The following is a 288,358-nucleotide window of genomic DNA, read 5'->3' as shown; positions in this document are numbered from 1 at the left end:
GATGTAAGGACAACAAACTTTCCATTAAACAATACAGCTGTCTGCAACTGTGATACAGGAATACATGGGGAAGGTTAAGGATAATGTTCATCTGTGAACTAACACTTAGGAGTTCAGAACTTCACTCAAGTCGTTGTTAGTCGCTGCAAGTGTATGATGACATGGATGTTCCAAAAGCATTTTGAGAACATTTCACACAAACTTCTGCCATCACACTATTGTTGGAACATTATCTTGCTGTTGCACAAAACATGGAGGCATATACCAAATCTGTTCCATGGCTCCAGACCCAGCCTGTCTTGCCATGTGTTCTCCTATGAGAAAACCGTTAAGCTGAAGTGGCTGGAACATCACTGCGTTATTCTCAAGTATTCCGGATTGCTCAGAACATAAACTCAACCAACCATCACTTTAGCTTTGGGTTTCTCCCAAGCAGAGACAAACACGATAATGTTGTTTGAAAAAGAGGGTACTCAAATGTCTTAAAAAGAGGAATTTGTATTTATCATTAAAATGACTTCAGCTTATGTATTTTGAAATATATTTCAGAATAAAATAGCTTAAAAACATAGAGTATGACCTGTTCTATGCCCAAATATGCCAAATGTATGATTCAACTTACTGTCGCTTGTGATCTACAGACGTTTTTGTATTGTAGTGTATTTAGTTTTTGACACATGGGGTTACTGTTTTTTTTTTTTTTACATATTTCATGAAGTGCTACTTCAGTCATTCAATCACAAATATACAGTAGACCTACTCGATCCATTACACAAGTGCTCATGTCTACAGCTGGAAAGCATTCACTATCTGTGCCTAATCACAATGACAAATGTTCAAATATTCTGTGCATAGTAGAAGGATATGTAAATGTGTTTCAGTAGAATAAGACATAAGTGATATGAGGATGAGTATCCCATAGATCTATAATGTGACCAGTCCAATGCATTAATGAGATTTCAGAATTTGCAAATAATGCAATAATACATAAACATTTTAAATTAATCTTGTTTGTTTTATTACAAAATTACTTTACTTTTCATGTATTCATAGCTGCAACAATAGAACTAATTTAATCAAAATTGTTTCACAGATTTTTCACTGTTTTATCAAAACAATATCTGCAGGCTAGAATAATATCAGTGCTCCAATATCTGTTCTCTGAGATATGGCATTTTCACAGCTCCATCTGAAAGTGTGTATCAACAAGGGCATAAAAGCACTCCGGAAGGCCTATAAATTAGACACTTTGCTCATAATATCCTTTTTAAAACATTTGAAATGCAGAACTGAAAATGCACTTTCTGCTGAAGAGTGCTGAAAAATGTGTCCACTTAATCTATTCAGTGTTTGTTAATGCTCTGCAATTATTACAAACAAGGAATATTGCCAACAGTTGGTAGTTTTTGTGTATTATGAAATCTATGAACAACACATTTAAGACACAGATTATGTCTGAAAGCATCCTCTTGAATGGTCGTTGTCCGGAAATCTAATTAGCATAATAAAAACATCCCCATAGAAATCTGTCAGTTTAAAGTAGAGATACCGTTTAATTTTTTTATTTTATTCGACCTGCGGCTATGGAACACTGACCTGTTCACCGGATGTGCTACCTGTCCCAGACCTGCTGTTTTCAACTCTCTAGAGACAACAGGAGTGGTAGAGATATGTCACGCCCTGACTTTAGAGAGCTTTTTATGTCTCCATTTTGGTTTGGTCGGGGTGTGATTTGGGTTGGCATGCTACGTTCATTTTTCTATGTTTTGCATTTCTTTGTTTTGGCCGGGTATGGTTCTCAATCAGAGACAGCTGTCTATCGTTGTCTCTGATTGGGAACCATACTTAGGTAGCCTTTTCCCACCTGTGTTTTGTGGGTAGTTGTTTTCTGTTTAATGTTCTGCACCTGACAGGACTGTTTCGGTTTCATTTCTCACTTTGTTATTTTGTTCTAGTGTTCAGTGTTAATAAAAAAAAAACACCTAACACGCTGCGCTTTGGTCCGATCCTTCTTCATCAGACGACCGTTACAAGATACTCTTAATGATTGGCTATGAAAAGCCAACTGACATTTACTCCTGAGGTGCTGACCAGTTGCACTCTCGACAACCACTGTGATTATTATTATTTGATCTTGCTGGTCATCTATGAACATTTGAACATCTTGGCCATGTTCTGTTATAATCTCCACCTGGCACAGCCAGAAGAGGACTGGCCACCCCTCATAGCCTGGTTCCTCTATAGGTTTCTTCCTAGGTTCTGGACTTTCTAGGGAGTTTTTCCTAGCCACTGTGCGTCTACACCTGCATTGCTTACTGTTTGGGGTTTTAGGCTGGGTTTCTGTACAACATGTAAGAAGGGCTTTATAAATACATTTTATTGATTGAAATTGATTATTATTATTGGGTGCTTCTCAATCCACCACATCCGCCTACAACACAGTTGAAGTCGTAAGTTTACACACACTTAGGTTGCAGTCATTAAAACTCCTTTTTCAACCACTCCACAAATGTCTTGATAAATCCTCTTACCAACGTGATCCCTGCACAGGAACACCTCAGCGGAAATTTCAGAGCGCCACCTATAGTACTATAGTATATGTCTCGATAAATCTCAAACTTTCATTAAAACACACATGCAAGGTACTGAATTAAAGCTACTCTCGTTGTGAATCTAGCCACCAAGTCAGATTTGTAAAATGCTTTTCGGCGAAAGCATGAGAAGCTATTATCTGATAGCATGCACCCCCCCAAAATACCAAAACGTCACCTAAACAACAGATTTTGCGGTAGCCGGCGCTACACAAAACGCAGAAATAAAATATAAAACATTCATTACCTTTGACGAGCTTCTTTGTTGGCACTCCTATATGTCCCATAAACATCACAATTGGGTCTTTTTCCCGATTAAATCCGTCATTGTATACCCAAAATGTCATTTGCTGAAGGCCAGTCAGTTCCTGGAAAATGCCCATTTACAAGACGCAACGTCACTTTTTAAAATTATAAAAGTTGCCTATAAACCTTTACAAATCACTTCAAACTACTTTTCTAAACCAACTTTAGGTATTATTATTATTATTTCTAGGCGAAACAGCTCCGTTTGTTCTTCACGTTTGGTTGAGAAATCGCCCGGAAATTGCAGTCACCACAACCCTGAAAAATATTCCAAATTAGCTCCATAATATCGACAGAAACATGGCAAACGTTGTTTAAAATCCATCCTCAAGGTGTTTTTCTAATATCTATTCGATGATATATCCGTCGGGACAATTAGTTTTTCTCTAGGACCGATTGGAGTAATGGCTACCTCTGTATTTTACGCGAGAATCTCTCTCGGAGCCACCATGTGACCACTTACGCAATGTGGCCGCCTACGGCTATTCTTTAACAGAAATGCGTAAAACTACGTCACAATGCTGTAGACACCTTGGGGAATACGTAGAAAGCGTAAGCTCGTTGATGGTACATTCACAGCCAAATAGGGAGTCATTGGAACGCAGCGCTTTCAAAACCTGGGGCACTTCCGGATTGGATTTTTCTCAGGCGTTCGCTTGCAACATCAGTTCTGTTATACTCACAGACAATATCTTTACAGTTTTGGAAAGATCAGATTCGAAATCTGTCAATTATATGCATATTCTAGCATCTTTTCCTGACAAAATATCCTGTTTAAAACGGGAACGTTTTTTTTCCAAAAATGAAAATACTGCCTTGTAGCACCAAGAGTTAATGACTCCAACCTAAGTGCATGTAAATGTCCGACTTCAAATGTAACCGAGCAGTTGTTGACTGATTTTTCTTCAATCTGTGGTCCAACTAATCCCAAACCATCACAATTGGGCTGATGTCGGGTGATTGTCGAATCCAGGTCATCTTTTGCAGCACTCCATCACTCTCTTTCTTTGTAAAATAGCTCTTACACAGCCTGGAGGTGTGTTGGGTCATTTTCCTGTTGAAAACAAATGATAGTCCCACTTAGCACAATCCAGATGCGATGGCGTATCGCTGCAGAATGCTGTGGTAGCCATGCTGTTTAAGTGTACCTTGAATTCTAAGAAAATCAGAGACAGTGTCACCAAATCAAATCAAATCAAATTTTATTTGTCACATACACATGGTTAGCAGATGTTAATGCGAGTGTAGCGAAATGCTTGTGCTTCTAGTTCCGACAATGCAGTAATAACCAACAAGTAATCTAACTAACAATTCCAAAACTACTGTCTTGTACACAGTGTGAGGGGATAAAGAATATGTACATAAGGATATATGAATGAGTGATGGTACAGAGCAGCATAGGCAGATACAGTAGATGGTATCGAGTACAGTATATACATATGAGATGAGTATGTAAACAAAGTGGCATAGTTAAAGTGGCTAGTGATACATGTATTACATAAGGATACAGTCGATGATATAGAGTACAGTATATACGTATGCATATGAGATGAATAATGTAGGGTAAGTAACATTATATAAGGTAGCACCCCAACACCATCACCCCTCCAAGGTTCATGGTGGGAACCACACATGCAGAGATCATCCGTTCACTTACTCTGCGTCTCATAAAGAAACGGAGGTTGGAATCAAAAATCTCAAATTTGGACTCGTCAGACCAAAGGTCAGATTTCCACCAGTTTTATGTCCATTGTTCATGTTTCTTGGCCCAAGCAAGTCTCTTCTTCTCATTTGTGTCCTTTAGTAGTGGTTTCATTGCAGCAATTCGACCATGAAGGCCTGATTCACGCAGTCTCCTCTGAAAAGTTGATGTTGAGATGTGTCTGTTACTTTAACTCTGTGATGCTTTTATTTGGGCTGCAATTTCTGAGGCTGCTAACTCTAATGAACTTATCCTCTACAGCAGAGGTATCTCTGGGTCTTCCTTTCCTGTGGCGGTCCTCATGAGAGCCAGTTTCATCATAGTGCTTGATGTTTGCTGTGACTGCATTTGAAGAAACTCAAAATGTCTTGACATATTCTGGATTTGATTGACCTTCATGTCTTAAGGTAATGATGGACTGTCATTTCTCTATGCTTATTTGAGCTGTTCTTGCCATAATATGGACTTTGGTATATTTTCTGTATACCAACCCTACCTTGTCACAACACAACCGATTGTCTCAAACACATTAAGAAGGAAAGAAATTCCACAAATTTACTTTTAACATGGCACAACTGTTAATTGAAATGCATTCAGGTGACTAGCTCATGAAGCTGGTTTAGAGAATGGCAAAAGTGTGCAAAGCTGTTGTCATGACGTGGCCCTTTCTGGGATTAGATATTGGCTTCCACGTCTCGCTCACTCCTTTTACACTCAGGTTCTGTTATCTCAGGTCATAAATTCCTGTTGGAGACTCTCTTCCCCTGGTCATGCAGAGAGACAAACACAGAGAGAACAAGGGATTTCACTTGGCCGAACTCCTAAATGCCCAAAATGGGAAAATGAAACAAAATGTCCACTTGTGAGAATGGTCTGTGGACTATTAAGGGACGGGTATGATGAGTGTGTTTCATTTGGTGATCTCAGAGAGTACAGGAAACACACATAACTATATCTCTGAATCTGTACATTTTTTCTGTTACGAGGTTTGCATCTTATTCTTCTATAAAATGAATGAATAAAGATTAAACTATTTGTGAAATTATGTAATGTGATGTTAAACATTTAATGTGAGAGAATTATATTCCCATTAAAGTTTAACTAAGTCATTAGCCCGCCCCCGTGAGCACAGACATGATCAAGCCTCATAGAACTGCCTTTTCTACTGTTATGAATAAAATCCCCTCCTGAGGAAATCATCTTCAGACCACGCATACCTCGGTGTAAGTCGAGGTGGCACAGGTTTGAGTACCAAGACTGAACAAACCCACAGTGTGAGCTGTGATTGTGAATAGATATTGAATTCCTAATCATACCACATGGAGCATTGGAAATGGATGGAAATGGTTACACACTGAGACTATCGATCCCTACAGAATAAGAGCAAATCTTAGATACTAATTACTAGTCTGCAGCTAGAAATGATATAAACCTGGGATGTGAATACCGACAAAACATTTATTCTAACCACGAAAGACTTTGATCTTCAGGGAAACAGAACGAGAGACTCGCATGAGCTTTCCAGCAGACCGACCGGATTCCAACAGAGAAGATCACGACATCCGTCATATCGGCTTAGCCCACTAAGGAATCTTCACTATCATTTGTTAGTAACATATCTACTGTTTGTTTATGCATTTTTGTGATTATTTAGTTAGTTAGTTAATAAATGATTAACCCAATTGGTGTATGGATGATTTATAGTGAAGGCTGGGTTCGTGCAGATAACCAACCATTTACGATGTTTGGAATGAGACTGAATGAGACTGTGAGGTAAAGAATAATTAATAGAATACTAATTTATCAGATATTAAAATATCTGAAGAGTTATGTTCGGAAAATTATAACTTTGTAATCTGAAGATTTTCTGTGGTGCCCTGACTTCCTAGTTAATTACATTTACATGGTTAGTTTAATCACGTAATAATAATTACAGAGAATTTTTTTTTTAAAAAAGCTCTGTAACTTTTATCATGGGTACACTTCAACTGTGAGAGACTGAATCTAAAACAAAAATCCAGAAAATCACATTGTATGATTTTTAAGTAATTAATTAGCATTTTTTTTGCATGACATAAGTATTTGATCACCAACCAAACAGTAAGAATTCCGGCTCTCACAGACCTGTTCGTTTTTCTTTAAGAATCCCTCCTGTTCTCCACTCATTACCTGTATTGACTGCACCTGTTTGAACTCGTTACCTGTATAAAAGACATCTGTCCACACTCTCAATCAAACAGACTCTAACCTCTCCACAATGGCCAAGACCAGAGAGCTGTGTAAGGACATCAGGGATAAAAGTGTAGACCTGCACAAGGCTCAGGTGGGCTACAGGACAATAGGCAAGTAGCTTGGTGAGAAGGCAACAACTCTTGGCGCAATTATTAGAAAATGGAAGAAGTTCAAGATGACGGTCAATCACCCTCGGTCTGGGGCTCCATGCAAGATCTCACCTCGTGGGGCATCAATGATCATGAGGGAGGTGAGGGATCAGCCCAGAACTACACGGCAGGACCTGGTCAATGACCTGAAGAGAGCTGGGACCACAGTCTCAAAGAAAACCATTAGTAACACACTACGCCATCGTGGATTAAAATCCTACAGCGCATGCAAGGTCCCCCTGCTCAAGCCAGCGCCTGTCCAGGCCTGTCTGAAGTTTGCCAATGACCATCTGGATGATCCAGAGGAGGAATGGGAAAAGGTCATGTGGTCTGATGAGACAAAAATAGAGCTTTTTGGTCTAAACTCCACTCACCGTGTTTGGAGGAAGAAGAAGGATGAGTACAACCCCAAGAACACCATCCCAACCGTGAAGCATGGAGGTGGAAACATAATTCTTTGGAGATGCTTTTCTGCAAAGGGGACAGGACGACTGCACCGTATTGAGGGGAGGATGGATGGGGCCATGTATCGCAAGATCTTGGCCAACAACCTCCTTCCCTCAGTAAGAGCATTGAAGATGGGTCGTGGCTGGGTCTTCCAGCATGACAATGACCCGAAACACACATCCAGGGCAACTAAGGAGTGGCTCCGTAAGAAGCATCTCAAGGTCCTGGAGTGGCCTAGCCAGTCTCCAGACCTGAACCCAATAGAAAATATTTGGAGGGAGCTGAAAGTCCGTATTGCCCAGTGACAGCCCCAAAACCTGAAGGATCTGGAGAAGGTCTGTATGGAGGAGTGGGCCAAAATCCCTGCTGCAGTGTGTGCAAACCTGGTCAAGAACTACAGGAAACCTGTGATCTCTGTAATTGCAAACAAAGGTTTCTGTACCAAATATTAAGTTCTGCTTTTCTGATGTATCAAATACTTATGTCATGCAATAAAATGCAAATGAATTACTTAAAAATCATACAATGTGATTTTCTGGATTTTTGTTTTAGATTCTGTCTCTCACAGTTGAAATGTACCTATGATCAAAATGAAACTCTACATGCTTTGTAAGTAAGAAAAATCGGCAGTGTATCAAATACTTGTTCTCCCTACTGTACATTGATAAAGATTGGCAAGACCCGCCAGAGAGCTTTTAGGAATTGGTGCTTTGGAAAAGGGTGTTGATATTGATGAGATTGGAAATATTGATCGGTCCATTAATTTCCCACAGTCCCTCATATAACTATAGTTGATTTCCACCCTAGTGTTCGTAAGGATCAGCATCAGGGATGGATGGGCAGACCTCTCTCTTTCAGCTCAGTTGATCAATCCCCTGAGCTCCTCCACTTCCCTTGACCTGCCATGAGCAATGTATTAATTGCTTGTTTGGGTCAATTTAATGTGCCGTGATAGCACATTCCCAACATGCTGACTGGCCAACTGAACTCCTTACTTTACAATGCCCGTTGAGCGAGTGAGTGCTGTTGAAAGGCCTGACGTCAGCAAGGGCAACAGGTACACAGGAAGTTAGGCACTGCAGAGTATACAGTTCATTGTTTTTTACCTTTATTTAACAAGGCAAGTCAGTTAAGAACAAATTCTTATTTTCATTGACAGCCTAGGAACAGTGGGTTAACTGCATTGTTCAGCGGCAGAATGACAGATTTTTACCTTGTCAGCTCGGGGATTCGATATTGCAACCTTTCGGTTACTAGTCCAAAACTCTAACCACTAGGCTACCTGCCAACAAACTGGTTTACAAACACTAGAAAAGTGGTGATGAGATTATATTCATTTTATGCATAATTCACGCTATCTTGTTGTTGTTTACATTCTCCTTAGACTGAGATATTGGTCTCGCATTTCACACATGGAGCATAAAATAGTTTTTAAATCAATCCTCTTAATTAAGATATGGAAGTAGTTATATTCAAGGAGATCAATTATAAACAAGTGTAGGCATACTCAATTAACTTGGTTGTTTCATTGAGGAGGAGGAAGAGTAATGTTCATGCTGCTGCTTTGGTAGTGGGTGGGTGCTGATATTTGTCCTGTATTGACCCAACGACTCCAACCTGTTTATGAGAGAGGGAGAGGGAGTGAGAGAGAGAGCTATTTCTATACAAATGTCAAGAAACACAACAGTGCTACTGCATACTGTCCTGGGCTCAGCCTTCCATTACATGTAAACGAAATGCACGGAACTCACCAGCATAGCAACTGCTAGAATTAGTTATCTTTCAAAATACAGATGTATGAATTTAATTTGATTGCTGATAATGTTCCTGCATAGCAGGAAATGCAAACTTCTAGTGTTTTCAAGGTTTAAAAAGATTTCTAAAGTTATTAATTTCCACTTTATAAGGTCAGACTCGATTTGCACTAATGAAAAATGTATCAGCCTCTAAAATAAATGTGCATTAATTAAAATCCACATAATAATGTACCATTTCTGTTGCTGCAGGATTATTGTCCTGCTGTGGCAAACTGGCTCAAATGAAGATCCTAAATCTGTAGCCCCCTAAACAAGATGCACCAGGCTCATCCCCTTAAGTGTCATTCAGACAACACAGGACTGTCACTTCAGCACATACTGTACCATTTCATAAAAATAAACATAATTAAACATGAAAAAAGTTATTATTTTTTACTAAATATATTCACCTAACCAAATAATTGATTAAAACACAGTATTTTGCAAGGAAAGTCTACAGCAGCACTCTGTTGGGTAGCACCACGGTGTAGCCAGAGGACAGCTAGCTTCTGTCCTCCTCTGGGTACATTAACTTCAATACAAAACCTAGGAGGACATGGTTCTCACCCCCTTCCATAGACTTACACAGTAATTATGGCAACTTCCAGAGCACGTCCTCCAACCTATCAGAGCTCTAGCAGCATGACCTGGCATGTTGTCCAACCAATAAAAAAAGATCAGAGAATGAATCTAGTACTGAAAGCAGAAGCTACAGCAAGCTAGCACTGCAGTGCATAAAATGTGGTGAGTAGTTGACTCAAATAGAGAGAAAGACAATAGTTGAACCATTTCAAACAAATACATTTCTTCCAAAATGAAGGAGAAGCAAGAGAGCGAGAGAGAGAAAGAGAGACAGAGAAATTTAGCTATATTTGGTTGTATTGTTTTTAACTTTCACTTAGCTAACAAATGCAGCTAGCTAGTTTAGCCTACTCAAACACCTGGCTCAAACAGAGCGGGATGCTTTGTTAGCTAACTAAATATGGTTATCCAACACTGAAACTCTTCCATGTCAAGGTAAGCTTTTGGTTTTATTAATGTATTGCCCCCGGGGCCTGCCGGTGTAACCTCTAAACTGCTTTCTGACTTGTATTGCATGATTGTAGCAGGTTAACTAATGCGACTTGACAACCATGTAGGCTGTGTGTAGTGGGTAGCTGTCATGATATGAAGGTTTAGCTGCCTGGTCGCAGACAGCTGACATGTTGTGCACTGAAGTCCACAAGCGAAGGAAAATGGTGAGAGGAGGAGAGCGTGAAGATAGTTGCAAGAAGGAATTATACAGTACCAGTCAAAAGTTAGGACACACCTACTAATTTTTCATGAGGGAAAATCAAGTCTGAAATTTCAAAATGGAAATTACAAACTTCAGAATCCTTTTTAAACCTCAAATACACTACAGGTTTCACATTTCCAGGCTGATCAAATTCAGATCCTTCATCTGTAGAGGAATTGACAACTACTCACCGCAGATTTCTCAGATAACAAGTTAAGTTTTCCTTTCCCCCTGAGCTCGATGTTATGGATGAGAATCCTAATGTGCATTCACTCTGCTGTGTGAGATGGTTCTGTATTCCATGAAGTGTATGGTTTTAGTCAAATCAGAGACAACAGGCCATCTCCCTGCATGCTGCAACTGTGGTTACAGCATTTGCTTTACAAAACAACATTAAGTCTCTACAAAGCTTTTAACTTTTTATGGCTGCAGGGGCAGTATTGAGTAGCTTGGATGAAAGGTGCCCATATCAAACAGCCTGCTCCTCAGTCATAGTTGCTAATATTTGCATAGTATTATTAGTATTGGATAGAAAACACTCTGACGTTTCTAAAGATGTTTGAATGATGTCTGTGAGTATAACAGAACTCATATTGGCAGGCAAAATCTTGAGTTGAAATCAAAACAGGAAGATAGAAATCTGAGCTTGTACAGTGCCTTGCGAAAGTATTCGGCCCCCTTGAACTTTGCGACCTTTTGCCACATTTCAGGCTTCAAACATAAAGATATAAAACTGTATTTTTTGTGAAGAATCAACAACAAGTGGGACACAATCATGAAGTGGAACGACATTTATTGGATATTTCAAACTTTTATAACAAATCAAAAACGGAAAAATTGGGCGTGCAAAATTATTCAGCCCCCTTAAGTTAATACTTTGTAGCGCCACCTTTTGCTGCGATTACAGCTGTAAGTCGCTTGGGGTATGTCTCTATCAGTTTTGCACATCGAGAGACTGAATTTTTTTCCCATTCCTCCTTGCAAAACAGCTCGAGCTCAGTGAGGTTGGATGGAGAGCATTTGTGAACAGCAGTTTTCAGTTCTTTCCACAGATTCTCGATTGGATTCAGGTCTGGACTTTGACTTGGCCATTCTAACACCTGGATATGTTTATTTATGAACCATTCCATTGTAGATTTTGCTTTATGTTTTGGATCATTGTCTTGTTGGAAGACAAATCTCCGTCCCAGTCTCAGGTCTTTTGCAGACTCCATCAGGTTTTCTTCCAGAATGGTCCTGTATTTGGCTCCATCCATCTTCCCATCAATTTTAACCATCTTCCCTGTCCCTGCTGAAGAAAAGCAGGCCCAAACCATGATGCTGCCACCACCATGTTTGACAGTGGGGATGGTGTGTTCAGGGTGATGAGCTGTGTTGCTTTTACGCCAAACATAACGTTTTGCATTGTTGCCAAAAAGTTCAATTTTGGTTTCATCTGACCAGAGCACCTTCTTCCACATGTTTGGTGTGTCTCCCAGGTGGCTTGTGGCAAACTTTAAACAACACTTTTTATGGATATCTTTAAGAAATGGCTTTCTTCTTGCCACTCTTCCATAAAGGCCAGATTTGTGCAATATACGACTGATTGTTGTCCTATGGACAGAGTCTCCCACCTCAGCTGTAGATCTCTGCAGTTCATCCAGAGTGATCATGGGCCTCTTGGCTGCATCTCTGATCAGTTTTCTCCTTGTATGAGCTGAAAGTTTAGAGGGACGGCCAGGTCTTGGTAGATTTGCAGTGGTCTGATACTCCTTCCATTTCAATATTATCGCTTGCACAGTGCTCCTTGGGATGTTTAAAGCTTGGGAAATCTTTTTGTATCCAAATCCGGCTTTAAACTTCTTCACAACAGTATCTCGGACCTGCCTGGTGTGTTCCTTGTTCTTCATGATGCTCTCTGCGCTTTTAACGGACCTCTGAGACTATCACAGTGCAGGTGCATTTATACGGAGACTTGATTACACACAGGTGGATTGTATTTATCATCATTAGTCATTTAGGTCAACATTGGATCATTCAGAGATCCTCACTGAACTTCTGGAGAGAGTTTGCTGCACTGAAAGTAAAGGGGCTGAATAATTTTGCACGCCCAATTTTTCAGTTTTTGATTTGTTAAAAATGTTTGAAATATCCAATAAATGTCGTTCCATTTCATGATTGTGTCCCACTTGTTGTTCTTCACAAAAAATACAGTTTTATATCTTTATGTTTGAAGCCTGAAATGTGGCAAAAGGTCGCAAAGTTCAAGGAGGCCGAATACTTTCGCAAGGCACTGTATGTATTCCCCAGAGTCCCCAATGAAATCCCCTTGAGATATGAATGATGTTGCACTGCCTAGGGGTTCCACTAGATGTCAACCATCAACAGAAATTATAATGAGGCTTCTATGTTGTTGTGGGAGTGAATGAGAGCAGAATATATCAGATGTCCATCAAGCAGCCATTTTGTGATCGCACTTTTTCCTCATGGTATAGTCACTTGCGTTCCATGGCTCACGAAGACAAGAAGGAATACTCCAGTTGGAATTTTATTGAAGCTATATGTTAAAAACATACTAACGATTGATTCTGTACTTAGTTTGAAAAAAAGTAGAGAAGAAGTTTTTGTCCGATATAACGCTGACCAGAATTAGCGTTTGGATATGTATACCAAACGCGCTAACAAAAGAAGGTATTTGGACATAAAAAAACGGACATTTTCGAACAAAACAAATATTTATTGTGGACCTGGGATTCCTGGAGTGCTTTCTGATGTAGATCATCAAAGGTAAGGGAATATTTATCATGTAATTTCTTGTTTATGTTGACGCCATCTTTGCGGCTGTGGTGTTTTTACTTTTGAGCGCCGTCTCAGATTATTGCATGCATTTCTTTTCCCGTAAAGTTTTTTTTTTAAATTCTGACACAGCGGTTGCATTAAGGAGGTGTATATCTATATTATCATCTACATTTATGATGAGTATTTCTGTTGAATGATGTGGCTATCCAAAATCACTTGATGTTTTTGGAACTAGTGAATCTAACGCGCCAATGTAAACTCAGATTTTGTTTATATAAATATGAACTTTATCAAACAAAACATGCATGTATTGTGTAACATGAAGTACTATGAGTGTCATCTGATGAAGATAATTCAAGGTTAGTGATCATTTTATCTTTATTTCTGTTTTTTGTGAATGTTATATTTTGCTGGAAAATGGCTGTGCTTATTGTGGTTTGGTGGAGACCTAACATGATCGTTTGTAGTACTTTTGCTGAAAAGCCTTTGAAATCGGACACTTTGGTGGGATTAACAATGAGAATAGCTTTAAAATGATATTCAACACGTATGTTTTAAGAATTGTAATTATGAGATTTCTGTGGTTTGAATTTTGGCGCCCTCTATTTTCACTGGTAGTTGTGATATCGATCCCGGTATCAGGATTGCAGCCATAACATGTTTTAAACAGACTCAAAATGGCTGTTATAGTCAGCTAGCCTGTACAAACAATGGAGAACTGCTATACAGTGCCAGCCAAAAGTTTGGACACACCTACTCATTCCATAAAAAAAAAAAAAGTTCTACATTGTAGAATAAATACAATGATTCCATATGTGTTATTTCGTAGTTTTGATGTCTTCACAATTATTCCACAATAAAGTGAACTGAAGTGAACTGTTTGCATGTGATCAGGGGTGTATTCGTTCCGCCGATTCTGATAAAATATTTCTTAAACAGAAGCAAGCAGAACGATTCGGGGATAAAAATACCTGAATTTGTCCGATAGACACTCACATTTGCAACTATTGGACTAATGATTACACCCTAGAACAGCTAGATGCAGGCAAGAGTGTGCAAGGAGGCATTGAATGTGTCGCTGTCTGTCACCTTGATAACTAAATAAAATCTCGATCTGTGCACCTACATTGTAAACTTTCATTCATAGGCTAGGTTGTAGCAACCTCGTGATGGGTACAGGGAAAATTAGAGAATCATGTAGTAGACTAAACCTATTGATATTACATTGAGCTGGTTGAATGGAATATGAATGACAGTCATCCAACATGCTGAAATAGAAATAAGGCCATGCTGATAATTTTTTCTATTCATCCTTCCTCATCTTAAACGGCACCGACCGCACCTGACTGTTAGCAATTTCTAAACTCTAAATCATCAGTTAACGGTTGTGCTCTTCATTACTCCCGGGTGGGAGTGTTGATGGTTTGACAGGATAAACATGTTTGTTTTGAATCATGTTGGACTTTTCAATTCCTGCCAGCTGTGCTAACATCTGTCTTGATCAGACATGATGAGTAAAAATATAAGTCTTGTAATAGCCCCTTCATGAAAATAATTCATTATCTTTGACATGTTAAACAAAGCAACACGTACTGTACTGGAAGCCTCCTATTAGAGAACTGATATGGAGATGGATTACTTTACAGAGGGAAATGACATGTCATATATATAATTTCCCTATTTTCCTTTGTATAATTTCTCTTGGAGAAGAGCGACTCATAAATCTCACTTTATCTTCATGGTAAGAAGTCCTACATGTTTTACTCGGATCAGCAGTGTTGTGTGAGAGACCACCTAAAGTGAGACTGATTCAAGACCAAGACCGGAGCAAATCAAGTCCGTGTCAAAACCAAGATTGTATGAGGGGCGAGACTGAGTCAAGACCAAGACCAGGAGGGGGACAAGGGGTCCGAGACCAAGTCAAGACAGAGACCAGAAAAATGCGAGTACAATTCAAGACCATGATTGTAATTTTGTCAAATCTATGCCAAAATAAGACTTCAAAATGTCCAGTATTTCTGTGTTTATATTTCAGAAGAACATATGGATTCTTTAGACATTCAGAATGGTGAAAACAAATGCATGCTCAGGAAAAATAGAGCCATTACAAATTATTACCAACCCAAGCATAGTGGGGGCTAAGGATTTTTGTTGTAAAGGAAGGTGACCCTTACCACTGGAGACAAAAAAATATCCAATCAGGATTTTTCTTTGTTGGTATCTGTGGAGATAAATCTAGCTAGCTAAGCTATTGGCTATGCCATCAGAAGATAGATAGAAGGTACCTGCCATTGAACTATATTAGGACAAGATTTTGGAGTGACAGTGGAATCACATTTGGACTTTTAATGGGTGGGACCGTTTTTACAAACAATGTATGGAAACTTCTGCCTTCTCAAAGGCCAACAATAGTGAGTTGTAGTTTTCCCATGTTCTAGCAAACTATATTTTGTTGTAGGCTAGTTTGCAGTGACTGCAGCAGCTGTTAACGAAGAGGGTGTTGCTTATATAGCCTGGTTCCTCTCTAGGTTTCTTCCTAGGTTTTGGCCTTTCTAGGGAGTTGCTTCTACACCTGCATTGCTTGCTGTTTGGGGTTTTAGGCTGGGTTTCTGTACAGCACTTTGAGATATCAGCTGATGTACGAAGGGCTATATAAATACATTTGATTTGATTTATTTGTTAGCTTCTCCCTTTTCAAGAATAACTTTCAACAAGATGTTAAGTTTCAAATGATCATCATCTGGTGAGTGGAACTGTGTTTTTTGTTGGTGCTCATTTGCTGTTTTTTATTCACCTCTTTGAAAATAAAACATTGTTGCATTTAAACTTTAGGTCACCAGTTACTTTGTGTGCTAAACGGGAAATGTGTTTTGCAATGGGAAGTAATTGTTGTATATTTCAATTAGGAAATGCTTAGCCTAATGGTTGTGTTTTTGTATTCTTATGATTGGGACCTACTGCCTTATTATGTCTCAGTGAATGGACTGCTAATCATCATGCTGTGTGTGAATGCTGTCTTTCTGTTGGCCCTATGCGGTGGTTTAGTGGTGCCTGGAGAATGGAGTATTTTTGTAAAAATAACATTTATTTTTGTATGCTCATTCTGATTAGTGAGCCTGGCCCCGCAGTTGGTGGGCCTGGGTGGTCATGCTTAGGCTCCCGAGTGGAGCAGCGGTCTAAGGCACTGCGTCTCAGTGCTTGAGGCGTCACTACAGACACTCTGGTTGGAATCTAGGCTGTATTACAACCGGCTGTTATTTTTTCATTACCTTTATTTAACTAGGCAAGTCAGTTAAGAACAAATTCTTATTTACAATGACAGCCTCAGAACAGTGGGTTAACGGCTGTGTTCAGTGGCAGAACAACAGAACAATACCTTGTCAGCTCGGAGATTTGATCTAGCAACCTTCCAGTTACTAGTCCAAAACCCTAACCACTAGGCAGCCTGCCGCCTCACTAGGCTACCTGCCACCCCAATTATTGGGAGTCCCAGAGGGCGGTGCACAATTGGTACGGGTTTGGCCGGTGTAGGCCGTCATTGTAAATAAAAATTTGTTCTTAACTGACTAGTTAAATAAAAGTCAAATATATTTAAAAAAATAGGGCATGATGACTGAATTGTGCATTTACAAATAGCCAACTAATCAAGACTTCGGGTGGGATGAGATTATTAAATATAAAAGCAATAAACCTCTCTCTTAAAGCTTCACTTATACAAAATTTTTACATGAACCAAAAATGGTTCTCAAGTAGATTATTAAGAAAAGCTCATCCCTTGTTTAAAAATGGCCTTTTTGCCTTTGTGCAGATTGCTTTGTCTCATTTTGGATTATTTGAAACTGAAACCTTGTTCAAAGTATCTGTCTTTCTCAAACAAGCATTTTCATCCCCCTGAAAAGATTGAACAAATATTATGGTTGAACTCAAATGTGCTGGTTGATAAAATATCTGTATTTAAAAATATGTTTGAAAATGGTATTTTGTTTTTAAATGATATTGTAAATTGAAATGGTAATGTATTTTATGGAGCTATCAGAATTGTATGGAAAGGTCTGTTCAATCCAATAGTACAACCAACTGATTACAGCATTACCCCCAAAACAGGGGAAGCAGGTGGCAGAAGGAGGGAGGGAGGGAGGGAACTGGTCTGTCTGCCCAATTTTAAAGGATCAAAACTGGCAGAGGAACAAAAATAGCATAAATAGGAAACTATACCAGTTTCATTTGAGGACCAGGATGTTGACAGCTGTGCCATACAGGTTGCAAAATAGCTGGGAAGAGATTTGTGATGTACTGATTCCATGGCACAGGGTGTATGACTTGATATATAAAATGATGCAAGATTCAAGACTTTGTGCTTTTGAATATTTGAGGCATACAATCACCTGCAGATTTTGTAGCGAGGATACAGGATAAATAGACCATTTGATCTGGTATTGTTTCTGGTCTCAGCTTCGGGAATGGCTGAAAAAGCATATAATTAATCTAAAATGTACCCTGGAATTAGCATTGTTGGGAGACTTGGAGAGACCTGGTCAGTCAATTACTAATATACTAATACTCTTAGTAAAGTATTTATCTTCAAGTCACAATCTGTGGATTCTATTCGATTAGATTCAAATTGTATGTTAATTTAAACATCATAGTTGAAAGATATATGGTGCATAGAAATCTGTAGAGCTTGTCCAGCAAAGATAGGTGGGATGGGCTGAGGGTAACTGGGGGTTGGGATGTGGAACTGGAGACAAGTGGGAGGGTGGGAGACAAGTGGGAGGGGAGTTGTTGGGCGTTCATGAATGACGGTCAAAAAGAAAGTCAAAATAAACAAAGGTATGTTTGAATGACACTGAGGGGGAACGCTGTTACATCCCATGCCTGTTTGCCTTAGACTGATGCCACGGACATGCATACACACACTCGCACCTGTGCACACACACGGACACACAGACAGACGTACAGTATGCACATGTAAATAGTCCCATACATGCACTCAAATGTATACAGTTGGCATTGCTGTTTTGATTTTTGTTGATATCTTTTGTTTTTGCATTGTTCATTTTGTTGGTTGTTGGCGCTTTGGGTGGGTTGTTGTTTTGGTTGGGTAGGAGGGGGACAGTGGCTTGGGGGGGCAGATGGTTGAGGGGCAACTCTTGGGTAACTGTTGGGGGATCTTAGATGGTTGGTGGTTGGGAGCTTGGGCCGGTGGCCCATATGTCGCTGGTCCGGGTCCCCGATTTGACATAGTGGGAGATCTGTTGACGAGCCCTTGGGCTGGGCGCTAGCCCTGGTTGCTCGTGTGGGTGGCTCTGGATGGGATTGTCTGCTAGATGACTGAATCTAATGTAAATGTTGAGTGGCATCACTGCAGGTAGATTGTATGTATTAAAATTAAATCAAATAAAAAAATACTTTGTAACAACGTTTTTCGATACCTGGTTTGCATACCCATTGCTTCAGTTAGAATTTACTGGTAGATATGATAAGGTGAAAAGTCTTTCCTACCTACCCTACCAGCCACCGATGCCATTGTTCTGTGAGCTGCTCCATAACAAAACTAGTTGAGAGCTGTGCACTCTTGCTGCCTGCAGATGATATTAGGAGAATATACTCTATATATACAAAGTAAGTGGAAAATCCTTCACATTTGTGGATTTGACTATTTCGCCACACCCATTGCTGACAAGTGTATCAAATCGAGCACACAGCCATGCAATCTCCATAGCCAAACATTGGCAGTAGAATGGCCGTACTGAAGAGTTCATTGACTTTCAATGTGGCACCATCATAGGATGCCACCTTTCCAACAAGTCAGTTCATAAAATTTCATGGATAAGGAATAACGGTCTGGGGCAGTTTTTTAATTGTTTGTTCCAGTGAAGGAAAATCTTAATGCTGCAGCATACAATGGCATTCTAGATTATTCTGTGCTTCCAACTTTGTTGCAACAGTTTGGGGAAGCTCATTTGCTGTTTCAGCATGAGAATGCCCCCGTGCACAAAGCGAGGTCCATATAGAAATAGTTTTGTCGAGATTGGTGTGGAAGAACTTGACTGGCCTGCACAGAGCCCTGACCTCAACCTCATCGAATACCTTTAGGATGAATTGGAACGCCCACTGCGAGTCAGGCATAATCGCCCAACATCAGTGCCCGACCTCAGTAATGCTCTTGTGGCTGAATGGAAGTCCCCCAGCAATGTTCCATCATCTAGTTGAAAGCCTTCCCAGAAGAGTGGAGGGGGGACCAACTCCATGTTAATGCCCATGATATTGGAATGAGATGTTTGAGGAGCAGGTGTCCAAGTACTTTTGATCATTTAGTGAATTTCGTAGGCTACTTTGTGTACTCGATTGTACTATATAATTGATAAGTTGTATACCTCCGCTAGACTACTTTGATACGCATCAGTGGGGATTAACCTTTCTCTCGACAACATTCCGCTGAAAAGGCGGAATTCAACATTTGTTTTGAAATATGTAACTTTCACAAGTCCAATACAGCAAATGAAAGATAAACCTCTGGTTAATCTACCCATCGTGTCCAATTTCAAAAATGCTTTACAGCGAAAGCACCAGATATGATTATGTTAGGTCATAGCCAAGTCGAAAAAACACAGCCATTTTTCCAACCAAAGATAGGAGTCACAAAAAGCCGAAACATAGATAAAATGAATCACTAACCTTAGAAGATCTTCATCAGATGACACTCATAGGACATCATGTTACACAATACATGTTTTGTTCGATTATGTGCATATTTATATCCTAACCTCTCAGTTTACATTGGCGCGTTACATGCAGTAATGTTTTGTTTCCAAAATATCCGGTGATTTTGCAGAAATACTCATAATAAACATTGATAAAAGATACAAGTGTTATTCACAGAATTAAAGATAGACTTCTCCTTAATGGCTCCGCTGTGTCAGATTTCAAAAAAACTTTACGGAAAAAGCATAATCTGAGAACGGTGCTCAGAACCCAAAACAGCCAGAGGAATATCCACCATTTTGGAGTCAACAAAGTTAGAAACAACACCATAAATATTCACTTACCTTTGATGATCTTTATCAGAAGGCACTCCCAGGAATCCCATGTCGACAATAAATTACTGATTTGTTCCATAAAGTTAAATCATTTATGTCCAAATAGCCACTTGTTGTTAGCGTGATCAGCCCAGTAATCCATCTTCATGAGGCGCAAGCACTTCATCCAGGCAAACTCAAAAAGTTCCATTACAGTCCTATAGAAACATGTCAAAGGATGTATGGTATCAATCTTTAGGATGTTTTTAACATAAAACATCAATAATGTTCCAACCGGAGAATTCCTTTGTCTTCAGAAAAGCACGGGAACGAGAGGTAACTCTGTCGGGAGCACGCGCCATGAGACCAAGGCACTCTGCCAGACCACTGACTCGAAGAGGTCTCATTCATGAGCCCCTCCTTTTATAGTAGAATACTCATTCAAGTTTCTAAAGACGGTTGACATCTAGTGGAAGCCGTAGGAAGTGCAACTGTATCCATATCTCATTGTGAATTTGGTAGGCCAAGCTTTGAAAAACTACAAACCTCGGATGTCCCACTTCCTGGTTGGATTTTTCTCAACCCATATGAGTTCTGTTATACTCGCATCATTCAAACAGTTTTAGAAACTTCAGTGTTTTCTATCCAATACGAAAACTAATATACATATATTAGCATCTGGGACAGAGTAGGAGGCAGTTCACTCTGAGCACGCTATTCATCCAAAAGTGAAAATGCTGCCCCCTATCCCAAAAATGTTTAAGAAGTGAGTATAAGCAATGCCCATTAAAAAAGTGGGTATATGGCATGCGTAAGCTGTGTCACAGGTCAGGTTTTCTTCCTTGAGTGTACTACCTGAGGTTGCCACTAGAGAGCACCCTTTGCTTACTTCTAGTATCCAGGTGACCCTTATTAGGCTTATTGGGATCACCTGCTGGATGATTATTTAGGTTCCTCTGTGGACTGGGCCAGTTGCTCACGTCTCATGTTTTGTTCAGTGTTCTCGTGTGCCCTTGCTTAGTTTTTTTGCTCTGAAGACCTTAATAACCTCTTTATCCTACCCCCTCCTTTTTCGAACATTCTGTTAAAAATCGTGCAACTTTTCAGCGTCCTGCTACTCATGCCAGGAATATAGTATATGCATATGATTAGTATGTGTGGATAGAAAACACTCTGAAGTTTCTAAAACTGGTTAAATCACGGCTGTGACTATAACAGAGCGTGTGTTTCATCGAAAAGCGCAAGAAAAACTGGTCACTGAAATCTGAAAAAAGTATCCATGCGCCCCTTTCATGGTTTATTTAAAGGAAACCAAATTTAATATGGAGACGGATGCAATTCCTACAGCTTCCACACGATGTCGCCAAAAACGTCATTTTCATTGACAAAAATCCATTGAGACATTATCAATAGATCCGTGATTCCATCCAGCCTACCTCAATCGATTTTGGAAGATTGAAAAATGGACACTGTTTTCTTTTGTAGCTGCTATTGAATACAGATCGCCCAGTGATCAATTTGATCGCTTATTAACGTTTACAAATACCTAAAGTTGGGTTATAAAAGTAGGTTGAAGTGTTTTGTCAAAGAATATAGGCAACTTATATAATTTTTAAACTTGACGTTGCGTATTGGAAGAGAGCTTTTTTCGTGATGCAGACAGGCTATACAAATTTTGGGCAATCATGGACGGATTTAATCGGGAAAAAGACCAATTTGTGATGTTTATGGGACATATAGGAGTGCCAACAAAGAATATCATCAAAGGTAATGAATGTTTTATATTTTATTTCTGCGTTTTTGTGTAGCGCCGGCTACGCTAATTCTTTTGTTTACGTCGCCTTCAGGCATTTTGGGGTGTTGCATGCTATCAGATAATAGCTTCTCATGCTTTCGCCGAAAAGCATTTTAAAAATCTGACTTGTTGGCTAGATTCACAACGAGTGTAGCTTTAATTCAATACCCTACATGTATATTTTAATGAACGTTTGAGTTTTAACGAGTACATTTAGCATTTAGCGTAGCGCATTTGCATTTCCAGGTGCCTACTTGAGACGTCTGCGTCTCAAGTAGGAGCAAGAATTATTAAGTAAATATTCTGGATTTACCCTTACCTCTGCCTGCTGTGTTTCTCTGCGCCTGGGTCCGATTTGGACTAGCATTAATTGTTACAGTAGATCTGAGCCACAAAATGGACCCAGCAGATATTTCTCCGTCGTCCAAGGGACACTCCGAGCTCCACCAATTACGTTCGGCTCTCACTCACCATGAAACTGTGATTGGTCGCCGTAAGGCGCGGCTGAAGACATTGTCGGAGGATTTAGGAACTCTTGTGTTCACTCTGCAGACAGGAAAGAGAGGGGCAACTGTTGCTGCACCTGTGGTGGTTTATAACCCTCAACTTCCTACCAGCTCATCATCTTCCTCCCCTCGGGAGCCTCATCTCCCAGCATCGGAAAGCTATGAGGGGCATCCTGGGAAGTGTCGCGGGTTCCTGCTCAAATGTTCGCTAGTCTTCGAGCTGCAAGAATCAACATTTCCCACCGAGCGTTCCAGAGTGGTATATGTCATCTCCTTGCTCTCAGGATGGGCTCTGGCCTGGGCCATGGCCATCTGGGAGCAGCAATCAGACATTTGTTTCAATTGGCAAAGCCTCATCCAGGAGATGAGGGGGGGTTTTGATCACCCCATCAGTGACAGGAACGCTGCCCAAAGACTCATTGCGCTTCTGCAGGGCAGCCGGAGCGTAGCTGATAACACAATTGACTTTCGGACGCTCGCCGCTGAGAGCAGTTGGAATATAGAGGCACTTCGCTCAGTCTTTCTGAACAGACTCAGCGATGTTTTCAAGGATGAACTGGCTTCCCGGGACAACCCTGACACTCTGGAGGAGCTTATCATTCTGGCCATCCGATTGACAACCGGCTTCGGGAACGTCGTCATGAGAGGACAGAGGGGTCCCGAGTTGGTTCCAGTGTTTCGGGCCCCGCTGAGGGAGTCGATTCTTCATTTTTATCACTGCCGTATCCTGGGCCTGTGTGTCATGTACCCCATCAGGGTTCTCAATTCAGCTGAGGTTCTCTTTCATATCCTTCAGAGGAGCCGATGCAATTGGGAGGCACCAGACTTTCCGCTCTGGAGAGTCAGATACAGTCTCCTATGGCCGATATTGCACCCACCTTGCTTCTGGACAACCTGCGGTGGGACAATGGACAGTTGGATGTTCCTGCTTTCATAGACTCTGGGGCTACCTGCTGTTTTCTGGATTGCACATTAGCTCAGCATCAGAGGCTGCCACTAAACTGGACACTCCGTTGGTCACTGCGCTGGATGGTCAACCCCTAGGGTCTGGGAAGGTGAAGAAACTCACCATGCCTATTCAGCTATGAGTTCTGGATGACCATGTGGAGCTTATCCAGTTACATCTGGTGGACTCTCCTGAGCTTCCCCTGGTTCTTGGACATCCGTGGCTTTTTACCCATAATCCTCAAATTGACTGGCCTTCGGGAAGAGTTCTGGGATGGAATCCTTCATGCCAGTTCACCTGCCAGCAACTCTTTACACCTTTCCGGTCCCGCTTGTCTGGAGACTTCCGATCCTCCTCTTCCTCTGGCTGGGAATGACAAGCCTGATCTTTCCCACGTACCTCGGGATTACTGATTTTTGGATCAGGTCTTCAGCAAACATAGGGCCAGCAAACCTCCTCACAGGCCCTACGATTGTGCCATCGACCTCCTGTCCGGTACCACTCCTCCGAGAGGAGGGCTGTGTTCTCTCTTAGATCCAGATACTGCAGCCATGAACAGTTACATTGAGGAGGCGCTGGTGGCTGATGTTATTCGGCCATCCACTTCACCTGCAGAGGCAGGTTTTTCTTTGTTGGGAAGAAGGATGGGGGATTACGTCCCTGTATCTATTACCAGGGTTTAAATAACATTGCCATCAAGAACCGTTACCCTCTTCCTCTTATATCATCAGCTTTTGAGAGACTCCAGGGAGCTACGGTTTTCTCTAAATTGTATTTACGGAACCCGTACAATCTGGTATGCATCAGACAGGGAGACCAGTGGAAGACAGCGTTCAACACTCCTAATAGGCATGAGTACCGTATCATGCCGTTTCGACTTACTAACGCTCCAGACATTTTCCAGTCCCTGGTAAATTATGTGCTGCCCGACTTCCTTCACCAGTTCGTGTTTGTGTACATGGATGACATCCTCATCTTCTCCAAGTCCATGGTTGAACACGTCCAAGATGTCCGCTAGGTTCTTCAGACTCCTGGCTCATCACCTGTTTGTGAATCCCGAAAAGTGTGAGTTTCACGTTCCTCAGATCTCCTTCCTGGGGTACATCGTGTCCCAGGGCTTTGTATTGATGGATTACCAAAATGTAGCAGCAGTGGTCAACTGGCCGAGAACCAGCACGGTCAAGCAAGTTCAGCGTTTTTTGGGTTTGGCTAATTTCTACCGGAGATTTGTGAGATTAGTGCTGTGGCGGCGCCATTGACAAATCTCACCAAGGGCTCGGCTGGGCATGTATGCTAGACCCCTGCTGCTGAGAAGGCGTTCAAGGACCTGAAGCATTGGTTTTCTTCTGCACCCATTCTCGTTCATGCGGATCCTTCTCTTTCCTTCGTGGAAAGAGTACGTTGGGCCATTCAAGGTTTTACGGCGCATCAATCCAGTGTCCTATCGTCTTCCCCGGTCCATGAGGGTTCATCCCACTTTCCACATCTCCAGAATCAAGCCTGTGGTGTTCAGTCCTCTGGTTCCGGCCACTCGGCCTCCACCTCCGCCTCACATGATAGCGGGACAGCCAGCCTATACGGTGCAACTTATCCTCTCCAGTCGTCAGTTCCGGCGAGGGACCCCGGACTCATTCGGGACTTCAGTCGTTTTTCAGCTACCCCTGGTGGAACTCCGTGAGTCGTTCCTTGAGGGGCGGGCTCCTGTCACAGGTCAGATTTTCTCCCTTGAGTGTACTACCTGAGGTTGCCACTGGATGACTATTTATAGGTTCCTCTGTGGACTGGGCCAGTTGCTCACGTCTCATGTTTTGTTCAGTGCCCTTGCTTTGTTGTTTTGCTATGAATACCTTAAGAAAATATTCTGGATTTACCCTTACCTCTGCCTGCTGTGTTTCTCTGCGCCTGGGTCCGAGTTCGTACTAGCACTAATTGTCACACACTGGCCCTTTTGTGTTTTACAAAAATTCCGCTGGTATTGCCATTGCTCTCCTATCAGAATCACAAACCTGTCACACACTGAAGGCCTAGGTTCAATAGGTTCACCACCTAGCAAACATGTCTATACTAGATATAAAGACTGCAGATATTAATGTTTCAAGAAAGGAGTATATATATTTGGCCTGGTGAAGCGGTTTAATGTGCTTACTGAACAGAAGCTGATAATTATGATTTTTCTTTTTACCCGGCTGGTCTTGGTAAGAAATTAAAGTCCTCCCTGTCCGAGACCGAGTCAAGCCTGAATATAAATATATCCAACACCTATACAAGTTCGAGACACTCAAAATGTTGTCTGGAGACCAGACTCGAGACCAAGACCAGTCTTCAGTGCTACATCACTGCGAATCAGACCAAGGCTGGAACAGATAGGCTCTGTTGAATGTGTTGACTGGTTACAGTAATCAAACTCCAGTCAGCCATCACATGAAACTCTAGTCTAATGCACTGCCAGAGTAGAGCAGGTCTGTGTACTTCATTGTGCACTTTGCCTATCCTTGTACTGTACTGCACACATTAAATAACTTTTAAAATTCCATCAGGTGTCTAAATCTCCTCTGGAATATGATGAAAGATACTTTCTCTCTCTGAATTTGGTCCAACAGTTTACAGATGATGCAAGATACCTTATTAGCGCAATTTCTCTCTTTCCAAATCTTGCTTAAAAGTCAACACCCACCCTTTCCTGGATGGAGCTGGAAGGAAGCCTGTGTGCTTGCGATTATGGTTAGGATGTGAGCCGCAGGACATACATCTCAAAGTGCTGTGTTTGGTTGGCTTTGTCACGATGGTGGTGAACAAAGATACGGGTAGCACAGCGTTGTAGGTCTGCCCCATGCCCAAAAACACAATGGGCTGGCCTGTGATGTAGTTAATTGAGATGGCAGCCCCAACCTGAGGGGAGGAGTGATGGCAGATTTGCAGCCGAAGATCATGCAGACTTCTGTTCTGACATATTCCGATAAGAACGTCATAAACAGGGTTTCAAAAGCTTTGACTTCCCTTCAATAAACCAGTGTCATAACTTTCAAATTGTATTTACAGGGACTTCTGTTAATGACATACGAACCTGGTGTCAAACTTGACAAGAACGATCCCGTCGATGAGACAAGGCTTATCAGACATGGAGTGATTAGCCAGAGCCTGGTTAAATTTCACCTGAAAGTAAAGTATCACACTCCTTATATAGTGTGGAGTGCAACATGAGACAGCTATGCAAATAAATTGTAACATGTTTTGTGTTCAGAAGTATGAGAAAGCCAGCGCAAATCAACAAACAGTTACAGTATTACAAAAAAAAGGCAGCAGGTTGTCACGACTCACTGGTGTAAGTCAGGATATGTTACATATTGATTTTTGTTATTATGTTTTCCAGTGTTTTTTTTGTAAATAAACTGCGCCATTGGAAACAGTTATTTCTTTCCTGCATCTGACTTCTCTGCCGCCAGATCACACCCTTACAGAATCACCAACCCGAAACTATGGAGTCAGCAGGAGAAGGTACCCTGGCCATAGGGGTGGAAGAGCGCGTCCAGGAGCATGCAGAAATACTACACCATCTTGGCACCACCATGGACCGCGTTGACCGCTGGGAGAGAAAGGGAGTTTTCCCAGCGCCTACACCAGCACAACCGGGGTCTTCCCTGAACGTCGCTTTCCCGCCTGAACCCAGTGGGATTCATCTCTCATTACCCCAGGAGTACAACGGGAGGGCTGCAACCTGCTGGGGGATCCTGTTACAATTAGACCTCTACCTAGCCACCGTCCATCCTGGGATCGGTCGGACGGTGCGCTGCCTTGGCTAAGGATGTGAGGGTTTATGTTTCCTCCTGCTCGGCGTGCGCCCAGTGTAAGGCTCCTCGGCACATGCCCAGAGGTAAGTTACAACCCTTACCCGTTCCACAACGGCCAAGGTCACAGCTGTCGATCGATATCCTGGCGGATCTCCCTCCCTCACAGGGTAACACCACGATCCTGGTCGTTGTGGATCATTTTTCTAAGTCCTGTCGTCTCCTCCCTTTGCCTGGTCTTCCTACGGCCCTATGGACTGCGGAGGCCTTGTTTACTCACATCTTCCGGCACTACAGGTTGCCTGAGGATATAGTGTCTGATCGGGGTCCCCAGTTCACATCGAGGGTCTGGAGGGCGTTCATGGAACGTCTGGGGATCTCGGTCAGCCTTACCTCAGGTTCTCACCCCGAGAGTAACGGGCAGGTGGAGAGACTTAACCAGGATGTATGTAGGTTTCTGAGGTCCTATTGCCAGGACCGGCCAGAGGAGTGGGCAGCGTTCGTGCCCTGGGTAGAGATGGCCCAGAACTCGCTCCGCCACTCCTCCACTAACCTCTCTCCCTTCCAAGGTGTATTGGAGTATCAGCCGGTTCTGGCTCCTTGGCATCAGAGTCAGACCGAGGCTCCTGCAGTGGATGACTGGTTCCGGTGCGTGGAGGAAACATGGGACTCCGCCCATGTCCACCTTCAGCGTGCCGTGCTGTGCCATAAAGTTGGCGCAGTGAGGCCCCGATGTTCGCACCGGGGGACCGGGTCTGTCTCTCGACCCGGAACCTCCCCCTCCGCCTGCCCTGTCTGAAGCTGGGTCCGCGGTTTGTGGGGCCATTTAAAGTCCTGAGGAGAGTGAACGAGGTTTGTTACAGGTTACAGCTTCCCTCCGATTATTGCATTAACCCCTCGTTCCATGTGTCTCTCCTCAGGCCGATGGTGGCTGGCCCGCCCCAGGAGTCTGAGGTGCGGGAGGTTCCTCCCGGACATCGAGGGTGTCCTGGCGTACTCTGTTCGTTCCATTCTGGATTCGAGACGTCGGGTGAGGGGCCTTCAGTACCTTGTGGACTGGGAGGGGTATGGTCCGGAGGAGAGATGCCGAGTTCCGGTGAAGGATGTGTTGGATCCTGCTATGCTGCGAGAGTTCCACCGCCTCCATCCGGATCGCCCTGCGCCTCGCCCTCCGGGTCGTCCCCGAGGTCGGTGTCGACGCGCGGCTGGAGGGGTGGGGGGTGTACTGTCACGACTTCCGCCGAAGTTGGTCCCTCTCCTAGTTCAGCTGTGTTCAGCGGTCAACGTCATTTTCCATTGGTTTAGTCTTGTATTCCATCACACCTGGTTCCAATCCCATCAATTATATATTGTGTATTTAACCCTCTGTCTCCCCTCATGTCCTTGTTGGTGATTGTTTTTTGTAAGTGTTTGTGTACGTCCGTACTGGTGTGCGTCGGGTTATATTACCCAATGATTTTTATTATGGTGTTTTATTATGTTTTTTTGTAAATAAACTGCGCCATTGGAAACACAGTTATTTCTCTCCTGCGTCTGACTTCTCTGCCGCCAGTTCACACCCTTACACAGGTAGCCTAGCGGGTAGAGTGGGCCAGTAACCGAAAGGTCGCTGGTTTGAATCCCGAACCGACTATTTGAAAAATCTACAGATGTGCCCTTGAGCAAGGTACTATGATGTGGGGGACCGGGAGCTGAAGCCTAATTACTCAGGATAAGAGTGTCTGCAAAATTACTCAAATGTAAAATGTGCTCTCTGCACGACAATATTGAAAATACACCATTTATACAGTACCAGTCAAAAGTTTAGACACATACTCACTTGATTTTTACTATTTTCTGAATTGTAGAATAATAGTGAAGACATCAACACTCTGAAATAACACAAATGCAATCATGTAGTAACCAAAAAAGTGTTACAAAAATCCACACATATTTTATTTGTGATTCTTCAAAATAGCCATCCTTTGCCTTGATGACAGCTTTGCACACTCTTGTGCAAATGTGAATTTCCCTGCAGTTTTTTCTGTGGTCTGAATGGGGGCTTCATATAGTGATCTCTCTCACTCACTCTCTCACTCTCTCTCACACACACACACACCATTTGTAGCACCACTCTAGGAAACCTTTCATCCCTTGCATACAATGACTCAATTACAGTCAGACTGGGTAAGTCCATAGATGCATTTATAGAAAGAAGCTTGTATCTCCTTCACAGACTCTTACAGCATTAGCCTGCTCCCACATTGACCATCAGATATAGCCACACCATATACAAATAAATATTGATTCATTTCATCACTGTCTGAACAGGAAGATACAGAAATAGACTGTGTTTCTGAGTATTGTATTTATATGCCCATGAACAGACACAACAAATGAAAATAGAGCTTTGGGGTGTATTTCTGCCTTACATCGTAAATCTAGGTGGTAAGGCACTGCGTTGTATCATCGTGGTGTATTGACTGAATGATTAATGCAGACTAGTGTTCATTCTGAACAGCACCATTCTACTGCACCATACTACCTCTCAATATGTGTATGCAAATGATCTTCCTTAGCCTCAATCCAAGTCACCCTCTCCTCCATTTTCAGTGACTTTCAAAGGTCATTCTGCAGTCCTTGGATCTCTGGCTAATCATACATTTATGCCAATAATGACCCAATGCTCCTACTACTTGTGTGTATGTATTGGCAGGTTTGTGTAACTGATAGACGCGCACACTACATGTTAATGTTTTAAAATGTTTGTAAATTGTACAGTCTTATCTGTAATGTATTTTTCGTTATGTGTCCAACCCCAGTAAGACTAGCTGTCATCATAGACGTCGGCTAATAAAACATAGAAAAATCATGAAGCTAGCTCTCTTATGAAGGGAATAATTATAGTCGGCTCCCTCAGCTTTAACCGACTGCTGCCAATCAAGGTAAATTGCCAGCGAGCTGCCCCTGCAAGTGTGGAAATTGAACAGTTTTGATTGAATATGCCCATCCCAATTACACTCTACCTCTCAGGCATCTGATCTCTCATTACTTTCTCTTTGCCTCAGAATGTGTTCCTTCATCAGGGGAAGAGAGACATGCATGGTGCCTGGATGAAACCCTGGAATTTAATTTTGGAAGTTGTTATTCTCTACTCTTATTTCTTTCAGGGTGGTGTGTATGTTTTTCCAACTCAAAACCAAGGCTTTAGGGCCAATCACTTTCGTTCCAATTGTGTTGTTTTGTTCTTATGTTGCCGTATTGAGTGCAGCTAGCTACTGAAAATATTTAGACAGGTAATCTCCATGCAGTGTGACTGTCAGTTGGCAGAGTGTTAGCATAACTCTGATTTGTTTTTCTCACGTTCCTGTTATGAAATAATTCATTAAATCAATGATTTTTATGTGAGACCAATGTTAGATCCTGCGTTCTCAGACAGTTTCTTTCTCTCGGTGATTACACACAGCTCACACAGTCTTGCTCCACAGATGTCACAAAAAGCACCTCAACAAGGTTGCAGGGACATTACTTTCTGGAATAGACCCATAGTGACTAAAGCTAGAGGTTGTCTAGTGGCTTGATAGAGATAGATGGTAGTTCACTATGTGCCTCTTCTCACTAATTACAGGTAGCAGGTTATTCAGATACCCACCACAGATTTCATTCAAATATGATTGATGGCAGTGGATGACACTGTCCCAGTTTTTCGGTTACTACATGATTCCATATGTGTTATTTCATAGTTTTGATGTCTTTACTATTATTCTACAATGTAGAAAATAATAAAAATAAAGAAGAACCCTGGAATGAGTAGGTGTGTCCAAACTATTTTCTTGTACTGTATATCTGTTCTCCATTGTTTGTACACGCTAGCTGACTATTAACTGTCACGCCCTGATCTGTTTCACCTGTCCTTGTGCTTGTCTCCACCCCACTCCAGGTGTCGCCCATCTTCCCCATTATCCCCTGTGTATTTAAACCTGTGTTTTCTGTCTGTCTGTTGCCAGTTCATCTAGTTTGTTCAAGCTTACCAGCGTTTTGGCTCAGCTCCTGATTTTTCAGTCTCCCTTTGCCTGTCCTGACCCTGTACGTGCCCGCCTGTCTCTGAGCCTGCCTGCCGTCCTGTAGCTTTGCTTCACCTCTGGATTACCGACCTCTGCCTGACCTGACCCTGAGCCCGCCGCCGTCCTGTACCTTGGCCTCTGCTCTGGATTATCGACCCATGCCTGCTTTGACCTGCCGTTTGCCTGCCCCCCTGGTTACAATAAACATTGCTACTTCACACAGTCTGCACTTGGGTCTTACCTTGATTCCTGATAATAAAAAAACTGTTGAAAAGCTTTGTAGAGACTGAATGTTTTGTAGTTGTTTCCAAAGCTCATGTCAAGCAAATGATGTAACCACAGTTGCAGCATGCAGGGTGATGGCCTGTTGTCTCTGATTTGACTAAAACCATACACTTCACGGAATACAGAACCATCTCACACAGCAGTGAATACACATTAGGATTCTCATCCATAGCATCGAGCTAAGGGGCAAAGGAAAACTTTGTTTTCTGAGAACTGTGGTGAGTAGTTATCAATCCCTCTACAGATGTAGGATCTTAATTTGATTACTCTGTTGCAGGATGACTGCACATGTAAAACCTGTAATGTATTTGTGGTTTAAAAAGGCTTCTGAAGTTTGTAATTTCCTCTATGAAATTTCAGATGTGATTTTCCCTTACCATAACTGTATCAACCCCTACAAAAATGTCCATTAATTATAATCCACATAATTTACCTTTCCTGTTGCAAGATTATTTTCCTGCTGTAGCAAACTGGCTCAAATTAAGATTCTACATCTCTACATTCCTATAGGGTGGTGAGCACAGAGCAATCAATACATGGGCTTAACTCTGCGTTAATGCAAAGCTAACTGTAATTACCTCATGGTAATTCCCATTAATGCACACAAATTGGTGAAAGGACAGCATCACCAGTTTAATTATGCAGCGTGTGTAGACAGGAGAGTCCTTCAATATTGATGATAGGCTTAATGGACTGGAACAGGTAAATGGAGCACTCATCTCCTTTCTACCGGACAGGGAACCAAACTTCTGTGGAACTTATTAACTTTTACACATGTACCACTATTAGAGTTGACATGGGCAGTCTATGAATAAAACACACTAACACTATTTATATTGAATGTATCCTCAAACTGTTGGTGTAGGTAAGAGGCAATAGTGCCAAAGGCAGAACTTATTCAAACCTACTTTGACAACTGCTGTACACGTTGTTGTTACAAAATATCCCCCAATAGTACATGTTACAATTTGTATTCATATTGAACAATATTCTAGGTTAATAATGGCCATTTCAATAACAACAAAAAATATCAAAGAGTTAGACCATGTGAATAAGCCCAGATGCTACCTGTCTGGTGAGAAGTCCAACCGATTCTGAAAGCATTTAAACTAGTTTTAGGGCCCTTTGACTTGTGTATGGGGCACCCTGGTGTGGTAGCCAAAAATTCTAAAAAGAAAATACAACTTTCTTTCATAACAACTACATATTTATGTTTGAGTGTATTTTACATTACACAAATGTCACCTTAGATGCTGTTCTACAGGACAACAATTAGCCTACAAAATGACAACACATATTGAGTAGAGGCAAAAAGTTTAATGACAAAACACCATTAAAACAAAATGCTGGTAAATATATAGATTGTTACATTTGTGTGATTGCAACGGCTCTGTCTGTGCTGTAACACCTGAGCTTTAGATTATACAGATATCAGAGAATGTGTCAAAGTGGTAATTGGCTAGCTTCTCTGGGGTTGCCATGTTCAGTTCTTTTATCTCACAATTAATTCAAGGGAGTGATTAAACATTACACAGGAACAAGATATCAGAGTTATTAACCTTATCAAAGCTTGTCAGATTACGTTAGTGAACACAAACACATCGAATTTATACCTTGTGAATTAAACACAAGGATTTGAATGCTTTAAGATGATAAATGTACCTGTATCAGGAAGCAACATTTTAAAGATAGTCTTAAAATGTAAAAATGGACTTTACTGGAACAAAAACTAGAGACACATATACACACCTTAATGAGATTAACTTGCTCTTAGAAGGTTTAGAGAGTCACAATCACCAACATACTGTAGCTAGCTGCTGCTAATTTCAAATTCCTACCATTTAGCACCACTGTAAGCTCTGTAGATCTTTAGCCTATATAATTAACCCATGAAAGTCTAAGCCCTGTCTAAGCCGGGGGCTTGACATGGGGAGTCTATGAATAAAACACACTAACACTATTTCTATTGAATGTATCCTCAAACTCTTGGTGTAGGTAAGATGCAATACTGCCAAAGGCAGAACTGAATAAAATCTACTTTGACAAATGCTGCACACACTGTTGTTACAATATATCCCCCAATAGTATATTTTACAATTTGTAATCATATTGAACAATATTCTAGGTTAATAATGGCAGTTTCTAAATAACATACATAAAAGAGTTAGACCTTGTAAATAAACCCAGACGCTACCTGTCAGGTGAAAACTCCAAACTGACGGATGCCTCACCGAGACCCAACAGTATGATACATTAGCATTGTGTTGCTCCTTAAGTGTTCATTAAACACTGCCTAGAGGCATATGTTAGTACTCATCATTGAGATGACAATAATATTCCTTGATTAAAAAAGGTGATGCAGATTAGTGTGATTCATTAGCAACCTGGGATATGTCTTTCAGCTCTCATGATAAATTGCCACAGTACAGTAGGAGAGTACACATACACAGAGGATCACTCTGGGGTTGACTTTGACCCTTATGACAACAAATATCAACCTTGTCAAATTTATCCAAAACTTGTCAGATTACGTTAGTGAACACAAACACATCTAATTAATACCTTCTGAATTAAACACAAGGATTTGAATGCTTTGAAATGAGAAATGTACTTGTATCAGGAAGCAACGTTTTAAAGATTGTCTCACAATCTGAAATTTAAAAATGTACTTTACTGGAAACAAAAATTAGATACACATTTACACACCTTAATGAGATTACCTTTCTCTTAGGTTGAGAGCCACATCACCAACATATAGTACTGTAGCTAACAGCTGCTCATTTAAAATTCCAACCATATGGCGCCACTGTAAGCTCTATAGATTTACAGCCTATATTATTAATAGATAGCTGAACCACCAATGACACACCAGTGGGTCCGATTATGGCAACTGTATCTACTGTGCCAGCTGAGGACACTGACAGAGCCTAATCTCAAATATCTTATTGATTGGAATAAGGTGCCATGGATTTGATCTATGAAGCATTTCAAGCCGCAGTGCCAGAACGTCCGTTGTAGAGGGGAAGTCTGTAATGGCTATGTAAGGTTGAATAACATCATTCAGGGGCGGACTGCCCGTCTGGCATTTCGGGCAAATTCCAGATGGGCTGGTCCATTTTCAGCCTAGTGGGCCTGTATAACTTGATCTTTATTTTGTAGCGCAAAATGATAAATATCTGGCTAATAAAGAGGGTCCTCAAGGGAAAAAAAAGGGAAAAAACAGCTTTGTTAGTACAGCACTTTTTTCTACTGTTTTAATCACCAGGTAGGGATCAAGACATTAATCACTAATAGTTATTTTTTAATTAGTATTTTTTTTGTATGTCCCACGGGGCGGCAGGTAGCGTAGTGGTTAAGAGTGTTAGGCCAGTAACCGAAAGGTCGACTAGGTGAACAATCGGTCAATGTGCCCTTGAGCAAGGCACTTAACCCTAATTGCTTCTGTAAATCGCTCTGGATAAGAGCATCTGCTAAATGACTAAAATGTAAATGTAGGTAACCACATGCTTCGATTACTTTCTAATTAATACTTGACCATACAGTACTCAAGATATATCAAACCAATATCTTTCTATGTACACTACCGTTCAAAAGTTTGGGGTCACATAGAAGTGTCCTTGTTTTTGAAAGAAAAGCACATAACTGGAGTGATGATTTCTGATAATGGGCCTCTGTACGCCGATGTAGGTATTCCATTAAAAATCTGCCGTTTCCAGCTACAATAGTCAATTACAACATTAACAATGTCTATACTGTATTTCTGATCAATTTGACATTATTAAAATGGACAAAACATTTGCTTTTCTATCAAAAACAAGAACATTTCTAAGTGACTCCAAACTTTTGAACAGTAGTGTACATCTATGTATAAACACGGTTAGTACAGAAGCTACATTCACAAAAAAAATCTAAGGTCATAAAGTAGACAGAAACAATCAGTGAGCATTTGGGAGTAAATCTTCCTTGCAAATCACAGGAAGTGACACGGTAATTCGGGAGATGAATGGTTTTAGTAAATGAAGGAGCCATTACTGAAATAACGGATGCCATTTGGCATGGGAAGGACAAACATCTTTAAGTTGAAAGATAATGCTGAGAGGTACTGCCAGCTTTTACTGACATGGTCCTGATGAAGAGCATGCCAAAAGCTATATATGTTTCACTGCAGGTGCTCTGCGGTTGAGGCACTTAAATTGACAGCTAATCTTTTACACAGTGCTATCTAATAAAGAGACTGTCATAACTGTGGTCATTATTAGTTTCATTGTCAATGATGATAAATTAGCTGAGGCAATTAATGCCGAATTTCAAATGTGTGATAGCCTAGGGAATAATAACTTAACTTTTCTTCCATTCATGGACCACCTTATCAGCTCTGAAATACTCCACAGCTGACCACACTCTTATATTTAACACATCAATCACTAATTTTAAGTATGTGTTTGTGGTGCACAGTGGGAGGAATGTGAATTTACTCAGTTAACAATCTGCTTTCCAAGCAGCCACGGGTTGGCAAATGCATGTGTAATACAGATATTTGAAATGTAATTCACATTTTGAAAGAATGGTTTAGTATAGCCAAATTTATGAGTGATTTACAACACCTTTAGGACAACACCAATTAATGTAAAGTCTTACCAACACTCTGTTCTAAAGTGTTGCATGATGACAGTCCCTGAATTAGGTCCCAGAGTAAATCCATGGGTGTCATATATAGGACTACAACTTAATTTAGTTTGACTAAGAGGCGAAGGTCAAGTCATGGGTCTTCTGAAACATTTCCCGCCAAACTATGCTTCTTAAACTGAGCTATTGTGATTAGCATGAAGTTGTAAGCAACAATAACATTTCCCAGGACATAGACATATCTGATATGGGCAGAAAGCTTACATTCTTGTTAATCTAACTGCACTGTCCAATTTACAGTAGCTATTACAGTGAAAGAATACCATGCTATTGTTTGAGGAGAGCGCTCAGTTCTCAACTTGAAACTGTATTAATTAACCAATTAGGCACATTTGGGCAGTCTTGATACAACATTTTGAACAGAAATGCAATGGTTCATTGGATCAGTCTAAAACTTTGCACATTCACTGCTGCCATCTACTGGCCAAAATAGAAATTGTGCCTAACCTGGAATAATACATTATGGCCTTTCTCTTGCATTATCAAAGCTGATGAAAAAAAAAAGTTTTTTTTCTTTGTATTATCTTTTACCAGATCTAATGTGTTATATTATTCTTTATTATTTACAACTTTCCACAAACTTCAAAGTGTTTCCTTTCAAATGGTATTAAGAATATGCATATCCTTGCTTCAGGTCCTGAGCTGGGGCAAGGGTATGTCAATTTAGGTTAAGAGTTTTTAAAACTCGCCCGCTTAACCCAGAAGCCAGCTGCAGCAATGTGTCCGAGGAAACATTGTTCAACTGAAGACGGAAGTCATCCTGCAGGCACCCGGCCCGCCACAAGGAGTCGCTAGAGCGCGATGAGGCAAGTAAAGTCCCCCCCCGGCCAGACCCTCCCATAACTCGGACAATGCAGGTCCAATTGTGCGCCACCCTATGGGACCCCCGGTCATTGCCGGTTGTGACACAGCCTGGGATCGAACCTGGCGATGCAGTGCCTAAGATGGCTGCGCCACTCGGGTGGCCCGACAAACTATTTCTGTATGGACCTCGCTTTGTCATGCTGAAACGGGAAAGGGCCTTCCCCAAACTGTTGCCACAAAGTTGGAAGCATAGAATCACCTAAAATGTAATTTTATGCTGTAGCGTTAAGATTTCACTGGAACTAGGGGGCCTAGCCTGAACCATGAACAAAAATCTCCAGACCATTATTCCATATTGGGCAGGTAGCATTCTCCTGACATCAGCCAAACCCAGATTCTTCCATCGGGACTGCCAGATGGTGAAGTGTGATTATCACTCCAGAGAACGCATTTCCACTGCTCCTGAGTACAATGGCGGCGAGCTTTACACCACTCCAGCCAACACTTGGCATTGCACATGGTGATCTTAGGCTTGTGTGCAGCTACTTGTCCATTGAATTCCTTTTCATGAAGCTCCCGAAGAAGTTCCCCGTTGCCTCCAGAGGCCGTTTGGAACTCAATAGTGAATGTTGCAACCAAGGGCAGATGCGTTATGTGCTTCAGCACTTGCCTTTCCCGTTCTGTGAGCTTGTGTGGCCTACCACATCGCAGCTGAGCCGTTGTTGCTCCTAGATGTTTCCACTTCACAATAACAGCACTTACAGTTGACTGAGGCAGTTCTAGCAGGAGATACATTTTACGAACTGACTTGTTGGAAAGGTGGCATCCTATGGCAGTGCCTCGTTAAAAGTCACTGAAATCTTTGTCTATGGAGATTGCTTGGCTGTGTGCTCGATTTCATACACTTGTCAGCAACGAGTGTGGTTGAAATAAACAAATCCACCAATTTGAATCCACCAATTTGAAAGCATTCACCCCCCTTGGCATTTTTTCCGATTTTGTTGCCTTACAACCTGGAATTAAAATAGATTTGTATCATTTGATTTACACAACATGCCTACCACTTTGAAGATGCAAAGTATTTTTTATTGTGAAACAAACAAGAAATAAGACAAACAAACCATATAACTCTTCAACCCCCCAAAGTCAATACTTTGTAGAGCCACCTTTTGCAGCTGCAAGTCTCTTGGGGTATGTCTCTATAAGCTTGGCACATCTAGCCGCTGGAATGTTTGCCCAATATTCAAAGCTAAACTGCTCCAGCTCCTTCAAGTTGGATGGGTTCTGCTAGTGTACAGCAATCTTTAAGTCATACCACATATTCTCAATTGGATTGAGGTCTGGGCTTTGACTAGGCCATTCTAAGACATTTAAATGTTTCCCCCTAAAACACTAAAGTGTTGCTTTACCAGTATGCTAGGGTCATTGCCCTGCTGGATGGTGAACCTCCCTCTGTTGGCAGGTTTGTTGTGGTGCCATATTCTTTCAAGTTTTTAATAATGGATTTAATGGTGCCCCGTGGGATATTCAGTGTTTTGGATATTTTTTTATAATCCAACCCTGATCTGTACTTCTCCACAACTTTGTCCCTGACCTGTTTGGAGAGCTCCTTGGTTTTCATGGTGCCACTTTCTTAGTTGTGTTGCAGACTCTGGGGCATTTCAGAACAGGTGTATACTGAGATCATGTGACAGATCATGTGACACTTAGATTGCACACAAGTGGACTTTATTTAACTAATTATGTGACTTCTGAAGTTAATTGGTTGCACCAGATCTTATTTAGGGGTTTCACGGCAAAGTGCGCACCACTTTTTTATTTATTTATTTTATAAACAAGTAATTTTTTTCATTTCACTTAACCAATTTTGGCTATTTTGTGTATGTCCATTTGTCACGTTCGTTGAAAGGATCGGACCAAGGCGTGGTATGCGTACATTCTCTTTATTAAAAGAATGAACACAGAACCAAATAACAAACGAAACGTGAAGCTATACAATACAGTGCTGACAGGCAACTACACATTGTCAAGATCCCACACCAGAAAGTGGGGGAAAAAAGCCCTGCCTAAATATGATCCCCAATCAGAGACAACGATAAACAGCTGTCTCTGATTGGGAACCATATCAGGCCAACATAGACATACAAAACCCTAGACATACAAAACCCTAGACATACAAAAAACCCTAGACATACAAAAAACCCCAGACATACAAAAACCTAGAGTACCCACCCTAGTCACACCCTGACTAACCAAAAATATATAGAAAACAGAGATATCTAAGGTCAGGGCGTGACACCATTACATGAAATCCAAATAAAAATCTATTTAAATTACAGGTTGTAATGCAACAATATGAAAAAATGCCAAGGGGGGTTAAGACTTTTGCAAGGCACTGTATAGTGTCTATAAAAATCAATTAAAAAATTAAAAAGTCTATTAAAGGGTACATGCTCATTAAAGCTACAGCTAAAAGGACACTTTTACCATTAACATGTTCAGATAAATACACATCACACCATGAAGTATTGCTCCGGGATGTTAGGGGGCTATTGAGAAGCACTAGACCAATTAAGTCCTGCTTTATGAAAGCTAAATGCTTCAAACCAGCCAAATTATTCCCATTAATAATGCTTTTTACACCTCGAATACAATCTTATACATACAAACAACAACTTATAGACGCACACAATGACTACATCTCCTCTGTCCAGACCCGCATGCTCACACCCCCATCCCTAGTGCCTGCATTATTGTTTGCCACTTTTTCTCGGTCGTCAATATTACAATAATAAATCATAACATTTTTCCATTGTGTAAATAATGGTGGAAAGATTGACTTCCATGTTTTTAGTGTACGTTTTTTCAAGATGTGAAGAAAACCATCCAGCCCATTTGGTATCTCAATACACCCCCATATGCAATGTCTTGAAATATGCAGACAGACGGATTAAAAGTACGTTTATATTGTAATACTTCTGACAGCCAACTTTCTATTTCCGCCCATAACTTCCGGACTTCATAGCATTCCCAGAAAGCATGGATTATTGAGTCATTCATTATCAGTTTTACACTTAAGACATGACTCTACCGTTGTGGCGTAGAACGTGTGAATTTTGTCTCTTGTATAATAAATTCTGTACATTAGTTTATACTGAATTAAGCATACATTTCCGTTAACTGTAATTTTGTTAGTTATTATAGAACTTTCCTTGCATTATTGCCATTTATGATACACACTATATTCAAAGTCTCAATTATGTCTTCCCTATTATATGTACAGCTAAGATACAGTGCCTTGCGAAAGTATAATTTTGCACGCCCAATTTTTCAGTTTTTGATATGTTAAAAAAGTTTGAAATATCCAATAAATGTCGTTCCACTTCATGATTGTGTCCCACTTGTTGTTGATTCTTCACAAAAAAATACAGTTTTATATCTTTATGTTTGAAGCCTGAAATGTGGCAAAAGGTCGCAAAGTTCAAGGGGGCCGAATACTTTCGCAAGGCACTGTATGTATTCTCCAATCACAATAATAATGGTGTTTACTATTGGAAGACTGAGCTATTGTATGTTTTATATGTCCATCTTTAGTCTGATGAAACTACCAAAGGTATAACAAGCTTGTATTTGAAGTTGAAGTAGAGTGAAATGTACATGCTAAAGGCAGGTTCCCTTCACGGGTGTTAAGAAATAGGACATTGGGCAGACCTGAACAGAATTTATATTCCATTGTGAAGATGTACTATCTCCCATTCAATGTTCTAAAGAATGGGAAACTTTCATTTTAGCAATGTTCTTTATTAGATAATGAATAAAAAAATGTAGCATGAAACAAGGAGTTGGGTGGAGCGACGTGAAATCATGTGAAGACCGTACACGAGGGTCACATTGTCACGCTTGACTAGGTGGGTGAGGAAGGAATCAGGCGCAGAGAGTTCCACTGGGAAAAAAAGTGCTCTTTAATGTGGCACAAAATTAGACAAGCCCAACAACACAGGACGCGGACAGTAAAATAAGACTACCCAAAACACAGGGTGCCAAGTCCAGAAAATATTACACCTCTACCTAAACGTACACACGTAACAAAAGACAATCCCGCACAAAACAAGGGCGGGTACATGTACTTTAAATAAAGAAGCTCATTAAGCACATACAACAAGACACAGGTAAAACACACAGACAAACGAAAAAGGGATCGGTGGCGGCTAGTAGGCCGGTGACAACGACCGCCGAGCACCGCCCGAACAGGCAGGGGAGCCAACTTCGGCGGAAGTCGTGACACACATGAAAAATTTGTTGAGATACTACATCCACTGTGTTCTGTTTTATGGAGAGTCCACCTTGATAGAGAGAGAGCCTCTCAGAAATATGAGGGGGGGTTGTAACTCTGCTCAAACCATTGCTGTGTCTTAATAAATTAAAGGGATCTTGGTGAAGCAGAACAACTCTTCAGACAGTGTAGCGTTATTCTGAATATTTCATCAAGGTCTCTCTGTGCAATGACATGCTATCCTTTTGACAAACTAAGTTTCTCATAAAAAAGGAAACACAGAGTTTCCGGGATCTCTGCCCTTTCAGAAGACCCAGGGAATAATGAAAGAACATTGTTATAGAACCACAGTGTACTCTCCAACTCCACGAGGTGCTCAATCTAGGGCGAATGTAGGTTGCATTTACAATGAGCATAAATGCTTGTAAAAAATAAAGTCTCTCCCTAAATTGAATATTGTGTTTGCTGTAGAGAAAAATTACTATAGTTCACTGCTTTGTACCTCTGTCACAACAGAGAGCTTGCCAAAATATAACCTCCTAACATTCAAATGATGTCAAATGTGGTTCATTGGGCCACAATAAGTTCAAAACGTGCAAAAGTGCAGTATGATCCAAACATACAGTATTATGCCAAATTATTAATAAAGATATACTGGGCAAAATAGCCACCATCTGTTAAGATTCCAAGTCGAGGGCATATTCAATGTGTGGCGTGAGGGAAGGAAGGCTCTTCTTTGTGCCCTGCCACTGCCACTTAGGCCAGTCGTACATGACTTCATCTGCCTCCTGGGACCCACCATTCCCTTCCTCTTGGCTGTGAGTCCTTCACCTTTCCAAACCTCTCCCAGCCCCTCTGTGTCCTTCTGTTCCTCTTTCCCCACCAGAGGCCTCTGCTTCAGTAATGAGATGCATGCCCCAGCCTCGCCCCAAAGCGCTCGCCTTCGTCTCCAACCCCGGAGTCAGGGTTCTGCTCTCCTCCACCAATCATGTGAGGCCAGCGCGGTGCCGTGTCTGAATGTCATGACCTTACTCCCACACACCGTGGAAATGAAGCGGAAAAGTCCAGTAGTCTGGTGACCATGAACAGCATTTCCATTTTGTGTTGCAGAGATTAGGATCATTGATGACGCCTGCAAGAAAGAAAAAAACAAAGTCACCCCTCATCCAACTTAGCATATAAATGAAAATTATATTGAATCTCCCCACAACTACAGACTTCAATTGAAGTCTGACAGCCCCTGCCACCCAGCATGGCCAGAAAGAAACAATGTTCTGTTGTGACAGAATATGAGAAATGATCAATTTTTAGACTCAGAATTTCATGCTTGAGAAATATTTGGCCTAATGATCTCCAGAAAGCAACAAACAAACATAATCTGTCCCCTGTAAGCAGGGAACGCCACCCCAAATATAATATTTGTCCATTGTTGATATACATAGTCTTAAAATGTGTGCGTGTCAGCGATCAAGTTTTCAAGATACAGTATATAACATTCAAAATACATTTCGGGAGTATATCAACAATGTTCTAATGAAACAAATACCAAAAGACAGTTCTTGGGTGGAAGTTTCCTTTAACATTCCCGGTATTCACCTCTATTTGCAACACTGGCATTACAATGCAGTGCTGATCCCAATTTGGCCTGAGAAGGCCAGAGAATAGAAAAGGGAGTGATCACTTGCACAGTTACAGAAAGAGAGGATGTCACTTAAAGTGCGTGGAGGAACTCATCAAAACCTTTCAGTAATGACTCAACAAATGATTATTCTTGTGTTCCAGTGGAATCGCTATACCCTGATCCCTCACCCCGTGTCAGCCCTATGAAAGCATTTGAAGTTACTTCATCCACCACCTGTGGGCACAGATCAGTAGGAAATGTATTGGTGCTTGAATTAAAGTGTTGTAGAGGTCAGCATGGGCCAACTCTTAGACGTGCAGATATTTCACCTGCTCTGGCGTTTATTGCAGAGGGACTGTAGCTAGCTGTACAGGTTACAGGGCCATGCAGCTCGCCTCTGCCACCGGAGGCTATGCCTCAAAAACACTGTCTCCATGGTAACAACACCCAGTTCCACGACAGGCATGAAGGGCATATTAAGAGATTGTGGTTTTGTGTAAAGAAAGAACTCTCACCCTCAGAGTGTGTGTGTGTGTCAGTGTGTGTGTGTCTGTGTGTGTCTGTTCGTGCATGTCTGTGTGTGCGTGTGTGTCTGCGTGTGTGTGAGCGTGCGTGCATGTCTGTGTGTGTGTCTGTGTGTGTGCATGTCTGTGTGAGTTTGTCTGTGTGCATGTGTGTTTGTCTGTGTGCGTGTGTCTTTGTGTGCGTGTGCACATGACTACCTGGGGTGTGTGTATGATAAAGGACTAGTCATGACAAAGGCATTCTTGCCGTGCCAAGGCATGAATAGTGATTGACAGTAAAATGTAACCAATCTCTGTAAACCTTTCTTCACAATATTAAAGTGCCATTAACCTAATGATCCCTTCCCTTGAAAGAACTGTGTTTAATGTGTTTCCTTTTTAGAGCAAATGAGTCCAGAATCAGATTATCAATGCATCTTGACAAGGGCTGGATAATTATTCATTTTGATTATGGTGCGGACTCAAATGTTTCATTTGCATTTCAGATCGCCTCTCATCAGACTTAGCTGATTACATTTTCATAGAGGCTCCATCTGCCTAACAGAGAGGCCTGATGCCTGCATTCATATTGTGGTCATAATCTGGTTGGAAATATTCAAAGCGCTTCCCTTATTTCCTGCCTGCCAAAGGAAAGTGTCAACAACCTGTCTCTGTTGACGGATTTAGGTGCAATGAGACCTATTGAATGTATCCCATAATTCAAGAAATCATGAGTCATGCATCCCTTTCTTGTAATATTGAGTAAGGAAAAGAGACATTTTTCCATTCTTAGTTGAGTTTTAGATCTGAGACTTCTCTTTGTAATACTCTCACACTTGGATTCTAAGCATATGATACACATCTGAAAACTATGGGATTTTAGTTGTTTTGGATAGGTGAGCACATTGGAGGCTGCTGAGGAGAGGACGGCTCATAATAATGGTTGGAATGGTGGAATGGAGTGAATGGAATGGTATCAAACACCTGAAAACCATGTTTTTGATACCATTCCATTTACTTCATTCCAGCAATTATTATGAGCCGTCCTCCCCTCGACAGCCTCCACTGGATGAGCATGTTCAGACAGGTGCGAGAGAGGTCCACTGAAAATGTGAAATAGAGCTATCTTTGTTTTTTGTTTGCTGGGTAGGTTTTAGTGTGAGAAATAAGGTTAGGTATGTGAACCATGTATGAGAACACATGGCTGTTTATTTTCAAATTAGTCATGTCATTCCATAGAGATGTCTCTCTCATCAGTAAAGCTGCTAAATCATGAACCATACAACAAACGTCCTCTCCAGAGGTAACTGTGGGATAACACACTCCATTCTCTCTCTGTCATTCTCTCTCTCTCTCTCTTGCATGCATGCACGGCCTTGTGCACGTCCACGCACACGCACTATAACCAGCAGCTGAGCTTGTGAATTTCACATTCTGACAAGACCACGAGAGAAACCAAGAATAGGATTGGATTGCTAAGAGACTTTTCTCTCCTCAGAGGGTTAATTCAGGGCATTAAAAAATAAATTCATTGACTATTGCTGCCCTGGTTAAGACATACATCAAACACAATATGTTAAAAGAGGGGTCTTCTGTAGACAGACACACACTGTCAGTGTCAAAATTGACTAAAAGGAAGTTGATCTGGAGCTGTAATTACTTCACACTGCTCAGAGACCTCTGGATGCTGGAGACATGAAACACTTAGGGCTTCTTACTCCTCAGGCCTTTCTGTCAATTAAGGGTTGCAACAAAGCAATTATTGTTTGAGCTAAATGACGGGAGAAAAAAACTACAAATATACAGTTATCTTGATTTCCTGGAGAACTATTATCATCTATTCAACCTAATAGCTGAGATGTATCACTGAGACACTAGGCAGATAATCATCTGTATCGTTCATATTGTCCCCGTGGCTTATTGTGTCATCCTGATGAACAGCCACAGCTGGGCTATGACAGCCTGTATCAATATCACAAGGTCTAAATAATCAATCATACTTTACACTACTGAGATGGGGTTGGTTCATGGAGCTTTGCTGCAATAACACAACAGTGATGAATCAAATCAAAATCAAATCAAATTGTATTTGTTACATGCTTTGTAAACAACAGGTAACAACAGGTGAAATGCTTACTTATGGGCCATTCCCAACAATGCAGAGAGAAAAATATAGAAAAAATAATGACACAAGGAATATATACGCAATGAGTAAAGATAGCTTGGCTATATACAGGGAGTACCAGTATCGAGTCGATGTGCAGGGGATTTTGGGGAATATTCAGAGGTGGAAACTTTCCGTGGGAATTAATGAGAATATATGGGAATTAATGGGAATATGTGGGAATTAAAGGACATATATGTAGATGTTTTTGCATTTGAATATATTTACCATATCATATAGAGAAAGAAACATAAACATTTGATCTCATAAGTAGACATAATTGCAAATTATTAAATCCTTCTAAAAGAAATTTAAGAAACTACAGTATTTAGTTATGAATTTAACTTTAATTAAATGAGTTGGCTCTTCACATGGGATGATGTCACTGAACTACAAAATAAAGGGACTTTTGAATGATCCCCAATGATCCATCGCATCTCCCAAAAATGTTTTCAACATGCATCTGTAAAATTATATTCTAGAAACTAAACCTTTGGCTGTCTTCCTCTCAGGCTTCCATGTCTTCTCCCTGGACCTCCTCAATGTCCACCTCTTAAACATCAGACTCTGAGGCCTCATCTTCACTGTCACTTTCCAATCTTGTTGAGGATGGCTCATTGTCAGGTTCAAAAAGCCTCAAATTGTCCAACCCTTGTATTGGTCAGCCTGTTATGTGCTTTGGTGTGCGTGTTCTCAAACAAGGCCAGTTGCGTTCTGAGGTGGCTGATGTTGGTGGGATTTGGAAGATGACGGAGGCAACAGGAGAAGGAGTCTCAGATCCACAATGTCCCTTCCACCAGGTGGTTGATGAGAAATGTTGGCATGACTGCCATATTGCATCTCCATCCCAAAGCCCTTGCTTGGAAGTGTACTTCGCCAGACTGCCAAGAATCTTTCCCTCATCCAGGCCAAGGTGGTGAGACACGGTAGTGATCACACCATAGGCCTTGTTGATCTCTGCACCAGACAGGATGCTCTTGCCAGCATGCTTGGTGTCCAACATGTACGCTGCGGCGTGTATGGGCTTCAGGCAGAAGTCTTCACGCTTTTTTTATGTATTTCAGAACAGCAGTATCCTCTGCTTGGAGCAACAGGGAAGTGGGCAGGGCAGTACAGATTTCTTCTCTTACATCTGCAAGCAGATTCTGAACATCAGACAAGATGGCATTGTCTCCCTCAATCCGTACAATGGCTACTGATAAAGGTTTCAGGAGTTTCAGGCTGCTTACCACTCTCTTCCTCTTGATGTGGCTGTCCAAAGTGACAGACTGATATGGCCATTTCTTGGAGAGACTCCTTCCCATCCAGGAGACTGTCAAACATGATGACAACACCACCCCAATGGGTGTTGCTGGGCAGCTTCAATGTGGCACTCTTATTCTTCTCACTTTGCTTGGTGAGGTAGATTGCTGCTATAACTTGATGACCTTTCACATATCTAACCATTTCCTTGGCTCTCTTGTAGAGTGTGTCCATTGTTTTCAGTCCCATGATGTCCTTGAGGAGCAGATTCAATGCATGACAGCACAGCCAATGGGTTGATGTGAGGGTAAGACTCCTCCACTTTAGACCAAGCAGCCTTCATGTTTGCAGCATTGCACCACCAGTGCAAATACCTTCTGTGGTCCAAGGTCATTGACTTCAGCTCATCTGCAATGTAGAGACTGGTGTGTCTGTTGTCCCTTGTGTCTGTGGTCTTGTAGAATACTGGTTGAGGGGTGGAGATTATGTAGTTAATTTTCCTTGCCCACGAATATTCGACCACGCATCTTAGATGATTGCAATACAGTCTGCGTTCTCAATGATTTGCTTGACCTTCACTTGAACTCTGTTGAACTCTGCATCCAGTAAATTATGTCATGTCTGGCTGGAGGGGTGTATGCTGGGGGTAGAACATTCATAAATCTCTTCCAATACACATTGCCTGTGAGCATCAGAGGTGAACCAGTTGCACCCACGGGGTGAGATCTTGCGTGGAGCCCCAGATCGAGGGAGATTATACGTGGTCTTGTATGTCTTCCATTTCCTAATAATTGCTCCCACAGTTGATTTCTTCAAACCAAGCTGCTAACCTATTGCAGATTCAGTCTTCCCAGCCTGGTGCAGGTCTACAATTTTGTTTCTGGTGTCCTTTGACAGCTCTTTGGTCTTGGCCATAGTGGAGTTTGGAGTGTGACTGTTTGAGGTTGTGGACAGGTGTCTTTTATACTGATAACAAGTTCAAACAGGTGCCATTAATACAGGTAACGAGTGGAGGACAGAGGCGCCTCTTAAAGAAGAAGTTACAGGTCTGTGAGAGCCAGAAATCTTGCTTGTTTGTAGGTGACCAAATACTTATTTTCCACCATAATTTGCAAATAAATTCATAAAAAATCCTACAATGTGATATTCTGGATTTTTTTTCTCATTTTGTCAGTCATAGTTTAAGTGTACCTATGATGAAAATTACAGGCCTCTCTCATCTTTTTAAGTGGGAGAACTTGCACAATTGGTGGCTGACTAAATACTTTTTTTGCCCCACTGTATAGCAGTGAAAGCTCATAATTGTTTTTATTGAAACATTGATAAAGTTATATTTTTTTATGTAAAACTATACTAAATATAATTACGTCACCAAATAACAGATTAAAACAGACTATTTTGCAAAGAAGGTCTACAGTAGCCTCAACAGCACTCTGTAGTGTATCACCATGGTGTATCCGGAGGACAGCTAGCTTCCGTCCTCCTCTGGGTACTTTGACTTCAATAAAAAACCTAGGAGGATCATGGGTTTCTCCCCCTTCCATAGACATACAAAGTAATTACGATAACATCCGGAGAATGTCCTCCAGCCTATCAGAGCTCTTGCAGCATTAACTGACATGTTGTCCACCCAATCAAAGGATCAGATAATTAATCTACTACTGAAAGCAGAAGTTACAGCCAGCTAGCACTACGGCGTATAAAACGTGGTGAGTAGTTGACTCAAAAAGAGAAAAAGACAATAGTTGAACAGTTTTGAACAAATTAATTTATTCCAAAATGAAGGAAAATCAAGTGAGAAATAAAGAGAAAGATGAAACACCCTGCTCAAACAGAGGGATGCTATGCTAGCTAGCTGGCTTTGACTTTCCAACACAACACTGGAACTTTTCCAAGTGTTACTAATTTATTTTAAATTTATTGTAACTGCTTTACTGACCTTTACTAACATGCTAGTTCTATTAGCTATGCAGACTATGGCGTTACTTTAGCTAATATAGTATACAACGATGTAAGTTGTTTATAGAGGTTTGGCTTGGAAGGTTTTTTCGCCTACAGCTGTTGCGCATTGAAGTCCACAAGCGAAGGGAAGAGAAGGAATACAACGTGGCTGTAATGAGAGTGAACTCTGTTTACGCGTGATCAGGCATGTATTCATTTAGCCATTTCCGTTTCTTAAATGGAAGCAAATGGAACAAAATGGGCATAAACATACCTGAATTTGTCCAATAGAAACTCTTGTTTGCAACTGTTAGACTAATGACTACACCCTGTATCACCTAGATGTAGGCAAGAGTGTGCAAGGCAGAATTGAATGTCACTGTCTGTCACCTTAAATTTGTCTCTCGACCTGTGCACCTCTGTTGTAAACTTTCCTTTATAGTCTAGGTTGTAGCAACCTCATGATGGGTATAGAGAAAATTTGAGTATCATGTAGTAACCTAAACCTATCGCTGTTACATTGGACTGGGTGAATGGAATATGAATGAGAGTCATCCAATATGCTGTAATAGAAATAAGGCCATGCTCATGAAAAAAAAAATAATCCTCCCTCATCTTAAATGGCACTGACCACCACTGACATATAGGTAGCGGTAAAGTGACTATGCAACAGGACAGATAATGAACAGCAGCAGCAGCATATGTGATGAGTCCAAAGAGCTGGTGAAAAAAGATAAACTATTTAGTAGTCTTATGGCTTTGGGATAGAAGCTGTTCAAGGTCCTGTTGGTTCCAGACTTGTTGCATCGGTACTGCTTGCCATGTGGTAGCAGAGAGAACAGAGTGACTTGGGTGGCTGGAGTCTTTGACAATTGTTAGGGCCTTCCTCTGACACCGCCTGGTATAGATGTCCTGGATGGCAGGGAGCACAGCCTCAGTGATGTACTAGGCCGTACGCACTACTCTCTATAGCGCCTTGTGGTCGGAGGCTAAGCAGTTGCCATACCAAGCGGGGATGCCCCCAGTCAAGATGGTTGTAATTCCAATAGTGTCCATAAGATGACAGCAGTGTATGTGCAAAGTTTCAGACCAATAACTTGAACTATGAGTGAACTACAATACTTTTAGTGTGAGGTCCACAGTTACATTTGGGCAAATCTTGAAGGAGACATTCACATTCATTTACATTTTTCTGCAAGAATATCGTCAATACTGTATACTTGGACTTTGATTTAGCTTTCCAAGTATTAGTAGCTATATTATAAGTTCAACATTTGCAAAACAACCAGTTTTCATAACTTCATAACTCTGAATATTCTTAAAATGTTTGTCTAAAATGAAAAGGCATGCTGTCGTACAAGGCTAATAGCTACATTTTATGACATATACATGGTTTACTCCCATAAATCCCAACTGTTTTGGCTATCTAGCTAGCTTTGTTTGACCCCGATTAGTGCTTATTTGACAAAGATACAGTCGTTCAAGTGATGACCCCCGCGTCATCGGTGTGCCATGAAGGTGTCGCTCTCTGACCAAATATGGTGTCCTATAGGATATACTAGATCCCTAATGATATAGTGACGTCTTGTTACGTTCTAGGATCTCTGACGAATAAATACAAACGTGATTTGACTTGTTGAAACAACGTCTAGGGTGAGACATTCGCAGATCCCTTTCTTTGCAAATTGAACGAGTGAAAATACAAAAATCGACCGTGCATGCTATATGCAAATTTTTAGGATTTGAAAATTGATTTTATTTAACAAAATGACCTTCATGTTATCTCTGGGACCCTACGGATGATAAGTCAGAGCAAGATTTCCCGAATTTAAGTACACATTTCACCTTCAGAGGTGAATTTATCGTGGTGAAAAAAGAATTGTTAGGAGCTCTCCTCAAACAATAGCATTGCATTTCTTCACAGTAACAGCTACTGTAAATTGGACAGTGCAGTTATATTAACAATAATTTAAGCTTTCAGCCGATGTAAGACACTTATATGTACTGACATTTGTTGTTTCTCTAAAATCTGCATTCATGACATAAGGCGCTGCATGATTTACAACTGTCCCGTCGACGGGATGCCGATCCTTAATTAAGATTATCTGGTAGGCTGGGCAGCTCGCAGCTGGGTTTCCCTTTGTAATCTGTGACAGTTTGCAAGCCCTGCCACATCCGACGAGCATCAGAACAGGTGTTGTAGGATTCGATCTTGGTCCTGTATTGATGCTTTGCCTGTTTGATGGCTTGTCGGAGGTCGTAGCGTCCGGATTAGTGTCCTGCTCCTTGAACGCGGCAGATACTGTTCAGCCATCTCAACAGTGGATGTGTGTGAGAGAGAAGACTTGATGTGGACAACCAAGTCTGGAACTGTTCAGAGACGATCTAGCAAAGAGGAAATGGAATTCATAGGAGGGTGGGGGTAGCACTTTGTTTCCCCCATGTTTACTTTTGTGAACACTATGTGACCCCCAGACCAGTCCTCTGGTGAATAGGCAACTAATGCAGTCTCCCAGCCAGTGATGTGAATATGGACAGAATGGACCAGAGCTGAACACCACGTCCTGTCCTCCATCCATTTCACATGAAAGGCGAGAGCCCCATGGGTCTACCAACCAATGTGCTCATGTTCTTTTCCCTTTAGAACACCTCACATTGTGCATCTGCAATAGGCCCCAATGATGCTCTATTTCTGAAATACCCTACATCATATGGAGCCTGGGAATGAAATTAATGTAAAATACTAGAGCAGAATAAGCTCAAGCATAACTTTGGTGGCCGAGACAAGATAAGCAAGGAAATGGTATTAGCTATGCTAGAGTGGTGGATTTAGCTAGACCCAAGATGTATATTACTGTATCTTTTCAGTCTTGGTTTTGCAATTTATGACTGAAGTAAAATACTTTATTGTAAATTCAAATAGTCTGGTAAAACAACAACAACATTTTCCCTTTCGGAAGACATCCCGTGTACCACTCTAGGAAGATCTCAAGACCCCTACAAAGTTACCAACAGATCAAGAAGAACTAGAGTAAACACTAAGACAGAGCAGGCTGTGAGAGCTAGAGAACTCCAGAGGGATTATGTGGGATAAGGCATAGGGCCAGGCAGGGAGGCTATAGTGCTAGGATAGAGGATAGGTCAAACACCATGGGCTGGTTTACAAGAAAGTGGCTGTTATGGTGGACGTCTTAACTGACCTAAATCTGTGGATTTTGTCATTATCAATCACACACCATTGCCTCACAGCTTCAAGTCACGCTCACCCACCAAAGATAGCTTGCTAAAATAATTGACATCTGTCCATCAGTGGCAGTGATCTATGTTGACCTTCAGATGGCCCCACCTCCTAATAGTCTCCAGGGTTTATGAGATTTAGACTGTGCTGTCATCAATTATCTCTGATGTTATATATATAGAGTATTAGCTGTGCAGGGGCTGTGTATAGTAAGCTTTTGTTTGCAGCAGTGGCATAGAGTACGTAACTTGAAACATATTATTTATAGGATGTGGCATCTAATGTGGCATCTGTCTGTCACGGCTTTGCTGAGAAAGATGATGGATAATGTGGCAGAATTGTGTTAATTAAGTTCACTCAAGCAGAGTGGAGTGCAGACTGGTGGGCGGGCGACGTCTGGGTATTAGCATGCAGTGGGGCAGTGCTACAGACCAGACACTTGCCGGGAGTCCAGGATGACACAGCCATTTTGGATAGATACTGACCGGCTCTCTCCCTGACTGAAGCATAAAAAGAGTCTGGTAGTCAAAACTGACTTTGAGTGCTCTGACATTCATGCTAGAGAGCCTACATTTTTATTTTCGGAAAATATGTACTGTATTTGAGACATAACTGCTATGTGTTTGGTTTAATGTATCATATTTCCCTTCATGAGTAACGAGTGAGTAAAATAAATATCCTTCTAAATATCCTTATTTTCTGTCATTTCCTGTTTTTGAAAGTAATAAAATATAAAAATATATTTCAAAGCAAGTTGAGTCAAACGTAATTTGATTCATAATGTCCTTTCAAAATTAAAGTAGCAATTCAGCCCACAACTTTAATCACTTGATGAGGGTCTCTTTTAAGGTGAGTTATTACAGATGGTAAATGGAAACTGCCTGCTCTCTATAACAACTTAGAATGACTCCATTGTTGAAAGGACACCCTCAGTCACTCCAATTCATTGTGCTTTCCCTTGAACTGGTCAGGGTTACAATACAGACTGTGTTCATGATTGATCAAAGCATTTCATGTAAGGACAAGAGGTTTCCTCTAGTTGTGTACACTGTATCAGAGCATGCTTTTTTAAATGGCTTTGGACTATCCTTTACCAGTATGTACTGTAGCTATTAGTAAAATAACACACCTAGTGATGTGCATAGTGTGTGTGGATCTGAGTCTATATTAAATAAATACAAACAACATTTGACCGCTATGAAAACTAGACTCCAATCCAGCTGAAAATGAAAATCTTTTGACAAAACATAACGACATGTTTTGGAAGAAGAGAGGAAAGGGCAGGGTGAAACAGGATAGTGTGAGAAGCCTCAGTGTTGTCACTGGCCCAGCATTGATTTAACATTCCCCTCCTGCTGTGTATCAGAGCTAAGAGCTATTCTCCTTTTCTCCTTCTCCTTTCTCTCTTCTTCACCTTTCCTTTGAGAGGTTGCCTTTCAGCCTGCCTGCCTGTCAGATTAATCTGGCTCCACAGCACCACACCCGGCTCCTAGGGTATTACACTCCTGCACTACACAGGCCCTGTCAGACACAGATGCTATCCCATCACCACCAAATACCACCCTTTTAACACAATGACAAAATTATATAGGAAGTAGTTTATTCTGCTGTCAGCGACTGAGCTTCAATAGTATGAATGACGCATAAAACCAACAGTAAGTGAAAAAAAATAAAGACATAAATAGCCCAGTATTGCCTGAGTGCCCAATTGTCTTTCCTACTTTTTCTGGTATCAAGAGTCATTATCTTGGCTGGAGAATAACCTGCTATTAAGTAAATATCTTAATGCTTTACCTTTCAGGGACAAAACATATAACAGACACAGAACAATGACCCAGAATTAAAGGGATGTCGTCAATAACTCACATATAGCACAATGATCCAGAATTAAAGCAATGTCGTCAATAATACACACCCAGCACCATGATCCAGAATTAAAGGGATGTCATCAATGACACACACGCAGCCCAATGATCCAGAATTAAAGCAATGTAGTCAATAACACACAGGCAGCACAATGGTCCAGAATTAAGGGGGATGTCATCAGTCGTGGGGGTAATGACTAGCAAAATCAATTTCAATGATAGAGCTATAAATGTCATATCCTGCCACACAAACATATATTCTCTATAACTCATCTCAGGCTCTGGGATTGGCCTGTTTCTGTACATGGCTCTACATGACTTTCACTGCTGTCATGTATGTATCAATGGAGGCTGGTGGGAGGAGCTATAGGAGGACAGGCTTATTGTAGAGGCTGGAATGGACATAATGGAAAGGTATCAAACTCATTAAACATATGGAAACAACATTTATTCTATTCCAGCCATTCCATTGAGCCCGTCCTCATATAGCTCCTCCCACCAGCCTCCACTGGTATACCTCATTATAGCACACTCATTTATGCCATATATCATGGATATGAGTCTCCTTTGTGCTTCTGTATAGCTGTTAAATATCAATGTACAGAATGTAGATGTTTTTCACACTGATGCACTTCCATTCCAAGTTCAACAATCTAACTGTTCCTATGAATCAATGACAGCTGGAAATAAATGTCAACATGTCTGCTGAATTGCTGGTTTGAACATATTTCTGCCAAGTTGTGCATATATGAAAGTTTATAAGGGGATGTTTGTCCTCTCATGTTTGGTATTACTTAGGCTTGCTTGTTTAAAATCTGTACATAAACCAATATTTAGTATAGGTCTGTTAGCATAAGGGTGGTCCCGTGTGGTTCAGTTGGTAGAGCATGGCACTTGCAATGCCAGGATTTTGGGTTCGATTCCCACGGGGGACCAGTACGAGAAAATATATGAACTCACTACTGTAAGTCGATCCGGGTAAGAACATCTACTAAAATGTATAGACTTAGTTTTAATGAAGGGCGGTGACCTTGGGCTGTGATCTCATCCGGAAACAATCATTGGTAACATAAGTCTGGGGACTGGGAAGGGATATGTGTAGGTAGATCTGACCACACAAACATAGGGAGGGTGGTGCCAAGGAAATGGCCTCAGAAAAAAGCTGAAATCTAATCTGTCCCCCTAATGCACTTCAAGCCACAGTATTAAAAGCATTTAGATGCAATTCAAACTCCATTACCCCACAACTTGTCCTTCCTCCACCTTCTTCACATGGGGAGATAATAAGCATTCAAAAAGCAATGAAATGCTACGAGAACATTTAAATCAGGCGAATGGGCTTGTTTTTCAGTCTATGGTTACTAATATGTATTATTTATTTCCTTCTGAAATAAAAAGGCTCTCGCCAGAGATGTCTTTCTTTTAAACTTCAAAATGCCCATAAGTTGAAATCAAACAAGTACTGCCATGTTCAGGCAAGGGAAGCCTTGTGTGAAATCTAAACCTGGGCTGTACTGTGTGTTTGTTTTACACAAAGAGAATGTCACATCCAGTGTTACACCCACTTGAAAACATTGCAGACCTCTTTGCACTCCGTACCCCCCAGATGTTGAGCCATATGTGCACTATCACCAGAGCATGGATAAAACGTCAGGATTTTACAGCATTAAATGTGTTTTATCTCAGCTTTGCTGTGTTTTCTCTTGCAGTGGGAGATTACCGCTCACATAAGAAACCAACCATCTGTCGGCCGGCCAATAGAATGGGGGATGTTTCTCTGTGTCTTTATGGAAAACACAAATACAGTCTGCTCTGTGGGTGACTCACATAAATGCTTAGAAGGACATACTGTATTGATAGCTATTCTAGGAATTCACATCACCAGGACTAGCTGGCTTTGTGCTTCTCGTTGACTATTGAAAGAACATTTTCACCTCATATATCAGTGATTCAACCAATTATATGTTGTGTTGGTAACATGCTATTTATATATGTGGAGGCTGCTGAGGGGAGGACGGCTCATAATAATGGCCGGAATGGAGTAAATGGAATGGTACCAAACACATGGTCTTCATCTGTTTGATACCATTCCATTCAATCCATTCCAGCCATTCTACTCTATTCCAGCCATTATTATGAGCAGTCCTCCCCTCAGCAGCCTCCACTGATGCATATGCTATTTCAATGTCTCACTCGCCACTGCTGTACCATAGGTTAGTATTTTGCAGGGATATAAGTATTGCCTCTAGAAGCCAAATCATTTCAGCAAACCTCAGTCCTCCGCTCATATAAGGACCAAGCTAGCACATTTGGTTCTTTGGAAGTTGTGGGAATGTACATTTTTGGTTTCCCATTGGTTCTGGGATCGAAGCCATATGTTTTCTGACAGGTAAAGCAGAACACTTTTTAAACATTCTGAGAACAGAAGTGAACATTCTGCCTGTTCTGGGAACATTCATTTTTAGTTTGCATGGAGGTTCAGAGAAAATTTTACTCTGGTTGCTTAAAAGTGGGAAAAACAAACTAGTCAATAACACAATAGGGGAAAAAAACACAATAGAAACATCTATATACAGTGTGTGCAAATGTAGTAAGATTAGGAAGGTAAGGCAATAAATAGGCCATTGTGGCAAAATCATTTCAATTTAGCATTAACACTGGAGTGATAGATGTGCAGATGATGATAATGATGATGATGATGTGCAAGTAGAGATACTGGTGGTGTGCAAAAAGAGTCAAAATAAAGAACAATTTGGGGAAAGAGGTAGTTGGGTGGGCCATTTACAGATGGGCTGTGTACAGGTGCAATAATCGGTAAACTGCTCTGACAGTTGATGCTTAAAGTTAGTGAGGGAGATAAGACTCCAGCTTCAGTGATTTTTGCAATTCGTTCCAGTCATTGGCAGCAGAGAACTGGAAGGAAAGGTGGCCAAAAGAGCAGTTGGCTTTGGGGATGACCAGTGAAATATACTTGCTGGAGCGCGTGCTACGGGTGGGTGTTGCTATGTTGACCAGTGAGCGAAGATAAGGCGGGGCTTTACCTAGCAAAGACTCATAGATGACCTGGAGCCAGTGTGTTTGGTGATGAATATGAAGCGAGGGCCAGCCAAAGAGAGCATACAAGTCGCAGTGGTGGGTAGTATATGGGGCTTTGGTGACAAATCGGATGGCACTGTGATAGATTACATCTAATTTGCTGAGTACAAAGTTGGAGGCTATTTTGTAAATTACATTGCCAAAGTCAAGGATCGGTAGGATGGTCAGCTTTACGAGGTTTGTTTAGCAGTATGAGTGAAGGAGGCTTTGTTGCGAAATAGGAAGATGATTCTAGATTCCATTTTGGATTGGAGATCCTTAATGTGAGAAGGAGAGTTTAGAGTCTAACCAGACACTTAGGTATTTGTAGTTGTCCACATATTCTAAGAGTAGTGATGCTAGTCGGGCGGGTTTGGGTGCGGCAACGATCGGTTGAAAAGCATGCATTTAGTTTTACTAGCATTTAAGAGCAGTTGGAGGCCACGGAAAGAGTGTTGCATGGCATTGAAGCTCGTCCGGAGGTTTGTTAACACAGAGTCCAAAGAAGGGCTAGAAGTATACAGAATGGTGTTGTCTGCGTAGAGGTGGATCAGAGAATCACTAGCAGCAAGAGCGACATCGTTGATATATACAGAGAAGAGAGTCAGCCCGAGAATTGAACCCTGTGGGACCCCCATAGAGACTGCCAGAGGTCCGAACAACAGGCCCTCCAATTTGACACAATGAACTCTATCTGAGAAGTAGTTGGTGAACCAGGCAAGGCATTCATTTGAGAAACCAAGGCTGTTGAGTCTGCCGATAAGAATGTGGTGATTGACAGAGTTGAAAGACTTAGCCAGGTCGATGAAGATGACTGCACAGTACTGTCTTTTATCGATGGCAGTTATGATACAGTTTAGGACCTTGAGCGCGGCTGAGGTGCACCAATGACCAGTTCGGAATTCAGATAGCATAGGGAAGAAGGTAAGGTGGGATTCGAAATGGTCAGTGATCTGTTTGTTCACTTGGCTTTCGAAGATCTATAACAGTTTGGGTCTAGAGTGTCTCCCCCTTTGAAGAGGGGGATGACCGCAGCAGCTTTCCAATCTTTAGGGATCTCAGATGATACGAAAGAGAGGTTGAACAGGCTAGTAATAGGGGTTGTAACAATTGCTGCAGATAATTTTAGAAAGAGAGGGTCTAGATTGTCTAGCCCAGCTGATTTGTAGGGTCCAGATTTTGCAGCTCTTTCAAAACATCAGCTATCTGGATTTGGGTGAATGATAAGCGAGGGGAGCTTAGGCAAGTTGCTGCGTGGGGTGCAGAGCTGTTGGCCAGGGTAGGGGTAGCCGGGTGGAAAGCACGGCCAGCCGTAGAAAAATGCTTATTGAAATTCTCGATTATTGTGGATTTATCGGTGGTGACGGTGTTTCCTAGCCTCAGTGCAGTGGGCAGCTGAGAGGAGGTGCTCTTATTCTCCATGGACTTTACAGTGTCCCAAAACTTTTGGGAATTTGTGCTACAGGATGCAAATTTCTGTTTCAAAAAGCTAGCCTTTGCTTTCCTAACTGACTGCGTTTATTGGTTCCTAACTTCCCTGAAAAGTTGTATATTGTGGGGGCTATTCGATGCTAATGCAGTACGCCACAGGATGTTTTTGTGCTGGTCAAGGGCAGTCAAGTCTGGAGTGAACCAAGGGCTATATCTGTTCTTAGTTTTACACTTTTTGAATGGGTCGTGCTTATTTCAGATGGTGAGAAAAGCACTTTTAAAGAACAACCAGGCATCCTCTACTGACGGGATGAGGTCAATATCCTTCCAGGATACCCGGGCCAGATTGATTAAAAAGGCTTGCTCGCTGAAATGTTTTAGGGAGCGTTTGACAGTGATGAGGGAGTGGTCGCTTGACCGTGGACCCATTACGGATGCAGGCAATGAGGCAGTAATGGCTGAGATCCTGGTTGAAGACAGCAGAGGTGGATTTAGAGGGCAGATTGGTGAGGATGATATCTATGAGGGTGCCCTTGTTTACGGATTTGGGGTTGTACCTGGTAGGTTCCTTGGTAATTTGTGTGTGATTGAGGGCATCTAGCTTAGATTGTAGGACAGACGGGGTGTTAAGCATATCCCAGTTTAGGTCACCTAACATTACGAACTCTGAAGATAGATAAGGTGCAATCAATTCGCATATGGAGTCCAGGGCACAACTGGGGGCTGAGGGGATTCTATAGCAAGCGGCAACAGTGAAAGACTTAATTTTGGAAAGGTGGGTTTTTAGAAGTAGAAGCTTGAACTGCTTGGGCACAGACCTGGATAGCATGACAGAACTCTGCAGACTTTTTCTGCAGTTGATTGCGACACCGCCCCCTTTGGCAGTTCTATCTTGATGGAAAATGTTGTAGTTGGGAATAGAAATTTCTGAATTTTGGTGGCCTTCCTAAGCCAGGATTCAGACATAGCTAGGACATCAGTGTTGATGGGGTGTGCTAACTGGTGCTTACTTAACGCTCTGAGAACATAATTTACTTTTTCTGAATGTTTCAATTATCCTTTTTATAAAATGCTAGCATATTTTAGGTAAAACGTTTTTTTAAACTCAAGCACAGATAGTACACATGAAAATTAATTTCCTTAGGCATTAATCATGCAATTTCTTTATTTTTTATGAGACATGGCATCATTGAGATTCAAACCTATAACCTTCTGTTTTCTATCCATGGAATTTGTCCACTGCACCACCAGGATTGAGCTAGCATGTGATGTTTCTTTACACATGCAAAGCTGTACATTTGTGTCTATTCAAACAGACCCCATTTCAAAAGAAACAAGCACTCGTTAAGATCAGGGGCCGGATTCACAAAATACTCCTTACAAGAAAACGTAAGACGTTTCTTAAGGAAAACAATAAGAAGGTCATAAGATTGTTCGTAAGAGCAATTCCTCAAAATGTTCTGAGGAATTACGTTTTCTTAGGAACTATCTTTCCTAAGATCTTCTCATGTGTCATTGAAATTAGTGACGTGCTCAAAACCAATAAATAAGCCTATGTGACAGGGATGACAGAATTTGGCTCACTATGTTAATGTTTTGATATTTCCATTTTACTGCATGTATTTATCTTTTTTATGTCTCGAGAAGAGTTTTTTGTTGTTGGCTCGTGAACCCTTAATGCGCAAAAACACATTTTATTTTTCACACATTATAACCATCAGACTAGCTATATCAAAAACAAAAATGGATAACCAAGGAACGTGCAATAAAAACTTCAGCAAACAAGAGCTTGAAGTGCTGGTGGAGGAAATAGCAGCCAGGAAAAGGTTGCTGTTTGTTGGGGAGACTCGATAACTGCGTGATCACTGCAGAGACCAAAAAGGGAGGATGGACGAGAATGGCCGAGTCTGTATCTACAGGGGTATGGCAAGAGACAGTGATACCGCCATAAAAATAGTGGTCTGACATCAAGTCGGCTGCTAAGAAGAAGGGAGCTGAGAGACCATTCATTTGGACTAGCTGGAGGAGAAGGTGTGGACTGTGGACCCCATCCTCCTGATCTTAGGACGAGACATCTTAAGGGTACACAATGTACGAGAGCAAATCAATGGGCCCCACGACACTCCTTATGCACAGCGACTCGACCTCGGGTGGGTCATCGTGGGTGAGGTCTGTCTGGGAACGGCTCACCGACCAGCCAATGTTAACGTGTTCAGGAGAAACATACTTCAAAATGGTCGCACATCCTATCTGAACCCTTGCCCTGACATCATCCAGGTAAAAGAGCACTACAACAGCGTAGCTCAGAAACACATCTCTCGCTCTACAGTGCACTAGAGAGATCCAAGCACAACTGTGAACACAGACAGCCTGGGATGTTCCGTGTTCAACAAGACAATGATAAACCAGCACCATCAGTGGAGGACAAAGCCTTCTTGGACATTATGGACAAACAGATTTTACAGGATGATGGAAACAACTGGGTGACTCCACTACCCTTTCGCCCCACTAGATGTCGCCTTCCTAATAACAGGGAGCAGGCCATGAACTGTCTCACATCACTTCGCAGGACTTTAGACAAAAAGTCTGACATGAAGCATCATTTTATTGACTTCATGCAAAAGCTGCTGGATAAAGACCAAGACTTTTACGCGGAGAGGCATCCTGTCCACAGTGAAAAGTCTTTATGACCCCCTTGGGTTTGTGGCTCCAATAACAATCAATGCAAGGTAAAGCCTTAATCAGAGAACAGTCTTCTGATCAGAGTGAGTGGGATGCCCCTCTACCCACAGAAAAATAAGAGAAATGGAAAATGTGGAAGGAATCTTTGATGGAGTTGGAACATATGTATATTCAGCGGACCTACATCCCAGTCTCCTAGTCTACCACTCAAAGAAGAGAGCTACACATCTTCTCGGATGCCTCTACAGTAACCATAGGAGCAGTAGCCTACCTGAGAGTTATTGACTTGGAAGGTCAATGCCATGTTGGATTTGTCATGGGGAAATCAAAATTGGCCCCTCGTCCGGCCTACACTATCCCACGCCTAGAACTGTGTGCGGCTTTGCTAGCTGTTGATATGTATGAACTAATCAGAGACGAAATTGATGACACTGATGTAAATGCGGCCAAGTTCTACACAGACAGTAAGATAGTTCTTGGTTACATCCACAATGTCACCAAAATATTCTATGTGTATGTTGCCAATAGGGTAACTCGCATCAGGAAGTCTACCCATCCAGATCAGTGGTGTTATGTAAACAATGACAGTAATCCAGCAGACCATGCAACCAGGCCTATACTTGCTGCGCTCTTAAAGTACACCAGTTGGTTCTCAGGTCCACCTTTCCTGACCCAAACAAACTCAAGTGAGCCTGAGAACATACACATTTTGACCTTGTAGAGCCTCACGCAGACGCAGAGATTCGACCTGCCTTCGCCACTAAGGTTTCTGGAGCTCAACTCGGCTCTCATCACTTTGAGAGGTTCTCAAGCTGGAAAGCTCTCAATCAAGCCACAGCACGACTCATTCATGTTGACAGATCCTTCCATGAAGGTGCGGACAACACCAGCTGCAGAGGCTGGCATGACTGTAACAAACCATGCGGTACAAGTGAGTTGTCACAAGCAAAAACAGAAATCATTCACTGTGTGCAACATGAAGCCTTCAGAGAGGAATTCAAATGCCTTGAAAAAGGAAAAGGGTTCCCAAAATAAAGTACACTCAAAAAGCTAAACCCAGTGATTGATGAAGATGGGTTGCTGAGGGTGGGAGGCCGCTTATCCTCCGCCGACATGTCACAAGACGAAAAACATCCTCTCATCATCCCACAGACACATGTCGCCACTCTGCTGGTTAGACATTATCACGAGCAAGTGGCTCACCAGGGCAGTCATTTTTCAGATGGAGCTATTCGAGCAGCAGGCTTCTGGATTATTGGGAGCAAACGTCTGGTCTCTGGTATCATTCACAAGTTTGTCACCTGCTGCAAGGTTAGAGGGAGGTTAGTTGACCAAAAGATGTCTGACTTGCCTGCAGACAGACTCACATCTGAACCACCATCACCAGCGTTGGACTTGATGTGTTTGGACCATGGAATGTCATAACTCGTCACACTAGAGGTGGTAGCGCAGACTCCAAGCGCTGGGCGGTGCTCTTTACATGTATGTCTACTAGAGCAGTCTATATTGAGCTCATCGAATCCATGTCCACATCCAGCTTCATCAACGCGCTGAGGCGGTTTTTTTCTATCCGTGGTCCAGCAAAAGTGCTACGCTCTGATCGAGTTACAAACTTTATAGGTGCCTGAAGGGAACTGGGTATCCACACAAATGACACAGAACTGACTAAATACCTCTCAGATAAGGGATGTACTTGGATACGGTGCCTTGCGAAAGTATTCGGCCCCCTTGAACTTTGCGACCTTTTGCCACATTTCAGGCTTCAAACATAAAGATATAAAACTGTATTTTTTTGTGAAGAATCAACAACAAGTGGGACACAATCATGAAGTGGAACGACATTTATTGGATATTTCAAACTTTTTTAACAAATCAAAAACTGAAAAATTGGGCGTGCAAAATTATTCAGCCCCTTTACTTTCAGTGCAGCAAACTCTCTCCAGAAGTTCAGTGAGGATCTCTGAATGATCCAATGTTGACCTAAATGACTAATGATGATAAATACAATCCACCTGTGTGTAATCAAGTCTCCGTATAAATGCACCTGCACTGTGATAGTCTCAGAGGTCCGTTAAAAGCGCAGAGAGCATCATGAAGAACAAGGAACACACCAGGCAGGTCCGAGATACTGTTGTGAAGAAGTTTAAAGCCGGATTTGGATACAAAAAGATTTCCCAAGCTTTAAACATCCCAAGGAGCACTGTGCAAGCGATAATATTGAAATGGAAGGAGTATCAGACCACTGCAAATCTACCAAGACCTGGCCGTCCCTCTAAACTTTCAGCTCATACAAGGAGAAGACTGATCAGAGATGCAGCCAAGAGGCCCATGATCACTCTGGATGAACTGCAGAGATCTACAGCTGAAGTGGGAGACTCTGTCCATAGGACAGCAATCAGTCGTATATTGCACAAATCTGGCCTTTATGGAAGAGTGGCAAGAAGAAAACCATTTCTTAAAGATATCCATAAAAAGTGTTGTTTAAAGTTTGCCACAAGCCACCTGGGAGACACACCAAACATGTGGAAGAAGGTGCTCTGGTCAGATGAAACCAAAATTGAACTTTTTGGCAACAATGCAAAACGTTATGTTTGGAGTAAAAGCAAGACAGCTGAACACACCATCCCCACTGTCAAACATGGTGGTGGCAGCATCATGGTTTGGGCCTGCTTTTCTTCAGCAGGGACAGGGAAGATGGTTAAAATTGATGGGAAGATGGATGGATCCAAATACAGGACCATTCTGGAAGAGAACCTGATGGAGTCTGCAAAAGACCTGAGACTGGGACGGAGATTTGTCTTCCAACAAGACAATGATCCAAAATATAAAGCAAAATCTACAATGGAATGGTTCAAAAATAAACATATCCAGGTGTTAGAATGGCCAAGTCAAAGTTCAGACCTGAATCCAATCGAGAATCTGTGGAAAGAACTGAAAACTGCTGTTCACAAATGCTCTCCATCCAACCCCACTGAGCTCGAGCTGTTTTGCAAGGAGGAATGGGAAAAAATTTCAGTCTCTCGATGTGCAAAACTGATAGAGACATACTCCAAGCGACTTACAGCTGTAATCGCAGAAAAAGGTGGCGCTACAAAGTATTAACTTAAGGGGGCTGAATAATTTTGCACGCCCAATTTTTCAGTTTTTGATTTGTTAAAAAAGTTTGAAATATCCAATAAATGTCATTCCACTTCATGATTGTGTCCCACTTGTTGTTGATTCTTCACAAAAAATACAGTTTTATATCTTTATGTTTGAAGCCTGAAATGTGGCAAAAGGTCGCAAAGTTCAAGGGGGCCGAATACTTTCGCAAGGCACTGTATTTAATCCTCCACACTCGTCTCATATGGGTGGTTCTTGGGAGAGACTCATTGGGGTTGCCAGACGTATCCTTGATGCTATGCTGTTTCAGACGGGCTCCACTCGTCTCACACATGAGGTCTTGAGCACTCTTATGTCTGAAGTTATGGCAATAATCAATGCGAGAGCCCTAGTGTCGGTGTCAACCGACCCTGACATGCCTGCCATTCTCACACCCTCAATGTCACTGACACAAAAGACCGGCACTTCAGCCCCTTCTGGATACTTCAGCATGAACGACCTTCATGGAAAACTGTGGAAGCAAGTTCAGTGTCTCGCTGACACCTTTTGGAAAAGGTAGAGACAGGAGTACCTGACAACAACCAAAATTAAAATTACTCAAACATACAAGTATTTTACACCATTTTAATGATAAAGTTCTTGTAAATCCAGCCACAGTGTCCGATTTCAAATATGCTTTACGGCGAAAGCACACCAAATGATTATGTTAGGTCAGCACCTAGTCACAGAAAACCATACAGACATTTTCCAGCCAAGGAGAGGGCTCACAAAAATCAGAAATAGCGATTAAATTAATCACTAACCTTTGAGGATCTTCATCAGATGGCACTCACAGGATTTCATGTTAAACAATAAATGTGTGTTTTGTTCGATAAAGTTAATCTCTAAGTCCAAAAACCTCATTTGAAATTGATGTGTAATGATCAGAAATGAATTGTCTCAAACAAACATCCGGTGACAGTGCAGAGAGCCACATCAAATTACAGAAAAACTCATAATAAACATTGATAAACATTGATAAAAGATACAAGTGTTATGTACTTCTCCTTAATGCAACGGCTGTGTCAGATTTCAAAAAGACTTTACGACGAAAGCACACCTTGCGATTATGTTAGGTCAGCGATAGTCACAGAAAAACATCCAGCCATTTCCAAAGAAAGAGAGGTGTCAGAAAAGTCAGAAATAGCGTTATAAATATTCACTTACCTTTGGTGATCTTGATCGGAATGCACTCCCAGGAATCACAGTTCCACAATAAATGTTTGTTATGTGCGATAAAGTCCATAATTTATGTCCAAATACCTCCTTTTTGTTTGCGCGTTTAGCCCAGTAATCCAAATGAATAATGTGCTATTACTTGTTCAGACTAAATGTCAAAAAAGTTATATTACAGTTCGTAGAAACATGTCAAACGATGTATAGAATCAATCTTTAGGATGTTTTTATCATAAATCTTCAATAACGTTCTAACCGGAGAATTCCTTTGTCTTTAGAAATGCAATGGAACACAGCTACCTCTCACGGGCGCACGTGTGATCAGCTCATGGCCTTTTGCCAGACCTCTGGTTGAAACAGCGCTCATTCTCTCCTCGTTCACAGTAGAAGCCTCAAACAAGGTTCTAAAGATTGTTGACATCTAGTGGAAGCCTTGGGAAGTGCAATATGACCCCATAGACACTGTATATTCGATAGGCAATGACTTGAAAAACTACAAACCTCAGATTTCCCACTTCCTGGTGGATTTGTTCTCGGGTTTTTGCCTGCCATATGAGTTCTGTTATATTCACAGACATCATTCACACAGTTTTAGAAACTTCAGAGTGTTTTCTATCCAAATCTACTAATTATATGCATATTCTAGCTTTTGGGCCTGAGTAGCAGGCAGTTTACTCTGGGCACCAAGCTACTCAATACTGCCCCCCAGTCCCAAATAAGTTAAATGTGATGAGAATGTTCCAAAGACAAGCCACTTTCCTGCACACTTCACAGAACGTTGTGGGAAGGTAACCATAGGGCAAAATAACCATAGGACACCACACGCTCTCCAAGCTCTAAGAAATAAACAGTATGGTTCTCAGAACGTTATGTGCTAGCTGGGAACATTGGAGCACAGAAATCACAGCTAAGTGTCAAAGCCAGCTTTTCATCTAGTGACGGGTAATGCAATTGTAAGTATAATAATCACCTTACATTACATTCTATGCAGCGCTGCAGCTTCGGATTATTAGGCAGACATGCAGAGATTTTCAACATGCTTGTGAAACCTTGGCTCATGTTTTGCATAATATTTAGCCTGAGTGACTGAGATCCATATGTTCTGCGTGTTGACTTCAATCCTCTCACAGATTCAGTGCACGACTGGATGATCTCACAATAAAGGCTCTTTAGAACGTTGTCATCATTGAATGTGCTGGTATCATTGACCTGTCTCAGAAAGAAAATCCTAAGGAGAGTATTTTTTAGACACATGGACCTAACAGTTACCTTCTTCATCCTGACACACAAGAGAGCACACCACACTATGCTGTATGTGAACAGATGACCAGCACACTTCATCTCCTCAATGTTAAAATTTCATTCTGCGTTGTCTGCAATCTGCAACTTCTTTCTCAAAGTGGAAAAGTCGATGCCAGTAAGGTAATGTTGATTAAATATTTATCCATTCTGTTAGATCCACTGTCTGGCTCGCCTCCAAAATAAGCAATGCCTGTTAATACAAAAAGGCCCTTGAAACGTCCTCCAATGCAATACACTCAGAGGCATGACATGTCATTCATTTAGTATGCTTGTCAGTTTCCTTGGCATGCATTTTAGAACTCATGTACTTGTCCCTTTGGAAACATTATTATTTCTGTTCTTTCACAGAGGTATTGTCATAAATCTCATAAATCTCCTTGGCACAGGACAAGCTTGAACGGAAGTATAAGACGTGTTGAATGCCAGAATGTCAATGTGACTCCTTGCATTTTTTTGTTTCTTCCATTTTGCTGCTTTGAAATTGTGCAAGTATGACATATTATTTGACTGGACATAAATGGACACATTGCAGACAAATATTTCCATACTTGTTTTTCCCCCCTAGTGTACTTGTTGATCTTGTCACGGCCGGCGTTGTCAACATTAACTGGCGTTACTGGCAACGTTACTGGCCAAGACATTTATTTATTCCCTTTCCACATTCACTTTGTAGATGAACTTTAAAGTGATGTGTCAGTGCTATTCCTTTGTCCCACATTTTGAGCAATGCATTGTATGTTGGTAGTTTTAAAGATTATACAAATCCTTATAATGTAGGGATTAAACAAATCCAGTTTGAAACACATTGTTTAATGTCATATGGTAGTGTATTGGGTGGAGCACAGCATATGAATGCTTTTGAGGATTCTCTCAATGATTTTATAAATTCCATCAGGGCCATTCCATATGATCCATGGAAAGAAAGAGAGACAGTATTATAATGTACACAACCCACCACTGGGATATGCATTGTTGAAATAATATAATATAAATTGTATTCATAAGACTAGGTGACAGTCCAGCCCTTTAAGCTCCAAAAAAGTGCCATCCTTGGTTTATCAGAAAGGATTGGCTGGGAAAAGTCCTATGGTTCTTTTGCTTTTATGGTAAATCCAAATCTAAAATGAGAACAGAAAAAATGAGGACACATGCATGGCCAGTGTAACATTTAAGGCGATGACAGATATACACTACTGTTCAAAAGTTTGGGGTCACTTAGAAATGTCCTTGTTTTTGAAAGAAAATCATATTTTTTTGTCCATTAAAATAACATCAAATTGATCAGAAATACAGTGTAGACATTGTTAATGTTGTAAATGACTATTGTGGCTGGAAACGGCAGATTTTTTTATGGAATATCTACATAGGCGTACAGAGGCCCATTATCAGCAACCATCACTCCTGTGTTCCAATGGCACGTTGTGTTAGCTAATCCATGTTAATCATTTTAAAAGGCTAATTGATCATTAGAAAACCCTTTTGCAATTGTGTTAGCACAGCTGAAAACTGTTTATGCTGATTAAAGAAGCAATAAAACTGGCCTTTAGACTAGTTGATTATCTGGAGCATCAGCATTTGTGGGTTCGATTACAGCCTCAAAATGTCAAGAAATAAGGCACTTTCTTCTTAAACACATCAGTCTATTCCAGTTCTAAGAAATGTAGGCTGTTCCATGCGAGAAATTGTCAAGAAATTGAAGATGTTGTACAACGCTGTGTACTACTCACTTTACAGAACAGTGCAAACTAGCTTGAGTTTGAGGCCCCGGTGCACAACATGTAGATTAGAGTGTCTAGTTTGAGAAACAGATGCCTCACAAGTCCTCAACTGGCAGCTTCATTAAATAGTACCCGCAAAACTGTCTCAACGTCAACAGTGAAGAGGCGGCTCCAGGATACTGGCCTTCTAGGCAGAGTTGAAAAGAAAAAGCAATATCTCAGACTGGCCAATAAAAATAAAAGATTAAGATGGGCAAAAGAACAAAGACACAGGACAGAGGAACTCTGCCTAGAAGGCCAGCTTTCCGGGTCGCCTCTTCACTGTTGACGTTGAGAGGCTTAATGTTTTATAATGATCAATTAGCCTTTTAAAATGATAAACTTGGATTAGCTAACACAACATGCCAATGTACCAGTGATGGTTGCTGATAATGGGCCTCTGTACGCCTACAGTATGTAGATATTCCATTAAAAAACAGTCATTTCCAGCTACAATGGTCATTTACAACATTAACAATGTCTACACTGTATTTCTGATCAATTTTATGTTATTTTAATGGACAAAAAATCAGCTTTTCTTTCAAAAACAAGGACATTTCTAATTGAGCCCAAACTTTTGCTCGGTAGTGTACATTATAGAGTGTTTTATTAGATTTACTGTATATTTGTCTGCATATGGTCTGACTAATCAGAATCCACTATTCAAGATTGTTTTGATCACGCGGACTGGGACATGTTCCGGGTAGCCTCGGAGAATAATATCGACGTATACGCTGATTCAGTGAGTGAGTTTATAAGGAAGTGTATGGGAGATGTACCTACTGTGACTGTTAAAACTTACCCTAACCAGAAACCGTGGATAAATGGCGGCATTCGCACAAAACTGAAAGTGCGAACCACCGCATTCAACCATGGAAAGCTGACTGGGAATATGGCCAAATACAAACAGTGTAGTTATTCCCTCCACAAGGCAGTCAAAAAAGTGAAATGTCAGTATAGAGAAAAAGTGGAGTCGCAATTCAACGGCTCAGACACGAGATGCATGTGTCAGGGTCTACAGCCAATCACGGACTATAAAAGGAAAACCAGCCATGTCATGGACACCGTCGTCTTGGTTCGAGACAAACTTAACACTTTCTTTGCCTGCTTTGAGGCTAATACAGTGCCACCTACATGTACGTGGCAGACTACCAAGGACTGTGGGCTCTCCTTCTCTGTGCACAGACGGCATCCCTAGCAGCGTCCTCAGAACATCCGCAGACCAGCTGGCTGGTGTGTGTACGGACATATTCAATCTTTCCCTATCCCAGTCTGCTGTCCCCATATGCTTCAAGATGGCCACCATTGTTCCTGTACCCAAGAAGGCAAAGGTAACTGAACTAAATGACTATAGACCCTTAGCATTCACTTCTGTCATCATGAAGTGATTTGAGAGACTAGTCAAGGATCATGTCACCTTCACCTTACCTGTCACCCTAGACCCACTTCAATTTGCTTACCGCCCCAACAGGTCCACAGACGATGCAATCGCCATTTCACTGCTCTATCCCATATGGACAAGAGGAATACCTATGTAAGAACGCTGTTCAATGACTATAGCTCAACATTCAACACCATAGTACTTTCCAAGCTCATCATTAAGCTTGAGGCCCTTGGTCTCAACCCTGCCCTGTGCAATCCAGTCCTGGATTTCCTGACGGGCCATCCCCAGGTGGTGGAGGTCGGAAACAACACCTCCACTTCGCTGATCAATGGGGCCCCACAAGGTTTGCATGCTCAGCCCCCTCCTGTACTCCCTGTTAACCCATGACTGTTTGGCCATGCACGCCTCCAACTCAATCATGAAGTTTGCAGATGACACAACAGTAGTGGGCTTGATTACCAACAATGACGAGACAGCCTACAGGGAGGAGGTGAGGGCACTCGGAGTGTGGATTCAGGAAAACAACCTCTCACTCAACATCAACAAATCAAAATAGATGATTGTGGACTTCAGGAAACAGCAGAGGGAGCACCCCCCTATCCACATCGATGGGACAGCAGTGAAGAAGGTGGAACGTTTTTGCTCCTCGGCATACACAGACAAACTGAAATGGTCTACCCACACAGACAGTGTGGCGCCTCTTCAACCTCAGGAGGCTGAAGAAATTTGGCTTGTCACCTAAAACCTTCACAAACTTTTACAGATGCACAATGGAGAGCATCCTGTCGGGCTGTATCACTGCCTAGTACGCCAACTGTTCCACCCACAACCGCAAGGTTCTCCAGAGGGCGGTGCTGTCTGCACAACGCATCATCGGGGGAAAATGACCTGCCATCCAGGACACCTACAGCACCCGATGTCACAGGAAGGACATAAATATCATAAAGGACAACAACCACCTGAGCCACTGCCTCTTCACCCCATTACCATCCAGAAGGCGAGGTCAGTACAGGTGCATCAAAACTGAGACTGAGTTTCTATCTCATGGCCATCAGACTGATCAACAGCCATCTCTAACACAGTGAGGCTGTTGCCTACATACAGACTTTAATAAATGGATCACTAATCACTTTCATAATGCCACTCTAATAATGTTTACATATCTTTCATCACTCATCTCATATGTACAGTATATATAGTTTTTTATACCATCTATTGCATCTTGCCTATTCTGCTCTGTCATGGCTCATCCATATATGTATATGTATATATTCTTATTCCATTCCTTTACTTAGATTGTGTGTATTAGGTAGTTGTTGTGGAATTGTTCGATTACATGTTAGATATTGCTGCACTGTCGGAAATAGAAGCAGAAGCAATTCGCTACACTTGCATTAATATCTGCTAACCATGTGTATGTGACTGTCACGTTCATCGATGGAAAGAGTAGACTAAGGCGCGGTGTATATAGAGTTCCACATGTTTATTCAAATTTAACTCACCAACAAAAACAATAAACGAGACGTAACGACTGGAGTGCTCACAGGCACTACATGAAAACAAGATCCCACAAACTGAGGGTGGAAAAGAATCTGCCTAAGTATGATCCCCAATCAGAGACAACAATAGACAGCTGCCTCTGATTAGGAACCATACCCGGCCAACAAAGAAATAGAAAAACTAGAATTCCCACCCAAATCACACCCCGACCTAACCAAATAGAGAAATACAAAGGCTCTTTAAGGTCAAGGCGTGACAGTGACCAATAAGAGTTTATTTGATTTGAACAATCACTCTCTTAAAATCTGGTAATACGTCTGCGTCTGCTTCTCCAAGTGTAACGGTGTTTGTACTTGGTTTTTAGTAGTTTTTTTATTTAACCTTTATTTAACTTGGCAAGTCAGTTAAGAACATATTATTATTGACAATGACAGCCTACCAAAAGGCAAAAGGCCTCCTGTGGGGACGGGGCCTGTGATTTAAAAAATAAATACAATACAAATATATGACAAAACACACATCAATGCAAGAGAGACACAACACTACATAAAGAGAGACCTAAGACAACATCATAAGTCAGCAATACATGACAACACAGCATGGTAGCAACACAACATGGTAGCAGCACAAAAACATGGTACAAACATTATTGGGCAAAGTCAACAGCACAAAGGTCAAGAAGGTAGAGACTACAACACATCATTGTTAGTTGACTGCATGCAGTAAGTATCTGGACTTGCTGACTCTTTTGATATGTTCTCTGAATTTACTGAGCAACTTTATAGATCCAGCTTATGAAGTAGGACTAAATGAAAGTAGGTGGTGCTGCGTAACTGATGCAGTCTCTTTGGAATCTCTGCCTACTTTTCTGTGGTGCTAGGTCCTAGATGCATTGGTTCTACTGTATAGGTAAAGCCCATTTCCTCAATCAGTTTTGAGTGATGAATCCCTTTTTCCATTTCTATCCTCAAACCACTGATGGAAAGGATAGGGTGAGATCCTTTAGCAATTTAGATGCTGACATAGGTGTTTCCAAAGTGTATTAGCACTGGAAATGGCCATTCTCCATGGATACAGGATGGGGCAGAGGCAGCTGAGCAGAAAATGAGATGTTTTTTTTCCCAGCAGATGAAGGCCCCTTCACTCATAGCTTTACCCATTACCCAGCCAGAGCAAGGAAGTCAGGGACAGGGCGAAGTGGGCCAGGGTGATCTGCGTCATTCATTTTGAAGAGTGTTTTCTGCCAATGTTAATGGTCAATATGTATAATGTATAAGCCGTTATATACATAGCTGGGTAAATATATACAGTACACTCTTATAAAAAAGGGTTCCAAAAGGGTTCTTCGACTGTCCCCATAGGAGAAACCTTTATGGTTCCAGGTAGAACCCTTTTTTTTTTAAGAGAGCACATAAATGTTACCATGGTTTTGGAATAAGAAATATATTTTTAAATCAGAAATACGCAATGTGCATCTAACTATAAAATATAACTTGATTGTAACCCGACTCTTTATCATCAAACTCACTGGTACTTCGGAGAAGGTGATAGTGAATTAAGTCAAATAATTAGGGTTACACACACAAACCTCTTACTGTATGTAAGACTAAATAAGATGATAGCTGATTTTGAATAGCATTGTATTCTCTCCAACAACAATCATGCTGGCTTGTAGGCTCCCATGATCCAGCATCTTGGTCCTGAGAGGACACTCCCAGATCAGGGCCCGTATCTACTGTACAAAGCATTCTAGAGTAGGGATGCTGATCTATGATATGTCAATGTAGTCTTATTCGAAGGCAAAACTGATACTAGATCAGCACTCCTACTGTGAAATGTTTTGTGGATATGGGCCCTGATCTTAGGGGGAACTGCATCCTTCAGAACAGACAGGTCTTAGAGGACCTTGTCCTGTGCCCACTCCCCTCTCTGATTTTGTCATTTTCTCTCAACAAATCATTTGACCATAGCAACATCAAACCAAAATACAAATAAGAAATGATCTGGTAAAAAACACAGTGATGAAGAAAGGAAGGAACAGGATGTGCTTAGGTGTACAGTTGCATCACTTTGTCTTCTATTGACTGCACCCCAGCCAGACGGATGTTATGGTAATTCGGCTTATTTTGAAAACTCAATCCTATCCCTGTCTTCTCTCTGCCATCATTAGAGCTATACAGTTTTACGGAGAGATGAAGAGGAGAGAGGAAGCAGCTCCTTTTGAATAATAATAGAGAGATAACAGTGTCTCATTCTGGATTCCCTTTGAGCCATGCTCCTACTGATCTCACTGGCTCTTTGTCTTGCTCATCGTGACTCGGGTGCACACTGTGCTCTGGAGGCTGCAGCAGATCTCACTTTGATTTGCTGTTGAAAAATGTTAGAGGCTCCTTGAGCGATGAAAAAGTCACGTGTTTTTTTGGACTGATAAGAGCCTCGACTGCTTTTCATTAGGATTTCATTATTTGGCCTTGCAGCCTTTGTTTGGTCATCGGTGTTCACGCAAGGGCCTTTATCATCAGAGGAGGTGTAGCATTACGCAGCATCAGCAAGACAACGCTAACTTAGCTCAATTAGCACTATCTGGATGTGCTTTTGAGATTTCTGAATCTCATTTGCACAGCTGGTTAGATTTTGTGGGGTGCAGAGACACAATGTCTTGATCTTGACTTTTGAAATGTGAATATTTGGAGCCGTTTGAGGAAGAGGGAGAGTCGAAATTACATCATCACATGCTTCTCTGCCTGCCTTTTCAGATGGATGTATTGAAGTGCTGAATGAAAAAGCTAACTCCTCTGATACATGAGGTCACCGTGTTTCAAAAAATCTGATAAACAACCACCTCTATTGAAAAAGGCCCCCAGAATGCAATTTCAGCAGGAAATTATAGAAGTAATGAGGAGGAGATAGGTTTGTGTTAAAAATGGAAATCAAGAGTCCGATAGTGCTCCATACTCACAATCTGCTCTCTTTTGGTGTCTTTGAAAAATGCACTCATTATGGCACCAGGTCCTATGGTGCAATTAAAAGACTGTTTTACATTTTAATTAGCTAAATAATCTGCCCCAGATACAATCGGTAGGGCCTGGAGAGAAAGGCGAGATACTTTGCAGACAGCGTGTCTCCGAGGGCGGTCCACGAACATAGTCCCAACAGAGGCGGCCCACAATCTCGCTCTTCTGGAGATGAAGTGGGAAGCGCACTGATTGGCTCCCTGATGTATAACACTGTCTACCGAAAACAACCACGAACTCACAAAAAATACCATCCAAAAACCAGGGTGGTACAATGACCTTTTTCCATGATGGTGTTTCCTGCATGACTACATAATATCTTCACCTGAAGGTGGAGACCTCATCGTGAGGGTGTAAATCTGATTTTGCTCCTGGACCATCAATTGAGACAGAATTTCAAATCACATTAGAGGAAGAGGAACTGCTTGTGATAAAGGTAGAATCCCACTGGGCAAAAACTGGTTGAATAACATTGTTTCAACGTTATTTCAACAACAAAAAACATGGAAAACTGATTAGATTTGCAAAAAGTCATCAAGATAAGTGCATTTTGTATTTTTTCACCCAACTGTTAACCTAAATCCATTGACATAGTGACCTTTTTTGTTGATTTCAAATTGAATTCACGTTAGTTGAAAATTCAACCAAATGTAAATCAAAACTAGACTGTGCCCAGTGGGATGTGACTGCAGGTCAGTCTAGCTGACATTGACTATCTAGATGGCAGCAGAGAGAGCTCATTACACTAATGAAGGAGGGCACGGGTGGAAAGGGGGAGAGAGGTCAGGTCTGACTAGGTCAGGTCTGAGCTATTTTCAGATTGGGGGAAAGTAAGATATGAGGCCTAGGATAGCCATATCTGCACATCTGAAAAATGTATGCCTCTCGTTAGTATAGGAAGCAATGCATATAGGAAGCAATGGAAAATATGGCATGTTGTAGGGTTTCCAGAGTGGGTGAAAACACACTTTGGTGATGAAATTTAACTTCCTTATGTTATAAAATACATTTTACAAAGACAAATACAATTTTTCATGCTCTGAATTGTTCAGTGGGGTATTTCTCAACAAAATTGTTTAACAGTATATCCAAAAAGATTTCGGAATCTAATACATGTGATATTAAGCCCCAGCGTTCTCATCACAACTTTGGAGGATTTTACATGATGTGGTAGTCGTCTTCAAAGTTGTTCCCGTAGGTCGCAAAAAGCTTAATTATTATGACATGAGCTGAGTAAAATGTAAAAGGCATTGAAAATAAAAAGCTTGCAGTCCTCTGTGCTCCGTTGACATTTCACAAAGATACGCTTGTTTTTGTGGGAAATAAATGTGAAAAGCTATAATGTTTCAGTTAAGACCCAGATGTAGACAGTGTCAAAGTAACAAAAGTTTATTACTATAACAGGGGCAGGCAAAACGACAGGTCAAAGGCAGGAAGAGGTCAGTAAATCCAGATAGGATGCAAAAGGTCCAGAACGGCAGGCAGTGTCGGGTTTAGAGCAGGCAGAGGTCAGTAATCCAGATAGGGTGCAAAAGGTCCAGAACGGCAGGCAGTGTCGGGTTTAGAGCAGGCAGGGGTCAATAATCCAGTGTGATGTGGCAATGGTACAGAACGGCAGGCAGGATCAAGGCAGGCAGAATGGTCAAAAACGGGAAAAACTGGAATAGACAGGAGCAAGGGGAAAACGCTGGTTGGTTTCACGAAACAAAACGAACTGGCTACAGACAAACAGGTATATATTTGTAACCTTTATTTACCTAGGCAAGTCAGTTAAGAACAAATTCTTATTTACGATGATGGCCTAGGAACAGTGAGTTAACTGCCTTGTTCGGGGCAGAACAACAGATTTTTACCTTGTCAGCTCAGGGATTCAATCTAGCAACCTTTTGGTTACTGGCCCAACGCTCTAACCACTAGGCTACATGCCACCCCAAAATACACTGGGGATAATGGGAAAAATTGGAGAAACCTGGAGGGGGCTGGAGACAAGCACAAAGACAGGTGAAACAGATCAGGGTGGGACAAAAGCATATATTAAAATGTGAAAAAAATACATGTCAAAATCGATATCTATCTCAACTCTATATTGTTTTTCTGTCCGGCAGATTCGAGAAGAAACATGACGAGTTCAGCGGGAAAGTAATCCAGTCAAGAAACCTTCATTCTCGCACATCATCCAGCCGAGCTGACGCGATGCTGTGCAATTTTCCTTATTTTTGAACACTTTTTTTCTCTGCCCTCAATTGATTTAGTCACCCAAATTTTGGCCATCCTACAAGGGTAAAAACTGCAATAACATTTGAACGGATTAAGATAGAGACATGAGGTTTGGACCATTGGTTTTCTGAGAGGATAATCTACACAAGCCATTGGTCAACATATGCGTTTTTGATTGGACATCCTACTTATTAGTTATTGAAAAGTAGACCCATTCTAGGTACCTATTGCATGTTAGGCCTAATGAAAACAAATATCTGTAGATGTTCAAACAAGTAGAAATTTGGAAACACATTGCTGTTGCATGGGAACACACTGCAGTTGGTTTTAGATTGGTACCTAATGCATGTAGGAAGCTATTGAAAATCATAATTATTAAAATATATGTCGTAAGATTAGTTAATAATAGACAATCAGCCTAAACCTAGAATAAAGGAATTTATCGGCAGTGGGGGATTTATTGTTGTGAATTGACATATTGATTTGAAGACAAGAATACACAATCATAATTTCATCATAGCCTATAGCAAAAATATAATTAATGAGAACTATGTTCTCTAGTGCAAAAAAATGTAATCAGCTTAATTGTTTATGGTCATTGCACTCTATACTCCTCTGTTAACTGGTCATCTCTGTATATCCGTCGCAAGCCACACTGGTTGATGCTTATTTATAAAACCCTCTTAGGCCTCACTCCCCCCCTATCTGAGATATCTACTGGAGCCCTCATCCTCCTCATACAACAGCCGTTTTGCCAGTCACATTCTGTTAAAGGTCCCCAAAGCACACATATCCATGGGTCGCTAATCTTTTCAGTTCGCGGCAGGTAGCGACTGGAACGAGCTGCAACAAACAATAAACAATAAACACTCAAACTGGACAGTTTTAACTCAATCTCTTCATTCAAAGACTCAGTCATGAACACTCCTACTGACAGTTGTGGCTGCTTTGTGTGATGTATTGTTGTCTCTAACTTCTTGCCCTTTGTGCTGTTGTCTGAGCCCAATAATGGTTGTACCATGTATTGCGCTGCAGCCATGTTGTGTTGCTCCCATGTTGTTATGTTGTATTGCTACCATGCTCTGTTGTCATGTGTTGCTGCCTTGCTATGTTGTTGTCTTAGGTCTCTTTTCATGTAGTGTTGTCTCTCTTGTCGTGATATGTGTTGTCACGAAAGCTAGGAGTGGTGGGTATGGAGTCAGACGCAGACAGCAAAGCTTACATTGTAGACATATTTATTCAGCTGGGTCTAGCCAACATACAGGCACAATGACCAATAAACAGTTAATTCCCCCAAAACCAGGGAAAATAACTAACAGAAAATATATGTATAAGCAAAACAAAAATCTACCACTGACAGAGAGGAATGAGCCCGCACAAAAGCAGGCAGGCCCTGGAAGTTTGAATAGCCCCGAATTAACAACAAATAAGGTGCAGGTGAAAACAATCAAGACAAAACCAACAGAAAAGAAAAAGGAATCGGTGGCAGCTAGTAGACGGGTGACGACAACCGCCGAGCGCCGCACGAACAGGGAGAGGAGCCACCTGTGGTGGAAGTCGTAACATGTGTTTTGTCCTATATTTGTACTTGATTTATTTTTAATTTTTAATCCCCTTCCCCCGCAAAAGGCATTTTGCCTTTTGGTAGGCCGTCATTGTAAATAAGAATTTGTTCTTAACTGACTTGCCTAGTTAAATAAAGGTTCAATAAAATAAAAATGGTTGCCTAACTTAGCAACACAAAGGTTCCTGACAATGACAAACTCAAATGGCCTTCTTTTTGAATCGCTAAGGTAGACTGTGGCAATATGTCTGCACTGTATAGTGAGTTCTGAGAAACACTCACAATCACACACACACACACACTCATTTGATGCCTTGAACAAAGATAAAGGCTAAGGCCCTGTGGGGTTTAACTGCCAGCACTGGCAAAGGGCTGGGAAATTGCTCACTCAGGGGGAAAATGCCGGTGAGTTTCCTGCTGTCAAGGCGCCCGCCTCTGAGAGAGTTGAGGGAGAGGCGAGGCGGAGGCGGGGGCAGTGAAAACACCCCCTGGGCTGAGAGGGAGGGGACGGCTAACGGCAACGGCAGGGGACTTGTGATAGGACACTGTCATCTGAGGGACACCACCACGGGGTGTAGAGACCGTACAGACAGAGAAGCCACAGGAACAGGCATAACTACAGGAGACAAGACTGGTCATTATTTTCAAGAATGGACTGCTCTCTGATCCAGAGGACATTCAATGATAATATCCCTCTATTACCTTGATCAGGCAGAGCTATGTTGTAGTGGACACAGGTGTCATGACTCTCCTGGCTGAGGATACAAGGCCTCAGATCAGCTTGGCAAATGGCTGACGATGACCAGACGCCTCTCAACCCAGAGAAAAGGAAGAGGAAGGGGGGGGGACAGTTTTATGATACCTCACGTTAATTGTAAATGTTATGCAGCAGAGGACCCTCTCTTGCTTTTTGGTATCAAGATTGGAATGTTCTTTGTTACAGAGACATTTTTCCCCAAAAAAACTCTAATGTCCAAAGAGTAAACTTTGGAACAATATTTCTAACATCCGAATGTGGGAAATGGTCGGTGGGGACCAAAATTATAACAATGTCATGTTGCTTTTCACTTTGTGCTGTTATTAAAAACTGTATGAACCGAATACTGTAATTTAGGAAAGAAACCCCCTCTAGCTGTTAAGTTTCCATCCAGTATGGTATCTATGTGATATGAAAATGGATGAAACTATTTCTGTTAAGATAGGAATATGATATTAGGAGTCATACGAGAAAATGTCTAATAAAATCCTTTGCACATTAAGTAGCCTACGCCCCGAATGAGGTCAGGGAGCTTGTCAACATGATGGAACCGTCCTTTTCGACCAGAGTGCTTAAAAGGACTGACTAAGAATTAACATATCATACCAGAAGACCTGAGACTGTGGTCCAAACGTTGAAATGGTTGGAAACTCTGAAACTCTCAACCTAAACACTAGATGAGAAGACAACCTCACCTACCACACCAAAAAGCATGGAGCATTAGCTACATGTGGGAAATGGTTGAAATGTTGAACCAAGAAGATAACCTCACCTACCAGACCAGGATAGCGCCAGTCTGCAGCTGAGCGTGTAAAGTGCTTCAAAGTCTGACTAAAGACACGATGTGGGAAGGAGAAAATCCCATTTTAGACAATCATTGGTGCGTCTAAGTAGCTGCTCTGATGAAACAGCCCATTGAAGCCAGAACAATTAAGAAGAAGGACATTGTAACCTCTGGTGGACAACCAGAGCCTTACACCAATCGAACCCTTCCCATAGAAGGATTGATTGATTTCAACAGAGATAGACGATGGACAAAGACATCCATATGTAAATACATTCATTACTTCTTATTCCAAAACTGCCGGTAGTTCGTGTGCAAAGTAAATGGTTACTGTGAGCGTAGTTTCCAAATGTACGAAGTGTCTCTTTCCCTTTGTCTCTCTCTCTCATTTTCCCCATTCCCATCTATGATGTAACAAGCTGTAATATCTTGTCAGTCCACTAGGGACTTTTGTCTCATGTAAGTGTGTATGTGTATTCTGTGTTGTTATTTACAGTGGCAAGAAAAAGTATGTGAACCCTTTGGAAATACCTGAATTTCTGCATAAATGTATCATAAAATGTAATCTGATCTTCATCTAGGTCACAACAATAGACAAACATAGTCTGCTTAAACTAAATAACACAAACAATTATACATTTTCATGTCTTTATTGAACAAACTCTTTCAACATTCACAATGCAAAATGGGAAAAATATGTGAACCATTGGATTTAATAACTGGTTTACTATCCTTTGGCAGCAATAACCTGAACCAAACGTTTTCTGAAGTTGCGGATCAGACCTGCACAACAGTCAGGAGGAATTTTGGACCATTCCTCTTTACAAAACAATATTCTTGGGGCGTCTGGTGTAAACTGCTCTCTTGAGGTCATGCCACAGCATCTCAATCGGGTTGAGGTCAGGACTCTGACTGGGCATGTTTTCTTCTTTTGAAGCCATTCTGTTGTTGATTTACTTCTGTTTTGGGTCGTTGTCCTGTTGCATCACCCAACTTCTGTTGAGCTTCAATTGGCGGACAGGTAGCCTAACATTCTCCTGAAAAATGTCTTGATAAACTTGGGAATTGATTTTTCCATCAATGATAGCAAGCTGTCCAGGCATTGAGGCAGCAAAGCAGCCCCAAACCATGATGCCCCCTCCACCATGCTTTACAGTTGGGATGAGGTTTTTATGTTGGTGTGCTCTACATTTTTTCTCCACACATAGTGTTGTGTGTTCCTTCCAAACAACTCAACTGCAGTTTCATCTGTCCACAGGATATTTTACCAGTAGCGCTGTGGAACATCCAGGTGTACTTTTGCAAACTTTGGACAGCCTTCTTCAGTGGTGTCCTCCCATGAACACCATTCTTGTTTAGTGTTTTATGTATCGTAGACTTGTCAACAGAGATGTTAGCATGTTCCATAGATTTCTGTAAGTCTTTAGCTGACACTCTAGGTATCTTCTTAACCTCGTTGAGCATTCTGCGCTGTGCTCTGGCAGTCATCTTTGCAGGACGGCCACTCCTGGGGAGAGTAGCAACAGTGCTGAACTTTCTCCATTTATAGACAATTTGTCTTACCGTGGACTGATGAACATCAAGGCCTTTAGAGATACTTTTGTAACACTTTCCAGCTTTATGCAAGTCAACAATTCTTAATCTTAGGTCTTCGGAGATCTCTTTTGTTCGAGGCATGGTTCACATCAGGCAATGCTTCTTGTGAATAGCAAACTCAAATTTTGTGAGTGATTTTTAATGGGCAATGCAGCTCTAACCAACATCTCCAGTCTCGTCTCATTGATTGGACTCCAGTTTAGCTGACTTCTGACTCCAATTAGCTTTTGGAGAAGTCATTAGCCTAGGGGTTCACATACTTTTTCCAACATACACTGTGAATGTTTAAATTATGTTTTCAATATAGACAACAAAAATACAATAATTGATGTATTATTAGTTTAAGCACACTGTTTGTATATTGTTGTGACTTAGATGAAGATTGGATAAAATTTGATTATCAATTTATGCAGAAATCCAGGTAATTCCAAAGGGTTCACATTTTTCTTGCCAATGTAGTTAGTTAGTAAATGAATAATTAAACAAATTTGTGTAGTACTGAATAATCAGCAAAGGTTGGGGTTCTTGCAGATCCAGGAAGCTTACAACTGTTCATAATGAGAACTGATATGATATGGTATGAGGTGATTGTTATCGATATACTGTTATAAATTATATCTTCTAGAGTTTAATTCAGGAGTTGGTAACTTGTTAAACTTCTTATGGCTGCAGGGGCAGTATTGAGTAGCTTGGATGAGAGGTGCCCAGAGTAAACGGCCTACTCCTCTGTCCCAGTTGCTAATATATGCATATTATTATTATTATTGGATAGAAAATACTCTGAAGTTTCTAAAACTGTTTGAATGATGTCTGTGAGTATAACAGAACTCATATGGCAGGCAAAAACCTGAGAAGAAATCCAAACAGGAAGTGGGAAATCTGAGGTTGATCGATTTTCCATCCAGCCCCTATTGAATACACAGTGGGACATTGGTTATGTTGCACTTCCTAAGGCTTCCACTAGATGTCAACCGTCTTTAGAAACTTGAATGAGGCTTCTACTGTGTTGTGGAGCCGGATGGGAGCTGTTTGAGTCAGTGTTCTGGCAGAGACAAAGGTCCTGGTCATGCGCATTTCACATGATAGCGACCTGCGTTCCATTGCTTGTCTACAGACATAGGAATTCTCTGTTTGGAACGTTATTGAAGATTTACGATAACAACATCCTAAAGATTCATTCTATACTTAGTTTGACAAGTTTCTACGACCTGTAACATAACTTTTTGAAGTTTTCGTCCGACGTTCAGCTGGACCTGCATGAGCGTTTGGATTTGTGTACTAAACGTGCTAACAAAAGTAGATAATTGGACATAAATAATGGACATTATCGAACAAATCAAGCATTTATTGTGGAACTAGAATTCCAGGGAGTGCATTCTGATGAAGATCGTCAAAGGTAAGGGAATATTTTTGATGTAATTTCTGATTTCTGTTGACTCCAACATGGTGGATACATTTCTTTTCTGAGCGCCGTCTCAGATTATTGCATGGTTTGCTTTTTCCTAAAAGTTTTTTTGAAATCTGACACAGCGGTTGCATTAACAAGTCCAATACAGCAAATGACATATAAACATCTTGTTAATCTACCCATCGTGTCCGATTTCAAAATGCTTTACAGCTAAAGCACAACATATGATTATGTTAGATCACCGCCAAGTCGAAAAAACACAGCCATTTTTCCAGCCAAAGATAGGAGTCACAAAACGCAGAAATATAGATCAAATTAATCACTAACCTTTGATGATCTTCATCAGATGACACTCATAGGACATCATGTTACACAATACATGTATGTTTTGTTCGATAATGTGCATATTTATATCCAAAAATCTCAGTTTACATTGGCGCGTTACATGCAGTAATGTTTTGATTCCAAAACATCCATGGATTTTGCAGAAATACTCATAAAACATTGATAAAAGATACAAGTGTTATTCACAGAATTAAAGATAGATTTCTCCTTAATACAACCGCTGTGTCAGATTTCAAAAAAACTTTACGGAAAAAACATAATCTGAGAACGGGCGCTCAGATTCCAGAACAGCCAGAGGAATGTCTGCCATTTTGGAGTCAACAAAGTAAGAAACAACACCATAAATATTCACTTACCTTTGATGATCTTCATCAGAAGGCACTCCCAGGATTCCCAGTTCAACAATAAATGACTGATTTGTTCCATAAAGTTAAATAATTTATGTCCAAATAGCCACTTGTTGTTAGCGTGTTCAGCCCAGTAATACATCTTCATGAGACGCAGGCACTTGATCCAGACAAAAACTCGAAAAGTTCCCTTACAGTCCTTTAGAAACAAGTCAAACGATGAATCAATCGTTAGGATGTTTTTAACATAAAACATCAATAATGTTCCAAACTGAGAATTCCTTTGTTTTCAGAAAAAGCACTGGAACGCGAGGTAACTCTGTTGGGAGCGTGCGTCATGAGACCAAGGCTCTCTGTCAGACTACTGACTCAAAGAGGTCTCATGAGCCCCTCCTTTATAGTAGAATCCTCATTCAAGTTTCTAAAGACGGTTGACATCTAGTGGTAGCCGTAGGAAGTGCAACCTCATCCATATCTCAATGTGTATTCGGTAGGCCAAGCTTTGAAAAACTACAAACCTCGATGTCCCACTTCCTGGTTGGATTTCTTCTCAGGTTTTCGCCTGCCATATGAGTTCTGTTATACTCACAGACATCATTCAAACAGTTTTAGAAACTGTGTTTCCTATCCAATAATACTACTAATATGCACATATTAGCATCTGGGACAGAGTAGGAGGCAGTTCACTCTGGGCACGCTATTCATCCAAAGTGAAAATGCTGCCCCCTATCCCCAAAATGATAATTATTAAACAGCTTGGAAAATTCCAGAAGATGATGTCATGGCTTTAGAAGCTTCTGATAGGCTAATTGACATCATTTGAGTCAATTGGAGGTATATCTGTGGATGTATTTCAAGGCCTATCTTCAAACTCATTGCCTCTTTGCCTTATGATGGGAAAATCAAAAGAAATTAGCCAAGACCTCAGAAAATAAATTGTAGACCTCCACAAGTCTGGTTCATCCTTGGGAGCAATTTCAAAATCCCTGAAGGTACCACGTTCATCTATACAAACAATAGTATGCAGGTGTAGACACCATGACACCACACAGTTGTCATACCACTCAGGAAAGAGAGGCGTTCTGTCTTCTAGAGATGAGCATACTTTGGTGTGAAGAGTGCAAATCGATCACAGAACAACAGCAAAGGACCTTGTGAAGATGCTTGAGGAAACAGGTACAAAAGTATCTATATCCACAGTAAAACAAGTCTTATATTGACATAACCTGAAAGGCCGCGCAGCAAGGAAGAAGCCACTGCTCCAAACCGCCATAAAAAAACTGACTACGCTTTGCAACTGCACAAGGGGACAAAGATCGTACTTTTTGGAGAAATGTCCTCTGGTCTGATGAAACAAATATAGAACTGTTTGGCCATAATGACCATCATTATGTTTGGAGGAAAAAGGGGGGACTTGCAAGCCGAAGAACACCATCCCAACCGTGAAGCAAGGGAGTGGCCGCATCATGTTGTTGGGGTGCTTGGCTGTAGGAGAGACTGGGGCACTTCACAAAATAGATGGCATTATGAGGCATGAAAATGATGTAGATATATTGAAACAACATCTCAAGACATCAGTCAGGAAGTTAAAGCTTGGTCGCAAATGGGTCTTCCAAATGGACAGTGACCCCAAGCATACTTCCAAAGTTGTGGCAAAATGGCTAAAGGACAACAAAGTCAAGGTATTGGAGTGGCCATCACAAAGCCCTGACCTCAATCCTATAGAAAATGTGTGAGCAGAACTGAAAAAGTGTGTGCGAGCAGTGAGGCCTACAAACCTGACTCAGTTAAACCAGCTCTGTCAGGAGGAATGGGCTAAAATTCACACAACTTATATTGGGAAGCTTGTGAAAGGCTACCCAAAAGGCTTGACGCAAGTTAAACAATTTAAAGGCAGTGTTACCAAATACTAATTGAGTGCACGTAAACTTCTGACCCACTGGAAATGTGTTGAAAGAAATAAAAGCTGAAATAAATCATCCTCTCTACTATTATTCTGACATTTCACATTCTTAAAATAAAGTGGTGAACCTAACTGACCTAAAACAGGGACTTTTTACTAGGATTAAATGTCAGGAATGAAAAACTGAGTTTAAATGTATTTGGCTAAGGTGTATGTAAACTTCCGACTTCAACTGTAGAATTCAATAAATAGTTTCTAGACATTTTTGATTTATTCCCTAGCCTGTTTGCCTGTGAGCCAATGCAACAGATGTTAGAAAATTGAGACAAGATATTTTGTTTGTAGTAAATCTGAGTAGGTTGATGTGAATGATATTGGATGTGATTTATTGAGAGTGTACGATGTATGTGTAAGAATAAGACTATAATGTGTCCAAATAAATAACAACTCCGCCAGTTTGCATGGTTGAGTTTCTCTGTGTCTAACATGAAGTGAGTATAGCCTTATTATTCATGATGATAATTGTAATCCATATCGTATTGCCGTCATAGTTGCATCATAAATACATTTAACATCATAGAAAAACACATCCAAGCATTTCCATAGCAATTGACATTTCACATGATCATGAAAGAGACCTGGCATTACTCTAGAGACGACTTCACTATAGTACATTCCGTACAATATGTTATTATTCCCCAATACCCCTATTCTAATATCTTACCCTTGCTTGTTGTAAACATATATAAACTTGTAGATAAATACATTAAAAAAAGGATGACAAACAAGAAAAGTATTAAATTGTAAAACAGTTCTCGACAATAGAGAGAAAAGAGAAGAGAGAAGAGAAAAAGAGAGTGAGATCAGGTGTGTGTGTATGTATAAGTCCGTATATGTAAGTGAGCATGTAATTGAGTACGTGTGTGTTCATATACACTTCAAAATGTTCAGATATTTTTAGAGTTCCCATACTTTTTTTTTCGTTACCTGAAGTCCCTGTAGAATTTAGTACAGCCATGGTGTTATGGGGCTGTCTCGGAATAGTTGTCCATCTATAAAGAGTTTGTCCATAATGAGAATGGCACGCTTACCCTTCTCCCTTTGTTGCCTTTGTACCGGATACAGTCTCTTACGACATTAGTTTATCTCCCTTGTAAATTGAGACCGAATTTGGTCCCTTTTAGCTCCCTTCCCCTGCTTTTGATCAGCTCCTTTTGTTGGTAGTGTTCAAATTTTGCGATGATCGGTTGGAGACCCTTGGTCTTGTCGCTCCGAGCTCCAAATCTGTGTACCCGGTGGAAAGCCACCTTGTTTACAGTCTCTATAGGAAGTTTCAAGGTGGATTGTATGAATTCTCTGATCGCGCCCTCTAGGTTATTGGATTTGTCCTCAGGAATCCTAGAAAAAACATGCTACGACTTTGTATGTCTAGTAGCGAATCCTTCAACACCCTGTTTCCCTGAGTAGACAATCCATGTTGGAATCATGGATTTTTACCTTAGCTGTGAATACCTTGTTCTCTGCTTGGAGCATGAGATTTTCACTCTGGCTAAACTCCAAACTCCCCCTCAGCCCTGCTATCTCCTCACACAACTTTTCCAGTGTTGCATGTATTCCAGCCAGAGCACTAGCCTCTACTTCAATGGTAAGTAAATCGTCCGTGTCTGTAGATTAATCTCTTTTTCTTTTTTTGTCAGGTTAAAGTACTTTTGTGAGGTAGTCGGATCTTTCCTTGACGGAGTATGTTGTTCCTCCATAGCATAAAGCTGTTGGTACTTGTCGATTTTTCCCTCAGGATCGCCTTAGTATCCAGGTTGGCTCTTTACTGCACCCAGTTGTTTCACTAAAAGATAACAATGAGTCTTTCCCACGACAACGACGGGTGTCTGTAGTACAGCTTTGGCCTGGTTTGCTAACTACCCCTCTCAAAGAGTGCAGTGTATAAAGTCAGAACATCTGTTGTTTCAGCCACTGCCTGTGAGTACCCTAAGACTCGATCCTAGACCCCACGCTCTTCTCAATTTACATCAACAACATAGCTCAGGCAGTAGGAAGCTCTCTCATCTATTTATAAGTAGATGATACAGTCTTTTACTCAGCTGGCCCCTCCCCGGATTTTGTGTTAAACGCTCTACAACAAAGCTTTGTTAGTGTCCAACAAGCTTTCTCTGCCCTTAACCTTGTTCTGAACACTTCCAAAACAAAGATCATGTGGTTTGGTAAGAAGAATGTCCCTTTGCCCACAGGTGTAATTACTACCTCTGATGGTACAAGTACGTGGGAGTATTCTCTCAGCTCATATCAAAACTGCAGGCTAGTTAAATCTAGACTTGGTTTCCTCCATCGTAATCGTTCCTCTTTCACCCCAGCTGCCAAACTAACCCTGATTCAAATGACCATCCTACCCATGCTAGATTACGGAGACATACTTTATAGATTGGCAGGTAAGGGTGATCTCGAGCGGCTAGATGTTCTTTACCATTCGGCCATCAGGTTTGCCACCAATGCTCCTTTGTACCGGATACAGTCTCTTACGACATTAGTTTATCTCCCTTGTAAATTGGTCATTGAGACCGAATTTGGTCCCTTTTAGCTCCCTTCCCCTGCTTTTGATCAGCTCCTTTTCTTGGTAGTGTTCAAATTTTGTGATGATCAGTCGGAGACCCTTGGTCTTGTCGCTCCGAGCTCCAAGTCTGTGTACTTGGTGGAAAGCCACCTTGTTTACAGTCTCTATAGGAAGTTTCACGGCGGATTGTATGAATTCTCTGATCGCGCCCTCTAGGTTATTGGATTTGTCCTCAGGAATCCCAGAAAAAACATGCTACGACTATGTCTAGTAGCGACTCCTTCAACACCCTGTTCTCACTGCACTATGTACTTCTCTGTAAACTGGTCATCTCTGTATACCCACTGGTTGATGCTTATTAATAAAACCTTCTTAGGCCTCAACCCCCCCCCCCCCCCCCCCCCCCTCCTATCTGAGCTATCTACTGCAGCCCTCATCCTCCACATAGAACACCCATTCTGCCAGTCACATTCTGTTAAATGTCCCAAAAGCTCGCACATTCCTGGGTCGCTCCTTATTTCAGTTTGCTGCAGCTATCGACTGGAACGAGGTTCAATAAACACTCAAACTGGAAAGTTTTATCTCAATCTCTTCATTTAAAGACTCAATCATGGACACTCTTACTGACATTTGTGGCTGCTTTGTGGGATGTATTGTTGTCTCTACCTTCTTGCCCTTTGTGCTGTTGTTTGTGCCCAATAATGTGTATACCATGTTTTGTGATGCTACCATGTTGTGTTGTTGCCATTGTTATGTTGCTTCCATGTTGTTATCATGTTGTGTTGATACTATGCTGTGTTGTCAAGTGTTGCTTCCATAATATGTTGTTGTCTTAGGTCTATCTTTATGTTGTGTTGTGTTATCTCTCTTGTTGTTATGTGTGTTTTGTCCTATGTTTTATTCAATTTTTTAAATCCCAGCCCCTGTCCCCGCAGGAGGCCTTTTGGTAGGCCGTCATTGTAAATAAGAATTTGTTCTTAACTGACTTGCCTAGTTAAATAAAGGTTAAATACATTTAAAAAATAAAAATGCATCCTGGAATAAATAACATTTATCAAATTTTCGCTGCATTCTCTTATCGCTGATATCTTAGCTGATATTGTTACAAAATGCCACTTCACTCAGACCAAGTACATCTGCTTCTGTTGAAGACATTAACTTTCCAGTGGAAAAGTTGTTTTGTTCAACACCTACAGTATGGTACTGTAAAGCTAAGAGATTCTCAGATGTAACAGAAAAGAGTCCCATGATATTTTGCCATGATGCTATGGAAACCTCAAGAAAATAAATGGCACTTCAAACCACCCCCTGAGGCGCCGCTACAACCTGACAATCTGAGCTTTTTTTCTATTTTCCTGTCAACAAAACCCGAGAATAATCATCTGTAGATATCTTGGCAATGTCAATGCCCTCAAATGAAGAAAAAAATAAAAATAATGAATGTATTCAAACGGAAGGGAAATAGTCACAGTGATGAGAATGGTTTTCAAATACCTCACTTGGATATGTATAACAGCCTTTCTTTTCAAAGGAGACAGTACTGTTCATAAAATGAATCACTGATCGTTTGAGAGGACTGAGGAGACAACTAGTGATTTTACGTCACCTATTTTCTGCATGTCTGAAACCATGCAACATGTCTGATCACAGCGAAGAGTCACAAACATCAGACATAGTATACATCAAGCCCTAGCTTTGCAGACAAACTAGTCCTCTGGGGAAGCTAAAATATAGTCATTGAGATGTATATACAGTATCTAATGATGATACTCATTATATGGTTCTAAATTAGGGGTAGAGGGATGATTTAGGCTATCTTGAAGGGAATGCCCTGGAACTCATAATACCTTGACAATCAGATGTAATCACACTAATGTGCAGTCCTTGAATCAACTGCCCTAACCATCTCTCAATAATACATATAACTGCTTTTCCCATTACATTTGAGAGATATTATTTCATTTACATTAATCATAATTATTTTATTGATGGTACAGTAGTTAAAATATATTTAAGTTCTATCTTAAATTATCTTTAGTGCCCAGAGTAAACTGCCTGCTACTCAGGCCCAGAAGCTAATATATGTATATTATTAGTAGATTTGATGAAAACACTCAGAAGTTGCTAAAACTGTTTGAATGATGTCTGTGAGCATAACAGAACTCATATGGCAGGCGAAAACCTGAGAAAAAATCCAACCAGGAAGTGGAAATCTGAGGTTTGTAGTTTTTCAAGTCATTGCCTTTCGAATATACAGTGTAAATGGGGTCATATTGCACTTCCTAAGGCTTCCACTAGATGTCAACAATCTTTAAAACCTTGTTTCAGGCTTCTACTGTGAAGGGGGAGCGAGTAAGAGCTGTTTGAATCAGGTGTCTGGCAGAATGCCTTGAGCTAAGTCATGCGCGTGGCCGTGAGAGCGAGCTGCGTTCCTTTTAATTTCTAAAGACAAAGGAATTGTCCGGTTGGAATATTATTGAAGATTTATGATAAAAACATCCTAAAGATTGATTCTATACATTGTTTGACATGTTTCTATGAACTGTAATAGAACTGTTTTGAGTTTTCTTCCGGACTTTCGTCTGGACTTTTGTCTGGACTTTCGTCTGGACTTTCATCTGGACTTGCCCGCGCATTGTGAATTTCGATTGGTGAGCTAAAAGCGCTAACAAAAAGGAGGTATTTGGACATAAAGATGAACTTTATCGAACAAAACAAACATTTATTGTGGAACTGGGATTCCTGGGAGTGCATTTTGTTGAAGATCAAAGGTAAGTGACTATTTATAGCGCTATTTCTGACTTTTACTGACTCCACAACATGGCGGGTATCTGTATGGCTTGTTTTTGTGGCTTAGCGCTGTACTCAGATTATTGCGTGGTGTTCTTTTCCCATAAAGCTTTTTTGAAATCTGACACAGCGGTTGCATTAAGGAGAAGTATATCTTTAATTCCATGCATAACATTATCTTTTATCAAAGTGTATGATGAGTATTTCTGTAAATTTATGTGGTTCTCTGCAAATTCACCGGATGTTTTCGAGGCACAACATTACTGAACATAAAGCGTCAATGTAAACTGAGATTTTTGGATATAAGTATGAACTTTATTGACCAAAACATACATGTATTGTGTAACATGACGTCCTATGAGTGCCATCTGATGAAGATCATCAAAGGTTAGTGATTAAGTTTATCTAGATTTCTGCTTTTTGTGACTCCTATCTTTGGCTGGAAAATGGCTGTATGTTTTTCTGTGACTAGGTGCTGACCTAGCATAGTCGTATGGTGTGCTTTCGCTGTAAAGCCTTTTTGAAATCGGACACGATGGCTAGATTAACAAGAAGTTACGCTTTAATATGGTGAATTGCACTTGTGAATGTATGAAAGTTAAATATTTCAAAAAAATATTTTTGAATTTCGCGCTCTGCCATTTCAGCAGATGTTGTCCAGCCTTAAAGAGGAAGATTGTTTCTGTAATAACAGTCAATCTTTGATCAAACTCTATACATTCATCAGATTGGTAGCGTCATTATCCTCCATGACACTTCCTATAGCAGCTTCTTTTCCATTTCCACACTGCTACATAAAATCAGCATTAATTTCCCATGGGATATAAGACTCTCCCTCACTGTAGTCAAACCACCCTAACCATTTCCTAATGGTCAAGCTACCACAAGTACAATGTGCCCCAAACGGGTGACTATGAGCTGTATAATAGTGTATGACATAACTGTACTCAAGGTGAAGGCTATAGTAACTTTAATTTCCAGACTTCCCATAACATTGTTATCAAATGAGGTGAACTTTCTCCCCCCCCCTCCACACTCTTCTGTCTAATTTAGCCTGCATAAGGCCACTCATTTATTTTATTGAAATGGGCTATTATATCTTCCCCCTTATCAGTCACCTGTAGTACCTGTGGAGGTCACCTGGAAATACATTCACTTTTTCTAATGATAGTGCCCAAGGCCAGGTGGCCAGGAACACGGGAAGGCCAACACTTGGTCAATGTATATATCATAGAGGAGTGTAATTGTATTTAGGACAGCTGTTTTTTAGTCAAGACTAACGTAGTATGTAATTGTTGTACTGAATGTGTGTTTATAGTTTTGTTTAGTGTTGTGTTAGTGTATGTAAGTTGTTTTGTCTGAAACGTTGTTCCCCCGGCTGCTATTGGACCAGGTCTCTCTCGGAAAAGAGATGCTATCTCAATGAGAAAAACCTGTATAAATAAAGGTTAAATAAAAAATAACAATTTAATGTATGTATCGTCACATATAATAATAATAATAATTAATAAGAATTAGAATAATAGATGCATTTTATATAGCATTTTATATAGCACTTTTTGTTACAAATAGAATCTCAAAGTCATTTAAAAACTATTTAACAAAATAAATGTAGGGATCTGGCAGTTCGGGGGCGATGGTCTTCCACTTCAACTTTAGTTGATAGGCAGTTCAGAAGGGTAGTATCTTGAGTGGAGGGATCATTGATGGTGCTGCCAGGCAGGCAGGTAGAAAACATCTGACAGACAGGCCCGGAGCTCTTCCTCGGGACATCGCAGTCTTCGACTTTCACAGCTCCTCCTTAGTAAGGAGGCTGGCTCGTCCACTACACAGAAGTGTAGCACCCATATAGCCTCCTTCATCCCAATACATGTGAGGGTTACAGACATGTTCTCTAGACCAGACCATCAGTTATCGGTTGGACATCCTCTGGAATACTGTGAATAGTGCTGTATGTACCCCAGCTCCTTTTAGCCCGATCTTAAGCGCTGTGTCCTTTATAGAGCTCAGCCCTATAGTTTTTAAACTATGCAATGACTGGTGTATAGCATACTGGACACAACCCTCCACATTCTCTCTGCATTTGACAAACGCTGATACCATTTTATTAAAATGTCACTTTGCTTTTCTATTCGTAATAATATACATTATGCTCATCAGCCTGGTCTCATAGACTAGATATCACATAGTAACATAAAAGTTTGGTATGGTTAAATATGACAGGTTACATAAGTCAAAAAACTAAAACTGGTTGGTTGGTCGGGTTGGAAGGATAGGCATATAACTGGAATGTCTAGCAACCCAAAGGTTACGTGTTCGAATGTCATCACGGACAACTTTAACATTTCAACTAATTCGCAACGTTGCTACTACTTACAACTTTTTAGCTATTTTACAATTACTTAGCATGATAGCTAATCCTTCCTCTAACCCTAACCTTAACATTAACCGCTAACATTGGCCACAAAACAAATTTAAATTTGTAACACATCATACATTTAGCAAATTCATAACATATTGTATGAATTGCAATTCGTATCATCCAAAATTGCAATTAATACATACCATATGAAACATATGATACTAAATGGAGTGTACTGGATTTATCTTTACTATGTTATGTCTACCCCTGAGTCCAGGCTGTGCTCATACACTACCATAACATTTGAAGACTAACGATTGTGTTAAATAGTGCAACATTTCTGTATTGTCTGAACTCTGACACATTTGACACAACAGCCTAAATCAAATGTTATTGGTCGCATACACATATTTAGCAGATGTTATTGCGGGTGTAGCGAAATCTTTTTGTTCATAGCTCCAGCAGTGCAGTAACATGTATCAAATCACAACAACACACACTGGTCTAAAAGTAAAATAAATATTAGGAAGAGCAATGTCAGAGTCTGAAGTATAAATAAATATAGTCTGAATTATAAATGTATAGACATTATAGACATTATGGATAGTATGTGAATAGAATATTTAGTATATCTGTAAAATATGTAGAATAGAATAGTATACATAAGGCAATAGTTGAATAGGATGGCATTGACTAGAATACAGTATTTACTGTACATATGGAATTAGCAAAACATCATGTAAACATTATTAAAGTGACTAATGTTCCATTATTAAAGTGACCGGTGATTCCATGTCTATATAGATAGGGCAGCAGCCTCTAAGGTGCAGGGCTGAGTAACCGAGTATTAGCCATCTAGTGACAGTGACTAAGTTCAGGGCAGGGTATTGGGTGGAGGCCAGCTAGTGATGGCTATTTAAAACTTCTTGATACTACCCATCCCACATGCGGGAGCGTAACGTAGCCTCAAACGAATTAGCATAACGCAGCGGACAAATCTTTCTAGAAAATGTTCCTATTCATGAAAATCACAAATGAAATATATTGAGACACAGCTTAGCCTTTTGTTAATCACACTGTCATCTCAGATTTTTTAAATATGCTTTACAGCCAACGCTAGACAAGCATTTGTGTAAGTTTATCATGGCATAATGCTATGGCTAGGCTCTGCTGGCAGCAGGCAACATTTTCACGAAAATAAGAAAAGCAATCAAATTAAATAATTTACCTTTGAAGAACTTTGAATGTTTTCACTCAGGAGACTCCCAATTAGATAGCAAATAGACCAGAAAATGCAGTCACTACAACACCGAACTTTTTTCCAAATTAGCTCCATAATATCGACAGAAACATGGCAAACGTTGTTTAGAATCAATCCTCAAGGTGTTTTTAACATATATATTCGATAATATATCCGTCGAGACAATTGGTTTCTCATAAGAAGCGATTGGAAAAATGGCTACCTCAGTATTTTACGCAAGATTTTCTGCAGGAGACATGTGACCACTTGCTAAATGTGGTCCCTTACGGCTATTCTTCAACAGAAATGCGTAAAAAGACGTCATAATGCTGTAGACACCTTGGGGAATACGTAGAAAACGTAAGCTCATTCGTAGCCATATAAGGAGTCATTGGCATGAGGCGGTTTCAAAAAATGCGGCACTACCTGATTGGATTTTTATCTGGGTTTCGCCTGTAACATCAGTTCTGTTGCACTCACAGACAATATCTTTGCAGTTTTGGAAACGTCAGTGTATTCTATCCAAAGCTGTCAATTATATGCATAGTCGAGCATCTTTTCGTGACAAAATATCTTGTTTAAAACGGGAAAGTTTTTTTATCCAAAAATGAAAATACTGCCCCCTAGTTAGAAATTAACAGTCTGATGGCCTTGAAATAGAAGCTATTTTTCAGTCTCTCGGGCCCAGCTTTGATGCACCTGTACTGACCTCGCCTTCTGAATGATAGCGAGGTGAACAGGCCATGGCTCGAGTGGTTGATGTCCTTGATGATCTTTTTGGCCTTCCTGTGGCATCGGGTACTGTAGGTGTCCTGGAGGGAATGCAGTGTGCCTCAGGTAATGCGTTGGGCAGACCTCACCACTCTCTAGAGAGCCCTGCGCTTGAGGGCGGTGCATTTGCCATACCAGGCAGTGATACAGCCCGAGAGGATGCTCTCAATGGTGCATCTGTAAAAGTTTGTGAGGGTCGTAGGGGCCAAGTCGAATTTCTTCTGGTGAAGGCTGTTGCGTATCTGTTGGACATCTTGAACCAAGTGGGGACAGCAGACTGGGATACAGAGAGATTGAATATATCCGTAAACACTCCAGCCAGCTGGTCTGCGCATGATCTGAAGACACGGCTAGGGATGCTGTCTGGACCGTCAGCCTTGCGAGGGTTAACACGCTTAAATGTCTTAATCAGAATGAGAGCCCACAGTCATTGGGAGTGGCCCGCTTCGTTTGCACTGTGTTATCCTCAAAGTGGGTTGAAGAAGGTGTTTGGCTTGTCCAGGAGCAAGACGTCGATGCTGCGACGTGGCTTGTTAACCCTTTGTAATCTGTGATTGTCTGTAGACCCTGCCATATACATCTCGTGTCTGAGCCGTTGAATTGTGACTACACTTTGTCTCTGTACTGCTGTTTTGCCTGTTTGATTGCCATACGGCAGGCATAACTGCACTGTTTGTATTTGACCATACTCCCAGTCACCTTGCCATGGTTAAATGAGGTGGTATGCGCTTTTAGTTCCAGGAGAGTTCTTTATTCCTGTCTGTGCGATGTACAATCCAGCTGGCTAAATGAATGGGGACACTATATCCGGAAAAAGCCATGATTCCGTGAAACAGAGTATGATACAATCCCTGATCTCTCTCTGGAAGAAGATCCTCGCCCTGAGCTCGTCTACTTTATTGCCCAGGGACAGAACTATAGCAAGTAATATACTCAGAAGCGGTGGATGGTGTGCACGCCTCCTGGTCGGACTACAAGTCCCCTCCGAATACCTCTTCTCTGAGGGTGCCGTCTTGAAGCAGCATCTGGGATAAGTTCAATTGCCTTGGGGGGTACGAACAAAGGATCCAATTTGACAAAGTCATAATTCTAGTTGGAATGCTGGTGAGTTACCGCCACTCTGGTATCCAAAACTTACTTCGGCTGTATGTAATAACACAAAAAAGTTTCTGAGCAAATTATTATTATTATTATTATTATTATTTACCTTTATTTAACTAGGCAAGTCAGTTAAGAACAAATTCTTATTTACAACGACGGCTTACCCCGGCCAAACCCGGATGACGCTGGGCTAATTGTGCGCCACCCTATGGGACTCCCAATCACGGCTGGATGTGATGCAGCCTGGATTCGAACGAGGTACTGCAGTGGTGTCTCTTGCACTGAGATGCAGTGTCTTAGACTACTGTGCCACTCAGGAAATAAAAGGAAATAGGAAATAAAAAATATACTGCAAAGTTGCTTAGGAGCTAGAAGCAGAGATGCCATGTCTGTCCGCATCATCTTACTAGTGGCTCTTTGTGTAGTGAACAAACATTACTTGGCTATTGTTGTTTGTCACAATGAATGAAATTATAGTTCCACATTTCATTAAAGAGTGAAACAAACGGTGGTTCAATCGGCGGTTGGAACCGGTTCAGGGAACAGAACCTATAACCGGAAAATAACAACAAGGAATAGTTACGGAACCAGGAACGAAAGTGATCCATACTGTTCCGGAACAGAACTATTATTTTAAAAGCATGCGAACCAGTAAATAACGTTATTTTACATTCCAGGCATTTATTTGTCCCACGAAAACATGCGACAAAGCACTTACTCTGCCACTCAGAAACTTATTCCAATGTCTGCCAGTGTGTGCGTGTTTAGGCTACCTGCACCTCCCCCTTCGAAGCATAGGCTACTGTACTGACGTTACAAGCTTGATTCAGAAGATAGGGAGAGAGATTTTTAATTAGTTAGGGATGAAGGGATTCACTTTTTCAATGCTAGTTAATGACACTATAGGCTTAGCTATCTCATTTCATGTTGGAGTTATTAACTACAAAAAGGTAAGACGTGTTTTTAATTCTGGTGCCTCTACACACACAAGCTTGTTAGCTAGCTAGCTCAAAGGACATTCACAGTTCCTCCATAGAAGTCTCTCCTCCTAGGTATAATTCTGTAGACCTAATTCAGATAATGCATGTCATAACAAGATTCCCAGAGCTTCAAGCCTCCTCCTCAACCCTCTCTGGCTCTCTCCCCACCCGCAACATTTCAGTCACATCTTGTAGCATAGGCTAGTCTGTCCATCACGCATGTAAACAACTAGCTTGCCTGGTCTATCCGCACTGATTGGTGAAGTAATTTAATGAGCTAAATGTAAAAAAGAAACCTGTTGATTTCACAGGTTAAAAAAGGAACTGAAAGGAAAGATATGAACCGGTAAAAACAATTGGGTTTGAACTGGTTCAGAACCTTGTTTTGCTGGTCAGAACAGTGGAATGGAACATTATTATTATTATTTTTTTTTTTTGGGGGGGGGGTCTGTTCCAAACTAAACGATTGTAAAATAATTCCAACAACCGATTTCAATAGATCACCTTTGTAGCCTATTGTAAAGATACATTGTTGTATAGAGGTGTTTGGTATAGTTTTTATAAGACTAAAATATATGAAGAATAAAACTGATTAAAATACTACAAAGCATGCCTTCTACAGTAGTTCATTATTTGAGTGCTTATTCTTGAAAGGAAAAAATGTCAGAGCATTAAAAATCAATGGGTCAGAGACGCCGGGACCACTTTCAGAATGTATGCGACACCATATCAGAGCCTTCTCCATCTGTTGCTCCTGCCCTCCTCATGTGAACACCACCCATATTGCCTGTGGTGCTCCAATGTCTTCATGTCCCTCTCACATTAGGCCAAAAAAAACACAACAGATGGCTTGTGGGAACTCACACTCCTCCAAAAAGTGGAAAGGCACCCCCAAAGCAATAATGGGCGCTGAAAGATTTAAGAGCCCCGATGATAAGTCCAGTGAAAAGTCCAACTAGTTACCACTCTGCAGAGATGCCTCCAGGGCAAGATTCATTACAATAAATGCCAACCTGCGGATCAGACTCAGATGGAAGTACTAATATATTTACCTCGCACATGACCTTCATATCTACCGAAGCTCAGAGGCACCATGTGTGTAGACATGCCCTGTGAATAAACAACAAGTAGGATCACTGATCCTTTGAATGTTTAAGACAGAAAAATCTGGTGTGGAGAAATATGTGTGATAGTTCAAAAAACAGAGTATGTAGCCATCTCAATTTGAGTCTGATTGGAAACTGCTTCAGATTTTCACATAATACATCACTCTAAATATCTGGGTTTATGTATGTGGCCCCATTATTTCAGTTGGGATAAGAGAGGACAAAAGCTGCTCCAAAGGATCCTCTATTACCTCTCAAACAACAACTGCTTTAAAATGTTGACTGAAAATGAGTCTCTCACATAAAACAGCCCCTTTATGTTTCATATAATATTTTCCCATTCCTGTGGCATCAGTAGATCCCCAAAGTATGCATCTATCAAATAAATGTTTCTCCCCCACCATGTGAAACATGGAGGGACTCAAGTCCAAAGCTCTGATGAGATCAAGCCCGAAATACTGCATGACGCTTCTCGGTGAAATGTATCACACAATCGTTAGTTTATCTGAGCGCTTTCTCTGCTGCTCCTTGGAGCTTACAATCTCTCCAATATCATTGCATTAATGGCACTTTTTGTGAGGTTATGTTTGCTTCATCCAGGTTGAAATCCCTATTGTTCTCTCAGCCTTGACAATTTTCTATCTCAGGCAATGAATTCAAAATGAATCTTGTGTATTTAAACCATACACTAACAATAAACATGTAATAATCAAAACATATAATCCCTGTAACGAATACATCTTCTAGTGACCACCCTTTCAGTAATATTGTGATTGTTGGCTTACCTAAAATAATGTCAGTGACACCTTGGCCCAGACTTTGTTTGATGATGAGTTACTGTATTCTTAATCTGTAATCACATTCTCTATGATATCCTTCATCCCAGAGTGTCCATTTTCCTGTAAACTATGTCAGCTCTCAAGGATCTGTAGATCTGTGTGAACTGAAGGGTCCTTAGAGGAGGGTTTTAGGGGATACCTGGGGCCATTGTTAGCTCTTGCCGCTGTAGGCTGCGTCTCTATGGTCCTGCCCCTACAGGTGCTGACATGTTAGTCTGAGACCCAAACTAACCATGGGCAGGGGCCTCCTTGTGTTGCTCTGGCCTGACAGCAGTATCCTCCCCTGGGCTGGGTGACCTAGTTGAGCTCCTCAGAGAGCCAGGCTGCTCACACTGCTCTGAGGAGGGAAGCCGAGCCGAGGTGGTGGTGCTGGGTTTTAATCTTCACAACAGACGCTGTCTCATCTCTGAAGCAGACACACACTTCCCTTCTTTCTGGGTCTCTCTGTAAACAAACTGCTTGACATGTTCATGGAAAAATTATGTTACGAATGATGACGACAAGGATGATCCTTGACAATTATTGCTATTACCTTAGCTATTTAAATCTGATTTTAGCGTGTACGTACTGACAGCTTGTCATAACGTTTGAGATGAGAGTCTTACTATACATTGTGCATCCACAATATTTTTCCATCCAATGGTGCCCATGTGCATAGTCGGGTGCTGGCGCCCGTATGTTTGTGTGTGCGCACACGTGTTTGATTGTGCAGTCAGTCGTGTGTATGTATGCTTTATTTGCGACACAATTACAGTTCTTCCAGAAATAATACATAGATTTATGCCAAAATCTTGGGTTTGTCCAACATACGCATTTCCCTGAAAAAATCCACAGATTTATTGGGGATGGGGAATTCTGAAAGTGAAGTCATACATGTAGCAGGGTGAAAATGGGGTTGGGGGCTTTGTGATAAAACAGCCTCGATAGTGGTAGGGGGATTTACATACAGTATGGTTAACTGGCTGGATCATTCACAGAGAAACAGTGTGCATAACAAGGATACTCTCATGTAAAAGGTAAAAATAAATTAGAGGAAAAGGAGAAAGCTTCCAGAAAGGAGTGAGGTGAGAATAGATGAGGAATACTCTCAGCTCACCATGTTTCCTTCCTTTCTCTGCCTGCCTCTCACTATCCCCCCTCCCTGTTCCCTCTCTCTCTCTGCTGCAGCCCACCCTGCTCTGAGCCTTAATGGTACATGCCATTAGCGAGACCATCTCTACTAAGGGAGGGGGGTCTCTGCCTCGGCTAAGAGGCTACTTTTGTCCCACATAAACACATTCACAGATGTCTCCACACGCGAAGAGCCATCTCCCCCATTACGACAGCACAGCACAGTCTGCCTCTAAGACAACCGCCGAGTCGCGGAAACAGAGACAGAGATAGACAGAGAGAGAGGAAGAAAGAGGGAGGGACAGATAGAGAGGGGAGAAGGACGACCACGGAGCAAAACACATCACCGTCTCTCTCTGACATCCCCCCTTGCTTGCGTGTATCTGTGTGTGAGCCTGAGCTGAGGAGAGGACAGAAAATGAAGCCGGGGAAATTCTCCCTCTCTCTTTTATTTTCCCTCTTTTCTCCATCCATCATCCAAGGATTGAATACCGGTGTCATCTGCCACAGAGGGATCAAATAAAGGGATGCTTTGAATGTTGTCTCTGTATATGACAAGTCACACAGCGAAGCAGAAAGAGGCAAAACAAGCAGGGACAAAACCAGGATTTTGATAATGAACGGGAGTCCTTCCACAGCATGTGTTAGGAATAGCAGTCCATCACTGAAGCCCACGGTAAATAATATTTATGTCTCTCTCTCTCTCCATGCTTGATTACACCCTTCAATAGAAATGCAAAGAGGTGCTTGCAGCAGGAGCACAAACAGAGACATAATAATGAAAGATTAAAAATGTTTCATGCTGATAAAGATCCTAACATGAAGGAAGATTGCCATCTTTGTCCTGAGTCCCTCCCTGTATGCATGTAGCTGTAGCAGCATTGTGGAAGTGATGGAGATTTAAGCCATCCATATTGTATGCAGTAGACTACAGAGCCATGAGGGTCATCTGAAGGAGCAGGGAACCTGATGGTGGCCTGACTGAGTGACTGACTGACATGACGAATCACTGATAATCCCCATCATCATGTTCCTTCCTGCTCAAATAACAGGAGACAGCAAGAGCACATGGAGAGCTTTCATCGGCTACCGTCAATCAAACTGACAATTTGACTAGAAAGCTTTGTTCGTTGCTGAGGGTCTTGTTATAGTGTGTCTTTGAATTGGTGATCTAGCATGTCCAATATGATGTATTATTTTTTGTTACATGTATTTCCCATTGAGGACTGTGTGCAGCATCACAGTACAGAATGCAATTACACAGTGAGTGTACAAACACATTAAGAGGAAGAATGCACTGCTTGTTTTCTGTACCCTCGACCATCAGGAAACACAGTTTCCCTGGCGACTCAGGGGAACCCTTCACCACCTCTAACAAGAAATAACAAGTGTGTCCAAAGAAACAAAAAGGGCATTGGCTTAGAAAAACAAGGCAAACTTATAGGTTATTTCTGGAGAGAGGGTTGTATTTTGTCATTTTCGACAGGTACGCTACCTTTGCAACTCCTTGGGCTTTGATGCAGTTTCTGTGTTTGTTTCCTTGTCAGACACAAGTGTCGGTGTACTAACGCTGTACTACCAGTCGCTTATATACTAACACAGTTGATTATGTACTAACACAGTGGATGTGTAGGGGAGACCAGGGCACAATGTAACACATTTAGGCTTTTTCTTATTTTGAAAATATTATTTGAGGTACTTTAGTAACCTCAAGTAACACAGTCTTCATTGGTAAAAAATAAGGGGTAATTGAAAACTCTCTGATTTAAAACTGATATTTGGATCAAAAATACACTATACAGTATAGACAAAAAATATTTTCATTTCATCTGTTAGGGATGTACAGTACCAGTCAAAAGTTTGGATCCACCTTCTCATTCAAATGTTTTTCTTTATTTCACAATTTTATACATTGTAGAATTATAGACATCAAACTATGAAATAACACATATGGAATCATTTAGTAAACAAAAAAGCGTAAAACAAATCAAAATATATTTTATATTTGAGATTCTTCCAAGTAACTACCCTTTGCCTTGATGACAGCTTTGCACACTCTTGGCATTCTCTCAACCAGCTTCATAAGGTTGTCACCTGGAATTCATTTGAATTAACAGGTGTGCCTTGTTTAAAAGTTAATTTGTGGAATTTCTTTCCTTAATGCATTTGAGCCAATCAGTTTTGTTGTGACAAGGTAGGGGTGGTATTCAGAAGATAGTCAATCCGGAAAATGTAAAACACTTTTATAGTTTCTTCAAGTGCAGTCCCAAAAACCATCAAGCGCTATGATGAAGCTCTCATGAGGACCCAGAGTAACCTCCGCTGCAGAGGATAAGATCATTAGAGTTACCAGCCTCAGAAATTGCTGCCCAAATAAATTCTTCATAGAGTTCAAGTAACAGACACATCTCAACATCAACTGTTCAGAGGAGTCTGCATGAATCAGGCCTTCGTGGTCGAATTGCTGTAAAGAAACCACTGCTAAAGGACATCAATAATAAGAAGATACTTGCTTGGGCCAAGAAACACAAGCAATGGACATTAGACTGGTGTAAATCTGTCCTTTGTGAGAGTTTTTTTTTCAACCGTGTCTTTGTGAAACGCGGAGTAGGTGAACAGATAATTTTTGCCTGTGTGGTTCCCACCATGAAACATGGAGGAGGAGGTGTGATGGTGTGGGGGTGCTTTTGTTGGTGATTTATTTAGAATTCAAGGCACACTTAACCAGCATGTTTACCATAGCATTCTGCAGCGATACGCCTTCCCATCTGGTTTGCGCTTAGTGGAACTATCATTGGTTTTTCAACAGGACAATTACCCAACACACCTCCAGACTGTGTAAGGGCAATTTGACCAAGACGGAGAGTGATGGAGTGCTGCATCAGATGACCTGTCCTCCACAATCACACAACCTCAACCCAATTGAGATGGTTTGGGTTGGACTGCAGAGTGAAGGCAAAGCAGCCAACAAGTGCTCAGCATGTGTGGGAACTCCTTCAAGGCTGTTGGAAAAGCATTCCAGGTGAAACTGGTTGAGAGAATGCAAAGAGTGTGCAAAGCTGTCATCAAGGCAAAGGGGGGCTACTTTGAAGAATCTCAAATATAAAATACATTTTGATTTGTTGAACACTTTTGGGGTTGCTAAATAATTCCATGTGTGTTATTTCATAGTTTTGAAGTCTTCACTATTATTCTACAATGTATAAAATAGTAAAAATAAGAAAAACCCTTGAATGAGAAGGTGTGTCCAAACTTTTGACTGGTACACTATATATGTTGACCTAAAACAGAGTAGTCAAATTAATATATTTTACATAAGATACTTTTAGCATTTAAAAGCATGAATATTACTTTTAAAAAATTCTAAGTTAGTATCTTAGTAGAACTGGTAAAATATATGTAAAGAAGTGACATTTTAGATCACTTCTTAATCATATCATATAAAATATCATAGAATTGAGGTAATGGGTTCATTTTAACAAATGTTACAATGTACAGCCATTACAAGTCTGAGTCTAATCTGATTCTTGTGAGAAAATGCAATAATTATTGTCAACGACTATGCCAATCAAAACACCATTTCTTACTGATAAAAAAATACAGTGCCTTGAGAAAGTATTCGGCCCCCTTGAACTTGGTGACCTTTTGCCACATTTCAGGCTTCAAACATAAAGATATAAAACTGTATTTTTTTGTGAAGAATCAACAACAAGTGGGACACAATCATGAAGTGGAACGACATTTGTTGGATATTTCAAACTTTTTTAACAAATCAAAAACTGAAAAATTGGGCGTGCAAAATTATTCAGCCCCCTTAAGTTAATACTTTGTAGCGCCACCTTTTGCTGCGATTACAGCTGTAAGTCACTTGGGGTATGTCTCTATCAGTTTTGCACATCGAGAGACTGACATTTTTTCCCATTCCTCCTTGCAAAACAGCTCGAGCTCAGTGAGGTTGGATGGAAAGCATTTGTGAACAGCAGTTTTCAGTTCTTTCCACAGATTCTCGATTGGATTCAGGTCTGGACTTTGACTTGGCCATTCTAACACCTGGATATGTTTCTTTGTGAACCATTCCATTGTAGATTTTGCTTTATGTTTTGGATCATTGTCTTGTTGGAAGACAAATCTCCGTCCCAGTCTCAGGTCTTTTGCAGACTCCATCAGGTTTTCTTCCAGAATGGTCCTGTATTTGGCTCCATCCATCTTCCCATCAATTTTAACCATCTTCCCTGTCCCTGCTGAAGAAAAGCAGGCCCAAACCATGATGCTGCCACCACCATGTTTGACAGTGGGGATGGTGTGTTCAGCTGTGTTGCTTTTACGCCAAACATAACGTTTTGCATTGTTGCCAAAAAGTTACATTTTGGTTTCATCTGACCAGAGCACCTTCTTCCACATGTTTGGTGTGTCTCCCAGGTGGCTTGTGACAAACTTTAAACAACACTTTTTATGGATATCTTTAAGAAATGGCTTTCTTCTTGCCACTCTTCCATAAAGGCCAGATTTGTGCAATATACGACTGATTGTTGTCCTATGGACAGAGTCTCCCACCTCAGCTGTAGATCTCTGCAGTTCATCCAGAGTGATCATGGGCCTCTTGGCTGCATCTCTGATCAGTCTTCTCCTTGTATGAGCTGAAAGTTTAGAGGGACGGACAGGTCTTGGTAGATTTGCAGTGGTCTGATACTCCTTCCATTTCAATATTATCGCTTGCACAGTGCTCCTTGGGATGTTTAAAGCTTGGGAAATCTTTTTGTATCCAAATCCGGCTTTAAACTTCTTCACAACAGTATCTCGGACCTGCCTGGTGTGTTCCTTGTTCTTCATGATGCTCTCTGCGCTTTTAACGGACCTCTGAGACTATCACAGTGCAGGTGCATTTATACGGAGACTTGATTACACACAGGTGGATTGCATTTATCATCATTAGTCATTTAGGTCAACATTGGATCATTCAGAGATCCTCACTGAACTTCTGGAGAGAGTTTGCTGCACTGAAAGTAAAGGGGCTGAATAATTTTGCACGCCCAATTTTTCAGTTTTTGATTTGTTAAAAAAGTTTGAAATATCCAATAAATGTCGTTCCACTTCATGATTGTGTCCCACTTGTTGTTGATTCTTCACAAAAAAATACAGTTTTATATCTTTATGTTTGAAGCCTGAAATGTGGCAAAAGGTCGCAAAGTTCAAGGGGGCCGAATACTTTCGCAAGGCACTGTATATATGATTAGATGCATAGGGAATGTTCCACAGGTCAATCATTTAAAAAAAAAAGAGAGGCGGCAAGAAAATGTAGAATTCGGCCGGAATGAAACATTTTTGTCAATAAAACTAAAAATGATTGACTCAAAGCTTCCTAGGCAAGTAGATACACTAATCAAGCATTAGCACATTGTGGTTTCTAATTTGAGTTATTTAGTTACTTTGTGCGCCGGTTTCCCCTACAACACATCCAGCACCTCCCCGATCTGTAAAGAGAAAACCATTGTCTAATGTTCTTTCCTACCTTCCAGACATAATCAGGACAACGGGCAGCATGTTTAGCCTGTTATACTAGTAAGATGATGTTGGGGCGCCAGTGGTTAGAGCGTTGGACAAGTAACCGGAAGGTTGCAAGTTCAAACCCCCGAGCTGACAAGGTACAAATCTGTCGTTCTGCCCCTGAACAGGCAGTTAACCCACTGTTCCTAGGCTGTCATTGAAAATAAGAATTTGTTCTTAACTGACTTGCCTAATTAAATAAAGATAAAATAAAAAAATAAAAAATACAAATGTTTCCTAAGTTAATGAGATGGACTCTAACTCCTCCCCATTTTCTTTACACTGGCAGCACTAGGATGGTCGGGATCGTCTGGACAGAAGGCAAGCAGTAATAATCTTGCTGGGTGCAATAGCTAAATGTATAAATCGTTCAATTAGAGTGAAAATTGTGCCGCAGGGTAGTATTCTAAAGGTAATAACAAGGCTCCCAGTGCTCTCATAGAAAATACAGCTCGATGTGGCTGCAATTACCCCAGTCTGGGACACTGTCCCAAGTCCATACGCATGTGTCAAGCTGGATCAGCCAAGTTTCCTTGGAAGCTCTGACTCGTCCTGTCCAAATATGTTGACACCCATCATGAATTCATGCACTCTGGACAAACATGTTTTTGTAGCTGTCATGTTGGCATAACCAAGCCACAGTTGGTTAATGTAATCATTTTAATGATTATGGTAAAATTGTATTTTGTCAGTGTTCTTACTCCATACTTGGACATATTATTTACATTTAATCCAAACTACACTACATGACACATTATTTGGTGTCAGCACCTGGCATATCCATGTTGTTTACTGGTGTATTCATGTTGTTTCCTGCTGTATTTGTGTTGTTTCCTTGCATATAATGTTGTTTCCTGGTATATATCTATGCTGTTTCCTGGCATATCATGTTGTTTCCTGGCATATCATGTTGTTTCCTGGCATATCATGTTGTTTCCTGGCATATCATGTTGTTTCCTGGTATATCCATGTTGTTTCCTGGCATATCATGTTGTTTCCTGGCGTATCCATGTTGTTTCCTTTCATACCCATGTTGTTTCCAGTCATATCCATGTTGTTTCCTGGCATATCATGTTGTTTTCTGGCACATCCATGTTGTTTCCTTTCATACCCATGTTGTTTCCAGTCATATCCATGTTGTTTCCTGGCATATCATGTTGTTTCCTGGCATATCATGTTGTTTCCTGGCATATCATGTTGTTTCCTGGTATATCCATGTTGTTTCCTGGCATATCATGTTGTTTCCTGGCGTATCCATGTTGTTTCCTGGCGTATCATTTTGTTTCCTGGTATATCCATGTTGTTTCCTTTCATACCCATGTTGTTTCCAGTCATATCCATGTTGTTTTCTGGCACATCCATGTTGTTTCCTTTCATACTCATGTGGTTTCCAGTCATATCCATGTTGTTTCCTGGCATATCCATGTTGTTTCCTGGCATATCATGTTGTTTTCTGGCACATCTATGTTGTTTCCTGGCGTATCCATGTTGTTTCCTGGCATATCCATGTTGTTTCCTGGCATATGCATGTTGTTTCCTGGCATATCCATGTTGTTTCCTGGCACATCATGTTGTTTTCTGGCACATCCATGTTGTTTCCTTTCATACCCATGTTGTTTCCAGTCATATCCATGTTGTTTCCTGGCATATCATGTTGTTTCCTGGCATATCATGTTGTTTCCTGGCATATCATGTTGTTTCCTGGTATATCCATGTTGTTTCCTGGCATATCATGTTGTTTCCTGGCGTATCCATGTTGTTTCCTGGCGTATCATTTTGTTTCCTGGTATATCCATGTTGTTTCCTTTCATACCCATGTTGTTTCCAGTCATATCCATGTTGTTTTCTGGCACATCCATGTTGTTTCCTTTCATACTCATGTTGTTTCCAGTCATATCCATGTTGTTTCCTGGCATATCATGTTGTTTCCTGGCATATCATGTTGTTTCCTGGCATATCATGTTGTTTCCTGGTATATCCATGTTGTTTCCTGGCATATCATGTTGTTTCCTGGCGTATCCATGTTGTTTCCTGGCGTATCATTTTGTTTCCTGGTATATCCATGTTGTTTCCTTTCATACCCATGTTGTTTCCAGTCATATCCATGTTGTTTTCTGGCACATCCATGTTGTTTCCTTTCATACTCATGTTGTTTCCAGTCATATCCATGTTGTTTCCTGGCATATCCATGTTGTTTCCTGGCATATCATGTTGTTTTCTGGCACATCTATGTTGTTTCCTGGCGTATCCATGTTGTTTCCTGGCATATCCATGTTGTTTCCTGGCATATGCATGTTGTTTCCTGGCATATCCATGTTGTTTCCTGGCACATCCATGTTGTTTCCTGGCATATGCATGTTGTTTCCTGGCATATCCATGTTGTATCCTGGCACATCCATGTTGTTTCCTGGCGTATCCATGTTGTTTCCTGGCATATCCATGTTGTTTCCTGGCACATCCATGTTGTTACCTTGCATACAGTTGAAGTCGGACGTTTACATACACCTTTACCAAATACATTTAAACTCAGTTTTTCCATAATTCCTGACATTTAATCCTAGTAAAAATTCCCTGCCTTAGGTCAGTTAGGATCACACTTTATTTTAAGAATGTGAAATGTCAGAGTAATAGTAAAGAGAATGATTTATTTCAGCTGTTATTTCTTTCATCACATTTCCAGTGGGTCAGAAGTTTACATACACTCAATTAGTATTTGGTAGCATTGCCTTTAAATTTAAATTTAACTAGGGGTTCTGCTAGCGGCACACCTTGACAACATTCCGCTGAAAAGGCAGTGCGCGAAATTCAAAAATATTTTTTAGAAATATGTAACTTTCATACATTAACAAGTGCAATACACCAAATGAAAGAAACTTATTGTTAATCTACCCATCGTGTCCGATTTCAAAAAGGCTTAACAGCGAGTGCACAACATATGATTGTTAGGTCAGAGCCAAGTTACAAAAACACACACAGCCATTTTCCAGCCAAACAGAGGAGTCACAAAAAACAGAAATCTAGAGAAAATCTATCCCTAACCTTGGATGATCTTCATCAGATGACACTCATACGACTTCATGTTACACAACACATGTGTTTTTGTTCAATAAAGTGCATATTTATATCCAAAAATCTCGGTTTACATTGGCGCGTTACGTTCAGTAATGTTTTGCTTCCAAAACATTCTGTGATTTTGCAGAGAGCCACATCAATTTACAAAAATACTCATAATAAACATTGATAAAAGATACAAGTGTTATTCACAGAATTAAATATATACTTCTCCTTAATGCAACTGCTGTGTCAGATTTTTTTTCAACTTCATGGCAAAAGCAAACCATGCAATAATCTGAGTACGGCGCTCAGACAACAAATCAAGCCAAATAGATATCCGCCATGTTGGAGTCAACAGAAGTCAGAAATAGCATTATAAATATTCACTTACCTTTGATGAACTTCATCAGAATGCACCCAGGAACCCCAGTTCCACAATAAATGTTTGATTTGTTCGATAAAGTTCATATTTATGTCCAAATACTTCCTTTTTGTTAGCGCATTTAGTAAAAAGTCAAAAGGCAAAGTCAAAAAGTTCCATTACAGTCCGTAGAAACATGTCAAACGAAGTAACCGGCCACGACCGGGAGGTCCGTGGGGCGACGCACAATTGTCCTAGCATCGTCCGGGTTAGGGAGGGGTTGGCCGGTAGGGATATCCTTGTCTCATTACGCACCAGCGACTCCTGTGGCGGGCCGGACGCAGTGCGCGCTAACCAAGGTTGCCAGGTGCACGGTGTTTCCTCCGACACATTGGCGCAGCTGGCTTCCAGGTTGGATGCTCGCTGTGTTAAGAAGCAGTGCGTCTTGGTTGGGTTGTGTATCGGAGGACGCATGGCTTTCAACCTTTGTCTCTCCCGAGCCCGTACGGGAGTTGTAGCGATGAAACAAGATAGTAGCTACTAAAACAATTGGATACCACGAAATTGGGGAGAAAACGGGGGGGGGGAAAAAACACACAAAAAAAATAAAATAAATCTTCAATAATGTTCCAACCGGAGAATTATTTTGTCTTCAGAAATGCAATGGAACTCAATCTAACTCTAGGCTACCCTGGGGCGGCAGGGTATTGGACTAGTAACCGGAAGTAACCGGAAGGTTAAAAGTTCAAACCCCCAAGCTGACAAGGTACAAATCTGTCGTTCTGCCCCTGAACAGGCAGTTAACCCACTGTTCCTAGGCTGTCATTGTAAATAAGAATTTGTTCTTAACTGACTTGCCTAGTTAAATAAAGGTAACAAAAATATATTTAAAAAATACAAAATAAAAACTCTCGCGTGAACGCCCGTCACCAGCTCGTGGCACCCTGCCAAACCACTGACTAAAAGAGCCCTTGTTCCCCCCTCCTTCACAGTAGAAGCATCAAACAAGGTTATAAAGACTGTTGACATCTAGTGGAAGCCTTAGGAAATACAATATGACCCCATAGACACTGTGTATTCGATAGACCAAGAGTTGAAAAACTACAATCCTCAGATTTCCCACTTCCTGGTTGGATTTTTCTCAGGTTTTCGCCTGCCATATGAGTTCTGTTATACTCACAGAAATCATTCAAACAGTTTTAGAAAATTCAGAGTGTGTTCTATCCAAATCTACTAATAATGTGCATATATTAGCAACTGGGACAGAGTAGCAGGCAATTCACTCTGGGCACGCTTTTCATCCAAACGTGAAAATACTGCCCCCTATCCCAAACAGGTTTTAAGGAGTGGCCATCACAAAGCCCTGACCTAAATCCTATAGAACATTTGTTGGCATGAACTGAAAAAGCATGTGTTATCAAGAAGGCATACAATCCTGACTCAGTTACACCAGCTCTGTCAGGAGGAATGAGCCAAACTTTACCCAACTTATTGTGGGAATCTTGTGGAAGGCTACACGAAATGTTTGACCCAAGTTAAGCCATGTTACCACAACTTTGGAAGTATGCTTGGGGTCATTGTCCTTTTGGAAGACCCATTTTCGACCAAGCTTTAACTTCCTGACTGATATCTTGAGATTATGCTTCAATATAGCCACATACTTTTCCTGCCTCATGATTCCATCTGTTTTGTGAAGTGCACCAGTCCCTCCTGCAGCAAAGCACCCCCACAACATGATGCTGCCACCCCTGTGCTTCATGGTTGGGATGTTGTTCTTCGGGTTGCAAGCCTCCCCTTTTTCCTACAAACATAATGATGGTCATTATGGCCAAACAGTTCTATTTGTATTTTATCAGACCAGAGGACATTTCTCCAAAAAGTACGATCTTTGTCCTCATGTGCAATTGCAAACCGTAGTCTTTTTTTATGGCGGTTTTGGAGCAGTGGCTTCTCCTTGCTGAGCATCCTTTCAGGTTATGTCGATATAAGACTCATTTTACTGTGGATATAGATTATTTTGTACCTGTTTCCGCCAGCATCTTCACATGGTCCTTTGCTGTTGTTCTGGGATTGATTTGCACTTTCGTACCAAAGTATGTTCAGCTCTAGGAGACAGAACGTGTCTCCTTCCTGAGCGGTATGACGGCTGCGTGGTCCCATGGTGTTTATACTTTCATACTATTGTTTGTACCGATGAATGTGGTACCTTCAGGCGATGAACCAGATTTGTGGAGGTCTACAATTTTTTTTCTGAGGTCTTGGCTAATTTATTTTGATTTGCCCATGTCAAGCAAAGAGGCACTGAGTTTGAAGGTAGGCCTTGAAATACATCTACAGGTAAACCTCCAATTGACTCAAATGATGTCAATTAGCCTATCAGAAGCTTCTAAATCCATGACATAATTTTCTGGAATTTTCCAAGCTGTTTAAAGGCTCAGTCACCTTAGTGTATGTAAACTTGTGACCCTCTGGAATTGTGATACAGTGAAATAATCTGTCTGTAAACAATTGTAGGAAAAATGACTTGTGTCATGCACAAAGTAGATGTCCTAACCGACTTGCCAAAACTATAATTTGTTAACAAGAAATTAGTGGAGTGGTTGAAAAATGAGTTTTAATGACTCCAACCTAAGTGTATGTAAACCTCCGACTTCAACTGTATATATGTTGTTTCCTGGGGTATTCTGTTGTTTCCTGGCATGAGCCAGCCCAACACCTAGCTGTTCTCTCACCTGTGTAACAGTGTGCTTATAGCATTCTCTCTCTCTCTGACTCTCTCTCTGACTATCTCTGTGTCTGTTTGCTTGTCTGTGTGAGCCTGGACATATTTAGCCCCTGCTCCAGTCCAACTATGTCAGCAAATAGCATCTAGATCTAATTTATTGAACAGAGCCTGTCATTGGATTATGTGTCATACAGTACCCTTTGGGACCAGCAGTACATAGTGTAGAATGCTGATGGTAAGAAATACCCATAAAACGGTCAGCCCTAACTCATGGGTTAACATTTATATCACCGCCAGGCCAGAGTTAGAGGAGAAAAGACTTCGCCACTGTAGCCAAAATGTTGCAAGATAGTTTTAGAAGAGATTGTCCGAGTTCTAGAGCTACGGAAAAGTAAGACCAGCATGTGGCTGCTTGTTAAGACCATCTACTGTCATTCTGACTGCACTGATATGAGTCTTCAACCTTGTTCCACTGAGTGCAGTTCACAACTCTTTTGATGTCAGCTCAAAACATGTTGTTTTGCTGTTTGAACGCAGTAGTGGTTTCCGCAGATTCAGGGAGCTTTACCATCTTAAGGCAACGTGTGGAAAGGGTACAGGAGCAAGGAAAGCATAATGTTGCACTCTTCACACACACCTGCACCATTTCTAAGAGAGAAACTCTCCCCTCAGTCTGCATCCATCCTCTCCCAGTCTGGGCAACAGTAAAACCAGGGCAGATTTGCCACCAGTGGCATGGCGTCTGCCACCTTCCCATTCAGATTACAGAGCTAGATGAATTTTGCTGTACAGAAGCCGAGTGTAAAGTGATTCACAGGTGCTCTCCCTTTACCCTGCAAATCTCCATGCAATTAATTTTAACCACAGCGATTGTTCCCAGAGTGACGTCAGCGTGGCCAGACCCCTTTGTGCTTCATTATTCATTCACTCAGAGCTGCCACCACCAGTTACATGCCGACCTCAGGGAGGGATGGAGCAAGGCACGGAGAGAGGAAGGGAAGGAGGGATTACTTTACTCCACTCTCCACTTCTTATCTGGCCACCAGTCTCCACTGGCCTTTTAATAAACAGCTGAAAAGCAAACTTAGAATAAAATGTACTCTGCAAAACAAGCTGTCAGGCCTAGAGCTGTAGGAGGATGTTGTGGCTCCATGGGGCATTGTGCTTGCTGCTTGTGTTTGTCTGCTGGCTGCCCACCAAGAGAAGAGAATCTGTACTCTGCTCTATCGTACCCTTCTATCTCCTCCTCCCCTCTCTCACTCTCTCCCTCTCCCTTTCCCCTTCTCCTACTCCCCTCTCTCCCTCTCTCTCTTTCCCCTTCCTATCTCCCTTCTCTCCCTCCCTCTCCCCCCTCCAGAAAGCCCTTTACCTCCATAGACAGCAGCTGTGCCCCTGCTGTTACTGCTGCTGTTACTGCTGTTGTTATTGCTGTTGTTACTGCTGTTGTTACTGCTGTTTTTATTGCTGTTGTTATTGCTGCTGTTATTGCTGCTGTTATTGCTGCTATTATTGCTGCTGTTATTGCTGTTGTTATTGATGTTGTTATTGATGTTGTTATTGCTGTTGTTATTGCTGTTGTTATTGCTGCTGTTATTGCTGTTGTTATTGCTGTTGTTATTGCTGCTGTTATTGCTGCTGTTACTGCTGCTGTTACTGCTGTTGTTATTGCTGTTGTTACTGCTGTTGTTACTGCTGTTTTTATTGCTGATGTTATTGCTGCTGTTATTGCTGCTGTTATTGCTGCTGTTTTGCTGCTATTATTGCTGCTGTTATTGCTGTTGTTATTGCTGTTGTTATTGATGTTGTTATTGCTGCTGTTATTGCTGTTGTTATTGCTGTTGTTATTGCTGCTGTTATTGCTGCTGTTATTGCTGCTGTTATTGCTGCTGGGGGGCAGACCAGAGCATGTTCAGCTTGAGTTCCAAATCTTACCCCTCCATGTAGGGCATGTGTACTGTATGGCATGATCACTCACGCTTCTGTCTCAGGTGTGATTCACCCCCCACTAACGGTGGCCAAGCTCGCTGGATATTGTTTACCACTGCAGCCAATGAGGCTGATCCATTCATACATGTCTCACCTTTTTCTTAATGAATTTTGGCAGCCAGGTATTTTATGCATAAATCTCATTATGCTGATTTTGTGTTCGCACTTGGATCTCCCCTTGGGGCTGTGTTAGCAGAGGAGAGGACAGATAGGGGGTATTAGAGACAGCTGGCAATGTAGTATCAGTCATGTTCACATCCATCAGGCCTGTCTGCCTGTCTGTTGGAGATTAGCAGCAGCTCCACATGAGAGGCACATGCAGACACACACAATCACTGACACACGTGTCACACACACACACACAGAACATTGAGTCAGAGGCATATCACCATCACAAACACATGAGTAATAGCTGAGTAGCTATGGGCAGAGTAATAAAGTGCAGCCCCTGACCCCTGACCCCAGCACCTGCCCCACTGCACCCCTGTCTGTTGCTGTCACACTGTATTCTGCCTAAATGGGAGAGGATGGCGCAGTAGCATGGCTGTGTTTTCTCCTCTATCCACAGCAGTCTACTGCCTAAGTGTTTCTCCAACACTGACATAACAGAAGTGTTTATGTTGCACCCATCTTTCTTTCTTACAGAATGACCTCAACCTATAATTTAGTCTCACAGCTTGTGTCGCAGGCTGTAGAGTGCTCCTCTCAACGGGGAGCTTAGAGAAGAATATAGGCTGCAACGTGCAGGACTAGACTGCTGACAGGCTGACAGTATGGTACAGTAGGTTAGTGTGGAGGCTAGCTGCGAGGATCCCTTAATGTATCGACAAAGACAGCCTGTTCTGTTCTATGGTCTTGATGTCGTTGTCCAACATGGGCAGCTTACATTGTCTCTGTCCCATACCATTGTACAGAAACCTTTGCATTCTGCGCTGAATTCTAATACGCTTTGCAGGCAGATATTGTGTAAAGACGGAGCACTATGAGTGCCTAGGAGGCTTGTAAGATCATTAACACACATGTCATTTTAAAACATCCTTGCTGTGATAAGCCCTGGAATACACACACATCCCTCAATAACACTGGGGACAAAAGCCAAGGGCCATGCTATAAATCCATCAGATTTGACAAAGAATTAGGTGCCATTTTCTGACTAAATGGATGGAGGGAGAAAAAGCCAATGACCTTTCAAGACAATAAAGAGGGAAAACAAATCACACTCTATAATGGCCTTGTGCAGAAACCTCCACCCCTATAGAAAGAGAGCCAGAGCCACACAGAAATGCCCCAGTGACAGGATACATACAGACAGTGGTGAACCATGGCTATTGGACCTCTAGGCCTTCAATGGGGGGGGGTCTTTGAACACATTGCACCTAACTCAAATATCAAGAAAGAAAAATAACAGAAACATAGCATCACTTAATGCGCCCAACTGAATCAAACAGGCCAGAGGCTGAGCAACGGTTTGGGCTGCCACTCTCACAGAGGCAGCACCCGCACGGATAATGCTACCAGCAACAACAACAACAACCACACTCCTTACACAATACCATCATTATCACCAAAAGCAACAACATTTGACACAAATGATGTGAATGTTACAGGCTCCTTAATGCTGAAAGGACAGCGATCGTAGTATGAGAGCTCGCTTTTTGGAAAACACATAGGGCTGACAAAAAGACAGCAGTCACACACAGCATGATGTTAATGATAAGCAGTCCATTCACTCAGAAATAATAAACCAGTAGGTCCCAGTCATAAGGATACAAAAACACAACCATTAGGCTAAGCATTTCCTAATCGAAATGTACAACTATTACTTCCCGTTGGAAACATATTTTTCCCTATCAGCAATCAGCACACAAAGTAACCGGTGACCTAAAGTTTAAATGCAACAAGGATTTACACACAAGTTCTTTTCAAAGCGATAGCTAATAATCGCAAGTGAGCCGCAATAGAAAACACAGTTCCACTCAACAGATGATGACAATTTGAAACTTAAAATGAATCTTGAAATGGGCGAAGCTAACAAATTAGAAACAACATTCTCGCTAGCTAGACCGCGGGACACTACTGCTCACATTAGTTTTTCTCAAAACGGTCCCACCCATTACAAGTCAAAATGTAATTGGTTGATTCCACTGTCACTCCAAAATTCTGCCTTAATAGATGAGTTAGCTGACAACGCCACGAAAACGATACGCGCGCGTCGATGGGGAAGAAGTCCGTGTGCTGATTCTGGATGGTCCGATAGCTCGCAACAATGGCAAGAAGCTGTAATGTGGGAAATCCTTGGTGGCTCGTTTCAGCTTCTTGTATCTTGTTATTGATGCCATGTCTTGTTTTGCAGTGTTTTGACTCTTGTCACATCTGTGCTAATATGGCTAAAATTCAATAACCAACAACTGTAATTATGTATTTGAGAGACAACAAGTGCTCATTGTGCAAATGTACTTCTGTTTTTCAGTAAAGATTTGGAGAGGAAATATAGTTTACATGTTGTTGATATGGTGAGTGAATGAGGACCCAAAAGCGAACTAACTTAAACAGAGCTTCTTTAATAACCAAACATAGGTAGGCTCAGATAGACCGGCAGATTCCGACAGGACAGGACAAGGTTACAGCAAACATGACGATAGTCTGGCTCAGGCATGAAACACAAACAAGAATCCGACAAGGACAGGAACAGAAACAGAGAGAGATATAGGGACCTAATCAGAGGGAAAAAGGGAACAGGTGGGAAACGGGGTGAATGGGTAGTTAGAGGAGACAAGGAACAGCTGGGAGAAAGCGGGGGAGAAAAGGTAACCTAACAACGACCAGCAGAGGGAGACAGGGTGAAGGGAAAGGACAGAGACAAGACACAACATGACAGTACCCCCCCACTCACCGAGCGCCTCCTGGCGCACTCGAGGAGGAAACCTGGCGGCAACGGAGGAAATCCTCGATCAGCGCACGGTCCAGCACGTCCCGAGAGGGAACCCAACTCCTCTCCTCAGGACCGTACCCCTCCCAATCGACAAGGTACTGGTGACCACGGCCCCGAGGACGCATGTCCAAAATCCTGCGGACCCTGTAGATGGGTGCGCCCTCGACAAGGATGGGGGGGGGGGGGGGGGAAGACGAGCGGGGGCGCGAAGAACGGGCTTAATACAGGAGACATGGAAGACCGGGTGGACGCGACGAAGGTATCGCGGAAGAAGAAGTCGAACTGCGACAGGATTAATGACCCGAGAAATACGGAACGGACCAATGAACCGCGGGGTCAACTTGCGAGAAGCCGTCTTAAGGGGAAGGTTCTGAGTGGAGAGCCAAACTCTCTGACCGCGACAATATCTAGGACTCTTAGTTCTACGCTTATTAGCAGCCCTCACAGTCTGCGCCCTATAACGGCAAAGTGCAGACCTGACCCTCTTCCAGGTGCGCTCGCAACGTTGGACAAAAGCCTGAGCGGAGGGGACGCTGGACTCGGCGAACTGAGATGAGAACAGCGGAGGCTGGTACCCGAGGCTACTCTGAAAAGGAGATAGCCCGGTCGCAGACGAAGGAAGCGAGTTGTGGGCGTATTCTGCCCAGGGGAGCTGTTCTGACCAAGACGCAGGGTTGCGAAAAGAAAGACTGCGTAAGATGCGACCAATAGTCTGATTGGCCCGTTCTGCTTGACCGTTAGACTGGGGGTGAAAGCCGGAAGAGAGACTGACGGAAGCCCCAATCAAACGGCAAAACTCCCTCCAAAATTGAGACGTGAATTGCGGACCTCTGTCCGAAACGACGTCTGACGGAAGGCCATGAATTCTGAAAACATTCTCGATGATGATTTGTGCCGTCTCTTTAGCAGAAGGAAGCTTAGCAAGGGGAATGAAATGAGCCGCCTTAGAGAACCTATCGACAACCGTAAGAATAACAGTCTTCCCCGCTGACGAAGGCAGTCCGGTGACAAAATCTAAGGCGATGTGAGACCACGGTCGAGAGGGAATAGGAAGCGGCCTGAGACGGCCGGCAGGAGGAGAGTTACCGGACTTAGTCTGCGCGCAGACCGAACAAGCAGCCACGAAACGACGCGTGTCATGCTCCCGGGTGGGCCACCAAAAACGCTGGCGAATGGAAGCAAGCGTACCCCGAACGCCAGGGTGGCCGGCTAACTTGGCAGAGTGAGCCCACTGAAGAACGGCCAGACGAGTAGGAACGGGAACGAAAAGAAGGTTCCTAGGACAAGCGCGCGGCGACGGAGTGTGAGTGAGCGCTTGTTTTACCTGCCTCTCAATTCCCCAGACAGTCAACCCGACAACACGCCCCTCAGGGAGAATCCCCTCGGGGTCAGTGGAGGCTACTGAAGAACTGAAGAGACGAGACAAAGCATCAGGCTTGGTGTTCTTAGAGCCCGGACGATAAGAAATCACGAACTCGAAACGAGCGAAAAACAGCGCCCAACGCGCCTGACGCGCATTAAGTCGTTTGGCAGAACGGATGTACTCAAGGTTCCTATGGTCAGTCCAAACGACAAAAGGAACGGTCGCCCCCTCCAACCACTGTCGCCATTCGCCTAGGGCTAACCGGATGGCGAGCAGTTCGCGGTTACCCACATCATAGTTACGTTCCGACGGCGACAGGCGATGAGAAAAATACGCGCATGGGTGGACCTTGTCGTCAGAGAGGGAGCGCTGAGAAAGAATGGCTCCCACGCCCACCTCTGACGCGTCAACCTCGACAACGAACTGTCTAGAGACGTCAGGTGTAACAAGGATAGGAGCGGATGTAAAACGATTCTTGAGGAGATCAAAAGCTCCCTGGGCGGAAACGGACCACTTAAAGCACGTCTTGACAGAAGTAAGGGCTGTGAGAGGAGCTGCCACCTGACCGAAATTACGGATGAAACGACGATAGAAGTTCGCGAAGCCGAGAAAGCGCTGCAGCTCGACGCGTGACTTAGGGACGGGCCAATCAATGACAGCTTGGACCTTAGCGGGATCCATCTTAATGCCTTCAGCGGAAATAACAGAACCGAGAAATGTGACGGAGGAGGCATGAAAAGTGCACTTCTCAGCCTTCACAAAAAGACAATTCTCTAAAAGGCGCTGGAGGACACGTCGAACGTGCTGAACATGAATCTGGAGTGACGGTGAAAAAATCAGGATATCGTCAAGGTAAACGAAAACAAAGATGTTCAGCATGTCTCTCAGGACATCATTGACTAATGCCTGAAAGACAGCTGGAGCGTTAGCGAGGCCGAAAGGAAGAACCCGGTATTCAAAGTGCCCTAACGGAGTGTTAAACGCCGTCTTCCACTCGTCCCCCTCCCTGATGCGCACGAGATGGTAAGCGTTACGAAGGTCCAACTTAGTGAAAAACCTGGCTCCCTGCAGGATCTCGAAGGCTGAAGACATAAGAGGAAGCGGATAACGATTCTTCACTGTTATGTCATTCAGCCCTCGATAATCTATGCAGGGGCGCAGAGACCCGTCCTTCTTCTTGACAAAAAAAAACCCCGCTCCGGCGGGAGAGGAGGAGGGGACTATGGTACCGGCGTCAAGAGCTACAGACAAATAATCTTCGAGAGCCTTACGTTCGGGAGCCGACAGAGAGTATAGTCTACCCCGGGGGGGGGTGGTTCCCGGAAGGAGATCAATACTACAATCATACGACCGGTGTGGAGGAAGAGAGGTGGCCCTGGACCGACTGAACACCGTGCGCAGATCGTGATATTCCTCCGGCACCCCTGTCAAATCACCAGGCTCCTCCTGTGAAGAAGAGACAGAGGAAACAGGAGGGATAGCAGACATTAAACATTTCACATGACAAGAGACGTTCCAGGAGAGGATAGAATTACTAGACCAATTAATGGAAGGATTATGACAAACTAGCCAGGGATGGCCCAAAACAACAGGTGTAAAAGGTGAACGAAAAATTAAAAAAGAAATGGTTTCACTATGATTACCAGAAACAGTGAGGGTTAAAGGTAGCGTCTCACGCTGAATCCTGGGGAGAGGACTACCATCCAGGGCGAACAAGGCCGTGGGCTCCTTTAACTGTCTGAGAGGAATGTCATGTTCCCGAGCCCAGGTCTCGTCCATAAAACAGCCCTCCGCCCCAGAGTCTATTAAGGCACTGCAGGAAGCTGACGAACCGGTCCAGCGTAGATGGACCGACAAGGTAGTGCAGGATCTTGAAGGAGAGACAGGAGTAGTAGCGCTCACCAGTAGCCCTCCGCTTACTGACGAGCTCTGGCCTTTTACTGGACATGAAGTGACAAAATGACCAGCGGAACCGCAATAGAGACAGAGGCGGTTGGTGATTCTCCGTTCCCTCTCCTTAGTCGAGATGCGGATACCTCCCAGCTGCATGGGCTCAGCACCCGAGCCGGCAGAGGAAGATGGTAGTGATGCGGAGAGGGGGGCGACGGAGAGCGCGAGCTCCTTTCCACGAGCTCGGTGACGAAGATCAACCCGTCGCTCAATGCGAATAGCGAGTTCAATCAAGGAATCCACGCTGGAAGGAACCTCCCGGGAGAGAATCTCATCCTTTACCTCTGCGCGGAGACCCTCCAGAAGACGAGCGAGCAAGGCCGGCTCGTTCCAGCCACTGGAGACAGCAAGAGTGCGAAACTCAATAGAGTAGTCTGTTATGGATCGATTGCCTTGACATAGGGAAGACAGGGCCCTGGAAGCCTCCTCCCCAAAAACAGATCGATCAAAAACCCGTATCATCTCCTCCTTAAAGTCCTGATACTGGTTAGTACACTCAGCCCTTGCCTCCCAGATTGCCGTGCCCCACTCACGAGCCCGTCCAATAAGGAGAGATATGACGTAGGCGACACGAGCAGTGCTCCTGGAGTAAGTGTTGGGCTGGAGAGAAAACACAATATCACACTGGGTGAGGAACGAGCGGCATTCAGTGGGCTCCCCAGAGTAACACGGCGGGTTATTGATTCTGGGCTCCGGAGATTCGAAAGCCCTGGAAGTGGCCGGTGGATCGAGGCGGAGATGGTGAACCTGTTCTGTGAGGTTGGAGACTTGGGTGGCCAGGGTCTCAACGGCATGTCGAGCAGCAGACACTTCCTGCTCGTGTCTGCCTAGCATCGCTCCCTGGATCCCGACGGCTGAGTGGAGAGGATCCGAAGTCGCTGGGTCCATTCTTGGTCGGATTCTTCTGATATGGTGAGTGAATGAGGACCCAAAAGCGAACTAACTTAAACAGAGCTTCTTTAATAACCAAACATAGGTAGGCTCAGATAGACCGGCAGATTCCGACAGGACAGGACAAGGTTACAGCAAACATGACGATAGTCTGGCTCAGGCATGAAACACAAACAAGAATCCGACAAGGACAGGAACAGAAACAGAGAGAGATATAGGGACCTAATCAGAGGGAAAAAGGGAACAGGTGGGAAACGGGGTGAATGGGTAGTTAGAGGAGACAAGGAACAGCTGGGAGAAAGCGGGGGAGAAAAGGTAACCTAACAACGACCAGCAGAGGGAGACAGGGTGAAGGGAAAGGACAGAGACAAGACACAACATGACAGTTGTCAACAATCATTTAATTCATTTAATTCTAAGGCAACCCCTGCCTGTTTTTCTACATGATTGGGCACAAATCAGTTTTGTTGCTAAACAACCCACTCGTCTATACAGTTGAATGGCAGATGCCTTCTATCTACAGTGCCTTCAGAAGGTATTTGACTATTTTCACGTTTTGTTGTTACAGCCTGAATTTAAAATACCAAATTATCCCTTTAAATCAGAATAATAAAATAATAATATGATTAGAATATCATTTAAATATAATTTAAAATATGAAATATTAATTAAAAGGAAATTTATATTTTAAAACTACAGCAATTATTTTGTTAATCCTTAGGCTTTCTCTGAAGGCGTAGAAGGCCCTCATTAGAAGGTCCTCACAGTTGGTTCCCCACTGCATACAGATACCATTGCACTCTCACTTCCACCTGTGTTGCTCAATCCACAGTTTACAGGGTCTCTCCCTGTAAAAAGCTGACAAGGCAACAGCAGTAATAAACAGGGTTAGTCCATTACGACATCCATTGACAATTTTTTTTTTTAGATCTGAGACCAATCAGATTTACTAATCCCCCACAAACACATTACTAAGACCATGACCATTTTCGCCACGGGCCCTGAATGCTAACTAATTTTCTGCTTCAGCGGCTCAATCATCCATGTTACACAGTATGAAACAGGATTGGCACAGGATGCCATCTGACTTTCGCATTTTCCTGGAGTTACTTGAGGTTAATGTAGACAGCATCTTTTGCTGTGTTGAAAAGCAGTGATACACATACTGTATTTACAGCAGAGATATATTGTCCATTTGAATTATTGATAAGACAGTGTTTTCCCTCAGTGCAGCGCTGGACTCACAAAGCCAGTATTCACCATGGCATCCACAAAAACCAAACCCAAGCATTGATACAGTCAGAAGTTTACATACACTTAGGTTGGAGTCATTAAAACTAGTTTTTCAACCACTCCACACATTTCTTGTTAACAAACTATAGTTTTGGCAGGACATATATATATATATATATAGTTTCGGTTAGGACATATACTTTGTGCATGACACAAGCAATTTTTCCCCAAATTGTATACAGACAGATTATTTAATTTATAATTCACTTTATCACAAGTCCAGTAGGTCGGAAGTTTACGTACATTAACTGTTTACATACATTGGCTGTTTACATACATTGGCTGTTTACATACATTGACTGTTTACATACATTGACTGTTTACATACATTGGCTGTTTACATACATTGGCTGTTTACATACATTGACTGTGCCTTTAAATAGCTTGGAAAATTCCAGAAAATTATGTCATGGCTTTAGAAGCTTCTTATAGGATCATTTACATAATTTGACTCAATTGGAGGTTTACCTGTAGATGTATTTCAAGGCCTACCTTCAAACTCTGTGCCTCTTTGCTTGACATCATGGGAAAATCAAAAGAAATCAGTCAAGACCTCAGAAAAACATTTGTAGACCTCAACAAGTCTGATTCATCCTTGGGAGCAATTTCCAAATGCCTGATGGTACCACGTTCATCTGTACAAACAATAGTACGCAAGTATAAACAACATGGGACCACGCAACCATCATACCACTCAGGAAGGAGGCGCGTTCTGTCTCCTAGAGTTGAATGTATTTTGGTGCGAAAAGTGCAACTCGATCCTAGAACAACAGCAAAGGATCTTGTGAAGATGCTGGAGGAAACAGGTACAAAAGTATCTATATCCTCAGTAAAATGAGTCCTATATCAACATAAACTGAAAGGCCGCTCAGCAAGGAAGAAGCCACTGCACCAAAACCGCCATAAAAAAACAGAATTTGGTTTGCAACTGCACATGGGGACAAAGATCGTACTTTTTGGAGAAATGTCCTCTGGTCTGATGAAACAAAAATAGAACTGTTTGGCCATAATGACCATCGTTATGTTTGGTGGAAAAAGGGAGAGGCTTGCAAGCTGAAGAACGCCATCCCAACCGTGAAGCACGGGGGTGAAAGCTTCATGTTGTGGGGGCACTTTACAAAATAGATGGCATCATGAGGAATGAAAATTATGTGGATATATTTAAGCATTGAAGCAACATCTCAAGCATTTCGCTACACTCGCATTAACATCTGCTAACCATGTGTATGTGACAAATAAAATTTGATTTGATTTGATTTCAAGACATCCATCAGAAAGTAAAAGCTTGGTCGCAAATGGGTCTTCCAAATGGACAATGACCCCAGGCATACTTCCAAAGTTGTGGCAAAATGGCTTAAGGACAACAAAGTCAATGTATTGGAGTGGCCATCACAAAGCCCTGACCTCAATCCTATAGAACATTTTCTGGGCAGAACTGACAAAGCGTGTTCGAGCAAGGAGGCCTACAAACCTGATTCAGTTACACCAGCTCTGTCAGGAGGAATGGGCCAAAATCTACCCAACATATTTTGGAAGCTTGTGGAAGGACACCCGAAACATTTGACCCAAGTTAAACCATTTAAAGGCAATGCTACCAAATACTAATTGAGTGTATGTAAACTTCTGGCCCACTGGGAATGTAATGAAATAAATAAAAGCAGAAATAAATAATTCTCTCAACTATTATTCTGACATTTCACATTCTTATAATAAAGTGGTGATCTGAACTGACCTAAGACAGGGAATTTTTACTAGGATTAAAATACAGGAATTGTGAAAAACTCAGTTTAAATGTATTTGGCTAAGGTGTATGCAAACTTCAGACTTCAACTGTACATTGCATAATGTCAATACATGCACTCCCTCGCCTCATAGCAGGAGCTCTGTTTAATCAATCCTAAACTTCCACCTCTCGCTACGCCTGGTTATTGATTCAATTATAGTTTGACGTTTAGTCGCTGTGAAGAGAAAATAATGCTTCTGCGTAAACTCTCCAATTGGTCACACAAAATGTGATTTGGTGTGGAAGAGCAGAGAGGCTTGTGCATCAGAATCAGACCCGGTTCAACCCTGTCAAACAGTGTCAGGAGCAGAGAGAGTGAGAAATGACAGGTCAGAGAACAGCTCTGTTGATGTTGTTGTTCAGATGCATTTTAAGTAGGCCCTAATTACTTTCAACGCTGTGCTGTGCCGGGTCTGGTGGCTCACACTGGCTCGTCTCACACCAGCACAGAAGCTGAGGACTAAGGCCCCTTCTCCTCACACAGACCTGTGCGACTAATGCACCATTAAATCTTCAAACCCAACCGGCCTTGTCACTCCAGCTTTGACAAGACTATTTAACCAGACAGGCATTGCTAAAGCACCCGCTTGACCTCTCCCAAGCCCAGATCAAAGAGAATTTGGTCATACTGTGGGCGTGATCAAGTCTGTCTGGCTGCTGAGGAAACTCCAAAATATTTGTAACATTGAATAAATGTCAAAGGTTTCAAGCTTTATTGCCACATGCCAAGTACAGTAAAATGTCTTTCCCAACGATGCAGTAATCAATATCACCAGTAAAGATATTATGATATGAAATAAATTAGAACAAAAGCACAGAAATAGAAATAAGAAGAAGATGGGAACGTAAGTAAGTTATATACAGGGTCAGTTCCAGGGTCAGTGCCAATACCATACAATGTGCAGGGATACTGGAGTGATAGGGTTAGATAAAGTTTTAAAAAGCATAGAGTCAGACCTGTTGGCGTCCACTGTGCCTTCAGTGTCTCCTGCTCCGGACTATAATTAACAGCTCTATAGGAGAATTGTGCAGCTAACCTGAACCCACTGGTCCCAGAATCAAATCACTAAGCTCTTCCACTTTTAGGATGTGAGAGAGAATTATCATTTGTGAAACAGTCTAATGTTCACAGTTAAATATGTTCAGAATGAATAATATGTCACACAAATTCCCTGTAATGTGGTATTGTACCATGCCATAATTCTCTGGTGGACTCCCAACAGTTCCAAATCATGTGCTCATGTATGAAACAAAATTGAAAAATAAACTCATTAGCTTGACGTTTCCACTTGGGAGACTATCACTTTGATTACATTGCAACAGGCAATGTAGCAGGCAATGTAAATCAAGCACAGCTCAAGAATTTGACATATGTATGGTATTTGATCCAAGCCTGAAAATCACCCCTTTTCGCCCTCCCTCTTACAGCTAATCATGAGCTTAAGTTTTCAGTATATATTTCTTCAGTCTAGATGGATACACTGCTACACAGATTGTCCTGTAGTTGTTTAGGCTCTATTTCTCAATGCCCTCACCCTGCAGATGTGATGTCAGCTCATTATTTTAAGGCCAGTGTGAATATATTGGAATAATTGGGCCAGAAGGTTAGCAGTGACTTGTGCATTCATTGGAGGGGACCTGGATAGATGTCTGCAGTCCATAGTCATCAATTGGGCATCAGGTCCTCCTCTGCCTAGCTAAATCCATTAGGCTGATCTGGAGAAATTGCCATCAGGACAATTTCACACTGTCCACTGGAAGAGGAAAGGGGGATACCTAGTCAGTTCCAACTGAATGCATTCAATTGAAATGTGTCATCCGCATTTAACCCAACCCCTCTGAATCAGAGAGGTGCGGGGGGCTGCCTGAATCGGCATCCACGTATTTGGCACCCGGGGAACAATGGGTTAACTGCCTTGCTCAAGGGCAGAACACCAGATTTTTATCTTGTCAACACTGGGATTCGATCGAGCAACCTTTCGGTTACTGGCCCAACGCTCTAACCACTAGGGGGTTTCATTATGGTAAGCGAGTAGCTACATCTGCTGTTGCATTGGCAACACGGGTACTCTGTTCTTCTTTTGGCTGTTATTTTCAGAAGAAAATACAGGTTGGTTCAGTTGTCTCGTTTGAAAGTATTGTCGAGCATAATGTGAACAGTTTAGCGATGCTTACAGATGTTTACAAGTCATTGATTTACAAGATTTCGCTTGGTCTCATCTCAAACTTGTTCCTCCATGCTTAACGTATCCCACAATGTAATTAGGGAACCATTGCGCTTCCTCCCAAAGGTGCATAAGGAAGAGAGGGATGATTGAAAAAGATTATAGTCATTTTGTACCCAGTAGATGAGGCAGAAAATAACTTCCACTGCTCGGTGTGGTACTTTCTCATTCAGAATGACAGAGACAAAACTGGGTTTCAGAAATGCTCATTGCAAATTACAACCTACAAGCCTTTTGTCCAATATGCTAAAATAACCAAGTGGCATTTACATCCACTACCAACTGAGAGAATATAGGCAGAATTGCAAAGAAAAAGACATATCTCAGACTGGCCAATAAAAATTGAAGATTAAGATGGGCAAAAGAACACAGACACTGGACAGAGAAACTGTGCCTAGAAGGCCAGCATTCCAAAGTCACCTCTTCAGTGTTGACGTTGAGACTGGTGTTTTGTGGGTACTATTTAATGAAGCTGCCAGTTGAGGACTTGTGAGGCGTCTGTTTCTCGAACTAGACACTCTAATGTACTTGTCCTCTTGCTCAGTTGGGCACCAGGGGCCTCCCACTCCTCTTTCTATTCTGGTTAGAGCCAATTTGCGCTGTTCTGTGAAGGGAGTAGTACACAGCGTTGTATGATCAATTTCTCACATGGAATAGCCTTCATTTCTCATAACAAGAATAGACTGATGAGTTTCAGAAGAAAGTATTTTGTTTCTGGCCATTTTGAGCCTGTAATCAAACCCACAAATGTTGATGCTCCAGATACTCAACTAGTCTGAAGGACAGTTTTATTGCTTCTTTAATCAGGACGACAGTTTTCAGCTGTGCTAACATGATTGCAAAAGGGTTTTCTAATGATCAATTAGCCTTTTAAAATGATAAACTTAGATTAGCTAACACAATGTGCCATTGGGACACAGGAGTGATGGTTGCTGATAATGGGCCTCTGTACGCCTATGTAGACATTCCACAAAGAAAATAAACCGTTTCCAGCTACAATAGTTATTTACAACATTATCAATGTCTACACTGTATTTCTGATCAATTTGATGTTATTTTAATGGACCAAAAAATGTGCTTTTCTTTCAAAAACAAGGACATTTCTAAGTGACCCCAAACTTTTGAACAGTAGTGTATCCAATAGCAGCATAGAAACACATAACTATAAAAGGTTGAGTCACTTACATCATGTAAGTGTTTGATTCAAATCAAGTAATGTCAAATGTGACGGTACTGTATGCATGACTGCACTGGCAAGTGGTTTTTAAACCTTGTTTCTCAAACAGCCTATCCTGCTGACAACTGATGTAAGTATTCGTGAGAATATATTGAGCACAAGCAGAGTTCAGTCATGAGTAAAATATTCTGACTGTGGTAATTATGAAGGAATAGAAGGCACTAACTATCATTCTGAGGACAGGGTTCACAGTGGAGAATAATTTACAAGGAGGCGATGAATTAACAAAATACATTTTTGGCATTAGCTGAAGGAATAAATAACATCTATATTACTGTGTGAGTGAGTGAGCAATGCACATTTCAAAGTTGGCAGCACTTTTCTTGATTCAATAAATGTGTAGGTGTGTGTTTTAATCTGTTGTGAGTGTCCTTGAAATGAAATTGACTCCCACTCACTCTCAGTCAATGTAAATAATGTCACAAGTTAAACTGTCATATTTCAGTCCCCAATCTGAGTCAGATCTGTTTCCTGCGTTTATGAGAAAGACAGAGTAATAGATTGGTTATATCGGATCTATCTTTTATGTATTTACAATCTAGTATTTCTATTTTTTATATATATATAAGGAAAAACATACATAGACAAAAACAATAAACAACTTAACATTTCCACACATACATTTCCCCAAACATGAATGACATCTCACTTGCTCAGACCCACTTGTTTCCACCATATTCACACCCAATGTTGTTTCTTATACTTGTAAGACTCAACCCCATATGATTGCAAATAGTTGTATGTTTTTTCTGTCTGTAGCCAGATTCTTTTCAATAGTTAAGAAAACATTCGATTTTTCTGTTCTCTTAATGTTGGAGTATCATTTGACTTCCAGTATTTAAGTAATAGCTTCTATAAGGGACAAATAATATTGTCCAGTCCATTGGGTATCTCACCACACCCCATATGCCATGTCTTTGAATATGCAGATAAACAGATTAAAAGTACGTTTACATTGTAAAATCAATGATGCGAGAAATTGCGGTAGCAACGCCTTTATGCACAAATATTGATATTCTAACCATCATAAGTAAGGATATGTTGTGTGGTCCTCCCACTACGACTTGGGAAAGCATAGAGTTTATTAGGCTACAGGTTAAATTAATGATGAGGAACTTCACAGGGTGGTGAAAGTGCAAGGTGATGAGCTTGATGCTCCTTTCCAATAAATATAGAGGGTCTTATTCTGGTGATATGATGATTGATTCTTGGCTGCTTGATGAATACAAATAATGTCGCTTTTATCCATAATAATGTAGGTAGCCTACCTGCACTGTACATGCGAGCTGTTGTTTAAAGTGCGTGTGCCAGGACCAGAGTGGACACATTTGCTATATAAAGCAACAGTGTTTGTGACAAAACCATCAGTAGAGGTGAAAATGCAATGGAAACCCATTTAACTTATATTTTTCATTTGGTACATGGGAATTTAAGGGCAAAAGTTATTTTTATGTGCACTATGACATCACGCACAGATTTTACAGACGTTCTAATATTCGCATGAAAATCTGTCACAAATTGGATGGAAACCTAGCTATTATTAGTTTTACTCTGAATACATGCCACTGTGTAGAACCTTCTAATTGTGTCACTTGTATAATCAATTTTGTACATTAGTTTATACTGGATTAAGTGTACATTTTCCATTAACTGTAATTTCGTTCATTATGTTCCAAAACTCCCTCCATCTTGTGCCAATATCAGTTATTTTAAAGTCTTGGTTCCATTAGTTGATATTTTGTCAGTTGAATAGGCTTTCTGCAAGGTTTGCCTATCATAAAAATATGTTTTTCTGACTCAAATAGGATTCCCTCAACATTGCTCTTATGTCCAAAAGCTTTCATTTGAATATGGTGTGATATAAAACCTGCAGGTTGCATATATTTGAAAATGTCTACATTGGTCAGTCCCCCCCCCCCCCCCCCCCCCCCGACAGTGATTGTATATATTTTTTTTTTGCACAATATTACTCTACAAAGTGGCAATATTTCAAGAATAAAGTGCCGACATTTCGCGAATAGAGTCGATTTTGTGAATAAAGTGGCAATATTTTGAGAATAAAGACAATTTAAAAAAAAATTAAGTCACAGTCATATTTCAAGATTAAAGTAGGGTATTTGGTTAACATCATGTCTCATTGACTCCCTGTTGCTGTTGGAGCCCCCTTTAAAATGCCTGCAGTTAGATGACCTGGTGAAACTATTATTTAGAATTGGCTTTGGTAACAAGGAAGTTATTTCTCTTTTAGAACATAATAACCATTTTATTATAAGTAGGCCTATTGGGACCTGGAAGAAGTGGTGCCACAGATTATTTTCAGAAGGAGGAATCACACGGACTCGGATGAGGTCTTTCATCCAAGTCTGTGTGTATACAGGTGTGTGTGGGGGAGGAGGGTCTAATACACTTGTTCAAAAAGGCATCCCACACACACACACACACACACACACACACATGGTATCCTCAAAGCAATACCATTTTAACGGCCATGGTGCTTTGACGGACTGTGAAGAGACAACCCCTCAAACTTTTCAAATAAGTTACCTTACACGTTATGTTCGCAGGTGTCAGTAAACGTCGGCAAAAAAAGCGTAATTAAATTGTTGCCAGCAGCACAGTTACAATCACCAAGGCTCTGAATAACATGAAAACTGCCTAGCCAGCTCTGCTAAGGTAAGTAAAATGGTCAGAGTGAGGTGTTCTCTCATTTGTGTCTGGAAGTAGCTAGCAAGCTAGCCCCGTCTGAGACAGTCATTTTGCGTTCCATTATTATAATCTAACATCCAACAGGTCTAGCCACTAGCCTCTATAAGGTGAGCAAGTGGTAGCCTAAATTAGCAGTATAGCTGAGACAAGTAAACCTATAACGGAGACTATGCCCCTGTTTTGGGATAACCTACAGTATGCATCCTTCATTCTTCCCATCCTTGAAGACATCACCAATAGATGGATTATGAAAGTTGATATTATGCTAGGCTACCAACCAAGTCATGTCAGATCATTGATTATTTCTATACAGTGATTATTTATTTGTAGCCTATATAGCCTATCATCATTTGTCGAATAGGCCTATATTAAGAAAATTATTATTTCAAGACACTCGTAAAACCCCTGCTTCATTGTTCATTCCTCCCACTGTCGTTGGATAGGCCTATCATTTACTTCCACTTGCCCACTGTTCTGTAACGTACGATTAGCCTACAGGTTAGGGTACTCAATCTAGTGGGCTGCAAAATAGCGGTGTTGTAGTGAATTTGGAGAGCAGCTTGACATGGGACACATACACACGCATAGCCCCCGGTCTCCAGGATCCCAAGATCATTTGTTTTATTGGGTGTGCTCACGTAACCTACTAGCCTATAGTCGTTAGAAGGATAGTTGCCATAAGGGAGAAATACTACTGTTAGCAAATAGTTGCCATGGTGTTGGCCTTGGCTACACAGCAGAACGTTGTAGCGAATTCGGAGGGCAGACTGACAGGGACTCAAAACCAGTTCTCTTCGCATTCAGTGACTGTATCAATAACGTTTTTAGTTTTTGCTCTTAATGCACCATTGTGTTTAGAAGAGTGTATGCCTACAGTCTGAAATTGCCAGGGGAAACTTGATGTGTGTGTCCCTCTTCATGCGTATGCGTGTGAGTTATTAGCTCATTAGATTGATACATTTGACTGCGCAGTGACTCCTGTTTGAACGAGTGTATTAGATTGATGGCCATTTGTTTGTTTGGCCCTTATTTTTTATTGCCCACACACACACACACCTGCATACACACACAGCCAACCCGTCTCTACCTAGTATGTAACTACGGTTCCTCCTCCTGAAATGAATCTGTGTCACAACCTTTTCCTACTTCTAAAGTATATTTTCACCAGTCATTTCAATGGTGGAGCGCAGAGAAACATGGAACCAATGAGACACACACTTAACCAAAACCCCTACATTAATCTATTCTCCAAATTGTTACTTTATTCTCGAAATTACATTTCATGTTTATTCTCGAAACATTGCAACTTTATTCTCAAAATAGTCATTAAATTAAGTGTATTTCCTATTACCAAGTAATTCAAGGTTTCTATGTCTTTAGTTTACCATATGAACCAAGCTATCCAAGGATTGTTCCATGGGGTGTGTTATTATGGAGTGATATTGGTTCTTGCAGAATCTGTTTAATTTTCTTCCATGTTGCTTTAGAGTTCTTAACTATTAACTTGTTAATGTTCTTAGCTCCATTCTTTGAAAGCAAATACATGAAAAGATAACACTTGAAAATATTCTGGGGATGAGCATGCACATCTTCAATGTGTACTCTTTAGTGCATGTAACAATATGTTGCAAACAAAAGCCTTCAGTGGCGAGTCGATACAATTCCAAATCTGGAAGGTTAAAACTCCCCTCAGATTTAGGAATATTTAAAACGTTCATATTTTCTAGTATTTTGTCTGTTATAACCGAGTATACTTTTCGAAAGAATGTCTATGGTAATTGATATTACCGAAAATAAATATCCATGCCATTCTAAAGAGGTTTATTTTATCTGTAAGATTTTTGAGGATGTTATGCCATTTAATTAGATCTGCTTTCATGTTATTGAGTAATGGGATAAAGTTATGTTTATCCCGGCAGGTAGACTAGTGTTTAGAGCGTTGGGCCGGTATCCAAAAAGTTGCTAGATCGAACCCCGAGCTGACAATGTAAAAATCTCGTTCTGCCCCTGAACAAGGCAGTTAACCCACTGTTCCCCAGTAGGCTGTCATTGTAAATAAGAATTTGTCCTTTTGGGATAGGGGGCAGCATTTTCACTTTTGGATAAATAGCGTGCCCAGAGTGAACTGCCTCCTACTCTGTCCCAAATGCTAATAAATGCATATTATTATTAGTATTGGATAGAAAACACTCTGAAGTTTCTAAAACTGTTTGAATGATGTCTGTGAGTATAACAGAACTCATATGGCAGGCGAAAACCTGAGAAAAATCCAACCAGGAAGTGGGACATCTGAGGTTTGTAGTTTTTCAAAGCTTGGCCTACCGAAAACACATTGAGATATGGATGAGGTTGCACTTCCTAAGGATACCACAAGATGTCAACCGTCTTTAGAAACTTGAATGAGGATTCTACTATAAAGGAGGGGCTCATGAGTCCTCTTTGAGACAGTGGTCTGGCAGAGAGCCTTGGTCTCATTTCGTGCGCTCCCGACAGAGTTCCAGTGCTTTATCTGAAGACAAAGGAATTCTCCGGTAGAAACATCATTGATGTTTTATGTTAAAAACATCCTAACGATTGATTCCATTCATCGTTTGACCAAAACATTACTGAACCAAAACATTACTGCATGTAACGCGTCAATAAACGGAGATTTTTGGATATAAATGTGCACATTATCGAACAAAACATACATGTATTGTGTAGCATGATGTCCTATGAGTGTCATCTGATGAAGATCAAAGGTTAGTGATTAATTTGATCTATATTTCTAATTTTTGTGACTCCTATCTTTGGCTGGAAAATGGCTGTGTTTTTTTGATTTGGCGGTGATCTAACATAATCATATGTTGTGCTTTAGCTGTAAAGCATTTTTTTTTTAATCTGACACGATGGGTAGATTAACAAGATCTTTATATTTCATTTGCTGTATTGGACTTGTTAATGTGTGAAGGTTACATATTTCCAAAAAATATTTTTGAATTTAGCACGCTGCATTTTCAGCGGAATGTTGTCGAGGAGTGTGCTAGAAAGGTTAACTGACTTGCCTAGTTAAATATGTTTGTTCTCACTTATTTAACATCCTAAGTATTTAATAGTTTTTGTGGTCCACTTAGTGGATTTCAGTAGATCATAAGATATTATTATTTTTGTTCTATTGCCATTATTTTTGTTTTATCCACATTCATTTTATATCCTGAGATTTTACTGTATTCCGAAAATATTTTTAACATGGGGGGTATTGAGTTTTCAAAATTAGTTAGGTATATCAGGAGATCATCTGCAAATAAGTTTAGTTTTTCTTCATGTTTACCGATACCTGTTCGGGTCCTGTCTAATTCTTATTGTAAGCGGTTCAATTGCCAGTGCAAAAGGGGGGGGAATGAGAACATCCCTGTCTCGTACCCCTTTCTAAAGCAATTTAATCAGATAATATATTGTTTGTTTATATTTTTGCTTTAGGATATTTATATAATATTTTTATGAAATGTATTATTTCAGCTGGAAAGTTGAATGTTTCCAAAGTTTGGAATAGAAAAGCCCCCTCAAGATGGTCCAAAGTCTTTTCAGCATCAACAGCCATTACTAATAAATCTATATCTTGTTTTATAACGTATTGTATTATACTAAAATATGTTCTTGTATTTGTTTGTTCATTTTTAATATACCCTGTTTGATTCATGTGTATCAAGTCTGGTAATACTTTTGCAATTCTGCTGCTTATGTTTTATTATTTTATTGTCACAATTTATAAACTTTATGGGTCGGTAATCTGTAGGGGACTCCAGATTTTCCTGGTTTTAATATAACTTAAATAACTGTTTGATACATGGAACTCGGAAACACTGAAATGAATGACGTGTTGTCATTTGAGTAAATAGGGGTGCTACTTTATCCAAGAATATCAAATAAATTTTATGCGAAAGCTGTCCATTTTCTCCACGTGTCTAATATTTACTTTGGGGTGATTTCCATTTATGTGATTATTTTTTTATCTGCTGATATTTGCTTCAGGGTTATTGAGTCTATTAGGCTGTAGAGTTAGTCCAACTGCTCCCGAGTGACACAGTGGTCTAAGGCACTGCATCTCAGCGCAAGAGGCGTCACTGCAGTTCCTGGTTTAAATCCAGACTGCATCACATCTGGCTGTGATTGGGAGTCCCGTAGGGCGGTACATAAATGGCCCAGCGTCGTCTGGATTTGGCTGGTGTAGGCCGTCATTGTAAATAAGAATTTGTTCTTAACTGACTTGCCTAGTTAAATATAAAAAAAAATGTCATTCTGATGTATATAGCTGAAAAAATATAATTTTTTAAATTGTTGTTAATATCAAATGTATTTATATAGCCCTTCGTACATCAACTGATATCTCAAAGTGTTGTACAGAAACCCAGCCTAAAAGACCCAAACAGCAAGCAATGTAGGTGTTGAAGCACGTTAGCTAGGAAAAACTCCCTAGAAAGGCCAAAGAACATGGCCAAGATGTTCAAATGTTCATAAATGACCAGCATGGTCAAATAATAGGTCTGGGACAGGTAGCACGCCCGGTGAACAGGTCAGGATTCCATAGCCGCAGGCAGAACAGTTGAAACTGGAGTAGCAGCTCGGCCAGGTGGACTGGGGATAGCAAGGAGTCCTTTTGCCAGGTAGTCCTGAGGCATGGTCCTAGGGCTCAGGTTCTCCGAGAGAGAGAAAGAAAGAGAGAAAGAGAGAGAGAGCATACTTAAATTCACACAGGACACCGGATAAGACAGGAGAAGTACTCCAGATATAAACAAACTGACCCTAGCCCCCGACACAAACTACTGCTGCATAAATACTGGAGTCTGAGACAGGAGGAGTCAGGAGACACGATGATACCCCCGGACAGGGCCAAACAGGAAGGATATAACCCCACCCACTTTGCCAAATTAATAGCGTTGTTCTTCCTAATTAAATCATTTACATCCTTATCTTTTAAAATTATAACTGGTTTGGTGTGAATTCGTTTTGTGGGGGCTGTGAGGTGTTTACCAGGTTTATTTGCCATTAAATAGTGTGCTTTGAGTTTAACCTGTAATTTGTGTCTCTCTTCAAGTGTAAAAGATCATATTCCTATATAATCTCGTATTTATGACAATCAAACCAAATACTCAAAAGTCTGTAAAATAGAGCTTGTGATTTTTTAACAGTGGACCGATTATTTCTATACAACTATCTGAACCTTCCGACATGATGTATGTTTGCAGAGGCAGAATATGCACGATGCCTAAGGGGTGAGTATCTCTCATGCCATCCCCAGTTTTGCTCTTGCCTTGCACACCCATACATGCACATGATAGAGCTAACTGCACCTCCCAAATCCACATTGATCCACATTCATGGGCAGTAGTGGTTAGGCTTACTGTGACCGTGCTTGATGTCCAACACAAACCCACACACTCTAACCACTCTCCTGACCTCTGAACAACCCAGTTGTACTGTAGTTACCCTCCTCACCTCTGGGCTCCAGCTCACATGAGAAACACATGCCATTTACACTCAGGCAAGACTCTACACTTAGGCATTGATTGGTGTGACACAATATCAACACCTCAGTAATACTTCTTCACGTTTGATTTGTCCACGAGAGCTTTAGTATGACTTTGCGGCTAACTGACTGCAGATAGCTGATTGTAGGTTGCCAGAGAGAGGGGAACTGGTCCTGCTGAGGCTATTCCACTAGTAATGAATAGTGGGGAAGAACACATTAAGAGCCATCAGTAATGCAAATGATGTTTACAAGAGCCGTGAAAAGCTGCCTTTAATTTCTCTCCAGAGAGGTGATTTCTAAACCCTTCGTCATAAAGATGACCATATTAGTCGGCCATGACTGTGTGTGTTCCCTCCATCCCAGTACAAACACAACATCACTTACCATTATTGAAACAGGATAATTCGAATGGAAGCCAAGTTACAGTTAGCAATGTTGGCTGAGGCTAACCGTAGGGTAAGTTGGATGAAAGGGATGGTTTGTGGCATTATGCTGCATTTGGTAGGAGAGCTATGTCAGATGACCTTGTGTAATTGATTACATGCTTCCAACTAATGAGATAAACAGAGAGCCAATCAATACTGTAGGCAAGAAAACATGCCAGAGGGGAAGCAGTGGTGTGCGTTGGGGGTATTGACATATCATATTCCAAGGCCAATAAACAAGCTGTGCTTTTTTGGCTAAGTGCAGTGTCCTGCTCTATCACATTGTTGCTTCACCCTTCACTGCAGTCCGGGTCAATAGTGACTCAACACAAGCTATGGGAACTGACATATTGACTGTTGATTAGTTGACTAACCACAGTTAATAGAACACTGCTGATTTGACAGCGACAGTGTGAATACTTTGCGGCAAAAGGCTCACTGTGTAGATGCTGCAGAAGGAGGAGTGCCTTGCCTCTGCTGATGGGTTCAGAAAAGAGTGATAGAGATCATTTCTGCACCTTCCACTGTTGTGCGTTAACTGACAAACTAAATTAGAGCAGCTGTGGTAGTCCCCTGGCCCAGTGGTTATTGAGAGTCATACTGATGCACCAGCGCTCTGCTTAACCATTTAGAGCTTCCATGCTTCAGTGGGATAACTTTAAGAGGATATGCAGGCCTGGACGCCATGCGTGAGGCCAAGCCCGTCTAAGCTTTTGACTCACTAGTGTTATCGTATGCAGAGAGAACAAGAGCTGAACCGGGGAGGCTGAGGTATCTGTCACTTTCTCATCCTTACTTACCTGAAAGCAGCAGATATGAAAAAAGTAAATTGCCTGGTGCTGGTTGAGAACTGAACTGCAGCCTTCTTCTCCTACTACAAATGTTTTAAAAGCTCAGTGATAAAAACATCCAGCTCCTCAGATTCAAGCAATGTCCTTTCATTTTCTTTTAAAAAATTGTTTTCCTAAAAAAGCTCAAATCCTAAAATTCTTGTGTGACTTCTTTGGAATTTGCCAAAAATTGGGGCCATTGTAATCAGTGATGAGGCTTTCTGGACACTTTAGATAAGACATATGGAAGCAAATAGCACCGGGACTGGGAGACAATTGGAAAGACATTCAAAGAGGCAGTTGGTAGCTTGGGCCGGTGGCCGATAGGTTTCTGGTCCGGCTCCCCGATTTGAATTGGTGGGAGATCTGTTCTACGTGCTCTTGGGCGGGGTGCTTGACTCTGGTTGTTTCTGTGGGTCGCTCTGGATGTGAGTGTCTGCTAGATGACTGAATGTAATCTAAATGTTGAGCGGCTTCACTGCAGGTAAATGGAATATTTTAATTGATTGCTTTATGATTGTGTCACTCAGGCCTTTTATGTGCAGCTAAGGACACAGAGGGTGAGGCATCAGTCGAGAGAGAGAGAGGAAAAATTGGGGAAATACTGTAGGTAAGCTGTAAATGACATGCTAGCTCCTGTATGAATAAGGGGGTTGCAGATATTCTTCTCCAAAGGCCAACAATATATTTGATTTGTCTCCAATCACTTAAAATGTATGTCTTCCAACGTTAGATCATCAAATTGAGGTTGTTTTCATTTATCCACATAATGAGCACTTCACAGGAAGAGGCCTGTTTTTGTTTCCAGCCTACTTCCTGCATCATCCTGTGAGGCTGACATTTACACGGACTATTTCAGCCTGTTTGTTTCGACTGTCACAACAATTGGCAATTACTATGTATGTGTGTGTGTGTGTGTATATAGCATTCACATGTTCTTAGTACCCATCATTACGGCAGAGACTGGCAAGGTTCAAAAACAAAGCCGGTGATAGAAAGGTATTGGGTTCAAATGGAAAAGGAAAACAAAATGGTAGTGGATGAACATGGCCTGTTGCCCATGCACCAACCACACTGATGTGTTCCAAAGGCTGGCTAATGAATTCATACAGATGTGGAGGAAAACAAGCTTTTCACTCCTCACACAAAAGGGAGAGAAAAAGGAAGAAATCAATACAGTTCCAGCCATTCCAGTATGGCAAATGAAACGCATACTGGCTACGATAACGGGTATGAATTTCTGAATGTGCATGTTTTATTCCCAAGGTTTGAATATACTGCAGATGGGTGATTGATGAGCTAAGGGGAGGGTATAAGTGCATTTTCTGCGCATTAGGGCTGCCATGCCAGGGTGTTTATTCAACAGTGGAGGGGTGAGAAAAACTGCCCTTGCTTGGGTTTATATTTGGTTGTGATATAGCACCACGGGGTTGTTGACTTAATACAGAAAGGATGTCATCTTTGTTTAAAGCATGTACTTTTTGTACACCCTAAGTACCGAATCTGTCAATTATACTGAGAGTATATAGTGCTTTCTTGGACACAGCATGCTTTATCAAACCTTCTATGGCTTGCTAGTGGATGTCTTACATTAATTGTTTTCCATGTTGATTCAAAACACAAGAATTCAAAGAAAACACTTCCACTATTTAATTCACGGTCTCCTGCAATTACACCTGTCTGCATGCCTGGTGGTACCTCAGGTTGTATGAGGCTGGCCACTGCAGCAGCTGCTGTTGCATGCCTAGCAGCTATCTGGGGCCTTAGGTGGAGACAGTATAGAGAGAGAATGTAGACTGCTGTTTAAAAATTGTGACACTCGCTCTGAATGGCAAACAGACTGCACTGAACAAAGAGAAAAGGAACAACATTACAATATTTACTGCAGTGAGGGAGAGGGAGATGGAGCTTTTGTGAGTAGAACAAACCATGATACATTTCACATCATTCCTCATCTGTAAGGCATCTTGGGTGCAACTGGCTGGCTGTCTGGGAGGAGCGATGGTACGGGGGCAGTATGTGTGTATGGGGGCATGCTAATGCTACTTCACATGGGAGTGAGTCAGTTGTGAGTGGCATCGCCTGTGAATGCAGACTGTGCAGATCATGCATGACTAAGTCTAGGCAGAGGGAGGAACGGAATGCTCGGTGGTGTTGGGGCCGAGCAGAATCTTGGCCGGGGCAAGGCATTGCCGTCTGGCCGTAGATCTCTTCATCCTGTGTCCAGGGTGACCGTCTCTGGGTGGTTGTGTTGTTGTGGGAGAGTAGCAGCACAGGAAAATATAGTTGGGAAACAACATGTTAGCGGTTGATTTTAAACATTGTTTTCCCCAGTATGACTATACAGTACATGACTACAGATATATGCATCTATCTATGCATGTCAGGAGACGAGACAGTGTGAAATTGAGGATCCATCTCAGAATACACTATCACTAGGTTGTTTGCATTGTTTCAGCATGGAAACATGCATCTCAATATGCAAATCCGTAGAAGAGAGTTGGTTTAGCAGCCAGATGTCATTTGTTCTGCATCTCCTAGACCACCACGATGCTTTACTTGGCAGCAGGTGGTTGTGTCAGTTGGGGAGCTGGTGATTTAGAAACAGTAAATGCTAAGGGGGATGCAAACCAGGGTTTGGCTCAATTCTAATTAAAGGCAGTCAATTCAGGAAGTGATTTCAATAAAACAAAATCTGAAATTTTAAAAGTTGACTTCCTAAATTGACTGCCTTCAATTCGAATTGAGCCCAACCCTGATGTAAACTGTATTATTTCTACCAACCTGATCTTACAGGATACCATACATTTGTCATTGTAAAAATATGATTTGTATTGTTAATCTTATAAATGCAAAGTGCTCTAGATACAACAGAACACTGTAAGGCTAAATCCCTTTTCAGACGGGATACATTTTACTGGGGGAGCTCAGGTAGTTTAATTATGTGCACGAGCACAAATCACCACATCTATCATTTTAGACCCATCCGAATCTGCCACGTCAGCAACATTTACTTGGCAGGAAGGTTATTATCCTAGCCCAAAAATCGTCTTTCTTTTTAACAACGCAGTTAAGCCAAAATCACGTCCCGTTATTCAGAGCGGTGTTCTAGTACGCTCCCATTGGCTAGCTAGCGATTGTCTCACTCACAGGCAATCAATGCAGAGACAGTGACCTTCCAAGGTAAGGCTGGAAAGTATAATATAACAATTAGCTGCCTACTGTAATGCAGGCCTATTATTATCATCATGTTTGGCAACATTTGCCTATGTATTTATTTTCAATGAGTTTCAATGAGTTGTAAAAATGTCTCAGCGGACTATGCTGAATTCCCTCAATTGACAGTAACCTAAGTTAACCTAGACTACTTAATGTTACTAGCTCGGTATTTTAAGTTGTTATATTATCATTAGTAATCTGTTATCAGGTAAAAGCATATGCTTATTATTCATAATTTCTTAAATATTTATTAGCTAATCAGTCAAATACTCTATGCTGCTACAACCATTGAATCTGTCTTTGAGCGTTAAGGGACGTTAATGGCTAGCTCAGTCCATGACATTATGCTATTATATTTTTCAATCTGGAAATATAAGGGCAAATGTTATTAGTCAGTGACTGAAATTTTGAGCTACGTGATATTCACTTCCGGACTTGGATACTTGGAGAGTGCTCAAAGCATTGTAGAACACCCCTCTGAATAACGGGGCGTGGTTTTGGCTTAACTGCGTTGGGAAAAAGAAAGATGCACCCAAAAACCTACTGTTTTTTTGCCAAACTCCCTGATCCTCTGATAATACGCCAAATCCCCAGGTCCTTTGTCCTACCCCCCACACATGCGGAGACTGCACCTAGCTTAACTGGCGCCTCCAGAGATGCAACCTCTCTCATCGTCACTCAAGGCCTAGGTTTACCTCCACTGTATCCTTATCCTTGTCTGTACATTATGCTCTGTTCCCAACGCACTAGATGACCAGTTCTTATAGCCTTTAGCCGTACCCTCATCCTACTCCTCCTCTGTTCTTCTGGTGATGTAGAGGTTAACCAAGGCTCTGTGTGTCCCCAGGTGCTCTCATTTGTTGATTTCTGTAACCATAAAAGCCTTGGGTCCATGCATGTTAATTATCAGAAGCCTCCTCCATAAGTTTGCTTTATTCACTGCTTTGGCACACTCCGCCAACCCTGATGTCCTAGCCGTGTTTAAATCCTGGCTTAGGAAGGCCACCAAAAATTCTGAAATTTCCATCCCCAATTACAACATTCACTGTAAAGATAGAACTGCTAAAGGGGGCAGAGTTGCAATCTACTGTAGATATAGCCTGCAGAGTTCTGTCATACTATCCAGGTCTATGCCCAAAAAGTTTGAACAGTTCGAATCCATCTCTCCAGAAGTAAGTCCCTCACTGTTGCCGATTGCTATATACCCCCCTCAGCTCCCAGCTGTGCGCTGGATACCATATGTGAATTGATTGCCCCCCATCTATCGTCAGAGTTCATACTGTTAGGTGATATAAGCATATCCCAGTTTAACACCCCGGCCATCCTACAATCTAAGCTAGATGCCCTCAATCTCACACAAATCATCAAGGAACCTACCAGGTACAACCCCAAATCCGTAAACATGGGCACCCTCATAGATATCATCCTGACCAACTTGCCCTCTAAATACACCTCTGCTGTTTTCAACCAGGATCTCAGCGATCACTGCCTCATTGCCGAAACCCGTTATGGGTCCATAGTCAAACGACCACCCCTCATCACTGTCAAACGCTCCCTAACACACTTCAGCGAGCAGGCCTTTCTAATCGACCTGACCCGGGTATCCTGCAAAGATATTGACCTCATCCCATCAGTAGAGGATGCCTCGTTGTTCTTAAAAAGTGCCCTCCTCACCATCTGAAATAAGCATGCCCCTTTAAAGAAATGTAGAACTAAGAACAGATATAGCCCTTGGTTCACTCCAGACATGACTGCCCTTGACCAGCACAAAAACATCCTGTGGCGTATTGCACTAGCATCGAATAGTCCCAGCGATATGCAACTTTTCAGGGAAGTCAGGAACCAATATACACAGTCAGTTAGGAAAGCAAAGGATAGCTTTTTCAAACGTACATTTGCATCCTGCAGCACTAATTCCAAAAAGTTTTGGGACACTATAAAGTCCATGGAGAATAAGAGCACCCACTCCCAGCTGCCCATTGCAATGAGGCTAGGACGCACTGTCACCACCGATAAATCCACGATAATCAAGAATTTCTTTAAGCATTTCTCTATGGCTGGCCATAGTTTTCACCTGGCTACCCCAACCCCTGCCAACAGCTCTGCACCCCCCGCAGCAACTGGCCCAAGGCACCCCCCGCAGCAACTGGCCCAAGGCCCCCCCCCCGCCCCGCCCCGCATCGCCTTCACCCAAATCCAGACAGCTGATGTTTTGAAAGAGCTGCAACATTTGGATCCCTACAAATCAGCTGGGCTAGACAATCTGGACCTTCTCTTCCTAAAATTATCTGCCGCCATTGTTGCAACCCCTATTACTAGTCTGTTCAACCTCTTTCATATCGTCTGAGATTCCCAAAGATTGGAAAGCTGCCGCGGTCATCCCCCTCTTCAAAGGGGGAGACACTCTAGACTCAAACTGTATCCATCCTGCCCTGCCTTTTTAAAGTCTTCAAAAGCCAAGTTAAACAGATCACCGACCATTTCGAATCCCACCGTACCTTCTCCGCTATGCAATCTGGTTTCCGGGCTGGTCATGGGTGCACCTCAGCCAAGCTCAAGGTCCTGAACGATATCATAACCGCCATCGATAAAAGACAGTACTGTGCAGCCGTCTTCATCGACCTGGCCAAGGCTTTCGACTCTGTCAATCACCGTATTCTTATCGGCAGACTCAACAGCCTTGGTTTATCTAATGACTTATCTAATGGCCTGTTGTCCGGACCTCTGGCAGTATCTATGGGGGTGCCACAGGGTTCAATTCTCAGGCCGACTCTTCTCTGTATACATCAATGATGTCGCTCTTGCTGCTGGCGATTCTTTGATCCATCTGTCACCATTCTGTATACATCTGGCCCTTCTTTGGACACTATGTTAACAAATCTCCAAACGAGCTTCAATGCCATACAACACTCCTTCCGTGGACTCCAATTGCTCTTTAACGCAAGTAAAACGAGACGCATGCTCTTCAACCGATCGCTGCCCGCACCTGCCCGCCCGACTAGCATCACTACTCTGGACGGTTCTGACTTAGAATATGTGGACAACTACAAATACCTAGGTGTCTGGCTAGACTGTAAACTCTCCTTCCAGACTCATAATAAGCATCTCCAATCCAAAATTAAATCTAGATTCAGCTTCCTATTTCACAGCAAAAACTGAAGATCTCGTACAATGCTGTGTTCTACTCCCTTCACAGAACAGCTCAAACTGGCTCTGACCAGAATAGAAAGAGGAGTAGGAGACCCTGGTGCACAATTCAGCAAGAGGACAATTACATTAGTGTCTAGTTTGAGAAACCTTATTTTTACCTTATTGAAGTTTCCAAAATAATCCATCGTTGAAACCAAACCCTAGTCTCTTGGCTGGAGTCGGGTTTTCAAGACTATGTGAGGCTTGGTGCCAGAAGCACGTGTCAGCTGTACCAATCTGCTTCCTTCAGTCTGGACTGGAAGAAGATAGGCCTGTTGTGGGTGTTGCTTATAGCCCAGGATAAATTGCTTCTGTAGACCAGTCCTTTCTCCGACACTGCAGTCTGATTTAAGAGTTACATTCCGGATACTCTACTGCCTTGAGGGATGTCTGAAACTTTAACTTTAAAATTACAACAATTATGTGTGTATGAGCGTGTCACTCTCTCTTTGTAGTGCTGGTTGAAATTGCTATATCCATCTCCTTGCTGTGAGGTAGTATTCGTAGACATGTTGTCTCTACGCACATCCAACTTCCCTTTGCGATTGGTCACAGGTGTATGAGAGGCGTTGCTAGGTGGTAAAGGATTAAAGGGGGGAATAGAAGTCAGGCTCACCTTTTCTCCCATACAAAGGGTCATGTCACCTTTACACATTTACCCCTAACAGTCAAGCTTTCATGGACTGCCTGTGCCCCGTTTCTCCTGTGGTCCATAAAACACGAGTTGGATCTCAGAGCGTGGGACTGAGCAGAGTGGTAGCATCCCCATCCCAACACACGCTGTCTGGCCTCTGATGATTTTATCCCTCTTATGTTGTGGCAAGCAAACATTATCCGCACTTACGGTATAAGCAGATTTGTGCCCTAGGAGGATGGACATGAGTATGTACTGTAATGTCAGTAATACAACCACCCACCCAGGGACTTTGTGTGGCTTTACTGCGTTCGGCCTCTTTGTTTGCGTGTCCTTTTAAAATGTGGTGTAATGAGAAATGTTAGAGATACTGCATCCTGCCAGAGTGAATGGGCTAAGGCTAAGCAGTTTAAAGCCATTTAAATATAGAGGAAATAGTTGGCTACCTTTAAAGTGGGGCTTGCACTAAGCTTCACATAAATCTGATAAGTGTTTTGCGCTGAAATAGTAGAACCCAGCCCCAGCATTTGGCAATTACCATGCAACAAGCTTGGCATGAAGTACTCTCATTTGAAATATTCCCAATGCGAGAAGGGAGACAATGTTACATTAGCTGTTTTTGTAACACACTTAACATTAAGTTGCTCTTGTACCTGTGTAACTGAGTGGCACAAGGAGGGTGTTATCAGCAAAGGTTCTGAAACGGATATTCAAATTTGCAAGAAATAATACATTATAAATAATTAGAGCGATAAACACTTGCAGTCAGTAAATATAGCCAACATTCATAATGGCAGTTAATTTGGTACATTCATCCTGAAAAGGAGACCCATGTTTAATTGCATCATTGATCTTATTAGGGAGGGGTTGTTTTTCTATTCCGATACGCACTACCCTCTGTAGCGCCTTACGGTCAGATGCCAAGCATTTGCCATACCAAGTGATAATGCAACCGGTCAGGATACTCTCGATGGTGCAGCTGTAGAACTTTTGGAAGATCTGGGGACCCATGCCAAATCTTTTCAGTCTCCTGAGGGGGAAAAGGTGTTGTGGTGCCCTCTTCATGACTGTCTTGGTGTGTTTGGACCATGATAGTTTGTTGGTGATGTGGACACCAAGGTATTTCAAACATTCGACCTGCTCCACTACAGCCCTGACGATGTTCATGGGGGCCTGTTCGGCCGGCCTTTTCCTGTAGTCCACAATCAGCTCCTTTGTCTTGCTCACATTGTTGTCCTGGCACCACACTGCCAGGTCTCTGACCTCCTCCCTATAGGCTCATCGTCTCATCGTTGTCGGTCATCAGGCCTACCACTGTTGTGTCGTCAGCAAACATAATAATGGTGTTGTAGTCATGTTTGGCCGTGCAGTCGTGGGTGAACAGGAAGTACAGCAGCCGGTCAGGAAGTCCAGGGTCCAGTTGCAGCGGGAGGTGTTTAGTCCCATGGTCCTTAGCTTAGTGAGGAGCTTTGTGGGCACTATGGTGTTGAATGCTGAGCTGTAGTCAATGAACAGCATTCTCACATAGGTGTTCCTTTTGTCTAGGTGGGAAAGGGCAGTACATGTTAGAATCACCTTTTGCATTAATTACAGCTGTGAGTGAGTAAGACTAAGAGCTTTGCACACCTGGATTTTACAAGATTTGCCCATTATTCTTTAAAACATTTGTCAAGCTCTGTCAAGTTGAATTTTGATCATTGTTAGATAGCCATGTTCAAGTCTTGCCACTCAGGAACATTCACTGTTGTCTTGGTAAGCAACTCGTGTGTATATTTGTCCTTGTGTTTAAGGTTGTAGTCCTGCTGAAAGGCAAATTTGTCTCCCAGTGTCCTTTGGAAGCAAACTGAACCAGGTTTCCTCTAGGATTTTGCCTGTGCTTAGATCTATTACGTTTCTTTTTAGCAAAAAAAAAAAAAAATTTTTAAATAAATCGCTAGTCCTTGCTGATGACGAGCATACCCTTAACATGATGCAGCCACCACCATTCTTTAAAATATGGGAGTGGACTCAGTGGAGTGGTACTCAGTGATTTGCCCCAAACATAACACTTTGTGTTCAGGACAAAAAGTTCCTTTTATTGACACAGTTTTTGCAGTATTACTTTAGTGCATATTTTGGAATATTTTTTATTCTGTACAGGCTCTCTTTTCACTCTGTCATTTAGAATGTTGGTGTTGTCAGTTATGTCCTATCACAGACAAACTCTAACTGTTTTAAAGTCACCATTGGCCTCATGATGACATCCCTGAGTGGTTTCCTTCCTCTACGGCAACTGATTTAGGAAGGAGGCCTGTATCTTTGTAGTGATCTTTGTAGTATTGATACACCATCCAAAGTGTAAAAATTAGTAACTGCACAATGCTCAAAGGGATATTCAATGTCCGTTTTTTTTTACCCATCTACCGCCCTCGTCTTTGTGGTTGAATCTCTGCTTGAAATTCACTGCTCGACTTAGGGACCTTACAGATAATTGTATGTGTGGGGTACAGAGATGTGTGGGGTAATCATTTAAACATCATGTTAAACAATATAATTGCCTCCCGAGTGGCGCAGCGGTCTAAGGCACTACATTGCAGTGCTCGAGGCATCACTACAGACCTGGGTTCAATCCCAGGCTGTGTCACAACCGGCCGTAACGAGGAGTCCGATAGGGCGGTGCACAATTGGCCCAGCGTAGTCCGGGTTAGGGGAGAGTTTGGCCGGGTGGGGGGCTTCCGGGTTAAGCGGGCGGGTGTTAACCTGTTGATCCTACTTGAGACGCAGACGTCTCAACTAGGCACCTGGAAATGCAAATGCGCTACGCTAAATGCTAAATGTACTCGTTAAAACTCAAACGTTCATTAAAACACACATGCAGGGTATTGAATTAAAGCTACACTCGTTGTGAATCTAGCCAACAAGTCAGATTTTTAAAATGCTTTTTGGCGAAAGCATGAGAAGCTATTATCTGATAGCATGCAAACACCCCAATATACCTGAAGGGGACGTAAACAAAATAATTAGTGTAGCCGGCGCTACACAAAACGCAGAAATAAAATATAAAACATTCATTACCTTTGATGATATTCTTTGTTGGCACTCCTATATGTTCCATAAACATCACAATTGGGTCTTTTTCCCGATTAAATCCGTCCATGTATGCCCAAAATATCCATTTGTATAGCCTGTCTGGTTCAGGAAAAAAGCTCTCTTCCAACACGCAACGTCATTTTTTAAAATTATATAAGTTGCCTATATTCTTTGACAAAACACTTCAACCTACTTTTGTAACCCAACTTTAGGTAGTTGTAAACGTTAATAAGCGATCAAATTGATCACTGGGCGATCTGTATTCAATAGCAGCTACTCAAGAAAACAATGTCCCTTTTTCTCTTTTCCAAAATCGATTGCTGTATGCTGGACGGAATGAAGGATCTATTTGTCATGACACAAAGGATTTTTGTCAATGAAAATTACGTTTTTGGCTACATCGTTTGGAAGCTGTAGGAATTGCAATCTCGGCCCTATTTAATTTGGTGCCCCTTAAACAATACATGCAAGTGGCGCATGGATATTTTTTTCAGTGACCATTTTTTCTTGCGCTTTTCGATGAAACACACGCTCTGTTATAGTCATAGCTGTGATTTAACCAGTTTTAGAAACTTCAGAGTGTTTTCTATCCACACATACTAATCAGATGCATATACTATATTCCTGGCATGAGTAGCAGGATGCTGAAATGTTGCGCGATTTTTAACAGAATGTTCGAAAAAGGAGGGGGTAGACTTAACAGGTTTTAAGAAGCATGGTTTGGCAGGTCATGTTTCGGGAAGATGCATGACTCGACCTTATCTTCTCCCAAGCCCGTTGGGTTTTGCAGCGATGAGTGAAGATCCTAATTGGATATCACGAAATTGGTAAAATACAAAAAATTACATTAAAAAAATCCATGCACTTTATATAACTTGTTAGGCACATTTGTAGTCCTGAACTTATTTGGGCTTGCCATATCACAAGGGTTTGTATACTTATTGACACTTCAGCTTTTCATCTGTAATTAATTTGTAAACATTTCGTAAAACATAATTCCACTTTGACATTACGGGGTATTGTGTGTAGAACAGTAATACAAAATGTAAATGTATTGAATTTTAAATTCAGGCTGTAATACAACAAAATGAGGAAAAAGTCAAGGGGTCTGAATACTTTCTGGACCCTGGAAATTGCTTGTTCTTTTTTTGGGGGGTGTTATGTTCGTATTGATAGGTATTATTCCTGTGCTGTTGGAGCTAGAAACACAAGCATTCTCTAATCTCCCCATCCCGGATCCGGTATCGTGAATACAGACTCAAGCTCATTACCATAACGCAACGTTAACTATTCATGAAAATCGCAAATGAAATTAAATAAATATGCCATCTCTCAAGCTTAGCCTTTTGTAAACAACACTGTCATCTCAGATTTTCTAAATATGCTTCTCAACCATAGGAAAACAATCATTTGTGTGACAGTAGCTAGCTAGCGTAGCATTTAGCGTTAGCATTAGCATCCAGCAGGCAACATTTCAACAACAAGAAAAGCCTTCAAATAAAATAATTTACCTTTGAAGAACTTCAGATGTTTTCAATGAGGAGACTCAGTTAGATAGCAAATGCTCAGTTTTTCCAAAAATATTATTTGTGTATTAGAAATAGCTCCGTTTTGTACATCACATTTGGCTACCAAAAAAAAACGAAAATTCAGTCCTCAAAACGCGAACTTTTTTCCCAAATTAACTCCATAATATCGACTGAAACATGGCAAACGTTGTTTAGAATCAATCCTCAAGGTGTTTTTCACATATCTCTTCGATGATATATCGTTCGTGGAAGCCTGGTTTCTTCTCTCTATCAAATGGAAAAATACTTGCACCTGGCTTTTGCGCACCAATTTCGACGCAGGACACCAGGCGGACACTTGGAAAATGTAGTCTCTTATGGTCAATCTTCCAATGATATGCCTACAAATACGTCACAATGCTGCAGACATCTTGATGAAACGATAGAAAGCACATGGTCGTTCCTGCTGCATTCACAGCCATATAAGGAGACATTTGAAAACAGAGCTTCAGAGATTCTGCTCATTTCCTGTTTGACGTTTCATCTTGGTTTCGCCTGTAGAATGAGTTCTGTGGCACTCACAGATAATATCTTTGCAGTTCTGGAAACGTTAGAATGTTTTCTTTCCAAAGCTATCAATTATATGCATAGTCGAGCATCTTTTCGTGACAAAATATTGCGCTTAAAACGGGCACGTTTTTTTATCCAATAATGAAATAGCGCCCCTATAGACTTAACTGGTCTGCAAATCTGATACGCAACCAATAAACCTTTATTTGATTTGACAGACCTTCAGCAGATCCAGGATAAGGCATGAATTAACCCTGACAATACAAAATAGAAACCAAGATTAAAGCTATTTTTCTCCTCAGATTAACATACACACATATAGAGGGTTCATAGAGGTTTGTGTGTGTGTTTTAAATAGCATAAATTACTTAAATTTCCACCAGGTGGTAAGTCCTCATGGTGTCTCCTGAGCCTAGCTTTGTGAACCTAAACAAAGCTAACTGAAGCAACCTCTCAGGGATGAGAAAAGCAGCACATGACGTGTCCTATAAAACATGAGATCTGCCTGTCAAGCAAGCTCACCACTGCAGCTCCTCATCCACTGGGTACCAGCCTACATCTTCACCCAGCCTTGCCTGGCCATACGCAGCCGTAACCATGATCCTGACCTACAACTCTGCTCTCTTTCTGCCGTAAAGGATCAGACCCTTTTTTTCAATTTACGCCTAAAATAACATACCCAAATCTAACTGCCTGTAGCTCAGGACCTGAAGCAAGGATATGTGTATTCTTGATACCATTTGAAAGGAAACACTTTGAAGTTAGTGGAAATGTGAAATGAATGTAGAAGAATATAACACATTAGATCTGGTAAAAGATAATACAAAGAAAAAAACATGCATTTTTTTTGTACCTTCGTCTTTAAAATGCAAGAGAGGCCATAATGCATTATTCCAGTCCAGACATAATTTAGATGTTGGCCACTAGATGGCAGCAGTGTATTTGCAACGTTTCAGACTGATCCAATGAACCATTGCATTTGTGTTCAAAATTTTGTTTCAAGACTGCCCAATGTGACAAATTAGTTTAATAATTTTTAAAGTTCATAACTGTGAACTCTCCTCGAACAATACCATGGTATTATTTTACTGTAATAGCTACTGTAAATTGGACAGTGCAGTTAGATTAACAAGAATTTAAGTTTTCTGCCAGTATCAGATATGTCTATGTCCTGGGAAATGTTCTTGTTACTTACAACCTCATGCTAATCGCATTAGCCTACATTAGCTCAACCATCCTGTGGGGGACCCACCAATCCTGTAGAGGTTTTAAAGCCCAAGGTGAATTGACAGATACAATCTGTCAGCTATAATGCTTCAACTTGCCTACTGGTTCATAGTGATAAAGAGAATCATACACAGGACGGCATGATGTAATTAATATGACCTTCTGTTTAGGGTGGACTCTGACCAGCGTCCATCTGTCAGCATGAGTAGAGAGGAGAGAGAGGATACATGTACTTTCTATCACACCTAATTGAGCTGCTAGAAAGGCCTGAATAAATAGGAGACAGGAGAGTTCCTGGTACTTATGGTCAGCTGTGATGAGGATGGAGAGGCGGACTAATGCACCTTGTGTCTAGGCTCCTCTATGAGATTGACCTTTCTCTGCAGGCTAGTGAAAGTTGGTTCCATGTCAAGGCTGACAGACAGGCCCTATTCCACTGTATCATTTGGAAGATGGATGGAGATGCCATCTGTCTCGATTGAGGGGGAAAGGAAATATATTGATCGGTTTAAGGTGTAGCTAAAGTGAGGGTGCATTGACTCCCTGGGAGTTTGGCTTTAATGATGTAAAAATACAAAGGCCCTCCATTTTTATCCTTTATTTCACAAGTTTGCGGGTGTCTCAGGAAGAACAACGAGCTGGAATAAATTAATGATCCATTCAATGTTTTATATGGGATTTTCCTGCTTTGTGTTGATTGTTAAGCATGAATCCAAATCACATTTACAGCTTGTGCAGTAATTCCCTGAAGGTGAGACACAGGCACAAGTTGAGCTGAGACTGCTGTGTCTAGCTCCATCACTCAGAGAGGGAGTAAAGCAGAGTTTACACATTTGCCTCCCATGAGGACACAGTATTCTGCTCCGGCTGCATTAGGCTTGCTCAAATGGCTCTGCAGTACAGACAGTGTTCTCCATCTTTTAACATGCTCGTGTCTACCACCATCCAGGGAGGGCTTACATGAGAGCAGGTGGTCAGTTCTCATCGTGTCTCCTGAGACTCCAAGACAAAGTCTGCTGTCCCTAATGTCATTGTGGGGTTCAGTACTGTACACCTATCAGCCCTGATGGATCACAGAGCGAAGAGGGAGGCCCCTGTTACATTCATCAAAGCCAGACAAACTGTTCAGGCCTGGAGGACCAAGACCGGCTGGAGGATAGCGAACGGGGAATCCCAGTGTGGCTGAAATGGGCAAACCTTAACACTTGATCCCCAAACACTCCCTCCCAGTCCCATATTGCTCACAGTTCATAAAATGTCCAATATTACCTCTAAATATTTGTCTAGGGAAATTAAATGAATGACAAATTGTTCTGTGCTTTTAGCAGAGTTCAATAAGGCCAAAATTGCCACTTAAATGCCTCGTTGTGAGAGCGAGGCAGATGCAAGCTGTGGAGATGCGTGTCAACGCAAATTGCGTTACACATTGCAAACCGCAAGGAGGAAGGGAGCAGAGAGAACTGATTTCATTCTAAGCTCCATATAAAGTGGAGGTTTCAATAGATGGAAAACATGATTGTTAGAATGTGAATAGATGGTCCCAGAGAGGATGAAAAGACACATTAGACCAGAAGTATCTACAACATTTATGTTGGTAAGAAACGACAGACATAATCTGAGCCTGCTTTTAGAACCAATGTTTAACCTTCAAGCGTTTGTAAAGAATGCAAAATGTATCAACTCAAAAAGGTATACAGGTAATTAAAATAAAGGGCTGGCCTGCCCAGGTCTTACCTAGTGTGCATAGACAGATTCAATATTATGGGTTGTTTTCCCGCAGGCCTCTTCCCTAAACACACCCAAGGAGCGTTCCCCTTCCCCCCCTTGGAACAAATTAAACAGAGTAATTCTCCAATACTTAGTGAACAGTTTCTATAAATTAAAAACACTAAGTCTTATGGCATACACATACCTCTGCAGGAGCAGCTACAAAATACATTCAACAACTTCAGACCAACACAGGACATACAAAGAAGCTCTCTCCTGACAAAGGAACACTGGCTTTTATCAAGCTGGAGAAGGAGTGTGTACTTGATAAGCCAGCTGTTTCCCCTGACGAGAGGGCGGGCCTGAGATCCAATCAGTGATGGGCCGACCAATCTGCTGCTTGGAATCCAGGAAGCCATCCTGAAATACACACACATACATACAAACCCACAACAACACAGAAACTGGGGAACGTAACAGAGTACATTCTCAACACTTACTGTATGTACTTACCTTATGGAAGGAGCCAGGGAAAAAGAAACAACGAACCCGTCATCATGCATGGCCTCCCTCTCTCCCTTCAGCCATATACTACAAAGGCCCAGGGCCTGGAGACAGAGGTGTAGCACGAGTGCACAGCGTAACCAGGACAGCTGGAATGCACCACATCCCTGGAGCTCTTTCCACCACATAACCAGTGAACAGTGTGAATGGACGTTAGGCTCTTTGTCTCACAAGCTAAAAGAGAGAGGCTCTTTCCCACTCAAAGCTCAGCCTGCCTGCCCATGTCTGTCCTGAAGCTACCTTAAACACTTTGCAGCTACGGTTGAAGTCGGAAGTTTACATACACCTTAGCCAAATACATTTAAACTCATTTTTTCACAATTCCTGACATTTAATCCTAGTAAAAATGCTCTGTCTTAGGTCAGTTAGGATCCCCACTTTATTTTAAGAATGTGAAATGTCAGAATAAAAGTAGAGAGAATTATTTATTTAAGCTTTTTTTTCTTTCATCACATTCCCAGTGGGTCAGAGGTTTACATACACTCAATTAGTATTTGGTAGCATTGCCTTTAAATTGTTTAACTTGGGTCAAACATGTTGGGTAGCCTTCCACAAGCTTCCCATAATAAGTTGGGTGAATTTTGACCCATTCGTCCTGACAGAGCTGGTGTAACTGAGTCAGGTTTGTAGGCCTCCTACAACACTTTTTCAATTCTGCCCACAAATGTTCTATAGGATTGAGGTCAGGGCTTTGTGATGGCCACTCCAATACCTTGACTTTGTGGTCCTTAAGCCATTTTACCACAACTTTGGAAGTTTGCTTGGGGTCATTATCCATTTGGAAGACCCATTTGCAACCAAGCTTTAACTTCCTGACTGATGTCTTAAGATGTTGCTTCAATTTCTCAATTTTCCTGCTTCATGATGCCATCTATTTTGTGAAGTGCACCAGTCCCTCCTGCAGCAAAGCACCCCCACAACATGATTCTGCCACCCCTGTGCTTCATGGTTGGGATGATGTTCTTCGGCTTCCAAGCCTCCCCCTTTTTCCACAAAACAGAACGATGGTCATTATGGCCAAACAGTTCTATTTTTGTTTCATCAGATCAGAGGACATTTCTTCAAAAAATAAGATATTTTTCCCCATGTGCAGTTGCAAACGGTAGTCTGGCTTTTTTACGGTGGTTTTGGAGCAATGGCTTCTTCCTTGCCGAGTGGCCTTTCCGGTTATATCGATATAGGAATTGTTTTACTGTGGATATGGATACTTTTGTACCTGTTTCCTCCAGCATCTTCACAAGGTCCTTTGCTGTTGTTCTGGGATTTATTTGCACTTTTCATAACAAAGTATGTTCATCTCTAGGAGGCAGAACGTGTCTCCTTCCTGAGCAGTATGATGGCTGCGTGGTCCCATGGTGTTTATACTTGCGTACTATTGCTTGTACCGATGAACGTGGTACCTTCAGGTGTTTGGAAATTGCTCCCAAGGATGAACCAGACTTTTTTTGAGGTCTTGGCTGATTTATTTCGATTTTCCCATGATATCAAGCGAAGACGCACTGAGTGTGAAGGTAGGCCTTGAAATACATCCACAGGTACATCTCCAATTGACTCATTATGTCAATTAGCCTATCAGAAGCTTCTAAAACCATGACATAATTTTCTTGAATTTTACAAGCTGTTTAATGGCACAGTCAATTTATTGTGTGTAAACTTCTGACCCAATGTAATTGTGATACAGTGAATTATAAGTCAAATAATATGTCTGTAAATAATTGTTGGAAAAATTATTTGTTTCATGCACAAAGTAGATGTCCTAACCAACTTGCCAAACTATAGTTTGTTAACAAGTAATTAGTGGAGTGGTTGAAAAACAAGTTTTAATGTCGCCAACCTTAGTTTATGTAAACTTCCGACTTCAACTGTACATCTGTTGCCCTGTTAAAACAGCCCTTTTTCCCATCTCTTTGGGCATTCAGCTGTATTTACCCCTGTCTCTTTTCTCCTTACTTTAAAGATAAGAAAATAAACCTTTTACGTGCAGACATAGAGGAAGAGGGCTTAGAATTATATGTTTTTTACCTCAACAAAAATGTGACTGGGCAGATGGCTGAATTCAAACATGACAGGGACCTTGCCCTCTTTCTCTTGCCCTCTCTCTCTTTCTCTGTTACAAAATATGGTGAAAGTGAGGCCCTCAGTTGTACTGTGGTTGTGTAAACTGTATTTTTCCTGTCACTCCTGGTTTTTGGTATTCCTCCCCATCCTTTCCATTGGTGACAGCACTGGACTCTCTAGTGCTATTTGACAACTAATTTTCACACCTTATAAATAACTACATCCATTATATTTCCCCATCTAATCAAGCCCCCAGTTTTCAAGTGACTCACGGTAGGAAGGGAGGAGTTACATGGATGACTGAGGTGAAGTGCTCCCAGTAAAAGATGGATTCTCTTAATTTTATTCTCAGTTTTAAAAGGCCAAGGAAGTGTGAAACGTTAATGTTTCTAACTGCCACAGCAATCCTGGGCCGGACCAAATGAGTCCTTCACACATGAAGAGAAACCCCCCCCCCCCCCCCCCCCCCACACACACACACACACACACACACACACACACACACACACACACACACACACACACACACACACACACACACACACACACACACACACACACACACACACACACACACACACACACCATGTTAGCTAAATTATTCATTTCTGACTTTCATTCGGTAGCTTAAACCGCCCATGCCGAAATGAAACAGAATCTGTAAAAATGTTTAAATTCCCGGACTAATACTTATCGCACAAGTGAGTTTCTCTGTTTGGTTTAGCTCTGCGTTTGTTTTATGGAGTCCGATTTGCAAATCTTGTTTGGTTGGATGTTTGCATATGTTATTGATTTTTCCTGAGTCCTCGGGGTAGTGAGGAGAAATTAAATAATCACAGTCGATTTATTGCCTGCAATGCAAGTTCAGCTTTGTTTAGAGAGAAAGCTCACACACACCTTTTAATTACATTTTGTGGCACCCACTCACAGCAAAGCCATCCGATTATGGATATTATTGGATTTGACTTCAGATCAGCGTAATGCTTAAATTGCTTTGACTTTGGCTTTTAGTTTGACGACACGTTGGACTTTGACATATCAATACAAATAATTCATCTATCACAGTATTGTTTATGAAAAGCATATTTTACCTGAGTGCATTACTGTATGCAAAAGAACCTTCCCGTAATATTTGTTTTATTTTATGAAACCTTACTAACAGAAGACGTCCTCTCACCGCCTCTCATTAAACAAATGGCAGAAGTGAATAATAAACTCATTGAAATCATGCAGACAAATACATTGTAAATCAAGCAGACACACACATTGAAATCAAACAGACAAACACATTCTAAATCAAGCAGACAAACACATTCTACATTGGTTTTACCAGGTATTGTTCATCCTGATAAGACAAGTTTTTTACATGGACGATACATTGGAGTTAATATATGACAACTACTATAAATAATAGAACATCATGGAACATCTTAGAATCCAGGCCTGGTATTTATAGCGGATTTTGAAAAGGCATTTGATAAAGTAAGACTGGATTTTATTTAGAAATGCCTGGATTTTTTCAATTTGATGATTCTCTTATAAAATTGGTATAAGTCATCTATAGCAACCCCAGGTGTAAAATAGTAAATAACGGCTACTTCTCAGAGTTTTGAGTTTTGTCAAGAGGAGTTAAACAAGGGTGTCTGCTGTCACCATATCTATTCGATATGGCCATTGAAATGCTAGCTATTAAAATCAGATCAAAGGTTTCAAAACAAAGGTGTCCATGTATGCCGTTGACTCAAGTTTTATATTAAGTCCACAAGCTAGAGCCCTGCAATGTCACATTGAAGATCTAAATAACTTTTCTACGCCTGTGTACAATATTACGTATTGGCATCTTAAAAAAATACAACTTTTACATTACCCTGCAGTTTACTTATAAAATGGACTGACAGTGAAGTAGACATACTGGTATTCATATAATAAAATATATAAATGAGCTCTCCACAATGAATTTCAATAGAAAACATGTAAAAAATAGACAAGATCCTGCAACCATAATTATTGAAATATTACCCTGATTTCAAAGTATCTCTCTTCCTTAGTCATATCTCAGTTTACTCACTTACTTATGGCGCTGCCTACTCCTGATGATTCGTTTTTCAAATCATATGAGCTTTATCTGGGACACTAAACCAGACCAGATAAGGCGTGCCTACCTATATAATGAATATGAATTGGGTGGGTTGAGATTATTAAATATAAAAGCCCTAAACCTTTCTCTAAAAGCTTCACATATTCAAAAGTTTTATTCTAAAGTAGATTACTAAGAAAAGCTCATTTATTGTTTAAGAATGTCCTTTTTGCCATGTGCAGATTGCCATGTCTCATTTTTGATTCATTTAAAACAATACTTTTTTCAAAGTATCTCTTTTTTTAACTTGTTGTAACTCCCATCCCGTGAACGGGATCATTGTCATCATCTGACACTAATTAGCATAACACAACGGACATAAATATTACTAGAAAATATTCCTATTCATGAAAATCACAAGTTAAATATATTGAAACACAGCTTAGCCTTTTGTTAATCACCCTGTCATCTCAGATTTAGCTTTACAGCCAAAGCAAGACAAGCATTTATGTAAGTTTATTGATAGCCTAGCATAGCATTATGTCCAGCTAGCAGCAGGTAACTTGGTCACGAAAATCAGAAAAGCAATCAAATTAAATCGTTTACCTTTGATGAGCTTTGGATGTTTTCACTCACGAGACTCCCAGTTAGATAGCAAATGTTCCTTTTTTCCAAAAATAGTATTTTTGTAGGCGAAATAACTCCATTTGTTCTTCACGTTTGGCTGAGAAATCGACCGGAAATTGCGGTCACGACAACGCCGAAAAATATTCCAAATTAGCTCCATAATATCGACAGAAACATGGCAAACGTTGTTTATAATCAATCCTCAAGGTGTTTTTCAAATATCTATTCGATAATATATCCACCGGCACAATTGGTTTTTCAGTAGGAGCGAGAGGAAAAATGGCTACCTCTGTAATTTACGCAAGAATCACTCTGAGGGCCATCAGGTGACCACTTGCACAATGTAGCCGCTTACGGGTATTCTTCAACATAAAGGCTTGAAACTACGTCAGCTCTGCAGATTTTGTTGTGAGGATACAGAATCAATAGACCATTCATTTTGGTATTGACCTCAGGTAGACTGTTTCTGGTCTTAGGTTCAGGAATGGATGGAAATGCATAACATTGAACTAAAATTGACCCTAGAAATCGTACTTTTGGGAGATCTGGAGAGACCGGGTCAGTCAATTACTAATTTTCTTAGTAAATGTATTAATCTTCAACTTGCAATCTGTGGATTCTGTTTGATTAGATAGATTGAAATTGTGTGTTAAACATCACAGCATAGTTAAAAGATACATATTATGACATGTAGAAATCTAAAGAGGGTGGCCAGCAGAGATAGATAGGTGGGATGGGCTGAGGGAAGCTGAGGGTTGAGATGTGGAATTGGAGACAAGTGGGAGTGGAGTTGCTGGGCGGAGGTTAGAAGGACGGTCAAAGATAAAAGTTTAAAAAATAAAACATAACAAAAAGTATGTTTGAATGACACTGAGGGGCAATGTTGTTACAGCTAATGCCGGTTTGCCTGAGGCTTATGCAGTGCAGTTGTTTGTACATATACACACACTCTCATTCAAATGCACACATGTGCACATACAGTGGTTCATCCTGTAACAGTTGTGTCATATTGCGGCACACCACAGAATTCTATGGCAACTTATTTAATTGTCAGCCCATGTTGCCATTAATGCTAGTTAGTGCTAGTTTGACCACAAGAGGGCATCTTTGTGAAGCATTTGACAGTCTTCAATATTGTCTGTACTAGAGAATTTAAAACCTTTTTTTGTCAGAACATAGTATATGGGATTGATTTTAACAAATGTTGCTTAATTCATTTGATTAATATTATGGTGTTTCTATTCCAAGAAAATAAAACGCAGGGTTTCCGCTGTGTGGCGCTGTACAACATGTGCTAAGATTGTAACATTTCCACACCCTAATTATTGTCACGGTCGTCCTCCTCTTCATCTGAAGAGGAGAGGCGAGAAGGATCGGAGGACCAAAATGCGGCGTGGTATGTGTTCATCATTAATTTTAATAAAGAAAACACTGAACACTGAAACACTATACAAAAAACAATAACAACCGTGAAGCTAATGAGAACTGTACTGAAACAAGCAATCAACATAGACAATCACCCACAAACAAACAGTGCAACCCAGGCTACCTAAGTATGATTCTCAGTCAGAGACAACTAATGACACCTGCCTCTGATTGAGAACCATACTAGGCCGAAACATAGAAATCCCCAAAATCAAACATAAACTGCCCACCACAACTCACACCTTGACCATACTAAATAATGAATACAAAACAAGGGAAATAAAGGTCTGAATGTGACAATTATAGTCTAACCAATACCCAAACGGAGATTCAGTGAAAAAATATCTCATTGATTTATCAAGAACAGTCCCCATGCTTGTCTCAGAGCAGCACGAAACGGTGCGGGTAAGCTTTTGCTTCACATGCTTTTGCTTCAAATACTATTGCTTCCAACTTTGATATGCTTTAAATGCCACAATGTCACAAATAATTGAACACACACAATTCTTAAAACTCTAATGCTTTATTATTTAATAATTTAATAAAATTCATATTCATTATATAGATAGGCCCATACACACCTTGATATTGGGGGTGAGCCATGCAGCCGTGCCAAATGGGGAAAGGGGGTGTGCCATGTGGCCTTGCGTATTGGGGAAAGGGGGTGCCTAATGGCTTAAGGGGGTGTGGCAATCGACCCTGTACACCCTCTCTCCATTATATAACAATATTTTAATAATACAAATATTGACAATATTGATTTAAATAATTCATTGTTTATTTAGACGAACCACCAATGTGAATGAATATTTACAAAACAATTTACCAAACAAAACACATTACAAAATTGTAACATGTATAATAATTTAACCTTTATTTAACTAGGCAAGTCAGTAAAGATCAGCCCCTTTTTTTTCACCTAAAATGACATACCCAAATCTAACTGCCTTTAGCTCAGGCATTGAAGCAAGGATATGCATATTATTTATACCATTTGAAAGGAATGTAGGAAAATATAACACATTAGATCTGGTAAAAGAAAATACAAAGTTAAAGACGACAATTTTTTTTGTACGATCATCTTTGAAATGCAAGAGAAAAGACACACATTCAGCTAGGAAGCTGGAGGTCATTTAGATGGTGTCCACAATAGGGCAATTGATACATTTTCAAGAACATAACTATAAAAAACACACAAAAATATAACAAGTACAGGTTTACACACTCCCAGGAATGTCATATTAAGGTGTGCATTATTAAAGTGACTATGCATACATGATGAACAGAGAGTAGCAGTAGCATCAAAGGAGGGGTTGGCGGGAGGTGGGACACAATGCATATAGCCCAGTTAGCCAATGTGCGGGAGCACTGGTTGGTCAGGCCAATTGAGATAGTATGTACATGGATGTATGGTTAAAGTGATTATGCATATAAGATAAACAGAAAGTAGCAGCAGCGTAAAAGAGGGGTTGGGGAAGGCACACAATGCGAATAGTCCAGGTAACAATTGGTTACCTGTTCAGAAGTCTTATGGCTTGGGGGTAAAAACTTTTGAGAAGCCTTTTGATCCTGGACTTGGCTCTCCGGTACCGCTTGCCATGCGGTAGTAGAGAGAACAGTCTATGAATGGGGTGGCTGGGGTTTTTGACCATTTTTAGGGCCTTCCTCAGACACCGCCTGGTGTAGAGGTCCTGGATGGTAGGAAACATGTCCCCAGTGATCTACTGAGCCGTACGCACTACCCTCTGTAGCGCATTACGGTCAGATGCCGAGCTGTTGCAGTACCAGGCAGTGATGCAACCGGTCAGAATGCTCTCGATGTTGCATCTGTAGAACCTTGTGAGGATCTCAGGACCCATGCCAAATCTTTTTAGTTTCCTGAGGGGAAATAGGCTTTGTTGTGCCCTCTTCACGACTGTCTTGGTGTGTTTGGACCATTCTAGTTTGTTGTTGATGTGGACACCAAGGAATTTGAAGCTCTCAACCTACTCCACTACAGCCCCGTCGATGAGAATGGGGACGTGCTCGGTGCTCCTTTTCCTGAGTCTTGGTTACGTTGAGGGATAGGTTGTTATTCTGGCACCACCCGGCCAGGTATCTGACCTCCTCCCTATAGGCTGTCTCGTAGTTGTCGGTGATCACTGTTGTGTCGTCTGCAAACTTAATGTTGGTGTTGGACTCGTGCGGGATAGGTTGTTATTCTGGCACCACCCGGCCAGGTATCTGACCTCCTCCCTATAGGCTGTCTTGTCGTTCTCGGTGGTCACTGTTGTGTCGTCTGCAAACTTAATGATGGTGTTGGACTCGTGCCTGGCCATGCAGTCGTGGGTGAACAGGGAGTATAGGAGGGGACTAAGCACACACCCCTGGGGAGCTCCAGTGTTGAGGATCAGTGTAGCAGATGTGTTGCTACCTACCCTCACCACCTGGGGGCGAGCCGTCAGGAAGTCCAGTATCCAGTTGCAGAGGGAGGTTTTTAGTCCCAGGTTCCTTAGCTTAGTGATGAGCTTTGAGGGTACTATGGTGTTGAACACTGAGCTGTAGTCAATGAATAGCATTCTCATATAGGTGTTCCTTTTGTCCAGGTGGGAAAGGGCAGTGTGGAGTGCAATAGAGATTGCATCATCTGTGGATCTGTTTGGGTGGTATGCAAATTGGAGTGGGTCTAGGGTTTCTGGGGTAATGGTGTTGATGTGAGCCATTACCAGCCTTTCAAAGCACTTCATGGCTACAGACGTGAGTGCTACGGGTCTGTAGTCATTTAGGCAGGTTGCCTTTGTGTTCTTGGGCACAGGGACTATGGTGGTCTGCTTGAAGCATGTTGGTATTACAGACTCAGTCAGGGACATGTTGAAAATGTCAGTGAAGACACCTGCCAGTTGGTCAGCACATGCCCGGAGCACACGTCCTGGTAATCCGTCTGGCCCCGTAGCCTTGTGTATGTCGACCTGTTAAACGTCTTACTCACGTCGGCTACGGAGAGCGTGATCACACAGTCATCCGGAACAGCTGATGCTCTCATGCATGCCTCAGTGTTGCTTGCCTCGAAGCGAGCATAGAAGTGATTTAGCTCATCTGGTAGGCTCATGTCACTGGGCAGCTCGCGGCTGTGCTTCCCTTTGTAGTCTGTAATAGTTTGCAAGCCCTGGCACATCCGATGAGCATCGGAGCCGGTGTCGTATGATTCAATCTTAGCCCTGCATTGACGCTTTGCCTGTTTATGGTTCGTCGCAGGTCATAGCGGGATTTCTTGTAATCTTCTGGGTTAAAGTCCCGCACCCTGAAAGCGGCAGCTCTACCCTTTAGGTCAGTGCGAATGTTGCCTGTAATCCATGGCTTCTGGTTGGGGTAAGTACGTACAGTCACTGCGTGGGACGACGTCCTCAATGCACTTATTGATAAAGCCAGTGACTGATGTGGTGTATTCCTCAATGTCATCGGAAGAATCCCGGAACATGTTCCAGTCTATGATAGCAAAACAGTCCTGTAGTTTAGCATCTGCTTCATCTGACCATTTTTTTATAGACCGAGTCACTGGTGCTACCTGCTTTAATTTTTGCTTGTAACCAGGAATCAGGAGGATAGAGTTGTGGTCGGATTTATCAAATGGAGGGCGAGGGAGAGCTTTCTATGCGTCTCTGTGTGTGGAGTACATCTAGAATTTTTTTTCCTCTGGTTGCACATTTAACATGTTGATAGAGATTTGGTAGAACTGATTTAAGTTTCCCTGCATTAAAGTCCCCAGCCACTAGGAGCGCCGCTCTGGGTGAATGGTTTCCTGTTTGCTTATTTCCTTGTACAGTTGACTGAGTGCGGTCTTAGTGCCCACATCTGATTGTGGTGGTAAATAAACAGCCACAAAAAGTATAGCTGAGAACTCTCTAGGCAAGTAGTGTGGCCTGAAATGTATCACAACATACTCTATTTCAGGCGAGCAAAATCTAGAGACTCTTTAGATTTCGTGCACCAACTGTTGTTTACAGATATGCACAGAACCCCCCCCCCCCCCCCCCAGTGTGCTGTTCTATCTTGCCGGTGCAGCGTGTATCCCATTACCTGAATATCCATGTCGTCATTCAGCCACGATTCCGTGAAACATAGGATATTACAGTTTTTGATGTCCCGTTGGTAGGATACAAAATAATTTACAAATATCGCAAAAAAACCACATAATAGCACAATTGGTTAGGAGACCGTAAAACGGCGGCCATCTCCTCCGGCGCCATTTTTCAGGCAAGTCAGTACAAAAAGTGTTTTGTTGTTGTGCACTCTCCTCAAACAATAGCATGGTATTTTTTCGAAGTAATAGCTACTGTAAATTGGATAATGCAGTTAGATTAACAAGAATTTAAGCTATCTGCCCATATAAGATGTACAGATATTTTTTTTGTTTAATCGCATTATGCATATTGACCAACAACTGTCCCGTTGATGGGACACTGAACCATAAGAAATTTTTAAGAACAAATCCCAGGCAAAACCCAGATGACATCGGGTCAATTGTGCGTCGCCCTATGGGACTCCCAATCACTGCCGGATGTGATACAGCTTGGATTCAAACCAGGGTCTGTAGTGATGCCTCTTGCACTGAGATGCAGTGCCTTAAACCACTGCGCCACCCAATACGACCAATATATATATTTTTTCAGAACATTAACCATCTGTTTTGTAGCATTCGGTAGTTTCGAAGATTAGTCTGACAAACAAAGAAATGTGCGTCCTGCAGGCCCAGGCATAGATCAAAGCTGGTGAGAGTATTTGTATCATTATTTTATTAACAAATGCATAAAGATGTTGAAGAAGGCACATTTGCCTCAGGATTCACCCCAGTTGGTATTCTGTGGAACCATCCATTTTTTTTGGTGTGGGCCGTTGTCCACTGATCTGTACAGATGGTTGTCGGCATGGTGGGTTTTTTTTTCTTTTAATTTTATTTTACCTTTATTTAACCAGGCAAGTCAGTTAAGAACAAATTCTTATTTTCAATGACTGCCTGTTCAGGGGCAGAACGACAGCTCGGGGATTTGAACTTGCAACCTTCCGGCTACTAGCCCAACGCTCTAACCACTAGGCTACTCTGCCGCCCTATGCTCTGCAAAAACACATTCATGTTTTTAGTACACAATTATCGATTTTATGACACAGTATTGGCTATATTGATAGGCTATATACATGTTTTCTAAGAAATTGCACTGAAACCAAAATAACTTGGTGATCCTCTCAGCTCCGGCTCATTTTTAAGTCCTCTGGTGGTTACAGTCCTAACACTGGAACAGGTAGCACAAAAATAAATAAATAAAAAACCTACAACACCTATGGTAGTCCTATAGTATATCTACAAATATTTTTTTCATATCTACATGTAGGTCTCCTGATTTAAACCCGATTGAACTTGTTTGGCATCAACTGAAAACAATCATCCGTAACAATGCAATTCTCCCCCTGCTAATAGCCCATAATGGTGGATGGATGGCTTATTTTGTATTCTAATGTACTGAACGAATGTATTAATTACAGTCATTTACCATTCTCATTCTCAGACTGGAAACATTGTCTCATTTTCAAGTCCTTGTTTAAAAAATAACAATATTTCGGAGATTATTTTGTTTTCAAATAACCGAAAGTGAGCGATTGTAATCTGTCCTGCTAATAGCCCATCCTAGAAATGTTATTTGCAGAATTCACAGCCTGCTACGCTTGTTTTCTCTCCCTGTTTTAAGAGGGAGAGAAACCAAAAGCCCACCAGTCCGGCCGGCCGGCCAAATTCGGACGACGCTGGGTCTAATGTGCGTCACCTCATGGGTCTCCCGGTCGCGGCTGGCATGGGTATCGAACCAGCATCTGTAGCAACGCAGTTTGTACTGCGATGCAGTGTTTTAGACCGCTGTGCCACTCGGGAGACCCCATCCACAAAATGCTGATTAATTGACTCGCACAAAGTAGCAAAATACTAAAATACTACTTAAACAGAGACATTCAATGACATCAGCAAGAGATATGCTGGACCCTATGTCAGAGAGGTGTTTTTGGGACCACATTGTGTCTATTGTCCTGCAAATAGTCTTTGTGAAAAAGTGTTTGAAAACATACACAATATTTTGAAGATTATTTCGTTTTCAAATAACCGAAAGTTATTGGCTATACCAGATAATTTAATTTGATTAATATTATGGTGTTTCTATTCCAAGAAAAATGAAAAACAAAACCCTCAGAGTTTTTGTTAGGAAAATATGGCGCTGTACAACGTGACCTTTATTTAACTAGGCAAGTCAGTTAAGAACAAATTCTTATTTACAATGATTGCCTACACAGGCCAAACCTGGACGACGCTGGGCCAATTGTGCGCTGCCCTATGGGACTCCAAAACATGGCCGGTTGTGATACAACCAACCTAACTAAGAAATACATTTGACGATACAATTATCCTCCTACCCTCCTTCTTGGCAAGAGTCTATTGTCCTGCTAATAGCCCATAATGGCGCTGTACAGCATAACCGGTCGGGAGTAAGCTACAGGACTACAGTAAAATAAAAATAATCCTAACATTTCCACACCCTAACTGTAGTCTAAGCAACAACCAAATGGAAATTCTGTGAAAACAAAAATAGCATGGATTTATCAAGACCAGTCCCCATGCTTGTCTCAGAGCAGCGCTGTCTTGACATCTGAATGCTGTCTTTCCCCCGTTGCACTTTTCTCTTCCATTAATTTTGAAATAGTATTTTCCAGTAAGCATAATCAGTGCTCTAACTTCCCCTTGCGCTGGTCTGGAGCAATGAAGTAGTGACACAGGGTACCGTGCTAAACCACAAATTACCTCTAAGTCCCGCAGCATAATCTCAAAACTTTTAGTTGAGCAACCACTGTACGTGGACACACACACATGTAAATAGTGCAATACATGCACTCAAACATATTCAGTTGGCCTTGCTGTTGTGATTTTTGTTGTCCTTTGTTTTTTGCATTGTTGTTTTCTGTTTTCCTTTGTCTTTCCCTTTTGTTAGTTGTGTTTGTTGTTGGTGCATGGGGTGGTCTTTGGGGTGGGCAATGGAATCATTTTTTGTATTTTTATGGGGGGGGCCTGTGGGAGGGGGGGGGGGTCTTGGAGTGCTGGTGGCCTGGCGGTTGGGAGCTTGGGCCGATGGCTGATAGATCGCTGGTTCTGTCGATGTGCCCTTGAACAGGGCGTTGATGCTGGTTGCTTCTGTGTGTCGCTCTAGATGTGAGTCTGTTAGATGACTACTGTGGTGTAGTTGTTGAGCAGCTTCACTGCATGTATATTGTATGTTTTAAATATTCATAATTTATTTAGATTTTTTTTAACTCATTCTACATGAAGCAGACAAACACATTGTAAATCAAGCAGACAAACACATTCTACATCAAACAGACAACACATTGTAAATCAAGCAGACAAACACATTCTACATCAAGCAGACAAACACATTCTACATCAAGCAGAAAAACACATTGTAAATCAAGCAGACAAACACATTCTACATCAAGCAGACAAACACATTCTACATCAAGCAGACAAACACATTCTACATCAAGCAGAAAAACACATTGTAAATCAAGCAGACAAACACATTCTACATCAAGCAGACAAACACATTCTACATCAAGCAGAAAAACACATTGTAAATCAAGCAGGCAAACACATTCTACATCAAGCAGAAAAACACATTGTAAATCAAGCAGACAAACACATTCTACATCAAGCAGAAAAACACATTGTAAATCAAGCAGACAAACACATTCTACATCAAACAGACAACACATTGTAAATCAAGCAGACAAACACATTCTAAATCAAGCAGACAAGCATGTTTGAAAACAGCAGAGAGATACAGTACAGCACATGATCTCTGCCTTGTATGGCGATGTTCCCGCACCTCTCGCTACCCTTGAGGTTGGGAGCTTGGCAGGCATGAGTGTGTCTTGCAGGGAGGTGTTGCGGTGCCACATTAAGAGGTGTGCACTGCTTACCTGCAGAAAAATACAGAGGTGAAGGAAACCCTGCACACAATATTGACTGTTCTGAGCATAGGGAGGCTGATGGGGCACACAATGGTGAGGAGTGTGTGTGTGTACATGTGTGTGTGTGTGTGTGCTGCAATCCCTAGATGAGCTGATAAACAAGAGTGCTGGAGGCAGCCGTGTCCTCTTGTCAATGTGCGCCAGTGGCGGGAAGGGCATCCATTCTCTAACAGCGTGTGGAGAGTGCTAGCCCACATATCTACTGACATCCCATCACTCATTCTAGGAAGTCCCTCTTTTTTTGCATTGAGCGAATGCAACACATGGTTGAGTGTCATCAGGGAGCTCCAGTTAACATGCCGTCTCCCTGTGACAGGTCAGCCTTCAAATAGGGGCCACTCCCAATACGTACAAACAGTGTGAATGACCTGCAATCTCTATATCCTATTAAATACACAAACAGGTGAACTTGTACATTACATTTCACATATTTATTCCTGTGACATTTTGTGCAGTTTAGCTAGGTCAGTCAGATAATCATCTTGTGGTCCCACATCAATGTTCAGTAGGCTAGGCATTGGGCGGCAGGTAGCCTAGCAGTTAGAGCATTTGGCCAGTAACGTAAAGGTCGCTAGTTTGAATCCTCAAGCCGAGAAGGTGAAAAAATCCATTGACGTACCATTAAGCAAGGCACTTAACGCTAATTGGCCGTGATCTGTCTCAGAGGGCGTTGGGAAATTTTAAAAACACATTTCAATGAAACAGGACAAATATAAGCACCCACCAAATGATTGTAACATTATACTCTTTGCAACGTCTGTAGTCCATTGCTTCATTAAAAAAAATCGGAACTTTCTCAGCAATGGCATTTTTCCTCCATTCGGCAATTAGCCACCATTCTCGCTCAGTGTGTCAGTAATGTGATCTGCTACGTGGGCACGTCTATCCTTCATTAGGGTCTCTTTCTCTCAAACTGATGGCAATTAGACTGTGGGTCTGCTCAAAGGCAGAAAAGCTCAACCTGCTAGTCTTGTCAGAGGGAGGCTTCTCATGAACAGCTAAACTAAAACATCAGTGCTGTGCTGTAACGTGGAAAGAGAGAGGCAACAAGAAACAGACACAGATTCATTTCCCCAGGCTCTCCAGGGAGCTGGCACAGGAATAATCATTTGGAGCCCAAAAGAGAGCTTCTCTACTGGGCCTGAACACTTTGAGCCTGGGTGTCCATGGCATGAGTGCTCAGTCCCAGGCCCTGACAATAACACCCATGTTAATGCTATAAGAAGTGCCTGGAAGGGTGGACAGGAGATGGGGCAGGAGCCTGATTAGGATAGATTGACTTCTGCTGAGAGGCTCCAAGAGATAAACAGAAGAGACAGACATGGGAGAAATAGAGCCTGAGGGACACAGGGAGGACAAGGTCCTAAAGGAATCAGGGTGATATAAACGATCAGATATCATCCACAAGTTCAGTCCATAGACTCTCTGTCGATTCAGCTATCGGCTAAATATTTATCCCCCCACCATAAAGTGATTTTTAGAATTTCCTCAGTCGATTAATTTGTTATTTGTAGTTCCTGTGTATCAACTGTATTAAATCAAGATTAAGTGTGTATACAACTCCCGGCGTGACTTTAGTTCCTAGGCCATCTATAGTCATGCCAAGTCAGTACTGTTCCAGGCCGGCAGACTAGTAGTCTGTGGGGGATGACAGGGACCAAGTAGTCGTCAGATCCCCAGGAGAACGTGAAGTACTGTGTCTACCAGAACAGCACTGACTGAACTATTCGTAGAAGGCTCTCAGTCAACACTGCAGATGACAGACATACAGACAAACAGGGGTGAATGCCTTGTCATTCATCTCCAACCTGATTGGACCTGTCTGGAGAGCTGAGCAGTGAGAAAAGTGCATTATGTCCACTCACACAGCACACTCAAGTCTCCCCATCCCAAAAGAGTACGCTGTGTAAATCAAATGGATGTTGTTTTTAACATGAGTCTGAGAGAAGAGTATTACTATATCCTGAAATACCCTGATGTTAGTAGTTTTCAAGTTACTCATCCTTACATAAAGCATCTCTGTTATATTTAAAGCTGGTGTAGGAGTCTTTTTAGCAATATTTTTTAAGCAGCACAGCTTGTCAACTACTGCTGAGAGGTAACCGCTAACCACGTCTTTATCCCAACACTGGCAGGATGTTCACGGTATGCTAGACCACTGATCCAACAAGGACGCACAGTGTTCTCTTTAATGTGTCTCATCTCAGGGAGATTACTTAAGCCTCTGTTTTACGGCAAGTGCAGCTTCTCTTATTTCCCCAAGCCCATCTTATTATCCAGAGTCAGGGTGTGAACTGTGTGATTGCACTCTGTGGCAGAAGGTATATTACCTTTTAAGGCGTCCAGTGGGGTACCTCCAGGGAGGCAGCATATAATTTCAACTCGCGTTGAATTCAATTGCTGGAGCATGTCAAAGGGATTTTCTCATTGTTGTGGTTGACTGTGTCTGGAGCCGCAGACGTGCCCAGATTGTCGTTGGTTCACAGCTGTGGAAGGAAACATGTAATATGATACGTGATTAAAGATCACATTGTTGTGGGATGTGTTCACTGGCGTAATGTAATGTGCTAGCTAGACTGTACAGTACATACAAACCACATTATGCACGTGAGAGAAATCATCAGGAAATAATTTACAAGCCTGTACCTCATTAATCCACAGAAATACTTCTCCCAATGTGATTACATAAATATTATAAAACATTAAAAAAGGAGCTCCTTGAAGAAAATCAAACATCCAATTGAATAAGGGCTGTAATGATTCTAAAGGGAGAAGAACAGAGTTAAAAGAGCTCTCCCTTGACATATTCAGATTGTCAGGGAGTGATGTGGAGGTGTTGATCATTGTGGGTGGGATTGGCTGATATGAAGTTTTGAATAATATAGCTAAAAGTGTACTGTAAGACAACCCAAGTCATAATCCATATCAGACAGAGACATAACTTGTCTTCAGTTGCTTCAAACTGAGTGTGATTTTGGCCAATGGCCATGCATTTTGCATGACAGTAAGTTATGTTCTGTCGACCACAAACTCTCTCAACACATAGTAAAACATTGTTCAGGAGAGGCCTGCTATCTCAAATGATAATTGAATGCTGTGCTGTGAAGGACTAATTAGGGATGATAAAGTGATACATATTTCACAATGCCATTTCCCCTTGTTCCCAAAGGTCTATTATTGAAGCCAATAATGGTACCCTCATAAACATTCCCGACTGGCAGGGGACTGGGCTTCCCGAAGCACAGATCATGTCATCACCCCCTGAGTCCCTTTGAATGTGGCTGGTGACGATGATGCTGAAAGCTCTTGCTATTCTGGCTGCATTGCGCCTTGGGACAAACATGCAGAGGGAATAGCCAAGTAACCAGAAAAGCTGTAACCTACTCTCCAAGGGTGAAAATGAACCCCTCTCCCATTTTGTCAGGATTAATTGAACCCCCTGCAGCTACCGAATGAACCTGAGAGTTTGAGTGACAGCTGTAGCAGATGAAAGGGATAGACTGAAAGGTCAGGCTCTGGCTCTGCAGTGCACTGCTAGTCTACTACTGTAAAGGCAATGACAATACCTTCCTCCCTGGAGTCAGGCATCCTGAGGAACCACTTTGCTTTACTTCACTTTGGGTTTGAGAGGGCTATTACTTTAATGGCACTGAAAACATTGACGACAGTCTTTGGTTTTATAGAGAAATCAAATCTGCCACGCAGAAGGTTGAAAGGCTGAACGGTCATTGTGCCGCATACTTGAGGCTGTTAAAATCTATGTGTTTAGCAGATATTTTGTTGGCGTTACTGTCAATGTATTCATTGTATATAATGTTCAAGAGTAGTGCACCTTCTTCCTAAAGTGAGCACTGCTTCCAGTACATCCAGGGGCCAGTATTTATTTACACCCTAGGGAGGATCTGCAGTAGGATCCTGTCTAATTTACACACCACCTCCAGGCTGTGTTATTCCTGTACCGATCTATTGTTCTGCCTTGGGCTTGGATTTCTATGCGCAGATCGGCAAATCTTTTTACAGAAGAGGAGACGAGGAAGGGAAGCGGTGTGTGTGTGTGCGTACGTGTGTGTAGTGAGAGGAGATTGCTGTAATGCCACAACCTTCTCCTGTCCTCTGTCCTTGGCACAACCTGAGCCCACTCTGAGGAGGACTGGGTGAGAGAGGAGAGCAGGGAAGGGGGGGTGGTTAGAGCCATGTCCTGACTACTTGCCAACCTCCTGAAGGGACCGGGTTTGGTGAAGCTAATACCAAGCTCTCCCTGCCTGCCTGCCTTCCTGCCTGCCTCTCTCCCTCCCTGCCTGCCTCGCTGCTTGCCTACCTCTCTCCCTGCTATCGCTGTGCCCACAGCCGGGGAGGTTTAATAGCAGCCTCTCTCTAATCCGGGAGTTTTAGAAGATTCTGGCATGGTGAGCGGCAGATTAATTGATTTATTTTCACATATTAATGGTCTTAGGTCTGGACCTAACAACACTGACAAGTGCTGATAAAGTGGAGGAAATATCATCAGACATACCAAGTTGCTTCCACTGTCCTTTGAGTATGAATATGGGCATCAACATGAATGTGCATGAGAGGCATGCATTGGACTTTTAGTATTCACCTCATTGTTTCTCCAATTCAGAATTCTTCATGATATGATTTTGTATTCTATACAGATGCTGTAATGTGCGGTTTATGAGTAACACAGCCCAAGGCATGGTAAGGAAACTAGACATGGGTAGTACATTGTTTTTCTTTTACATAGTGGCCATAAATGATGAATGTGCTCGTCCTCTGAATGGGTCTGCCCTCAATCAGATCCTCACTGTTCCAATTATCCAGAGTGTATAAAGTGAGATTATCTCTACCTGTAAGCAATCACTGGACATCTCAAAACCAAATGGCATTTCATGAGGTGCCAGGGAAAGAGACTCCTCAGAGATTAGAGGCATTGTCCTTTTGGATTTCCACACATGAAAACAGTGCTGTTAGCCTCTGCCTTTCCTATCTGCCATAAGCTAACATGGGGGGTCCGGTGATGGTGAAGACAATCAGTTAGAGGGTAAATGGTTGTTGTGGTTAAACCTCTGGCTGAGAAGCATTCCCAATGACAGCGTAAAGATGACTGGGAGAGTTAACATGTCACCATGGCAACCACGGCTGGCCTGGTCGGGGAGCTCACCACAGATTTCTTATTTTCTTCAGTAAATCATGGCAAGGAACAAACAGGAGGCTGTTTGTCACAGCCTTAATGAAGACAGGAAACACAGCGTGATCACTCTTTAAACTGTCATGTAGAGCAGAATACGGTGTACAAACAATCTTGCTTCATACACTTAACATTCCTAAAATGCCATCAGAATTATGACATTAGGTTATAAACCATAGGCATTTCAAGTGAGGCGCTAACGTGATGTAAGTCCTATAACGTACAAGTAATAATTAAAAGCATCCTTAAATGAGATAATTAGAACCTGCTTCCATCCAACTAAATGGTTAATTATGATTTCATTTAATTGGATGGGTCCGTGTGTAGCTTAGGCTCTGAGCAGAGGCAACCCTCAACTTGGGTGATTGTCCAGTGTGTGAGAGGACAGCAATGTTGGTGCCTCTCTCCTAACCTCCACAGAGAGCTGTCAGATAGAAACGGTGGAAGACAAGCTGCCTGGTGCCTACCCTCAGCCATCCTAGGGATCGATCAAGCCACTACCTCCCGCCCTACCACAGAAACCCAACCCCACAGCACCTCCAATTACCACTGATAGTTGAGATCATTCCATCAGAAGAGCTGTCAGATCCAGACCGCGCCGGCTTTCCCTTTCGGGCAGGGGAGAGGAGAAAGAGATGAGGTGGCTAATATTCTAATGAAACCTTTACATTTTGCCAATGCAAGAACTTTTCAAAGACTGATGCTGAACTTGGCCCTTTGTGCATTATTAATATCGACCACTTATGAAAGAGTAAAGAAGCATTTACTCAGCATTGGCATGCCTGAATTAATAATAGAGATGGTGCTCAAAGGCGCGATGAATTATCTTTCATTACAAACCCACCAAAATTCACTTGAATGACAGATGTCTTCAGCATGGGCCACCCCTATCATTATCTCAAACATCACTTTGCCCCTGCATCAGAGATTCAATAGACGTCAGCCTTTGTTATTCTTCACCGTCGCATTTTGTTTCTTGCTGAATAAACTCCTACAATATGCAATCTGGTCCATAGGCTCTCTCCTATGAAAGCCGATGATATTAAGTGTGTCCGTATGCCTTACAAGGCTTTTGTGACTGTTCCATACAGAGCGAGGTTCGATCCGCATGAGCAGCTTTGAGAAGGGCAGGATTATCTGTGTGCACTTTCTGAAGACAGGGGCTGAGGAAATCGTCCACAAACCTCCAGAGACCATGCCCATCAAAGGTTAAAAGTGGTTACCATGGTGATTGTGAGAGGAAGTGACTATTTGAGATAGACCTGTGTGCAGGGTCACACAGTCTTCCGTCCTAGAGTTCTGTGCAGTTGGTGTTCATTTTGCCCAGGGCCAGAAAGCTTTGTCCTCTAGACCGCTCCCTGCATCCACATCAGGTAGAGTCTGAATTAAAATGGAGTGGACCTAATACCAGCTACACTTCCAGACAATGTTTGAAGTCATGGATTTTCTCCAAAATTACAAAAACAAGCTCACAGATCCGTGTGAGTCACAATCAAATAAAATCAAATCTATTTATATAGCCCTTCGTACATCAGCTGATATCTCAAAGCGCTGTACAGAAACCCAGCCTAAAACCCCAAACAGCAAACAATGCAGGTGTAGAAGCACAGTGGCTAGGAAAAACTCCCTAGAAAGGCCAAAACCTAGGAAGGAACCTAGAGAGGAACCAGGCTATGTGCGGTGGCCAGTCCTCTTCTGGCTCTGCCGGGTGGAGATTATAACAGAACATGGCCAAGATGTTCAAATGTTCATAAATGACCAGCATGGTCGAATAATAATAGGGCAGAACAGTTGAAACTGGAGCAGCAGCACGGCCAGGTGGACTGGGGACAGCAAGGAGTCATCATGTCAGGTAGTCCTGGGGCATGGTCCTAGGGCTCAGGTCCTCCGAGAGAGAGAAAGAAAGAGAGAAAGAGAAAATTAGAGAAAGCACACTTAAATTCACACAGGACACCGAATAGGACAGGAGAAGTACTCCAGATATAACAAACTGACCCTAGCCCCCCAACACATAAACTACTGCAGCATAAATACTGGAGGCTGAGACAGGAGGGGTCAGGAGACACTGTGGCCCCATCCGAGGATGGAAGGATATAACCCCACCCACTTTGCCAAAGCACAGCCCCCACACCACTGGAGGGATATCTTCAACCACCAACTTACCATCCTGAGACAAGGCTGAGTATAGCCCACAAAGATCTCCGCCATGGACAATGGTCTTGCAGAAGAGACCTATTTAGAATGTTCTTGTATCATATAGGGCTATTGAATCTCATTCCTTTTCTGTCATCTGAGTTGGCCACTGATCCAATCAAATTATTTGTCTATAGTGCCAAATACAACAGTGAAATGCTTACTTACAAGTCCTTAACCAACAATGCAGCTCAAAGAAAAAAAAGTGTTTAGTAAAAACTAGATAAGTTAAACATTCAATATAACAGTAACAAATAATTAAAGAGCAGCAGTAAAATAACAATAGCGAGGCTATATATAAGGGGTACCGGTACAGAGTCAATGTGCGAGAGCACAGGTTAGTCGAGGTAATTGAGATAATATGTACATGTAGGTAGAGTTAAAGTGACTACGCATAGATAATAAACAGAGATTAGCAGCAGCGTAAAAGAGGGGAAGGGGGGGTGGCAATGAAAATAGTCTGGGTAGCCATTTGATAAGCTGTTCAGGAGTCTTATGGCTTGCGGTAGAATCTGTTAAGAAGTCTTTTGGACATAGATTTGGCGCGTAGATTTGGTACCACTTGCCGTGCGGTAGCAGAAAGAACAGTCTATGACTAGGGTGGCTGGAGTCTTTGACAATTTTTAGGGCCTTCCTCTGACACCACCTGGTATAGAGGTCCTGGATGGCAAGACGCTTGGCCACAGTGATGTACTGGGCCGTACGCACTACCCTCTGTAGTGCCTTGCTGTTGGAGGCCGAGCAGTTGCTATACCATGCAATCAGTCAGGATGCTCTTGATGGAGCAGTTGTCAAACTTTATGAGGATCTGAGGACCAATGCCAAATCTTTTCAGTCTCCTGAGGGGGAATAGGCTTTGTCGTGCCCTCTTCAAGACTGTCTTGATGTGTTTGGACCATGGTAGTTTGTTGGTGATGTGAACACCAAGGAACTTGAAGCTCTAAACCTGGTCCACTACAGCTTGGTCAATGAGAATGGGGGCATGCTTGATCCTCCTTTTCCTGTATTCCACAATCATCTCCTTTGTCTTGTTTACGTTGAGGGATATGTTGTTGTCCTCGCACCACATGGCCAGGTCTCTGACCTCCTCCCTATAGGTTGTCTCATCATTATCAGTGATCAGGCACTGTTGTGTCATCAGCAAACTTAATGATGGGGTTGGAGTCGTGCCTGTCCATGCAGTCATAAGTGAACAGGAGGGGACTGAGCATGCAGCTCTGAGGAGCCCCCGTGTTGAGGATCAGAGTGGCGGATGTGTTATTACCTACCCTTACCACCTGTGGGTGGCCCGTCAGGAAGTCCAGGATCCAGTTGCAGAGGGAGGTGTTTAGTCCTAGGGTCCTTAACTTAGTGATTAGCTTTGAGGACACTATGGTGTTGAACGCTGAGCTGTAGTCAATGAACAGCATTCTCACATAAGTGTTCCTTTTCTCCAGGTGGGATCTGTGGATCTGTTGTGGCGGTATGCAAATTGGAGTGGGTCTAGGGTTTCTGGAATAATGGTGTTGATGTGAGCCCTAACCAGCCTTTTAAAACACTTCATGGCTGCAGACGTGCGTGTTACGGGTCAGTAGACATTTAGGCAGGTTACCTTAGTGTTCTTGGGCACAGGGAGGTCACATGGTGATCTGTTTGAAACATTTTGGTATTACAGACTAAGTCAGGGACAGTTTGAAAATGTCAGTGAAGACACTTGCCAGTTGGTTAGCGCATGCTCGGAGTACACGTCCTGGTAATCCATCTGGCCCTGCGGCCTTGTGAATGTTGACCTTTTTAAAGGTCTTACTCACATCGGCTACGGACAGCGTGATCCCACAGTCGTCCGGAACAGTTGATGCTCTCATGCATGTTTCAGTGTTACTTGCCTCAAAGCGAGCATAGAAGTAATTTAACTCATCTGGTAGGCTTGTGTCAATGGGCAGCCTGTGGCTGTGCTTCCCTTTGTAGTCTGATATCATCAATGTTTGGAATTAGGTTTATATACAAAAAGTTCAGGGGTCACCATGGGTGTCAGTCTTCTTCATCCCCTTCACGAGCAGGCTCTGTTAGCCTATTTACAGTGGTGTCAGAGACACTGGAGGGACAAAAAAGGTGGTCAGCCGAGATGAAGAGGACCATAGTGGAAGTACCACCAACAGGTTGTCACTGTTCACCAAGTTTTGAAAGCTTAGGAAAGCCACAAAGATGACCATCTTCACTGAGTGCTGAGTGCTGTGTTAGCAACGTTGTATTTATGAGTATCAGAATTTGAATGAGAAATAGTATACGTCAATGAGTAGTAACAGTGTATGTTGTTCTCCTGCCATTGGAGGACCTTGAGTCAAGCTACGTGGTTTGGAATTAGCTAGCTGGATAAAAACAAATCATACTTTGGTCATGGATGAGATGATTTGGGTTAATATCAGTAATCTCCCTCTTATTGGATTCAGATCAGGATGATAACAACAGCATGTCATTACACAACCTCTGTTGTTTTTCTTGTCAGTATGCTTTAATTGTGTTGGTTTCAGCCACCCTTATTTTTCATATGCGACATCATTCAGCCTTCCTCTGTGGCAGTGACTGCCATCGGACAAACACAGCAGATATAATATTGTGGATGGCGTAAAATACAGACCAGCTCTCACTAATAATGAAAAGGGATGGGTGGCATCCTTTGCGTGTGAAGAAATTGCAGAGAATCGGCCAGAAGAGCAGCTGGCGTGTTTGTCATGTTTTTTAGAAATGGACATGTTCAAATGTCGCTCCCCAGAGGGGACACTCAGAGGAAAGTGCTATTTATAGATGAGTCTGAATAACTTGTCAGATTTATGTTTGGACGGCTTGGCTTTTTCTGTGGGTTTGTCCTGTAAACTTGATTCTATTGTCGTGTCCTTGGAGAAACAAACAAATAAATGATTTATCCAAGAATACATTCATGGAAGTTGGTTGACAATCAGCATTTCCACTTGGAATTAGAACAAAATGTCAAAGCCAATATCCACTTGTGTCCTGAATAACTATACATGTGCGCTGTTCTCTTGCCACACCCACATAACAAACTATTTAAATTCTCCTCATTTCCTGCCTGTGAACTAAAATGTATCTCTACATCATCAGGGCTACAACTCTGAGGAAAACATCCACCCAATGGCAGCTATGTCGTTCCCGAGCCCTGCCCACTGAAGCGCCATCATCCCATCCCAGTCCTTCAATGAAACCCATTGTTTAACAATGAGAAGGGCCATTCTAATACTCCCTGCTCTCCCTTCTTGTTTCTGTAGGAGCCTACCCTCACGACGTGACAGTGCACATGGTCTGGATGCCACCAGCCGCCCTGCTATGCTACACAGCTAAAGTTCCACTTCAATTCGTCACCAGCCACAGCTCCCATCCCCACCGCTCTCCAAGTTTGTCCAATTAAGGGATGTGTGAGGACTAAGAGCCCAGGGTTACAGACCACATTAGAAAAAAAACTGACGAGATCCTTGCTAGCTGCAGATGGGCAGAACACTGTTGATTGTGAGTATCTTTATTGCTCTTTGTTGACATAAATCTCAATTTCTCACCAGTGGTAAAGCTGCCATTCTGGTCACACACATTGGTCATTTTCCAAAGTACTGTACGTAGGGAATGCACTGTCTCTAGCCAAAACAGACCACAACTATTTAATTCAACACTGAGTTTCCTAGAAAAAAATGCAATGGAATGAGTGTTATATTAGGAGGCAGCCATTATGGGGCCAGAGGCCTGCTAATAGGTGTGCAGTTTCTTATCCCTCCGTAAACTACCATTTTTGTATCCACACCGAGCAGAAACGGTCAGGCTCATGCTGCCCTGTGTCGTGTTGCCCTCTGTTTTGTTTCATAGCAGATGAACAAATGCACGGCTGAATTATTTATCAGCATTTTCAGCTGAATTTAAAAGTTATGACAATCACGTCTATATCGAGGACGTGTTAAGTGGGAAGATGTAGGTTCAAACAGGGCTACCTCCGCCCCTCCTCTCTGTGCACTATTCCATTTTCACAGGGAGATGTGGGGATGGAGGGATTAGGAAAACGACAGGGGGCGAAATTATCTGACAGATCCACTTATTTCAACCATCTGTGAGCCCCCGGCCGTGATATTATTAGAGCCAGATACCTCTGAGTTGAAGAGGTAGACATTGTCTTGAGAGGAGAAGGAGGTCTGGAAGGAAGATGTCGGTGAATGTCATGGAAAATCAGGAGAAATAAACTTCAGAGGTGGAAGGAGGTGGAGAGGAGTGAGTAAGCTGGCGGATGGAAAATGCCTGTGGGTGCTGCCTGTCGTCTCCTGGGTACGGAGGGAAATATTGTGCTTCTCGACTTAAAAGCCTTGGGCCAGATGAATGCATTCCTCATTCTCCCCCCTGCCTTGCCCGATACAAATAAACAATGCTGAAATAAGTCTGGTCAGCACGCTGTCTACAAAACATACATAAAATAATTTTACTACAGAACCCAAGGAGACAACTACTACTCCTGTTAGGTGAGATCTTAATTGTTAGAAACAAAAGGTTCAAAGGAATATTGGATGTATTGTTCCCAGTCCGTAATTGCGCACCCAGCTCACTCAAGTGCTTCCCAATATGACATTTGACATTGTTCGTAAGCTTGAGTTCATTTGCACACAAAAAATCATACAATGATGGAAAGACCTGTATGTTGTCCTTGTTAATGCAGACAGAGAAGAGCTCCAAGTTCTTAATCATAACCTCAATTCTGTCCCGCACATTGAATATAGTTGCGGAGAGTCCCTGTAATCCTAGATTCAGATCATTCAGGTGAGAAAAAACATCACCCAGATAGGCCAGTCATGTGAGAAACTCATCATCATGCAAGCAGTAAGACAAAAAAACTTTAAGCTCGTCTCTCAATAAGAAAAGGTGTCAACACCTTGCCCCTTGATAACCAGCGCACGTATGTTGTAAAAGCGTTACATAGTCGCTGCCCATATCATTGCATAATGCAGAAAATACACAAGAGTACAGGGGCCTTGCTTTAACAAAATTAACGACTTTCACTGCAGTGTCCAAAACGTCTTTCAAGCTGTCAGGCATTCCCTTGGCAACAAGAGCCTCTCGGTGGATGCTGCATTGTACCCAAGTGGAGTCGGGAGCAACTGCTTCCACTCCACTGTCTCCCTGTCATGACTTTTGTGCCATCAGTACAGATACCAACACATCTTGACCACCAAAGTCCATTTGATGTCACAAAGCTGCCCAGTACTTTAAAAATATCTTCTCCTGTTGTCCTGGTTTGCAGAAGAGGACGTCTTCCTTAATTTAGCCCCCATAAACATAACGGACATATACCAGGAGCTGTGCCAGGCCCGGCATGTCTGTTGACTCATCCAGATGTAAAGCATATAATTCACTGGCTTGTATGCAAAGCAGTAATTGTTTCAAAACATCTCCTGCCATGACACTGTCACTGTGTTTTTTGATGAAGGTATTGTCTGTATAGTATTTTTTGGCCTTTTCCCCCAGCATTGTCCCAGCCATACCCACAGCAGCAGGAAGAATTAAGTCTTCCACAACAGTATGGGCTTGCCTGTCTTAGCCACTCGGTAGCTCACCATATAAGACGCTTCGAGTCCCTTCTTGTTAATGGTATCTATAGCTTTTATACATGTCTTACTACTCAAAAGTCATCTTAATTGTCACTCAAAAAACTCCTGTGGCTGATTTTTCTAATTGGCATGTTTTGTTTCTAAATGTCTGCGCAAGAGTTTAATCGAGTTGTGAGATAGTACTTTTACACATATAACACACTGTGGCTGAAGAAAGGCACTACTCCCAATATAAGTGAACTCCCAATCAATGTAGTTCTCATCATATTTGCGCCTCTTTGATGGTCCAACGTCCCTGTCTGTTGTTCGGTGCTTTCCCGGGTAAAGGGGCAGTAGCTCTTCGGCTGAATCAGATGTCAGTGTCCATGCTAGCTGGGATAGCAACAAATGTAGAATTACTGATGCTAGCATTGGATGTGCTCGTGGAAGTAGAACAACTTGTGCTGTAGACAGATGCTTGTGTAGTACTGCTGGTAATAGCAGTACTGCTGGTAGTACTGCTGGTAATAGCAGTACTAACAGTAGAGCTGGTATGTGTCTCTATGGACGCGGGCCTTACTTTTTTTAACCATTCTTCCATTTTCATGCAAACTGAATGAGCATGAGCTACGTTTGGCTACATTCAGAGCATTAGTGGAATTCCCGTGAGAGAGTAATGGTTAATGTGATTGAATGTTAATTATTTGACTAGGCTACCTGTATTTGATATTGTGTTGTTATTTTGCTGAAGACTAGATGGTTTCATTATTTGGGGGCAGTGAAAGGAGGCTGCTCAGGATAATCTAAATGGACTGTTTTGGCGTTCCCCCGACGGCATTGCGTACCCCAGTTTGGGAATAGCCGGTTCAGACCAACCAATCTGGTAGTCTCTCGTCAGATTTACAGACCATGATTGACTGCTGTGAGGACTAGTTTAGCTCTGCCAATCTGTGGGCCCAGTGAAATGAGAAGTTGAAAGAATCCTTCCTGCTACAGACAGATTCAAATGAAGAGAGAGAGAGAGCTGTCACACACACACACTGAGTCCTAGAGCACCGGGAGACCGGGTTGAGCTGAATCAAACTGAGAGGATGTCCTTTCCAGCTTTGCAGAGGACCACAGAGACACATCCGCCCCCACTGTTTTAGAGCAGATACAGAGAGACAGAGAGTAGAAAAGAGAGGGCTGCAACTTCCTGGCAGCCCAGCCTGCAACCCTTCAGCAACCCTGCTTATTTATTAACAGCAGAAATACAACATCTGCCCTGCAGACCTGCAGACCCTCGAACCCTGCTATCTCTGCTCCTGTCCCACTCTGACCAAAGCATGTAGGGGTCAATCCTGTTAAATACATAATAATGTTTTAAAGAAGGAAAACAAACTAATTGAGTATTGTGATATAACTCAAAGTGTATTACCTCCACAATGACAAGAATACAGCTGGCTAGCATAGTAATTCCTCACCACTCATATTGTATGTTGGTAGCTGGTTGTTGGAATAAGATGCTGGGTTTCTGTGCTGGAGATGGATTTTGGAGGGCCACTAATTTCTAATGCTGCTTCTAAGGTCTAAAATATTACATAATATCCCCTTATCACAAATACTGTACATACTAAGATGTTTCCTTAAATTAGTCCACATCCACCCCAGAAGAATTGCTATCAGATGCAACTGCATTTCCCATTCTGCTGGAGTGTACAGAGTTTCTCCCTTGGCCTGGATGAGAAACACCCCAGAGACAGAGGTTTTTGTGTACAGTTTCTCCCTTGGCCTGGATGAGAAACACCCCAGAGACAGAGGTTTTTGTGTACAGTTTCTCCCTTGGCCTGGATGAGAAACACCCCAGAGACAGAGGTTTTTGTGTACAGTTTCTCCCTTGGCCTGGATGAGAAACACCCCAGAGACAGAGGTTTTTGTGTACAGTTTCTCCCTTGGCCTGGATGAGAAACACCAAAGACACAGACAGAGACAGACGTGTTTGTAGAATAAGAAATTGGAACATAAATTATAGAATGAGAACTCTGCCCCCAAAAGCATTCATTGTATTTCTTCATACACATCCATGAAATGTTCACAACTGCATCTAAGTGTAAGAAGAGGGAGCGGTGAGCTGCAGTCTTGACTTCGTTATCTGAGATTCATTCATAATGGTGGGAATAAATTCCTAGGCTTGTACGTATCTCCACCGTCTCAGAATATGAAAGGGAAACCAAAGCTTGTCACACCTTTTTTTATTTTCAAATGCTTTTGTACAGCATTGAAAAACAGCTTGGCATGCTGAAATTAGTGCTGTCTTCACAGCATAACTGTATAGCTAAAATGTCCTGATTTTAATTTGAAAGTCATGACTAACTGACTCCTACTGTAGTTAATAAAAGCAGTTAAAGCAATTAATGCTGAAGGCACATCAATTACAGTGCATTGCGAAAGTATTCGGCCCCCTTGAACTTTGCGACCTTTTGCCACATTTCAGGCTTCAAACATAAAGATATAAAACTGTATTTTTTTGTGAAGAATCAACAACAAGTGGGACACAATCATGAAGTGGAACGACATTTATTGGATACTTCAAACTTTTTTAACAAATCAAAAACTGAAAAATTGGGCGTGCAAAATTATTCAGCCCCCTTAAGTTAATACTTTGTAGCGCCACCTTTTGCTGCGATTACAGCTGTAAGTCGCTTGGGGTATGTCTCTATCAGTTTTGCACATCGAGAGACTGACATTTTTTCCCATTCCTCCTTGCAAAACAGCTCGAGCTCAGTGAGGTTGGATGGAGAGCATTTGTGAACAGCAGTTTTCAGTTCTTTCCACAGATTCTCGATTGGATTCAGGTCTGGACTTTTACTTGGCCATTCTAACACCTGGATATGTTTATTTTTGAACCATTCCATTGTAGATTTTGCTTTATGTTTTGGATCATTGTCTTGTTGGAAGACAAATCTCCATCCCAGTCTCAGGTCTTTTGCAGACTCCATCAGGTTTTCTTCCAGAATGGTCCTGTATTTGGCTCCATCCATCTTCCCATCAATTTTAACCATCTTCCCTGTCACTGCTGAAGAAAAGCAGGCCCAAACCATGATGCTGCCACCACCATGTTTGACAGTGGTGATGTGTGTTCAGGGTGATGAGCTGTGTTGCTTTTACGCCAAACATAACGTCTTGCATTGTTGCCAAAAAGTTAAATTTTGGTTTCATCTGACCAGAGCACCTTCTTCCACATGTGGTGTGTCTCCCAGGTGGCTTGTGGCAAACTTTAAACAACACTTTTTATGGATATCTTTAAGAAATGGCTTTCTTCTTGCCACTCTTCCATAAAGGCCAGATTTGTGCAATATACGACTGATTGTTGTCCTATGGACAGAGTCTCCCACCTCAGCTGTAGATCTCTGCAGTTCATCCAGAGTGATCATGGGCCTCTTGGCTGCATCTCTGATCAGTCTTCTCCTTGTATGAGCTGAAAGTTTAGAGGGACGGCCAGGTCTTGGTAGATTTGCAGTGGTCTGATACTCCTTCCATTTCAATATTATCACTTGCACAGTGCTCCTTGGGATGTTTAAAGCTTGGGAAATCTTTTTGTATCCAAATCCGGCTTTAAACTTCTTCACAACAGTATCTCGGACCTGCCTGGTGTGTTCCTTGTTCTTCATGATGCTCTCTGCGCTTTTGACGGACCTCTGAGACTATCACAGTGTAGGTGCATTTATACGGAGACTTGATTACACACAGGTGGATTGTATTTATCATCATTAGTCATTTAGGTCAACATTGGATCATTCAGAGATCCTCACTGAACTTCTGGAGAGAGTTTGCTGCACTGAAAGTAAAGGGGCTGAATAATTTTGCACGCCCAATTTTTCAGTTTTTGATTTGTTAAAAAAGTTTGAAATATCCAATAAATGTCGTTCCACTTCATGATTGTGTCCCACTTGTTGTTGATTCTTCACAAAAAAATACAGTTTTATATCTTTATGTTTGAAGCCTGAAATGTGGCAAAAGGTTGCAAAGTTCAAGGGGGCCGAATACTTTCGCAATGCACTGTATGTGATTACTTTAAAGCTAGTCACTACTGTACATTAATTTTTTATGACATATACCTATTGATTCTTGAAGAAAATCCCTTACAGTATAAATGCCTCATGAGTTTAGTTCAACTGTCGTACCCCATCAGAAACCAAAATATAAGCTTGTTTTACTCCAATGTTTGTAAACAATGTAAACGTTTGCAAACACTTTATAGCCTCAAGACATTGATAAAACTATGATTTGTATCTCATGGAGGGTCAGTCCTTGCATCCATAGCTCTGTCTATGAATTTGAGAGTGGTTACATTTCTCCAGGCTGATCCCTCAGCATTTTACCAAAACAGAGGCGGGGTGGACGATTTGCTATTGTTTCAATTAGGACTGGCTTTATAATAGCAGGAATACATGCAATAACACATATCAATGAAATGAGAAGTAATGTACTTTAATCATCGTTTTAATTAAGAGGGTTTTGCCACCTACACTATAGTCAATACATTATGGTCATTTTCTCGAGTGTCAATTCAAGCTTAGGAGATGGAGACTAAAGCTCCATATACAAATAACTGAACTAGACATTTTTAAGTGGCTGCTGCCCTTAAAACACTTTAGATTGCTATTTCTTATGGCAAGAGTGCCACATGGTCTGTCACACATTGCAAATTGGTTTGAAAGAGAAAGGGAACGCATGGATTGGTAGTCACTTTCTTTGGCATTTCTATCAAAAGTTATGTGCTGTTTGTTTATAATGACCCATCCACTCTCTGACTGCACTTAACATTCAGCAAACTGTTTCCAGTAGTTTGAAGGCTAAATTGTGCACTCATGCCATTTTGTAATATACAGTAAATACCCCTACAATACATGGACATTGATTTATCATCAGTGGCCAAATAACTATTATTACAGTATTATTTAGAACCTGGATAATTCTTTAGTGTGCTGCCGTTCAGGTCTTGGGAGTAATCTGATTTATGTGGGGATTGCAGTTACAGTTACAGTACCTTCAGATAGTATTCATACCCCTTGACTTATTCCACCTTTTGTAGTGTTACAGCCTGAATTCATAGATTTTTTCAACACCCATATGCACACAACACCCCATAAGGACAAAGCTAAAACAATGTTAGCAAATTTACTGAAAATGAAATACAGAAATATCTCATTTATGTAAGCATTCACACCCCTGAGTCAATACATGCTAGAATCACCTTTGGCAGTGATTATAGCTGTGAGTATTTCTGGGTAAGTCTCTAAGAGCTTTGCACACCTGGAACACACTTAATATGTTGTGAAAAGTGTTGAAGAAATGTAATGGCATGTGATATTTTAAATTGTATATACAGTAACTGCCTTAATGTTGCTGGACCCCAGGAAGAGTAGCTGCTGCCTTGGCGGGAACTAATGGGGATCCTTAATAAATATAAATGCAAATTGTACAATATAATTCTTTAAACAATTATTCAAGCTATGTCAAGTTGGTTGTTGATCATTGCTAGACAACCATTTTTTACTGAACACAAATATAAATGCAACATGTAAAGTGTTCAATTTTCATGAGCTGAAAAAGATCCCAGAAATGTCTTCGTGCACAAATTTGTTTGCATCACTGTTAGTGAGGATTTCTCCTTTGCAAAGATAATCCATCCACCTGACAGATGTATCATATCAAGAAGCTGATTAAACAGAATGATTATTACACAGGTGCACCTTGTGCTGGGGACAATAAAAGGCCACTCTAAAATGTGCAGTTTTGTCACACAACATAATGCCACAGATGTCTCAAGTTTTGACGGAGTGTGCAATTGGCATGCTGACTGCAGAAATGTCCACCAGAGCTGTTGCCAGAGAACTGAATGATAATTTCTCTACCATAAGCCTCCTTCAACATCATTTTATAGAATTTGTCAGTACGTCCAACCGGCTTCACAACTGCAGACCACGTGTATGGCATCGTGTGGGCGAGCAGTTTGCTGATGTCAACATTGTGAACAGAGTGCCCCATGGTGGCGGTGGGCTTATGGTATTGTCAGGCATAAGTTACAGACAGCGAACACAATTGCATTTTATCAATGGCAATTTGAATGCACAGAGATAACGTGATGAGATCCTGAGTCACATTGTCGTGCCATTCACCCGCCTCCATCACCTCATGTTAAAGCATGATGATGCACGGCCCCGTGTCGCAAGGACCTGAACACAATTTCTGGAAGCTGAAAATGTCCCAGTTCTTCCATAGCCTGCACACTCACCCAAATAACATGTTTGGGATGTTCTGGATAGACGCGTACGACAGCTTGTTCCAGTTCCCGCCAATATCCAGCAACTTCGCACAGCCATTGAAGAGGAGTGGTACAACATTCCACAGGCCACTTTTCAACAACCTGATCAACTCTATGCGAAGGAGATGTGTTGAGCTGCATGAGGCAAATGGTGGTCACACCAGATACTGACTGGTTTTCTGATTCATGCCCCTACCTTTGTTAAGGTATCTGTGACCAACAGATGCATATCTGTATTCCCATTCATGTGAAATCCATATATTTCAGAAAACTGTAACCAGACCACTCAGGAACATTCAATGTCGTCTTGGTGAGCAACTCCAGTGTATATTTGGTTATTTTCCTGCTGAAAGGTGAATTTGTCTCCCAGTGTCTGTTGGATAGCAGACGGAACCAGGTTTTCCTCTAGGATTTTGCTTGTGCTCAGCTCTATTCCATTTTTTAATCCTAAAAATCTCCATGGTCCTTGCCAAGGACAGGCATACCCATAACACGATGCTGCCACCACCATGCTTGAAAATATATAGAGTGGTACTCAGTGATTACTTGAATTGCCCCAAACATAAATGCTTTTTATTCAGGACATTAAATTAATTTATTTGCCAAATATTTTGCAGTTTTACTTTAGTGCCTTATTGCAAACAGGATGCATGTTTTGGAATATTTTTATTTTGTACAGGCTTCTTTTTTTTTACTCTATCAATTAGATTAGTATTGTGGAGGAACTACAATGTTGTTGATCCATCTTCAGTTTTCTCCTATCACAGCCATTAAACTCTATAACTGTTTTAAAGTCACAATTGGCCTTATGGTGAAATCCCTGAGCAGTTTCCTTTCTCTCCGGCAACTGAGTTAGGAAGGAACCAAATAAGGAGTGAACCTGTTCAGTCTAATTCATGTGAGGCGGTGCTGCATGGATTTACCCCGGCACTAGTTGGCTGGCAGTATGCTAAAGTACCTGCACACTGTAATCCCTGGAAGATAAGATAACGAGTCCTCTGCTTAGGCGTTGTGCTGTGAGGTGCTGCCTGTGACATCCCATAGACCTGCTGCATGAAGCGACTTAATCTCACTGCAGCAGATCACAGCCTCACAGCCAACCATCACACCCCAGGGCAAGTCAGAAGGTGGAGGTAGTGGAGACAGCCAGCCAGATCTGAAACACAAAACTCCCAGATTCTCTGCATCTCATAGAGGCTGACCGGGGGAGATGGATGCCCAAATTTTCGGCAGCTGTGCAGGGTGCCCTGCAGCATTACTTCAGTAACAATCCCCGCTAAGGCAATCTCATGTCAGCTACTTTATTTTCTGGTTCAACATATGGCCACTGTGTTACGGTTTATGGGGTTCGAAAACAAGGGATTGGCTCTCAGGCCCTAAGTGATTAGAAGACTTCTATAACGCAGTGGGGTTGAAAACCAATTACCACATGGCATGCGTTGCTTCTTTTCTAATTCAAATGCACTGTAACAATGTACTGTGACTGTAATGTACTGTAACTGTTGTAATAAAAAATAAACTGCGACATTAGTAATGAGTCAGAGTTAGGATGAAGAACTGCAACATTATTAATGAGTCAGAGTTAGGATGAAGAACTGCAACATTATTAATGAGTCAGAGTTAGGATGAAGAACTGCAACATTATTAATGAGTCAGAGTTAGGATGAAGAACTGCACCATTATTAATGAGTCAGAGTTAGGATGAAGAACTGCACCATTATTAATGAGTCAGAGTTAGGGTGAAGAACTGCAACATTATTAATGAGTCAGAGTTAGGATGAAGAACTGCGACATGATTAATGAGTCAGAGTTAGGATGAAGAATATGGAATGTAAAGTCAGACTATGGTACACTACATACACATATGCACGCGAGCAATTTGAGCCGTGGAGATTTCCCTCATAACTCAGGGATCTGTGAATTGTTGAGCCTGGAGAAACCTTGAATCTCCTCTAGCCTTGAGATGTGTAAAATCAATCTGTTCTCTTCAGTTTGAGCCCTGTGAATTGGAGAAGGAATTACAATATATGCTTGAGTGGCAGCAGACCCTTTTCATTCCCAGAGTAAAGGTCTTTACCACAATATGGCAGCCTGCGAGAGAATAGGAGCCATTCCCCTGCCTAATGTGTGCATTCTACTATTGCATTCCCCACCAGACAAGGACGAGCTGGGCAACAGAACATATCCACAGCTGTAATCCTTAAACAGTGCATACTGTCAGTGTCCACATAATCCCCTTAAACATACAGGATTATTATATTATTGTAATTGTATGAATGATTTGGGCTGACTTGTCTGCAATGAGTTGAGTTCAATCAATACCACAGCACAAATCATTACTCTAGTATAATAGGTTAGGGCCATGGGGTTAATAAACATATACTCAGAGTAGATGCATTCATTCATCAAGCTAAAAGAGGCAAGTATCATTTGTGGCAATCCAGGAACAGGATTTACAGGACATTTACAGTGGAAAATCTTCAGTGAATATAACTCTTATTATACTCACCACCCACCCACTCAGACAGATATGTGCGTAGACATAGCATATAGATGGCATCTGATGAAGAAAACAAGTGACTGCATAATAATCACAATGATCACACATATTTCAGTGGAACATCGGATTCATATCTCAAGCACGGCATACATCAAGTCAGAATCCAAATCCTTGGATTTGTCACTTAAACAAACCACGCAGGGGAGGGGGGGAAAGAGCCTTTTAATTGCCCAATCAGGAAGCCTTAACGGAGGGAAAAGTACCATGTCTGCAGATATAGGATTGTGTGATTGAATGCAGTGCTGATGGCACCTGATTACAGTTGCCGTGGTCGCATCCATAACCTTCACTAACTTAATTAAAGTGAAATGTTCTACCTCCATCCCCTGGAATTTACGTCTGGAAGTTTTAATTGAATCCATTTCCACTGGTAATTCTGCATCCCCTGGGGTCCTCGTTAGTGCTACTGGGTCCCCTGGGTGCACCATGGTTTAGCCTGCCGGCCAGACAGACTGCATCCTCCCTGCTCCCACAAGCCAGATAAATCTTCTGTAATAGACAGTGTGAAGGAAGGAACAATTGTCCCGCTGTCTTGATTGTGTGATCCTATCGCTATACTCTAGTTTCCAAGGGTCTTTCCAAGGGGATAGGGGTTGGAGACAGAGGGTCCATGGAAACAAAGGGTTTTATTAAGAAATCCTCTCAGATGTTTCAGGGCCACCTGGTCGTGAAGGGGAATGTTGCCATGGTTACACTGGTGCATGATTCTTTGTTATCTATAGACTACCAGTTAGTCAAACTATTGAACAATCCCATGATTTCCCTCTAGTCCTTGTACTGTATGCATCGGATTATCCTAGTCTCACTTACAGACATTCAAATTAGATAGCTATCTCGAGATTTGATGGTGGCTGGCAAAACTAGATTATCTCGACTTGAAAATAGCCTCTGATTTTCTTGGAATTGCCAGAGGAGGGCATGCGATCAAAGTCAATGGTGAGCTCTCTGCAAAGTCATCTTCCAGCCGAGTCAGTGACAGTATTCTGTTCTGTAGCATCAGCAGATGCCGAAATTCTGTCAACACTGTTCTGCAAGTGTCATTTTTCTGTCCCCCCCCCAGCGCTTTGGAATGTGACTCTGTGTATTAGATTGCACCCCTGATGTACAAGGACAGCAGAGGTAAAAGGGCTGACAAAAATATGTCAACCAGTCAGAAATTTGAGAGGGCAAAAACAGTGGAGTATAGAGAGATGAGCGTTGAAATGTCAGAGGCCCCTTGTTAAGAAGTGACTTTAAATTGAAGTCAAGTCATTTTCAGTTAGGCCTCTGGATTAACTAAACAAATAGGACTTATTAATTAACGCTTACATCCAGTGTGACACTTATTTGGCATTTCACCAAGCGGTTTTAAATGTCATTGCTTCTCAGAATGTTAAAATGCCAGTCTGTGCAGAGTACACTTTGAAGTTTCTGAGCAAATGCTTCAACTCTACATTCTCTAAACGGTCTATGGATAGCTGACAACATCACTAAAACGATGTGCACATTTCAATGGGCCAGAAGGATGTGTGTTGTTGTGATTCTGGATGGCCAGATAACTAGAAACAATGAAAAGAAGCTGTCATGTGGGGAATCGCAGGTGGCTCGTTTCAGCTAGTTTTATCTTGTTCTTGATAACATGTCTTGTTTTGAGGTATTTTGACTGACGTCACATCTATGCTAATATGGCAAAAAAATTGCTTGCTAGCTAACCAACAACTGTCACAATGTATTTGTGAGACGAGCGCTCATTGTGTAAATGTATATCTGTTGTCAATTAAAATAGAAGATGAAATATAGTTTACCAACCCCGTCAGTTTTGCCCCATAGTTCGGCACGCGTCGGTTTTGTTGCTAAACAACCAACCTGTCTATTAATTGCTGAAACTGTGTCAGTCACGCTGGATGCATTGGCTACAGTAGGTTTACCTGAAAGAAACCATTAAAAACTTTAAATATATATAAAAAGAAAAATCTCTCTTTATCCTGCAGTGCTATAAGGAGATACTAGGCATTTCTTTACACAAAAATGGTTTATATAAAGGTCACTCAGTATGGTCAAGTGACATTTATGGCATTTTGCAAAAGAGACCTTTGTCTCAATGGGACTCCCTGCTTAAATAGATAAATAAATAAATAAGATGGTTTATGTTGTGTGCAATGACATGACATGTTTCTTTACTGAACAAAATAGATGGTGGCCTAGCTTTGACTGTACTGTTCACTGTAGAGTAGCTTGATAGGCCATGCCCATGCCCCCCATCACTCTGCTTTGACTGTAATGTTCACTATAGAGTAGCTTGATAGGCCATGCCCATGCCCCCCATCACTCTGCTTTGACTGTAATGTTCACTGTAGAGTAGCTTGATAGGCCATGCCCATGCCCCCCATCATTCTGCTTTGACTGTACTGTTCACTGTAGAGTAGCTTGATAGGCCATGCCCATGCCCCCCATCACTCTGCTTTGACTGTACTGTTCACTGTAGAGTAGCTTGATAGGCCATGCCCATGCCCCCCATCATTCTGCTTTGACTGTAATGTTCCCTGTAGAGTAGCTTGATAGGCCATGCCCATGCCCCCCATCATTCTGCTTTGACTGTACTGTTCACTGTAGAGTAGCTTGATAGGCCATGCCCATGCCCCCCATCATTCTGATTTGACTGTAATGTTCACTACTGAGTAGCTTGATAGGCCATGCCCATGCCCCCCATCATTCTGCTTTGACTGTAATGTTCACTATAGAGTAGCTTGATAGGCCATGCCCATGCCCCCCATCACTCTGCTTTGACTGTAATGTTCACTGTAGAGTAGCTTGATAGGCCATGCCCATGCCCCCCATCACTCTGCTTTGACTGTAATGTTCACTACTGAGTAGCTTGATAGGCCATGCCCATTTCCCCCATCATTCTGCTTTGACTGTAATGTTCACTATAGAGTAGCTTGATAGGCCATGCCCATGCCCCCCATCATTCTGCTTTGACTGTAATGTTCACTGTAGAGTAGCTTGATAGGCCATGCCCATGCCCCCCATCATTCTGCTTTGACTGTAAAGTTCACTGTAGAGTAGCTTGATAGGCCATGCCCATGCCCCCCATCATTCTGCTTTGACTGTAATGTTCACTATAGAGTAGCTTGATAGGCCATGCCCATGCCCCCCATCACTCTGCTTTGACTGTAATGTTCACCATAGAGTAGCTTGATAGGCCATGCCCATGCCCCCCATCACTCTGCTTTGACTGTAATGTTCACTACTGAGTAGCTTGATAGGCCATGCCCATGCCCCCCATCACTCTGCTTTGACTGTAATGTTCACTATAGAGTAGCTTGATAGGCCATGCCCATGCCCCCCATCATATTGTTTTGACTGTAATGTTCTCTATTGAGTAGCTTGATAGGCCATGCCCATGCCCCCCATCATTCTGCTTTGACTGTAATGTTCACTACTGAGTAGCTTGATAGGCCATGCCCATGCCCCCCATCATTCTGCTTTGACTGTAATGTTCACTGTAGAGTAGCTTGATAGGCCATGCCCATGCCCCCCATCACTCTGCTTTGACTGTAATGTTCACTGTAGAGTAGCTTGATAGGCCATGCCCATGCCCCCCATCACTCTGCTTTGACTGTAATGTTCACTACTGAGTAGCTTGATAGGCCATGCCCATGCCCCCCATCATTCTGCTTTGACTGTAATGTTCACTGTAGAGTAGCTTGATAGGCCATGCCCATGCCCCCCATCACTCTGCTTTGACTGTAATGTTCACTACTGAGTAGCTTGATAGGCCATGCCCATGCCCCCATCACTCTGCTTTGACTGTAATGTTCACTCTAGATTAGCTTGATAGGCCATGCCCATGCCCCCCATCATTCTGCTTTGACTGTAATGTTCACTCTAGAGTAGCTTGATAGGCCATGCCCATGCCCCCCATCATTCTGCTTTGACTGTAATGTTCACTACTGAGTAGCTTGATAGGCCATGCCCATGCCCCCCATCATTCTGCTTTGACTGTAATGTTCACTCTAGAGTAGCTTGATAGGCCATGCCCATGCCCCCCATCATTCTGCTTTGTCTGTAATGTTCACTATAGAGTAGCTTGATAGGCCATGCCCATGCCCCCCATCACTCTGCTTTGACTGTAATGTTCACTACTGAGTAGCTTGATAGGCCATGCCCATGCCCCCCATCATTCTGCTTTGACTGTAATGTTCACTATTGAGTAGCTTGATAGGCCATGCCCATGCCCCCCATCATTCTGCTTTGACTGTACTGTTCACTATTGAGTAGCTTGATAGGCCATGCCCATGCCCCCCATCATTCTGCTTTGACTGTAATGTTCACTATTGAGTAGCTTGATAGGCCATGCCCATGCCCCCCATCATTCTGCTTTGACTGTAATGTTCACTATTGAGTAGCTTGATAGGCCATGCCCATGCCCCCCATCATTCTGCTTTGACTATTCTGTGTTGAAAGAGATACATTCATTTATACTAGCTTTTCATTTAGACTAAAATCAGCAGCTAGACGTGTAAATACAACACACAGCTCTATATCCAGAGTAGCCAATCCAGTGGGTGTATGAAGGTCAACATGTATTCCTGCAGGCTGCATTACCAAATGGAATCACTCTCATATAGTAAGAAAAAGTGTGCAGGAACCAACTAAGCTAGCTCTCTCTCTCTAATTAGCAAAGGCATTCAATGAAATTCCACCACAAAATGTGTTTACTTGAGGGCTGCCTTTGAGTGACAGGTTAAAAGCTAATGACAGCATGTCATACCAACAGTCTCACGAATTATGTAACTAAGAAAACAACAGGGACGTACAGAAATGTTACCCATGTAGACTGGTAAATGATGTGTATGGTGACACACTAATGCAAGTCTACATTGAAATCAATGTCCATTTAAAGCTTATCCCCCTTATAATGGTCGCCATCAATATAGTTGATATTCAGATTCTGAGCAACATTCACAATGTTGTCCAGGCATTTACAATAGCTGCTTAGTGCTATTTGATGTTCATGTTAGACTACCCTGCACTTAAGGTATTACAGTCATTAAATAAACACCATCAGTGTGAGTGTTACTATTTAACAAAGGTTGTTATTAACACAGCCACAGCTATCAGTTTTAGTCTGTTCTGGTATTATTCTCTCTCCTTATCATTCCTCTACCAATTATTTTCAAAGCCCAACAAAAATCATGTGCTGGCTGCCTCAGCCTTGGATGAAATCCCCCTGGTTTAATTAGTGATGATCAGATTCATAATTATACATTTTTCCCCTCCACACAGGCATATACAGTAATTGGGGACTTTGGCTCTTGAGAACGCTTTATGTGAACAATCCATTGTCTCTCCCTCATCAGGGAAACCTAGAGTAGAGCTAGCACTAGCTACCACCAGGCCATGTTGTGGTGTCTGAGAGGAGAGGACAGTGGGGAATGTTGGCATAAACTCCCACTCAGTGTACTAACTTTAATGAACTCATGAATCTATCTAGGAGGCTCTTGGTGCTAACCCTTGGTCCATGTTTATGAGTGGGCCTGGTCTATGGATAGATTCATCATAAATCTGGGTTCCACACTGAACACTGGGACCTTACTAATTTTACTTCAAAATGGTTAATGATTATGTCAATGAACTGAACAAGTGTACAATCTACCGTTCTTCACCAAAAGGTTTGATTCTGATACCCATTACATTTGAAAATGTTCTGTAATATAATTCAGTATAATGCTGGTAGCTCATGAAACGTTTATTTGAGATTCATCTCACATTTTGTAGATGTCATGGAACAAATTATTGCTAAACAAGCTATTCAGCGTGTCCAATGCATGTGGTGTAGAATAGCCATGGATCAGCAGCATACAGCTAGACACGGCGAAATAAGAGCTTGAAAATGCAATACTGTTATTTTAGGACCGAGAATCAGCATTTTAAAAATGAGCTGGTATACAATGTAACTGATGGTGTATTACTGTATCAGACAACTCAAATAAGTGCACAATAAAAAATAAAGGATGGATGAAATGAATACAGTGTTATGTGAATAAAGCCTATGGATATTTTTGTGAAAAGATTCTGCTTGGTTGTACGTCACTGTTCATGCTGCATTATGGTGCTCTGTGAGGACAACGATGGCAAGCAGTATCCCCCATAGAATGTACATGTTCTTTCTGTCCTACGATCTCCAACAAGAGACAGAAGACTTAACCTTTTACTTGTTTTGCTAATCATATTAGGAACGGCCACACATGGGCCCCTTAAGCAATAAGGCCCAAGAGGGTGTGGTATATTGGCCATATAGAGTTGAAGTCGGAAGTTTACATACATTTAGGTTGGAGTCATTAAAACTAGTTTTTCAACCACTACACACATTTCTTGTTAACAAACTATAGTTTTTGGCAAGTCGGTTAGGACATCTACTTTGTGCATGACACAAGTATTTTTTCCAACAATTGTTTACAGAGAGATTATTTCACTTATAATTCACTGTATCACAATTCCAGTGGGTCAGAAGTTCACATACACTAAGTTGACTGTGCCTTTAACTTCTCTAGGGTAGGGGGCAGCATTCGGAATTTTGGATGAAAAGCGTGCCCAAATTAAACTGCCTGCTACTCAGGCCCAGAAGATAGGATATGCATATAGAAAACACTCTAAAGTTTCCAATTGCTCTGCAATTTCACTGGATGCTAGCGTCCCACATACCCTATTAAACAGCTTGGAAAATTCCAGAAAATGATGTCATGCCTTCAGAAGCTTCTGACAGGCTAAGTCACATCATTTGAGTCAATTGGAGGTGTACATGTGGATGTATTTCAAGGCCTACCTACAAACTCAGTGCCTCTTTGCTTGACATCATGGAAAATCAAACGAAAAGACCTCAGAATTTTTTTTTAGACCTCCACATGTCTGGTTCATCCTTGGGAGCAATTTCCAAACGCCTGAAGGTAACACGTTCATCTGTACAAACAATAGTACACAAGTATAAACACCATGGGACCACGCAGCCGTCATACCGCTCAAGAAGGAGACTGTTTGACCATAATGACCATCGTTCTGTTTGGAGGAAAAAGGGGGAGGCTTGCAAGCCAAAAAACACCATCCCAACCGTGAAGCACAGGGGTGGCAGCATCATGTTGTGGGGGTGGCAGCATCATGTTGTGGAGGTGCTTTGCTGCAGGAGGGACTGGTGCACTTCACAAAATAGATGGCATCATGAGGCATGAAAATTATGTGGATGTATTGAAGCAACATCTCAAGACATCAGTCAGGAAGTTAAAGCTTGCTCACAAATGGGTCTTCCAAATGGAAAATGAACCCAAGCATATCAATCACAAAGCCTTGACCTCAATCCTATAGAAAATGTGTGGGCAGAACTGAAAAAGCGTGTACAAGCAAGGAGGCCTACAAACCTGACTCAGTTACAACAGCTCTGTCAGGAGGAATGGGCCAAAATTCACCCAACTTATTGTGGGAAGCTTGTGGAAGGCTACCCGAAACGTTTGACCCAAGTTAAACAATTTAAAGGCCATGCTACCAAATACTAATTGAGTGCATGTAAACTTCTGACCCACTGGGAATGTGATGAAATAAATAAAAGCTGAAATAAATCATTCTCTCTACTATTATTCTGACATTTCACATTCTTAAAATAAAGTGGTAATCCTAACTGACCTAAAACAGGGAATTTTTACTAGGATTAACCTCTCTGGCCAACATCCAGTGAGATTGCAGAGCGCCAAATTCAAATACAGAAATACTCATAATAAATATTCAGAAAAGATACAAGTATTTTACATTGGTTTAAAGATGAACTACTTGTGAATCCAACCATGGTGTCAGATTTAAAAAATGCCTTAAAGTCTCTCTTTATATCCGAAAACCTCTGTTTTGTTCGCGCGTTTTCTTCAGTAATCCACAGGCTCAAATGCAGTCACAACAGGCAGACAAAAAAAATCCAAATTGTGTCTGTAAATTTCATAGAAACATGTCAAACGATGTTTATATTCAATCCTCAGGTTGTTTTTAGCCTGAACAATCGATAAAATTTCAACCGGACAATAACAATAAAATAAAAGGTAAACAAGAAAGGGACTCTCTCTGGTCGCGTGCATGAAAAAGCTATGTGAAACGGCAGCGTCCACTCATTCAGACTGCTCTTACTCCCTCATTGTTTAGAATACAAGCCTGAAACAATTTCTAAAGACTGTTGATATATAGTGGAAGGCATAGGAACTGCAATTTGAGTCCTAAGTCAATGGATACCGTAATGGCATTGAATAGAAAAATAAAAAAAATAAAATGTCCTACTTCCTGAATGGATTTTTCTCAGGTTTTCGGCTGCCAAATCAGGTCTGTTATACTCACAGACATTATTTTTAACAGTTTTGGAAACTTTAGAGTGTTTTCTATCCAAATCTACTAATTATATGCATATCATATCTTCAGAGCCTGAGTAGAAGGCAGTTTAATTTGGGCATGCTTTTCATCCAAAATTCCAAATGCTGCCCCCTTACCCTAGAGAAGTTAAATGACAGGAATTGTGAAAAACTGAGTTTAAATGTATTTGGCTACGGTGTATGTAAACTTCCAACTTTAACTGTAGCACAAATCCCTGAGGGGCCTTATTGTTATTATAAACTGTACCAATGTAATTAGAGAGTAAAAATAAATGTTTTGACTTACCCCTGGTATACGGTCTGATATACCACGGTTGTCAGCCATTCAGGGCTTGAACCTCCCAGTTTATAACATGAGACATGTGATGACCTGATCTTTACCCTTTCGGTTTCAGTCCCCATGGTCCTATGGGACGTCTGTGTTCTTCCTACCCCAGGTGTGAGTGCCTAATCTCGGGTTCAGCCAAAAGAAGTCCCTGGCTGAGCTGTTGCAAATAAATTTGAGAGGAAAGTGGTAGACCGGCTAGCCAAGGCCTGTGGTTATCAGCAGAGAGAAAACCTGCCTTGGAATGGGCACCTAAATCTTTCATCAATGCTGAGGAAGCTGGCCATCAATCAAGTGTAAAGCGCGCTGAAAATGGCTTACTTAACTTTTCCTGAAAATTAAACAGCCATTCTCATCTAAATCAAATGGAAAAGTATACTCCCAGCCGCTCTTTGGAGTGATTAAGTTATTATGCAGCATTAAAGTGGACAGTGCGCTGGTCTCGTGTTAAGCAGAGCGAAGAGTGTAAATCTACATGAGCTGACTTAACAATAGGTGAAAATGAGGCGGTCTTCCATCCCCCCATCCATTAGGCACATTTAGAGATGGATTATCTTTGATTACATGTCAACTTGCCCATATTCCAGGCAGCATAAGCCTACTATAGGGAAATTATCATTCTTATAATAAATTGAAAATTCTTTCTGAATAATGCCTATATTGGGGGAGAAGTATTTCGTCACTTTGTCTTGGTAATATGAAATTCAGAGCATCAGCACAACATCTACCCAGACTTGGTTGGAAAACAAAGTCCTGTTTGAATCTGTCACTCTCTGTGAATCATAGCCATTGGACCAATATGTTGTGGCATTTTTCCTCTGCTCCAAGGGTACTCTATAGGCCCAAGTTGTTTTCTTCCATTTACCTTCATGGCTTCTGGAGATAGAGAAGGATATAAACACAATGGAGGCATCTGAGATGTACAGTTGAAGTCGGAAGTTTACATACACTTAGGTTGGAGTCATTAAAACTTGTTTTTCCACCACTCCACAAATTTCTTGTTAACAAACTATAGTTTTGGCAAGTCGGTTAGGACATCTACTTTGTGCATGACACAAGTCATTTTTCCAACAATTAATTACAGACAGAATATTTCACTGTATCACAATTCCAGTGGGTCTGAAGTTTACATACACTAAGTTGACTGTGCCTTTAAACAGCTTGGAAAATTCCAGAAAATGATGTCATGACTTTAGAAGCTTCTGATAGCCTAATTGACATCATTTGAGTCAATTGGAGGTGTACCTGTGGATGTATTTCAAGGCCTACCTTCACACATTACTGTGCAGCCGTATTCATCGACCTGGCCAAGGCTTTCGACTCTGTCAATCACCACATTCTAATCGGCAGACTGAACAGCCTTGGTTTCTCAAATTACTGCCTTGCCTGGTTCACCAACTACTTCTCTGACAGAGTTCAGTGTGTCAAATCGGGGGGCCTGTTGTCCGGACCTCTGGCAGTCTCTATGGGGGTGCCACAGGGTTCAATTCTCGTGCCGACTCTCTTCTCTGTATACATCAATGATGTTGCTCTTGCTGCTGGTGATTCTCTGATCCACCTCTACGCAGACGACACCATTTTGTATGCTTCTGGCCCTTCCTTGGACACTGTGTTAACTAACCTCCAGACGAGCTGCAATGCCATACAACTCTCCTTCCCTGGCCTCCAATTGCTCTTAAAGGCAAGTAAAACTAAATGCATGCTCTTCAACCGATCACTGTCCACACCTGCCCGCCCGCCCAGCATCGTTACTCTGGTCGGTTCTGACTTAGAATATGTGGACAACTACAAATACCTAGGTGTCTGGTTAGACTGTAAACTCTCCTTCCAGACTCACATTAAGCATCTCCAATCCAAAATTAAATCTAGAATCGGCTTCCTATTTCACAACAAAGCATCCTTCACTCCTGCTGCCAAACATACCCTCGTAAAACTGACCATCCTACCGATCCTCGACTTCGGCGAGGTAATTTACAAAATAGCCTCCAACACTCTACTCAACTAATTGGATGCAGTCTATCACAGTGCCATCCGTTTTGTCACCAAAGCCCCATATACTACCCACCACTGCTACCTGTACGCTCTCGTTGGCTGGCCCACGCTTCACACTCGTCGCCAAACCCACTGGCTTCAGGTCATCTACAAGTCTCTGATAGGTAAGGGCCCGCCTTATCTCAGCTCACTGGTCACCATAGCAGCACCCACCCGTAGCACGCGCTAAAGCAGGTATATCTCTCTAGTCACCCCCAAAGTCAATTCCTCCTTTGGCTGCCTTTCCTTACAGTTCTCTGCTGCCAATGACTGGAATGAATTGCAAAAATCACTGAAGCTTGAGACTCTTACCTCCCTCCACTGGCTTAAAGCACCAGCTGTCTGAGCAGCTCACAGATCACTGCACCTGTACATAGCCCATCTGTAAATAGCCCATCGAACTACCTCATCCCCATACAGTTTTTATTTATTTATCTTGCTCCTTTGCACCCCTGTATCTCTACTTGCACATTCATATTCTGCACATAAATCACTATAGTGTCTACTTGGTATATTGTAATTACTTCACCACCATGGCCTATTTATTGCCTTACCTCCCTTTTCTTACCTCATTTGCACACACTGTATATAGATTTTCTTCAACTGTATTACTGACTGTATGTTTTGTTTATTCCATTCCATAACTCTGTTGTTGTATGTGTCGAACTGCTTTGCTTAATTCTTGGCCAGGTCGCAGTTTTAAATGAGAACTTGTTCTCAACTTGCCTACCTGGCTAAATAAAGGTGAAATAAAAAAATAACAACTCAGTGCCTCTTTGCTTGACATCATGGGAAAATCAAAAGAAATCAGCCAAGACCTCAGAAAGAAAATTGTAGACTTCCACATATCTGGTTCATCCTTGGGAGCAATTTCCAAACGCCGGAAGGTACCAAGTTCATCTATACAAACAATAGTACGCAAGTATAAACACCATGGGATCATGCAGCCGTCATACCGCTTAGAAAGGAGACGCGTTCTGTCTTCTAGAGATGAATGTACTTTGGTGCGAAAAGTGCAAATCAATCCCAGAACAACAGCAAAGGACCTTGTGAAGATGCTGGAGGAAACAGGTACAAAAGTATCTATATCCACAGTAAAACGAGTCCTATATCGACATAACCTGAAAGGCCGCTCAGCAAGGAAGAAGCCACTGCTCCAAAACCGCTATAAAATAGCCAGATTATGGTTTGCAACTGCACATGGGGAAAAAGATTGTACTTTTTGAAGAAATGTCCTATGGTCTGATGAAACAAAAATAGAACTGTTTGGCCATAATGACCATCGTTATGTTTGGAGGAATAAGGGGGAGGCTTGCAAGCCGAAGAACACCATCCCAACCGTGAAGCAAGGGAGTGGCAGAATCATGTTGTGGGGGTGCTTTGCTGCAGGAGGGACTGGTGCACTTCACAAAATAGATGGCATCATGAGGCATAAAAATTATGTGGATATATTGAAGCAACATCTCAAGACATCAGTCAGGAAGTTAAAGCTTGGTCGCAAATGGGTCTTCCAAATGCAAAATGACCCCAAGCATACTTCCAAAGTTGTGGCAAAATGGCTTAAAACCTTTCTGATCTCCCCATCCCGGATCCGGGATCGTGAATACAGACTCAAGCTCATTACCATAACGCAACGTTAACTATTCATGAAAATCGCAAATGAAATGAAATAAATATGCTAGCTCTCAAGCTTAGCCTTTTGTTAACAACACTGTCATCCCAGGTTTTCAAAATATGCTTCTCAACCATTGCAAAACAAGCATTTGTGTAACAGTATTGATGGCTAACGTAGCATTTAGCGTAGCATTTAGCATTAGCATTCAACTGGCAACATTTACACAAAAAAACAGAAAAGCATTCAAATAAAATAATTTACCTTTGAAGAACTTCAGATGTTTTCAATGAGGAGACTCTCAGATAGCAAATGTTCAGTTTTTCCTGAAAGATTATTTGTTTAGGACAAATCGCTCCGTTTTCTGCGTCACGTTTAGCTATGAAAAAACCCCTGTATCCAGGATTGTGTAAATCTATCAGCAAGCTCATTAGCATAACACAACGTTAACTATTCATGAAAATCACAAATGAAATGAAATAAATATGTCATCTCTCAAGCTTAGCCTTTTGTAAACAACACTGTCATCTCAGATTTTCAAAATATGCTTCTCAACCATAGGAAAACAATAATTTGTGTAAAAGTAGCTAGCTAGCGTAGCATTTAGCGTTAGCATTTAGCGTTAGCATTAGCGTTAGCATCCAGCACGCAACATTTCAACAAAAACATAAAAGCCTTCAAATAAAATAATTTACCTTTGAAGAACTTCAGATGTTTTCAATGAGGAGACTCTCAGTTAGATAGCAGATGCTCAGTTTTTCCAAAAAGATTGTTTGTGTATTAGAAATAGCTCCGTTTTGTACATCACATTTGGCTACCAAAAAAACCCGAAAATTCAGTAATCAAAACGCAAACTTTTTTCCAAATTAACTCCATAATATCGACTGAAAACATGGCAAACGTTGTTTAGAATCAATCCTCAAGGTGTTTTTCACATATCTCTTCGATGATATATCGTTCGTGGAAGTGTGCTTTCTCTCCTGAATCCCAGGAGAAAATGCCCGCACCTGAAGATTACGCACAAATTTAGACAAAGGACACCGGGCGGACCCCTGGAAAATGTAGTCTCTTATGGCCAATCTTCCAATGATATGCCTACAAATACGTCACAATGCTGCCGACATCTTGGGGAAACGGCAGAAGGTCTAAGCTTATTCCTGTCGCATTCACAGCCATATAAGGAGACATTAGAAAACAGAGCTTCAGAAATTCTGCTCATTTCCTGTTTAACGTATCATCTTGGTTTCGCCTGTAGAATGAGTTCTGGGGCACTTACAGACAAAATCTTTGCAGATTCTGAAACTTCAGAGTTTTCTTTCCAAAACTGTCAAGAATATGCATAGTCGAGCATCTTTTCGTGACAAAATATCGCGCTTAAAACGGGAACGTTTTTTATCCAAAAATGAAATAGCGCCCCTAGAGATGCAACTGGTTAAGGACAACAAAGTCAAGGTATTGGAGTGGCCATTACAAAGCCTTGACCTGAATCCTATAGAAAATGTGTGGGCAGAACTGAAAAAGTGTGTGCGAGTAAGGAGTCCTACAAACCTGACTCAGTTACACCAGCTCTGTCAGGAGGAATGGGACAAAATTCACCCAACTTATTGTGGAAAGCTTGTGGAAGGCTACCCGAAACGTTTGACCCAGGTTTAAACAATGTAAATGCAATGCTACCAAATACTAATTGAGTGTATGTAAACTTCTGACCCACTGGGAATGCGATGAAAGAAATAAACGCTGAAATAAATCATTCTCTCTAAAATTATTCTGACATTTCACATTCTTAAAATAAAGTGGTGATTCTAACTGACCTAAAACAGGGACTTTTTTTACTAGGATTGAATTTCAGGAATTGTGAAAAACTGAGTTTAAATGTATTTGGCTAAGATTTATGTAAACTTACGACTTCAACTGTATGTACAGTAAACAGAAGGTAAATACAACTTGGTGTGCTTCTGTTCCTTATATTTACTGTAGCTCATTATGTTACAGTATTTATTTGTGTGGAGTGCCTAGATTAAGTTATAACACAAACCCTCATGCTAGTACTGTATGTGCACCCACATGAGCACATTAATGGACACACACACACACACACACACACACACACACACACACACACACAGAAAAGTATGCTCGTTCTTGAATTATGGAACCTATTATTTACAGGAGTTTAATCTATTTTTAATACAGTATATGACCCATCTTGGTTTTCTATAGCTGTATTAATTCTGTCTTCTTCTCTGAATCCAATACAAGCACAATAGAGAACACAATGAAAAGTAGAGACTGTAGAAACCACTCAGCCAGGCTGTCCATTCTTGGTCATTTCTAAAGCAATTAAGGCCGTGTGAATCAATACCTCACAAATCCAGAATTAACATTTAATGACACCTGCAGGCAAAGTACTTTTTTGGTCTGTGACAGGAACATCGATAATGACATATTGCAGCCCCTCTATTAGAAAGTCCCTAAGACGTCATTGAAAACTGTTCCGAATCCTGGCCATTTGGTAGGAGACCAATACATTAATAAGTAGGAGTGAATGATTGGACAGACAAGGACATAATAATACCTCCTCTGTGGCTCTCCAACTGACTAGAGACTACATCAAAATGATGCCCTGGTGAAGTGACTTGGAAAATATGGTATTATTATTCGTATCCCAGAAATACCAAATGGGAGCTAATGGGATGGGAGCAGACGGAGGCCAACGGGAAAAGTCTGAGGAAGGCTCGATTACGAACATGGAATGTTGCCACTTTAGTAACCCTCCAATCGGCAACAGGAATCTACAGTAACTCTCCAAAAGGCAACAGGAGTGTCTGCCATAATGGCTTCATCTACCCTGTCCTTGCAGATACGTAATAATTAGTCATTGAGGGAGGGGAGGGAAGGGTGCTGTTCCCTTTATAAATCAAATCAAAGTTTACTGGTCATGTAATGTTTGTTATTAGCTCCTACCAATGCAGTAAAATGTCAAACAGGTCCGCAATAATAAATAAAAACAATAAAAAAACAGAAAGATCGACAAGAAATGTCGAAACATATCTAATTATCAACCCAAATAATACTGTAACAGTAATCCAAATGCAATCTATAAGTACGTACATCGGATTAATCTACACAAGATATACTAGGAATGATATGTGCGCAGTAGATATATTAGAGTAAGCTATGTCAAGAATCCAGTATGTAAATAAATATGTAGTGTGTATAAACAGTGTAACTAAAATACAATGAACAGTAGTAGAAATATTAGAATGAGCTATGTTGAGAGCACACTACATAATAACACAGTACAAAATGGATAGAATTGTATGAAATTTGCTTCCGGGCCTAAATCCAAAATATAAATAATATACATGTTGAGAATGATTTGTATAGACAGTATGGACAGCATGTGAATAGAAAAGGTGTGTATAGCAGTAGTTACATAGGATGAGCCATGACGAGAATACAGTATACACTGTACATTCAAAGTGGGTAAAACAGCATGTAAAAAATGTGAGTGACCAGTGTACATGACTATGTACATAGGGCAGCGGTCTCAAAGGTGTAGGGTAGAGTACCGGGTTTTAGTCAGCTAGTGACAGTGTCTGAGGTCCAGGGCAGGGTACTGGGCGGAGGCCGGCTAGTGATGACTGTTTAACAGTCTGATGCCAGTGGCATGTATTCATGGATGCAAAGGGAAGCCAGGCTTCCCCCCAAAAATTTGCCAAAAAAAAATACAAAATCAAAAAATATTTTTAATAATAAATTAATAAATGATCTTTCATCATTTTACTACAATTCTTAAGAGGCTGAATGTATCTCACAGGAAAAAGCATCCGAGCGAGAGAAACAACGCCCCTACAAAATTAGCCAATCAGTGTTGAGCTAAACTGAGCAAGCTCAACTGTGAATGGTCCTGGCGCACCAAAAAAAAGTGAGTTTTGATTTGGCGTCACTCCTATCAAATCCCATTGAAAGCGTACGTCACTGACAGAAAAACTTGAATTGTTGCATCTGGTTGTTGTTGTTGTCCTCTGGTGGCTAGCCAGCCAGCTAGCCAAATTTGTCCCTTTCCTAAATTAGCCATGGATGGAGATAGGTATTTGGACTTGTGGTTTTATGTAAATCTCCGTATCTGCCAATGATTATAACGGCGATTCTAATCCAACCATTAATTCATACATTGTTGTGCCCCTGGCGTGAGAGGATGGAAGTTCAATATGTGGCTAGATGTAGAGCCAGAAGGCTAATGTTAACTAGCTAACGCTGCCCATGAATGGAAGTTAGGCTAGCGAGCAAGCATTTTAGCCAGGTATCCTAGGACAACAAAATATTTAAAGCGTGTACTGTATGACAGAGTGATAGACCGTTTTGTCAACATGAAAGAGAGGAGGATGGCGTTGCTGTTTCTCAACAAGTATGTTGAGTTAAGATGTTTTTCTACTTGCACGAACGTGCACACACACGCACAGAAATCAGAACCATCCATGGACAGCCACAACATATTTAGCTTACGTTGATCGGACTAAATCGTTTTTGGTATCTTTTAGTTATCACTGTATACGACTAAGTAGAGATAATTTGATGATGTTGAAATGTGCTGGAATAGTGGAGACAGCTCCTGTTTTCTTTACGACTTGTGGTAACTCTCTGTGGTTCTAAATCAATAGTTGCTTATTTGTCCGAAACATAATGTCGGAAACATAACCTTGCTTGACCATGCTGTAGATCATGCTGTAGGTCATGTAACTGTCTGTTACTGTACATGCAATATGCTTTGTGGACTTCACTGGACAGAGGTTGATATTCGGTTTTGTGATTAAACAAAAGGTGTGGTTGAATTTATTCTGCCACTGTGTCTTCTCATTGTCTCGGCCTTTAGGCTTATCTATCACGGTCAAAAGGCATATGAATTAACAGGTTATAGAGCAAACAATGCAATTATCACAACACATAGGTTCAGGGCAGGGTACTGACCAGAGGCCGGCTAGTGGTGATTGTTGATTGATAACAGTCTTGTGGTATATTGTGACATCCATGTCTCCGGTCTATATGAGAGTGTAAAAGGGGTGAGAGATGAGAACGATATGTAAGACTACTGTTTAGTCTGCCTGGTATTGATCTGGGAATAATATTTAGTCTGCCTGGTATTGAGCTGGGACTACTATTTAGTCTGCCTGGTATTGAGCTTGGGCTACTATTTAGTCTGCCTGGTATTGAGCTTGGACTACTATTTAGTCTGCCTGGTATTGAGCTGGGACTACTATTTAGTCTGCCTGGTATTGAGCTGGGACTACTATTTAGTCTGCCTGGTATTGAGCTTGGACTACTATTTAGTCTGCCTGGTATTGAGCTTGGACTACTATTTAGTCTGCCTGGTATTGAGCTGGGACTACTATTTAGTCTGCCTGGTATTGAGCTGGGACTACTATTTAGTCTGCCTGGTATTGAGCTTGGACTACTATTTAGTCTGCCTGGTATTGAGCTTGGACTACTATTTAGTCTGCTTGGTATTGAGCTGTGACTACTATTTAGTCTACCTGGTATTAAGCTGGGACTACCATTTATTCTACCTGGTATTGAGCTGGGACTACCATTTAGTCTTCCTGGTATTGAGCTCAGAAATTGGCATTGAGAGACATGCCGAGATTAGACTCCAGAGTTTTCACGTTTCTCATATCAACAGATGGGAATTTGGGAATGTTCTGACATGATTTTTCTAAGGATTTCTTGATGGTTAAGACCATAGCTTCATCATATTCAATTAAGATTTATAACATAAGACTGTAGAGAGAAGATGAAGGTTGTCAGGACGCATCTGTTTTCTAGTTGTCTTTGAAAAAGAAAAAATGGAGTGAAATGTTGACAACTTGTTGTGTTGCACAATGTCCAGATTCTGTTAATCTTATTCTGGTCCATCACAATGTGTTGAGCTGTGGAAAGGGAAGGTGTTCTTGCAGCTCTCCCATTGAGAAACATATACCCTACATCACTGTGTTTTGTGAGCATGGATTCAGTGACAATAGCAGCAAGCATGGATATTTTTTTTCTTCTTCAATACATTGAAGTATTATCCATCGGTTCCACTTCTAGTCAGTCCATTCAAAATAGTGTTCATGATTGTCATCCTTCCATCTGATTGGTCTGAATTCTCAGAAGACATTCTTCAATTTGAGGAGAGATTGTTTAGAAATCTTGTGCACATCGAGCATATACACCCCTAAGCATATACACCCCCTACCATATAAACCCCCTACCAAGAATACACACACACCCTACCAAGCATATACACACCCCTACCAAGCATATACACACCCCCTACCAAGCACATACACACCCCCTACCAAGCACATACACCCCCTACCAAACATATACACCCACTACCCCCTACCAAGCATATACACACCCTACCATATACACTCCCTACCATAAACACTCCCTATCAAGCATATACACACCCCTACCAAGCATATACACACCCCCTACCAAGCACATACACACCCCCTACCAAGCACATACACCCCCTACCAAACATATACACCCACTACCCCCTACCAAGCATATACACACCCTACCATATACACTCCCTACCATAAACACTCCCTATCAAGCATATATATACACACTAGAGGTCGACCGATTAATCGGAATGGACGATTAATTAGGGCCGATTTCAAGATTTCATAACAATCGGAAATCGGTATTTTTGGAAGCCGATTTGCCGATTTAAAAAAATAAAAATATTATACCTTTATTTAACTAGGCAAGTGAGTTAAGAACACATTCTTATTTTCAATGATGGCCTAGGAACAGTGGGTTAACTGCCTGTTCAGGGGCAGAACGACTACACATGGTTGATGATATTACTAGATATTATCTAGCGTGTCCTGCGTTGCATATAATCTGACTAAGCATACAAGTATCTAAGTATCTGACTGAGCGGTGGTAGGCAGAAGCAGGCGTGTAAACATTCATTCAAACAGCACTTTTGTGCGTTTTGTCAGCAGCTCTTCCTTGTGCATCAAGCATTGCGCTGTTTATGACTTCAGGCCTATCAACTCCCGAGATGAGGCTGTTGTAACTGAAGTGAAATGGCTGGCTAGTTAGCGCGTGCTAATAGAGTTTCAAACGTCACTCGCTCTGAGCCTTCTAGTGGTTGTTCCCCTTGCTCTGCATGGGTAACGCTGCTTCGATGGTGGCTGTTGTTGTTGTGTTGCTGGTTCGAGCCCAGGGAGGAGCGAGGAGAGGGACGGAAGCTATACTGTTACACTGGCAATACTAAAGTGCCTATAAGAACATCCAATAGTCAAAGGTTAATGAAATACAAATGGTATAGAGGGAAATAGTCCTATAATTCCTATAATAACTACAACCTAAAACTTCTTACCTGGGAATATTGAAGACTCATGTTAAAAGGAACCACCAGCTTTCATATGTTCTCATGTTCTGAGCAAGGAACTGAAACGTTAGCTTTCTGACATAGCACATATTGCACTTTTCCTTTCTTCTCCAACACTTTGTTTTTCCATTATTTAAACCAAATTGAACATGTTTCATTATTTACTTGAGGCTCAATTGATTGTAATGATGTATTATATTAAGTTAAAATAAGTATTCATTCAGTATTGTTGTAATTGTCGTTATTACAAATAAAATAAAATAAAAATCGGCCGATTAATCGGTATCAGCCTTTTTGGTCCTCCAATTATCTGTATCGGTATCAGCGTTGAAAAATCATAATCGGTCGACCTCTAATACACACCCTATCATATACACACCCTACAAAGAAAATACACACCCTACCATATACACACCCTACCACATACACTCCCTACCATTAACACTCCCTACCAAGCATATACACCCCCTACCATAAACAACCTGTTCTTTGCATTAACACCCTACCAATCATATACACCCCTTACAATATACACACCCTACGAAGCATATACACCCCCTACCACATACACCTTCTACCAAGCATATACACCCCCTACCATATACACTTTATATCAAGCATATACACTCCCTACCATATACACCCCCAACCAAGCACATACACGCCCCACCAAGCACATACACGCCCCACAAAGCACATACACCACCTACCAAGCACATGCACCCTTACCAAGCACATACACGCCCCACCAGGCACATACACGCCCCACCAATCACATACACTCCCTACAAGGCACATGCACCCTCTATCAAGCATATACACCCTCTACCAAGCACATACACCCTCTACAAAGCATATATACCCTCTACCAAGTATATACACCCTCTACCAAGCATATACACACCCTACCATATACACACCCTACCAAGAAAATACACTCCCTATCATATACACAACCTTCCAAGCATACACACCCCCTACCATATATACCTTCTACCAAGCATATACACCCCCTACCATATTCGCTCCATATCAAGCATATAAACTCCCTATCAAGCATATACACTCCCTACCATATACACATCCCACGAAGCACATATACCCCCCACCAAGCACATACACGCCCTACCAAGCACATACACCCCCTACCAAGCACACACACGTCCCAGCAAGCACTTACACTACCTATAAAGCACATACACCCTTTACCAAGCATATACTCCCTCTACCAAGCACATAACCCTCCACCAAGCATATACTCCCTCTACCAAGCATATACACCCTCTGCCAAGCATATACACTCCCTACCAAGCATATACACCCTCTACCAAGCATATACATCCTCTACCAAGCATACACACTCCCTACCAAGCATATACACTCCCTACCAAGCATAAACACCCCCTACCAAGCATATACACTCCCTACCACATACACCTTCTACCAAGCATATACACCCCCTACCATATACACTCCCTATCAAGTATATACACTCCCTATCAAGCATATACATTCCCTACCATATACACTCTCTACCAAGCATATACACACACCTTACCAAGCATATACACCCCCTACCAAGCATATACCCTCCCTACCAAGCATATACACACCCGACCATATACTCACCCTATCAAGCATATACACCCCCTACCATATACACTCCCTACCAAATTACCAGGTCAGAGGCAATTTGCATTCATACGATGCCTTAATAAGACTGGGCCCCTGCTGTTCTCTCTAAAAATAAAATAAACATCTTTGCAGTTAATTTGATCTTTCATCACAAACGTCTAAAAATATACACCCAGTCGCATCTGCAGCCGACCAATATTTGAGCTGCAGCCTACACAGACAACCTGGCTCAGTTTAGCGTTCCATGGCATTCATTCATTCATTTGTCATTCATTCATTCCCATGATTTTAGATGAGATAGGATGCTAATTGTTTCATAACAGCACCAGACTCTTATCAAGTGACAAGGCTGTATGCGTTTCTCCCAGTCTCCACATCTTAGGGAGAAATGGAAACAACCTGTCACTGCCACATATACCTCCCGTAAACAGGACCCACTGCGCACAGACATCAGTTCAATGTTTAGTTTTAATTTACATTTGATTGAGTTGTCAAGTAACCTGAATTCAACATGAAATCAATAAAAAAATGTCACCATGTCATTGGATTTAGGTTAAAATGCCCTTTTGTTGATGACTTTTTACAAATCCAATACGTTTTCCATGTTGACTCAATGTCATCACATCGATTTTTTGGGTTGAAATGACATGGAAACAACGTTCATTCAACCAATTTTTGCCAAGTGGAGAATGACGTTGATTGGAGTTCTGTACTATAGTCTTCTGCTGCGCCTGCTCTTGAACAGTAGTTCTGTGATGGTTGAGACAGGGATATTACATTGTGGATGCACATACAGCTGAGGTAGATTGATTGGCAACCTTGTCAGTACAGTTATTGATGCCTAGAGTTGGTCTGAATGGCATCCTAATGTGACTGATGTCATGTCTTCCTATAACGTGACTGACGGATGACGTCATGCGGTGACTAAGCCCTGGCCAGTTGTCTTCCATCCAGGTCTCAGGGTGGTGTTTCCTGGCTGTACGAGGAGGAGGCATGGCTTGCTGAGATGTCTTGGACGATCACACCACTCTGCTCGACGTGCTGCTGCTGTGCGGGCCTGGCTCCTCCAGCTGCACCACTGCATCACTGATGGTGCCATGATCCAGCTCTAACTGTGGGTGAGGAATCATAGTAATTTACCATAATCATCAACATGTTCTGCACAATACATTACAGCCATTGTTGTTATATGGCCATAGGTCTGTTCATGACAGGCTTTAATGAAAGCAAAATACCACAGTCTCACCGCATAGATTCCTTCCACAGCACAAACACATTGATCCATCAGTCTCATCAAACACTGATATTCCAAGGCAATGAAATGTGCATATGCAAAAATTATTAAATGATTTGTTCCAGATAGTGCCTGTCTGTATACCACAGGAGTCGTGTGGCACCTTAATTGGGGAGGATGGGCTCGTGGTAATTGCTGGAGCAGCAGAATTAGTGGAACGTATCAAATACATCAAACACATGGTTTCCATACAGTTTTAGATACTCAGGCAGCACAATGGCAATTTCCACTGAGGACTTTCCTGTCTACTCTCCACTGAGGCAGGAGAAAACTGCCCTTTCACACGGGTGTGATCGTTCTAGTGGTCCCTGAAGCGTACGATCACACCCCTTGTGATTAGAACGCTCGTTTAGAACGGCCAGTTTCGAATGACGCAACAATCAGCCTTTGAGCTGGCCACACTTTTTTTCAGAAACTATTTACACAAACACAGAACTTACAAAGTTATGTCCAGAATGTGAGCAGTTTATTTTTGGATGCAATGTTCCGATATTCACAGAAGTATATATAGCATAACACAATCATCCTAACCGGAAAAATGTAGGCTATTTGTCCTAGCGCTAGCTGAGGAAATATTGACCCAACACAAGCAGTCATATTTTCTAACTCTCGGCTGATATAAACTACAATATGAATTAGCTAATAGCAATTACTATGTATAATTAATCACATCACAGGTGAGCTCAACATTGATCGAAATATATCCGACGATTAGTTTCAGCGCGCAGCCATGCATTTTTTCCTCACAGAAACCGAAGATAATAAGAGAAGACGAGATGAGTTTGGTCTGTTTATAGTATGCATGTTGAAGGGGTGTGTCATCTACCGTGGTTCACATCCCACCATTAATTTCCGGAAGTCCTCAAAAAATTCGTGAACTCTTACTCACCTCATTTTGTTATAACATCTTTGGTCAAATAGCCGTGAAACCCAGAATGCATTGTATGTCAACAAACATGGCTACACAGCTGTAATTAGTTTAGCTCATCATAATCAGGACAACCTTCAAAAAAATATTTTACACACATAATATGTGCAAAAAATATTTTACACACATAATATGTGCCCATTACAATCTGTGTAAGAATCGGAATGCATGAATTGTCACCAAGAATTGAAAACACGTGAATAAAACCGTAAATACACAAATAATTGCCACACAACATTTTCTGATAGTGATTTATTGATACAAGTGGCGCGTTCCGGAAGTCAATCCATATCCTCCCACTCTGCGCCATTCAGTGTTGTTGTTTATGTATGTAGCTAGTGAGCTAAGCTGTAGCATTAGCAATGTCTTTCAAAAGGAGACAACTCACAAATGTGGGAATTCTGGAGATTTTTTAAAATTCTGACAATGAGTCTGAAAGTCAGGAATCAGATTCTGACAGTGAGGAGCTGCCCCCCAACCTTGTAGCCATTGAGAAACCTGAATCTGAATTTCCCTTGTCCACTGACGAAGTACCAGGTCCCTTTGAAGATGCTGGTGGTGATGGAGGCAGACCGACAGTGGATGAAGTACAGGAGTTCTGTGGTAGCTGGAAGGTCACCAGTCATTTCACCCCTCCTGGCCCTGCTGTTTGCTTTGACGAGTCCCAGTCTGGAGTGCAACGCCCCTTGCCATTTCCAACTGAGGCAGAGTGCTTCAAGTTGTTTCTGACAGAGGAGCTGGTGGGAAACATAGTAGAGGAGACCAATCGCTATTCCTTGGAGCTACAGGAGATGAGAGAGCCAGGAGTGAGGGGGAAACTCGCTAAATGGGTGACAACCACAATTAGCGAAATGTATACCTTCCTGGTGACAGTCCTCCTCATGGGGATAGTAAAGAAGAACTCTAAGAGAATACTGGAGCACAGATCCTATGTTTGCAACTCCCTTCTTTGCCACCCTCTTTTCCCAAGACCGCTTCCTAGTTCTGCTGCGATGCCTGCATTTCGTCAACAATGCTACTAAGTCACACGTTATACAAAATAAGAAATGTTCTCATCAGCCTGACATCAGCGTTTGGTCGGGTCTTTGTGCCATACAAGGACCTATGCATTGATGAGTCCCTGATGTTATGGAAAGGTAGGCTGGCGTTCTGTCAATATATTTCCTCCAAAAGGCACAGGTTTGGAGTCAAGTTCCTTGTCATGTGCGACGTGAAGACAGGATTTGTCCAGGATATTATAGTTTACACAGGGTCCACCACTGACATCAAACATTATGAGGAGCTTGGGGTGTCCGGGTCCGTGGTGATGACCATGCTGGCTCCTTATCTCGGCAAGGGACACACTTTGTATGTGGACAATTGGTATAGCAGTCCCACACTCTTCCAGCATCTGATCTCCAACAGCACAGGGGCCTGTGGCACAGTCGTGTCGAACAGGAAGGGGATGCTGGCATTCGGATGCAGGAAGATGCAGAGAGGGGAGGTGGAGTTCCAGGAGAACGGTCAACAGCTGGCAGTAAAGTGGCATGACAAACGAGACGTCCATGTCCTCTCCACTGTCCATACAGCAACCATGTCGGCCACAGGGAAGGTGGACCACCTGACGGGAGAGAGAAAGATCAAACCAGATTGTGTGCTTGATTATAACCTCAAAATGGGGGCCATGGATAAGGCGGACATGATAAACAGCTTTGTGGAATGCACTAGGAAAACGACCAAGTGGTATAAGAAGATATTTTTCCATCTGATCGACACTGCTGCCCTCAATGGTCACATAATTCACCGCCAACTAACAGGTGAGATGATTACTGAACAAGGTATTTTTGTAACTGGATGTACAGTTCACATACGCATTATGCAATTATAGTGACAATATCTCACCCACCTACCCACTGCCTCATCATCCTCTAACTTTCCTCATTCTCCCCACTCCCTCATAGGTAAAGTAATTACCTACCAAAAATACAGCGATAACCTCATGAGAGCTGCTGGAGGAGCACCACACTCCTCGGCGCCCAACCACTGGGGGTCGTCCTGCTGTAGACAATCCCCTACGCCTCACTGCACGGCATTTTCCCTGCAAAGTCCCTCAAACTGCTGCTCATGGTAGTTGCACACGGAGGCACTGCAAAGTCTGCCTGTCTGGCGCCAGGAGACGTAAGCAGAGGAAGATGACAAAGATGGCAGTGTTTAGCTTGTGATACACCTCTATGTATTTCACCATGCTTTGAGGAGTATCACATGCTCAAGCATTATTGAGCATATCTGCAGCAAAAAGTGACTGACTGACCTAACAGGTGACCTGCCATGATACTATGCCTTTAGAGATGGGGGTGGAAATGCAGTTGTTGTTCAGTCACTGCATGGATATTAAATATGGGTTATGCATATTCCGTTTTTTGTCCTCTAGTAAAACAAGTTGTTGAACCAACTACCAATATTGCAATAAAATAGATGACTATTACATATTGGCATATGTGTTTTCTTGATGTGTTTTCATCCAGTACAACTGTTAAGTTGTACGTTAGCATACGTTAGCATACAAAAGCTGTCATTCTGTACGTTAGCATACAAAAGCTGTCATTCTTCAGCTCCAAAGATGTCCAGCTCTAGTTATGATATTGGCAAATAATGTTTGTGGTTTCTGAAAGTACAGAATAAAGAATAATTATTAATTAGAATACAATATAAGGATATCGCAATACAACAATACTACAAAGAAGTAACATGCTATAAAAAAAATAGTTTATTGCATTGACAAAAATCACAGATTTGAGTTATAACAGTAAGAGGGGCAAGGCAGGGCAGAACAGAGCTATGTTGAATAGACCAAATAAACAAACCATGGTCATATTTTTATCTAGGCAAATCATTTAAGAACAAACTATTATTTACAATGATGGCCTACACCGGCCAAACTCGGACAACGCAGCCAGGATTTGAACCAGGGTGTCTGTAGTGACTGAGATGCAGTGCCATAGACCGCTGCGCCACTTGGGAGTCATAAGTACAGGGTAGCTTCAAAATACAACACAATAGTTCTCTGACGCAACTAGCATTGTTTTACAGAGCAAATAGAATAATGTAGCTACGTAAGCACGATTGACTATAATATATAAAGGCTATAAAATGTGTAACGTTACCTCACGTGTCCGCGGTTATAAGACATATATTATGATCCATACATACAGTGAGCTACAGCAGAAACGGCATACGGAAACTATTATAACGTAACAAGGCACTTACTTTGATAGAAACGCTGCCTAAATTTGAACCAGGGAGTCTGTAGTGACGCCTCTAGCACTGATGCGCGGTGCCTTTGACCGCTGCACCACTTGGGAGTCATAAGGCCACACAGCTTCAAAATACAACACAAGATAATACTTCTCTGACGCAATTAGCATTGTTTTACAGAGCTAATAGACGAATGTAGCTACATAAGCACGATTGACTATAACACCATAAAGGTTATGAAATGAGTAACGTTACCTCACGTGTCCGCGGTTATAAAGAATATACACAAATATATTATGCTCCATACATACAGTACGCTACAATATAAATGTGGAATGGAAAATGTGAACACGTGTGCAGATCCTGTTCTGACGGGAGATGAGCAAATGTTTGCAGACGTGAACTGCACACACAATTGGGAAGTGCTTGGGGAATTTTGTCCGTGTCAGAAATGTCCCAAAAATGTAATTGTCCGCAAAAGTAAAAATGACTATTTTTATGTGAATGAATGAGGAGGCGGAACACACCTAAATTGAAACTGTTTTTATAAAATAAAAACTTGTTAGAAAATCATTTGAAATTGAAACAGCCTATAAATATAAACAGGCTGCGTGCTTTAGTTGGAGGGCAGCGCGGGTAAAATGTACTGTTTACGTATCAATCACATTCTGGAATGGAGAGAACATTCTAACATCACGTGCATAAAAAACTCACGCGCTGGGGTGACCGTTAGAGATATTTGGAACTGACGCATGAAAGGGTCTTCTTGACCCATTTCTTTATCAGTGGAAGGCTTTTATGGGGCTTATGTCTTTTGCCTGACAGGATGTGTATAAATTGAGTATTTCTACGCCTGGAAGATAAACAGAATTGATGTGGTATTTTGTTGCTGTGCTAAAAGACTGTCCCCTTCCTCATGGTAAAATAAGTTAGTGGTTCTCTCAGCCAAGCCACCACATCTTGTAGAGTGGATCATTTAGCTAGCGGCCCTTGTTGACATGTTTGTCGCTCCTCCTCTCTCCCGGCAGGTAATGACGAGACATAAAACCAATCCTGGAGATGCCGAAGAGAAGAGACATTCTTGCCATCGTGTTGATAGTGTTACCGTGGACTCTGCTCATCACCGTTTGGCACCAAAGTGCAATCGCTCCGCTGCTCGCCATCCGCAAGGGTACATACTCAATCCTCCACTTTCTCATATGTCCTCTGTTGCATTCAATAGCCAATGTATACAATCCAATTCAATCACATGCCCAGTCACAGAACATAATGGTACAGTACATACAGTACAACACATGCCTTCCACAGGGTCTGTTACAGTGGTGGTGGTGGTGTGCATCATCAGATTGTAATATAGGTCAATTGTCAGTTAAGGCTATCCAAAAATGAACTTCTTGGTAAGTGTCCTTTGATTCGCACAGTCCCATCCGCAGCTTGTGCTTGGAGTAAAGCTAATTTACACGCAGCATATGGTCTTCAGCAGTCATTCAGCTAATATATTTAGCAGTTAAACTGTAGAAGACTTTTCAAATCAAAAGGAGACTAGATTCATTTCAAATGGCCTTTAATCAGCATCTGAAATAGTAATAATCATAATAATCGCTGCTCCCTAAAAGCTCCCAGGCAGGCTTTATAGAATCTCCTGAGTTGGTGTTTATGTGGCTCCCACATACTGTTCACAAGCCTGAGACGTTATCACACACTCACATTATGAACCCCCCTCTCCATAAATGTGACTCCAAGTGACCTTAATAAACCAACAGTCTGATATGTCAAGTACAGTCCTCTGTCTAGTGAACAGAACCATATTAATAGGCCCAATGCATCTGTTTGTTTTTATCTCAATATCACATCACTGTGATTGTTTTCAAATAAAATGGTCCAAAATAAACAAAAATAGCTTCTTAGCAAACAGCAATTTCTCAATCAAGAATTTTGCTAGGACTGTCTGGGAGTGGTCTGAGTGAGGGGCCTAATTATTCCAACCTCAGTGTGGAAATATACATAAAACAGAAAAATAATGTTTGGGACTTCACTGGGCCTTTAAGGTGACCGTAAATCAATAGCGTGTTTTGACTCCTTCCATTTGGCATCCATGTGAAATGTAAGATGTAAAATAGGCAGGTCTCCACAAATCAACTGGAGCCTTTCCTTTGTTTTGTCTTAAGAGTAGCAGGGATTTGCCAGAATGCTTTTTGTCAGCCACCGCAGAACATCTGGCCCTCAGGAGATTGTGTGAATCTGCTGTGTGATGTAGAAATATCATGTTTCTGTCTGAGGTGAAAACCTCCTCTCTAACTGAGCACTGATAAAGACTGCCTTGAACTATGGAACAATGTGGAGAAATGAGAAATGAACTACCTTAATGATCCAATAATGATATTAGATCCATCATAGAGGGCTATGGGTGCCACATAATCATAGCTCCACTACTGGAATAGACCCTGTCCCTGCCATGGCTGTTCCAGCTGAATGAGTAGGGGCAGCCAGGGGAGCCGCTGCCCTAACCAAACTGTAGCCATGTTGTCCGCTCACTTCACGCTGCCTGCTTTCACTCTTTGCTGCCTGTCACCACCTAGTAAAAGAAAAAAGATCTTTATCATACCAGAGAGGCTTGCAGTACATCGGCACTGACTCTCAGGTACTTGCCTCTTGGATTGTGCCACTTGAGATTATTCAGTGGGAAACCCCTCCCCCGGGGCGTGCTAATGCCTTATATGTCTTCCTGTTCCCCTGCAGATGACGGAGCCGACGGAGGACGGAGGGACGTGGGCCAGGCCAGCGACTCTAAGGAGTACTGCTCCTCTGATAAGGACATAGTTGAGGTGGTGAGGACGGAGTACGTGTACACACGGCCGCCACCATGGTCCGACGTGCTGCCCACCATCCACATCATCACCCCAACCTACAGTCGCCCGGTCCAGAAGGCAGAGCTGACGCGGCTGGCCAACACCTTCCTCCACGTGGCCAACCTGCACTGGATCCTGGTGGAGGACTCTCAGAGAAGGACCCCGCTGGTCACACGCATGCTCAGGGAAACGGGCCTCAACTACACCCACCTGAACGTGGAGACTCCCAGGAACTATAAGCTGCGTGGGGACACGCGGGACCCCAGGATCCCCCGGGGCACCATGCAGAGGAACCTGGCGCTGCGCTGGCTCAGAGAGACCTTCAATTCCAACAGCAGCCAGGCGGGCATTGTCTACTTCGCTGATGACGACAACACCTATAGCCTGGAGCTATTTGAGGAGGTCAGTCCAGGCCTGGGGCTCAGTGGCATCTCATTGCCACGTCTGGTCCACTATATTCCCTTTAGTAACACTGAACACAATGGTAGTGGGGAGTTTACAGCAAATAATTTAAGAATTAATCACATTTATTTTAATTTGGAACAATTTTTGCACATTGAATGATGGCTACTTCTACTCCTAGTAGTAATAGATTGTGGTTATTGCCTGAAGTATTTTGATTCCCATTACCAACAACAGTGGTCCAAGGATAAGTTTGAACTTGGTAATTAGTGCCTCAGGCCATCCATTTTGACTCAAGACACATTGGCTTGGCTTGAATGGATGCTGTTGGGACCTGGGGCATTAGCCTCAGGTCTTGTTAGTGTGAACGGGGCAGGTTGTAAATGATGCGCTCTGTATCGATGGGCCTGTCATTGCCTGATTTCCAGGGAAAGGTAGAGTGCTCTCCCTCTCCCTAGTAGCCCTCCATCACTTACACCCAGCACCAGCACTCTTTATAGGGGAGAGTAACGACCTATTGGGCTGAGCTTGAGCTAGCTGCCTTTGGGCTGACCGATAGAGAGAGTCAGTGAGAAACCACTCAGACCCAACTGACAGAGCAGTAAATATCGGACCATTCTCATAGACCTGCTAACAGGTGTAAGTCATGGAGGGGATGGCTTTGGAGACAAGGCAGCAAACAGCTACATGTGAAGGGGTTTAAAGTAGACATCCATCCAAGCGATTGCATGTTGTTATGATCTGGACATGAATTAACCTGACTGGAAAGATGCCAGCTTGTTCAGCTTGACCTGACATTTGAAATATGAAACATTTTACAAATTAAATCATTCATTGTCATGAACTTTTGCCCAGACTTGGCAGTAATTCAATATGGAAACACGGGTTACAAATACAACAGCTGAATAAAATACGTACAGCAAGGAACTGTAATGGCCAACCTAACCTTCTGTTATTGCACCATTACATAACATTAAGCAGATGCTCTTACCCAGAGCAAACCAGACCATGGGGAAACATTCCATGTTGAGAGACATGGGCAGAGACTCTGCTGTAAATTGTGAAAATTAAAATAGCTCATGAAATATGTATCTGCCATAGTTAAACTAAATCACTGTAAAGGGGTGCATTAATTATTAAGCTTTCATAAAAAAATGCTTATGTTGCCTTTCCAAAGCCACAAGGAATACTTACCGGCAGCGCCTGCCTTTTATCATATCTAGCCTTCTCCTTCAGCATCCACATTCAACATTGTGAACCAGATCACTTAGAATAGAATATGTAATCTAAATTGAATCGTTTTTTTAGATCATAAAATAAGTATTTGATCTAAAAGGTAAATATGATATTGCTTCTGGTTTAGATATCATTGGGTGTACTGATGATAGTGGGGCACCGTTTAGGAGTTGAATTAAGCCATCAAATCCATGTATTAAAGACAGATAATCAACCTATAGCTGTATAATTACCCGCAAGCAGTATCAGCCTATTTCTGATGACAACTCACTTTAGAGCTTCTGTGAACCAGTACAGATCCTCATCTCGTCACCCTCTCCTGTGCTCCAGATTGATTAATACACCTCGACGTCTACCGTCTCCCTTTAAAGTTCTGGATTAGTTTCCTTTGTTGTGCTCAGACTTCAAGAACATAGGCAAGCTGTCTCTGTGGGCCTCCCCATCACTCGCATCGCCCCAGTAAAGGAAAGAGTTTACACACACAGAGACAGAGAGAGAAAGAGAGAGAGACAAGAGGAAACTTAGCAGAAACACTTCAAATCCACAAAAATGGGGTAGCACTTTGTGGCATTTCCATCAGCTCAGCTCTAAACTGAGGAGAGACTGGGTGCCATTTTAGCACTGATTCCCATTAGTGGCAGCCTTGGAAACATTAATTTTCACATTGTAGCATGGAGGGAGAGAGGCAACGCCCCTGATGATGCCTGAGACAGTTTTATTCAAGAACCAAACCCTTGAGGAAAACAGATATTTCACTCATAGGAAAGATGCATGATCTAAACTAGTGAAAAGGTCCGTTTTCTAATTATCAGAAATCACACATGACCCTTGAGAGAAGGTGATGTCATCCCTAACACACAATTATGTGAAATATTATCTGGGTGGCTAGCCTGGCAGAGTCCTGTTCTTGGTGGCCCAGATGTGTTTCCAAACTTCACACAGACACGTCTCCTCTCTGATCCGCTGGGCTGATGGGTTATCATCAGATAAGGCTAGAATACTGGGACACACACAGGGAGAGACCTGTTTCCACAGTGTTGTCCCACCCACCACATACCTCCTCTCTCCACTACACACCTCATTTAAAAAGCACTTCTACAACAGAACACCAGCACCGCTATTATTTCTACTGCATTGAGTGTGGATACATTACTCTACAGTTCACCCCTCATTAGAAAACTTCCTTTCATGACTCTCTCGCTGCCAGTGGTGCAGAAACACAGTTGACAAAGAGTGAGGTGCCGGGAGATCGTTTGATGCTGGAAGATTAAAGGACAAACCTGAGCCTCTGAGGAATGGAAGAGGCTCGGCTCCTTTCAAGCATCTCCTCAACCAACCTGCTCTTCTACTCCCATCCACTCTGTATAATGGCCCTGGTCCTCAAACCCACTTAGCTCTGTCCATGTTTACTCTTCTTAGGGTGGGTCCATCACGGTGGCCCTGCAAGTCTCCTGGGATACATGCAACATACACATTGTACATTTTAGCTTCTCTGACTCTATTTGTATCATTGTTTGCAATGAAAACTATAATGAATGTATTTTGCTTTGTTGGCAAATCTCGTATAGACACTGATACACTGATCCTGTTAATTAAAAATACAAACAGCGCAAGGATGCTTAACTTTCTCTGTCCTCTCTTCTTCTCCATCCAGATGAGGTCAACAAGGAAGGTATCTGTATGGCCCGTGGCCTTCGTTGGTGGTCTGCGCTACGAGTCGCCCAAGGTCAACGCAGCGGGCAAGGTGTACGGCTGGAAGACTGTATTCGACCCTCACCGGCCCTTTGCCATCGACATGGCAGGCTTCGCCATCAACCTGCGGCTCATCCTCTTCAAGCCCCAAGCCTACTTCAAGCTGCGGGGAGTGAAGGGAGGCTACCAGGAGAGCAGCCTGCTCCGAGAGCTGGTCACACTCAATGACCTGGAGCCCAAAGCTGCTAATTGCACTAAGGTAATGCACAATAGATGCTTTCTTTTTACATGTTATACTCTGTAATTTTACACCAGAATATCCTCATTTTATCTATTGGTATTTTATATAATGTCAGGCAAATGAGAAATCCATACTCTGATGATCCTCTGGTGGATCTTGCAGTGGCAAGTTCACTCTCTCCAAAACAACTTTATATATAACCAGGTGCTAAAAACGTCAGCGGATCCATTAGGTCACTGGCAGGCTCCCCACACATAGTGGGTGTGATTGTAAAAGGCTTCAGGGCACAGTGTGGTGTTTCATACCCACTTCATCTCCGGCCTGGCTGTTCCCTGTCTGGCCCTGGCCCCAGACCCAGCCGCTAAGCCTCTCCCTGGGCAGAGAGGAGTCGAACAGGAGCCTTAGCTAACCACCACTCACACTCACAGGATGGGATATTCAGCCTGATTATATTCAGGACTCCTGGAGGGGAGTAGATGAAAAGGGGGGGTGGAGCGGGGGGCGTCCTAGCATGCATTCAGCCCAGATGAGCACAGGGAGAGAGATGGGGGATGAGCCGTGCTCCGGCACCTCTCCTCCTTATAATCTACCTCTTCAGACGCCAGTGTGACTATTAACCTCATCTACACCTGGGTAAAGGGAGAGTTAGTTGGCTTCTGGTGGAGGCTGCTCAAACACACCTCATGCATAATTTGTTACTGAAGTGGAGGAGATGAAAGGCAGGGCTACTCCGAGACTGAAGGGAAGAAAATTAGCTCTATACGTCGATTCTTTACCACCATCAATCTCCTGGATGTGTGTCCATTTTTCAGGGCCAATTCATCCCACTCCAAAGGCTTGATTGGGGCTATATTTACCGGTACGTGACGTACCCAAAATAACTGAGCTGCATCACTTACAAACAGCCAAAATGGGGGCACTCTCTATTCACTGTCATTTAATGTTGAGCCGACACGCCAGAGTACATTCTTACAGATAGGTTTCCTATTGTACCATCTGTACTGCTCTTGTTGCTATATATGGGAGTAGAAGAACATCACCGCAGCCCATGCGAAGAGGAGAGAGGTGTCGTGTCTTTGGCTATGCCAGATTAATTGATAAGACATGCTATTCTATAAAATAATTTATCCGTAATTAATATCACCTGATTGAGCTAATCATGTAAATGTAATTAACTAGAGAGTCGGGCACCACAAAATAATATTTATAGAGCTGTTATCTTCCGAATAAACTCTTAAAGACCTAGTAATATTTTACATCAATAGCAGTCAATATCAATCGTCATTTTACTTCAGTCTCATAATCTGAAAGTTGTAAATTCTTGGTTATCTGCAAGAACCCTGGCTAACAAGTTGAATCAGCAATACAAAATTGGATTTAATGATTTATTTACTAAATACTTAACTAATCACACAGAATTCACATACACACAATTAATCATAACTTGATTACAAATTACGTCATAAAAGAAAACGTCCCTAGCTTGTTACACAAAGGAAAAGGGTCTGGGTTGAGTGAAAGAGTGGGAGACTGAGGAACAAAGGGAAAAAGCTGTGCTATCGTAAATACAGTATCTTATGCATTCTAAATTACCGCCCATTTGGAAAAGGAAAATGCAATAAATATCTACTCTGAGCTGCGCTTCAGTAGGTTGGTGCTAGATGGAAGGCCGTGTTGCTAAACTGAGTCCTTTGAAGAATGTCTCTGGTTGCCAATTGGATACGTTGTAGTAACGTCGTTGGGTGATAGACGGAATACTCTGTCTTTTCCTTCCTTACCCTTGTTGCATCTGTTGTTGCTAACTCAATGGCTAGGAGGTATCACTTCTGTAGTGAATAAGAGTTCAAAGTTTATGCCATTCGCAACCAAAGCTCATGCTGATGTTGGCTTCGTTCTGTAGTTATTATCTGAACCATTCTGACATAGGCCCGTCGTCCCCGCATCTTCGGAACAGGAAGTTCTATTGTCGTCATGGGCTTATATAGGAAAGGAGAAAAGGGGTGTGTTTCATAGTTTACAACCTCTGTCTCTTCACGTGGGCGGGCCACTGAGTGAGCAGCCCTAACTTATGAAAACCCACATCTCACATTTTAGAAGCTAAAATCACATTTCATCCCTCACAAATAATTTCATATTCAAACATTTAAATTGAACAACAATTCCATGTGAATCCGATAACTCTGATGTGTAGACTTTCCACTGTAGAGTTTATGTAATCTTATCATTGATGAGAATGTCTCAGATGACAACCGAACTGACATCATATTCATTAAGTACCACTGCATATGTTCAATTGTTCGGATTACCAGAATATAGTTCATTTCCCCCCACCTACTGATGTTCCCAGAATCTCTATGTTAACCAAGGGTTTTTGAAATGTAACCTCAGTAGGTTAGAGAGAGGAAAAAGGGGGGAAGAGGTATTTATGACTGTCATAAACCTATCCCCCAGGCCAACGTCATGACAGAGGAGAGAGGAGGAGTGAATGGGATCAGGAGAGAGGAGGAGTGAATGGGATCAGGAGAGAGGAGGAGTGAATGGGATCAGGAGAGAGGATGAGTGAATGGGTGTGTGTTCGATCGAGAGAGTGTTGCCTGATGCTGATTATTTTCTCTGATATTTCTCTACAGATTCTCGTTTGGCACACTAGGACGGAAAAACCTGTCCTTGTAAATGAGGGGAAAAAAGGATTTACAGACCCCAACGTGGAGATTTGACGTTGTCTCCTCGGGCAATGGTAAAGAGAGAAATTATTCAAATGATGTCAAATCTCAGACTTATTTTACTCATTTAAAAAAATATATTTTTTTTAGGACCTCTGGCGAACAGGAAAATGGTAAGCGTCCCAATGATAAGCACATTTCAGGATATTGTTTGACACCCACATTTTTGGGCTAAGAAGGTCACCAATAACTGTAAGCATTATTACATCCAATTGATCTGTACTGCAAATTGACTTAATTATGAATGCGTGTAATTTCTCAGTGAGTCCCTACTATCTGTTCCAGGTGGTTGTCTAATATGGACCCTGAGAAGAAAAAGAGGCCATCTCCCAGTGCAAACAGTGTTCATGTCTTAATCATCTCAGAAAAGACTGCCTCGGGAGCAAAATCCTAATCCCCTTGACTGAAACTAAACACTTTTAATATTGAGATTAAAACAGTACAAATGTATCATATTAAAGCACAGATTAGTTCAAGATGGCAATATTTATCAGGTTAATTGTTGCTAGCAGCACCAACATCAAGCAGACGGTGAGAGCTGAGTCATTAAGGATCAACGGGAGATCGATGCTCTCGGAACCTGCATGGTACCATACTGCGTCTGTAGTGTCCTAACACGAGACAGCATAACACAAACATTGCAGGGAGAGAGGGAGTTAGGCAGCCAATGAGATGGAACATTACTGGCCTGAACAGGCTAATGACATATCCATTGTCTTTCCCTCTATAGACGTGGATCTACAGGGCAGGGGATGAGATCCTGAGATCTTAGTAAGGTCTGTAAGAGATTGAAGGATCTGATTGAACACAGAGCCCCTGGACACCTTTAATAGACATGTACTGAAATGTCCTCCACGTCTTCAGACCGAACAATAATGGAGAATCCGAACAAGTCATCTCTCAGAAGATCAATTCTACTTTCAGCAAACACTGAAAGTTCAAAAGGGAAGGAATGTCCTTTTTGTATAACTAAAACTGTCTGCTTTTATTTAATTTGTTTGTTTTTGGTGTTTAAATACATTTTCTTGCTAGTTCAATACTATTGACTTGACTCTTGCCTCCATTTTGAAAGCTAAAGATGTGGCACCATCCATTTTCAGTGTCATTCTCAGACATGTAATTCAGTGTGTACTGAAGCTATTCACTTGAAATAACTGACATCAAGATGGGCTCCTAATGCTTGGGAGGCACACAATATTACAGGTCAACGTCCCAAAACTTAATTTAACACTTAAAAGCACCAGTGACTGTGTTCCTAAGTGGCAACACGTGTACATACTAATTTAACACAGGAACAATTAGAGGACTCATAGTAAGGTCCTCTTAGATCAAATGTAACTGTATTTATATAAATGTAAAAATCAAAACTAAGAATTGACTTAGGCATTGCCAATAACACCTCACTGTATGACAACTGGCATAGCACATGTTTTTCCATCACATGACATGGACAGTATAACGGCACATCACCAAGTTGGGTTAAACCTAACGTAACCATGTTACAGTATTCACATTACCCAATGATGAGCACTTTGGCAGATGGCCATATAGTATGCTGGTTTATAAAACCACAGTAGCTAACTAATAGAGTAGGACAAAATAAAGCAATTGACATTATCCAAGCTAAAGGCACTGACAGTACAAGTCGAGATATACAGTAAAATCTGCATAAGTATCCATGTTCACAGTGCGTATTGCCTACGTAAGTTAGATATTTGTGCTACATCAATAAGCCCAGTGCAGTGTAGAAATGTTGCTGAATACTTAACCTCAGTTTCATCAGAGGTAGACAGAATCATGCTAAAATGTTTCCAAGAAACATCCGTCATTCATTAATGGGTCTATGAACTGTAGGCGAGTAAGAAGATAAATCAAATATAAAAAAACATGAAAACTAGAAGAAGATCCTCTGCTTTGGACAACTACTAGCAAGATACCCCATGCTAGAACCCCAGTCTGCAACACCATTCTATCCATGAATTCTCGATCCTAGTTTCTTGCCCTGACAAAACTGTACCATATACGGGTTGAAGTTAGGTTTGTGACAATTCTTGGCAATAGCAGGCAAAACTTAATGACAAGCACAATTTAATTGGTGTCATGCTCAGCTACACCTTCAGCTACAGTATTAAGATTTCATGTCCGTTTCAATTTCTTCATTGATCCTTCAGTTATACCTGAAATGTAGGGGAAAACACTAATGGCAAACTATGAAAAAGGAATATCAATGACCAGGATAGTTACCTTAACTATTAACTTATCCAAAGTAGTATGAGATCAGATACGCTTTTCCCATCAGGTACTGTTCCCCCATCGGATATGGCTCCCCACAAAAATATGCTCCCCCATCAGGTCAAGTGGACATACCAACATGGAATTTCTGATAATTTCTATTCAATAGTATTGTTTCATTGAGGAAGTCAAACCGAATGTTTTGAGATCAAACAATGTGTGTGGCTGTTAAAGTTCATGTTGACCTCATCTTTAGGCTTTGGATTGCACAGCAGTACCATTAAGATCATTAGGAAATAATCAATGTCTTCTGATCTGTTTCCATTCTCCAAAATGTCAAGTGAAGTCTGTCTATTTATGTGAAAATCTAAATTAATATATTTATTTATGTATTTATTTGAAGTATGAATGTTCCCTTGTCAAATTGAATTATAATAGAACATTTATTTGTCCATGTTTGCCCCCACCCTCTTTTCTCATCGCTGCCTCTCAGCCACTGAGGTTCAGAAACCACACACAGACAAGCTCGTGGGCAACACCAAACAACTGAGACACAACATTTCATTACTTACCATTAATTCTGTATTGCTCTGACTTCAATTGCCATCAATAGCCTTCATTTTCAATTACCTTTCTTAGAATTGATTGTGTTCATTCATGTTCATGTGATTTTAGGAAAAATGTTTGGGCCTGTCTAGAGAGCCCAGCAGAGATGAACCCAGAAAACACTAAGACATGAGTTATACATAATGAAAGTGCAATTTCAACTCTTGGATATTTAATGGAGCTTGCGCCTACACTGTTGTAATCACATAAATAATCATAAGTTAGCTGTAGTACTCTGACGGTACAAAACTCAAACTTCTCCTTCCATTTCTGGCTTTCTCACACTCTCACAGTTCGATCAACGAGCGATACTGTTCTGACCATCAGAAACGGCTTTAATGTAATGGAACAGCCTTATCCAGTGTTTAGCTTCGTAGTGGTACATACATAATGTAACAAAGGTGATGGCTCATACTAGGCCCTAAATGCTTTCTTAGGGCAAATCACTATTTCCTCCCCTTCCTTTACCTACTTTGATACACAGTCATCTTCCATCCTTGTGTGAATCACTTCTTCTGCATGTAACTCTAAAGGTTGTTCATTTCTCCTCAAGACTCCATCTCAGAGATACCATATGGCATTTATCAAGAAAAATAAACAACTGAAAAGTGAAGTACTTGACAAATGTCTTTGTATTTGAGAGTATCCACTGCACTGATGGTTCAGTTTAATTCACCATCACACGTCACTGGTTAATCTCAAAAGAACAATCTGTGTATTTGTTTTAATTGTCCATTCAAAGAAATACAATGTCAAGTAGATGTGTCCTTGAATCCGGACAAACACCTATACATTAAAATACCTGAAATCTCTAAATTAGTATCTCTGACACAATTCTCACAATACACATATGGAATGGTAATGCACAAACAACAAGTACAAAACAGATATTGCAGTACAGATACTGCAGTGGCCCATCATATATAATGAAGGCACAGTTACATTTTCAAGCTCTAGTATGATGCTTTATTAGTCTGGATCATTCAGAGGGTGGGGCTTCCCGACAGGAAATAAATGCCATGTGCAGTGATGTGCATCGATTCTGTGTAGCTATCTAGCTAGGTCCCTGATGGCAGGCAGAGTGTGAAAATGTGAGAGGATGGAACTCCTAACCATACCTCCATTCCAGTAGGCCATCCTCACTATACGTCAACAGTCATTCCAAGGTCAGGCTTTCTGGCGAATTGGATTTTACCATCCGCTTCTTGCTCCTCAAACACAATGACCTGAGATCAACAAAAGGCTTTGAATCACAGCAGAGGTCAATACAGCCGAGGCGTGGAACCAACACGTTCAGAGGGAAGAGAAGTCGCCTGAGGACTATTCCCACAAAGCACTGCCAAGTTCAATATCATCAAACCCACGGGGTGGCCCAGCCACTGCAGCTGTACATCAAAACTATTGACTTGTGATGTTCCTAACAGAGGCATCTGAGTGAACTCCTCCTGTGTAGGGTGTTTTTCCAGGGAACTAGTTAGACAGAAAGGCAGTAACAGTTACGGCATCAATATCTGATTATTTCCTCAATTAAGCCAAGGCCCAGGGAGGTAGAGGGTTTTCTGGGGACCGATGGACCAGTGGCGTCAAAGAGTCTGCCCGTTGGTTAAGACCACTCCTTTACTCCAGCCCTATGAATGGAATTCACTAATCAGTGACTAAAATAGAACTTGGTTATATTTGTAACGCTTGATGAACTGCAAGTCCCGCCTCTCCCATCTCCTCATTGGTTTTTAGGAGCATATACCCACGTGCCATCTCCTCATTGGTTTTTAGGAGCATGATTGAAAGATTAACTGAGGTCCACATTCTAATTCTAGTTCTGGTAATGCACCTTAAAATTGTTTGTCAAACGCCATATAAAGTCTACAGAAGAAGAAGAAGCCTGAAGGAGGAGAGATTACTAGCAACAAACTCGGTTTACCTTTGTATCTGTGGAATAATTGTCGGAGTAGAGGACCCTGTGCATTTCAGGTAAAATAACATCCCAATGTTTATATACCAGGGTATAAATTAGCTAGCAACAGCAAAACAGCCAGCTAAATTGCCAATGTTTAATGCTCTTTCAACCTGTCCCAAAATGAATATAGTTGGTTCAGAGTTTGTTTTGATATTTCAACCTGCGTGTGGGTGGACAAAATTAGCACGTGCATGAGTGGTCTGGTCAGCATGTCAGAGTTTAGGGTTTCTCTAGGACCTTCTTTCATCACTATGTTGGTCTGATGTGTGATATGCCTACTACACTAGCTATCAATAAACCAGATAGTCCTACTATACTACACATCAATAAAAAATATGGACAGGTGGGACTCTCTTTCATAAGCACAGACCCTGTTGGGCTGCTTTACACACAGGCAGTCTGATGAAGGTGTCTCTGGGATGGCCGTCCACATACAGCATGCCCTGGAAGAACCCTGGGAAGGAAGGCTTCTGGGGGACTGAGTTCCACTGGCTTGCTGCACTCAGTCTGAAACATGGGAGGAGATCACCCTATTATAACACAGGAAATCACTGACTAATATGATTCCTCATCATATTTATTAATGTAACGAGATCATTTGTGAGAGTGTACAATAGCATGACTTCAGTCGTGGAAAAATAAATGTTTTTATTCCACTTCTGATCTTTAGATGTAGTGTTGTTCTTAGTGGGCAAGCATTTTCAAGACAGCGCTAATTTCTCAGCTGATTATAATGGGTTTTTAACATGGTAGTGGGAAACCACATGAAAAATCTGTTATTTCTGCAATCTGGCATTGTATTTCTATGCTCAGCGAGAACCAAGAAGATAATCAACAGAATCCGAGCTAGGCAGGAGCAATGACAGACTCAGAACAAATAAACATGGGGACGGAAATTGAAAGATGTTCATGATCAGTACAAACCTATTTACAAAGCCAGGCTTCATATCTAGACTATGAATGATAAAGTCTCGTAGCGGGGTATTGGTCAACTGAAAAATAACAAAAATAAGCCAAGGCGGTCTTTGATATTCTACATTGTGGTTATTTCGCTGCTTTTGAGCACCTATTCTGAAAGGATTTACCAATATATGTGTCTAGTTATACAACCACAAGGCTATCACTGACCCAGAAACAGTAGGTAAAACTATCGAATTACCTTTACGCTGTTCATCTAGGAGTTTACCACAGTTCACTCTCCCAGAGTTATCCACAAGTAAACTCAATGTCCTCTCCCCCTTCAATGGAAAGTACATAAAAGATGTGGAAACAATTGGACATACTATCTACAGTCCACAATGCAAAGTAGACTAACTAGAGACAATAGAGGAAACGTGGCTCTCAGTTGAACTGAAGATAATAATTGATCAAGTCCAATCTGCTTCTGTGCGATAGGGTAAGCAGCGTGGACTTGTTTTCCAATAACAGGCAGGTGCAAAGTTAGTGATTGCGATTCCTCTTTGTTAGAACAACATTTGTCTGAAAACTTTCTGTTGGCTTAATCCTGGCACCTTAGTGACTACCGCATTTATCAGCATCACCAGAAGCTTTCCCCTCTATCATGTGGTGTTGAATATAAACTAGCCAGTTTAGAAAGCAGCTCAGCAGCACACCTATAGACTGAATAGAATAAAATAACGTGTTATTGTCACATACACCGGATAGCTGCAGGGAAATGTGTTGTTTTACAGAGACAGCCATAGTAGTACGGTGCCCCTTGAGCAAATTAGGAATAATTGCCTTGCAAGATTTTTCACCTTGTCAGCTCAGGTATTCGAAGCCAGCGACCTTTCGGTTACTGGCCCAATACTATAACCGCTAGGCTACCTGTCGCCGAAACACACTATCACTACACCTTCCCATCAGGCAGTGCAAACTCCAGCATCTTATAGTCCAGAACTCCAACAAATAGTTAGTCCACAAACACCTAGAAGACGAGACAAGTTTATTAGTAGAAATAATTTACTGACAGTGTGTGCATCATAGGGTACTTGACATTTTCTAATATCATGACATAATTACATGATGTGATAATATCATGTAGCGGTGTCTGTCTGTACTCACCAGGGCTCTGTCTCGAACATTGTTCCTGGAGTTCAGAAGGTCTCCACTGCTGATGGTGGTCTCATATAAAGTGTAGTCATAGGACTGACCATTATTACTGTTGACAGGAAGGTTCTCCATGTTGACTGGTTTCTGACTTCAAGGGCTACAGCAGGACAAAACAACAACAACATTCTTTCTAATTTGACATGATTATACATTACATGATACAGTGACTTCAGAAAGCATTCATACCCCTTGACTTATTCCACATTTTGTTGTCTTGCATGCTGAATTCAAAATTGATTTTCTTACCCATCTACACACAATACCCCATAATGACAAAGTGAAAACATAATTTTTGGAAATTGTTGCAAATTTAATTGAAATATAGAAATATCTCATAAGTATTCACACCCCTTTGCTATGACACTCCAAATTGAGCTCCGGTGCATCCAATTTCCTACAAGTTGATTGGATTCCACCTGTGGCCAATTCAATTGTTTGGACATGATTTAAAAGGAAACACACCTGTCTATATAAGATATTCCAAGGAACTTTCCGTAGCTCTCTGATCTACGTGATGAGGCATACAGTGGGGCAAAAAAGTATTTAGTCAGCCACCAATTGTGCAAGTTCTCCCACTTAAAAAGATGAGAGCGGCCTGTAATTTGCATAATAGGTACACTTCAACTATGACAGACAAAATGAGAGAGAAAAAAATCCAGAAAATCTCATTGTAGGATTTTTTATGAATTTATTTGCAAATTATGGTGGAAAATAAGTATTTGGTCACCTACAAACAAGCAAGATTTCTGGCTCTCACAGACCTGTAACTTCTTCTTTAAGAGGCTCCTCTGTCCTCCACTCGTTACCTGTATTAATGGCACCTGTTTGAACTTGTTATCAGTATAAAAGACACCTGTCCACAACCTCAAACAGCCACACTCCAAACTCCACTATGGCCAAGACCAAAGAGCTGTCAAAGGACACCAGAAACAAAATTGTAGACCTGCACCAGGCTGGGAAGACTGAATCTGCAATAGGTAAGTAGCTTGGTTTGAAGAAATCAACTGTGGGAGCAATTATTAGCAAATGGAAGACATACAAGACCACTGATAATCTCCCTCGATCTGGGGCTCCACGCAAGATCTCACCCCGTGGGGTCAAAATGATCACAAGAACGGTAAACAAAAATCCCAGAACCACACGGGGGGACCTAGTGAATGACCTGCAGAGAGCTGGGACCAAAGTAACAAAGCCTACCATCAGTAACACACTACGCCGCCAGGGACTCAAATCCTGCAGTGCCAGACGTGTCCCCCTGCTTAAGCCAGTACATGTCCAGGCCCGTATGAAGTTTGCTAGAGAGCATTTGGATTATCCAGAAGAAGATTGGGAGAATGTCATATGGTCAGATGAAACCAAAATATAACTTTTTGGTAAAAACTCAACTCGTCGTGTTTGGAGGACAAAGAATGCTGAGTTGCATCCAAAGAACACCATACCTACTGCCAGAAGGACAACAGTCTCTACAGCACTTAAAAAATCTGGGCTTTATGGGAGAGTGGCCAGATGGAAGCCACACCTGAGAAAAAGGCACATGACAGCAAGCCTGGAGTTTGCAAATAGGCACGTGAAATACTCAGAGCATAAGGCAAAAGTTTATATGGTCTGATGAGACAAACATGTTACTATTTGGCCTGAATGCAAAGCGCTATGTGTGGAGAAAACCAGGTACAGCTCATCACCCGTCTAACACCATCCCTACCGTGAAGCACCGTGGTGGCAGCATCATTCTATGGGGATGCTTTTCAGCAGCAGGGACTGGGATACTGGTAAGGGCAGAGGGAACAATGAATGGAGCCAAACACAGGCACATCTTTGATGAGAACCTGTTTCAGGGTGTAAAAAACCTTAAACTGGGGCAAAGATTTACATTACAACAGGACAATGACCCCAAGCATATAGCTAAAGCAACGCTGGAATGGCTTCAGAACAAGAATGTGAAAGTCCTTGAGTGGCCCAGCCAAAGCTATATATTTAAATACATTTTGAATTCAGGCTGTAACACAACAAAATGTGGAATAAGTCAAGGGGTATGAATACTTTCTGAAGGCACTGTATATTTAATATAAAGGTCAAGCTCTATTTTTAGACAGACAATTACCATAAATCTGAAATAAAACATTTCTACAAGTGTGTCTGGATCTAGATGTTGTGAAAATAATTGTCTCAGAAGGGAGCAAATTACAGCAGCGGCTAGTGAATAATTAATGGTCTAAGCAAGTACCAGACGTGCTGCTGCATCTGCCCACAAAATAAAAAATGAAGAGAGCATGTAAGGAGGTCTAGGGATACAGTATACAACCAATTCTAGGGATACAGTATACAACCAATTCTGGCGGCTCACCTTCTCAGTAAACTGCAGGCTCTCCCACAGTGACATATGCTGCTGAATCATGACAGGCTCATACACTCTCCTGGCCTGGAGAGAGGAAACCTCAGGAAGCTTCTCACCTGAGCAGGGGCGCCGCCAGGGATTTTGGGCCCCTTGAAAAGATATCACATTGGGCCCCACCACAACAGGCCACACCAACCGTGCATAATTGCTGTAACCACACACCTCCAGAACCCAATTGACCCATTCAAAGCTTTAAATAACTACCTTTGCAGGCTTGCAACTCTCTTGTAGTCCAATATTTACTGTATGATATTTACTGACAGTGAGCTGTGAAAATATAAAACTGTGCAGACATGCATGCAACATTCTGCATACAGTGGAATTCACTATTTGATACAAGACTGATTGATACCCTCTATAAGAAATGTGCTAAAGGCCTTTTGCAGTCTAATTGTAATGGTAAAATTCTTAAATTGAAAATTCTCTTCACATTAATGAATAACTTGAAATAAATATAACTTAAATATACTTTAAACTCCTCAATTAAAATAAATTAACATTAATCATCTATAGAATGATATAACAAACCAAATAAAATCAGCAGCCGATTTTTGAACTAAGTACACATACCAACTAGAAAATAAGCCGCTGTAAAAGTGGAAATGGAAAAAAACGAAATGGAAATGAAAAGGCCTGATGGTGGCGCTAGAGGAAAGGTCAAGTGATTACCAAATCAATAGGTTTCTTCCACAAGGGGTCTTGATTGTGCACAACAATTTTTATGGCAATCGGGCCATTACTTTGAGATCTATCTTATTCTCAGTCTTGTTCTCAGCCTGTGGACATCATCTGTGTAGTGACACAATATCCATAGCCATGACATTTAACAGTTATCACTGGTCCTTGCTCAGCCTTACTCACCAAGAGCCCAGTGCCAATCCTTCTTGCTAGCAAAGTCACTGTTCAAGACTTTGAAGTCCAGCTTTCTAGCTAACTAACTTTCAATGGACAGCATGGCAAGACTGCAAAGCCTGTCCTGGGACATAGTGGACCTAAAATAGTTTCAGTTTAAGCTTACTGAAAGCTCTCTCGCCACCAGCCGTCACAGGCAGTGTGCAAAATATAAGTAAAGCAATGCACACTTTTCCAAAAATGCTTTGCAGCTGCATCTTACAAATTGCATTCAGGAGACCAAGAGGGGACAAGTTAGTGGGAAAAGTGGCAGCATACAGTGCCTTGCGAAAGTATTCGGCCCCCTTGAACTTTGCGACCTTTTGCCACATTTCTGGCTTCAAACATAAAGATATAAAACTGTATTTTTTTGTGAAGAATCAACAACAAGTGGGACACAATCATGAAGTGGAACGACATTTATTGGATATTTCAAACTTTTTTAACAAATCAAAAACTGAAAAATTGGGCGTGCAAAATTATTCAGCCCCTTTACTTTCAGTGCAGCAAACTCTCTCCAGAAGTTCAGTGAGGATCTCTGAATGATCCAATGTTGACCTAAATGACTAATGATGATAAATACAATCCACCTGTGTGTAATCAAGTCTCCGTATGAATGCACCTGCACTGTGATAGTCTCAGAGGTCCGTTAAAAGCGCAGAGAGCATCATGAAGAACAAGGAACACACCAGGCAGGTCCGAGATACTGTTGTGAAGAAGTTTAAAGCTGGATTTGGATACAAAAAGATTTCCCAAGCTTTAAACATCCCAAGGAGCACTGTGCAAGCGATAATATTGAAATGGAAGGAGTATCAGACCACTGCAAATCTACCAAGACCTGGCCGTCCCTCTAAACTTTCAGCTCATACAAGGAGAAGACTGATCAGAGATGCAGCCAAGAGGCCCATGATCACTCTGGATGAACTGCAGAGATCTACAGCTGAGGTGGGAGACTCTGTCCATAGGACAACAATCAGTCGTATATTGCACAAATCTGGCCTTTATGGAAGAGTGGCAAGAAGAAAGCCATTTCTTAAAGATATCCATAAAAAGTGTTGTTTAAAGTTTGCCATAAGCCACCTGGTAGACAGACCAAACGTGGAAGAAGATGCTCTCTCTTTTTGGCAACAATGCAAAACGTTATGTTTGGCGTAAAAGCAACACAGCTGAACACACCATCCCCACTGTCAAACATGGTGGTGGCAGCATCATGGTTTGGGCCTGCTTTTCTTCAGCAGGGACAGGGAAGATGGTTAAAATTGATGGGAAGATGGATGGAGCCAAATACAGGACCATTCTGGAAGAAAACCTGATGGAGTCTGCAAAAGACCTGAGACTGGGACGGAGATTTGTCTTCCAACAAGACAATGATCCAAAACATAAAGCAAAATCTACAATGGAATGGTTCAAAAATAAACATATCCAGGTGTTAGAATGGCCAAGTCAAAGTCCAGACCTGAATCCAATCGAGAATCTGTGGAAAGAACTGAAAACTGCTGTTCACAAATGCTTTCCATCCAACCTCACTGAGCTCGAGTTGTTTTGCAAGGAGGAATGGGAAAAAATTTCAGTCTCTCGATGTGCAAAACTGATAGAGACATACCCCAAGCGACTTACAGCTGTAATCGCAGCAAAAGATGGTGCTACAAAGTATTAACTTAAGGGGGCTGAATAATTTTGCACGCCCAATTTTTCAGTTTTTGATTTGTTAAAAAAGTTTGAGATATCCAATAAATGTTGTTCCACTTCATGATTGTGTCCCACTTGTTGTTGATTCTTCACAAAAAAATACAGTTTTATATCTTTATGTTTGAAGCCTGAAATGTGGCAAAAGGTCGCAAAGTTCAAGGGGGCCGAATACTTTCGCAAGGCACTGTATACAGTGTTCAGGTGTCTTACTTCATTTTGAAACTCAGGTGCAAGTTCTCTGGAATAATTCATGATCAGTGGTTGGCACACAGAAGGGACTTTATCCTCACTAATCTCCCCAACTTTCAGAACAGAAAATTAATCTACAATTTTTGAAGTGGTGTGGAACCTAGTGCCCAAGTCACTTATGTTGTCCATAGCAGTAAAAAACACTGTTCTGAAAAAACGTTGCTGCACTGCCCTGAGCTGTCTCCTCTTGAGAGGTCTCATCATGGAATCTCTTCTTTTTCCTCTGGCGGCTGTGTTCCTTGCTAAATTGAGGTGGAACATCCATTTGCGTAGCAATCAGTGTTGCCTCAGACAGGAGAGACTCCCATCCATCTCTAAGGGCCTGCATCTCTTCCTTTAAGGCTCTGATATTGGCTGTCTCTGTGTCAAGTGAGATTTTTCCTGACTGGAGAATCACATTCCTGTCCTCAACGCATTGCAGTACCTGCAATTATGCACACTGACATGTCATTCAGCACAATGCTGCTCACCTCCTTCAGTTGGGAGTAGGGCTGGTTCAGGGGTTTGGGGATGGGGAGACAGGGCTGGTTCAGGGGTATAGGGATAGGGAGACAGGGCTGGTTCAGGGTTATGGGGATGGGGAGACAGGGCTGGTTCAGGGGTATGGGGATGGGGAGACAGGGCTAGTTCAGGGGTATGGGGATGGGGAGACAGGGCTGGTTCAGGGGTTTGGGGATGGGGAGACAGGGCTGGTTCAGGGGTATGGGGATGGGGAGACACTGCTGGTTCAGGGGTATGGGGATGGTGAGACAGGGCTGGTTAAGGGGTATGGGGATGGGGAGACAGGGCTGGTTCAGAGGTATGGGGATGGTGAGACAGGGCTGGTTCAGGGGTATGGGGATGGGGAGACAGGGCTGGTTCAGAGGTATGGGGATGGTGAGACAGGGCTGGTTCAGGGGTATGGGGATGGGGAGACAGGGCTGGTTCAGGGGTATGGGGATGGGGATACAGGGCTGGTTCAGAGGTATGGGGATGGGGAGACAGGGCTGCTGAGGCTGAAGCTGCATCTGTTGGCACCCGGCAGGGGAAGGGACAATTGATTTAGTTTGAATAGCTTGCTAAAAGTGTGCCTGCATTGATTAAATGTCAGCTAAAAACACTCAGAATTTTCTGTGAAGATATTCAGTAACTAACGTTTGGGCGCAAAAGTAGCCTATTTCACTATGGACCAATACAGAGGCTCTCTGGATGTTTACTTTTGGCCAAAAACAAGAAAATAAAAAAAAACGTTATAAAAAAAACATATATATTATATTAATTCTAATAGGTTAACAATTTAATATTGTTCTAATAATTTTGTAGGGCCCCTGTCAGTCACAGTCCATTAGAATCGTCCATTTTGAGATATCAGCTGATCTAAGAAGGGCTATATAAATACATTTGATTTGATGTAGAATCTGGTGCACTAGCATTTTCCAGGCCTAACGAAAGGTTCGGCAATTTACCCCTCTTATATCAAGCAAGCTAGCACTCAGAAGGGAGGGGTGGAAATAATTTAGACGTGTCCTTAAAACATGATCCAAAGTGCTAATTTCAGGCACCGCTGGTAGAGATATTTACGATCAACCTAAAGCAGATTTTAGTGGTAATGCAGATGGGTATGGCATGAATTGACAGCGGAACGCAGCCTGTCCAGCCGTGACGTACACTGCCTTTATGCGCATGGAACAAGCGTAGTTGAATGTGCTTATGGTGCCTGTATACTTCGTACAGTATTTAGAAACATAAAAACTAATGCTTTTTCGCTATTTAATTTTATTTGGGTAAAAACCAAGCATAGCTTCCCCTCTTCTCAATTAAGGCTTTTTCCCCCCTGCCCAATGCAATCGCGAAGTAGTCAACTTTCGATAAAGGGTTTGGCTCCTGAGACCACTTGGAAAAAATCTTAATCACAAAAGCATTATTAAAATATAAAGTTTGAGAGGAGTAAAACACTGAGCTGACATTCCCTTTTTGTCTATGCATTATAGGCAGGACCACATTATTTTAGCCATGTAGGTCCCGTTATGGACATGCGTAAAACCCCCTAGGCTACTTTTCATGCCCATCAGGAAACGAGATATGAGAACCTCAGGTAAATACCGGTGAAACTCGTATTTAGAAGTTATCTGTAACATGTAACAATTGTATGTTTTCCGTTTCATACAGTATGCTCAAAACCCAAGCCCTGCCTTAGGACTACTATAACTGCTGGTTCAACAGCAATGAGTGTCTTTTTATCCTGCTGATTTTATGATATCAATTCATTTTACATGTATTTATTTATTGTTGTTAAAATAAAAAAGATTCGTTGTATGGTTACAACGTCCGGTAGCGCGCATGCTATGCAACTTCTGGAGATGTGTGAACGCGATGTGATCTGTAAAATGGTTTCGATTATGTTCATAAATAATAAGCCTATTTGGAGGCAGTTTAACGGTGAGTGGACATTCCTGCTTTCTCTTTATATTGGATCTTTATCCAGCTCCTGTGAAAAGTTTGGATGTGCGTAAAACTCTCCATAGTCTGCGTTGTTTTAATAGTATATGCCCACAGGGAGACATTGTGTTGCCTTTAAGTCTAGTGATAACAACTTGTTGTTTTGTTTTGTTTAGAATTTGATTCAAATGATTTTTTCTCTTTTTAGGCCTATTCAATCATTAAATTAATCTTGCTTATTGACTATGTTTGGCATGTCCATGCTCAGACAAAATGCAATGTACAGTAGGCCTAGCCTCTGTTTCAGTGTGAATGCTACTGAATGTATAGTAGGCCTAGCCTCTGTTTCAGTGTGAATGCTACTGAATGTACAGTAGGCCTAGCCTCTGTTTCAGTGTGAATGCTACTGAAGCCATTCAATTACTTAGAACAATGTGGACTGCAAATGGGTTCCAGTTAACGTATTCAGCAAAGATAGGTCTACATTTTGTTATTTCGTTTCTGTAAGCCGTTAACAAACTATAACGGACTAACATTGGAATTGATTCCAAGGTAATACATAAAAAACCGTAGATATGCAACTTTAAGCAACCACATATTTCGCCATGTTTAGCACGTTCTGATTGGCCAGTAATGGGCAAAAGCTTCAACACACACACAACATATTTAATCATCAAAACTCAGCCCATTCGTGCCAACGCCTGCAACTGCGCCAATAATAGTAATAGTGAAAATATAAAAAATACCACTGAACCTATAGCGCTACCGCCTGCCCTTAGATTTATAATTGCGTTAGGTTTGTTAAAATAGAGCCCCTAACTGTTAGCTATATATTGAAAATGAACTGTTTATTCAGACTGAGCGGTTGCTAGGTAACAATATAAATGATCAGTTACAAGACAATTACATCAATTTATTTTTGTCACAACATAATCATTTCATATGATAATTTTGACCTCTGCATAAAAGTGGTATGTGACAAATGACAACTCTAGATCAATACAGAAGTGGAAACATCTGTGACTACGGAAATAACCCATGCTTTTAAGATCATTTCTGGGAAAGCATCTGAGCTTGACAGCAGCTGGTAGTACATCACACAATCATACCCATCCTCCTTTTTCCAACTGTTTGAGGTGATTTTTTGCTGCTTTCTAAGAGATGTCCTCCAGCACTCTTTAAGGTGTTGAATCACTGAGAAACCTGAAGCCACTCGGGGTTACTGGTGGAAAGTGCTCCCCTCCCAATATGTTCAAAAGTGGATAATGGGTGGCAGAAATCACCTAGCCCTGAAATGGCATTCTGTGTTTACAAGCAGAGTATTTTTATGGAGCAAATTGTAGTTTCACACTCTTGCTGTTGTTTGATATTGTGTAAGCTGTGTGAGCTGCCTGACAAAGTTATCTTCAGCTGCAGTTATATAAACTTGAAATGTTCATGTTATTGGATTCTACAGTGGATTGGTATTTTGGGAAAAGTGTATTAAGATTTAGCTCAATTTAAAGAATGTTGTGCAATTTGGACTTCCTGCCACATGCATAATCAAATCGTATTACCTTGGCTTTTAACCACTGCTCTGTCAAATATTAAAGACGTCTCAAGGTATTGCTCACCTAAGGTAGAGTACCATATGATAAGCTGTAGACCACACTATCTACCAAGAGAGTTCTCATCTATATTATTCGTAGCAGTCTATTTACCACCACAGACCGATGCTGGCACTAAGACCACACTCATCGAGCTGTATAAGGCCAAAAGCAAACAAGAAAATGCTCTTCCAGAAGTGGCGCTCCTAGTGGCCGGGGACTTTAATGCAGGCAAACGTAACTACGTTTTACCAAATTTTTACTAGCATGTCAATATGCAACCAGAGAAAAAAATGAAACTCTAGACCACCTTTACTCCACGCACAGAGATGCATACAAAGCTCTCCCCCGCCCTCCATTTGGCAAATCTGACCATAATTCTAGCCTCCTAATTCCTGCTTAAAAGCAAAAACTAAAAGCAGGAAGTACCAGTGACTCCCTCAATATGGAAGTGGTCAGATGACGCGGATGTTACGCTACAGGACTGTTTTGCTAGCACAGACTGGAATATGTTCCGGGATTCATCCAATGGCCTTGAGGAGTATACCATCTCAGTTATCGGCTTCATCAATAAATGCATCGACGACAACGTCCCCACACTGACCGTACGTACATATCCCGACCAGAAGCCATGGAATACATGCATCAAGCTAAAGGCTAGAGCTGAAAGCGGGACACTAATCCGGATGCTTATAAGAAATCCCACTATGCCCTCAGACGAACCATCAAACAAGCAAAGCGTCAATACAGGATTAAGATTGAATCCTACTACACGGGCTCTGACGCTCGTCGGATGTGGCAGGGCTTGAAAACTATTACGGACTACAAAGGGAAACCCAGACGCGAGCTGCCTAGTGACGCGAGCCTACCATATGAGCTAAATGCCTTTTATGCTCGCTTCAAGGCAAGCAACACTGAAGCATGCACGAGAGCACCAGCTGTTCTGGATGACTGTTTGATAACGCTCTCGATAGCCGATGTGAGCAAGACCTTTAAACAGGTCAACATTCACAAAGCTGCAGGGCCAGATGGATAACCAGGACGTGTACTCAAAGCATGCGCTGACCAACTGTCAAGTGTCTTCACTGACATTTTCAACCTCTCCCTGACCGAGTCTAATACCTACATGTTTCAAGCAGACCACCATAGTCCCTGTGCCCAAGGAAGCGAAGGTAATCTGCCTAAATGATTACCGCCCCGTAGCACTCATGTCGGTAGCCATTAAGTGCTTTGAAATGCTGGTCATGGCTCACATCAACAGCATCCTCCCGGATGTCCTAGACCCACTCCAATTCAAATACCGCCCCGACAGATCCACAGATGACGCAATCTCAATCACACTCCACACTGCCCTTTCCCACCTGGACAAAAGGAACACCTTTGTGAGAATGCTGTTCATTGACTACAGCTCAGCGTTCAACACCATAGTGCCCACGAAGATCATCACTAAGCTAAGGACCCTGGGACTAAACACCTCCCTCTGCAACTTGATCCCAGGTGGTAAGGGTAGGCAACAACACGTCTGCCACGCTGATCCTCAATACTGGGGCCCCTCAGGGGTGTATACTCAGTCCCCTCCTGTACTCCCTGTTCATCCATGACTATGTGGCCAAACACGACTTCAATACTATCATTAAGTTTGCAAAGACAACAGTGGTAGGCCTGATCACCGACAACAATGAGACAACCCATAAGGAGGAGGTCAGAGCCCTGGCAGTGTGGTGCCAGGACAACAACCTCTCCCTCAATGTGAGCAAGACAAAGGATCTGATCGTGGACTACGGGAAAAGGCGGGCCGAACAGGCCCACAATAACATCAACGGGGCTGTAGTGGAGCAGGTAGAGAGTTAATTTTCTTGGTGTCCACATCATCAAACTATCATGGTCCAAAACACACCAAGACACTTGTGAAGAGGTTACGACAACATCTATTCCCCAGTCACCCAAGTCATAGAATAGTTTTCTCTGCTACCGTACGGCAAGCGGTACCAGAGCGCCAAGTCTAGGACCAAAAGGCTCCTAAACAGCTTCTACCCCCAAGCCATACGACTGCTGAACAATTAATCAAATGGCCACTGGACTTTTACATTGACCCCACCCCCCTCCATTTGTTTTGTACACTGCTGCTCCTCGCTGTTTATTATCTATGCATAACCACTTCACCTGTACCCCCGCACACTGACTCGGTACTGGTACCCCCTGTATATAGCCTCGTTATTGTTATATTATTGTGTTACTTTTTATATATTTTTTTACTTTAGTTTATTTGGTAAATATTTTCTTAACTCTTCTTGAACTGCAGTGTTGGTTAAGGGCTTGTAAGTAAGCATTTCATGGTAAGGTCTACGCTTGTTGTATTCGGCGCATATGACAAATAAAGTTTGATTTGCTCCGACTATTGTCCTTTTTGAAAAACAAGACTATTTAATGTTGTTATTAAACCAAGTGTTAGATATTCAATTGAAAGTATTTTCCTTCTAATCATGGACAATTATTATAGACAATGTTTTAGTTTGTGACCACAGGTTACGCATTCCTCACAAAACTCATATGAGATGAGAGCCAAACAATAGCAGATATTAAGTAGGTTCTAAATACAGAATTAGGTGTACTTGTACATTCAGGTCCCTGATGCTATAGAAACAGGACATAGGCTCCTACCCGCAAAAGCCATGGCTCGTGCAAGGCTACTTACTTACACAGGGTATGCATGACTCATGAGCTGAGAGCCAAACAGCAGATATCAAGTAGGATCTAAATACAGTATTAGGTAATGTATATGTGGTGCTGAATAGAACATAGACACTCTCCTACGCTTTAGTGCTTGCTCTCATCCAGGCCAATGCTCATTGTTCTACATACTGCACAACGTAAGGATGAAACGCGTTAAGATAGCCCTGAAGATCTTAGTTTACCGGGAGCCTAGGCTGGATATGTGTAAAATTGTTCTGACTGTATGTTTGATGGGTGGGAGATGTTCCTAAACCGTTAATCTGATGCCCCCTCCTATCCTTGCTGTACTATAGTCCTGGGGGGGGGGGGGGGGGGGGGGGTCCACCATACCCAGCATCAATCTCACACATACTCATCTCTGATTGGGCAAGACAGACTCAATGTTCCCCATAGGGCCTTACTAACTGACTTTGGAGAACGATACAAAGAAGAGCCCCTCACGGCGACACTCACTGTGGTAGCGGCTCAATACATTCCTCAGAAGAGTGTACTTGGTGGTGTAATCCCCTGCCTCAGATAATGGAGCATCGTAATCTGAAAAGATAATGCCACTATCAGAACAGCAAGAGGCACGAGGAGCGAGAGGCGGGGATACCTCCTCCCGTGTCCGATGAGTTTCTTTCTGCTCCTATCAAACATCTCAAGCCAGCAGGAGACATATTTTGTGGTTATCTTGACAGATGCGGCTGCAGGAGTTTGGATAGAGGCAAGAGGCAGTCGAGGAAATAAAATGTAAATAGAGACTACTGTTAAACTTGAAGGTCAAAGAGCAGGTGCCAATGTGCCGCTGTTACTAATGTTTGACATCAACGGCATTCTCCTCTGAGGAGCAAGGTCATTACAGTGTCGACAGTTACAAAGAGGATATAAAACCCATCATGCCGTCTTTCATTTACATTTCCCATGCATTTAATTAGCTGATTAATTAATTATGCAGTGAGTGTTAAAATGCAGCCTGAGGTCAAGCACTGTGGAGGAGTGACAGCACCATCTACTGGCCTTTACTAACAGTAAAGTGACAGTATATTACTGTAATCCTGCTTGTATAAATGGCTGGTGTAAAGTCCTTATCAGAGTTATGTTTCAATAAAGCGAAATAACAAGATCAACTATGAGAACACATTGATTATAAAACAAGTGGACAGCAAGTAATATAAATATGCAAATAGAATGTACCATAGCTTGTTACCATTGGCTTAGGCATGGGTGTGGCAATTGCAAAGGCCCCATTCATGAAGCAAAAATGTGTTCATCTGTGGAACATGTAGAGATTGATTGATGCATCCTGTTTCAGGGTTTCCGTCACAATAGCAACCATGTCTGCCAAACAGAGGGTAACAAATGAGAACTCACTACTGGTGGGTATAGAGACAGAGTAAGAGCTGTATCATATCCATTGCTATAAACTCTACCTCTATATACAAGAACTGTGGCAGGTAGCCCAATGTAAAACAAAAAGTATGATAACATTTGACAAGCAACCGACCTCGTTCCAAGCACCCTATTGCCCATATTTTTATTTAACCTTTATTTAACCAGGTAGGCAAGTTGAGAACAAGTTTGCGACCTGGCCAAGATAAAGCAACGCAGTTCGACACATACAACAACACAGAGTTACACATGGAGTAAAACAAACATACAGTCAATACTAGAAAAGTCGGTCAATATACAATGTGAGCAAATGAGGTGAGATAAGTGAGGTAAAGGCAACAACAAAAAAGGCCATGGTGGCGAAGTAAATACAATATAACAAGTAAAACACTGGAATGGTAGCTTTGCAGTGGAAGAATGTGCAAGGTAGAGATAGAAATAATGGGGTGCAAAGGAGCCAAATAAATAAATACAGTAGGGGGAGAGGTAGTTGTTTGGGCTAAATTATAGATGGGCTATGTACAGGTGCAGTAATGTGTGAGCTGCTCTAACAGCTGGTTCTTAAAGCTAGTGAGGGAGATAAGTGTTCAGTTCAATTGCAATATGGATTAAAACCCTGCCACACCTTATTACATGTAACTATAACTCATTGTAGGGACAACCAGATCCCCATTCAAAATCACCTCCTTCACCATACTGACTAGCTACACATATTGCATAGAACAGTGGTTCCCAAACTGTGGGGTGTGTTTTTTCAAGGAACTCGCTATTTATAATTAGTCAGAAATGTCCAGATCAACTAGCCCAAGAAGCTAATGTTTTTTTATGTTGCTTTTTTTGCCCATAGATATTGTTGTAATTTTTTTGTCACTCAAATATCACTTGAATGCACATACTTTACTAAATGTATAGAATTGCAATAGAATTTGCGTTAAAAACTGATAAATGTTCTTTACACCCCATGACAAAATGTGTAGAATTTCAGGAAATAAGCTCAAAACCCCCACCCCCGAGTGAAAAAGTTTGGGAACCCCTGTCATAGGACATAATGACGTGTTTAATTAGACATTCAAATTGAGCTGACTTTACTGATTTAAATCAAGGGCAGCGGGATAATGAATAACAAGCATGGAGTGATAGAGCATGACTTGATTAGCATCCTGTGTGTGCGAGATAGACATGGATGCTGATGGCAATGAAAGGAGGACAAAACCAGGCCTGAGGACCAGAGTTATCAGTGGCTGTTGTTCAACATAAGGACAGTCTGGAGAATCTTCATGACATTAATACACATCTACAACTGTGTGCCAAGCTGTGTGACGACTGACAAGTATTTACTGCAGTGATGCATTGTCTAATGAGAGGATCTTGAAAATTAAGCTTTTTTTTAAGGATTCACCATCATGTAATGTGTAATATATGGCCACAGTATTTCAAAGCTAGCAGTGGCTACAGTGTTATGTGATTGGTGTGTGTGTGTGTGTATTAAATGGTTAGTCAGTTGCCCTTTCACATACTGTACTGTTCCCTTCTGAGAGGGGCTGAGTCACTCTTATCTAACAAGCTGCACACATGTACAGTGCATGTAGGTTAACAATAGGGGCTTTGCAGTTTCCATTTATTTTTAAGGTTCTAGACCAGGGGTGTCCAACCCTGTTCCTAGAGAGCTACCTTCCTGTATGTCTTCGCTCCAACCCCAGTTGTAACTAACCTGGTTCAGATTATCAACCAACTAATTATTAGAATCAGGTGTGCTAGATTAGGGTTGGAGTGAAAACTACAGGATGGTAGCTCACCGGGAACAGGGTTGGAGAGCCCTGTTCTAGACACTGAAGGCCAGTAAAAAGCATAACACAGTATAAAACAGTATACAAAAGACAGGCTTGGAAACGAGCACACATGGAAAGCATATTCATCTCTGACAGAATTATACCACAAAGGAGAACTGACCATATGCTAAGCACCATGTGACCAATCTATTGAGTGTGACTCATGCGGTGTGGCAAAGAGATCCTACTGCTTGAGGAAATATGACTTACCCTCAGCAGCAAAAACATGGTGAAGGTCACCCCAGAGGTCAAACCACCCAGACCAATACTCCATCACCATCTTGAACTTCTGGGACTAGAAGAATGGGAAGGGGAATGTTCAACAGAGAAGTAGAAATAAACTAAATATATGTTACTCCTTGTAGACACAGTATTTACTCCTTGAACATCAGGGCCCAGTTGTTTATTTTATTATCTGATTGGATTTTGGCAATCGGATAGGATTAAATGCATAGCTATTTCTACGCGTGTAATCCTTTCCGATTGCTGATCAGATAACTTCTGAAAAACTGTGCCCAGACTATAGGCATCCCAAGACTGTGATTCAAAGCAATTTATTACACAGATTAAGACTAAATAGCTAATATCCTCTGTTTTATCTACAGGTGTCAGATGAAACTGAATAACTGATCAATTACAAAGCTGGAGCTGGATAAATCTAATGATAAATATCAGTAGATGATCGTCTGAACACAAGTCAATACATTCGCTCACTTGAATTGCATCCAGGTACTTGAATCCCTCTGGGCTCAATTCGACGTCTATTCCACGTTGGTTGAATGTAATTTCATTGAAATTACCAACATGGAATAGAGGTCGAATTGACGTCTGAGCCCAGTGGGATACTGTCATGCTCTATATTATGCAATTACTTTATGTACTCTACGTTGAGTCAACCAGTGTGTGCCCAGTGGGATGCTACAGTGGGATGCTACAGTGGGATGCTACAGTGTGATGCTACAGTGACTTCCATGCTCAGGAAACTGCTTTGCATTTTAACAGTTCCTATTTTTGCCTTGTTTTCTCCCGAGCTTAATCTGTATCTAGGTAAACAGCACATTCCCTCATCTCATCGATCTCCTTTGTGTTTAGGCTTCAAGTGGAAACGGAACTAATAAAGGAGCAGTTCTAATGAAGCCTAACAGTAGCGGCCTGACGCACACACACACACATCTGTCCTTGGCACAGACAGAGGCCTTGTGCTATGGGAGAATAACAACTACAGTTCAGGCAGAGACTGCAGTGTCAGATGGGCCAGAGGCTCTACTTCTGTGCAGCTGTCTGTCTGTTTGTCCAGTCAGTATAATACCTCCATTCACTCCCCCGTGCTTCAGCCCATCCTGGTTATCTGAGGTCAGGAGCAGCTCCTCGATCCCACTGGACAATAGTGTCTAGAACAAGGATCTCATTTCAATCATGCTCATATTTCCAAGTAGATATCCTACTATTGCAAATGCAAATAGTTGTAGTGAAATCAAGATAAAGTGATGCACAGTGTGCTTGTGCGCGCGCCTGTGTGTGTGTGTGTGTGTGTGTGTGTGTGTGTGTGTGTGTAATAAAGCAGATGCACTGCACTGTCTTACCTATTTTATGTATGGCATGTATTCAACATCTTTTGCATAAGAGCCATACTCGTTCTCCACTTGAACTGCTATAATTGGGCCCCCCTTGGTGTACTGAAAGTTTTAAATAATAAATCAAATAAGAAGAGAGCTTTAAAATGACTCCTGAATAAGTCAAGCATATATTTTCAAAGCCTTTGGGATTGATAAAACACCAAGCTTCACATTTTAAGAATATTTTTGTATTTTGATAGCCATAATCAACAACCACCACAAATTAACAGAAAAAATTGAAACCCTAGTGTAATTAATAGAAGAGTAGTGAGAAAGTGAGAAAAGATTACCTGATATGGTGCAACTCTTGGAATGAGTTGATCAAAGGAGTCAACTGCTTCTGTGAAACCTGGGTAGGTTGTTCTCAACTTCATGTCTGGATCACACAGCAACCAACTAGGAAGAAAGCAATACTTAACTCTAATGTTATCAACAATGTATGCAGTTACATTTAAATACAGGTTGCACTGATGGCATTCATGCATAATGACTGCATTGATTGTTAATGTGCTTCATAACAGTGTGAGTTTAATGGATTTCCAAAAATCTATAATCGGGTTAACCTAGTGGTACATACTGGGATATTTCTGGATCAATTACCCTTCCTCAATCAATTTTAGATGATGATCAGAGTCAGTCAAATGACTCTCATTGAAGGGGGAAGCTCAGGAAATAACTGTTTTCATTCTCTCTGTGTGTGAGAAATATTGTTTTTTCCCTTTAGATCTATAATTCTATTTATCCACATTACTAAGGAATGTGGGACTGTAACTCTTTTACAGAGACCTGACTGTAAACACCAATGTAGCTGATTGAATAACTGATTAGTCAATGAGGGAAATAACACCACACTGGAAAAGAGCATCACAAAAATTGATGAGGAAAAATTGATGAGATGTCGTATCCAACAGGGAGTTGAAACCAACCTGGGCTAAAATGTTAAAATCTGGGAACATCTAACCTGGGCATCCCTCCTAAGTCCCACTCAGCACAGATGTAGGGTCCTGCCCGCAGAATAATGTACGCCCTGAGAGACACAGAGAAAAGCAGAGAGACAAAGCTCAACAGCTTTATCAAACATTTATCACAAAATCATATAAACGTCTTCCTTACTTTAAAACCCCTCTCTTTTGCTCATGAAGGTTCCATGGCACATATCTGAAAGATAAAGCAGTCATTCTCAGTATCTCTCCATAGTAGAGCAGCAGTGAGTGGTGGTATAAGAGACCATGAGGTGTTCTGTGTGTACCTACGTGGTGAGAGTGTTGACCCCACAGGCCCTCATCTTCAGCAGCCGGTCCTCCCAGTAGGCTCTGGGGACGCGGAAGTAGTGGATAGAGCCCCCCAGGATGTGAAAGGGCTCTACCTCTAGAGTGAACTGAAAGGAGTTGGCCCTCAGACCCTCTTTCTGGCTCATTCTCTCCACCTCTGGGTGTTGGCTGGAAGAGAAAGACAAACTGCTGGTCAAACCAGAAAGTTAGACTAGATAGGAGTCATAGGAACTAAACAATGGCAATCTAAGGTGAGTAAGTAAGTATTTATAATTATTGTGACCAGCATACAAGACACACCCAACAGATTTAGATAAATCAACAAAACTTTCAGCATAAGCTACATACATGCTACTCCTCGTCTTACAAGAATGGAAATCTATATTTGAATATGAGTGAGAAGTACATTGTCAATTGTTCACACTGTTGCACTGTGGAATGAGTGCTGAACTGAGCCATAACAAATGGCAACACACAAGCTACGTGTTTGTCTACACAAAGGTTAATGTCCATAGTAGGTGGGTCAGGTGAAAGTTCATGATGGGGTAAATTAAAGATATGGAATGGCTTTGTATTAACTAGACTATCAAAAGTATTGATTGTATATCATTTCTCACATTTGTAGTCCCATTTAACAATCTGATAATATTTTGTCATTATGAATGGTCTTTAATAGCATTACCTATAATAGATTGTCTTTAAATAACCAGTTTTTAAAGGGTCCGTTTGGGATACTGGTTGCCTATTGATGCATTTGCAGGTACTTGAAAACATGAGGAAAAACAAACAAATAGGACATAACTTTGTACATACTCTCGAGACCTGTCTATAAAGTCTTATCACAGACAAAACGATGAGACAGCTATTTCACCGGATGAATAAATGTGAAGCATCCGCTTGGTAGTTCCACCCACTTGAGAGGAAGCCCATTAGCCGGTAGTAGAAGATGGAACGAGATGGCTTTTGTCCAACATTCTGCACATTTTCTCATCGATAAAACATTTTTCTGTTCCCAAAACTATAATATTTTACGAACAGAGTCGAATATTTTTTTTTAGACTCTACCCCTTGCCAAAGTAAAAAATTTTTTTTTAAAAATGCGTTGTATACAAGCACTTCGCAGAGTAGGCGTTCCCTAACGGAAATATGCAAATATAGGTTATAAGGCACCAATAGGGTCTCACTAGCTCGTGCTTGGCTCTGCCCACCTCCCTACTTGTTCTGCCCACCATGACTCCCTTGTTTCCATTTGAAACGACAGGCTGTGGTTTATCTTGATTTAGTTCCAACAATCTTTGGCCTGACCGTGTGAATTAAAATCAAATATATCCGAGAATGGCATACCGCTGTCGTATGAGAGACAGCCTGACGACCATGGACGCATTAAAAATGGTTTACGAATAACGTTACAGCGTTGCAACAGCTGGTTTGACAGCCCACGCCTTCAAAGACCACACCGGAAGAACAGGAATAATACTATACAGGCGATTCACTCAAGGGGAAAATACAGGTGAGAGCTATAGACCATAATAAATTAAAATATACATTTTCACCCGAATTACACACAACTCCAAACCAAGTGGAAAGTCTGACTGTTAGTTCTGACAAAATTCACAGTGTTTCTCATTAGGCTATCATAATTCGATTTTCAGCAGGCAGTAAGTAGCCTTTAGTTTACATTGTCCGTGTTAGGCGTAAAATATTGCTCGCTTTCAATAGGCACTATGAAACGGATAGTTGCAATATATTGTATCACGTGTTGTCCTTACATCAAAATCAGTAAAAAGACAGGTCAGGCGAACTTGCAACACCGGAATCTTACCATTTGGTGCTATAGCCTACTGTTTATACTAGATTGTAATGGGGAAAACGTTTTATCCAAGTTTTCAGCTTGCTTAGTTCATATTAACAGACTAATTTATTCAACATGAATAGCAAGGCAATTTTGAGGTAAGAACTCAATGAGGGAAATAACACCACAGTGGAAAGTGGGTTGAGTTTTCTTCTTGTTGTTGTTAGAGACCAAATCATCCGGTTCACGGCACCAAGTTTTAATTTCACCATTATTTAACCAGGTAGGCCTGTTGAGAACAAGATCTCATTTACAACTGCGACCTGGAGTATTAGCGTTGATGTTATTCTTCGATAACACAGGCCGCAAAGCAAATCAGGGGGGAGAAAAATATATTTATTCAAAGATAACAAATCATGGTTGTTATGTTGGGAAGTAGCTGGTCATTCTTCCCTGTCCTCAGTGTTTCTCTCCACTGAACAAAGAGACAATATTTAGTTTTAAACCCCCAACCCTAGCCTGTGGTTGACCAATTCCTGCAATAAAATTGTCCAAATGGCCAGATTACAAGTATCCCATTTCAGGATCAATGTATAAACAATTTGAACTAATGAGAACTTGCCACATGTATCTATGAGTCCGGGCTGAAACCCCTATACAGATTCTAAATGATGTTGAACTGAAAAACATCTTCCATTGATTATTAATTCCCTCTTGACCTTTTAATCATCTGCGTTGTATATTGATCTTCGAATATTCTTACACATCCAACAAGTTTGTAAAGTCATAAGCTTGATATAGTCATTGCGTGCTAAGAATTTCGGACCAAATACTAAACGTTTGACTACTTTAATTCACATAAGTTAATTTGTCCCAATAATTTTGGTCCCCTAAGATGGGGGTACTATGTACAAAAAGTGTTGTAATTTCTAAACGGTTCACCCGATATGGATGAAAATACCAGTCAGTCTGCACTTTAACCTCCGTCATTGTATTGAATCCAAAGTGTTGGAGTACAGAGCTGTGTCACTGTCCCAATACTTTTTGGAGCTTACTTTAAAATGTATTGGTATTCCTATGGAATTGTACAAGTTTCTAGTCCTCTGTTTTATGAAAACAGTTAATAGGATAACATTGCATATATTTTGGTCAGCTCACATCCATGACTACTCACATGTACATATACATTTGACATGTTTGAAGATATTGCAATTATTGATCATAACATCTTCAGAAATAAGCAATTCTGACAGCTTTTTGGGCACATTCTTAATTCTGGGAATGTAATGTTAATATACACTACCAATAAAAAGTTGAGACACCTACTCAAACCACGTTTTTTGTTATTTGTACTATTTTCTACATTGTAGAATAATAGTGAAGACATTTAAAAATGAAATAACACATCAAATATATTTCATATTTGAGATTCTTCAAAGTAGCCACTCTTTGCCTTGACAGCTTTGCTAACTCTTGGCATTCTTTCAACCAGCTTCATGAGGTAGTAACCTGGAATCCATTTAAATTAACAGGTGTGCCTTGTTAAAAGTTCATTTGTGGAATTTCTTTCCTTCTTAACACGTTTGAGTTGGGTTGGGTTGTGACAAGGTAGGGGTGGTATACATTATATAGCCTTATTTGGTAAAATGCCAAGTCCATATTATGGCAAGAACAGCTCAAATTAGCTTAGAAATTACAGTCCATTACTTTAAGACATGAAGGTCAGTCAGTCCGGAACATTTTAAGAACTTTCAAAGTTTCTTCAAGTGCAGTCGCAAAAACCATCAAGCGCAATGATGAAACTGGCTCTCATGAGGACCGCCACAGGAAAGGAAGACCCAGAGTTACCTCTGCTGCAGAGGACAAGTTCAATAAAGTTACCAGACTCAGGAATTGCAGCCCCAAAAAATGCTTCAGAGTTCAACAGACACTTCAACATCAGCTGTTCAGAGGAGACTGTGTGAATCAGGCCTTCGTGGTTGAATTGCTGCAAATAAACCACTACTAAAGAACACCAATAATAATAAGCATGGAGGAGGAGGTGTGGGGGTGCTTTGCTGTTGACACTATCTGTGATTTATTTAGAATTCAAGGCACACTTAATCAGCATGGCTACCACAGGATTCTGCAGCGATACGCCATCCCATCTGTTTTGCGCTTAGTGGGACTATAATTTGTTTTTCAACAGGACAATGACCCAAAACACACATCCAGGCTGTGTAAGGGCTATTTGACCAAGGAGAGTGATGGAGTAATGCATCAGATGACCTGGCCTCCACAATCATCTGACCTCAATCCAATTGAGGTGGTTTGGGATGAGTTTGACCGCAGAGTGAAGGAAAAGCAGCCAACAAATGCTCAGCACATGTGGGAACTCCTTTAAGGACTGTTGAAAAAGCATTCCAGGTGAAGCTGATTGAGAGAATGCCAAGAGTGTGCAAAGCTGTCATCAAGGCAAAGGGTAGCTACTTTGAAGAATCTCAAATATATTTTGATTTAACACATTTTTGGTTACTAGATGATTCAATATGTGTTATTTCATGTTGATGTCTTCACTATTATTCTAAAATGTAGAAAATAGTACAAATAAACTAAGACCTTTGAATGAGTAAGTTTGTCAACTTGTCACTGGTACTGTATATTAGGCACATTTGGTTGTGTATTCCACATCACTATGAACATTTTTAGATATTACAATTAGGCCTGTATTTCATACATGCAGGTATAGTCATGCGAAATCAATTAAATAATACCCCTTTGAGTTGTTTGGCGGCCATATTGTGAAAAAGCTTCTGTGGGGTTAATGCATGGGTCCTGTGATGGCCCTGTATGGCCCTGTATCTGCAAAAAAAAAAAATCCTGTTCTAGCTGTGTGTGTGCGCAATTTGGAGATTCTATCACCAAAATTGCAATCCAAAAACATAGCCACTACGTGTAATTATATGGCTAAGCTTACACCATTTTTAATGGCAGCGGCACAATATGGGCTATTTTTTTAACAATAGTGATAGGTGGTGCTTTCAAAGTTGGTTATATATTATAATTTGAATGGTAATATCATGGCCTTTAAGAACCACTTGTCAAACAAAGTTTAAAATGTATCAGGGTTTCCTTTTTAAAGCAATTTATACAGGTAATTCTGATTTGTACCCGAGAGGTCAAAGGTAAACGTTCTGTTGGCCTGAACATTCCAAACATGTGTCTGATTGATAACGGAATCTTTTTTATTTATTTTATTTCACCTTTATTTAACCAGGTAGGCAAGTTGAGAACAAGTTCTCATTTACAATTGCGACCTGGCCAAGATAAAGCAAAGCAGTTCGACACATACAACGACACAGAGTTACACATGGAGTAAACAAACATACAGTCAATAATACAGTAGAAACAAGTCTATATACAATGTGAGCAAATTAGGTGAGATAAGGGAGGTAAAGGCAAAAAAAAAAAGGCCATGGGGCAAAGTAAATACAATATAGCAAGTAAAACACTGGAATGGTAGATTTGCAGTGGAAGAATGTGCAAAGTAAAAATAATGGGGTGTAAAGGAGCTAAATAAATAAAATAAATACAGTAGGGAAAGAGGTAGAGTGACTGGAACGAATTGCAAAAATCGCTGAAGTTGGAGACTTATCTCCCTCACCAACTTCAAACATCTGCTATCTGAGCAGCTAACCGATCGCTGCAGCTGTACATAGTCTATTGGTAAATAGCCCACCCATTTTCACCTACCTCATCCCCATACTGTTTTTATTTATTTTTTTTTCTGCTCTTTTGCACACCAATATCTCTACCTGTACATAACCATCTGATCATTTATCACTCCAGTGTTAATCTGCATAATTGTAATTATTCGCCTACCTTCTCATGCCTTTTGCACACAATGTATATAGACTCCCCTTTTTTCTACTGTGTTATTGACTTGTTAATTGTTTACTCCATGTGTAACTCTGTGTTGTCTGTTCACACTGCTATGCCTTATCTTGGCCAGGTCGCAGTTGCAAATGAGAACTTGTTCTCAACTAGCCTACCTGGTTAAATAAAGGTGAAATAAAAATAAAAAATAAATAAAAGTTGTTTGGGCTAAATTATAGGTGGGCTATGTACAGGTGCAGTAATCTGTGAGCTGCTCTGACAGCTGGTGCTTAAAGCTAGTGCGGGAGAAAAGTGTTTCCAGTTTCAGAGATTTTTGTAGTTCGTTCCAGTCATTGGCAGCAGAGAACTGGAAGGAGAGGTGGCCAAAGAAAATAATTGGTTTTGGGGGTGACCAGAGAGAGATATACCTGCTGGAGCGCGTGCTACAGGTGGGTGATGCTATGGTGACCAGTGAGCTGAGATAAGGGGGGACTTTACCGAGCAGGATCTTGTAGATGACATGGAGCTAATCTAAGCTTTCCAATGATACAGTGCATTTGGAAAGTATTCAAACCACTTGATTTTTTCCCACACTTTGTTACGTTACAGCTAGTGATGCACCGATATTACATGTTTGTCCGATTCCGATATTTTCCTTGACAGAAAAAAAATTATACCGATATTTAACATTTTAGCTGCCTTTTAAGCATTCTAGTACAGTTAAATAGTTAACACACAGACATGGATGCAGCGGTTCTTGCACTACATCTCAGTGCAATTGCTCGATCCACCCGTTTGTCTCTACCCGTTCTCTAAGAGAAATCTTGAGATTTTAATAGTGTTAAAATCACAATAATCCCTTTTAGTTATGTACAAATGTAATATTTAACAATCAGTTGATGAAAAAAAAAATGCACATTTAGTTTCATCTAACACAATATACACAATTGACAAGGTTACTTACCATTGGCCAAGTGCAGACGATGTCCAAAACATTGCAGTCGGGTCCATTTGTTGATTTGAGCGGCCTTCACCACGTTCGCACCACTATCCGTTGCAGACCTGTCTGTCTTGACTGAGTCCCCAGGAGGCGAGAGCATCAATGAGCCCATCTGCTATAGCGTCACCCGTGTGGTCGTTGGGAAAGTATGTTTGAAGGCATTTATTTCGAAGATTCCACTCTGTCAATATAGTGGATAGTGATGCTAATATAAGGCTCTGACATGCGACTACACCACAGATCAGTAGTAGTAGCAAAATACGTCAAATCTGTCTTGAGCTGTTCCTCAACGTTTTCCCTACACTCGGCGTAGAGTTTAGGCAGTGTGGTGTGAGAAATGTTTGCGGCCAGGTACAACGTACCTGGGTCAATTAAATTGATAAGCCTCTTGAAACATTCATTTTCTACTGTGCTAATTGGTAGCGTGTCCTTAGCAATGCAATACATAATAGCATTTGTGATGTCTTTGTCTTTTCGATGTTTGCTCGTAGGGCATAAACGCTGTCAGTGTTGACTGCTTCGGGTGAACATCCCTAGATTTGGCTGGTGCTTGAGGCGTTTATCAATGCGGTGTTGCAAACTCAAACTTTCTGCATGTTCCAAAGAGTGATTTTGCTTCAGATGGTGAAACAGGTTTGTCGTATTACCAGACTTGGTAGCCACCTGTCTACGGCACAATTTGCACCGAACATTGTTCTGCTCGTTGTCGGACTTCAAAAAGAAGTCCGGACTTTGAAAGCTGCTCCTTCCCCATGGCTATCACTGCCACTTTTCACCTACATCACCATTTTTTTTGTGGTTTAATAGTGGCTACTTCATCACTCGAGGTGCAAAGTGGTTTTTAGTGGGCGTATATACATACTATGGTTCATAAATTTGGGGTCACTTAGAAATGTCCTTGTTTTTGAAATAAAAGCACGTTTTTTTGTCCATTAAAATAAACTAAAATTGATCAGAAATAAAGTGTAGACATTGTTAATGTTGTAAATGTCTTTTGTAGATGGAAACATTTTTTTTAATGGATTATCTACATAGGTGTACAGATGCCCATTATCAGCAACCATCACTCCTGTGTTCCAATGGCACGTTGTGTTAGCTAATCCAAGTTTATCATTTTAAAAGACCAATTGATCATTAGAAAACCTTTTTGCAAGTATGTTAGCACAGCTGAAAACTGTAGTCCTGATTTAAAGAAGCAATACAACTGGCCTTCTTTAGACTAGTTGAGTATCTGGAGCATCGGCATTGGTGGGTTCGATTGAAATTGCCAAGAAACTGAAGATGTTGTACAACACTGTGTACAACCCTTCACAGAACAGCACAAACTGGCTCTAACCAGAATAGAAAGAGTTGGAGACCCCCGTGCCCAACTGAGCAAGAGGAAAAGTACATTCGTTTGAGAAGCAGACACCTCACAAGTCCTCAACTGGCAGCTTCATTAAATAGTACCTGCAAATCACCAGTCTCAATGTCAACAGTGAAGAGGCAAATCTGGGATGCTGGCCTTCTAGGCAGAAATGTTTTGGTACCCTTCCTCATATCTATGCCTCGACACAATCCTGTCTCTGTGCTACACAGACAATTCCCTCAACTTCATATCTTGGTTTTTGCTCTAAAGGCACTGTCAACTGTGGGACCTTATATAGACAGGTGTGTGCCTTTCCAAATCATGTCCAATCAATTGAATTTACCACAGGTGGACTCCAAGTTGTAGAAACATCAAGGATGATCAGTGGAAACAGGATGCACCTGAGCTCAATTTCAAAAGTCTGATAGCAAAGGGTCTGAATACTTATTTCAATAAGATTGTCTTTTTGTTATTTGAGGAGAAAAAATATATATTAATAGGAATAGAGCTAAGCACAGGCAAATTCCTAGAGGAAAACGTATGTAAATAAGATATTTCTGAATTTAATTTTCAATACATTTGCAAACATTTCTAAACTTGTTTTCGCTTTGTCATTATGGAGTATTGTGTGTAGATTGATGAGGAAGAAATATAATGTAATCAATTTTAGAATAAGGCTGTAACGTAACAAAATGTGGGAAAAAGTCAAGGGGTTGGAATACTTTCCGAATGCATTGTATATGATTAAAGGCTATATGTAAGCAATAACTTTGTTTTTCATAGGATAAAATCCCAATGTGAAAAATGAATGGAGTGAAAGAAAGAGTGACAACACAGAGACAGCTGCCAATGCTGCACTGCTATCACACATTTTCCACTAGGGACATAGACCTTCAAGAAAATCACTAAAATCACATCGTCATCCCAAGTGAGTCTGAAGACCCACATTTGGAGGTCTGGTCCATGAACTACACTGAACCAAAATATAAACTCAACATACAACCATTTCAAAGATTTTACTGAGTTACAGTTCAAATAAGGAAATCAGTCAATTGAAATATATTAATTAGGCCTTAATCTATGGATTTCACATGGCTGGGAATGCAGATATGCATCTGTTGGTCCCAGATACCTTAAAAAAAGGTAAGGGTGTGGTCTGGATCAAAGAAACAAGGCAAGTATCTGGTGTGACCACCATTTGCTTCATGCAGCACGACACATCGCCTTCGCATAGAGTTGATCAGGCTGTTTATTGTGGAATGTTGTTCCACTACTCTAAAACGGCTATGAGAAGTTGCTGGATATTGCTGGATATTGGTGGGAATTGTAACACTGTCGTACACGTCGATCCAGAGCGTGCCAAACATGCTCAATAGGTGACATGTCAGATGAGTATGCAGGCCATGGAAGAACAGGGACATTTTCAACTTTCAGGAATCGTGTACAGATCCTTGCAACATTTGTATTTGTATTTTTTATTTAACCAGGTAGGCAAGTTGAGAACAAGTTCTCATTTACAACTGTGACGTGGCCAAGATAAAGCAAAGCAGTTCGACACATACAACAACACAGAGTTACACATGGAATAAACAAACACACAGTCAATAATACAGTGGAAAAAGTCTATATACAGTGTGTGCAAATCAGGTAGGATAAGGGAGGTGAGGCAATAAATAGGCCATGTTGGCGAAGTAATTATAATATAGCAATTAAACACTGGAATGGTAGATGTGCAGAAGATGAATGTGCAAGTAGAGATTAGAGGTCGACCGATTATGATTTTTCAACGCCGATACCGATTATTGGAGGACCAAAAAAAGCCAATACCGATTTTAAAAAAAAAAAAATATATATATATATATTTATTTATTTATTTATTTATTTGTAATAATGACAATTATTATTATTTTAACTTAATATAATACATCAATAAAATCAATTTAGCCTCAAATAAATAATGAAACATGTTCAATTTGGTTTAAATAATGCAAAAACAAACTGTTGGAGAAGAAAGTAAAAGTGCAATATGTGCCATGTAAGAAAGCTAACGTTTGAGTTCCTTGCTCAGAACATGAGAACATATGAAAGCTGGTGGTTCCTTTTAACATGAGTCTTCAATATTCCCAGGTAAGAAATGTTAGGTTGTAGTTATTATAGGGCTATTTCCCTTTATACCATTTGTATTTCATGAACCTTTGACTATTGGATGTTCTTATAGGCACTTTAGTATTGCCAGTGTAACAGTATAGTTTCCGTCCCTCTCCTCGCTCCTCCCTGGGCTCGAACCAGCCACCACATCGAACAGCGTTACCCATGAAGAGCAAGGGAAACAACCAACCCAAGGCTCAGAGCGAGTGACGTTTGAAATGCTATTAGGGCGCGCTAACTAGCCAGCCATTTCACTTCGGTCACATCAGCCTCATCTAGGGAGTTGATAGGTTTGAAGTCATAAACAGCGCAATGCTTGACGCACAACGAAGAGCTGCTGGCAAAATGCACGAAAGTGCTGTTTGAATGAATGTTTACGTGCCTGCTTCTGCCTACCACCGCTCAGTCAGATACTTAGATGCTTGTATGCTCAGTCAGATTATATGCAACACAGGACACGATAGATAATATCTAGAAATATCATCAACCATGTGTAGTTAACTAGTGATTATGATTGATAGTTTTTTATGAGAAGTTTAATGCTAGCTAGCAACTTAACTTGGCTTACTGCATTTGCGTAACAGGCAGTCTCCTTGTGGAGTGCAACGAGAGAGAGGCAGGTCGTTATTGCATTGGACTAGTTAACTAAGGTTGCAAGATTGGATCCCCCGAGCTGACGAGGTGAAAATCTGTCTTTCTGCCCCTGAACAAGGCAGTTAACCCACCGTTCCTAGGCCGTCATTGAAAATAAGAATGTGTTCTTAATCTTTTAAATAAAGATTAAATAAAGGTGTAAAAAAAAAATATCTGTAAATCGGCGCCCAAAAATACCGATTTCCGATTGTTATGAAAACTTTTTAAATCGGCCCTAATTACTCAGCCATTCCGATTAATCGGTCGACCTCTAGTTCTTTTTGGCACTTTAGTATTGCCAGTGTAACAGTATAGCTTCCATCCCTCTCCTCGCCGCTACCTGGGCTCGAACCAGGAATACATCGACAACAGCCACCCACGAAGCAGCGTTGCCCATGCAGAGCAAGGGGAACAACTACTCCAAGTCTCAGAGCGAGTGACGTTTGAAACGCTATTAGCACGCACCCTGCTAACTAGTTAGCCATTTCACATCGGTTACACCAGCCTAATCTCGGGAGTTGATAGGCTTGAAGTCATAAACAGCGCAATGCTTGAAGCATTGCGAAGAGCTGCTGTCAAAACGCATGAAAGTACTGTTTGAATGAATGCTTACGAGCCTGCTTCTGCCTACCATCGCTCAGTCAGACTGCTCTATCAAATCATAGACTTAATTATAACATAACACACAGAAATACGAGCCTTTGGTCGAATCCGGAAACTATCATTTAAAAAACAAAACGTTTATTCTTTCAGTGAAATACGGAACGGTCCCGTATTATCTAATAGATGGCATCCCTAAGTCTAAATATCGCTGTTACATTGCACAACCTTCAATGTTATGTCAAAATTACGTAAAATTCTGGCAAATTAGTCCGCAATGAGCCAGGCAGCCCAAACTGTTGCATATACCCTGACTCTGCGTGCAATGAATGCAAGAGAAGTGACACAATTTCACCGGGTTAATATTGCCTGCTAACCTTTCTTTTAGCTAAATATGCAGGTTTAAAAAATATATACTTCTGTGTATTGATTTTAAGAAAGGCATTGATGTTTATGGTTAGGTACACGTTGGAGCAACGACAGTCCTTTTTCACGAATGCGCACTGCATCGATTATAGGACACGCAGGACACGCTAGATAAACTAGTAATATCATCAACCATGTAACTAGTGATTATGATTGTTTTTTATAAGATAAGTTTAATGCTAGCTAGCAACTTACCTTGGCTTCTTACTACATTCGCATAACATGCAGGCTCCTCATGAGGCAGGTGGTTAGAGCGTTGGACTGGTTAACCGTAAGGTTGCAAGTTTGAATCCCTGAGCTGACAAGGTAAAAATCTGTTGTTCTGCCCCTGAACAAGGCAGTTAACCCACCGTTCCTAGGCCGTCATTGAAAATAACAATGTGTTCTTAACTGACTTGCCTCGTTAAATAAAGTTGTAATTAAAAAAATAATAATCGGCAAAAACGACGTCCAAAAATACCAATTTCCGATTGTTATGAAAACCTGAAATCGGCCCCAATTAATCGGCCATTCCGATTAATCGTCGACCTCTAGTAGAGATACTGGGGTACAAAGGAGCAAGATAAATAAATAAATAAATACTGTATGGGGATGAGGTAGTTGGATGGGCAATTTACAGATGGGCTATGTACAGGTGCAGTGATCTGTGAGCTGCTCTGACAGTTGGTGCTTAAAGCTAGTGAGGGAGAGATGAGTCTCCAGCTTCAGTGATTTTTTTTTTTGCAGTTAGTTTCAGTCATTGGGCGCCTTTCCTTCCACTTCTCTGCTGCCAAGTGAAGAATTGGCTTTGGGGGTGACCAGTTAGATATACCTGCTGAAGCACGTGCTACGGGTGGGTGCTGCTATGATGACCAGTGAGCTGAGATAAGGCAGGGCTTTACCTAGCAGAGACTTGTAGATGACCTTGAGCCAATGGGTTTGGCGACGAGTATGAGGTGAAGGCAAGCCAACGAGAGTGTACAGGTCGCAGTGGTGGGTAGTATATGGGGCTTTGGTGATAAAACAGATGGCACTGTGATAGACTGCATCCAATTAGTTGAGTAGAGTGTTGGAGGCTATTTTGTAAATTACGGTAGGATGGTCAGTTTACGAGGGTATGTTTGGCATCATGGGTGAAGGATGCTTTGTTGCAAAATAGGAAGGCGATACTAGATTTAACTTTGGATTGGAGATGCTTAATGTGAGTCTGGAAGGAGAGTTTACAGTCAAACCAGATATCTAGGTATTTGTAGTTGTCCACATATTCTAAGTCAGAACCGTCCAGAGTAGAGGTCGACCGATTTAATCGGAATGGCCAATTTAATTAGATTTTCAAGTTTTCATAACAATCGGAAATCTGTATTTTTGGGCGCCGATTTCCGATTATTTAAAAAAAAAAAGATATATATATACACACACACACACAGTGGGGCAAAATAAGTATTTAGTCAGCCACCAATTGTGCAAGTTCTCCCACTTAAAAATATGAGAGAGGCCTGTAATTTTCATCATAGGTACACTTCAACTATGACAGACAAAATGAGAAGAAAAAAAATCCAGAAAATCACATTGTAGGATTTTTAATAAATTTATTTGCAAATTATGGTGGAAAATAAGTATTTGGTCAATAACAAAAGTTTATCTCAATACTTTGTTATATACCCTTTGTTGGCAATGACAAAGGTCAAACGTTTTCTGTAAGTCTTCAAAAGGTTTTCACACACTGTTGCTGGTATTTTGGCCCATTCCTCCATGCAGATTTCCTCTAGAGCAGTGATGTTTTGGGGCTATTTCTGGGCAACACGGACATTCAACTCCCTCCAAAGATTTCCTATGGGGTTGAGATCTGGAGACTGGCTAGGCCACTCCAGGACCTTGAAATGCTTCTTACGAAGCCACTCCTTCGTTGCCCGGGCGGTGTGTTTGGGATCATTGTCATGATGAAAGACCCAGCCACGTTTCATCTTCAATGCCCTTGCTGATGGAAGGAGGTTTTCACTCAAAATCTCACGATACATGGCCCCATTCATTCTTTCCTTTACACGGATCAGTCGTCCTGGTCCCGTTGCAGAAAAACAGCCCCAAAGCATGATGTTTCCACCCCCATGCTTCACAGTAGGTATGGTGTTCTTTGGCTGCAACTCAGCATTCTTTGTTCTCCAAACACAACGAGTTGAGTTTTTACCAAAAAGTTATATTTTGGTTTCATCTGACCATATGATATTCTCCCAGTCTTCTTCTGGATCATCCAAATGCTCTCTAGCAAACTTCAGACGGGCCTGGACATGTACTGGCTTAAGCAGGGGGACATGTCTGGCACTGCAGGATTTGAGTCCCTGGCAGCGTAGTGTGTTACTGATGGTAGGCTTTGTTACTTTGGTCCCAGCTCTCTGCAGGTCATTCACGAGGTCCACCCGTGTGGTTCTGGGATTTTTGCTCACCGTTCTTGTGATCATTTTGACCCCACGGGGTGAGATCTTGCGTGGAGCCCCAGATCGAGGGAGATTATCAGTGGTCTTGTATGTCTTCCATTTCCTAATAATTGCTCCCACAGTTGATTTCTTCAAACCAAGCTACTTACCTATTGCAGATTCAGTCTCCCCAGCCTGGTGCAGGTCTACAATTTTGTTTCTGCTGTCCTTTGACAGCTCTTTGGTCTTGGCCATAGTGGAGTTTGGAGTGTGACTGTTTGAGGTTCTGGACAGGTGTCTTTTATACTGATAACAAGTTCCAACAGGAGCCATTAATACAGGTAACGAGTGGAGGACAGGAGCCTCTTAAAGAAGATGTTACAGGTCTGTGAGAGCCAGAAATCTTGCTTGTTTGTAGGTGACCAAATACTTATTTGCAAAAAAAATCATTAAAAATCCTACAATTTGATTTTCTGGATTTTTTTTTCTCTCATTTTGTCTGTCATAGTTGAAGTGTACCTATGATGAAAATTACAGGCCACTCTCATCTTTTTAAGTGGGATAACTTGCACAATTGGTGGCTGACTAAATACTTTTTTGCTCCACTGTATGTATGTGAATATATATATATATATCTATATATAAAATATATATACCTTTTTTTTAATTAGGCAAGTCAGTTAAGAACAAATTCTTATTTTCAATGACTGCCTAGGAACTGTGGGTTAACTGCCTTGTTCAGGGGCAGAACGACAGATTTTCACCTTGTCAGCTCAGGGGGTTTCAATCTTGCAACCGCACAGTTAACTAGTCCAACGCTCTAACCATTGCACTCCACGAGTAGCCTGCCTGTTACGCAAATGCAGTAGAAGCCAAGGTAAATTGCTAGCTAGTATTAAACTTATCTTATAAAAAACAATCATAATCACTAGTTATAACTACTAATCCAGTTTAGCAGGCAATATTAACCAGGTGAAATTTGTCATTTCTCTGCTTTCATTGCACGCAGAGTCAGGGTGATATGCAACAGTTTGGACTGCCTGGTTCATTGCGAACTAATTTGCCAGAATTGTATGTAATTATGACATACATTAAAGGTTGTGCAATGTAACAAGAATGTTTAGACTTAGGGATGCCACCAGTTAGATAAAATACCGAACGGTTCCGTATTTCGCTGAAATAATAAACGTTTTGTGCGTTTTGCCAGCAGCTCTTTGCAAGCACAGCGCTGTTTATGACTTCAAGCCTATCAGCCTAATGGCTGGTATAACCAATGTGAAATGGCTAGCTAGTTAGCTGGTTGTGCGCTAATACTGTTTCAAACGTCCCTCGCTTTTAGATTTGGAGTAGTTATTCCCCTGTGGAGCGATGGGTAACGATGCTTCGAGTGTGGCTGTTGTCGATGGTTCGAGCCCAGGTAGGGGCGAGGAGGGGGACGGAAGCTATACTGTTACACTGGCAATACTATAGTGCCTATAAGAACATCCAATAGTCAAAGGTATATGAAATACAAATGGTATAGAGAGAAATAGTCCTATAAATACTATATTAACTACAACCTAAAACCTCTTACCTTGGAATATTGAAGTCTCATGTTAAAAGGAACCACCAACTTTCATGTGTTCTGAGCAAGGAACTTAAACGTTAGCTTTTTTACATGGCACATATTTTACATGGCACACATTCTTACATGGCACATATTACTTTCTTCTCCAACACTTTGTTTTTGCATTATTTAAACCAAATTGAACATGTTTCATTATTTATTTGAGGCTAAATGTATTTTATTTATGTTTTATATGAAGTTAAAATAAGTGTTTATTTTAAATTAAATAGTCCGATTTAATCGGTATCGGCTTTTTTGGTCCTCCAATAATCGGTATCGGCCTTGAAAAATCATAATCAGTCGACCTCTAGTCCAGAGTAGTGATGCTGGACGGGCGGGCAGGTGCGGGCAGCGATCGGTTGAAGAGCATGCATTTAGTTTTACTTGCATTTTAGAGCAGTTGGAGGCCACGGAAGGAGAGTTGTATGGGATTGAAGCTCGTCTGGAGGTTAGTTAACGGTGTCCAAAGAGGGGCCAGAAGTATACAGAATGGTATCGTCTGCATAGAGGTGGATCAGAGAATCACCAGCAGCAAGAGCTACATCATTGATGTATACAGAGAAGAGAGTCGGCCTGAGAATTGAACCCTGTGGCACCCCCATAGAGACTGCCAGAAGTCCGGACAACAGGCCCTTCGATTTGACACATTGAACATGGGCATTATCATGCTGAAACATGAAGTGATGACGGCGGATGAATGCCACGACAATGGGCCTCAGGATCTTGTCATGTTATCTCTGTGCATTCAAATGGTCAATTCTAAAATGCAATTGTGTTCTTTGTCCGTAGCTTATGCATGCCCATACCATAACCCCACTGCCACCATGGGGCACTCTGTTCACAATGTTGACATCAGCAAACCGCTGGCCCACACAACGCCATACAGTCTTCCATCTGCCTGGTACAGTGAAACTAGGTTTCATCCGTGGAGCACACTTCTCCAGCGTGCCAGTGGCCATCGAAGGTGAGGACGACGAGCACACAGATGAGCTTCCCTGAGAGAGTTTCTAACAGTTTGCAGAAATTCTTTGGTTGTGCAAACCTACAGTTTCATCAACTGTTGGGGTGGCTGGTCTCAGACGATCCTGTAGGTGAAGAAGCCTAATGTGGAAGTCCTGTGCTGGCGTGGTTACACGTGGTCTGCGGTTGTGAGGCTGGTTGGACGCACTGCCAAATACCCTAAAGCGATGTTGGAGACGGCTCATGGTAGAGAAATTAACATTCAATTTTCTGGCAACCGCTCTGGTGGACATTCCTGCAGTCAGCATGCCAATTTCACTATCCCTCAAAACTTGAAACATCTGTGGCGTTGTCTTATTTGACAAACTGCTAATTTTAGAATGTCCTTTTATTGTTCCCAGCACAAGGTGCACCTGTGTAATGATCATGCAGTTTATGAGCTTCTTGATATGCCACACCTGTCAGGAGGATAGATTATCTTGGCAAAGGAGAAATCTCACTTAACAGGGATGTAAACAAATGTGTGCACAATATTTTAGAGAAATTCGCTTTTTTTGTGCATGTGGAACATTTCTGGGGTCTTTTTATTTCAGCTCATAAAATATGGGACCAACAATTTACGTGTTGCGTTTTATATTTATGTTCAGTATACTATAGCTTCAACACTAAAATAACAGCAGTGTTCTGAAACAACAATGGTTTCCCTTGTTCAAAGCATTCTAGGCCTTTCTTCATTGTTCTCCATTCGTTGAAACCGTCCGCGTGAGCTCTGCTTCAGTAGATGGGTATAAGCCATACTGAACATTATTTCAGCTTTAGACTTTGTGAAAATCAACGTAGAAGGTAAGATTCTTAATTTTAACATTAGCTGAGATTGGTCAATCTACATAGGGATATTTTATTATGTGTTGAATTGACTGTCTTAGAATAACATAGCTATCGATTCTAGTCATAATATATGCTATCATCATACAGTATATTACAAGTTGTATTTATTTATTAGTCCCTACACAGTTGCTCTAATTCTTGTCTTAAGCGTGATTATTCATAACATTCATAAGAGATCCAGACAGTGGTTTGTCTGTTTCTTCCAGCCTGCAGCCAGAGGTGAGGAGAATGAGCCAGAAAGAGGGTCTGAGGGCCAACTCCTTTCAGTTCACTCTGGAGGGAGAGCCCTTTCGCATCCTGGGGGGCTCTATCCACTACTTCCGCGTCCCCAGAGCCTACTGGGAGGACCGGCTGCTGAAGATGAGGGCCTGTGGGGTCAACACTCTCACCACGTAGGGACACACAGAACACCTCATGTTCTCTTATACCACCACTTACTGCTGCTCTACTATGGAGGGATACTGAGAATGACTGCTTATTTTCCAGATATGTGCCATGGAACCTTCATGAGCCAGAGAGAGGGGTTTTCAACTTCCAGGACCAGTTGGATTTAAAGTAAGGAAGACTTTTATGATTTTGTGATGAATATGTTTGATAGAGCTGTTGAGCTTTAACTCTCTGTTTTTCTCTGTTTCTCAGGGCGTACATCAGCCTAGCAGCAGAGTTGGGGCTCTGGGTGATTCTGCGGCCAGGACCCTACATCTGTGCTGAGTGGGACTTAGGAGGGCTCCCCAGGTTGTTTCCATTACTTTAAGCCTTTAACTTTGTAGCAGGGATCAAATCAAACTTTATTTGTCACATGTGCCGAATACAACAAGTGTAGACCTGAACGTGAAATGCTTACTTACAAGCCCTTAACCACAGTAACACAATAAAATAACAATAACGAGGCTATAATACAGGGGGTACCGGTACCGAGTCAATGTACGGGGGTACAGGTTAGTCGAGGTAATTTGTACATGTTAATGTTAATCCAAGTCTTGCATTGCTTAGCTCCACTCCCACTCCCCAGGTGCTCTCATTTGTTGACTTCTGTAACCGTAAAAGCCTTGGTTTCATGCATGATAACATTAGAAGCCTACTCCCTAAGTTTGTTTTACTCACGGCTTTAGCACACTCTGCCAACCCGGATGTCTTAGCCGTGTCTGAATACTGGCTTAGGAAAACCACCAAAAACCCTGAAATCTCCATCGTTAACTATAACATTTTCCGCCAAGATAGAACTGCCAAAGGGGGCGGTGTTGTAATCTACTACTAAGATAGCCTGCAGAGTTCTGTATTACTATCCAAGTCTGTACCCAAACAATTCGAGCTTCTACTTCTAAAAATTCAGCTTCCCAGAAACAAGTCTCACTGTTGCCGCTTGCTATAGACCTCCCTCAGCTGTGACCTCGATACCATATGTGAATTGATTGCCCCCATCTATCTTCTGAGCTCGTGCTACTAGGTGACCTAAACTGGGACATGCTTAACACCCCGGCCATCCTACAATCCAAGCTTGATGCCCTCAATCTCACACAAATTATCAATGAACCTGCCAGGTACAACTCCAAATCCGTAAACACGGGCACCCTCATAGATGTCATCCTAACTAACTCGCCCTCCAAATACACCTCTGCTGTTTGCCTGCATCCGTAATGGGTCTGCGACCAAATGACCACCCCTCATCACTGTTAAACGCTCCCTAAAACACTTCTGCGAGCAGGCCTTTCTAATCGACCCGGCCGGGGTATCCTGGAATGACATTGACCTCATCCCGTCAGTAGATGCCTGGCTATTCTTTAAAAGTGCCTTCCTCACCATCTTAAATAAGCATGCCCCATTCAAAAAATGTAGAACTAGGAATAGATATAGTCCTTGGTTCACTCCAGACCTGTCTGCCCTTGACCAGCACAAAAACATCCTGTGGCTTTCTTCATTAGCATCGAATAGCCCCCGTGATATGCAACTTTTCAGGGAGGTTGGGAACAAATATACACAGGCAGTTAGGAAAGCTAAGGCTAGCTTTTTCAAACAGAAATTTGAATCCTGTAGTACTAACTCAAAAAAGTTCTGGGACATTGTAAAGTCCATGGAGAATAAGAGCACCTCCTCCCAGCTGCCCACTACTCTGAGGCTAGGAAACACTGTCACCACCAATAAATCCAATATAATTGAGAATTTCAATAATCATTTCTCTACGGCTGGCCATGCTTTCTACCTGGCTACCCCCTATCCCGGTCAACTGCCCGGCACCCTCCACAGCAACCCGCCAAAGCCCCCACCATTTCTCCTTCACCCAAATCCAGATATCTGAGGTTCTGAAAGAGCTGCAAAATCTGGACCCCTACAAATCAGCCGGGCTAGACAATCTGGACGCTCTCTTTCTAAAATTATCTGCCGAAGTTGTTGCAACCCCTATTACTAGCCTTTTCAACCTCTCTTTCGTATCGTCTGAGATTCCCAAAGATTGGAAAGCTGCCACGGTCATCCCCCTCTTCAAAGGGGGTGACACTCTAGAACCAAACTGCTGCAGACCTATATCTATCCTACCCTGTCTTTCTAAGGTCTTTGAAAGTCAAGCTAACAAACAGATTACCGGCCATTTCGAATCCCACCGTACCTTCTCCGCTATGCAATCTGGTTTCAGAGCTGGTCATCGGTGCACCTCAGCCACGCTCAAGGTCATAAACGACATCATAACCGCCATTGATAAGACTCATTACTGTGCAGCCGTATTCATCGACCTGGCTATCTCACTGGTCACCCCCAAAGCCAAGAAGGACATTTCTAAGTGACCCCAAACTTTTGAACATGTGTATACATTTTGGGTGAGGTTTTTTCTCTTGCCTGAGTAGCATCGTTTCACTGCCAAAAATAAAATTAAACCATCTCGTGTTCAGCGAAATAAAAATACAATGTCAAATACAGGTATCCTAGTCAAATAATTAACATCCAATCATATTAACTGTTACTCTCTCCCGAGAAACCTTCACTCATGCACAGACATTTAGAAACAAAACATGACAATTGACAACATGACAATTATTTTATTATTATAAAACATTATTTTATCCCCGACGTGGTATCCAATTGGTCATTACAGTCTTGTCTCATCGCATCAACTCCCGTATGAATTCGGTAGAGGTGACAGTCTAGAGCCATGTGTCCTCCAAAACACAACCCAACCGAGCTTCACTGCTTCTTGACAGAATGCCCACTTAACCCGGAAGCCAGCCGTACCAATGTGTCGGAGGAAACACCATACACCTGCGGACCGTGTCAGCGTGCACTGTGCCCGGCCCGCCATAGGAGTCGCTAGTGCGAGAGGGCCAAGGACATCCCTGCCAGTCAAACCCTCCCCTAACCCGGACAAAGCTGGGCCAATTGTGCGCCGCCACATGAGTCTCCCGGTCGCGGCCGGCTGCGATAGAGCCTGGACTCTCATCAAAATTGCAACAAGCAGTTATGTGAAAATGTAATTTATTCAGAAGCCACTGCCAGATTTCTGGATAGGTCTGCTCTGAGTTTCTTGCCTTGGGAAATTACGCTGTTAAGACACTGATGCCCTCTGCAACCACGTACCTATAATGAGAGTGGATTCTTGGCCCTCACTAGCATGAAAACTAAATACAGACACCGATTGTGTGTGAAAAATGATTTAGGACTGAGACTCTCCAATACAACCCAACATTGCAGAGTTATGTGCATCCTTTCAAGCACACCCTTCTCATTAACCTGTGGTGAGTTAGTCACAATTTTTGATGAACAAATAAGGTTTTACATGTAAGATGGCTAAATAATGAGCAAAATTATTTATTATTATTTGTGCCCTGGTCCTAGAAGAGCTCTTTGTCACTTCCCACGAGCTGGGTTGTGAAAAAAACTCACACATTCTTATGTTTAATAAATGTATTGTATAGAGTGTGGGAGGCCTACAATGATATCAAAACAACATTTGAGAGTGCGCTGACCCTGGTGCTAGAGGGGGTACGCAGCTGGAGGTTGAATGTTTAAAGGGGTACGGGACTATAAAAAGTTTGGGAACCACTGGTCTAGGGTATCCGGGAGGAAGCTGTTGATGTGAGCCATGACCAGCCTTTCAAAGCACTTCATGGCTACCGACGTGAGTGCTACGGGGCGGAAATCCTTTAAGCAGGTTAACTTCGCTTCCTTGGGCACAGGGACTATGGTGGTCTACTTGAAACATGTAGGTATTACAGACTCGGTCAGGGGAGGTTTAAAATGTCAGTGAAGACACTTGCCAGTTGGTCTGCGCATGCTTTCACTACACGGTAATGGTAATCCATCTAGCCCCGTGGCTTGGTGAATGTTGACCTGTTTAAAGGTCTTGCTCACATCGGCCACCGAGAGCGTTATCACGTAGTCATCCAGAACAGCTGATGTTCACGTGCATGCTTCAGTGTTGCTTGCCTCGAAGCGAGCATAAAAGGCATTTAGCTCATCTGGTAGGCTTGCGTCACTGGGCAGCTCGTGTCTGGGTTCCCCTTCGTAGGCCGTAATAGTTTTCAAGCCCTGCTACAGCCGACGAGTGTCAGAGCCGGTATAGTAGGATTCAATCTTAGTGGTTCGTCTGAGGGCATAGCGTTATTTCTTATAAGCGTCCAGATTAGTGTCCCGCTCCTTGAAAGTGGCAGCTCTAGACTTTTTGCCCGATGTGGATGTTGCCTGTAATCCATGGCTTCTGGTTGGGATATGTACATACATACGGTCACTGTGGGGACGGTGTTGTTGACGCACTTATTGATGAAGCCGATGACTGAGGTGGTATACTCCTCAATGCCATTGGATGAATCCCGGAACACAAACCAACATGTTGAATGAGACATCCTTATAACAGTTATTTTCTTTTAAGCTGGCTGTTACGTGACAAAAACATGAAGTTGAGGACAACCTACCCTGGCTTCACAGAAGCAGTGAACTCTTTCTTCGACACACTCATCCCAATAATTAAGCCTCTACAAGTACGTAAATTAGTTTCCTTATTATCCAAGTTATTAAGTCCTGATATCTGTTAGAGCGGTTCGCAGGGGTGTTAGTGAGCTAGCTGTCAATACAGGTTGTCCTCTTTGTTTTATAGTTTAAAGAGGGAGGCCCCATCATTGCAGTTCAAGTGGAGAATGAGTATGGCTCATATGCAAAGGATGAACACTACATGCCTTTTATAAAGGAGGTACTGTGAGACTGTACTGTTTCTCACCATCTGCATCATACTGTATGCCCAGTATAGACTTTTGCAGTGACCTATAAATGTATAGTGAAACTGTATTCTCATTGACAGGCTCTACTATCCAGAGGAACCAATGAACTCCTGCTGACATCAGACAACCGGGAGGGGCTCAAATGTGGAGGAGTGGATGGAGGTAGTGGTTTTCTATTGCTAGATCTTGATATTTGGTAATGTACATTGAAGCACATCTTTGTGCCATTACACTTGCTTTCAATAGATGCTGCTAGAAAATATCCTTATTTAGTCTACATTGTTCATCACTTGAACCCCTCCTTTTTTAAGTCCTCAAGACGGTAAACCTTCAAAGACTGGCCTACGGAACAATACAATATTTAGCGTACATGCAGGTATAGTGCCAATGATTCTCTATTTTCTTCTATTTTGTCTTGCATCTGTGAAAACATACTGGTCCAAAGATGAAGTGTGACTTTGCCCTTACTGTAGCCCCAGAAACCTCTGCTTGTAATGGAGTACTGGTCTGGGTGGTTTGATGTCTGGAGTGAATCTCACCACGTGTTCCCAGCAGAGGGTAAGTTTCATTATAAACTAGGTTAAGATCATGTCATATAACCCCTAGTTATAGAAACTCTTAAAGTTCATCCATCTTTTACACTTTGTCATTCAGCAGACACTCCTGCCCAGAGCAACTTACACTAATGAGTGCATACATCATATTTTGTTTGTATTGGTCCCCCTTGGGAATTGAACTCACAACCCTGGCATTGTAAGTGCCATGCTCTACCAACTGAGCCACACAGGACCATCCATTCATCAGTCTAAGGACTGTATGATTGCCCACCGTCTATCATTGATTCTGTCTGTCTACTTTTCTGGTAGACATGTTGGCTGTGGTGTCACAGATACTGGAGCCAGGTGTATCCATCAACCTCTATATGTTCCATGGTGGAACCAGCTTTGGCTTCATGAATGGAGCTGTGGCGAACCTTGGCACCTACAAACCTCAGGTCGGCAGCTATGGTAGGTTTTATGTATCCTATCAAATGTAATATTACTTGCAAAGCAAAAAGTTGTCATCTGAATCTTTTTTATTTTATTTTTTAGATTATGATGCACCGCTATCCGAGGCTGGAGATTACACCACCAAGTATCAGCTCTTGAGGAATTTATTTAGCCAGTTTCACAGTAAGCTTTCTCTTTCAAACATTCACATAAAATACTATTGAAGTTTTGGAAAACAGGCACCATAATTTGAGAAAAAATGTCTAACTGGCACATGTATCTGTGTGTCTCAGGTGAGAAGCTTCCTGAGGTTCCCTCTCTCCAGGCCAGGAGAGTGTATGAGCCTGTCATCATTCAGCAGCATCTGTCACTGTGGGAGAGCCTGCAGTTTACTGAGAAGGTGAGCTAAGGGTCAAGTAGGATGCTGTCAGCTGAGACCTGGCAATACTCTATCTCTTCAAGGGTTGATGTTGATTCCATAATGTTCTTAATTTAATTGAATGCGCTACATTAACAATGTTTCATCATCAAGCCCTTGAAGTCAGAGGAGCCTGTCAACATGGAGAACCTTCCTGTCAACAGTAATAATGGTCAGTCCTATGGCTACACTCTATATGAGACCACCATCCGCAGGGGAGGCCTTCTGAACTCCAAGAAAAATGTTAAAGACAGAGCCCTGGTGAGTACAGACACACAGCTACATGGCATGAATGTACTATACTGTATGGTGCACACCGTATGACAATACATCATTTGTACTAATAAAGTTGTCTTCTAGGTGTTTGTGGACAGACACTTTGTTGGTGTCCTGGACTATAAATCGGTGGAGTTTGCACTGCCTGATGGGAAGGTATGGTGATACTGTGTGTTTAGATTCAGTCTATAGGTGTGCTGCTGAGCTGCTTTCTAAACTGGCTAGTTTATATTCAACACCATGATAGAGGTGAAAGCTTCTGGTGATGCTGATCAATGAGTTTGTTACTAAGGTGACAGGATTAAGCAAACAAAGTTTTCAGACAAATTTTGTTCTAACAAAGAGGAATCGTAATCACTAACTTTGCACCTGCCTGTTATTGGAAAACAAGTCCATGCTGTCCTATAGCACAGCGGAAGATTGGATCAATTACTCTCTGCAGTCCAACTGAAAGCCACATGTTCTTCTATTGTCTTTGGGTACTATGCATTGTTGACTGTAGTGCATCAATTAGTGGTTTCCACATGTTTTATGTATTTTCCATTGAAGGGAGAGCGAACATTGAGTTTACTTGTGGAGAACTGTGGAAGAGTGAATTATGGGAAAGCCCTAGATGATCAGCGTAAAGGTATGGTATTCTTAGTTACTACCACTTTAACAATCAGAATTCCATGGCAGAAAGCGTACATTAAAGGCACTGTAGACCTTCAGGTTTAATCCTTCATTGCTGTGACAACTGTACATAGTTGTTAAAGTGGATAGACCTAAATGTTCAACAAATAGTGAACGTATCCATGAGGTCTTGGAATAATTGCATTGTTACTCGCCCATGCAGCTCTTAATCTTTCGTTGCATTATCACCCTGTTCTAGGTCTGGTGGGAGATATTGTATTGAACCACGTGCCTCTGAAGGACTTTACAATCTACTGTTTGGATATGAAGCCAAACTTCCTAAAGAGGTTTGTCCTGATCATTTAATTTATACAACAATAAGGTCCATTCTGGCTCTTACAGTTTATAATTTAAGTGATAATGCCTGAGAAGCCGGTGTCTAGAAGATATATTGGCACGGGTGTTGTTAGGCCCGAGACAAAGTCGAAGGCCGGCAGCACACCTATAGCCTGAATTGAAACGCACCAGCTTCGAGGGCATTATCACTTTTATACAACGGGTTACCAACATATTCAAATAATGATTGACATATTTTCATGAGCTTTATTTTGATTAATTTATTCATACTATTTCATCCTTCAACGAGATATCGTCCTGACACAAATCTAGGGTTGCTACCCAAGCCGACTAGTCGTTCGTTCTATCGGGTTGGTTGCCAGAGACCCGACCCAGTCGTTAAGTCCTTTTTGTTCTGTATCTATGGACATGACCCAGTCATTATTTTCTAAATGTTCTATTGCTGTACTGGCTGGCAACGTTCTTATACCTTGCTTTCTAGCTAGCAAACTATGGCTAATTTACAGTCATGTCAAACAGTGCAGCCAGAATAACAACAAAGTAGCTGCATTTGCATTTGTTTAAGTGGCTTTATTTGGATACATTCATAAGAATGAGCTAATGATGCTCGATTTCACCTGGCATAGAAAATGTGCTCTCTCATCAGGACGCTGATGTTCAGAGAGTTAGCTAACAACACAGCTAACACAATCACTTCAAACTGAAGCTGGAAAGAAAACAAACTAGCTGTGTTTCATTTAGTTGTACCTGTTTTTTTTATTGACATTTCTTTGTATATGTCCATAAAAATTATGCTGATTCATGATTTCGACTGGCTCAGAAAAGATGCCTGCCCGTCTCTCATTCCAACTTCCCATCCCTACACGTTAATTACTATGAGACAGCTGGAGATCGAATTTCAATATTGAAACAATGTTGCAAATGTCAGAGATTCAGACTGCAGGTTTTATACAAATCTCCGTTATTGAAAACCAATTGCTCGTCTAAAAGAAATGGGAGATAATGTCTAGATGCTTTTTACAGTGGGGATTAAGATTATAAATTGTCTGGCTGGGCTGAGACAGTGGATTGCATAGTGAGATGGAACAGAGTAAATATACATTTCACCATCATAGCTTTCATGGTGGTAACTTGTGGAAAAGACACCGACTGGAATGCGCTTTTAACCAATCAGCGTCAAGGATTAGACCCAATCGTTGTATAACTGTTGTCATTGTAAATTTAACTGGCATATCAGGTTGTCTCATAGGCCAAGTGCAGTCATAAATGGGATTATTCTGTGTTTCATATATATTTCCACACTATGAGGTTAGAATAATACTGCGAAATTGTAAACATTTGCATAATGCCCTTTTAGTGTAATAGCTGTATGAAAAGACCACCTGAAATTTCAGCCTGTTTTGGTGGGAGGGAGTTTTGGCCTTCCATGGTGACATCATGGCAGTTAACCCACTGTTCCTAGGCTGTCATTGAAAATAAGAATTTGTTCTTAACTGACTTGCCTAGTTAAATAAAGGTAAAATAAATAAAAAATCACCATGCGGTAAATTAGTTAATAGATCGATAAGAAAGAGAGTACAAAACCTCTCTGCCAATAACAGCGAATTTCAGTTCTCCCCTCCCCACTCAGACCACTCTCAAACAGTCCAAGCAAAATTCTTGCTTGAGAAATTGCCCTTTGCTAAGAAGCTATTTTTGTTTGTTTTTTTAAATTGAAAACAAGACTTCATATTGAGAAAAAAATGGCTGCATTTGACCATTAAAGTTTATATGATTTGTATTGTAATGCTAGTCAGTGATTTCCTGTGTTATAATAGGGTGATCTCATAGCCTGGTTCCTCTCTAGGTTTCTTCCTAGGTTTTGGCCTTTCTAGGGAGTTTTTCCTAGCCAATGTGCTTCAACACCTGCATTGCTTGCTGTTTGGGGTTTTAGGCTGGGTTTCTGTACAGCACTTTGAGATATCACATGATGTACGAAGGGCTATATAAATAAATTTGATTTGATCTCCTCCCATGTTTCAGACTGAGTGCAGCAAGCCAGTGGAACTCAGTCCCCCAGAAGCCTTCCTTCCCAGGGTTCTTCCAGGGTATGCTGTATGTGGACGGCCATCCCAGAGACACCTTCATCAGACTGCCTGTGTGTAAAGCAGCCCAACAGGCTCTGTGGTTATGATAGAGATCACCACCTGTCCATACTGCGTCCCTGCTGGTTTATTCGTATAGTATGGTAGACCTATCTCTGGTTTATTGGTTTATAGTGTAGTAGGCCCATCCCTCATCAGACACACATACTGATGAAAGAAGTTCCCAGAGAAACTCTAAACTCTGATTGTCAAGTCACTGATTACAGTGTTTCCATCCACAGGGCTGGAGTAAAGGAGTGGTCTTTATCAACGGGCAGAATCTTGGACGCCACTGGTCCATCGGTCCCCAGAAAACCCTCTACCTCCCTGGACCTTGGCTTAAAAGTGGAAATAATCAGGTAGAACTGAAAAAAGCTCCTTTGATTTCTAATAGATATAGGGTTCTAGGTTTCTGATGTGTTTTCAGAAGTTCTCATGTTTACACTACCATGTATTCTTATAAAGTGTGAATAAGACTTTATTTGTACAGTTTATCCTCAAATCAAGACACATACTGATACATAAACAGGCTTGAATAGTTTGTTTAATGGATCCTTTTTTCCTTATTTTAGATCATTGTGTTCGAGGAACAGAAAGCTGATGACAAATTAGTATTTGTTGAAAATCCTGATCATGGAAAAACAATTGATGTATACAAATATCCATTTTGTGTTCTGCTTTGAAATGATCAATATTTTAAATAAATTGACACAGCAATTTCTTATAACATAGTAATAACACGTAATACAAAAGCTATGATTACCGTAACACATTGTATGTAATGTTGTTTTTGTGTTATGGGATGGGTCTACCACTGAATGTGATGATAGACATGTCTTTTTATGTAGTCTAGAGCACAGTCATAAGGCAAGTTACATACACTACCGTTCATACGTTTGGGGTCACTTAGAAATGTCCGTTTTTGAAGGGAGTAGTACACAACATTGTACAACATCTTCAGTTTCTTGACAATTTCTTGCATGGAATAGCCTTCATTTCTCAGAACAAGAATATACTGACCAGTTCCAGAAGTAAATATTTTGTTTCTGGCCATTTTGAACCTGTATTTGAACCCACAAATGCTGATGCTCCAGATACTCAACTAGTCTAAAGGCCAGTTTTATTGCTTCTTTAATCAAAACAACCGTTTTCAGCTGTGCTAACATAATTGCAAAATTATTTTCTAATGATCAATTAGCCTTTCAAAATGTTAAACTTGGATTAGCTAACACAACGTGCCATTGGAACACAGGAGTGATGGTTGCTGATAATGGGCCTCTACGCCTATGTAGGTATTCCATTACAAATCGTCTGTTTCCAGCTACAAGAGTCATTTACAATATTATCAATGTCTACACTGTATTTCTGATCAGTTTGATGTTATTTTAATGGACCAAAAATGAGCTTTTCTTTCAAAAACAAGTACATTTCTAAGTGACACCAAACTTATGAACGGTAGTGTACATACATTAAAAGACAAGACATTGAGTGGTGGAATGTAGACTATTACAACAAAGAAAGTTGAGATGGAAGAGATAAAGGACAACCAAGTTCAAAGGTAAAATGCAAATGTGTAAAACATTCAAGTTCAGTACCTTACTCTAGTTGTCTGGATAGGCAGTGTTATTGTCCATCTAAAATGAAATATAGATGAAAAAACAAACCACTTGATTTCACATTTACAGTATTTGTCTTGAGTACTGTTAGGCATACTTTTGTTGTTAGGTAGACTAAAAAGGTATTTCATTGTATTTAGATGCGCTGCAAACTCTATTGTGTTCATCTTATGCTCATCTTGAATGGTAAAGCTCAGGTTATTAGTGTGTAAACATTAGCCTACAATATTTTTTGAACTGGTCATTTTATTTTATCATAAATTCTTTGTTCTTCTCTGTAATAACTTTATAATAATCTGACGCCCCTTTGTGTATTTTATTTTATTTGATGAATTGCTTGTATGTCATTGATTTTAAATCTTTCTTATTACAGATGATCCATTATATTGACCTCTGTTTATCATCTATCCCGATTTGCCTATTCACTTTTACCCCTACCTACATGTACACAGTGGCAACACGTCATTCAGGGCAGGTTAGGCTTGCCTGTTTTGTATGTTATTTTGGCATTAGTACATGTCACATATCAGTTTGCAAACAATGTAACAAAAAATGTATATAATTTGAGTTAATAAAGCCACAAACACACATGGTTCCTTTTTGGTTTTCTTGAGCAAGGCAGCTCCAAAATGCAGGTGTTTCAGCCTAGCTCAGTGCTTTCTGTGGTGGTGGGGCAAGCCAGCAGAAAATACGGAGCGTTGTGCTGTGATTGGCTCAGTGTTCTGTCACTCATGGGGACACTGTCACCGCCAAGTCTAAGAGTAGACCTCGAAAGGTTCAAGGTCATTGGCCACATAAAATGATGTCAAATCACGTAATATGTACAGTAGCTTTGATTGGACTGATGTCAACATACTTTCAAAATCTTAGCTAGCAGTCATCATCATGAATCAACTCCACAATGTATTGGCAAATCCTTTTCAATCCTTGTCATATGAAGATAAATAATTAAGAGAAATCATAGAAAAAATGTATCTGTGCTCATCGGCCATTGGGCATTAACATTACACAACAAGTTGGAAATCGCAAAATCCACAATGAGTGGTTTGGAAGGAAGGTGAGTTCAAAAATGTCTAGTAAACTGCTGCATAAATTATGTAATATGCCAGGGAGATATGTATACTGTAGCTAGGAAAGTAATACTAAGTGTATGTTGTGTAGTAAGCTGTTAGTAGCCCATGTGCAGCACCCTAATAATTTGGTCCCTTTTCCCCTCTTAATTTCGCCTACTGTTCTGATTTGGTGGTGCACATGCAGCCTTTTGCCTGTTTTAGAGAAATGTAATCATTGAATATTGTTAGAGCCTTCATTATCTGCTTATATGCCCCCGTTATTTATCCTATGGTTCTGACTAGGTGTACAGGGAGAATACTAAGAGCAGCCCATGTTCTGAATTCTGTCGCTGTACATTTCAAAAGTGCTGAACAAAAGTTATATTGACAATGTCCATCCTAGCTCGCTCTATAATGTCTTAATCTAAATAACAGATTGCCTCTTATCCACTCGTCGTTCCCTTTATGCCATAGTTTGTACATCTCAATTGTCAGTAGAAACCACATTTGTTTAAACAAGTCAGCCATATCAGTTGTGTTTTTTTTAAAGGCAGTAAATTAGGCTGAATTAACTGTAGTCTCAAAATGTAGGCCCAACAGTATGTGGGCACCGTTTGTCACCGTTATAGTGCAGTTCATGCATTGTTTAGTGTTGTGGAGTAGCTTTGCTGGCATGCATAATTTATTTTTTTATTTTTTTAATTGCCCCACCAATATTTACATGCTAAAATTGCCACTGTGTGTACATATTACCTAAATTACCTCTTAATTTCGCACATTGACTCGGTACTGATACTCCTTGTATATAGTCTTGTTATTTTGTATTACTATTTACTTTTTAATTTTTGTGCAAATGTTTCTTACTTTTAACTCTGTTGTATTCGGTATGGCTATATCGTAAAAATTCATGTTTTTTTTTTTTTTTTTTGAGGGGTCTTTAATTCAAGGTTAGGGTTTAAAATCACATTTTAACAAGATAAATTGTTGAAATTGGCGAGGTTTATGACTTTGTGGCTGTGGTAACTAGTGATGTTATAACTGATATAAAGTTGCCGGGATGTCAAGTGTCCTACTCGATTTGGCAAAGGTAATATCTGGATGAACTATATAATTTTAGCTAAATGTAGCAATGAATAAATTGGCAAAATGTATTTAAAGGGACAATTCTGTGAACTGTTTTGTGCATGTTTTTAAAATGACACAACCTGTTATCAAAGGTGTCAGCTAGATGATGTGCAGGAGCTTGCAGGGATTTGTAGTTTTGCATGATGTCTACTTTAATGCTAGTTAGCATTTTCGAATGCGAGTAAATAGAGACAAATATATTGATAAAAGACACCTTGTCGGAGAGAGATTTACATGGTTATCAAAGCGTCACGCCAGGGTAAGCCTACACGAAACACAGCACTTATTTGAAGTGTTTCTAAATTCCTCAATGGGGAAAACGAATGGAACCATTTTGCTGTTTGACCGCTAGGTTTTATGGGTATTATGGTACCTGTTGGGCTTTATGAACCCCCATACAAAAACTGACTTGGTGAGCGAAAAAAACGGGGGGCAAAACACTTGCTGGAGAAGGCAGATTTTGGAAAAAAATTATCTGTCACACTTCTCCTCTTCCTCTCTGTTTTTATTCACGATCCCAGTAGTTGCGGAGCACTGCGTTGTTGACCGTGAATATCCATTTTGCGACATTTGCGTCAACAGTGAGCAATAGCAATCATTGGTCATTTGAAGTTGAAATACGGTGGTTAGTTTCATTGCACAAGCGGGTGGAGTATGGGTTTCTACGCGTTTCTTGTACAGTAGGCTAGTAAATGGTGCATTTGAAATGCCTGTCTATAAATAGCAAGGTTACTAGGATGTGCATTGGATGAACAGCAGCCTAAACCGGAGAGCTATTCGATCAGGATAAAATATTGGTTACTGCTTTTATTTTAGGACTTGCTTCTGTATTTTGACACATTGCCGTCGGTTGGAAATGGAGATTGCCACCGCACTGGGGTGTTTTGTTGGTTTTGCCTTCGGAGGACTAGTATTTGTAGCGTATAAACTTGGTTTACTGTATCAGTTGTTTCATAAGGTAAGTCCCTTCGGTGTAAACAATATTACATTCTAACTTGGCTTCAGCCTGCTCACTTGCTGTCTCAACTCTGAAACTCGCCTGCAACCTGACATTCTTAGAAGCAAAACAGCTTGCTCTTACTGTACCTTACTACAATGTCTGTATTTTTTTTCACCTAGTCTTAGTAGGTGAAAGGTAACCCTGCTGCATGTGAGAACTTTTAACTGCCTTGTGGCTAACACAAAGGCCATGACGACAGTGCAGGTTCTTCAGAAGTCATACATTGGCCACAAGGTGAATTAGGCCTACAAGGACAATATGCAGTTCATTGATAATTACAAGATACTATAGTGATAAATACATAAACTAGAAAGGCCTATTGGTTATGACAGCACTTTTCAGTTAATAAAATCAAATATTCACAGTCCATGACCCTGATTTTGAAGTCTGCCTGTTCAGTTATTTGCCTGAGTCCTCTACTTCTTCCCCCAGACTGAGACCCAGAGCCCTCGCCATGGTGGGGAGAGTGTGGCAGAGGTTCTGCGTGCCCATGGGGTTAAGTTTGTCTTCACCCTGGTGGGGGGGCACATCTCGCCCATCTTGGTGGCCTGCGAGAAGCTGGGCATCCGCATCGTGGACACCAGGCACGAGGCCACTGCCGTCTTTGCAGCTGACGCAGTAGCCAGGCTCTCCGGTAAATAAGTAACATGCCTAATATTGCAGACACTGACAACTGTAATGTAAGGTATTTATCTGAACTGTCCGGGACTGGTTTAACTTGCTTAGTGCACTATAGTCTACTCATTTATTCATACAGTAACATTGACACTGTCAGTGATTCTCCCTCCAACAGGCACTGTAGGTGTAGCTGCAGTGACTGCTGGCCCAGGCCTGACTAACACAGTCACAGCAGTGAAGAACGCTCAGATGGCCGAGTCTCCACTGCTTCTCTTGGGGGGAGCTGCTGCAACATTACTTCAGGTGAGAGTCTGAGGGCTTTTACTGGTGTAGCTGCATGGGGGTACCCTAGTCCTAACGTTAACACTAAGGCTAAGGTCACGATGCACCAGCAAGTTCTACACAACAAATTACCATAATCCTGCATTGTTGAGTTGTGACTGGGTGAGCACACTCTCGTATGATTTTCCCCCTATCCATTGTGGAGGTTTGACCTCTTGGTGAACTTTTGCTGTGCAGGGTAGAGGAGCCCTGCAGGACATTGACCAGATGTCCCTGTTCAAGCCGCTGTGTAAGTTCTGCGCCTCAGTGAGGAGTGTGAAGGACATCGCCATCACTGTGAGGAAGGCCCTGGCCATCGCCCAGTCTGGAACTCCAGGCCCTGTGTTCATAGAGTTCCCCATCGACACACTCTACCCCTTCCACCTGGTGTCCAAAGAGTTCGGAGTGAAAAACCCTCCCAAGGGAATAATGGGAAAAGTTGTCACTTGGTAAGTAATCAGCAGAATTGTGCTCAACCATGCTTTCACACATCCCTAGTGATTTGTGAAAGTAACAGATGCTGTATATTTTCTTCCATAAGGTACCTCCACAATCATCTAAAGAACTTGTTTGCTGGGGCCTGGGAAACCAGAGATGTGTCCCCTCTCCCTGTACACATCCCTCAGGCCACAGACAATCAGGCAAGACTAACTCTAGCCCTCAGTCGTTCTCTAACAACTGTGAGAAAGGCTTGATTTGGTAGAAGCCTGTAACCTGTAACCAGTTACAGTTTTCCAATAGACACGAAGGCATGTTTTTTTTTTTTTTTGTATCCCTTGTGGCTCAACCTCTATTGATCTGTCATCAGGTACAAAAGTGTATAGAGCTGGTGAGCAGAGCCAAGAAGCCTGTTATCCTACTGGGGAGCCAGGCAACACTACCTCCAACACCTACAGATGACATCAGGTATTTCAACAACCACATTTATATTACACAAGACATCAGCAGACTTCTGGTCCATTCAATGCCCATTCATATAGTTGTCCTGTAACAGGGCGGCCCTGGAGTCCCTAGGTATCCCCTGCTTCCTGGGTGGAATGTCCCGTGGCATGCTGGGTAGGAACAGTCCCTTGCACATCAGACAGAACAGGAGTGATGCCCTGAAGGAAGCAGACCTTGTGCTGCTAGCAGGTGAGACAAACTGCCAGCTGTAAGTTTTGTCTTCATACAGTTTTTGTCTTTGAGGCAGTCTCACAATGGTGGTATGTGTTCCAGGAACTGTATGTGACTTCCGATTAAGCTACGGCAGAGTGCTAAACAGACGCAGCAGGATCATTGCTGTCAACAGAGACAAGACTCAACTTCTGAAGAACTCTGACATGTTTTGGAAGCCCACTGTGGCCATTCAGGGTTGGAACTGATGACTGAATTGTCCAATCAGAAGTCTTATTTGCTTTCACAAAATGCTGCCACTTCCTCTTTGGGCTATTTGGTCTTGTGGAGACTCACATTTCTGTCTGTCTTTTAGGAGATGCAGGCTCCTTCCTACTCCGCCTCTCCAAAGGCCTCAAGGGCCACACATGTCCAGAAGATTGGCCACAGTGTCTCAAAGCAGGAGATGTCACCAAAGAGAAGGCTAATCGGTACACTTGTGGAATTCATTCAGCAAGTTGGGCAGAAAGCCAAAAGTTTTTTTTGTATACCTAACCAATGTATACCTAACCATGCAAATGACTATAGTTAGTACATCTAGTGCACCAACCAGACCGTACAGGCTGTGTTATTTCCCTGTGAAAGTGTGTTTTGTTCTGTGTTTTTCGTGCAGGAGGAAGGCTGATGAGAAGACGGACCGCCACCTGAACCCCCTGAGTGTCCTGCACCGCGTGGATGAGTTGATGGCTGACGACAGCATCATAGTGGCGGATGGGGGCGACTTTGTGGGCAGTGCTGCTTACATCATGAGACCAAGGGGCCCACTCCGCTGGCTGGATCCAGGTCAGGATCCTCAGTGGACAGTGTTGAGTTTATTTTTATAAAATATGTTTTGAAATGTGTTATAATGTGGTCACTTGAGTAAGAGAGGTATTAACATGTACAATAAAAAAAAGTAGGACTTGTTTATTGAATGTGAACCCTGGATGTTCTTGATATCTTAATGGATGATTACCTAATGTTTGTCATTCTAACAGGAGCATTTGGAACCCTTGGTGTTGGAGGAGGGTTTGCTCTGGGAGCCAAGCTGTGTCGACCTGAGTCAGAGGTACGGTAGAATACCAAGCATCCTTTATCCATCACTGTTTTATACAGGTTTAGGTTTTTTGTTTTTTCATGCTTTGAAACACCATCTATTATTTTGGTTGAGTTTAGCTGACTATGTTTCTCATTAAGGTGTGGATCATCTATGGCGATGGATCCCTGGGATACAGTGTTGCAGAATTTGACACCTTTACCAGACACAAGGTACAGTAATAACCAATTCACTATTCAGACCAATTTATCAACAACTAATCATGCATTCAGACCAGTTAATCTGCTTTGTCCCTCTCTCCCAGACGCCAGTAATTGCCCTGGTGGGGAACGATGCCTGTTGGAGCCAGATCGCCAGGGAGCAGGTTCCCATCCTGGGCAGCAATGTGGCCTGTGGCCTGGCCTTCACAGGTCTTTATGTTGCCTACTGTACCCTCATTGCCACCATATTGGGGATCTCTAGTGCCCATACTCACACATGCAATGTCTCTGTTGGCCTATATCATCTCTTTGGATGTCTTGTCACACATCTAATTCACTCTCTCTCTTCTCCCCTTTCCTAGATTACCACATAGTTGCCGACGGTTATGGAGGCAAAGGCACCCTCATTGGTCGCGAAGACGAGGACAAGCTGGACGGCATCATAAAAGAGGCCCAGAAGGAGACCAGACAGGGAAGAGCCACACTTCTCAATGTTCTCATAGGGAAGACCAACTTCAGAGATGGCTCCATCTCTGTGTAGAGTAGCTCACAGACTGCAACCCCTGGGGTCCCTGTCTGGACCTGCGGGTCCTAAAACCTTCCCACCTTGCCTAGAAACACATATGTTCACATGCTGTGGAACAGTACAAATGCTTTATTTTTTTCTGGTGAAAGGAAAACAATTCAGGAACTCAATCTTCTCAACCTTTATCAGCCTTTCAAACAGCTGTGAAGAGGAGTTTTGATCATGGACTTTTTGGTTATTTTTGCTGGAGAGAAACAAACTTGACATGTAGGCTTTGCTGCTGTTATTATGTAGTAGGCCAGTACCCTTGCTGTATACACTTAACTAATACCTGTGTATTGACTTCAGATTGCCTATTGATCTACTGAACTCTACTTCGAAACTGGCTATTTATTTTGAAAAACCAAATAAAGTGAATTTTGGAATGGCACGTCCTTAATAGAGATATTTATGGAAATGAATCATACACTAACCTACAAGTCTCTGCAGAATCTGTAGGGTTAATAACAAGATAATAATACAATTGTAATCATTTAATTTAAATGGTATATAATTGATGATTGTATGGCTTTGATTATTGAACGTGCTGTAAGACTCCACTAATACATCAATCAACAGAATGGATACACAAATACAAGACGCCCTATGAAAGAGGAAGGAATTTAAACGAAGATGTTACCATATTTTACCATTTGGGTATTGATCATTATCTTAAATAAATGATCAAATCTGACTTATTACACTGCTCATTCTATTTCAGGTTGACTTATTTTAAGGAATTCTGCATTATCCTGATTGTGCAAATTGAAGTCCACCTTAAATTTGAGTGTTTTGAGAATATTGGAATATTTTTCTGTTTTGCTTTGAATGTACTATTCATAATGTTTGTCGTTTGTAAGGAGAGGGATTGGTAGATACCTGACCTGAATATGGGTCTGAGAATCTCTTGCACTAGCATATGGTATTTGATTATATAAAATGTCATCTTCTACATAAACACAGTGATACTAGTATGCCTCCTTTGTTTTTCAATGTTGACACAATGCATTTAGTCATCAGTTCTGGAATCCAAACACTGGGATTATAGGAACAGTTATTTTTGTCGTTGCAATAGAGAATAATGTAAATGTGTTTTTTTCCCCTCTCTATTGAGTGGTGCGTTTGTGACACCAACTACACTGGTTGTCTAATTCTCAGATCCTGACCATTGAATGACTACACTATCCACTCCACTGCCCTCCTTATCCTCTATCATTTACCTTGAACTTTTATCAACTCAGATGTCAAGATTGTGTTGGCTGTAGGCAGAGCTACTGTACATACAGATCTCTATATGTCTCTGGCTATATAGTCACAAACTTGCTCGTCTTACGTTACCATACTACCAAGTCTTGTTAAATGTTCTACTGTATTAATGTTCTATGACTGTTTTGGATAATATGATATTATGGTTTGCTTTTAGATTAGATGTTCAAAGTCTACAAGTGTTCCAATCAGTGTATTACATAATACAATTTGGATCATCACACCATAACCATTTACTTTGGTCTTATTGGTTGAAACAAGTTGCTGCTTGATATATGCTTGATATATGAATGATTGTTATTTGGCCAACAGTGGTCTTCTCTTAACTCCTTTTCTTTTCCAGCTGTATGCACCTGTAGACCTATTATTATTCTCTACTATTCCAGGGAGAGTTGCCTCCTATCAACCTTTCTATGGTGAGCAGTGCCCCTGTTGATTCTCTGGAGCACATGCAGAGCTAGAGCTAACATCAGGGCTTGCAATGGCTTTTCATGTGTTCTGGGTTGGTCCTACTTTCCTACTTCCTCAAGCAGTACGAATAGAATTAACTGATTTCTTTCATATTTTTGTCCTGTTTTTACAGCAGTAACCTGTCTTAGTAACCTTTGGCCTGCTCCTTGTGGGTGCAATTCTCATAATTACCAGCAGATGGTGCACTCACCATTTTTTGGTGTGTAAGCCACACTTACGCTATTATTGGTATCCTCAAAGTAGGCTAAATAACCGGTGGTGTAAAGTACTTAAGTAAAAATACTTGAAAGTACTACTTAAGTCGATTTTTTTGGGTGTCTGTACTTTACTATTTATATTTTACTTCACTACATTCCCAAAGAAAACTATGTACTTTTTACTCCATACATTTTCCCTGACACCTAAAAGTACTTGTTACATTTTGAATGCTTAACATAACAGGACAATTGTCCAATTCAAGCACTTATCAAGAGACCATCTCTGATCATCCCTACTGCCTCTGATCCGATCTCACTTTTACTTGAGTCATTTTCTATTAAGGTATCTTTACTTATATTCAAGTATGACAATTGGGAACTTTTTCCACCACTGTAACTAACAACACGAATCACCAT

The 288,358-nt window shown here is 41.6% G+C and overlaps 4 protein-coding genes, 1 long non-coding RNA gene, 1 other non-coding gene and 1 pseudogene across 13 annotated transcripts; 5 read left to right on the top strand and 2 right to left on the bottom strand.

Moving 5' to 3' along the window:
* The first annotated feature begins 54,853 nt into the window (after positions 1–54,853).
* trnaa-ugc lies at positions 54,854–54,929 on the top strand. The gene has a single exon. It is a non-coding gene; the product is annotated as a tRNA-Ala (tRNA).
* A 45,489-nt stretch (positions 54,930–100,418) lies between these two features.
* On the top strand, positions 100,419–227,429 carry LOC110504044 (galactosylgalactosylxylosylprotein 3-beta-glucuronosyltransferase 1). 4 transcript variants are annotated; one of them, XM_021582849.2, is made up of 9 exons: positions 100,419–100,917; positions 177,614–177,851; positions 211,101–211,264; positions 216,631–216,773; positions 218,342–218,853; positions 221,744–222,040; positions 224,653–224,759; positions 224,836–224,858; positions 225,031–227,429. In XM_021582849.2, exons 4-7 carry the CDS (start codon positions 216,662–216,664, stop codon positions 224,737–224,739), a joined length of 1,008 nt encoding a protein of 335 aa, XP_021438524.1. In that variant the 5' UTR covers positions 100,419–100,917; positions 177,614–177,851; positions 211,101–211,264; positions 216,631–216,661; the 3' UTR covers positions 224,740–224,759; positions 224,836–224,858; positions 225,031–227,429. The 4 variants fall into 4 exon arrangements, with proteins under 4 accessions (XP_021438524.1, XP_021438525.1, XP_021438528.1 ...); XM_021582850.2 differs by having other exon boundaries at positions 211,076–211,264; XM_021582853.2 differs by lacking the exon at positions 211,101–211,264.
* LOC118944115 lies at positions 137,931–152,441 on the bottom strand. The gene is made up of 3 exons (XR_005039436.1): positions 152,384–152,441; positions 152,206–152,294; positions 137,931–139,293 (listed from the first exon to the last, which is right to left on the bottom strand). It is a non-coding gene; the product is annotated as an uncharacterized LOC118944115 (long non-coding RNA).
* On the top strand, positions 212,739–215,755 carry LOC118944114 (piggyBac transposable element-derived protein 4-like). Its single transcript, XM_036962197.1, has one exon. It carries the CDS (start codon positions 213,381–213,383, stop codon positions 214,233–214,235), a length of 855 nt encoding a protein of 284 aa, XP_036818092.1. The 5' UTR covers positions 212,739–213,380; the 3' UTR covers positions 214,236–215,755.
* Positions 227,430–244,013: 16,584 nt separating the features above from the next.
* Positions 244,014–250,762, bottom strand: LOC110503371 (annotated as a pseudogene).
* Positions 250,763–250,913: 151 nt separating this feature from the next.
* On the top strand, positions 250,914–279,455 carry glb1l2 (galactosidase beta 1 like 2). Of its 4 annotated transcripts, none has more exons than XM_021582847.2 (19): positions 250,914–251,210; positions 267,553–267,738; positions 267,833–267,901; positions 267,986–268,081; positions 272,202–272,310; positions 272,427–272,519; positions 272,628–272,709; positions 272,859–272,923; positions 273,021–273,105; positions 273,414–273,554; positions 273,639–273,719; positions 273,830–273,936; positions 274,069–274,215; positions 274,315–274,386; positions 274,780–274,858; positions 275,102–275,189; positions 277,222–277,336; positions 277,565–277,681; positions 277,895–279,455. In XM_021582847.2, exons 2-19 carry the CDS (start codon positions 267,575–267,577, stop codon positions 278,003–278,005), a joined length of 1,821 nt encoding a protein of 606 aa, XP_021438522.1. In that variant the 5' UTR covers positions 250,914–251,210; positions 267,553–267,574; the 3' UTR covers positions 278,006–279,455. The 4 variants fall into 4 exon arrangements, 3 of the variants coding, with proteins under 3 accessions (XP_021438522.1, XP_021438523.1, XP_021438521.1); XM_021582848.2 differs by having other exon boundaries at positions 267,532–267,738; XM_021582846.2 differs by lacking the exon at positions 250,914–251,210 and adding an exon at positions 267,039–267,301.
* A 1,492-nt stretch (positions 279,456–280,947) lies between these two features.
* Positions 280,948–287,496, top strand: LOC110504042 (2-hydroxyacyl-CoA lyase 2). Of its 2 annotated transcripts, none has more exons than XM_036961553.1 (14): positions 280,948–281,527; positions 282,548–282,749; positions 282,909–283,036; positions 283,253–283,503; positions 283,596–283,695; positions 283,863–283,960; positions 284,049–284,185; positions 284,270–284,404; positions 284,523–284,637; positions 284,820–284,989; positions 285,184–285,254; positions 285,383–285,454; positions 285,547–285,652; positions 285,805–287,496. In XM_036961553.1, the coding sequence occupies exons 1-14, from the start codon at positions 281,501–281,503 to the stop codon at positions 285,981–285,983; spliced, it is 1,791 nt and encodes a 596-aa protein (XP_036817448.1). In that variant the 5' UTR covers positions 280,948–281,500; the 3' UTR covers positions 285,984–287,496. The 2 variants fall into 2 exon arrangements, with proteins under 2 accessions (XP_036817448.1, XP_021438520.1); XM_021582845.2 differs by lacking the exon at positions 280,948–281,527 and adding an exon at positions 281,534–282,073.
* Positions 287,497–288,358: the final 862 nt, after the last annotated feature.

Source organism: Oncorhynchus mykiss, chromosome 24 (assembly GCF_013265735.2).
Source record: "Oncorhynchus mykiss isolate Arlee chromosome 24, USDA_OmykA_1.1, whole genome shotgun sequence".
In the NCBI taxonomy this organism is placed as follows: Eukaryota; Metazoa; Chordata; class Actinopteri; order Salmoniformes; family Salmonidae; genus Oncorhynchus; species Oncorhynchus mykiss.
Note: the sequence above shows the minus strand (reverse complement) of the source record. Positions and strands in the feature narration are given on the sequence as shown.

Coding starts and splice junctions, on each gene's coding strand:
- LOC118944114 (XM_036962197.1), top strand. CDS start 213,381: ATGCTACTAAGTCACACGTTATACAAAATAAGAAATGTTCTCATCAGC.
- LOC110504044 (XM_021582853.2), top strand. CDS start 216,662: ATGCCGAAGAGAAGAGACATTCTTGCCATCGTGTTGATAGTGTTACCG. Junction 218,854..221,743: donor GCCTGGAGCTATTTGAGGAG/GTCAGTCCAGGC, acceptor TTCTCCATCCAG/ATGAGGTCAACAAGGAAGGT. Junction 222,041..224,652: donor AAGCTGCTAATTGCACTAAG/GTAATGCACAAT, acceptor ATTTCTCTACAG/ATTCTCGTTTGGCACACTAG.
- glb1l2 (XM_021582846.2), top strand. CDS start 267,240: ATGGGTATAAGCCATACTGAACATTATTTCAGCTTTAGACTTTGTGAA. Junction 268,082..272,201: donor GACTTAGGAGGGCTCCCCAG/GTTGTTTCCATT, acceptor TTTTCTTTTAAG/CTGGCTGTTACGTGACAAAA. Junction 277,682..277,894: donor TTAAAAGTGGAAATAATCAG/GTAGAACTGAAA, acceptor TCCTTATTTTAG/ATCATTGTGTTCGAGGAACA.
- LOC110504042 (XM_021582845.2), top strand. CDS start 281,972: ATGGAGATTGCCACCGCACTGGGGTGTTTTGTTGGTTTTGCCTTCGGA. Junction 283,037..283,252: donor CTGCTGCAACATTACTTCAG/GTGAGAGTCTGA, acceptor TTTGCTGTGCAG/GGTAGAGGAGCCCTGCAGGA. Junction 285,455..285,546: donor ACACCTTTACCAGACACAAG/GTACAGTAATAA, acceptor CCTCTCTCCCAG/ACGCCAGTAATTGCCCTGGT.